At 39.2% G+C, this 288,358-nt stretch overlaps 1 protein-coding gene across 2 annotated transcripts; it reads left to right on the top strand.

Annotated features, from left to right (window-relative positions):
- The first annotated feature begins 62,501 nt into the window (after positions 1-62,501).
- On the top strand, positions 62,502-249,638 carry pcdh11 (protocadherin 11). 2 transcript variants are annotated; one of them, XM_041796987.1, is made up of 7 exons: positions 62,502-63,124; positions 71,588-72,168; positions 79,552-82,059; positions 136,012-136,071; positions 169,331-169,366; positions 179,875-180,073; positions 247,488-249,638. In XM_041796987.1, exons 2-7 carry the CDS (start codon positions 71,629-71,631, stop codon positions 247,949-247,951), a joined length of 3,807 nt encoding a protein of 1,268 aa, XP_041652921.1. In that variant the 5' UTR covers positions 62,502-63,124; positions 71,588-71,628; the 3' UTR covers positions 247,952-249,638. The 2 variants fall into 2 exon arrangements, with proteins under 2 accessions (XP_041652921.1, XP_041652922.1); XM_041796988.1 differs by lacking the exons at positions 136,012-136,071; positions 169,331-169,366; positions 179,875-180,073; positions 247,488-249,638 and adding an exon at positions 86,564-87,621.
- Positions 249,639-288,358: the final 38,720 nt, after the last annotated feature.

The following is a 288,358-nucleotide window of genomic DNA, read 5'->3' as shown; positions in this document are numbered from 1 at the left end:
TGCCAAGAAGTTCTCAGTCAAAACAATAATAAAAGATGCCAAGTAGAGATACGATACTCAGCTCCACACACCACAGTTTACTCATTGAAGATTTCACATAATAAGGGAGAAAAGCTGTCAATAGTTGTTCCTGGTTTATGTTGCATTTAACTTCAAAGTATTACTTGCAAACCAAAAAGGGCACATTAACCGCTTTTCTCCCTCTTTATGTGAACTACCCATGACACCAAAATGTTGGTTAACTGTTTAGCAAAAACACCATATGGAGTGCAGATTTAAATGAACACAGTCCTCAATTCCAAACAGGAAGTAAGCCAGAGAGGCGGGAATGCTGAGGATATCTGGGTTCTAGTCCAGCTAGAAAAGCAAAGTAGGGGAAACAATGTTACGGGTGGTGGAGGGGATGGAGTTCTGCATTACAGGGATGAGCTTGTGCCAAAATAATGCTACTGATGGTGGAGAATAATTGTGGTCCATCACAGGGAAGCAGCACAAAAAGATGAATGATAAACAACTGAGAGGCACCTACCAGTGGCAGTTGCCTTGTTTCCATGGCAAGGTCTAAGTCACAAGCTCAAGACAATGCTCAGATTTTAACCTTAAACAATGAGGCAATTGAATGTGTTCAAATTAGAAAATATCTTGGCTTTTTGATAGAAGAAAATCTGTCTTTTAACCATCATATTGATTGTCTGGCAAAGAAACTGAGGGTGAGACTGAGTTTCTTGTTTCGAAACAAACACTGTTTTTTCTTTTGCTGTAAGAAAGAAACTCATTAAAGCAACATTTTTGTCTGTAATTGATAATGGAGATGTTCTTTACATGCATGCTACCTCATCTTCTCTAAAAATGTTGGACTCAGTGTAGCATGCTTCCTTACCATTTGTCACTGGCCTGGGTTTTTGGACCCATCATTGTGTTTTGTAAGAGAAACTTAGATGGTCGTCCTTATACAAAATAAGGATGGAACATTGGTATATTTTTCTTTTTAAGTCTATTTTACATGAAGTACCTTCTTATCTTTCGTCTTTACTGACTCCAAAAGCTGTCAATAGCTGTAAAATTGTTCTCATGGATTTATCATATATGAGATTCCTCAAACTCGCTCCGTCTTTAGTCAAAGAGCTTTTAATGTTTTTGATCCGTCATCTTAAACTTAAGCAATGTGTTAGTCTAGGAGATTTCAAATCTTGAATTAGGGAACACTGGCCCAGTGTGAGCATTTGTTTTTCTGCTGAAAGCTGCTGATTTGTTGATTGATGTAACTTTTGGTTTATGTCCTGTTTTATGCCCTATGTGTCAAACTTATACTGCTGTCTAGGCCAGGACTCCCTTGTAAAAGAGATTTTTTTTATCTCAATAGGTAAAAATCCTGGTTAAATAAAGGTTAAATAAAAAAAAAAATAAACAAGTCGTGTCTGTCACGGTGGCTTCATCAAGACAACCATGATAACAAGGCATCATAATAGATAAGAATTTCTCTAGATTTGTGAAACTACACTCTACGGACAAGTTTTGCCTGCATTCCATGGCATGACTCAGTCGAGTCTTTAAAAACACTTGAATATGTACTGTGCTTAACAAATTTATTAGACCACCACCCAAAGTAAAGTTTATGCCACAGCTGCCCTAAATCAACAGCATTGGTAATTACCAAAATCATTTTTTTATGTTTCTGCAATGGTTAATACACCAATATGTAGAAGCTCTTTCACTTAAATGATATTTTAAATGCTAAAATATAATTATTATTGTTATCCATGAATTTTCTAATTTACTGATTCACAAAAAAACTGAAAAAATAGTAAAGCACATTAATATGTCTTGATTAATATGTCAAATTATAGTTATTTACTTGCATTCCTAAACAGAAAAATGAGTTTTAGTGGTTGAATGTTATGCTTGATTCATTTCTGACTTCTCAGAGAAGCCCAGTGAGCCGGCTCAAATTTGGGTATAAAAAGGTGAATTCAGTTTGAAATCCCTCATTCCTGTTCAAAATGGTAAAACGTGGAGTGCTTACTGGAAATAAAAGAGTCCGCATTAAAGCACTTTGTGATGCTGGATGGTTTCTGAGACAAATATGACAGGTGGTCTAATAAATTTGTTAAGCACTGTACATGTTCAAACAGACATATAATCTTATTTACCTTGTCAACTTAGTGAAAATGACTTTCTTTTGATTCACCAGGAATTATACCTGGTCATAGCTTGTTTAAATAAAGTGGTCCATGTGCCCAAATTTATCTCTTCTTTTGTTTTTGTATCATTACTATGGGATAGTTTACATTCCATTTGTTTCTGCTCCTTGTGTAGTGAATTGCTGATGTAAAGAACTCTGTGGCCTTTGTCTGTGAAATGTGCTATGTGAATAAAATTAACATACTTACATCATCAGGGACTGTGATAAGGTTGTATTCAAATATTTAATATGGAGTTGCCCCCCTTTTACATCTATTGCAGCTTCCACTTTTCTTTGAAGGCCTTCCAAAAGATTTTGGAGTGTTACAGTGGGAATTTGTGCTCATTCATATTATCGAGCATTTATAAGGCGTGGCACTGATGTTGGGTGAGATGGCCTGGCTTGCTCATCAAAAAGGTGCTCGATTGGGTTGAGGTCAGGGCTCTGTGCAGCCCAGTCAAGTTCTTTCACACCCAACTCATTAAACCATGTCTTTATAGTCCTTGCTTTGTGCACTGAGGTACAGTCATGCTGGAATAGGAAAAGGCCCATACAAAGTGTAGCCACAAAGTTGGAAGCATAGCATTATGTAAAATGTCTTGGTATGCTGAAGTATTGAGATTACCCTTCACTGGGCCTAGCCCAACCCTAAAAAAGGGCCCTATATCAGTATCCCTCCTCCACTAATCTTCACAGCTGGCACCATGCAGTCAGGCAGGTAGCATTCCCCCAGAATCCACCAAACCCAGACTCAACCATCTGACTGCCAAACAGAGAAGCATGATTCATCAATCCACAGGACTCTGTCCAGTCCAGTGGTAGTGTGCTTTTCACCACTCCATCCTAAGCTTGGCATTGGGTGATATAAGGCTTGCATACAGCTGCTTGGTCATGGAAACCCATTCTATATGTTCTTGTGTTTGTATTAATGCCAGTGGAAGTTCAGAACTCTTCAGCTATAAAATCAGCAGTGTGTTGCTGACTTTTCTGCACCATCAACCTTTCCAGTCATCGACCCCACTCTGTGAATTTATGTGATCTTCTACTTTGTGGATGAGTTGCTGCTGTTCCTAAACGCTTCCACTTTCTAATAAAATCTGTTACATTTGACTGTGGAAAATCCAGCAGAGATGAAATTTCACAAACCCTTATTGCAAAGGTGGCATCCATCACAGTATCATGCTTGAACTCACTGAGCTCTTTAGAATGACCCATTCTGTATAAAAAATGTTTGCAAACAGAGATTGCATGGCTAGGTGTTTGATTTTATACACCTGTAACAAGTCTGATTAAAACACCTGGATTTAATGATTAACTGGTGTGGCCAAATACTTTTGTCAATATAGGTAATGTAAGAGCTCAACTAAAATATGTAAGACACAGGAGTAGTCATTTTTAAATATAGATATTTCAGGGCAAAAAATTCTCCTTATAGGGGAAACTTGGAGATAAATCCCAGGTTTACTCTAAGTGGGTCACTTACAGGCTCAGCCATCCCTTTTTGAGTCAGAATAAGCGATCATGAAAAACTGTTGTACATTGGGAGCAGACCTAAGTTTGAAAATAGCTAAGTGGAATTTGATTCGAGCTGTGTTCTCCACCTCCAGGTCTGAGAATGAAAAACAGTATATGTTTGTGTATCTGAATCCTCTCCCTTCAACTTGTCTGAGCTTTGATTTCTTGACATATTCCCTTGCTGCTTTTTTGCTTCAATGCTCCGTGCACTGTGTTGTCTCCCATCTTCTTGTATCCGTCTCCTATCTCATCCCACATGTGCTTCCAGGCAACGCGAGGCTCACACTCTGCTTTCCATAAAGATAACATTGCTGAGTTAAACAGATGGGGTATAAATGTTCTCTCAGTGATAAGTATTGGCTCTGATACACCAAAAGATTGAAAATATTATGCGGACTATCTTGAATTTTCAACAAAAATACAAAATCTCGTGCACAGTTGTGGTTTTGATGTGTGCACAATGCATGTAAGACGTGTTTCATTTCAATTATTTCCATCATGAATGTGAGCTTAAATGTCTGATATAGAAATATACTCTCTGAAATATGTGTGTCATTATGAATGTGTGTATTGTAAAGCTTGTAGCCATGGCAACATGGCTATAATTTTTAATGGCTTGTGCAGCTGTACATCCGGCGACATCAGAAGGAATGTAATTTTTTTTATTCAGTGTTATGTATTTTATATCACACCAAATACTGAAGTTAGGAATATATATGAACAATGGTGGATTGTGCTCCTACGAAGAGTTTCCCGCTGGTTATGAAAGAGATAGAAAAAAACTGAAATCTCCGCATGGCCTAAAAAAGTAAATGAAATCACCAGCAACAAGATTTATGGTTTCCACCTCTGCTACAGGGGGATGTCAGAAAAGACAACTGAAAAAATCTTGGTGTTGACTTTTAAAGTCCCTGTAAAGTGAAATCCAAAATTTGTGCCGTAATGCACTAGATTTGTTGGATAAAGTTTGCTGTAAACATTTGAAAACACTGAGATCCATATGTGACTATATCAGATTTTTTGATTCAGATCATTAGGAAGTTATTTACTACTTTCCTGTCTGTTTTATTTGTCAGGGCAAATATAAGGAGCCATCTATCAGCCACAGTGGCCTATGGGTCATTAATAGTACTATAGCAGATGATTTGTGCCAGAAAACAGTAAATATAATCCCCAACTTTTGTCTCTGCACTGGCACAAAGCAGTTGCGCTCTGATCAGAGTGCACCTTAAGGTCGGGGGAGGCTAATTGCTGGAGTGCTTGTCTAGTTTTAACCTGAACCAGATGGAGCAGGAACAAACATCTTCCCTGCTGAAGGTGTGTTTAATCAATATTTCACTTGTCTTTAGTCCTGGATGATTTAAAGAAGCAGGTTGTGGCTGTCTCTACAAATAGCCACAGTTCAATCCCTTCTGTCTGTTAACATCACAGTACTAAAGTTAAGCAGGGGATCTGATGATAGCCACGTTCTGTTTATGTCGAGTCTGTCACAATAAAAGCCTCCAATCCTAATCATCATTGAAGACTTTTATTCCGAAGAGCTTATCAGGAAATGAAGTGTTCACATCAGCAACTTAACAACAAAGACGTCTCATAAACAAGAAAGGGTCATAACTTCACATCACTCAGAAAATGTGATATCAGGAATACCTGAGGAGTTACAAAATGAGAGAATGAAACTGAGACTGTTTTAGCTCTGAACTCCCTGTCATGACATGAATGTGAATGTGTCTCTGATGATTGATACAGAGAGCTGAGAGACCCATTAGAGCAGACAGACGATTCCTCCACACAGGTTATAGCAAATTTTAAAATTTGAGAGGATTGTATTTCTCGTGAGAGGGTGTGGCTTTAACCGACACTCCCAGACCATCCTACAGCAGATTTTACTGCCGCAAAATTCCTGATTTTGAAGCTTAATTTGATAAACTTGATGTTTTTCATGACTGATATTTAGCCTGGTGGTTCATAACACAGTGGCCTGTCATACAATGAACCTAAAATTAAGATTTTTTTTATCATAACACAGGGACCTTTAAGAAAGCTGGATAAGATTGTTGGCAGAAATAAGCTACTTAGTTACACAAGACAAGGTCTGCATAGACATATAGATGCCATTTCGACCACAAGCCAAAAACTATACAAACAAAACATTCCTCATGCTGAAAATGCATTTATGCATTTTCAGCAGAATCAGTCCTTTTGGAATGCAAAAGAGGGTGGACTTAGTTCTTCGACAACTGGCCCATCGCCAAGACCCACTCTCTAACACCACGAGCCAATCACATTTCTTGCAGCAACACAATGCACTCGCACATTTGGCTTGCAGACCTACATAAAAAAAATCATTAAAAACTACAGTTTCCTGCATATTTGTTGATGTTTATACAGTTTTAACATAAAAAGACAGTCAAACTTTATCACTGTTCAGTTAAGTTTTTGGGTTTTTTTTCAGTCTGTGCTTTGCTTCCTTTTTTTCTCATCCAACCCTGAAGAGAAAACTGGAAATCCTGCTTCCACATACAGAGCATGCTTTGCTTCTAAACATCCTGTAAACAGGAAAGGAATTTGGCATTGCAAAAAAACCTTTTATCTGAGTCATGTCAGCCAATAATGCAGACATTCATGATCATTGTGGTTTTGACAGGCTGTAATAGTAAGGTATGCATAAACAGTATGTAAAGGGTGGGAGAAGGATATATATGGCCTAGCTGTCCTCTTCCTAAATCTCTGCTGTGGTAGCATTTTTATTCCAGCCCTGTTGTAGCAACTTAATTCTAACTGTTACTGAGCCCCCTGTCAAACATTGTGTGTTGATAAATCTCCTGGTTATACTTAAATCAATATGGGGGCAAGGTGGTGGGTGAAAAACCTTTATAATCCTTGCCCTCAGCAATCCTTTGCACGCAGGCCAATTTCAGTCTGGTTTTATCATTTGAACCCGACAGTTTGCAGTGTGTTGAGTGGACCCGATCCATATTGTTTGATACTGCTCTTGGCCCACACTCATAAAGCATTCCAATCAGAGGTGCTGCAGTGTGATTGCAGTGTCAGAGGAAAACCTCGTTTGTTTATGCACTTGTAAGATTTCTACATGGAATATCAATGAGAGAGGCAATTGAGCAAGCGGTAATCAATTTCTACCAGCATGAAAAATGTTACAGTGGCCCGCTTAACGACAGGAAGTATGATTACATTCTTAATGTTATCATTTAATTACTTACAAGACATTAGACAGTGACACGGAAGTGAGAACTATTTCTACAATTCTCTGCATTTTATTTAGAAATCTACAAGAGCTACAGGATGACTTTTCAATTTTGACTCAATTTGACTTTAAGTTTGAAAATGTTTCTCCATTTTTTGGCTCGCTTGAGTCCAAAGTGCATGGTTGTTGAATCACTTGCGAATGAGTTCAGTAAAACAGACAAATATGAAGCCTGATGCACCTTAGGAGCATTAAAGTAAATAAGAGTCACAAATGACATTCATTATTTCTGTATAGTCATTGTCTTTGTCTGAAACTGTTTCCATATGATGCACGTCAGCTTAAAACATGTTTAAATTAACAAATGTTTCTGATCACTGCAAAAAATTCAAAATGACTGATAAGATCAGATTAGACAAAGGTACTAGTTTGTCCACAGGAGGCACCAAAATCAAAGGAAGCAAAGGTCTTTACAGGAGCTTTAAGTTGTGCAACAAATTGGAAGTGTCATAAAATAAAATGCTCATTCAGTTAAACATTTATCAACATAAGTTTTGCATTATGTCTATAGAAGACATGTGTATTGAAGCAGTTGCACCTTGACCCTCTGTGTGCAAATGTGCAAACCTTTCCAAACACAAAGAAGGGAACAAGGAGCCGTTCTTACTTTGCAAAAGTATTCTTTCAGAATCTAGCCCTAGCAATACAACAGCAAAACAGCACAGACATTAAGTCACCTAAATGTGAACCAGCTAATACAAACCCCCTCCAAAAATCATCATCATTCAAATTCAGAGACACAGCTGGAACATTATCTAGGACCATGGAGAGTGAAGAGCATTTTGGAACCACTTTATTTATTTGGACTGTAACTGTCTAGCCGGGTGCAGGGGCATGCTCTCTAAGGAGAAAAATTTGTACATTTAAAAGTTTAATACATCAATCTTGTGCACTTTGACCGCAAAATTAAGAGACCTTATCCACAAAAGATTTGTTGTCTTTAAACAACGTTGTGCTCTTGTAATAACGAAATCAGAGGTGTACTGACTATCATTCTATTGGTCGATTCAAACAGAAAATTTTTTCCTGGTCTGACTCTGGTGATTAAGATTTTGGATGATACAGACATTTTTTCTTTAAGAACTCTGTTGTCATCAATAAATATTTTTTTTACCTTGTCCTTGAGAATTTTTATTTTGAAATACATGATTTAAGTCTGTTAAAGTTTTATCTAAAAAATTCCTCAAAACTACATCAGGTCACATGACCATCTCTGATTTTAAATTAAACTTATCTGTGTCACAGCCTTTATTTCCTAACCCTGCATAGCAGATTGGTTTGTTAGACTCCATGTCTGTCATCAAGCAAATCAATCTTGAAAAGCTCCAATCCACAATGTTTGTGCCAAACCAAACACTGCTCAGACCAATCAGTGCCATTTGAGGCAATAGCTATGGGGAAGTTGTACACAAAGCCGTTTTCAGTAACTGCCTCAAGTGCGGTGATTACTTGGATATAGCTTTAGCATAGCCTCAGCTTTATTAGAACTGGACCTCGTTTCTGTCTGAAATTAAAATCAAAACAACATTAAAAGCTTTCATGAGGTAAAAGATGTTTACGCTCTTTTCGCAACCTGCTTTGGCTTGGTTTATGAGAGGTACAGGGTAGTGGTGAGTGCTTGTATACAATGGCTGCCAATGGAGTGATTAGAACAGACTTAGCCACATCAGCAGTTTAGTCAGAACTGAACAACATTTCTTTATCAAAAAAGGGACAAAGAGCAACACGGAAAGCTTTTCATGACAGAGAAGATGTTTTTGCTCTCTTCCCGGCCTGCATTTGCATGGGTTTACGATCATTACGGGTGGGGTGTGCTGGTGTATCTAATGGCTGCTGGACATGCATACAATGTCAGTTTGTCTTGTTGCTCTGACTGGCCCGTCATGAATGTGGCTGACAGGACATTCCTCCAATAACCTTTTGAGACTATTTTGAAAAGTCCTGCTCTTCCCAAACGCTTCCTATTGGAGCTTTCCCCAATGAATGTGAAATATATCCATGCAATTGATATATCAAGCAGTATATCTGGCATATTTCTTAATTTATGCTGGATTTGTTATTTTATATTTGTTAGCCTAATTAAAAAAAAAAGTATCATATTGTCTTTTTAGATGATATGTGAATGTAATTTCTCACATTCTAGATAGCCATAATTTGTCATTGTAAAGATTTGTTCTCCTCCTTGTTAATATAACTCAGGAATAGTCACATTATTAAAACAGAGCAGTTCTAACTTCTGAAGGAGTAAGGAATGATCCAACAAATAACTATGATCATGACTGTTTTGCTCAGCTAGAACTGAAAATCATTTACCTCTCTTCTACCTCTCTCCTTGTTCCTGCCTTAATGAACAGATTTGTGGGTGAAAAGAGTTTTCCAACATGTTTTTTATTCTCTTTAGATACTGTTATTTTTAGTAATACATCTGATTGAAGTTCAGTCTTCTCAATCACACAGTTGCATGCTGAGGTTTTGTCACTTAAGATGGAAATTTTACCAGGGTATTATGAAATTATACACATATGTACCATGCTATCCAGCCCCCACGTGTGTGAGAGAGACTTGAGTGTGTGCGTTCATGTGGGCAGTGATGATACGCAGATGTCTCCACTAGTGTGTCTGGAGCTCACGTGCACAGTGCAGAGTGTTTGTCCATGCCACAAAGTCCGGTGTTATTCGCTGTGTTTTAGGAATGGGAGGTAATATGGTTTTATTGTATCCCAAGGTATTTACAAAATAACGATGTTATTACTTTAATTACCATCATAACGACAGCCCTGTGTGTTGAAAAAAAATTAATCATAAATTCTTGGGAGTTTTTGGCTATTTCCACAGCATCCCCACTGCCTGTGAGTGAAGATGCTTTAAAAGTGATGTGAAAACTCCTGTTAATGATGCCAATTTACAAAATTGCGAATGCGCAAGTATTGCATAAGTGTAAGTTCGTAAGTGTGATTAGCCACTGGAAGCATGCCTTGTATTAAACTTATGGCTTTTAAAGCTGAACAATTAAACAGAACTGGCATATTGCTAATAAATTCAATCATTTGCCACAGAAGCCTGATACTGATACTTTTTTTTTTTTTTATGAAACAGCCATTGTGTCAGATTAAAGTACATTTTCACCCCAGAGTCATTAAATTAACTGCCAGACCAGCAATTCCACATAATGACTGGCGAAATAACACAGGCGTGAGTCACCAAACATGAATACGCTGAAACATAATACAAATCCTCCTTACAAACAGTTACATCATCCCAAAAAACTTGTGCACAGCAGCAAAGAAAGAGCAGCACACACTTCAGGACCATGGACAGTGAAAGGCACAGCATATCGAAATCCATCAACACAACACTGTTAATGACTTATAAGAAAAATGGGTTGGCAGGGTTTCTTAAGATTAAAAAAGAAATAACCTGCCCTTTGATGAGGAACAGTGATTTTGAAAGTGTGGGGTTTGCAGGGTTAGAAGATGATAAACACCGCAACCCTTACCTTTAGTGTGCAAAACATTCTAATTAAAGATAATTAAGATTTTTGGTTTTCATCACAATGATATGTGAGTACAAGTTTTAAATGCACTGTAGCATCACAAACCATAATACTGTCAGTGTATGTTTCCGGTCCTAAGTGCACTATAACCACTTTTTTACTCAGTATTGGTCTATTTCATACAGCTTTGTTTATGTATTTATTTTCCATTGTAATCTTGGTCTTCTTTGACATTACAACCATTCCTGTCATTCCATTCTTATTTTAACTGTACAGCTCAGTTCACATATTAAACCATCATTATTGGCCAAATCGCACGGTCGTACATTTAAAAGTACTATATACAATTTATAATTTGTATATAGACATACACACTATATGGTCAAAAGTATTTGGCCACCTGGCATTGGTTCGAGTCTCCACTCTTCTGGGAAGGCTTTCCACATGATTTTGGAGTGTTTTTGTGGGAATTTGTGCCAATTCATCCCGTATAGCATGTATGAGGTCAGCAACTGATGTTAGACAATTAGGCTATTTCAATTCCAGTTCATCCAGAAGGTGCTGGATGGGGATGAGGTCAGGTTCTTCCTCATCAAACTCATCAAACCATGTCTTTATAGTCCTTGCTTTGTGCTCTTTGTCATGTTACCCAAACTGTTGCCACAAAGTTGGAAGCATAGCATTGTCCAAAATGTCTTGGTTTGCTGAAACATTTGGATTACCCCCCACTGGAAATAAGGGGTCTAGCCAAAACCCTGAAAAACTGCCCCATGCCATTACCCTTCCTCCACCAAACATGTGGTGGAGGAGGGTGTGGTTCGCACAATTTAGCCAGGAACAAAATAATTAACAGGGGTTGCCAAATACTTCTGTCCACACAGTGTATGCATATTTGGCATATTTCACATTCATCTGGTGGTCCCAGAGGAATGTAAAATCCAATAGATATATGAAATCCTCTATCGCTAACATTTCAGGTTAACATCTGTGCAATTCTGTTTGATATTTGAAGGAAGTAAAATAAGTTTATATCAAATATTTCTAGGGACATTTTAAGTAAATCTCCTGCAAAAAAGGTCATGGTGAGTCTGGAGAAGATGTCACTGTAAAAATGTTTATCACCTCAAATGTTGTGATCAAAGGTTAGTTAGTCAAGTATTACTGTGCTTTCTCCAATAACTCTTATAATCTGCAGGTCAGCTTCAGATCACAGCTCCTTCTTTCAGGCTCCTTTCAAGCAAGTAAATGGAAGGCTTTAAGTTAAAGTACTTTGGAGTTTTGTGAGAATTCAAAACCGTATTTACAGCGTTTTTCTCCCACTGCACATCAAGTTAAGTGACAAACAAGACAACGCTATCTTGCCAGATGTCAAGATGAAAGCGTTCCTCCATCTCGTCTGTCTCATGTAGATTATTTGCAATTTGGCCAGGGAGGTTTGCATGTCTTCAAGGCGCTATATTGAGCATCATTGGGACATCTTGTTAGCATTTATCCAATTGAAACCCATCTCACAGGTTGTAGGAGACAGAAACAATCTTCAATGCTCCTTATAGGCAGCAAGAGGCAGCATCCAATGAGTGAAGGATCAGCACACCAACAGTTAGGGGAAGGCCTCAGGGACATGTATAAAATTGGATCTGCCATTTTCTGAAAAATGTGCTGTTGATTTGATACTTTTCGAGTCTGGGTTTTGTTCCTGAGGATGTCCATAATAGTTGATGAAGACAAATTACAGATGCTTCCTTTTAAAGGAAAAGAAAAGGAAGGCAAGGAAGCAAAAACAGTTCTCAGAAACGTGTCTCATCTGCTTTGCATTTAGAGATGAGAGTCCGTATACTGTACAGAGAGGATTTGAAGAATAAGATTTTAAAAAATAGGCCAATTAAAGGGTAATGCCAGACATTTTAAGCATTTATAGATTATCTCGGTGTCCCAGGACAGTTCTGATGATGTCTGTGAACTTGCATCAGTCTTTCCAAAACGCAGAAACCCTTGAATTTGTGATTTCACTGGAGTGTGAAATCGGAGGGCTGCTGATTTGTGGCTGCTGACTGGGCTCATACCAAAATAAAATGAATATTCCCGCTCTGTGAAGAAGAATGTAAAGCTAAGTTGGTTGGTCTAAAACTCTGAAGAATCTTCAGCAAGTCGGCATCCTATTCAAAGTCAGCTTTTGACTCAACAGTCCAAGGGCAAAAGCAAAAACATGCGGTTTGGATATTTCTGTAATGTGTGGCATTCCCTTTGAAAAGCACGACCATAAAATGAGTTTGTTAGCCGCGTGTGAAGTTGAAAAGCTTCCTTTTAAACTCTCCCAGCCCAAGCCAATGGGGGTTAAATTAAAGAGAGATGATGCCCTTATGATACTTGAAGCTAGTTCGTCTTCTGAAAGGAATTTTTTATACCCATGTGGGAAAAATAAGCAAGAGAGCTCACAAACAAATGCATATTTGTCTGCTTGTGGGTGTTTTTGTGATTGTGTACTTTAGTGCGTTTGAGTCTGTGTTGTGCAGCAGCGGTGGCTGACAGCCTTATTGGCATTTTCTACGCTGATTTCTATGAGCTTACTCTATTAGAATCACAGAGGGCTTCCATCTCGTCCACAGCAGTCTGCATGCAAAAGAAGTGTCCCTGGAGCCTATGTTTACCAACCAAGTTGGATTTGCTGTTCTCAAACGCAGCCTGGCTAAAGCTCAGCTACCCAGGAGCCCCCTCCCCTCCCCAGAACTCCTACCCTAAACCCCCATGCCCCCACCCTCTGGTCCTTGAGGCTTTCATTTTTGTCGCTCATCCTTAGTCTGCTTTTTGCCAGAATCTGTTAGAAACTTTTCCAGACTGCAGGCTTTTATGTAAATATTGTGGCACAAGAAAGTGAAGCCATGGTTACAAGCCAAATCTGCATCCTTAGAAAAAAGGGAGACACTTCAAACGGAATTGTTTAAGTCTCAAAATAACAGACTGTATTGTTGCTCTGACAAAGTAGAAGGAGGGACTTCTACAGCTTTTTGATAAACATAGAATCCAAGCCTATTTCTCCTGCGTGAAAATGTCTCCAGTCTGCTTTAAAATAGAAAATGTTTATGATATTTTTCATTCATTCACGTTTGAAGAGTCAGTGCAGGAGGCAAGTCTTGTGATATACTTTTATACTATTCTTTATTCTTATTTTTGTGTTTTGAGTGCTTTGATATTCCCAAACAAAATATTTTTCACTGGGTGAGAGTGAAATAAATTGTTGTCTCCAAGAATTGCTTCTTGATGATAAAGAAAACAACCCGCAGACAAGACAACAAGGGGGAACGTGTCTGTCTTATCCGCGCTGCTCTTCAGGGAAGAAACTTCTCACTGCTGATGAAGTTAGTCAACAACGCAGTGCCTTTGCTGATGTGAAGATGTCATGCTGTACTTTTGTCCTCTCACAAACAAACTGTACTTGAGTGGAAAGGAAAAGGAAGTGTTTTAAAAGAGAATACCAGATTTTTAGTGTTGAACTCCCATAAGATTTGGGAAATCATGAGAAAAGAAAGCTAAAAAATGCATGTTATGTTGCTTAGCTTTGAGTTTGGCTCAAGCCACAGGGATAACGGAGTATAAATTCCTCATAATGCACTTGGAAGGTGCAGAAAGCTGAAACTATGACTGTGTGCAGAATCACATACTACTCACAAAATAATGCAAGTATACAGTGCCTGTGAAATGTAACCATTTTATTGATTTATAAATCAATCATGGTCAATATAATTTGGCTTTTTGACCCCCCAAAAAGATGTAAATGCCTCTTTAATGTCAAATCAGAAACACAGTTCTACAAAGTAATGTCAATTAAATAAAAATATGTAAAGTAAAATAAGTGTTTACATTAATATTCACCCCCTTTAAAGTGACTGACCTAATTCAACAGAGGTCCAGCCAACCGGTGCTAGTAGTTTCACAATAAGTGAAGTGGGAGTCACCTGAGTGCAGTGAAAGAGTCTCAGCTGATTGTAATATAAAGACACCTGGGTCTGGATGGTCCAGGCATTTGTTAATATTCCTGGCTACCATTTTGCCATGAACACAAAAGAACACTCCAAGTAACTCAGAGAAAATGTTATTGAAAAGTATAAGTCAGGGTATGGATAAGCTCTGTACCAAAAACAGACACTGCCATGTGTTCATTGATAATATCTTCATACATTACACTACTTCAATAATTCTTAAACTACAAAAACAATCTGCAAAACTTTAAAGCTAACATTAGGCTATTAAAGAACTACACCACTGTTGACATAGACAGCATCACCACCACTAAACTTCCAACATTTATTTCACTTTTTAGCAACCGTCTTCTGAAATGTGTACAACAAACTTCAATCCACATGTGGAGCACATTCAGATGCAATATACAGTCATAGACAAAAGTATTGGCACCCCTGGAATTTTTTCAGAAAATACACCATTTCTCCCAGAAATTGTTGCAATTACAAATGTTTTTGGTATACATGTGTTTGTTACCTTTATGTGCATTGGAACAACACAAAAAATCTGAAGAAAAAAGACAAAATTGACATAATTTTACACAAAACTCAAAAAATGGGCCAGACAAAATTATTGGCACCCTCAACTTACTATTTGGTTGCACATCCTTGGAAAAAAATAACTGAAAGCAATCGCTTCCTATAACCATCAACAAGCTTCTTACACCTCTCAAAAGGATTTTTCGACCACTCTTCTTTGGCAAACTGCTCCAGATTTCTCAGATTTGAAGGGTGCTTCTTGCAACAGCAATTTTAATAGGTGTTCAATGGGATTTAGATCCAGACTCATTGCTGACCACTTCAGAATTCTCCAGCGCTTTGTCTCCAACCATTTCTTGGTGCTTTTTGAGGTATGTTTTGGGTCATTGTCCTGCTGGAACACCCATGACCTCTGACACAGACCCAGCTTTCTGACACTAGGCCCTACATTGCGGCCCAAAATTTGTTGACAGTCTCCAGATTTCATGATTCCTTGCACACAGTCAAGGCACCCAGTGCCAGAGGCAGCAAAACAACCCCAAAACATCTTTAAACCTCCACCATGTTTGACTGTAGGTACTGTGTTCTTTTCTTTGTAGGCCTCATTCTGTTTTTTGCAAACAGTGGAATGACGTGTTTTTCCAAAAAGCTCTACCTTAGTCTCATCTTTCCACAAAAAGTTCTCCCAGAAGGATTGAGGTTTACTCAGGTACATTTTTGCAAACTCCAGTCTGGCTTTTTTATGTCTCTTTGTCAGCAGTGGGGTTCTCCTCGCTTCATCTCATTCAGATTACGACATATGGTCTGAGCTGACACTTTTTCACCCTGAGTCTGCAGGACAGCCTGAATTTGTGTGGAAGTTGACTGAGGATGTTTATCCACCATTCCAACCATCCTGCGTTTCATTCTTTTGGGAATTTTTCTCTTCCATCCACGTCCAGGGAGATCAGCCACAGTTCCATGGGTTATAAACTTCTTGATTATATTACGCACAGTGGACAAAGGAATTTCGGGATCTCTGGAGATGGTCTTGTAACCTTGAGATTGTTCATACTTTTCCACAATTTTGCTTCCTAAGTCCTCAGAAAATTCTTGTCTCTTCTTTCTCTTCTCCATGCTTGGTGTGACACACACAGGTACACAACACAAAGGTTGAGTCAACTTTTATACATTCTACCTGGCTTCAGGTATGATTTTTATATCGCCAGCACCTGTTACTGCCACAGGTAAGTTTAAATGAACATCACATGCTTGAAATAAAAAGATTTACCCACAGTTTTAAAAGGGTGCCAATAATTTTGTCCAGCCCATTTTTTGAGTTTTGTGTAAAATTGTGTCAATTTTGTCTTTTTTCTTCAGATTTTTTGTGTTGCTCCAGTGCACATAGAGGCAATAAACACATGTATACCAAAAACATTTGTAATTGCAACAATTTCTGGGAGAAATGGTGTATTTTCTGGAAAACTTCCAAGGGTGCCAATACTTTCATCCATGACTATATGTCAGAGGAAATGAAATCCTAAAATCTCTTGGGCTTTAATTTACCACATATCTAATTCCACCTAATGATTAACTTCTTCTATAGTACCATGGACATATAGATGATAGGACCAAAAGTGCAGAAATACTCACTCATTTCAAGGTTTTAGGAGTCATTATAGCACAACTCTATTGGTCTTTAACATCCTAGAGGATTGCCTGTTCATCTGTGCAGGTCCCAGCTCAACAGTAGATAATGTGCTGTTTATGCTAGACAGCAGCTTCTCTGTGGCTCATTTCAGCAGTCTGAGCCAAAAAAAGAAACACATTTTCTTGTGGTTCACTTGTACAAAATTTAAAGTAATTAAACCAACTGAAATTACAAGATGCAGATTTTAATAAATAAAAATCAAGCTTTGTAAGGTCTGTCCTCAACAGGAATTATTTTTTATATTTTTTTTTATGTTTGTTGAATCAAAGTTGGATTCAATATTTTAAATCCATTTCAGGTAGGCAGTGAAAGTAAATGTTTATTAGCTTTCCCAATGCAGCATCAAGTAAAACTGTGGCTCAAATTCTATTGTTTGATCTATATTTTAACGCAACCCAAACTTAAATAAAGACGTCTGTTTTAGAGATTAATAAATTGCCCTCATAATATAGCTGATAGGAGCTGGTATATAATTACCGTGGATAATTTACCTTTAACGATGCACACATTTTTTTCCTGTATACACAAAACCTGCCAATTTGGAGTTGATACATCTCAGATGACAGATGTACTTCAAATAGAAGCCTGAACAGTTCCCATGCTGAAATCCAGCATGGGAACTGTTCTGACATTGGACTGTGGAGCTGTGGAAACATGTTCTGTGGATTCTGTGGTGAGTCTGGGATTGGAAGATGCTGGGAGGACGTTACCTCTCTGACTGCATCGTGTGAACTAAAAGGTTTGGTGGAGGAGGGATAATGGTATGGGGCTCTTTTTCAGGGTTTGGGCTTGGCCCCTTATCTCAATTGAAGGGAACTCTTAATGCTTTAGCATACCAAGAAATTTGGACAATGCTATGCTTCCAACTCAGTGGCAACAGTTTGGGCAAGGCGCTTTTCTATTCCAACATGACTGTGACCCATTGCACAAGCAAAAAATATAAAGACATGGTTTGATGAGTTCGGTGTGCCCGACCTCATTAATAAAGTATAGAATAAATTAGCACAAATTCCCACAAAAATACTCTAAAGTCTTGTGGAAAGCCTTCTAAGAATAGCAGAGGTTGTTATAGCTGCAAAAGGGGGTTGACTTCACATTAAAGTACATGTATTGATTACAAAGCCATTACAGTCCCTGTAGGTGTAATTGTGTTTTTTTGTTACCTTAGATTTAGCTACATTAGCTACATAGATCCAAAAACTATGCTATCTACTGCTAAGTTAGCTTTAGCAATGTGTGCTTTAAAAAATGAAGTGAAGGCTAACTGCTATTCATATTCATTGTGAGTTTAGCTTTAGCTACATAGCTACATTAGCTTTGTAGCTTACACAGATAACAGCTACATTAGCTACATAGCTATGATAGCTATGTTTTCTATTGTTAAGTTAGCTTTAGCAAGATGTGTTTTAGAAAATGTAGCAAAGGCTAATTTCGCTATGTAGCTAATGTAGATACATAGCTCGTGTAGCTGCATTGTGAGTTTAGCCTTAGCTACATTAGCTACATTAGCTTTGTAGCTTACACAGCTAACAGAGCTACATAAACTGCACTGCTGCAGTAGGATGTTTACATGGGGGGCTAGCTTTTTTTCTTTTAGCAGACTGTTTACTCAGCTTTATTAAACATTTTATAATTATGTTTTGCAGGTCAGGTTTTTAACTTTAACCATTACTTAACCCTTACCCTAACTCTAAACAGAAGTTTAATCACATTTTATTCTGAACATTTTTCTGTTCTGAGATACACGGTGTCTCAGTGAACAGTCTGCTAGCAGCAGTAGTAGAACATCAGAGAGGTATTAGTAAACAGGGTTGTCAAAGCTGCAGTGGTGGACTAAGTTTACATCACAGTGGCTGCAGGAAAAAAATTGCAGTGGCTTAACTGAAGTGTGTTGAAGGGGACAATAAAGCATGCAATTTACCATGATTGAAAATTTTAATGCACTTATTATGGACATAATTAATCATGATTAATGCACTAACTTTAAAAGCCCAAATAACAGCTTCATTCAGCGTTTTTAAAAACTTAGATCCATAAAGCATAACTAATCTTAAAGTCCCTGTAAGTTCCAAAAAAATCTTTATTTTGGTTTGCTGTATGGCAGGCCACTGTGTTATGAACCAGCAGGGCAAAGTTTAAAAAATTAAGCTTCAAAATCATGAAAAATGAGGAAGTAAAATCTGCTCTAGACAAGAACAATGATCCTCTCAAATTAAAAAAAAAATGCTTTTAATCTGTGTGGAAGTTGCCTGGCTCGGTGCCGGAGGAGAGAGATAGAAGTTGGGGATTAAATTTACTGTTTTCTGGCACAAATTTTTCTGTTATAATACTTTCATGGCCAACATGGCTGATAGATTTGGGAATCTTCCTCACAATGAACAGAAACACAGCATGTTGCTGGCTGTTACTGAAGGAAGTGACATCAGCTAACAACAGATTGAACTGAGATGAACTGAGCAGTGATTTTATTGTTATAGCATTAGGGGGTGGGGTCATTCTCCATCAAGACCAGTGATGGCAGGGGCTCATATGTGTACTTGATGGAAGTAAACAAAGCCAGTGAACAACTTTCTAATGGTCTGAATAAAAAATTCAGTCTCACATAGACCCCAGAGTTTTCACAAACCAAATTCTAACATATCTAACGTGACATAAAGTTTGGATTTCACTTCACATAAAACATAAAAGTTTCATTGATAGACTAGTACAGCATGAATAGAACATTAGTAAATCACTCTTAAGGGTTAAGTCATCATCTACAAAGCATTATTAATCAATGTATTGATTAATTTGAAAAATGTATTTATTGATTTCTAAACACAGCTATAAATGGCCCTTAATAAGGCGTTACTAATAAATCAATTCAGCTCATAAAACACATAAATCTGTTGATAATGCTTATGATTGATGTGTTAAGTATTTACTAAGCTTATAAACGCATCCATTATAAAGTGACTCCAATAAGTTACACAGCCTCTTTCTGACTGTTAGCTCCTGAAACACACAAAATTACAACAGCTGACTGCTGCTATGGCCCCAGCAGGGTGTGTGGGCTACTGTGCAGTTCATTGGTTGGTAGTTTTGCCATTAGTAACAGCAATTATTTAATTATCATTGGACTGTTTAGACAGTGAGTAGTGTACAGGTCTTTACTTGTTTTTGTATTTCTGTCACTTACTCCCTAGAGGGTAGGTCATCATGGACACAGCTTGCTTCTTTTTTTTTTTCTTGTCTAATTGAAAAGCTCCTCGCAGAGAACAAGCGTAGTTTATAAATATTTTGTGTCCCTTTAAATGAGACGTGCAGTATGCTGTGATTATAGAAAAAATATCCAGAATTTACTCAAACATATTTAATGGCTGCATAAATTAAATCTACTTCATGGTTAGCTTTGTTTATTACTTCCTTTTGGCAGCTGCTGTTTAGCATTTAACTGGAACACAGACTTGGCTCCGTGTGTTTTTAGCACCCCAGCCTCTCTATTTGCCCTAATTATAAAGGTCTGACCTGCCAGCACATACAAGACAATAAAAGTAAACACAAACGGTCAATGAGTAACAGATATGGCAGCGTACCAAATGTGAAACAGGACAAACCGATACCATCATTTTCATTATTCTTAGTCTTTTTTTATTGTGTTTCTTTTTCTTGGCAAGGAGATGAATGTGATTTTACACAGAGCTGTTGTCTTGGCATCCCACACTGGCAGACTGCCACAAACCTGGCATACTGCTGTCACTCTTCTTATCAAAAAATAAGCTAGAAGATTGTTATGAGTTAACTAGTTGGCACTCAGTGCTGGTATGACATTGTCAAAGCTAAATTATTCGCTGTCTTTACTGTAAACATCTGCTGAATGGTGTCTTGGTGTACCTTTGGAAAGCTGTTTGTCTTCCAGCTTGTGCGTGTCATTAAAACAGAGCTGAGTCACTGACTGTCACTGCCAGCTGCAGTCTGTAGGCTCTCCAGACATGAAATCAATACTCAACATTTTCCTGGTGATGGACACATACTGAGGACAGACAGATTCCCCTTCCCCAGACTGCACTTGATTGAGTCCCACTTAGATTGCTAATGTGACTGATGGAGTGACACCTACAGCTCTACAGGAAGTTACTGTGTGATCTATTGTGACAATCTCTCGCGGACAGTGAGAAAGAGTCTTCCAACGAGTTTGTGCTTTCTACTCTGACTGTTAAATGCTCTTTGCTTAGTGCTTGCAGTTCCTTTCTTTTCCAATGGGTCACATCATGCCAAGACGGATGATTTGGTTTAAAATATGAAGGTACATCCAAAGCTGGATTTGTATTTCCACCATGGTTCATGTTTAACAGAGTGTAACATCAAGACAAAAGACTCAAAAGACAAACTGCTCTAATAGTGGGACATTTTAAGCTTTGTCTAATTGGTAGTAAGTCCAACAATAAAGTAATTGCACACAACAGTGAGTAACAATGCAGGTCCTCAATGCCACAGAAGAATATAAATTGCAGAGTACAAACCATTGTTTGAGGAATCCATTAACTACAGCATCTGGCAGTGTGGGATGAGGCCATGATCATGACTTCAAGTTCCTTGCAGAAAACACTCACACACAAACACTTTCAAGTGTTTTCAAAAATGAATTGATAAATTAGCTCTGGGTTTTATGGATTTAAAAATCAGGCATTTTTCTTTCTTTTGGCACATCTTGCAAATATTTGTTGACCAAAAGCAAAAGAAGAAATTAACACTGACTGAAATTGTGGTAAGTTATTGTGTTCTTTTCTTTGTAAAAGCAACAAACTAAAGAAAAATGTCATGTTTTTTGTAAAAACATTGTAGCCCATAATTACCAATAGGATCTTTGTGAGTCACGATATATCCATGCTGTGGTTTTACTCCACACTTCAGGGTGATTTCTGAAGGGCAGCGTAGAGCAGCTCACAAATCTTCTTGTTCAGGGTTAGGGTTAGGGTTACTAAAGAGAACAACACATAGTCATATTGAGGTTTAACTCCCTACCTGATTGTTGAAATAGTGATAGGAAATATGATTGGCTGCCCATACGTGGACCCTCTTTCATCAAACATGCCTATAGCAGAAAACTGGATATAAACTTATTTCCACGCATAGATCAGCATTTATCTGGCTGCAGACAGTTCATTTTGACAGCTACTCTCACTGACCATCTGCTTACAGGAAAAATAAGCCCGTCTTCAATGAAAACATTCGAACACAGCTAGCATAGCTAACATACCTCCACATAACTTACATAGCTAACATAGCTACAGAGCTAAAAAAAAATAAGCTCCCAAAGCAGCTTCATAAGCTACATATCTATGTTATGAGTGAAGCTATCAGGAGTTAAAATACTACTCTCACTAAGAGTAAAATTAACTTCCATCTTGAGTTACGTGAACTCTTTCTCAGTGTTTGTAGTTAATACTTCACAGTGTTACACAGTGGCGTGCACAGACTTTTTCAAGGGCAGGGGCAAAAAGAAAAAAAAGGGCACATACAGCTCGTTCTCACCACTGAAGAGGGCACTAAGTTTCGCGTGTTTTCGAGGGCACTTTAGACATGTTTATATGTTATACAAATGGCACATTATATAGCCTTAAAACAGACTAACTAGACACACTACTCAAGTTAGTTTGTAGTTAGGATCAGCATCTACAAGAACTGTGTAGTGCGTTTTTCAACAATTGGGCCACAAGCTGAAAGATCAAACCTCGTAGCATCATGCTGTGGGGGTGTTTTCAGCAGCAGGGACTGGGAGACTGGTCAGGGTTGAGGGAAAGCTGAATGAAGCAAAGTACAGAGATATTCTCAATGAAAACAGTCCCTCAGTGGTCTAGACCTAAGACAGGGCCAACCTTCCAACATGACAATGACCGTAAGCACACAGCCAAGACAACATAGGAGTGGCTTGGGACAACTCTGTCGGAGCCCTGACTTTCACCCTATCGAACATCTCTGGATACATCTGAAAATGGCTGTCCACCGAAGGTCTCCATCAAACCTGACTGAGCTTGATGAATTTTGCAACGAAGACTTACAAAAGAACCACAGATGTGCAAAGCTTGTTGTGTCCTATTAAAAAAGATTCAAGGCTGTAATTGCTGACAAAGGTGCTTCAACTAAGTTCTGTGTAAGGGGTCTGAATTCTTCCTTGTATGTGAGAGAAGTCTGACATATCACAGTTTATAAAATGGCGCTTTAATCCTCTGCTGGATGGGCCACTTTTAGTATCAGGCATAAATTAGAAGAAAATGCATTTCTCCAGGCAACACCATTGCTCATGTTGTCAAATTTCACAAAACTAAAACAGTTTCATTTTTGTCTGTGCTGTCTGTGAAGCACACTATCTTAATATTTTCCATAAAAAATTAATGTGAATCAAGTACAAAAAATACTTCAGCAGGGACAAACTCAAAGTCTTGTTTCAGTTAATTTTCAGTCAGCAGACTTGTTTGGATGCTCATGTTTATTTGCGCATAAATCTATTTGGTGTTTCAACTCTGGGATTTTACTTGAGATTCAACAGGCTCATGTTGATTTCAGTAAATAAACAGAACAAACTTTTTTTTTTTTTTAATTTCCTGAGGGCTGCTTGACAGCAATCATAAGAAATTCTATCAATGTCTAAAAATGACAGTGACACTGAAGGCAGCAGCTGCCCCTGAAGCAACCCTCTATCTATTGAATCAACACTCTGAGAATGCTGTTGTCACAAACACTTTTCATACACCCCACCAAAAGTACTGGAACAGTGAGGCCATTTCCTTCATTTTTGCTGTAGACTGAAAAAAATTGGATTTGACATGAAAACATGAATATGAGACAAGTGATCAATGTTTCAGCTTTTATTTCTAGGTATTTACACCTGGATCTGATACAAAATGATAGCACCTTTTGTTTGAACCCACCCATTTTTCATGCAAAATTTCAAATTTTCAAGCAAAAGCATTGGCACAAGTGGTTACCAGGTGTGTTTTGTTGCCCAGGTGTGTCCTATTACAATGATTATTCAAACAATAAATAGTGCTGAATGTCCACACTCAGCTTCAGATTTGGGTTTTGCCTGTGCAGGCTGCATTTATAGTTAGAGGTGTAACCAACATGAAGACCAGAGAGCTGTCTATGGGTGAAAAACAAGCAACTGTGAAGCTGAGAGAAGATGGAAAATCAATCAGAGCCATTGCAGAAACATTGGCCATAGCCAGTACAACCATTAGAAATGTCCTAGAGAAGAAAGAAACCACTGGTGTATTCAGTAACAGTTGTGAATAATTAGACCGAGGAAAACAGCAGCAGTTGATTGTTAGGATCAATCACTTTTCTATTTTGGTAAGTTTTCAAATTTGGTGGCCTGAACAGCCCTACATGTCTTGAAATTTGACACATGCATGGGGCCTGGGGACATATTTTAAATTTTATTGGTTTCCAACATAAGTGATGGGAACTGACTCACTAGCGCCCCTAAACCAGCCTTAAATTTCAGCCCCTGGTGGTTGTTTTACTGATCGAAATGAAATGTTGTACACATTTTCAGGTTAATGAGATGCACAAAAAAGTCTCTTATCATCATGGTGAATTCCCTATAGGAAGTCTGCCAATTTGAGTCAAAGTGAAAATTTTTGTGTTTTTTTTTTTTTTTTTTTTTTTGCCATGTCCAGAGGTCCTGGCAACATCCCATCAAGCTGAATTTTGGTAGCCCATTAGAAGATGGAGATGTGAATGATGAAAAGTTATCAAAATCTTGTGGGAAGGTCAAAGGGCGTGGCCATGGCAACCCTCAAATTTACATAGGCCTCAAGTAGTTGATTCAACACTGCCCAAATCTATTGCTTTTTGTCAGAGGGCATGGCCTCAGCGAGGTCAAAACTAAAATAGTCATGGTTATGTCTCAGCATAAATTTTAAACAGTCATAACTCTGGCAAACAACATCTCATCTTGGACAAATAAAAACATCCAGTAAATGTCCCAATGCCATCTTTTCAAGCTCACAGGTCTGACACTAATGCTGTTGCCGTGGTGACCCATTTTTTCCATGAAAAAGGAAGTAGAAAGTTACCGTTTCTTATTAACCTTCTTCTTATAATTACCACAGTTCCTACATGGTTGATCAAATCACACTCAAAGTTGCCCTGAAACATCTAAAGACCTTCCCCTAGCACCACAGTGAAGGTCATGAGGTTTCGTCAAATGCTGCAGCCATAGCGATTTTTGTTTGCCATGAAACAGGAAGAAGTTTTGCCAGGGGGTAAAAATAGTATTAGAGTCATGAAACATAATTAAGAAAATACTTAGAGGGTAAACAAGATTGTTGATCTGAATTTTTTAGATGTTGGATATGTTTGTACTAAGATTTTGAGTTTTGGTACACAGTGTCCAGTGTTAAAGCATTTTATGTTGATATTTAATCAGTGTAACTTTATGGAGCATTGTACATTTGTTTAAATAACAGCATTTTTCAAAAGTTAACCTATTGATAAGATTACCTAATATCTAAATGACATGCTTTACTCTAATTTCATGTTGGCTGTGACAAAAATCCTGAAGCATCAGATTTAGTTGCTGTGCCACAAGCCCATTGTGCACCAAATGCTGACATGTGTTGAGGTGTGAGGGCTCATTCAGTGCAGCTTGCAGCCCTAGTTATCTTTGTCTTCACTCGAGTTAAGCGTGTGTGAAGCAGATGAATGAAAAAATAAACAGCTTTAATTTATGGAGCTTTAATTTTATAAATCACCGTAGCAACAGGCAATTAAAGTGCAATATCAGCCTGAGTTAAAGGTGGAAAAGCACTCAATAAGTTAAACTGTCACATTTCATTTACCACTTTCCACTAATTTATCCTGTACCAGTTTTAATTTCCTTAATGTGTGATCAAATGCTGAAATCTTACAGTATGCCACATTTAATTTTCTAAATGACATATTCATCTGTGACAGGTGAAAGGGAAAGAATCCAGGATGAATTTACAGACATTTTTGTCTAAAATAAATCTATGACTAAGTTTACTTAGAAACTTATGATTGCAAACCTAGTGTCTGATCAGTTTATCAGTTCATCATCAGTTCGTTATTGAGGATTTTCAGTCACAAAGCAGTGTACAGGCAAAAAAAATGATATTTTAAATGTTTTCTTAGTGTCATTACAATGTCACAGCATTAAATGACTAAATGTAATTACTTCAGTGCTGTTGAACTGACTAATGTAATTTGTTGCCTGACTTCTGACTCACAGTATAAATGATGTTTGTCTCTGATACTTAAAACTCTAGGCTTCTTGAAAGTCAGAACCAATAAACTCAGGGTTTTCACTCAACCTGCTTTCAGAAATACCCCTACAAGTTAACATTTAAGAATTTGTGAGTACTGATGGAAAAGTTAGTCACATTATTTCAACCAGACTTCTGAGCAGCTAGCATTGTTCTGCAGATTGTATGTACTTATCCAGTAAGTGTTAGTTACAGTGCCTATAAAAAGTATTTACCCCTTTGGGTATTATACCCAAACAGATTTCTACAAAGTAATGTCAATTAAACAAGAATATGTATGGTAAAATAAGCAATAGCGTAAATATTCACCCCCTTTAAGGTGACTGACCTGATTCAACAAAGGTCCAACCAACTGGTGTTTGCAGCCTCACAGTTAGTTAAATGGGGATCACCTGAGTGCAGTGATTGTGTCTGAAGTAACTGCAGAAAAGACACGTGTGTCTGGAAAGGAAAAGTATAAGTCAAAGAATGGTTACAAAAAATTTTGAAAGCATAGTGTTGTAGTCAAGACCACACCATCCGGGACCAAGATAGGCCTGAGACCAGAATGCACTGAGATCAAGACAAGACCAAGATTTTTGAGGGTTGGGACTGAGACAAGCTGAGACCAAGACAAGACCAAGACCATAAAAAGCAATAATAAAAAAATCATCACAATGTTCAATGGTAAAAGAGAACTGTCTCTTTAATTTTAGTTTTCTTTTAAATTCATTTGAGAGCAAAAACCCAGGTGTCCGCAACTCTGTTTACGAAGCACCACAATCTCAAATCTTAGCTAATTTTTTCACTTCTTGTCAAAAATAAATTCTTGTATGCATTAAAAAGCCACTGCCTTCCAGAATAGTTTTAAAATGTCTGAAAATTAGGTATTTATGTATGTGAATGAGGCCTATGGTGGACTGGTTTGTTTAGACCTTATTTTAGAGAGTAGAGCATATCAGTGGTGGCATCAATCTGTCTTGATGGAAAATCCCCCATTGGTTTGTCTCAAGTGCAGAGACATTCCAACTTTTATGGCAGCAAATTAAAATTGTTCTCATGTTTTTCCTCTGAAATACTGACGCTGTTTGTCAAGTTCACTTTCTTTCCAAACACTGTCTTATTAATAGCCCATCATTAAAATAAGTACAGATGCAAAACCCTCCCTCCTTCGTCTTAAACTGACTGAGTGTCAAAGACACAGCTGTAGTGTCACAGACTAACTACTATCATCTCCTAACTTATGAAACAATTAGAAGATCATTTTTTAATGGAAACTGGCACTATGTGGTAGCACTCCCCCTGCAAAATAATGCAACAGCTGTCACTGTGCTGATCTCTGCCTGCTACAGTCTCTCTCATCTACACAGCATGAACCAGTTGGCAGCTGAAATAGTAACACCACCATCACATGAGCCAAGGACAACCACATTTTACCCTTAAGGTATCCAAAGCTTTCCTGCCTGTCCAGGTCTCATTATGGCAGATGATATACATCTGGTCTGCTACATCTGCCTGAGAGCTCAGCTTCTGTTGCTCATGTCCAGTCGGGGTGTTTTGTTGCAAGATTCTAGCATAAAGGTCTCTGATATGACCTAAAGCAGCAAAAGTTTTGGAGTACTTTAAACCAAAAAGGAACCTTTGGTGAGAAATGGGGCCAATTTGCAGGAGTGCAGAAACTCGCAGTTCATCAAGTGTTCATTTAATGTTGGCAGCATAAACTAAGAAATCTTAGTTCACTAAATCACTAAATTTCATATTTAAATGTCTATCTTTTTTAAAACACATGAATACTTTGACTGCCTTGCTGCACTAAGAGAACTCAAAAAGCACAACCCAAAAAACAGCAGGTTCAGCAAGTTCAAGGTGAGAAAATTATTAAATTATAATTTTAACACAAAAGTATCAAAAATGAGATGCTGCAGGCTGAGGCAAAAAGGGTCGGATCTGGAATTAATAAGGAAACAAAGACAATCAAAGGTACAAGACAAACTGGTACTGAGGGAGAACAGCAAGGAGACTAAATACTCGAGGGAGGGGGTGGGGTGGGGTGGGGTCAACTACAAAGGTGAAACGAATCAGAAGTGCAGAAGACATGAAGAAGGGGCCAGAAATGGAGATACTGGAAAACAAGACTTAAAATATGATCAGGGAAATACCTGGGTAGCTAAACTAGGCTGGTGATGTGAAACACATGGAATAAAGTTAAAGTTCATTTTGGATAGCCTTGAAGGTTAGGAGCAAAATCTTACAAAAAGTGGCAGCTGAGAATAAGGAGCATGATTCAAATCATTGCAGGGGTGTGTTTGTGAGTCCAACAGAGGACAATCTGTCAAGGAGGATGTGATGGGAAATGGTGTCGAAGACAACACTAAGATCACAAAGGATAAGAATGTTTGACAGTCCAGAACCAGCTGCCATGGGGATCATTAATTGTTTTAAACAAGGCTGTTTGAGAGGGCAGAAACCAGACTACAGTTGTTCAGGGTATTGTCATATAAGAGAGCGTGGAGATGAAATGGGATTATTTTTTCAAGGATTTTGGAGAAAAGAAGGTTAGAGGTAGAACGAAAGATATTGAAATTTTTTGGTTATAACACTACAGAGGTTGAATTTTTCACAAATCATGTTTTATGCTTATTCAGAAACCAGTGAGCGCCATCACTGAGATTGCAACAGTGATTTATGCCATCTATGCTTTAGGCAATCACTCCTGCAGTAAACTCAATCCAACTCTGAATTTATGATCAAATAAACATCTTTGTAGGCTCTACATCTGTTGGAAAACAATCCACCTTGGTAGAGAATGTGTTGTTTTCGTCAGCCCTTCCTTTCATGTCTGAAATTTGTATTGTCTGCCTGTAGCTTGCTATTTTGCACCCCCACAGTGTAACGGTTGGCATTTGAACTAGTGGAAGCTGTTCCTCTCTCCACTCTGTGCTACCATCATTTGGCAAAAGAGTAGGTGAGCCCATCTATTTTGTCCAAAGCACTCCAGTTTCATGACAAATTTCTCCCAGCTAAGGCAGATTCCTCCCAGCAAATTCTCCCTACTGCAGATTGACATCCTACTGACTGTGTCACAAAGAGGGACCACTTGGTTCCAGAGCTTTTTTTCTGCTGCAGACACATCTCTAGCCATTTGTGGCCATCAGCAGTCAGAACACAAATTGACACAGGCAATGTGTGTGTCCCCCTCTGTAATAGGCTTCAGATTTGTTTGGCAACCTTTTCTGGCTCTGTTTTTTCTCATCCTTGGAAAGTTTCCTCAGAGCACTAGTGGTGAGTACCTTCATTGTTCCGTCTGTTAAATCCCATTTGGGCTCTCCATTCAGCAGCCCCCCTCTCACTTCTTTTTATTTAGCAAGAATCATTTGTTGGCCAAGTATCTCAACTGTTTACTGCTTGTCTTTGATTTGCAGCTGAACTTGTGTCTTCCGTAACCTTCGTCCCATTTCCCCTTGAAAAGCATCCTTGTACTCCCCCTCTTTGTTTCTCATGCGACATCAGCCAAAAAAGAAATAGCACTGAAACAAATCTGACTGCAGTCTTTGATAATATGCACATGGGATGAGTGCCAAACCTCCAATTCTCAAATTCTGGCACCTAAGGCCAAGGATTCCATAGCCATTATCTTTCTTGCTTTTGATGACTACAATATATTTGTATATACTTATCCCAAGGGTGTTTTAAATCAGTCTTTCCTATAGGGTAAAAAGTTTGGTGAAATAAAGCATTTGTTTACTATTTTCTCAGGTTTAAATACATGCATCAGTCATATACAGAATAGGGCAGTGTCAAACAAGAGGTTGGCCACATTGATTGCATTTAATAAGAGCTCAGTGGAGCTCAAGTAGGAAGTCTGCTTCTCTCCTGTCTTTGTTTCATTCTCTTTTCCCACTCTGGTGATAAGCTGATTAAGCGTGTTCACTCTCTAAGTACTAAGCTAATCAGATTCTGCCACATCATTTGTCCAAACATCATGCACCTGTCATATCTTAAATCTGTTTTAGTGTGGAGGCTGCAACCCTCCTCCCCCCCAGCCACCTCCGTTTCATTCATCAGCATGTAGTCCAGATCCTCACGCTAAATAAATAAATACATTTCCTAATACTTTTATGCTATTTTATATTAAATTTGGGCCTCTATAATTAATTTGAATAATTTAGCTGCTGGTTTTCATTTCATAGTAAGTTGGACTTTATTTTATGTATTTTATACACACAACTAATGATCCCATGCCCACCTGCAGTACCTCCAGGGCCCAACAATGGGTCCAGCCCACACTTTGGGAAACACTGCCCCCAAAGCATTAAGCAATACGCATTAAATTAACCAATTCAAGAATTCCCTGATGCTTTGTTTTTTGGTTGTTTTGAAGCTTTCATTACTGTGGAAGATGGAGGCTAGCAAGAGAGGCCACCAAGACTCTATGACTATTATGAAGGAGTTACAAGTTTCAAAAGGTGAGATGGGAGTGATTCTGCAAACAACAAGTGTTGCCATGGTTTTCCACCAGTCAAAGCTTCATGGGAGACAGAGCATGTGAGCGGAGTGGAGCGATGAGATTTCCCACTCCTCGCTCACCCTTGCGCCCGCTCGTCCGCTCAGAGGGGATTCACGCCGCTCCACTAATTATCGCTCCACCTTCCACTCAAATTTCTACCTGCTCCACTCAAATCACTCACCGCTCACTCAACGAAAACACGGAAGTGCATTGCATTCACTGGATAGGAGAGAAATTAGACACCTTATCTCATAAAAGATCAAGAAAAAAGATACATCTGTAAATCCTCTCACAGTGGCAATGAAGGCGCTATCGCGGTGAATCTGTTATTACCATCTTCTTGGTTTCTCTGCATCCTTTCTGAAATACTTGGTAAAGTCCATGGTGGAGAGTTGTCATCCAGTTGCCTACAGAAAACAGTGTGGGCGTCTGAGCAGCTAATTATACACAGATGCATTCTTGGTGAGACATGCTTCAGACACATGGTGTGAGCGGTACCGGAGTGAAATTGGAGCGGGATGGAGCGCAAGATAAGGTGCCGGTCCAGCTCTTTTGAAAAAACCGCTCCGCGCTCTGGCCAAAATCCTTCCGCTCTCGCTCCCCACTCGCTCCCGCTCCGCTCCGCTCACATGCTCTGATGGGAGAGTGGCAAAGTGAAAGAGGCTGTTGAAGAAAACTCATTAAATATTGACCAGAAAGGCATGTGGGAGACCCCGTGGTCAAGTAGGAGGAAGTTACTTGATCTGATGAGACCAAAGTGGTGTTTTTTGGCCGTTAGCCAAGACACTATGTTTGGCAGACACCAAACACTGCACTTCACAAACACACCATCCACACAGTGGTGGCAGCATCATGCTATGGGGATGCTTCTCAGCAGTCTCAGCCTTGGAAGGCTTGTAAAGGTAAAGGGTAAATTAAATGCAGCAATATATAGGAAAATCCTGGAGGACAATCTTATTCACTCTGCAAGAGAATTATGGATTTGGAGATGATTTATTTTCCAGCAAGACAATGACCAAAAGCATACAGCGAAAGCTACAAAGAAATAGTTTGAAGGCAACAAGGTGAATATTCTGGAGTGGCCAAGTCAGAGCCCAGACCTCAGTCCAGTAGAGAATTTGTGGCTGGACTTGAAAAGGGCTGATCACACCCGATCCCTGTGCAACCTGACAGAGCTTGAGCACTTTTGCAAAGAAGAATGGAGTAAAAGAGTCCAGATGTGCAAGCCTGGTTGAGACCTATCCACACAGATTCAGTGCTGTGAATGCACTTAAAGGTGCATCTACTAAACTATGACTTGCAGGGGGTAAAAAATGTATGCAATCTTTTAGTTACATTGCATATTTTTATTTAATTGGCATTACTTTGTAGAAATCTGTTTTCATTTTGACATTGAAGAGTTGTTTTTTTTTCTTCAAAAAAATATTATGATTAGTCTATTAGCCTATACAGCTTTTCAAACCAATAAACAGGTAAAACATCAAGGAGGTGAATACTTTTCAAAGGCACTGAATTTTTGTCTACGTGTTGGTAGTCTTGATGCCATCACTGTTAGCCCAATATTTACCTGGAAGTCCTCCATCAAAATCTGCCATGCTTTGGTAGTGCCATTCTTAGCAGCCACTCCAAAGTAGCAATAGGTTTAACTATTGATAAAAGTTTTTTGTCAGTATTGATGGACAGTCAATGAAGACTTGATAGGCAAAATAAATATATCAATATTTAATCAGTGCCTGCCAACCTTGTCCATAATTTATATCAACATGAAAGCACTAAAGCACCATTTACTTCTTCAATTACACTCGTTTCTGATTGAGTCTGATTATCATTCTGCACCTTCTGGCTGCTTTTTCTCTCCCCAAGTGGTTGTTCTAATTTTATTGTTCTAAGTGAAACAGTGAAACATCAACAAAGCAAACCTTTTTTGTCCTTGGAAAGTTGACAGCACTCTTTATCACATCATCCAAAGAAGGACTGAAAAGTTGGTTTGACTGATAGTGAAGCATACTGATTTTAATCCGGACCACTCTGCCAGTGGAGCTTCTCTTCTTCAAACTTGATTTGCTGTCACTTAACCTCTCTGTGCCAACAGCCCACTTTTAATAAAAGCCTGTGTGCTTGTCTGTGAGAACTGTCTCAGTAAGAGAAGTGTGATTTCTTCAGTTAGATAACACCACCTTAACTGTGCTGCTGTGTTTGAATAGTCTCATGTGGCAGAACAGACACAGTAACTGAGCTGTATTGTGCATTAGTAACACTTATACATTAGATCAAAAGGTCACACAGACAAATGAACACTATTAGGCCTGCAGACTTTTAGATTTCTAAAGGAAACATCTTGTGGAGTGGGTGAACGAGTTACTGTCTCCAAAGGGAGCATTAGCTAAAGTTGCCTGAAAAAACAAACACATTTGAGAAATTCTCTAGTATATGCAAATCACTTAGATATCATGCCAAAGAACAAATCCAAGCTTTTGACAGGCTGTAACAGCAGGAGGTGGTGAAAAACAAGCATTCTCTTTTATAGCAAGAAACTATGGCAAACCAATTCAGTCCAAAGCACAAAGATATTGTTCTAGTTTTATATAAAACAGGTCTGTCACAAATGACTCAGTATTCTGTTGAACATTTATTTTGGCACCATATTTAGCTTGTTTACTTTTTCATGTTTTGAGCCATGTATTCAAAGTTTCAGATATTCCTCAGAAGCTGTTGGAATTGGTGTGGGATTTTCATGGACAGAATATCAAAGGAAGGCCAAGATCTGGAGAATGTATCTGGGTAATGTTTGGATCAATATGTCTGCTTTTTGCAGATGATACTGTCTTTCTGTCTTCACTGGGATTTTTCTTTGTAACAGTTTGCTGACAATAATGCAATCAGATTGATCATTGGATCATTAGAACAAAGTAGGCATCAGTGGGATTACTATTTGAAACTAAAATAAAAAAAAAAAAATGTGAATATTTCACTGTTTAGAAACTGATGCTTTGGCTATGGATGCTGCTTCAGTAGCCTTATTTTCAAACCAAGTGCCTCCATTAGAGTTTGTGACCTGGTTGCTCCTGGTAATAAAAAGGAGCGTTAGTAGACTTAGAACAGTAATATTCTGATGCCAGCAGTTGTTTTTAAGTTATTCTCAAGGATACTGAGAAGGGTGAAGGTCAGGGCTCAAAGCTGACCTGTCAGATGATCTCTGGATTTTATTTTGCAGTCTGGTGGGCTGTCGTGCTACAGAATAAAAAGGCCATCTTCAATTATCACTGAAGCAACTCCTGACTGAGTAATATGCCTAGTACAGGAAAAAAGACACAGACTGTAAGCTTTCAAAGAATACATGTAAGGACCATTGAATATATCCTATATGGACAGCATGTCAATCTGCTTCCACAGTACAAAAGTGAAGTCAAATCCCCATGCTGGGCACTGACAAAATGGGCTAGGAGTGTAGTTTGGAGCTATTTGGAGCTGACTGGTGGAGGCCCTCCTTTAGCTTACTAAAGCAAACATTTAACATACTGATACAATGTCAAAGAACCCACAGGTTAGTCGAAGCCACAGCAGAACAGATCAGTAGGCTTTTGCTACGTCCTCTTTCGTATAGATATAAGGACTCACCAACAATAGATATCAGTTCTTCTCAATCTAGAGCAGTGGTTCTCAAATGGTGTAGCAAGGCACACTGGTGTGCCTTTAACCAAGTCTTGGTGTGCCATGGGGATTTGTACAGCCATATGTAATTACTACAACTATACAGTAACATAAGTTCAGTCAGGACCTCTTTGTCAAGAAACACACATGATGTGTGGTTATAAATAGTTTTTCTTTATTAGCAGTTAGGACATGGAAAAAGTCAAAGGCAGAATAAAGGAGGAGCTGGGAAGGGGGAGGGCTGTAAAAATATAAATATAGCAGCATGAGTATGAATTGCCAATAGAATGAATTAGCATGCTGTCAGGTGATGAGGGCTTGTGTGAGATCAGCTGATCTCAGTTATTGGCAGAGCTTGACACACTGGCCTGCCTGAGCTAATGCTATACACTTGATTTATTGTAACATGTAAGAGGCTATTTTTTTTAGTTTGCCTTGAAATTTTGGCTTGATCTTAGGTATGCCCTGGGCATAAAATATTGAAAACCACTGATCCACGTGATCTTAGGTTAGTCTTGCCTCATGAGCTGCTTCTTGGACAGAAAAATATACTGCTGAATGGATAGACTAATGGATTTATTGACGATGTTAGTGTAAAGTGCTGGTATTCTGGATAGGGAGTTGCTACCTGTGAAGCACATTGCTCCCTGTGTAGTTCAGGGGTTCTCAAACTTTTCATCCTGCAACCTCCAAAATAATGGTGCCAGGGACCCCCTCTGTACTTGAAGATGGTAGTAGCATTGGTGAGCAGAGCTGTGCACATTCAGGAAAAGTCATGTGTAGACTTACATTATATGGATTTTATAAGCATTACTTTGATTTCAGCATAAAACTCACCAAATGAGCGTGTTTTTATTTTGCATGTTACTAATTCTATGCATATATTTTATTAAAACTGGTAAAATATACAAATTTGAAATACGTTAAAAAATATAAATAAATATATACTAGTATACAGTGCCTAACAAATTTATTAGACCACCCTAACCCTAACCAAAGTAAGGTTTATGTCACAGCTGCCCTAAATTAACAGCATTGGTAATTCCAAAAATCATTTTTTATGTTTCTGTAATGGTTAATACACCAATATGTAGAAGCTCTTTAACCCAAATGATATTTTTTTAATGGTAAAATATAATTATTATTGTTATCCATGAATTTTCTAATTTACTGATTTACAAAAAACCTGAAAAAATAGTAAAGCCCATAATATTTCTTGATTAATATGTCAAATTATAGTTATTTACTTGCATTCCTAAACAGAAAAAATAGTTTTAGTGTTTGAATGTTATGCTTAATTAATTTCTGACTTCTCAGAGAAGCCCAGTGAGCCAGCTCAAATTTGGGGGAATTCAGTTTGAAATCCCTCATTCCTGTCCAAAATGGTAAAATGTGGAGAGCTCACTGAAAATGAAAGAGTCCACATTAAAGCACTTCATGATGCTGGATGGTCTTTGAGACAAATATGACAGGTGGTCGAATAAATTTGTTAAGCACTATATGTATATATATTAAGGCTGGGACTTTATTGCGTTAATTAAGATTAATTAGTTACAGAAAAAATAATGTGATAAAAAAAATAACGCATTTAATCTAAATTTATTTTTGCACTCCAAACAGCATGGAATGTTTCTCATTGCATGAGTTCCCGGTATACCCATAATACTGATGCACAGGACACAACATGACAAACACCATGGAAACTGATGAGAAGTCGTTGCTGGGTTTGGTAGGCAGAAAGTTTAGTTTTAAAAAACTACCAGATGGACACCTGGATAAAAGCACAGTTGTGTGCAAATTGTGCAATATCACCGGAGCTCTTCTAGCCTCCGCTGCCACCTCAATGCCAAACATGCTGCAGCTAGCACAGACAACATTCCTTGTTCGAGCAGGCAGTGTCGCCAATCCACACTCGACAAGATGACTGGGTTCAGAGTCCACGACTGACAAATTAACAAACTCACTGGCAAAATGGATTGAAGTGGACTGTCGACAACTCTCGGTGGTAGAAGGGGAGAGAAGCGGTGCTACAGATAGCGTCGTCTGACCCAAACTTTGAACTGCCATGCAGAAAGACAATTTCAAACGATGCAATCATAATATTCCTTATTCATATTGCACTTTATGTGAACACTCAGTGATGAAAATAAACACGATTTTATTGTTTAAGCTCATTTATGTGTCTATTCATTGATTCAGTCATATACCAAAATCCATTTCAACTGAAAAATGTTGCTTCTTGTGTCAAATATTGATATGCGATTTAATTGAGATTAATTAATTACAAAGCCTCTAATTAATTAGATTAATTTTTTTAATCGAGTCCCACCACTAATATATATATATATATAATTTTTTTTTTTTTTTAAGGCATCTGTGGAGCCCTTCTTATTGTCTCATGACACATTAAGAACCACTGCTCTAGTCAATCAGAGCAGTTCCAGTGCCCACGTTCCAGTCCGTCTCTGGCACGTCCTTGGAGAGCCAATCTACTCCACGTTGTTGGAGATTCGCTACAGGTCTCTTTTCAGCATTGGCCACTGACAAACTGCATCAATCCACACAGAACCTCTGGTCAACTTAAAAATATGACAGACTCATGGTCTTAAACCATCACTACATCAACATTAGGTCTCATCCTGAAGCATGAGCAAACGGTCATTTGAAGGTCAATGGGTCACCGAGCAACAATGCTGCCAATGATGGGGAAAAGTTAACTTTTGAGGTAATAAAACACAGAATTTTACAAGAAACCACTGATTATTTGTAGCAAATATATACCTTTTAATTTCATATTGTACTCACCCACGGCAGAAGCAATAAAATCCTGAAATCATGTTTAATAGAATGGCAAATCAATCCCCAAAAGGCAAAAAAATCCGCTGTTGACATACAATCCCTGTGTGAGCATGCAGTTCCCCAAGATCTCTGCTGTCTTGTTGTAAGTTGGTTAGGGCTGCACTGTGCTGCACAGCGCTACAGACATGCTTCCAGTGTGCAAAGTTGCCTGCCTTCAGTCGGAGCAAAACTGAGGAACTGCTGAGAGTGGTGAAGTTGGTGTATGTGGAAATTACTGGTGAGATACTGGTGAGTGGTTATGCTTGGTGCTCCTTAAAGCTCTTGTATCACCAAGGATGCTGCTTAAAATAGTTTAACAAATAAATAATCAGATATTTGTGACAAATCTGTTCCTTTTAACTGAGGGGTTACTCTTGCATTGCTAAATGGACATAATCTACAATGCCCACACATTTGTGATTTATCTCAGCAGTTTACAACAAAAGCATGGTGATATAACAGTGTAAGACATTTTCCAGCTTTGATTATATAGATGCTGTCCTCTTTTCTTCAGAGTATGGTTCGATATTCTTTGAGTCTGCTATTTCCTGTAAGCCTAAAACCAAGGAGCATAAAGTCTCGAGAGTACTAAAGAGATGTCTGCACACATTGTCTTTCCAGTGCCATGTCTTTGGCAAGGGGCATCCACAGTTTACAAGGCTTGCCTTCAATTTTACTCATCAAACAATGGTTGTGTACACAGCCCATTCAAGGCAGGGAAAACGCAACACAACGTGACAAGAACATCAAGCATTCAGCCATCTGGGAAGGAAGAGTGCCAAATAATTACTCCTTGGTGATTATGGAAGAACCATTCTTTTTCTTCCCTGTCACACCCTCAAAAACAGTGGATGAAGGGGAGAAATACGAGCAAGTATCAATCTCGCTCATGTGTTCCTGTGACATTAGTTAAAACCTCTTGCTGGTTTTAAAATACACAACAGCCATGAGTTTTTTTTAAAGCTGATTCAAAGACTTTGATTGATAAAGAAGCTCTCCCCTCACCTCAACTTACTCCCATGCTGTTTATTTTCCACTTGCTTTTGTAACCACCAGTGCCTTTCACACATCTGCCCTCTCAAAAGCTTACCATTAAGATTGAAATCTTCACCACATTAAATTTTATTCAAAATCAATTCAGTGACCTTCACTATGCAAAGGCAAACTACCGTAGAAATCAACCTTATTGGAGGTCTGTGTTGAACAAGTTCTGCATATCTTGAGTGAACTGTCCTCTTTGAGCAGGACCAAATAGGTCACAACTTTGACATTTTACACTTTGGTTTGCCATTATATTTGTAACAGAAATCAAGGTATTTTCTACAGCCAAAATAGCTTTTAATAAAGGCTCCCTGACTGAGCTCATAATTTCAACTTATCAACTTATTTGTGGAAAAATCCTCTCACACCACGTTTCTGTGCACAGTCTTCCTGAGAACAAATTTGGTTTAAGTTTTTAATAAATCATATGAATAATTAAGGATGCACAAAGTTTTTTTTACAACCTGAATATCTTCTAAATGAAAGAAGAGTTCGATTAATCCTGTAAATGGCCTGTGTTTGAACTAGAGATACTCGGATAGCCTACTACTTTTCCAGACCGACTAAAAGTATTTATTTTTGGGTACTCAAGGCTACCATGTGAATACTTAAAGTCCACGTAAAGCAAAAGCAGAAATGAGTCTCTAAACACATTAGATATGTGGGGATTAAATTGATGTAAACACATGGAAAGGTTGAGATCTTTGCTGGACTGAATATTGGATTAAGAATTTTTGAAAGTTTGTCATCACTGTCAGGCTACGTTTATTCTGAGGGAGGGTAGATGTGGTGGTCTATGATGCACGAGAGCCCTGAGTGAGGGCTATTCCTTCTCTATTCCTTCACTGGACATTAGCAGTCAATGTTTCTTTTGTTCAATGTCAAGGGGAATTGGCCCAACCTACCAGCCACAAAGGCTTTTGGGCTTTGAAAATTAATGCAACAGAGTGATTTGAGACAGAAATAACTTGAACCCAGCAGTTTTGTATTGTTATTAACAGATTAATGTTTTTGCTGTCCTCCCGACCAACTTCAGCATGAGTTTGATTCACTAACTGGTTCCACTGATGATGAACATTAATAGCGGCTGCCTGTTGAGTTCAGGTTATTAAGTTTTATCCTAGGGGCAGGGGATGCCTACAAGGTCATATTTTCTGTTTGATTTGATTGGCCTGTTATAAATGTGATAAACAGAACATTAATCCAGTCATCCTCTGTTCCAAACACTGTCAATGGGGTGCTGCCCAGATGAACATTAAAAAATATAAACACTACTGCTCAAAAGTTTGGGATCTCTGGCAAATTTCTTTGTTTTCCAAAGAAAAACATTTTCATGCAGTTCACAAACCTTTATCAGTGACTGACAGTCCTGCGTCAATCTCCTAGTATAGCTGCTAATCCAAGTTAATCATGTTGCACGGCTAAAAACCAATTTACTAATAAGGGAGCAAAAAGACTGGACACTGGAAGACCAGAAGAAGATGTTGTGCATGGATGAGTCCAAGTTTGAGGTCACTGGATCAAACAGAAGAACTTTTGTGAGATGTAGAACAAATGAAAAGATGAAAGAACAGTGCTTAAAACCATCAGTCAGGTGAAGTAGAGGCAGCATAATGGTCTGGGGGGCTTTGGAGGTGGTAAAATGGGAGATTTGTAAAGAGTGGAGGGGACCTTGGGAAGGAAAGCTATGACAAGATTATGCAACCCTGTGCCATACCCTGTGGACAGCACTCGCTTGGGGCCAATTTCACCCTACAACAGGATAATGACCAAAAACACACCTCTAAAATGTCTAAAGAATTATTTAAAGAATCAGCAGTCAGCCAGAATTCTGACTGTAATGGAGTGGCCAGCACAGTCACCAGATCTGGACCCTATTGAGCTGTTGTGGGAGCAGCTTAACCGTATGGTACAAAGGAAGACTCCATCAAGCCAATCCATTTTGTCGGAGATGCTCCAGGAAGCATGGGGTGAAATCTCATCAGATTAACTCTAAAAACTGACAACTAGAATGCCTATGGTTTTTTTTTCTATGAAGGCAAAGTCTAAAGAACATTTTTCATCAAAATCATTTTTTCTAACTCTGACAGTGTCAGCATGTTCATTTGCTGTTTTTCCTATTCAGACTAATTTCATGAGCTTTTCCATGGAAAACAAGAAAAATTCCAAGTAATACAAAACTTTATTATATATATAAAAGAAAAAAAACGCACAGACAGTGAAAAATTAGAACTTGTTGGGGAGCGAACTGAGCCCACCTAAGGGACAGTCACTTGTGCTACCACTGAGCTTATTGTTTAGCTTAAAAGTTTCTAACAGGTAAAGTTACATGTTAGCATAGGAGCCCTTCTTTGATATCACCTTTACTTTTCTTGGATCTATTGAACTTGTGAGTTTCTGGAAAGTTTCTGCTGGATTTTCTTTGCAAGAAGTCAGAATATCCTCCCAGAGCTGCTGATTTGATGTGAACTGCCTCCCACCCTCATAGATCTTTAGCTTGAGGATGCTCTAAAGGTTCTCAATAGGGTTGAGGTCAGGGGAAGATGGGGCCACACCATGAGTTTCTCTCCTTTTATGCCCATAGCAGCCAATGACACAGAGGTATTTTTTGCAGCATGAGATGGTACATTGTCTTGCATGAAGATAATTTTGCTACAGAAGGCACAGTTCTTCTTTTGTACCATGGAAGCTCTCTCCTCATGAGCCCGGCCCAGAACATGACTCCACCACCTCCTTGCTGACGTCATAGCCTTGTTAGGACATGGTGGCCATCCACCAACCATCCACTACTCCATCTGGACTATCCAGAGTTACACGGCACTCATCAGTCAACAAGACTGTTTGAAAATGAGTCTTCATGTATATCTGGGCCCACTGCAACCATTTCTGCTTGTTAGCATTGGATAGGCCGGCCGAATAGTAGCTTTATACACGACTGCAAGCCTCTGGAGGATCCTACACCTTGAGGTTGGTGGGATTCCAGAGGCACCAGAAGCTTCAAATACCTGTTTGGTGCTTTGTAATGGCATTTTAGCATCTGCTCTCTTAATCTGATGAATTTATCTGGTAGAAACCGTCCTCATTACGCCTTTATCTGCACGAACCTGTCTGTACTCTGACTCAGCTACAAATTTCTTCACAGTACTATGATCACACTTAATTTTTCATGAAATATCTAATGTTTTCATTCCTTGTCCAAGTCATTACACTATTTGACACTTTTCGGAAGCAAAGAAATCCTTTTTCATTCCCGCATTGCTTGACACCTGTTGCTCTGCTTAGTAATGTGAAACATCCTTCTTAGGTAGTTTTCCTTTAATTAGGCTCACCTGGCAAAATAATTATCACAGGTGTCTGAGATTGATTTCAGTGATCCAAAGAGCCCTGAGACACAATGCCATCCATGAGTTTAATTGAAAAACAAAAATGTGAATGTTTATGACACTAAAATCCAATTTGCATAATAATTTGGAATGTGGTGTGTATGTGTGTATATATATATATATATATATATATATATATATATATATATATATAAAACACTTGGGAACCATAGGCTGTCTTCTACATATATGCAGTCAAGATTTGCAGGATGGTATTAACAACAGACAGTATAGACAAACTGTAACCAGCCAATCTCTGATCTCATATGGCTGCAAGGAGGCGTGTCATGCCTGCCCTTCACTGTCAGGCCTGTTTGCGCTAGTGTCGGCAACAACTGCACTGGAACCTGAACATGTAGAGGAACGTTTTGTTTAGCAATGAGTCCAGATTATGCCTATAGCAATTGGATCGTAGTGTCAAAGCGGTGTTGGGTGGCATCTCCCTCACTCCTCCACAGTCTGGGGTGGAATGCTATCCTCAAAGATGGCATGAAAAAATATAAAATGTAACGATTGACTCCTTGTCAAATATGGATCAGCCATATTGTTTGAATTGTCCCACAGTTGAGCCAAAAAAGTATGCGTCATGGCCCAGGAACCACTTTTGCCTGCCACATTCTAGAGCAGGCCTTTTCAATTAGCAGCCTGAGGGCCACATCCAGTTATTTTGAAGCGTGGCTGCCAATGCTGACAGAATTAGCCCCAAGATACAGAGTATAAATCATGTCCTTTTCAATTGTAGCTACAACCGTGCAAATTTAGATTTTATGCACTTTAAGATATACCCGGGTAAGACGTGACCAAAATTATTACGTACAGATTTTCAATTTATTTTTTTATTCTCTGTATTTTATTTTTATTCAAGTGAAAAAAAGAAAACATACCACCTCAGGTTATGTCCATACAGCTCTGCTGTTGTACTTTTGTCATGTTGCCAAATTTAAAAGGGAGACTATTAATAAAAAGTGCACATTTTTCATCAAATTGATCTGTATTGTTTTGAAACTTGACATTACCAGCTGCTTACTGGGTGCAGAACATGTCTGGCCCAGTTACATTTCTTGATTTTAAAATTTGGCCTAGTTGAATTTGTAATTTGTTAGCCCTGTTTTAGGGAATCCTCACAACCAGAGAGTGTCTGACACACACTTTGACATCATCGGTCGTCAAAATGTTTCTCTGAAGGATGCAGCCCCAGACTAGTCACAGCTAAAGAATGAGCACCATGAAGAAAATATGATTTTATTTCAAGCTGTGAGTCTCACAGACAAACTGTTATTGGAGAGCAGAATCATATCAGAATAGAGCTACATATGATTCTATCATCATAAGAGATGTTTCATTTTATGTCCTGTAATGTACAAATGTTTAACTGTGCTAAGGAACAGAGTGGGACTTTATTCAAGTGAATGTACAGTATACAGCCAAGCAAACCATCCTCGTCTGACAGTGTTGCCTTAGGCTGTGTTTCACAGTAGACAGATGGAAGGAAACATCACCACAGCATGTACAATCTCCTTCATCAAACAACACACAAAGGCTGTTTTAACCGTCAGTTACTTTGGAGAGAGAGAGAGAGAGAGAGAGAGAGAGAGAGAGATTTCCAAAAAGCTGAATTGATATGGTTTAGAAATCCATCTTTAAAGGGAAAGACTGTCAGGTTGATATCTGTTGATGTTTTGCATGTATTTTTGAGCATTTGTAATATTTGTGTTTATTTTCAGCCAAAAGTGACAGATAAAAGCAAAGCAGGTGAAACATTTGTTCTTATTTTGCACTACAAATTGATCTTGCACTTTGCTGTTACAGAAGGCAGATGCGTGATGTGCATGAAACAGAGCAGAACTGAGACACACACACGTCTGTTTTATTATTAATTCACACACAAAGCAAAACCACAACACACATGTTGTCATTAACAGACACTTTTCCAGACCAAGAATGATCACATTGAGTTCATGTGAAGAATTTGCGTTTTTAGCATCAAGTTTCAGCACATAGGCCTCATTATGTCAGCACTTTAAATCGGGGATTCATATATTATTAATGGACATCGGAGTCATATCAAAAGTCTGTTTTTCCTAACAAACAACAAAAATATGGCGATAGCATACCCTTGTTAACCTGCCAAAAGCAATTAGCAGTCTAGCACATCACTGTCACAAACGCCACACAACAAAACCTCTAAAAGAGTCAATCAAACCTGTCCAGTGCTTGTATATGCAATTAATAGTTTTGCACAAGACTTTAGCACACATTTGAATAAGCCCTCTTGTTACAATAACCTGTCCCTCACTCAAAAACACACATTAATTTGCTGCTGGAACAATAGGTGAGGACATGTCAGCTGACAATAATGGTGGCTCGCAGTGCTGGCTGCAGTCTAATTGGTGTGTTGCAAATACATGTCATTCAGACCATTCATTAGACTCAAGATTTCTGTGCCTTGTGATGAATTCAGCCTCATTCTGCTGGCCTCAACTTTATCTGACAGAGTATAATTGTCAGTGGTCCTCTAAGCAAGAACTTTCATGCAGCTAATGTAAGTGACAGACATTCACTGACACCAGATACAAGGACATGACTCATTTTCAGTTTGAATAAAACAGTGCTTCAGGCACTTAAAGAAAAAAATCCACACTTTTACATATCATGTAAATTTTCTTCAACATTTAAGGCTTTTTAGTTTGTTATCATGAGCCAGAGTAGTGCTTTCATGTACACAATTCCAAAAAAGATAGGGAAATGTGTAAAATGTAAATAAAAACAGAATGCAATGATTTGCAAATACAGTAAACCCTACACCACGCCATCGACACTAACGTCACCCCATAACCATCAGAGATGCAGAATTTTCAACTTTGTGTTGACAGAAAGCTGGATGGTGCCTTTCCTATTAAGCCCACAGTAAAAATGCATCCACAGTTACCAACAAGAATTTCAATTTTTGATTCATCTGACCACGGAACAGTTTTCCATTTTGCCTCAGTCCATTTTAAATGAACTTTTGCCCAGAGAAGACTGCAGCATTTCTGGATCGCATTCAAAAATGGCTTCTTCTTTGCATTATACACCTTCAAATTGCATGTAGAGATAACAATGGGAACTGTGCTGACAAACAATAATTTCTTAAAATGTTCCTGTGCCCATGCAGTGATTTCCAGTACATATTTAATGCTTGTTTTTAAATGCAATGCTGCCTGAGGGCCTCAAGCATCCAATATTGACCTTTGGCCTTTTCCCCTTTGCACAGAAATTCCTCCAGATTCTCTGGGTCTTTTGATGATATTATGTAATGCTGATGATAGGATATTCACAGTCTTTACAGATTTACGCTGAGGAACATTTTTCTGAAATTGTTCCACACTGGGTGAATAATGTTGCCATTTAGGACAAGAAATTCCTCTACCTGAAAGTTCAGGTGAGTGCTACTGAGTGAACATCTGTGACATAAATGTTTTTTTTTTTAAAAGGCAGTAGTTTTTGATCAAGTTAAAACATTATTTCAAACCAGAATTAGGAGGGCTCTGTTTTGTGCTACTGTCTATTTTAACTGACAGAGATGGTAGAGAGTCTATTGACATTAATCTGCTTTTGCTCCTCTCTGAATTTAGTTTCTCTGATGGGATTCTGTCAAATTATAAACCATCAAGTAGAATAACAACTTTCTTTAAAAAGCCTTGATTTCAAGGAGAACAAACAGACTTTCCAAGCCAAGAGAAAGGCTTTATTTGGTTTAAAAAATTTCAGAAGAATAGGAACTGAATAAACTTTGGACTACATATCTGGATGGATGTAAGTTCTAAAAATGGCTACACATGGTCAGAACTGTTGACTTTATATATGCAAGGTCTCACCATGCTTTCTGATGCAGACTTTTGAAACCTATATGTGTTGGTCACCATACTGGAGACGCTGTCTAACTAACTTGCAGTCAGGCTAGTAACAGGCAGAGAGGTACAGCTGAGGCCTACTGAAGACTTCTTTGACTGAGTGTGTATGCCTTTTACATAACACTGAGCTGCTTGGCTTGACTTGGTTTGACTTGGCACAGAAGCCCAGCACGGCAAGGGGATTTGCTTTTCCACCACAACTGGGCTACCTGTTTGAGGGGCAAGTCTAAAGCTGATGATGTGATGTTTTCAGCTAATGACATTAAATAGCTGTGCTTCAGAAAGCATTGTTTTGTTTTGGCAATGTTTTTTTGTCATCTTCTATTGATAATCTGACAGGTATTTCAAAGGTTGGTGCAATGGTTGCTACTTAAACCCATCTGCGAGGCGTCCCTGAATGATGATGATACGCTGATGTGACATCACTCTGGTATGCTTGGAGCAGGGTAGGTAGGCTTTGGCCCTGTTCCATAGCAGGACCATTCTGGATGCGAGGCCAACCTGGGGATGGAATAGTAAATCAACATGGCTTGCACTTTTGGGCTGCAAAAAAGTGCAGGTTGTTGGTTGTTTAAAGACAGAGGAACAGATGGGGGAAGAGGGGAGGTGCAGTGATGAAACACAGTTAAAGGATGGCTAAGGAAAGCTATGTTTTGACCAGAGACTGGTCAAGGTCAACTTTACTTAGAGTAGGCTACTATGGAAGAAACAGAGTTTTTACCAAAGTGCTGTACAGCAAATGAATCAAACAGAAAACATCTAAAAACTTAAATTAAAACACTGACATTGCAAAACTATTTGGCAAAGAGACTATTAAATGGTGTGCATTCCCAGGAGGATGCATATGGGTTATTCCTCTTGCACACAGACTCACACCATCATAATTGAAAAGTAAACTTCAACTATCTCAGACAGAATGCGTGCAGCTGCAGGTATCAGAAATACACACCTGCACCGCCACACACAGACACACATAATGAGTGCTTTCATAAAACAAGTTAAGATCAAGGAATAATTCACTGTAAGAAAAAGCAAGAGAATAAAAGTGGGTCTTCAGATATTTTGTGAAGCATTTCAGAGAATTAGCTGATCGTATATGTGATGGTTGGTTGTTCCACAGTGTTGGAGCAGTAACAGTGAAAGCCCTGTCACCAAAAAGCTTTAGATGGGATCGAGGCATGGTTAAACGTCTTTGATCTGATGATCTGAGGGCCTAGCTGTACTGTATGGTGTTACAGAGTTCAGTGAAATAGCTCGGAGTGAGGCCATGAAGGGCTTAAAACACAAATAAGAGAATTTTATATGGGGTTCTATACTGAACTGGTAGCCAGAGAAAGGATGCTATTACAGTTTTAATATAAGCTTTTTTTACTCCTGCAAATAAGTTCTGCAGCAACATTTTGAACAAGTTGTAAATGATGTATAGAAAATGGATTATAAGCAAATATAGAGAATTGAAGTAGTCCAGAGGTTATTAAGGCATGGGTGACTATTTTAAAGTCTCTATCTGATATTAATTTTCTGATCTCAGAAATGATTCTGAGTTAAAATAAACCAGATTTAATAACTGCATAGATTTCTCTATCAAATTTCAGATGACTGTCAAAAACTACTCCCAGGTTTTTAGTTTGAAGTGTTACATGACTGGTAGATGACTGAGTGACTGGACAGTGGTGTTCTTGGAGTTAAAAGGATGAAAAAGTTCTCAGCCACCCATGCCCTGAAATACTTACATTTAGTAAGGGCTAAAAAGCAACATCTACAGCATCCTAAATAGAGGCATGAATGTCTTAGTATCTCACGGTTCAATTCGATCCTGGCGGTCACTAACCTGACACCCTAAACGGATTTGTTTCATGCATCAATCTGGAAAACCTCCCATAGATGGTGTTTGGGAAAGAGCAGAGCCTTTGAAAAAAAGAACTCAGAGGTTGATTGGATGAACGTTCTCTGTCACATCTTTATGGGCCAATCAGAAAAACTAAACGTGATGTTGTAGGTGTGCACCGCTACCGAAGAGTAAACTCTATAGAGAACTGCATAACGCGAACCATGGCGACTGTAGACATGTCAGTGTATGACTTTTGTCCTTTTTGAAAAGAAAACTCAACGCTGTTCTTTGTTCTTCTTTTAATGAAGAAATGTTGTCAAGTTCTGATAAAACTGACGGTTTAGCAGCATCCACGCTAATCTCTTCCGCCATAATTGCCCCGGCCTCTTGTCACTGCTTGCTTACTTCACGACTCTGCCGCTCCTGAAAGTACTGCCTCTTACCCCTGATTGGTCCTGTCACTTCTTTAAAGGGTCCAATCTGTTTAGATGGGAGCTTTGCAATTTGGATTCGCCAGTGAGAAACACAGAAACAGGTGAATCCATCTGCTTTGCAAGGTTAGGGGTCACAGTTTGATTTAGAATCTATTTTCAATTCTGTTTCCCCATTTATTCATATAAGCACTATGTATATTTTTTGTAAAGGGGTGATTATTTCGGCATCTACTCCAGTCTGCTGTGCACCAGGGAGCTGTAAATTATTGTGACATTAAAAAGCTTAATAAAATGTGTTAAAGATAATGCAGGCTTTTGCAAGTTTTTGTCTTAACACTCTAGAAATGTTGGAATATGGTTGCTGTAAACATGTGGAAACTCTGAGATCCACATGAGACTGAATTCTGGATGTAGGCCATTTCATCTCTTTCCTGGTTTGGTTTCATGTGGGCAGGGCCAATATGTGGGCTCACGATGTCATGAGCCCACAGCAGAGAATGACCCCGCCCCTCTAACACTACAATATTGTGGAAGGAAGCAGTCACCTGGAGCAGGGACTTCTGAATTCATTTTTCAAAGGAATTCAGTCTTGTACTCTTGTACCGTTCTATAATTTTCATGTTTCATTGCAAATTTATAGTTATGCATGTTTTGTTTATTGGTTCATGTTTTTAGGGGAAAATATTTTTCCAAGTATGACACCATGAGTGAGGGGGTTAATCCTGCAGAGTACCTGTATCCTGAGTGCGCGTGGTTTCAGCTCATTCAACAGACACGCCCACACCATCCTGGAGCAGATTTTGCTGCCTCATTTTTCATGGTTTCAAGCGTAATTTTATAAACTTGGAGATGCTTTATGTGACTGAAATTTGACCTGGGGGTTCATAACACAGTGATCTATCATACGACAAACCTAAATACAGATTTATTTTTACTTTACAGGGTCTTTAACTGTAACATCGCGCTTTGACATGAAACAGACATCCTGCTATTTGTATTGTCTGTGCCAGTCTGCTGGCTGATGTTCTGCTTATTCTAACTCTGGGTGAATCAGAGTTTCTGTTACTTTTTTTTTCTCCAGCTAAACTGACTTGCAATTCAGAACACCTACCTATACTTTAGATAGCCATGTGACCAATAACCTGTGTTTAACAGCAATAAAACATATCTACGCCTTCCTAAAATAATGGCCTAAGTCATTTTTTCAGGAGACAGAAAAAAAAAACTGAATCAAATCTAGAGTTAATGATATTTTTTAACCATTCCACACAAAAAAAGTCATGACAACACATGACTATTGACATACAAATCATGTCATTCAATTTTGTAAAATAAAAGAATTACATGACTTAGGCTAATTTATGAACATGCCTTTGTGACTTAGGTGATGTCTAACCTGACTTGAGACAAATTACTTCTGGAATAAGTGACTTCAGAAAATCAATATGCTTCTTCAAGTACTGTGACAGACCATGAGGAAGGGAAGACACAAACATTTAAAAACGTCAGTGGAGCACCCAGAGACTCAGAAGACAGGGACTGCTGCTCTATGTCTTTAATAATAGCCTCATTGGCATTTTCATTAGATGGGGTCTGATCAGAGTCAGAATGGACAGGATCATTTCTGACCAAAAAGGACAAACATTTTTAACCCTGTGAGGCATATCTGGTCCCAGATTATCCTGATACATTCTGTGCTCTCTGTTATCATGGTTCCCTGCTGTCTACAGTTGAGAGGCAGAAGAGCTACAGATGCATTGAGATGTGTTTTTATTGATTTGCCCACAGAGGAAAAATATCATGGATCTTGACTGCCAGATAAAAACTAAATTTCATTTTAGTCTAGTTCCTGTTTCTAGTTTAGTTTACATCTCCTTGATGAAAACTAAACTTACTTTAAGTCAGAGGTGAAGTCATCAAATATCTATTTTTAGCAGGTCTTATGCCCTATCCATATGGGACTGTAATTGCCTCAGGGCCTCGGGTAATTTGTAATAATCGTGGAGGACGTTTGTGTTTTTATTCCTGTACGAAATCGGCCATGTATGTTATTTGTGGCGTAAAATGTCCAGAGCAGTAACCGACCATACTTCAGCGCAAAAAGTCCACAGGTAATATTAATCCTGTAGGAATTGGCATCTCTGTTATTTAGGGGGTAATTGTGTTTTGTTTTTTAAAGTCCAAGCATCTTTCTCTGCTCCTATTTGTAATCGAAAAAATAACAGAGGTTGTGTAGGTGATTGTTAACAAAGTTATGACACATTAAGGCTACTCTCTTAAATAAGATCATATACTGTAAATTATATAAAATATAATTAGACTTTTATTTTAAAGGAAAGTCTTTGCTGAAGTCGCCAGAGTTTAGTGTTTGCATTTTACTCAAAAAGCATTAACTCAGTGGATCAATTTAAAAATGTCACTGGTAAGTTTCAATCAGTTTGTAGTGTAACAAGAGATTTTTCAAATTCATAGCAAAATCTGGGACATTTCCAGGGACAGCACAAGCCGGGGACCCCCAAAAACTGGGGACTTCTGGTCACCCTAATGTTAACATTACATGCATTGAGAGTTAGCACTGCTTATGCTAGCGGTGCAGGTTATAGGCACGTACTGCTGCATCTGTGCACCAGAGAAAGTGGAGATCCCGCATACCAGCAGGTTTGCTGTGTGTAAAGTGTTTGCTGTGGAAGATGCACTTATAATGTGATAAAGTATGTTCAATACCATGGGTTTTCTGATATTTCGAGTTGGTCAGAATTGTGAAAGTTAATGTTTGTGATTCTGATGTGAATACAATTTTTCCATTAGCTCTTATCAAAAGTGATGCATTATACATTTACTCTTGTCAATTAGGATGCTATACAAATACAAATGCCATACTTTATTTAACAAAGTATTGATGAATACAAACTGGACTCGAGTGTGTTTTAAAATACTTACAACAACCACATTTTTGCCTTGACATTCTGGTTCATGTGTGCAAAAGCACATCTTTTCAGGGTGATATCTGTAAGTTTTGTCATCTTCATCAATGAAGGCCTTATATGTCAAATAACTGTATAAAAAAATAGGTGATAAGACCGACTCCTGATGCATGACTTTCTTTGCCATTTTCCACTGGATGGTAATTCTCTTGCTAGAAAGGTTTTTATCCCCTTTAACCTCCCCACTATCTACTGTTCTCAATGAAAACACAGTCATGCACGCTGCATATTCACACGCTATAGAAGCATTCAAATATTATTCCTTTTAGGGAGTCTTTTTTGTCTATCTTGGCTTTCTACATCATTTCTCTGAAAGTCTTCCTCTGTTGCCAGTAAGGTAAAAGCAAATATTGTACCATCCTCGCTCTGTCCACTCCATCTTACTCAAATCTTTTTTCTTCCTCCAGAGATCCTTGAGAAAGTGAAAGAAACAGAAAAAGATATGTGTGGCAGTAGACATAGTTTCAACTCATTGTGGTAAATCTCTGTGGTTCTTCAAAGTTGCCATGGATACCCTGCCTGTATGGATCAGAAGAAGAAAAAAATGTTTGTAAGAATGTCACCAACTTTTTAAAAAAGTATTCTGTGAGGTATATTCCTTTGACATTTTTGGACTGTTTTTATGTGGCTGACTTCTTTAAAACAGATCCTTTTTTACCTCTCAGAAGATTCAATATTCATAAAAGTGATGAAATGCTGAACAAAGACAATGGAAGAGCAGCTTCACTGTGATCTCTTTGGACAGGCTCTGCTATTTAAGCTGAAAGGATAATACTAAACCACAGAATTGCATTAAATCTAGTATGGTTGGCAAATAACCCATCCTTTCGCCAAACCTCTGGATGTTAATACATGGCGGCCTTGCAATTTAGCTCTGCAACCTCTTCCTTCCATATTTCCCTGCCCAGCTGTGCTAGACTGATAAGGTATATTAGTAAATGTGCTTTTTCTTCCAGTTATTTCTTTTGCATGTATGCAGAAGAAGTCATGGATTCAGCCAGATGCCATGCCGCGTGCACGATGAAAGGCATTGTGAGAGAAAGGTCTATTTGATCATATCTAAAAAAAACAAAAAACAAAACAAAAGCATGCCGAGCTCTCCTTCATGTCTGCCTCTGATTTTCTTAGTCAGCGCGGTTTGTTGAAAACATTGGTATTTAAATGTTCAGGCCAGGGACCCAGTTAGAAGTTGTTTTTAAATGTCTTCAGTTACATATTTCTTCTCACTGTCCCAGTGGAGCCAGCAGGATTAGAATTCATAGTCATAAAAGAACCATCTACATTATCCACTTCAATACTCCTACATGAAAGATGCTCTTATGTACATGTCATAATAAAGCTCTTAATAATATGCAATTCAAAGAGTAGCCAACAGGACTGGAAACAACAACCAGCTCAGCAGGAAAAAGCCAAGTGAAAGTACTGTAGGTATGGAGCAGGCAAATGACTTTTTCATTTAGTAATATCTCAGTCAGGACCACTTTGTCAAAAAACACACGATTTGCGGTTTATAAATTTTCTTTACTAGCAGTTATTAATTTGCTGTCATTGCTATTATTTATATTTGGCAGTGTGGCTGTTCTGTGATCCCCCTGTTCTTCCACAAGCCTATGTGGAAGCATCTAACAGGAGCAGCACACATTCCTGCTCTCCCTGTCCCTACAAGGAGAGTCTAAGACAGGGAGAGAAGCAGCAATAAATCCCAGAGCAGAGCAGGCATCAGTGACAACAGAATGACATTGATTTAGTCAGATAAAGCATAGAGGAGGAGCTGGGGTGGAGGAGAGTTGCAAAAAGGCAGGTTGCAGAGGGAGCACAAAAAGCATAGCCAGGCTAGAGCAGTTTAAATATGGCAGCATGAGTGCAATTAGCCAATAGTGTACTCAAAGCAAATCAGCTGGCTGTCAGCTGATGAGGGCTTGCATGATATCCGCAGGCTTGCATGATATCGGCTGATCTCACATGGCAGTGCTGGACCCCATGGCCTGCATGAGATAACACTATACACTTGATTTTTGAAAACAGACAGGTTAAAAGCAAATCTAACGGCAGGGTAAACATAAAATACTAGGAACACATAGAATAGACAGGAAAAGACTTGTATATCTAACTCTTGTAAAGTCACATCATAATCATGACAACTTAGTCCTGTTTCAGTCTGCAGCTACAAGAGGTGACATGACCCACATGAGAAATGTCCTTAACCGCTGTAATCAGTCAAATGATGTCAGCAGTAGCATCAGACATGGGCATCACTGGAAAAAGTATCCTGACAGTGTTTCAGTGTTAATGGCTCCTCCATTAGCTTCCTGCTGGAGCTCATCTTCATATTCAAGGAAAAAAAAAACACTTCCACTGGTAGAGGGAGTGATGCTGCTATTCTGAGCAGAAGTTTTAGTATAAGTTTTTTACAAATCTATTTCCAACCTGACACGCCAGATATACTGTTTCTTTTGTCCACTGCATACAATATTTTTCAAACAGGGGCAAGACTTTTCAATTAAATTCTCAGAAGGTGATGGGATGAACATTCTGTCTGCCACATTCATTATGGACCAATCAGACTGACGAAACAAAATGAGGTTGTAGACATGCGCAGCTGTGGTTAGTATAGCAGCTCACTACAATGGTGGAGCTTGATGTTGGATAAAACTCATGCTGGGGCCAGTAGGGAGACACTAAAACAAAAGCTCTTAGGTCCTTTTGTCCACTTTCAATACAGAAATGATGTCTAATTCTGATTTATACCATCACTAAAGCTGCATCCAAGCTAATGGCTTCATGAGTGGGAGTCATTACCACTTTGCAACACAACCAAACCCTGACAGTAACTATTACAAACTAATGCCAAAGCCAGTCAGGGGGAGGGCGTTAACATTTTTTCCACCAATAAAGGCTTTCTTAAATTCTTGGTGTAATTCTCTGATCTTTTTTAATGAAGAAATGTGGTCCACTTCTGATAAAACTGCCACCATACTATAGCAACATCCAAGCTAATTGCTACACCAGCGGCAGCCATTGCTGCCTGCTTCCAGTACAGCTAAACCCCACCTATAGTTACCACCTCATTCTCCTCAAATGATGCTGATTGGTCAGGTCTGTTTTCAGACCTGGCCCAAACATTTCAGATCAGAGCTGCCTGATGACAGACATTACATCTGGCCAATCCATCCGCTTTGCACGGTTACTCTGTTTCCAAAGGTGCAAACAAAGATGAATATGAAGACAGTGTTTGTAATGTTAGAACAGAGTTAATGCATTGATTGCGGTTAAATAAAGTCCATAAATAAATGGATTAATCTTTAAAAATTATGGAGTTTCCGGTAATACCGCATGCTTTGTTTTCTTTTTTTGCACGCTTCGCTTTAGCCACGGCAGTACCTTCCTGCAGCCATAGTGATGTTAAATAAGTCTACCGCTACAGCTCACTAGGCATGTGTAAAAATAAAACATCTAAACTTCAAACAAAAAGTAAGGCAATTTGTGTTTGGTACATTATTTCTTTGCTGTAACAATGCTTCTTGGTAATAAATCTTACACCATTGGAAAGCCTGTTTATTATCTTTTTAAATGATGACACATTTGTAAGGATCATACATTTGTGGGATGAGCAGCAGAGCTGAGTATGTGGGTTGTGCCCATGAAAAATGTGCCAAATCTTATCTGCCAATGTCAAACAGCTTATTTTGCTGTTGCCATTGACTCTTGTTTTGAGCTTCTGGTACCCCCAGGTGCTGCCAATCAGGTGCTTGATTGGCAGCACCTGTGAGCATGGGCCCTGCTACAGTGGTCAGTAGATGTCTGCCTCAAGAATTGGCATGCCACGTTTGACTGATCTGGATAGTGCCCGTCGGTTGGGCAACTTCAAGCTGGTGTTCCCCAAAACCAACTTGGCATTGTTTGGAGTGAACCCTAGTACCATCTCCAAACTGAAGGCCGAGTTCCATATAATATATAGTTCCATATATATTTGGGAATGTCAGAGACAGGCCATGAAGTGGGCATCCCAAGAAGACAACACCCCAAGAATACTGTTTTTTCACTCTGTCAGCAAGAACTCTATCCTCCAAGATGACAACGCTCGCCCCCACAGAGCGGGGTTTATCAGAGACTACCTCCAGAATTTGGGAGTGGAGAGGATGGAATTGCTTGCCAGCAGTCCTGACCTCAACCCCATTGAACACTTGTGGGATCAGCTTGGGTGTGCCGTTGCTGCCAGAGTGACCAACACAACCACGTTGGCTGACTTGTGACAAATGCTGGTTGAAGAATGGGATGCCATTCCACAGCAGTGTGTGACCAGGCTGGTCAGCAGCATGAGGAGGAGGAGCCAGGCTGTTGTGGCTGTGTATGGTTCTTCCACACACTATTGAGGCTCCTGTTTGTTAAATGAATAAATTGTTAAAATGCCAATATGTCTTGTTTCTTCAAACTTCAATCATCCAATCCACCAAACACCAAACAAGAGTCAATGGCAAAATCAGCTGTTTGGCATTGGCAGAGAAGATCTGGCACATTTTTCATGGGTGCAACCCACATACTCAGCTCTGCTGCTCATCCCACAAATGCATGATCCTTACAAATGTGGCACCATTTTAAAGGGTAATAAACAGGCTTTCCAATGGTGTAAGATTTATTACCAAGAAGCACTGTTACAGCAAAGAAATAATATACCAAACACAAATTGCCTTACTTTTTGTTTTAAGTTTACTTACGATAAAGTGGATAGTGGAATAAAGTTTTCTATTTAGTAAAATCACTTGTTTTAGGCACATTAATTCACAAGCTGGCTTCAATTAACTACCTCACCATGTATGTCTCCAATTTCACCCTGCCTTTAAACATTTTTTACGTATGGGTCAGAGTGTTTATGGGTCAGGTGTGCACATTTGATAATTTAAAGGCACATATTAGGGTATATGTATGATGTTAAGGAAAGTCTCATCTCCTCTTCTGTACACACACATACTGCACCATGTTGTCTCAGAGTGAACTGGTCATGTGACAACATACATTGCGTCCTGTCACTTGTAAATACGGAAAAAAAGTGTTTCCATTGCACTTTTGCAATATATTTTTATATCAAAACATCTGAAAAACCTCCTCATGAGAGGGTAAAAACCTTTAAGCAATATTTGAGAGGTTATTCAAAATTCAGGTGTCTCCATAACCAGTTCTTTATTGCGCTTTTTTAAGTTTTGCGCATTTCTAAGGGTAATGGAAACACAGATATCGAGATGAGCAAAGAAAAGGAAACAGGTAGATAGAGCATAATGAGTGACAGAATATTTCTTTGCTTTTCTTCCTCTTGAGTGGCTCTGCAAAGCTTGATAGCTTGTTTTACAAAGTGGAGATATCCATGCATTAATATACATATCTGTGTTCACAATTGTGAGACTACAACTATTCAGCTCAAAGCTACCAAATGCTTATCAATACAAAGCATCTCATGTCTGTTTCTTCCCTTTCAACATAAAAGCCCTAAATGTATTTTTTATAAGGGGAAACTGAAATTCAAAGGGAAAAGAATCAATTAATTTATTTTATGGAGCCTAAGCCTCAGCTGTTTTATTTTATTTTGGCAAAGCTCTCACAGCCCTCTCTATTGAAAATAATTCAGCCTTTCAGCAGCACCATGCTCATCAATATCATCTTTCCCTCACTGACACATGAAAATAAAAAGTGCGGGACTTCTGATATCCGCTTTGTCAACAACAATAACAGTGAGAAAGTTGATTTGACTCAGCTTTTCAACGGAGCAATTTTTAGGTCTAAAGCTGCTGGTATTGACAGGTTATTAGTTCCTTAAGGGAATAAAAGCAGCACACATCAACAATAAAACTTCTTACGGTGCACCACCAACAAAGACGTATAAAAAAAAACTTGAGGAGTTTATAGGAGGATATGTCCATTTGGTGTATTTTCATGGGTTGAAGGCATCCATCATGGCTTGTACACTTGCGTAGAAATAAAAGAACCTTAAAGGGCAAGGGCAAGTTTTGGGCAAGTTACTGAAAAATAGTAACTAGTTACTTTGAAAAGTAACTCAGGCTATACTTTTTTACTTCAGTCCTCATTGTAGCCTATACATCACATTCATTTGTGTTGTTATGGCAGTGTGAGGCCAAATAACTCTATTTTCATATAACATTGTAGCCATTATCATTATGTTGGAAAGTGGTGAAACAATAGAACTTTTGCACACTGTTTAAGAAGTGTAAAATCGATTTACTCTATCGACAGTGTACAGATTCAATCCTAGCTGTTCTCTAAATGTCTTTCTGCATCACTGTCCTCTCTCGTGTTATGTTTTTTTTCTTATTATTTCTCTGAAGGCAGCGAACTCTGCAGCTTATATCAGCGTATCTTTAACAACATACCTTGCTATGAGTCTGTTAGTGCTGCCTTGGTGACACGCAGCAGCTGACGGTGATTTAAACTCCAGCCGTGGTTGTTTACATGGAGTGGCTCCTCCTTGGTCTGTTGAGCTATCGTGAGCTGTACCTGGGTTAGCAGTGTTTGTAGCATCCGGCTCTCTGGAAACTAGCTTAGCTGTAGCGTGCGTTTAACTCAGTACTTTGTATGGTTGGAATAACTGTTCCTAGTGGGGGAAAGTTTACTTTTACATTTTTGTCCTTTTTCCTGAGAAGGGAAAAGTAATGCTGGTGTTTCCAAGACAGAAAGCTCACGCTCGAGTGCTCAGCCCCGATATGTGCGCGCACTTCAGAGCCTGTGTTTGTTTGCGTGTGTCCGCAGAGGCTCTATTCTCTCACAGGATGCTGATGTACTTACGGTCCTGTCACGCCATCTGCCGAACCAGATGTTAACTAACCTTCATCAACGAGTTGTCAGCTGTAAAAGTAATGAGTAACGTGTGATTTAAATTCTCAGTAATTGTAACGGCGTTAAGGATTTTAAAAAGAAATGCATTACACTACTAGTTAATGTAAAAAGTAATGGAGTTACTGTTACTCTCAACACTGGTGCTGACACATGTTTTTGTAAGTTAGGGCTTCTTTATATTGTTCTGTGTGTTCTGGAAGAACAATATGAATGGAAAATATCAATTGCACTGAGCTATTCAAAACAAATCTACCAAAGGTAGTGGAAGTCAGCTTTCATAACCTGGTAAGAAGTGCTCTGAAACAGGTTATGAAAGCTGCAAGAAGCAAAACAGCAGCTTTGGACACAGACCCTTATGCAGCACTTGGGTGGGAAAGCTGGCAGTGGGGGGTATCATATAATACCATATCTATATAATGTTAGGTTACATCACCTATTGATAATCTATTATGTTTGTATATATGGGCTTATTTGCAGTACTTTTTTATTTAGTTCAATTCACAACCTCTATCTGCTCATCTTACTTCTATTCTCTTCACACTTTTTTTTTCTACAGACGCACACGCACAGTGTTGTCCCTGAAGGTGCTAAATGAATGTCGCTTGCTGAACGCACTCACATTGTGATGAACAGGAATAGAACTGTTCAGTTTGCAACTCAAGAGTAAGATCTGAGAGTAATTCACTCTGGAGACAGAGAACAATCTTCACTGTCCACCATACCAATCACTGTGACGGCGTCATATAGACAGCTCTAGCCATGCTTCCATCATGATAGCATCCATAGATTAAGGTCCTTGGCATGAAACATAACGTTCTGTAATACAGGTTAAGTTTTTCAGAGTAAAAACCCAATCTCCTTTTTCATGCCAAAAAAACTGAACTTGTATTTTCACACAGTACCTCAAAATTGATTAAGATGGTTATTTGGTAAATGAAGTAACTTTGCAAGGCTCTTTATCCTGTTTATCCAATTTTTCTTTGACAAACAATCATAACTCATAAAGGCTGTACTCCATGTGGATAACTTAAAAACATAGGGCTACAGGTGGAATTTATTCTTGTGTTATGCCCCCCTTGCTCTCTGACTCCTGCAGCTGTTTTTTACACCTGTTTGTTAGTTAAGCATCTGTTTTTCATGTAGATAAGATTGTTCTCTGAAAACATACACCCGAAACCTGTACAACAATGCAAACACGCTTTATAAGCATGATAAACAACCTGTTAGGTGAAAAGTAATTGATATGCATATTTAATGAGGTCTACTAAGCATGGCTCTACTGGAAAAAAAGTTGATGCAGATAAAATAATTTTTTTGAAATGATCATCATTGCTCCCTTTAGAAATATTTCCCTTGATAGTACGATGTGTTTTTGAAGACTCTATTGTGATGATGTGTATCACAACAATCATAGTAGACTGAGTGCCTTTGTCCATAGCTGCTGTTATTCTGCTGCTTTTCAATACAACCCAGTGAAGTCCACTGTTTTCAATGTTCAGCCTCCTGAGCGCAATAATGTGTTAGATTTTTTTCAGTTAAAAAAAGTTAAACTTTTGGTAAAGTGCTGCACTTGTTTGTGTCACTTCTGCTTTACCAATTCAAAATCAAGAGGAGGTAGGATAAATAATCAATCAATCAATCTTTATTTGTACAGCACTTTTCATAAGATAAAGAGAGGAATACACAGAGACAACATAACAAACACTGACTAAAAAACTGACTAAAGAAAAACAAAAGGTTTACGTACATGTTAGTGCCGATTCAGCTGATCTGAGAGTTCATAAAATGAACAACATCCTGCTGAGCTGAGTCATTTAGGTATGGGATTACCTCATAATTGGTGACAGCCAAGAACCCCAAAGGTTTTGCACTCATTTAGCACTGAGAAATGTGTGTGTGAATGTAAACTGTAGTATAGACAACCTAGGTCATGTGCACATCCTTACACAATCATAAGGTAACTCATTTAATACTTTACTGTCACCTTTGTCATCACTTCTTCCCAGAGGATCATTGAAGGTATTAGCTTTATGTATTCCTCCTATTTTCCCATCTTTCTTCAAACATATGAATCTGGTTTCTGATTCTCGTGCGTATTTTTTCCATTTTATATATTCCATTTACAACATCCTTCAATTTGGAATGAATTAGGTCATTATCCTTTAACCAATTCCTTCTAATATGTTTTTCTAACACTGTTCTTGATACTGAAAACAAATGGAAATATTTTTTCTTTAATTCTGTGCGTAATTTTCCTTGCAATAGGATTTCATGACTGGATTTTATTACGAATTATGCCAAAAATATTAGAGATTTCTCCAATTTTGTTTCCCAAAATCCACCACTAATGCCAAAATATGTTTTTGATTTGTGACTTGCTCATCCCATTCTCTCCAGCATCTGAAAGTTACATTTTTTGTGCTTACTCTGAATCTGTGGAGTCTTAGAAAACCTTACTAAGATTTTGCCGTATATTCTCTCCAGTAGTTTGAGTAAGTTCCATGAATGTTTTTGCATATTTGTTCCCAAAGGCTAGAGGATATATTGCATGAAAGTTCTTTTTCCCTTCTGTTTTTAATCTTGATACTTGTTTGTTTATCTTGTTGGTGGAATTTTAATATTTTAACCACATTAGTCAACATTTTTCTGTCAGTTTCACAGTCATACACCCTGAGCATTAATCTTACCAGTGGATTTGTATCTTAAATAGATAACTTCTCACCAGGAAGAATCGGAATAAATGGGAGTTGGGTAAGCCATATTGCAATAACTGTTCAACAGATTTATTTAATCCCTTAACAGTTTCCATATTTACAGAAACTCTTAGAGGCCCAATTTAAAAGTATCTAAATGTCAGTTCCAATGTCGTTTAACTTTAGAATTTGACAAACATCCTTCCAGACCCCAAGTGTTACAACTACCCATTTATTGTTTAAACTCTTATTGGCCAACATTTTGTATTTAAAAAAGGTAAAACAGTTAAAAGTAAAGTACTGCAAGTTTAAACCATTTATTCTATTTAATATGTGGGCTCTCTCTCTTTCTCTCTCCAGTGATTGAGATTATTCTGTATATTATAAGGCTTGATAATTATACTTTGGTGGCCATCAGCATACTTGGGCGGCCAACCTTAGTATGGTCTATGCATGGGAAACACTGACCTATTCAGCCAGTGATGTGAACACCTACCACCAGCCATCAAATGACTTTGTGTCATTACTTTAGTGAGTGGACTCAACCAAAAAATGCAACTATGAAGGATATTAAGAGAAATTAAGAAATTAACACAGTGTCTGCTGTTGTTACAGAAGGATAATCTCAAAGAGATTAAGAAACAAAAAAACAAACAACAAAAAAAAAAATGTATACATAGTGTGCAAAATATTAAGACCCCAAGCACCACTGTACAATCTTAAAAAATTAAAGCCAGTGGGTAACTTCACTCATGGTGCAAAAGTATCTCTTGCCTAAAGGCATTCTGGGGAGACTGTAAAATAAATTGTGTACAATGAATAAAAAAACTTAGTGATCAAGTACTGTTTACTTAAAACAAAACAAATCTCTTCTATCAACTCAGAAGAAGAGCTGACACATGTTTTGAATTTTCAGGTTAACACAAATCAGTTTCATTTCTAACCTTTTCCTGTTTGGTCTTACAGTGCACTCATCTCCACCACTGATTGAAATGATTCATGCACCTCATTTGATCTCAAGTCTACAGTTTGATATGCTCTAAATTTAGACAGTTTTTACAAGCTGAAAACAAATTTCCTCAAATGATTTTGTTAAGTGAGAAGTTTCATCTGAAAGTCATTTTTTATTGTACCAAAGCACCAAATGAATCATGCAGAAGGAATCCCTATTATAATAGTTTAATGAACAAAAACATTTAGTATGCTGTTCCTCACTGAAAAACTGTCTTGACATTTTCTGTTGACTCAAAGACATGACTCTGACTCCCAGTCGTCACCTTTAGACAGAGGTATAATTTGTCCTAAACAGAAACAATCATCTGACCCTCCCCTGCCCCTTTGTCTTCAGGGATGAGTGTCATGGCATGAAATAATGTGGAAAGAATCGTTGAACAGGTGAAGAATGTTGTTTATGAAACCTTGCCGGGGGCTAAATGTGTTAAAATGCAATGTTGGAGCCATTTGTTGTGGCGAGGTGAAGGCAACAGGACAGGAGTAATCAGCTGTAACACGGCCGTGCAGATCGTTTGACCTCTGTGCGACCACAGCCTTTTATGACCCCTATAAAAGCACCTGTTAGAAGCCACTTTAGGGTATTTGGGGAGGAAAGACCCTTTCAATTGGCACCAGCAGGAAAGTGAAGACATGATTTGCGATGAATGATTTCGGAGAAGATCAATATGTTGTATTGATGGGTGACTTTCTGCCCTTCAGCAGCAACCCAGTCTGTTGATGTTTCACTTCAATAGGGTTTGATTGTCCACATATATTCTGTTAAAAGAAAAACATTTAGCACATTTCTGAGCAAGAAAAATCTCAAGCTCAGGTGAGACATTGAAGATATTTCTTATCAAGATTGAAAAATGATTTCCCCCTGTAAGTTTTCCATCTAAATCCTTGTTGATTTGCACAATATCAGTGTAATTAACTGAACTGTCCAGCTCATGCAACTCAGGAATGTTGTGATGTATTGAAACTATAAAAACTGCGAGTAAAACTATAAATGGGCTAATTTCTCTTCTGCTCCCTGGTAAGAGCTCTGCCATGGCCTATTGACACTCTTGGGAATGTCTGAAAAGCGTTTGAACGTCATCGCCATTCAGAGGTGCCAGTAGACCTAATTGGGAATGAAAAGCAGAAACAAAGCTCGGTATAAAAGTGAACAGTGCCCCCCTCTTGCTCTCAGGCGGATTTCTGAAGCAAGCCTGGCTACTGAAAAACGCACACACACAAATACACACACAAGCCGTCATCCACCTACATGTCAGTGCAAGCTTCTCTCCAACGCAGTGCGGCTTTAAGAGAACCGGGGCTCTTAAATCTGCGCTTGGCTCCTCCTTCCTCCATGATGTCAGTCGGAGGGAGAGCGAGAGGGAGAGAGGTGGGCAGTATTGAGGAACTGAGTTCATACAATACTACTGAGACATCTACAGCTTAGCAGACAGATACGCTGAACCGCCTATCCCGGCTCCTGTAAGTGATGCTGCACTGAGGCACACTTTGATCCAACTCCATTGGGGGGGGCGAGATGCGCTCGCTGCATCCCAGCTTTTCAGAGTTTTTGGGAGCTTGTACAACCTTGCATCTGTCAAAACAAGTGCTGATAAAATAAATTAGGCTAAAGCTTTCAGTTTTCCACCAGAAGTCCGTTTTTTTTGCGCTTGGATTGAAGTTTTACGCGCGGGTCGAGACGCCTTTAACGCACATGTGCAAAATTTGGTGCCGGCGTTCTTTAAAGCTGGGAAAATAAAGTAGGAAGGCAAACGTAGGCTAGGGATACAAAGTTAATGTTAAACAAGCTTGGATCCATGCATTTCTCCGGCCGTGGGATTGCGAGCCCAAGACATCCGAAGAGGAATTACAGCGTCCTTTCCAAACTAAGTTGATCGCTGTGCGTGATATTTTTTCTCCTGCACATGAGGACAACAGTTTTTTAGCGCATGGATAAGTTTTTTTAGTGGATAACATTTTTTTTTTTCTACTTGCATTGCATTTTGCTGCCGCTTCTCATGAGGATCCTTTCCCCCCCTTTCCCTCTACTTCAGTTTAATTCGTGGCACTTCTTTTTGTAAATCAGTGATGTCTCGACGCGACGGCACAAGCGGCTGATTTTTCATCATATTCGAGCGAAGAAGGTAAGATTTCCTCTTCATACAGTCACTTTTGTGTTTGGATGAAAATGTGATCATGTTCTCTGAGTGTATTTATGCCGTTACTTCTATGTCTCCTGTGCGCATTGAGGAAACGCTGGAGAGCGCCCAACAACCTCATTTATGTGGTCTGTAAAAAATCAAACTGACGTCCAAATAAGCGGTGAGGACCTGCGCTATATTTACTGAGCGCAACATAAGCTTGGCGAGAATTTAGTGATAGTCTACGAGGCACTTGGAGAAATCAGGGTGTTGCAATAGTGGGTCATTTTGATGCCGTGCGTTTTTTTTCCTAGAGCTGCTCCAGAAAGATAACAGGCGTCCCCACGCATGCACCTGATGTAAATAGGAATTATCCACGGACACGGTGCATCGTGGAGACTGTAAGCTGGGTTGTCGCATTCTGAATAAGAACCGCGCGGTTGGTCACGACTTCGGGCGTCATTTAATCTCGCTCAACACTGATCGCTACATGGATAGGGCCCACTTTCCAAGAGCATCCAACTGCAGGGACTTTATCGGTGCGGCTCTCTCAGCAGCTTGGCCGCTGAAGCTCGGTGCGTGGGTGCGCGGTAACAGCGCGCTCTTGGTCAAGCGGTTCAGCTGTCACAGGGCATAACCTACAAGGGCTGCCAGTCTGCTCACGCTCACACTTCAAGAAAAATAAAGCATTATAAAAATGCATCCCTCTAGGAGTAGCTCAGTAGTCCCTGCTGGCCAGGAGATTAGCCGCCACAGTTGGTTGTTTGGCTCCCTAATATGTTCTACCTGCTCTAAATGCAAGAGATTATTATTGGGTCCGTTTTTTTCCAAACTCCCACAAGGCCTCCTGAACTCAATATTTGCAGGAGAATTAAATCAAATGGTAATGTGAGGCTTCCCAAGGTGAGAGGCATATTTTGGCTGTAGGCTGAAGCGTTTTTATGAAAAGAAGAGGCAGGGAGTCAGTGAAAGCAGCCTAGAAATGAGTGTGATGTAGAAAAAAAATCCTAATGCACATTAGCATGCCAAAACCACCAGTTGATAAAGAGCTACTGATCATTGACTGCAATATCCTGACCTACAGCTCCTGTTAAACCCAAATAAGACTGAGAAATTAAACTCAGCATGCACTAATCCAGAAGTCAATGACTTCTATAAGTACTCACAAGTTTATATATCACCTTAGATAAAGCTGGGGAGATGCTGCCAGTTTAAAAAAATGCACTTTCTTCTTTACTTTTTGACTCAAAATTCCAACAGCTACTAGAATCCATCCAGACTGCTTTAAAACCTTTTCCTCCATGATCATATCTACTTTATATTAAGATGTAACCCTTCCCAAAGAGTCTGCACATGTTTTAAGGCAAGTTTTAATTTCAAAAAGGCGCCTGAAAATTCCCCATTCAACACTCCAGAGGTAGAATAGTACATTTCACTTCCCAGGAAGGATCATTTATGAAATATGACTCACCACTTTGGATTTATGGATATAAAAATCAGCTTTGCTGCTTGAAAAGTAGCTCTACTAAAAATCTGTGTTGTGTTTTTACGCTGTGCTCTGGTCTTATAAAACCTGAGACTTGTAAACAGTTTTTATATAAATCATCAAAACGGCTACAGTTTTAAAATGTCAACTCTGTTTTGATTAATTCCAAAATCTTACAGTCAATTAATTTAAGCCCTCATTTTCAGATTTTGCCCCATCTTTATCCAAAGAAAAGTAAAAGTTAAAGATGACGTAAGGCTACACCGCGAAGACCACACGCATATTAAGCATTAGGATTGTAATCGCATGTGTGGACTGCCCTCTGGAGGTCCACGTTCACAACGTTGAAAATTAGTTTGTCATCCTGCAAATGCAGGGTAAGTATTACCCAGCGACAAAAACTACAGAATACCTAAGAACAAAATTCTTATAAAATATGATGGGCCAGAGCCACAAAGTCAGTCTACTATTATCATAATGTGTCAGATTTTAATCTAATTCTTTTCTTGATGATGACGGAGCGTGTTACATTAAAATGTTACATGATATCTGAACTTTACACACATCTTTTGTCAGTGTGAAATCTATTTTTAACATTGTCAAAGGGGCCATTTATGTTGAGCAGCATTTTCTTGCACTCTTTGACTTTCCAGTGCAACTTGGATAATAAAGTCGCCGTTGAAGTTTCCCCCAGAGAAAACAACTTTTATTCCTCTGCCTTGTAAAGAGAAATGTTCAGGCAGTGTGGACGGAAAAAGAACCGACTGATCTTGACAGAAACCTGGTCTGTCAGGCTGTCAGAGATCCTTAAAGCTGATAAAAAAAAGAAGAAGCCCAAGACAATCAAAAGTGTTATTTCAACGAGTGCCCTCTTTTGAAAATCTCTGTTGGATCCAGAGACAATATTGATAGATACAACGGCAGTGAAAACCAGCCTCTGACACTTAAATGACTCTGAGGGTTCCAGCCTCAGACTTACTACACTGAAAGTTTCCAGCTGACGGTATCTTTAGGGGGTGAGGGGAAGGGGTGACAGCGGCTGTATGTCTCCCCTCTCACTGCTACCTTCAGCCGATTCAAACACCGGGAAGGCCTGTCCATCACACTGCTGTGTAAAGTGATCCAGGGCCGGGCCTGCTCCTCTTCACTCTGTGTCTCCCAAGAGGCAGGCTTGAGTTTGCCTACTGGATTCAACCTGCTGTCTGGGGCTCAAAATAGCATTTCAGGAGACTGGTGAAATGTAAGCAAAGGAGACACTCTGACTGACACCTAGGATTTCTCTTTCCATCCCTCTGACTTTTTTTCCCCCTCCAGCACAATCCTTTCTCTCACCTAGCCTGTCCCGTATGGACAGGTTTATAAAAGGCTTGTGACAAGTGAAAAGCCATGCAAATGTTTGAAACTGGGCGATTTAAGCCAAAGACGCCCATCAAGGTACAAAAAGAGAGGAGTAAACAAGTTTGTGTTGGATGCAAACATCTGCATCTTAGCTGTAAAATATCAAAATTCTTAAATTAGGCATTTAAGTTTCATTTTGGGGAGAAACAGCACCCTATAGATTTTGTTTCAATGCCACATATAAAGGAAATCAATCTCAAACATTACATTAGCTCTGTCAAAGTGTCCCCTTTGTAGCTATTTGTTCTCCTGCATGCTCTCTGAGCCAAAAACCCAGTCCTCCCCTTTATCCTGCAGAACATTATTGTCACTTACGAGGAAGAGGGAATCTAGATCACGCTTTGATCTTTTCTGTTTTTTACACTTGGGCGAATCACATCCCATTTAAGGATGTAATTTAAACTTCATTATGCATTGTACGGGCTCAGCCTTGGATTGCGTCGCGATCATCACAGTAAAGCAGTCGCTGCTCACTCTCACAGAGATGCACACTTCAAAGCAAAGTGTGTCACAGCGACTAATGCCATATATCTCATCAATATTTTGACATGGCAGCACAACACTGCCTGTGCTATATGTCTGGAGTGAATAACCCTCACACTGATCAATGTCAGCCGTGCTTTCATTTCAGTCCCACTGTTCTTTAATGAGTCTCATGTGACTGCTTTATGAAATGTGTGAAAAGAAATCTGTCTTCACAGGCTGCATGAATGCCTTGCAATTGTTGCTGATTCAAAACCTGCTTAATTAAATTCTTATTTTTAATCAATTCCCCTTTGTCGGTAGGCCAGCAGCTTCTATGGCTATGAACACAGTTGCCTTGCCAATTTAGAGGACCCCTGTAGAGCAGTTTAGGTAGTCGTACCTTTTTCTGTCGTTTGACTCCTGTTAAAGGACTGATGGAAATTTCATAAGCCAGGAAATATTGCAGTTCCCAGAGAGGCTTTTAAGGTCCCTTGTTATTGCAGGTATGTATGCATTTTCAGCACCAGCTGTGCATACTCTCTGTGATGGCTCTCAGACGCTTCTGCCGTATAGCGGAGGAAATTGACGTTCAATTTCAAGGTTCCTGCCTAATAAATACAAGCCAGTATCTTGAGGAAAATCATATGAGGTTGATAAACACTCAATGGGCTGGTGGACCTAAACACACAGGGGGATATGAGCAATGAAAATATATTAGTCGTTAAATATATTGCGCTGGAATACACATGGGGGACTGGTATTATAATGAGAAGTAAATATAGCTGTGTGTTAGTGGCTTTGCCCTGATAGTACATCATTTCACTCTAAAAACAACCCAAAGACAAGTGATGTGAGTCTATTGTGCTACTTTTATCTTCTAAACACAAACATGCTTTTACAATTACAATACATTACCACCATTGTTAGAGAAAAAGCCCATAAAGCCTGTGTGGCCAACAGAGACCCATAAAAAATATGCAAGATATGGAGGAATGCATTAAAAGAATGAATAAGTCAAAATGTCAGCCAGCAAACCACATGAATTAGCTCCCCTTCTAACTGACTAAATAACCTTCTAATTAGCTGGTGGAAAGCAGTCAATATTTAATGCTAGCATATACTGGCAGGGAGGGCATTGCAGAATATGACTCCTTCATCATCTTCCAATGACCTACTTGGGTTTTGGCAATTGAGGTTATTGCCCTTTGGCGAGACCTTGCACATTTAAAACAGTGAACGATTTTGTAGAACAACAGCATCAAAGAAAGTGGCACTAAACACGAGATGTTATTAATGAATAATGCTAACTGATGGTGAACCCATCTGCTCTGCATTTTGGGCTAAGGGCGTCATCAAAGGAATTTTCCAGGATAAACACTAAACTGCATGCTGTTTAAGTCTGATGTTGGAGGAACATATTCATCAGGATGTAATGAAGTTATGATAAACTTTCACTAATTTGACTGATGGCTGCTCCTACAATAAATTATTTCACATTGTTGTCTCTTCTCACGGCGGTTAAGCTGAACGCTGCTCTTATCGTATTGTGTATGTTTACACACATGGGCGTTCATGAAATATTTGCAAGCTCAATTGTTTACATTCAGAGTAAATGAGGTTGTCCATTAATAGCTGCTGTCAAGCGGTACTACTGCGTGTGCTTGTGTGTCTTCATGCATGGAAGAACCGATGCTTAAGGCTCAATTCTGCTCTCTCCAAATCAGCTGAACGCTGTTAGTGAGGTGCCGTTTATGAAGTCACTGCTGCACATTATTGACTCAAATTTGAGTTATTCATTCTCTATTTGTGGACAAGATTACAGAGCAAACCATTATATTCCGGCTGCTTTCATAACTCTCAATAAAAATGTGAAGCGATTCATTACAGCGATGAAACAGATTGATGGAATGCATGCACTGCTAACCTTTTCCATGTCCACTTACTCAATGGATGTCATCAAAGGTTAATTGTATAAAAGCACAGTTAATTTGCTCTCAAAGACAAAAGAAGTATATGGGCTCAGAACTAGCTAGGATTATCAGAAAACTCCATGAGAGGAAATAGTAGGGGAGACTGGGGTAAGATGAGTCATTTTTTACTTACGCCGTCCTCAAGGTCAGGAAAAAACGAGGCAGAAGTACAATGAAAACATGAGCCAGTTGATGATGTGTGCCATCGATTGAAATAATCAGCATGAGTCCATAACAATGCTGTCTGAAAATATGACCTCCCAAAAAAATAGTACTCCTGTGAGTGGCTCAACTTGCTCCAGGTAAGGGGTAGGTTGATCTGAATCAGTGGGTAAGCTGAGACATCATGGGGTAAGCTGAGTTTAAAGAAATAGTTTCACAGTTATGAAGTTGTCCCCAAAAACCACCAGTTAGTTTCAAGACCAATAAACAATCAAAACAATCATTCAGTATGACAAGCACAGAGGTTGTGGGGGAAAATGAACTGTTTTGCCCTCACTGCAGTACATCAAGCCTTTTCAATTGAGGCAGAGGTAGACCGATTTTCGGCTGGCCAATTATTGATACCAGCATATTGGTATCAGCATTTAATTATACCAATAATCAATAAAATTAATTAATTTAAAGGTGTGTTACTCCACTGCCTGGTGTGTCTTCCCCTCTGGCATTGTTTTCACTCTACAGTCTCATGTAGTGTCCTGCTCACAACAGCATTTGACTGGCTTGATGTCAGACAAATAACAGCCAATCAACACTGAGACCTGGGTGGCACTGACACAGGAAGTGTATGGCACCACTTCCTGCTTCTTGCTGTTACAGTGTTACTTTTTGCTGTCTCTCATGTTGGCAGAGCTAGTGGTAAATTGTTTATTTTATGTAATTTTTTAACATACAATTTTACTTTTGTCAAATGAAGTACGTTTTATTTGTCATCATAAATGTATATCGATTCCAAATATTAGTTATTGTTCTCACACACTGTTAAGAATCTGTATCAGCCCTGAAAAACCATTATCAGTCGACCCTTAGTTTGAGGTAGCTTCTTCATGTGGATGCAACCTTTCAGATGACAACATCAGCAGTTAAGAGAGCTGAAATGTCTGATTCACTTCTCATAAAAGGACAAATCATGTCACCAAAAACAGGATGGTAGAGGTTTGACTTTATTTTGCAATGGGGTCAACAAGTCACCAGGCAGAAGTTAATTTGTTTGGCTGTGAGATCTTTGAAATCAAATTATAATTTTGAAGGAGTTCAGAATACAGTCTCCTTTTTAAATAATTACTTTGGGGCTTTTTGCCTTTATAAGAGAGACAGGAGAGTGGATAGAGCGGGAAAAAGGGATGAGCGAGTTGGGAATGCCAGGCAGTGAAAGAGCCACAGGTGGGACTTGAACCAGGTCATCTGCATACACTGGGGGTGACCTAACCATGAGGCATCTGCACCCGAATTTACTGTCCAAGTTTGCATGCAGAGACAGAAATTTTTCCTTGATTTGCTTGGACAAAAAATACTGCAAAACTCAAATTTTAGAAGTGTATTTGTCTTGTTCAAAGAAGAAAGAACACGATTTAGTCAAGACCTCACTATTGGAGACCAAGATTTGCCTGAGAACAGAGTACACAAGACCAAGACCATAAAAATCAATTTCAGATAAAATCATCACAAGATTGAACAGTAAACCAGCAAATTTATTCTAGTAACTATCCATCAAAAATAAATGCTTGTTTGTCTGACAAGTCAGGAATTGTTTTAATATCTGAAAATTAGATGTTTATCTAGATTTGTCAGGTGAATGAGGCCTAAAATAAGTGTTTAGAGGTATTTCTGGATAGAAACAAGATGGACTGGTTTGTTTAGATTGAGTTTTGAAAGAATAGCACATCAGTGGTATCGACTGGTCCTGATCCCAAATCCCAAGTCCGGCCAGTCCAAGGTCGACACAAGACAGAGTAAAATTGCTCTCAATTTCTAGACAAGACAGAGACATATTAACCATGGCCTTAAAACCGGTCTCAATACCAAGACATTGTTGTGTAGCTTACTGTAACACTACACAATACAGCTAACATGTCACATTCACCAGACAAGTCCAGATAATCATCTCATTACAAGATATAAATCGCTGGAAATAAATACTGATTTACTCATAGTAAGTACAGAAATAGCCGCAAATGTCAAGTAAAATGATTTATTTGAATCTAGGGATGTTCCTAGGTGAATAAGTTCAAATCTGGTCAGTATTTTACACTTCAGAGACCTAACTCAAATGCCTTGTGATGTTGACTGAATGTACCTTTGGTTCACTTTGCCCCATAGCTATCATTTTTGGAAAATTAGACTAGCTTCAGCCGTATCTTTAGCAAAGGGATTTACATGCTTTTACATGTTTGTAAACCAGCAACATGTATAATATCATATTGTAAACCTGGATGAATGTGCTTTGATATGAACTAGGGGTGCACCGATCGATCGGCCAAGGTATTGGCCTTGATTTCCTTTAATTTTGGGATATCGGGGATCGGCCGATCCTTGTAAAATAAGATCGGTGAATAAGATCGGTTTCATATGCCTCTACCTACTAAAATGTGAAAAATGAAAGACTAAAGGAACTGATATTATTTAGTACTTTGGACAGCAATGCTTTAAACTTTTCATTTATATTTGAGAGAACTACCTCATGTGCAGTTAAAACAACAAGTTTGTATTGTTTCACGTGTATTGTTCAATGTTATTCAATAAAATAAGATTGGAACATTGAAGGTGTATGCTGTCAGTTATAAAAAATCGGTATCGGCCAAAATCGGAATCAGCAGGTCAGGCTTTTTAAAGCTCGGTGATCAGCCAGAAAATTGCGATCGGTGCACCCCTAATATGAACATCATTTCTGAGATGTGGAAAATTTACTCTGAAAGGCAAAAGACAGTTTTATGTGTAAAATGAAATTTCCACTTCTCTAAATTCTTTGTCACATGACAAAACCTATGTACTGTACGTTTGCTTTGATACAGGAGGTGGGTCATCTTACCCACTGGCTCATCTTACCCTACTCCCCCCTCCTAATTACAGCAGAACTAGAATGCCACACTATTATTTGTACTGAAACTGTGTCCTCTGTTTTTCTCTTTCCATACTCTCTTGGGGCAGAATTGCAGCTGTAGAAGTGAAGCTATCATCCATCCTTGAGTATGGACTTAGCAGGTCAGGCTCATGTGCTGCTGGTCTTGCTCACCTGTGCAGTCCTGCTATGTCTGGCCCAGGAGAGGGACTACACAGTGAAAGAGGAGCAGCCGGAGAACGTCAGAATCGGAAACCTGCGCAGGGACCTGGACCTCAACCTAGACCCTAGTATCAGGCTATCCTCGCCGCTGCAGTTCAAGCCTGTGTATAAGACAGGCGACGTGCCTTTGGTGAGGGTGGAGGCCAGCACGGGGGAGATCTTTACCACCAATCACCGCATCGACCGGGAGAAGCTGTGCTCGGGGGTCTTTGCTGAGAAACGCTGCTACTATGAGATCGAGGTGGCCGTTCTGCCCGACGAGATCTTCAGACTGGTCAAGATCCGCTTCCTGATTGAGGATGTAAATGACAACGCGCCCCTTTTCCAGTCCACTGTTATAAACATCTCCATCCCAGAGAACACAGCCATCAATACTCGATACCCAGTGCCCTCAGCATTTGACCCTGATGTAGGAATCAATGGGATTCAGCATTATGAGCTGGTCAAGGTAAAAAATCTTTCCTTTTCTATTTCAACAGAAAATAAAAAGGCATGTGTTGTTGTTTTCAGTGTTGCTTCAGTTATCTTGGTTTAGTCAGTCTTGGTTTTTTTTTTTTTTTAAAGAAACAGCCTTTACTTTGATTTTAAAGCTCCTGTTAGACTTTTTAAAATGGTTATGTAACAGACTGAAAACAATGTTGATGCCTTTAGATGACACACTAAAGTAAACAAGACCATATGTGACAAGATAATTATTTAAATGCCTGAAGCCTGCGGGTTAAATGTTTGATAAAGCATATAGCTACACACTGCTGAGGCAGCCATTTTTCTTTTATTTTACACTGAAAATTAGAGGTGTTGAAATAATGATTTCCACAATGCATCTTAATGCGGATGCCAATGTAGACATTGATGCAGAAGCAGCTCATAATCAATGGGATGGCCACTGTTTGACCTACTAAACACTCAAATACTCACTTGTTTCGCTTCCAAACGAGACTGCTTTCAATGCATTGCAACAGTAGTCTGTTTTACAGTCCGCAGCTTTTCCTGTCTTTGTGGTAGTAGAAATCATACATGACGCTACTCAACCAAGCAACTCCTGTGTTAGGACTCTGCTGGTTCATCAACCTGGAAATACTCTGCAGCCTATGCGCTGCAGAGCATGGAGACAGAGGGCAAGTTAGAGAAAGTAAAATAAAGAAGATAGTGAAAAGACATTTGTATGGAGGATGGATTATGTTAATTGTCCCTAACAAGAGTTGACATCTGCCTCCTGAGTTTCTGTTCCATCATTAATGCAGTAATGTCAAATACAAATATGAGACAAAACACACAGCTTTGGAGTGGACATACCATATGATGTCACTAAAATAGATTAATTAAAAGCCCAAAATGATCAATTAAACAGCATCCCGCCACAGTAAAACACTAGATAACAATTTGCCAACAATTTCTTCTTAAAGTTACTTTAGTTTTGAGTCAAAAATCATTTTATTGAGTGAATGTGACAGGAGGCTCAGATTTTAAATCCCAATAGGACGATCTTAATTGAATTTCTCTCAATAAATAAGACATGTATGAGTAAGGCACAGAAAGATAGAAGCAGCTGATAAAGCTGTTTGATTTAAATATGTAACATTGTTTAAGTGTTTTAGAAAACAATTCAACGTTCACATCATTGAAAAGGGGGAAAACAATTAAACCTTTATTTATACTTTCAAATATTAAGCATATTTCATTACATCTTTTTCAAACACTATTCATATATTTCATGCAAACCTTCTTCTTAAAAGAGAGAAGAATATTAATCTATTTTATTGTTAATATCATGTGATTTTATTTAGTTAAGTCATATAAATAGAATAGATCTAGTTCGTAAAGAAATGTACATTGATGTATGGAGTTTATCAGACTGCTTGCCTCTATTGATAAAAAGTAGCCATGTGCAGCAGCATAGAAGTGGAGGATGCATTGGATGAATTGTGATGCATTGTGGAATTGAATTTTGACCTGATAATTGTAATCGAGTTGTGAGAAATATACTGCTCACACATGTAGAGGACAAATAAGCAAAGAAACCCCAGGTACAGCTTTGTCAAGAGAGCATCCCAAATCAGCATAACCCCAAAGTTTCTCACATAACCTTTAAGCTTACATGTCTCATGTTTGAAAGAGGATTCACAATCAACATTGAAAAAGCATAAGAACCATACCATATGGCAAGAGCAATGCTTAAAAGTGAATTTGGTTGTGGTGTTTTGATAAGATAAACCCAACTTTTTTATACTACCAAATGTTTGTGCGTTTTAAACCTATTTCTCAGGGTCTAGTACATACTTTTCTGACTCTGATCGCTCCCTTTTCTGTTTGATCCTTCTGGCTTGTCAGCTCTAATTAGAAACATAATAATAATAATAATAAAACATCTGATGCTGCATGCCGAAGTAAAGATCCTGAAAGACTCCACTCCACTGAAACTGACGTTGATAGATGACATAAGTGTGTGTCCACAATCTCACATCTCAACTAAAAGCTATCATGTACAACCTCATTTAGCTCAATAGTCAATCAGCAAAAGATATTGAAAATGAAAGATAGGAGCCTGAAGCCTTATCATACTGGAAGTCTTCAAGTAAACAAATTTATTGAATGGGCTTCATAAAACAGATGGCTTTTAGTCAAATTAATAGGATAACAACAATCACATGCAAGCATGATAACGAAGAACACTAAAGCGGCCTATTTTAGGTATTAAAGTACAATTTAATTTAATTAATTGTATTTAACAAACATTGGATGAATGGATGCAGTGCAAGCTGAACACCAGTCCACACACAAATTATTGATGAATCTAGAACGTCTGCAGTAACTAGCTCTCTATATGAGCTCTGATTGGCTGCTATTTCTTAATCCTTTAGTCCTTGTGATATTGTCTTTGCTCCATTTTTATCCCATATGGTATATTATTCAGATCTGCTTTATAGCTGGTCTTGAAAACTGCTATATATCTGTATATTACTAAAGGGCTGTTGTGTACACTGAAAGTATGACGTACTTTTGCATACATTAGAATATGCCATAAAACCTACAATGTTTTGTACCAGTTATTAATGTGCACATATGTTCTATTTCATTATGAGAGAAAGCTGTAAAGAAAGTGTGTGGGTCGGGGGTGGGGGAGCTCCATGTACAGTAATATCTGAGAACACAGTAAAAAACATGCTCGGCATCCAATTTCCAGCAACAGGTTACATGTGCTGAACATGGTAGATTGAAGCAAGTGAGAATGAAGGCACTATATTATGTTACTAGGTGTCTCATGCAGACCCAGGAAAGCTTTCCCTCATCATCTAATTGATGCTTTATTAAACTGCAGTGCAATATTCCTCCTTGCCTAATGGAGTCAGCCTTAAATCTCGATATGTAGGATAATATCATGCATTCTTCATTTATAGTCCAGACAACACTCTGTGCTTGGCAGATAGATGAATATTGGAGATGACATGAGCTTCTACAAATGAAGTGTAATTAAAGAGGGAGATGCAAGCACTCTGGAGGAAACCCTAAACATAATAAGTAAAGAGAGGTTCTGGATTAGAGAGCATGGTGCAAGGCAGAAATGACAAGTCCATCACGGAGTCTCAGATGAAGTTCATAGTGGGTTGGAGTGAACAGAACCGTGGCTGTCTGTGTCTGCCTTGAATACCAATTTGCATTTTTAAAGAGTCCCACTGCCAAAGCCTTTTCAGTGAAGCGTCCTGAATAGTTTATGCCTAAAATCATCCACAAAATGCTCTGCCCATTATGATGATCATTTGCAATCATTTAATTTGCCCTTTTCACAAAAGAAAACTCTCGCCTAGACTGTAGTTGTAATTTTTTTGCTGGAAATTCTTTTTAGAACATCCTTAGCACTGCGTCCCTGATTTGCCTCTTGTCATTATATTCCCCAGATTAATTTTCCTTCTGTTCCAGGAAGCATAAGAGTGGGCTAAAAGAGGGAGAGAAGCATTAAGACAGCCATAAACATTCGCAACCTTTGGTGTCCTTTATTGCTGAAGAGGAGTAGAAAGCAGAGGGTTTAGTGTGGAAAGAATGTGCAAGCATTTCCAAGAATAGCTCTTGGCCACTAAGCCACCCTTGGACTATCTTTGTTTGGTCCTGTGAGATTTGTCTCAGAAGCTCCCCTTAGAAGGACAGTTTGCCCAGTTTTCTTGTGTTGTAGATGGCAGAGGACTGAAATTGATACCATTGTGTCGCACAGTGTGACGTATTCAATGGCCCTACACTCCACATGTGGGATGCCTAAGATGTCAACATACACAGCACATGAAAAGAATATGGTAGCCCCTTATTGTTGGACTTCTCCTTTTCCTGAAAGCTAAGAGGGACAACGGGTAATTACATCCTACACAGCGCTGTGGCACCATACATAATGGGCAGTAATCACAGTCTGAGTGAAACTCTGCCATCAGGGCAGTGCAGCGGTGTGTTACGTCACCTGAACTGCAGAGAAGACGTCCTAAGAAATGGTCAAGGTCAGGGAAAGCAATCACATGCATGGATGGAGGAGGATCTCCCATGAAAGCAGATTCGATCACTATACATATTCACAAGATAACTTAGAGGCAAAGTCAGGAGACATACACAGAATCAGCTGTTTTGGTTTTCCTTGCAATTCAGTTTGGAATATTGTGCTGTTTGATTTTGAAGACGTGCAAACCAGCTTCCATTTATGTCAGTAGTTTCTGATACATTAAAGGTGGGCATGTACTTCTCATGCAAATCAATGTTCCTCTGCTAGCTAGGCCATGTCTCATTGAGTGTCTGGATGATGAAGTAGGTGTCTGTATTTTGGTTGGGCAATCTGGAGGGCTCTTAGACTTAACCTTTTTCCCATCAATCATGTTTCGTCCTGGGGTATTTTGCAATCTACTTGGTTGATAAATGTCTATTTGAAATATACCTAAGACTTTTTGAGTAGATGGAGTGGTCCTTTAGCTTGTACTCCAAGTCTGAGCTTCAATCATTTCATTCCTTAACTGCCTCTTAGTTTGCATCTGAAGATGCAAAATGGATTCAAGATTCAGTCCCAAGTAGCAAGAAAACCGTGATTAATGCATTCCTTGCTGCCTATAAGCAGTGGATGGGACTTTTGGGCAGAGAACTCACTGTCAAGCATTTCCAGTTTTCATTAGCATCCTATTTTGACACATTTTCATCCTCTAAGGGATGACAAAAAGAGACAAACAATTCCCGGCTTCTTTTGTCTTAATTATATGCATGAGATCATGACCGGGGGCAAAAAGAGGATGAGGGATAGAGGGAAAGAATGAGAGATAGGAGAGGGGAGAGAGGGAGTTTCTATCAGCATTATAAAGAGGTGCTATAGCTTGTGATGAATAGCCCTCTCTGGTTAGCCCCATCCATGGGCATCACCGTGACTGAAGTCCTCCTGATATATTCAGCCTCCTCTTAGTTTTAATAAGGTCATCAAGTTGACTGAAAGATGCATTCATTGATAATCTGAAGAGCTGTCTGCAGAACGGGATTCAGAGTCATCCTTTTCTCTCCCCCTGCTTCTGTCACTGTCCCTCAATCATTTTCATTTGAATTAGCCAACCTGTGATTAAATTGTGCATCGCACACCTTCCACACATTCAGGGCTCTGATCCTACTCGTATTACTGCAGAGACCTGCTGCTAGAATAATATTAAAAGAATGACAAGTCATCAGAGTTCAAGAAGACATATACCTGCTCAGTGTACGTGTTTTGAAAGCGTGAGGCACAGTACATTGTGCGCACTTAGCTGTTTAGACGGATTCGTCCTTCTCACACAGCCTTAGGGTTTCCAGTGAGTGATTCATGCTAGTATTTGGCCTTTTCTTAGCCTGCCCTAGATCTTATCACAATCCACCAGACTAATTTTGCATTCAGGAGGATGCACAGCCTGAGAGATAGCTCTCTTCAACTTATTGAAATGCACTGAGTGCTGTCTTGTCAGTTGTAAAATTGTGCGAAACCAAGACAAAAGCATAGAGGAAATGCTGGCTCATAAATCATTGTGCAGCATTCCCTTTGACACATCCTAACTCAACATCCCACTATTAAAATCAGGCTTTGCCAAATATCAGTGTGCAGATACTCAGCTACTGTGCTGGATCTGTGAACTATTCAAACAACTGAGAATAGGGGAGCTTTGTGAGGATTGAGAAGTGCTTAGCTATAGAGCCCCAGAATGTCGACTTGGACCTTTTAGTTGCGACAAGAATAGTTCTGCAATGAGCATAAACATCAAGCACAGTTCATCTCTAAGGCCACTATCTTTATATTTTCTCTTACATGTCTTGTCTGCCTATCCCTATATGACTTCAGCTTGCCAGAAGGATCACAAATAAGGTCTGAAAGATCATTGCTGCAGCGTTGGCTGGTTTAAATACTTCTGTCAATCACTGACACGTTGACGGCATTCCCTCTGCAAGCAGTTTTTCAGAGTACACAATCATTTACATGCTGCTGCTGCACGTTTTTCTTGTGTCGGCTACAACACTACTGGCACAAGGACGGTCCTTGGTTTCATAACCTACCAGACTCTTGTTCTGAAAATTTGGTAGAAATGTTCCTTGCTTGAACGAGAAGAATGTATGTATCTTAATCTCATTTGATAGCTGTGCCTAGACAGAGTAATCTCTTCCAACATTATGTGCAGCATGAAGCTTATCTCTTTAAAGAGGATGCTTTTTCTTGTTTTACCATGAAACTGCTTCTGACTGAAAGAGCTTCAAAGGGCTTCTTTGTTTCATAATGTGCATGCAGCTCATTCATGAGCTTGATCTTCTCCTTATTTCCTCCCCCTACTCCCGCTTTCTGTCCTTTTTTTGTCACTTGTCCCTCTCCCGGCTTCGTCCTCCCTTTCCATCTTCTTTTCTAAATTGAAAACATTTATGGACACATAGTAGAGCCCCTCTGGAATTTTAAATACTAGTACTAGTTTTTCTTGAGTAGAAGGCAATTACGCTTAACAGCCACTGCCATTTCCTTTGGTTTGGGGATTACTTGTGCATTTGTTTTCATTTTCCTCCGGCTTTACTTTTGCTCAGATTTAGCTTTTCTTGAGCAAGAAGCCGCTCTAAAATGCAGGATTTTTTTCACTCTCTTCACTTAATCTATGGTGATCTCATCTCATAGTGTATTTAATATGAAAACCTATCAGTGTATTTCCTTTCCCAGCCCTCTCTCATAATGAAGTTGCAAAGCTGCCATCTTTACCTTCTTACTGTTTATAAAAAGAAAACTCATTCTAGTGAAGGCAAAGAAAAGAAAAGGGAGGCTAAAGAGTGAAATAATCATATAAGCTATAGCAGCACAGAAGGGTGGAGGGACTTGGTTTGCTAAAATGGTTGGACACATTCCTAAAAGGATTAATTGTCACGTTTGATACAAATGCGGGGCATGTTATGTTCAGTTTTCGTTTTTTTATTGGTAACACTTGAAATGTGCCAGTGTTGAGCATGTTTAATGATGCTACTGATTTACTGGTGCCCCAGTGAGATGATGAGAGACCCTGTGAACTAGATGCCTGGTCTTACATTTATTGCCTAAAAAGACTGATTCTGAAAAAGGGTTACAAATAAGCTCTTAGGAAAAACCTGAAACCCCAGCCCCCAGAAAGCAAAACAAAAATCTAAATAAAGACTTAAGTTGTAGTGATCTGTTTCTGTATATAAACCATGTGAAAATTGGTATTTGAAAGGTGGAATTAAGACCTGATTAGTAAAGACAACAACTAAAAAGTAGAGGGTAAAATGATGAATGTGGGATTTATATAGATGTATGCATGTTCTTTTTACTGAATTATTAACTCAAAATGTCCTCTTCTCCTTACAGAGTGTCAGTGAGTTTGGCCTTGACATCATTGAGACTCCCGAAGGTGACAAGTGGCCACAGCTGATTGTCCAGCAGAACCTTGACCGTGAGCAGAAGGACACCTTTGTGATGAAGATAAAGGTGGAGGATGGAGGCAACCCTCCCAAGTCCAGCACTGCCATCCTCCAAGTCACCATCTCTGATGTCAACGACAATCGCCCCATCTTCAAGGACAGCGAGCTGGAGGTCTCAGTCCCAGAGAACGCCCCCACTGGGACATCGGTTGCTCAGCTACATGCCACGGATGCAGACCTGGGCTCCAATGCACAGATCCACTTTGCCTTCAGCAACCAGATCTCTGCCTCAACCAGGCGCCACTTTGCCATCGATAGCTCAACAGGACTGATCACTGTGAAGCAGCCACTGGACCGGGAGGTCACTCCTGTTCATAAACTCATTGTCCTGGCCAGTGATGGCAGCTCCACCCCGTCAAGAGCAACGGTGATTGTTAATGTCACAGACGTTAATGACAATGTCCCTACCATAGACACTCGCTACATTATCAACCTGGTTAATGGGACTGTTCTTTTGTCTGAGAATGCACCTCTGAACACCAAAATAGCCCTCATTACTGTCACTGACAAGGATGCAGATCTTTATGGTAAAGTAGCTTGCTACACTGACCATGATGTTCCTTTTCGGTTGAAGCCCGTCTTTAATGATCAGTTCTTACTAGAGACGGCCGCCCCCTTAGATTATGAGACGACTCGAGAATATGCAATTAAGATAGTAGCCTCGGATAGGGGGACGCCTCCTTTGAACACTTCAGCTATGGTTTTAATTAAAATCAAGGATGAGAACGACAATGCACCCATCTTCCCCCAGCCGGAAATCCAACTTTCCATACCAGAGAACAATGACCCTTCTACACAGTTAATAAAAATCAGCGCCACTGACGCGGACAGCGGACATAATGCTGAGATTATTTATACTCTTGGCCCTGATGCGCCTGATGGTTTTAACGTAGACAGGCGGTCAGGAATCCTTTCTGTTGGCAAACGACTGGACAGAGAAAAGCAGGAGAGGTACTCATTCACTGTCATAGCGAAGGACAATGGCTCCACATCCCTGCAGAGCAATGTCACTGTCAGGCTAATCGTCCAGGACCTTAATGACAACAGCCCAGCTTTCACACACCCCGAGTACAACTTCTATGTGCCTGAGAACCTGCCTCTCTATGGAACTGTTGGCTTAATCACAGTGACAGATGCAGATGCAGGAGACAATGCAGTTATAACCCTGTCCATTTTGAATGGTAAAGATAATTTTATCATCGACCCCCAAACTGGAGTCATCAAACCTAATATTACCTTTGATAGGGAGCAGCAAAGCTCCTACACTTTCATGGTCAAAGCAGTTGATGGGGGGCAACCTCCCAGCTCCTCCTACGCCAAGGTCACCATCAACGTAGTCGATGTGAACGACAATCGCCCTGTGTTCGTCATCCCGTCCTCAAATTACTCCTATGACCTAGTGCGGACCACCACCACCCCTGGCGCTGTGGTCACCAGAGTGTTTGCCATTGACAATGACACAGGTATGAATGCTGAGCTGCAGTACAGCATTATCAGCAGCATCATCATCACATCTAGGGTCTCCCCTCGAGGTCTCTTTGCCATCGACAAAACAACGGGTAACATTACACTGCAGGAAAAAATAGTATCAGCTGATCAGGGGCTGCACAGGCTGGTGGTCAAGGTCAAAGATCTAGGCCAGCCTGAGTCATTACACGCCATTGCTCTGATTCACCTGTTTGTCAATGACACTGTGTCAAATGCTACCTTTATCCAAGAGCAGCTACGGAAAAGCATGGAGACACCTTTGGACCGTAACATAGGGGACAGCGAGGTAACACCTCAAGCCAATGGATATGTGATTGTTGTCATAGCTATCATTGCAGGGACCATGACTGTCATCTTGGTGATATTTGTGACTGCCTTGGTGCGATGCCGACAAACACCCAGACACAAAGTAGTACAGAAAGGCAAGCAGAGCGGGGAATGGGTGTCACCCAACCAAGAGAACCGTCAGATCAAAAAGAAGAAGAAGAGAAAGAAGCGATCCCCCAAGAGCCTCCTTCTGAACTTTGTGACCATAGATGAATCCAAGCCTGACGACCCTACCCATGAGCATGTAAATGGTACACTGGATCTCCCTGTGGAGCTAGAGGAGCAAACCATGGGGAAGTACAACTGGGCCACCACGCCTACCACCTTCAAACCCGACAGCCCAGATTTAGCCAAGCATTACAAGTCAGCTTCCCCCCAGCCTACATTTCAAATCAAACCAGAGACCCCAGTGGCCCCAAAGAAACACCACGTGATCCAGGAGCTCCCTTTGGACAACACATTTGTGGTGGGCTGTGACTCACTCTCCAAGTGCTCATCGACTAGCTCCGACCCATACAGTGTCTCAGAGTGCAGCTGTCAGGGGGGATTCAAGACCACGGGGCAAATCACCACCCGACAGGTAATTCATGACTTCCTTTTTAAACCCTCCCACACTAGTCCCCACTCACACTCCCCTTGCTGTCCCATGGTAGGTGATTTGAAAGAGAGAGGGTGGCAGCATGAAGCCAGGGGATATTCCCACTCTGACCATGACCATGTCTACATGAATGTTATTTGCACCTAAGAAGTGTGCCCAAGACTTGCCACAAACAGAAAGCAAACACAACTTCACAATGAAAACAGCAGTGCTTTCCCATTACTGATTGTTTCCCATGTATTCATGCTTTCACCTATTTCATTAGCAACCATAATCCCATTGTCATCTTCGAAAATACACCTAGATGATAGTTTCATATTCAGAGTTTGACTAATGGAAGCATCTGAACAAGGGACCGTTATTTTGAATTTAAGTGCAAAAAGGTTAAAGCCTGATTTTAAGAGCCTGGGTCAGGCTCTTTTCTGATGTATCTGAGGTCAAGGGCAAATGGTGCTGTGTGCTAATATATCTGACTGACATGTGAGCAGAAATAAATAAATATAGTACCCAGAGCGCCAATTTATCAGGTATCCATTTAAACGAAATTGTGTCAATAGAAGCACAAAAAAATATCTTGACGTTCCAAACAAACTTGATAAATAATCCCAGCTTTTGGTCGGTTCTGTCCTGAAAAATTAAGTGCCGCCTTCACTGCGCAAGTGAGGCTTTATGGGAGGGAGGCTCATTTAGATGCCAAGGTACAGCAAAGGGCTTATGATTCCCTAAGAGATATGTGCCAAATGCGAAGTGCCCCAATAAATAAAAGCTGGCGAGAGAAATAAATGTAAATCAGAGGTAAAGAGAGGTGGCCTTGCTCTATGCTTGACAGCCAGAGCCGAGCACTGTGGGAAGACTGAGTACTACTTGGGGCAGGGGGAGGGGGGGTCACGGAGATCAAGGTGACGCAGAGCCTTGAGACCAATATACTTAAACACCAAGGGAGCAGTAGTCCATAAAAGAGCCTTGCCGGCCGACGTTGCATTTAGCCCATAAATGCTCTACTTTAATGACCCCAATTATTGTTATTAATGGCATATGTAGATACACATACTTTGCATTCCTTAATTTAGCTCATATAGGAGAGGATGCAACATCACAACTAATGTTTGCTGCTGTGATGTGGTGTAGTTTGCATTTAAGAGGTCTTTAATAATGCCCAGTACATGAGATAGTATGTGCATGCTATCAGCAGCCCATTCAAGCTAATGAAGGCTGTCTAGTCTGCACAAGGTTGCAGTTTATTTAAAAATATGTGCATATATATAGTTTTTATTCAGTGTCAGTTAGTGGAAATTGCTTGCTTCGTCAACCATTTTCATTTTTTGTGTTTTTTTTTTTTCCTTTTTTTTTTTACATAATTTGAGGGTTGGGTTTGCTTGGTTGCACTGGCTTTCATTTTGTTCCTGTTTTGATCATAATTATCACAACTGCCATTCATGCAATTCTGGGTCAATTTCATGATATTGCATCAATAATTGATTTTGTTTGATGAGGTGCTTGCTTTTGTTTGTGTCTAGCCTCATATTGCACACAGTTTTCAGATCTTTGGTTCATTTCTGTCTTTTTTTATTCATTTTTTTTGGCTCCCACTACACTTCTGTGTGACAACCAGCAAGCATTAAAATTCCTCATGGCATAGTTTGGGTAAATGACTGTTGATCCCGTGAAGTATTATGCTAAGTATAATTTATGAAGACACCCACACAGAGTTGATAGTCATTCCCTTCATCCACCTTCTATTCAAAACCCTGGTTAAAAGCTATGCTCTGCCATGGTACATTATACATAAGCTTACAACATGCCCTTGGTACGAAAGATTTAATTCATAATGTGTTTATACGACACACTGACGACTTGTCAGGATGATTTCCCGTCTCACCGCCAGTGAGTGCCCTGAAATATGCAGAAATATTCCGACTGTGTTCTACTATTCTGAATTATTATCTGTCATGAATTTTATGCATCAAGGATTTAAATTGATTTTCACTTATGTTGCTGATCAGAGCGGAGTATATTTGTCAGAATAATTTAAAATCAATGAATTTATGATTAGTTAACACCCGTTCAGATCCTGAGGCCCCCTTTACACTGAACTTTTCTTAGGTGTTTGTATTCTTTTCTCCAAGTAAGGTGAGGTTTTATCTGCTTAACTCGCTCATACTTTGGTGACAGGACTCTTGCATATGCTGGTAATTTAAATATTATCAAGAAAATCTATCCTCATCAACCATATCTTCAGTGATGTTAAGCTGATAATACATCTTTTTTTACCCTTGTCCCCTTAAGCAATTGACAAGTGATGCCTCCCACTTTAGACGTTAGATTTCCCACTAGTTTTAAGTGTGCTTATTTAAAGCCTGTGTCAAGGAAAAAAGGCATAGAGCTTTGCCTGATGAGAATCGGTGGCTGCAAAGGTTAATTAAATGCACTAAAGGGTTAATCACTCGTAATACAGTATGATTAAAATCACCGTAATTAGGTTTCGAATGAGGCTGATAAGAAAGAGGAAAAAAAGACAGCCTTCCTTTAAGATTACCACTGATGCCACATATTATCCTTGGGTGAATCACGTTCCCAGAATCTAAAATGATGTGACAACAGATGACCAGCTGTACTGTTTGTTGGAGCCCTTTAATAAGTTCATCTCTGCTTGATTTTATCTTTGTGCTTCTTTAGAAGAAAAATCTATTTTCAAAGTCTAGAAAGCGGCACTTTCAAAAAGCCCCTCTTACAAAAAGTTTGCTTGTTGCTTTCATCTAAAGAGGCAAGAAAGAGAATATTTTAACACTCCAGAATTTCAAGTGTTGCTGTTAAAAACAAAAGCTGAATTTTGTCGGTCAATGCCAGTTATTCAGTCTCCCTTGTGAGCCCTTAAAAACTAATACCACAAGCCCAAAAGCAAAGATCACAGCCAGGTTCTCGTGTTTTCCTTTTTGTTCATCAAAGTGACAGATGGTGCTTTAGTGCCTTTACAGTGATCTCGCGTTGCCCCACACCCTCCCACACACCTTCAGCAGCTGAAAATAAAGCAAAGACAAAAAGCCCACCCGTGGAATAACAATTGGGAGGGCACACAGGAGGAGATGATTATGGTTTAAGGTCACCGAAATGTTTTCAGGGACTTTACAGATGTAGCTGATAGAGAGTAAAGCTTGTAAAAATACTTCAGAGACCGCAGATTTGTGCCACCATATGGCTTCATTATACAGCGCGAGCCGTGCTCGCAAATGAAAACCTCCCTCCCCTACCCTCCCTTGTCTTCTCGGTTTTTACGCATCTCATCATTTTCTTTTAACCCCTACCCCGGGATATTAGAGGTCAATCTGCCTCCAGTGATGAAGAAGCTCTTGTGAGAGTATGTGCTTAAGCAGAGGCAGATCAAAAAAGTACCACCCTGCTTGAGTGATCTCAGACATCATCATGAATATGCAGGGATAAGAAAGGCTAACACATTTTTTTTGTTTAGCCCATAAATCTGGGGTGATAGAGCACGGAGGGGCTCTGTTAAACGAAAGCAACCTCGTATGAGTCAATACTGGAAAGAAACTGCTACAAATGTTTTGGTATTTTTGCATACGCATGCATTACAGTTTGACTAAATACCCCTTGGAGCACAAGTGTGGTTTTAATGCCTTATTCATAATGCAATTTATGGTATTATCTTTAAAAAAGGTAATATTATAAATGCATTGGACAAGAAGGGCAGCAGTGAAATCCATTTTTGCATATCATCATGTATTTGTGTGGGTGAAGGTACAGGCTCTTTACACTAGCCACCCATGGCCTGATGACAAAGTGCTGCAGCTGACTCATAGTAGGTGCACAGAAGAGAAGAGGCTATAATTTAAAAGGCTAACTAGGCATGTTAATCAAATCTGACACCAGAATTACATTCTAGAGACTGATCATGGCTTTTTCTTTGTATGTGACTCTTATTTTATCATTTTTTGTCCGTTTGTTTTGTTTTTCTGTTGAGTCATTGCATCTGTAATCAATGTGCCTTGCAAATGTAAGCACTATCAGGTCAGTACCTATTTAGAAACAGCAAAAATGTCATATTCTGTACATATCAGAGGACCTACTGGCAAGGGTCCAAAAGAAAGAAAGAAAGAAAGAGTGGGCCCAAATTGATCCAAATGGCTTTTTGAGGGGGAAAATGAAGAGTGTTGCACTAGTGTGGTGGGAGACAAAAAGACAAATTGGGAGTGATAATTGGATAAGATTGCATGCTCTGATAAGTACAGGAAAAATGCACAAGCTTGTGACACTTGTAGCATTCTTCAAGGAAACCTGACAAGATAATGACTTGATTGCCAGCCGTGCCTTGAAGAATGCTTTTTTTTTATCTTCTCTTCAGAGATTTTTTTTTTTTTATTCAGTGTTCGGTGTAGCCTCACACTGATAAGGCTACAGCTCAGGCTTGCTCAGAGCTCGATGATATTGTAACTACAATCTCCCTATATCTGTCTGTCTCTCTATATTTCAGGAGACGGCACTGAAACCACCACACTATGGCACACTCTGTGGCACAGGTACAGCTCGCTCCCACAGGATTAAAATCAATCTCTAGCTCCCACTACCTAAAGAGAGAGAAAGAGAGAGAGAGAGAGAAAAAAGAAAGGGCAGAGGGAGGAAGGAAGGAAGGAAGGTGAGAACTGAAGAGGTGAAACAAGTACTTTACTGTCTCTACAGCCTCAAAACCCCACCTCTTCATACAATCGAGAGAAAAGATGAACTTGAAGGAGGAGGGGAGTGAAAAAAAAAATGTCAGAAAAAGAAAGACGCTTCACGCTGCCTGCCTGAATCTTTGACAAAGCTCCTGTGAATCCGTTGGAAGTTTGAAATGCTTTATTGAGTCCTATGCTATTACTTACCTGTGTCAGTGAGGATGATACTGTAAGCCCTGAACCCTCCTCGAAAAATGTCCCACTCCAGCACCCACTCTGTAAAATAGGTGTCAAATACAGTCAGTAGATCTGTAAAGTATGTTTATATGTATGTATGTATATCTATCACAGAGTTGATGGTGTTTATATTTATTGATTCCATTTCTTTGCCTTGTTTTTAAAACTGCCTGGTGGCCATTTTTATTTTCTTACTTTCTGATTTTTTTGTATTGTTTCACTCTATTTGGGCTTGCTCATGGAACAAATGACTTTTAATGTATTTATGCTGCAAGGTCTACAACCTGTAGGCTTACATTAGTATTGAGCCCACATCACAGGAAACCCTTTTACTGTCAACTTTTCGCCTTCTCCTGCCCCACTTCTGAGGCCACTGATCACATTGCTAGTGAAGAGCGTTGCAAATGTAACAGAAATCTGCATGGCCCTCCCCCCTCTTACTATTTCAACATTTGTAGTGCTTTCTACAAGCGTGCTACTGGTCGCCGCGCTGTTATTACACTGGGGCGAGATGGTAGGACAAGTTTAATACTTTGAGCTAAGCCACAATCACAAGGGGACTAACTGCTGGGGTTATAATCAAAAGCTGTTTATGTAGGGCAGATTTGAGGAGCGCTAAGCCTAACCTTTTGTATGTCGCCTCAATTCAGAAGTGATTTAACCTGTGGGATCCACATTAAAATGACTCCAGATGGTAGAAAATAATAATAATAATCCTCAGGCAGTCTTTAATATGAGTTGGCTTTGGACAAAAAAAAAACATTTTTTGCACTTATTTACACTGACAAAAGACATTTTGTGATAAGAAGAACACCAAAATGAAAAGGTAATCCAGGCTTCAATTGAAAAAAACAGCAATAAATTGCCATTTGACATCAATTTTTAAAGCATCATTTTGCTTCTACTGTTTCTACACCTATCATTAGCATCATTACGGTAAAGTATGTCTTGACTAGAATACTTTCTGTGGTATACACCAGTAACTGGCTTGATGGGTTAGCAGCATTGTTGTTCAATAGTCCTGTTAATTGGTAAGCTAAAGACTGCTTTGATAGGTAAGGCCTACAATGGCACCTACAGAACATACATATAACCATAGAATTAGAGTCATTAGAATGGACATAGCCTGTACAAGAGGCTCTTTCCCCCCTCTTATGTAGGATTAATTTATTTATATTACAGCACAAGCTTGATTTCCTTCCTCAGTCTTGCTGTGACAAAGATCTGCAGACTATGTCCATTTTAAAGCTTTTAATTTTATACGTGTCGCCTCTTTTGTGAGGCAGGTTGTTATTATTGAAGGAGGTATATTCATGTAATTATGGTATCAAATGTATTCACTACTGCATAGGAGCCACAGTATGAAATATACATAGCATCCTAGCACTGTGTAATGATTAGATTTTGCCTGATCTTTTTGGGAAAAGAGAAAAAAAAATACTCATACATGGGGAGAGCTTTTTGTCCATGTAAGGGAGACAGACAACCTCACTTTTATTCAATGTGAAGTACAATATGCACCTTACATGATCTTTGTAACTGAATTTGATTTGCCAGTGTGGAGAAAATTGTAAATGTTTTGTTTATGTATGTGTGCGCTTCTGAAATTTATTAAAGTCTTTTGCATTGTATTGCATATTTTGACGACTCTTCTTATTCATTATTTTTAAGCTTGCAATTTAAGCCTGCATCACCGAGTCAGTTTGTTTTCCTGCACATAAGAACACGACCAAAATGAGGGGAAACATATGTTGCAGAATAATCATTTGTTTTTCTCATATACTTCAATTAGCCGGTAGCGTATAGCACACGTCAAACCGTGCAGAAGCATGTGTGTCTTGGACACCATTAATTGGCTCATCTCAGCCCTGGAAATACTGCCCTTCCCTTATTTCTTCAACATGTTGCAACAATATAACTCTAAACTAGGAAAAAGGAGTTAGAAAGCGTTATGATATACATTGCTCATTAGGAAGAGATTACAGATAAAAAGTTATGGAAATTCAGTGGGAGCTCATCCTTTGAAGTGTGCAGACAGAAAACAGCAGAACAGAGGCTTTTTTTGGAACACAACTTTTTTTCTGAGTGTGTGGTTGTTTCTCTTCCATGAGAGCTGATAATGATGATTTGATAATGATAACCCTGCTATTATGATGTACAGTAGTGCACAAACACAGGATTTTACACATCTGAGGGGAAGATTGATGCTAGAGGGTACAACGAGCATGGCTCTAACATTGTGTTTATGCCAATTTGATCCAAAAATACAGACTTGAAAGGCACAAAACAAAGCCAGAGAGGAGACAAGAGAAAATGTTTAATTGCTTATCAAAGTTACCTCACATTTTAAAACTGAGAAAGAGCTAATCAGATCCCACGGGGGAAGCGTCCTTGGTGATTTGAGAAGATGATGCACACTCGAGTAAGAAGCGTCTCGTATAGAAAGTGCATAAATGTCAGCCTTCTATTAATAGACGACTGTAAACCTCTTAAATGCTTCATTCTTACTTAAGAAAACAGAGCTTGGCTAGATCACAAGGTAGATGTTTCTCTTTGAGCTCGATAAATTATGATTTGATTTTTTTCTGTTCTGCATAATTAGCTAATGAAATGTTTTGAAATGAGCCATAAATAAATAAAATAAACTCTCCAGCAAAGCCACAGCTTTAATGAGTCTTAACATTTGTGCATGAGGAAAGAGTAGGCGATAAATGGATTTTTCTGAGGCTTCAGAGTGCAAAGTCAAAGGTGAGAGAGAAGAAGAAGAAAGAAGATTTAGTGGAAGCATGATTTGCCAGTGTGGTTTATAACACAAAAAGTCTTTGGTTTGTCTGTTGTTGCTTCTGTGCTCTCACAGAGATGTGCAGTTACGACTACCAGAACAGGCTTGTGATTTTGTTGGGCTTACGTTGGGTGCATTACCAGCAGTTTTTATCATCTATAAAACATCTTTTAAAGGTTGTCCCATGGTTGTATTACAGTGTGTCATGGGGGAAGCGCTCCTGGAGTCTCTTTGCTGACATATTGATTCATGATTTATGAGGCTGAAGTATTCAATTTCATCTAACAGGCCAGGAAGCTAGTTATAAGTAGTAAGTTTGATTACATTTAATGCAACGCTACGTCTGCAGACAGACAAAAGCAAAGACCCACACACAGGAGCTCTCACAGACACTCATGAGGCGATTCTTTGTGCTGTGCTGGTGAGGCTATCCATATGGCGTTCATTAATTTCATTATTTTCTCTTTTTTTTTCATTTTCTTTTTTCCAGTTACAGAATGGCTAGAAGCTTTTTCAGTGGAGCTTGTTTTATGCAGCAGTGTCCTGTAATATAAAACCTTAAGATGCAGTGCAGTTATGATGCGCACTCTATTCTAAATAAAAAGCTTTCATCTGGATCACAAATAAATTCACCGTCATTCTTAAAGAAAGCATGCAAGTGAGCATGACTTTCCGCAACCTTCAGATTTCAATCAGTGCAATCAGCACCAAACCCTGCCATCCAATATTTCTCTTTCATTGATGCAAGACTCTTCCTCTGATACGTGTAACATAAAACTGGGACATATTTGTTTTTCATGTGGGTAACATTGCAAAAAAGCTATCCAGATGGCAGAAAAGCTTTTATTTTTTAAATATTACATTGATTCAAGTCACTCATTCTCTGCTGAGCTTCAAATTATCTGCTGCAGACAGTATACAATGACAACTGAAGATAACATTTTTGAAACTGAGTTTTACTGCAGTGGCTCTGTGTGCCAACTTTTTAAATGTGATGTGAACTGAGGAATCAGAGAAAGATGTTGGTTATTTTATAATGACATTTCAGTGATTCGAAAATGTACAGCTTGCAAAGCTGATGGATTGACCAGATTCCATGTCTGTCATCAGGCAAATCCATCATGCACAGCTCCAATTTTAAATGATTGTGTCAGGTCTGAGAACAGGCCTGACCATTTGATAGCTTCAACTCATAAGGGTACTTTGCCCAAAAGATGCCCGTCCTGCCCCTTTGGGTGAAAACGTCCAATCAAAACAAATGGAGGTTAAATGAAAGTTTGGGGTATTCGCAATATAAAATCCTAAGATTAGCACTGTCAAGATTAATCACATTAATTGCAATCAACTATAATCCACAATGAGTGCACTACACTTTTACAGTCCTGATTAATCGCGTGTTTTATTGGCTCTTTCAGCACACTTTGGTTAAGCCGCTGAAGTCAACGACTGCTCCTTAATGTCTCATTCCCCTTTATAACACTCACAGACAGCTCAGTGGACTACTCAGAAGTCTTATGCATTTTGTGATATATTTACGTGGTTACGTTTTTGTCATACTCTTCAATACATCTATCAAACAGGAAGTCAGTTAGCCTTTGTTAAAGGCAGGAGAAATATCTAAAATGACACTATAACAATTTTAAATGCAAAATAATAGAAATTTAAAATGCGATTAATAAGGTGCAGTTAATCACAATTAACTACAGAAATCCTGTGGTTAATCGCGACTAAAATTTTTAGTCTTTTGACATCCCTACTTAAAATACAAAAAAATGTACAATTTAACTTTAACCTTTATTCAGAGTCAAATCCAGTAGTTAGTGGGTTATCCAAAAAAAGTTGACATTTCAGAGTAAGGACTGGCATCTTAAAATTACAGTTTTCTGTGTATACAAGTCTGTTCAGACTCTCTCAGTCAAACCGGACAAACAGCCCTATCTTTTGACCCTGTCTATGAGTGTATTTTAAGCTTGATTTAGTCAAAACTTTAAAAATGGCCATTAATCCAATGGTCCATGGGAAAAATCTGTTTATAGACAACCAGACAACATCTTCTGTTGTTACAGAGAATTGCTAGCTTAAAGTCAGTAGAAACACAGCCCTGGTCTGATCTGACCACTGTAACCCTCTCTAGTTTTGGCCCAGAGTTCTTCTTTTACTCTTCCCCATCTTTTTCGCTATTTGATGTTCTGAATGCAATGCAACAGCTTTTGATTGACTTCCTACTGCTGCTTCCCAATCTACTGCCGTTCAAATACTGAGCTTGCTTTCACCCAAACAGGTGTGTGGTCATTCTGGAATGCTGGAAGCAGCATGCACTGCTTCTGTGAATCAGTGTCATTTTAGCAAAACGAGGCATTAGCTAGAGGCGGGGTTTATCTGTGCTGGAAGCTAAAGTAATGACTGCCATTGGTGTAGCGTTTAGCTCAGATGTAGCTATGGTATAGAAGCATTTTAACCAGAACTTGATGACATTTCTTTGTTAGATAAAGAGCAAAGAACAGCAGTGAAAGCTTTTATCAGTATGAGTGGGTTCAGTTGTACTGTAAGCTGGTATGGCTGTCGCTGGTGTAGCGATTAGCTCAGATGTAGCTTTAGTATAATGGCCATTTTTTCAGAACTGGGCCACATTTCTTTATTAAAACCAGAACTAAGAGTTACACTGAAAACTACACTAGCACTTCTCTCGACTGGCTTTGGCGTAAGTTTTATCCATCATCAAGCTCCACTGTTCATAAACTGTGGCAGTGCCTTCCTGTCAAACTCATGTTACGAATGAAGCTGTGCATATGTGTCTACCTAATTTTGTCTTTTTGGTCTGATTGGCTGGTAATGTATGTGACAGGCTGGACATTTGTCCAATCACCTTTAGAGATTTTTTTTAAAAGCCCTGCCCTACCGAAACAGTATGGGAGGTTTCCCAAATGAATGTAAAATATATTCTATGCTAGGATACATGAAACAGTCTATCTAGCGTGTCAGGTTTGATTACTGTATACCTTTTAAACATTCTTGTGTTTTTTTGGTAATGACATCACCATCATAAAGGTGCCTCAGACAAAGATCTTGTCTTTCAAGGGTTTTTACTGCTACCAAAAGACATGTCTTTCTTTAAAATGTTGAAATAAAAACTTAATAAATGTTTGAACTCAATCATTTGAATGCTAAGGCTGTCTGTTGGGAGGTGTGGGTCAATTAGCTGAGCAGCGAGCTTGTTCAGTGTATGATGTGAAGTTGTCCTGAAGCAAAAACTGGCTGTCTAAGCAGGGGCTATTTATGCATGTGTTGTGCAGTGGTGCAGGAAACAAGGAGATGCTGTCTTTCTCTTGCACTCCACTCAAGGCAACACTCCACACAATTGCTGCCAAATCTCTGCCAAACTGAATAATTCAATCATCCCCCATAGCTGCGGTGGTCTTGCTACCTTTGTGTGTGCAACAATCAAATCAGTGTGGAAGCCTGCCGAGTGGTTCTTTCTGAGACACTGAGTAGCTCTACAGCCCGGAGATTGTTTTCATTGAAAACAATTCTGTTGATTAAACGAGGTGTGACTGTGGAGCGGGGATCTGAGGAACATCGATTGCCTGTACAATTGTTTGTTCCTTGTTAAAAGTGTGATCTAAAACAGTAGTTGTTGCTGATAGTGTGCACAGAGCATATGGTTTGCTGCTGCCTGCAAGACACGGCGCCTCTGTCTTTCTTGAAATAACCAAAGGTAGAGGAAATTATTCTGCAGGATTAATAATGCCATCACCTTCCAATGCCACACGAATGTTTAAAGATACACAGTAGCTGCTGGTGCTTTGGTATGACTTTGCCAGAGCTTGATTGTTTTGTTTAATATCTGTAACTCCAGTTGTTACAGTAGGGATAAGTGAGCTTTACAAGTGTTCTCCCTGAGACACTCGTTCTCTACATTTCCCTGAATCCACCCCTCTTTGACGTAATCACATCGCTCTGACAGTAGTTTCGCCCATGTAGATTTAACACTAATCCTCCCCGGAAACATAAAAAAAAGCAGTTAAGAAAAAGCAAAATGTATTTGTCATGTCGGCTTTCAGGTCGCTGTTGGTGCATCGGCATTCTGTGGACATCTGCAGCTAAGCTGCTGCCACACAGAGGTTGTTTGCATTCAGATTTGCCCCTCATTTTATCCTCTTTGAAGCATACAGTGGGAAAACCTGTCCAGTGATCTATCATGCTGTTGGGGCTAATAAATGCAGTTTTCAAACCTAGACACATCCCACTGTGGATCATTGTTGGACACTTTGCGATGCTGTCAGTATTTAGTAAGGGAGAGTTTCATTTCAAACAGGAAAAATAAAGGCTCCTGAACACATTAAAGGCGACACCTGATGTTTTCGGTGGCAAAAGTGTCAAAAAAAAGCAACCATTCCTCAAAATGATGTTATCCCTTGAAAACTAGCAGGTGTCAAAAGCAATGTCATGACAGGATTCAATGCTGTGTTTGTGAGCCGGCCCAAAGGCAACAACTTAAGACATTGTCCAAGGAAGGCCATGTCTGTGTGCCCCTTAATCCTGGTAATCCCTGTGCAGAATTCTTGATTTGCTTTTGTAAAAGAGATTAGGAGACGATAAGATGCTCGTCCGCCTCCTCAGAATAGCTGATAATCTGGTTTGAACAGAAGACTCAGGGGGTATTTAGCCTGCCTTAACATTTGCCCAAGCAGATGGCGCTGACGGGGGAAGGTGCAACCTTAGCCTTCCACAGCCCCCCTTTTGCATGGTCCACTTTGGAGGGAAAAAAAAAGAACAGTGGGATGATAATCAATGTTGTTTATTTTGCTGCTTGACTCTTTAAGTACTTTCAGCCAGATTATGAGCTTTTGCAGGGGATAATCGGGAAACCGCAGACAATTGCCTTTTTCCTCCCTGACAGTATCCCCTCACGAATGCGTAAAGAAGGCGATTTAAAAGAGATGCCGACTCTTAATTCCTGATTAAGTCCCTTTGCAAACCCTGTTAAAATTAACCGGACACTGTGCTAATCACTGCATTTCAAACACCCCCCTGTTCTGGCGCAGTGGACACGCAATATCAAGCCGTGAGAAGACATCTCATGAGTGATATCTCTATGAGTGCTTGTGTGTGATGCTGCCTGTTCCCCAATGTGATGACACACACGCTATGAAACCCGGAAATCTACTCCAGGGTAATTGTAACACTTCAGGGCTGACAGAGTGAGCATACTGACCTCTTCCGACTACTGACAGAGGAAAGACTTGTCTTGCCCATGTTATAAAGTCAGTCGAATCTTATATGAATTGCTCCCAAATAGGCACTTTGGAGGTATCAGTAGCTGCCTTATATAATTTCCAGTACCATATAATTTTAGTTTAATGATGTATTGCCTCTGATCACATGCAGTGTGCAAGCTTGACTGCATATAAGCCATTAAGTCGTTTATATTGGTTTCCTAAGCCCACTTCTCTAACCTCAAGCCTTGGGCAATCTTCTCAACTTGGCCTGGACACCTGCAACAAAAGCATTTGTCTAATGAGATCAGCCCATTAACTAATTAGTGCTTCCCATGGCATAAGGAGGATGACTGTGGGAAGGTTTGCACGTACTACAGGACTGTTTAAGCTAAGCATTGGGTGCTGTTTCTTCTTCTCCTCTTTGTCTGTGCAGTTGTTTTCTATAACAGGATATTGTGCATAGCTGTCAAGCTCAATCTGGGGCAGAAACACAAAAGACAAGCAGAGGCCCCAAATGCATCCCATTCAAACATGTACACAGAGCAAAGTTAATCCACACATACACAATAACATGCTGAGTTTTTTTTGCTGTCTGTGCTCTCACTTCATCCAGCAATAAGCGAGAGGGTTCAAAGTGAATGCTTGGGAAAAAAAAACTGTAGATATCTGATTACATTCAAAGCAGTTTGTATGAGGGCCACGAACGTTATTCGTTATAATTGGAACTACATCCACAGCTTGATATCTTTGTGTCATACTCACTGTGATTAACGCAGTAATTACATTTTTCATGCCATCACTGCTGTGCTATGGAAGTGCTTCTATGTAATAAGAATACAGAGCTTCAGATGTGTTGGAGAACTTGTTGTGTGCAGACAGGAGGTATACATGGCGCCATTAGCAGGGAATAATACATGCTGAACCACAAAAAGCTAACGCTAGTCTGCGGCACACATTTTACAGTTCAATTCATTGACTTCAATTCTTTACCTGTGCCAGTGTAAGCCTATATACAGGCTCTTTGTTTGAAAGCCACGTTATATACTTACACAGCAAACAAAAGGAAACATCTCTAAGCCTTTAACAAGGTTTCCATCTAATCACTTTTCTCCATCTGAAGCAGTTCTACCTGTACCTAGCTTTAATAGACAGATAGAGATATAAAATATAGTTTAAGTCCCTGAGATCATATTCCACAATGAAGCGGAGGGATAGCTCCAGCTTGAAACATGAAAGGATAATAGAATCAGAGATATTTTGAAGAGTCTTCTTAAATAATGCGTGTGAAATTCACTGATGGTCATAAAGAATTTATGTGCATGCAGTCTTCAAAAAGAGCAGCAACTTATTCCCAGGATCAGCCAGACATATTATTATATGTCATTCTGACAGTTTTTTTCCCCTGTTGTAGAGGTCTTTGTTGCTTGACTGGTCAGACAGTCATTATGAAGTGATATGGCTTCACGTCATGCTGCGCAATGAATTTCCAAGGAAATTGGTGCTTTAATACACCCCTTGAAATGCCCCTCCTTTTTAACACCTCTTTCTGCCATGTCCTGCTTATAATAGCACCTCTTTGTCAAAAAAGGAGCAGGTTTCATTTGTAGTTTCACCAAAGAGGGTTTTGTAGTGTTTCTATATCATTTTAAAGTAAAAGCAATGAGACAAGAATCTGTCTGCTATCAAAATCATTTTAGTTTAAGCCCCTTTTTTCCAACAATACGGCATAGCCTGTTCAATATGAATAAAGGAGTTGAATCAGAACAACTCAATCCAATTTTTCTGCCACCACCTTGTTTTGTGCTACTTTGTATTTATAAGAGCCCATATACACACAGACAATACCCTTGAATTTCCAGTGTTCCTCAAATCAGTTTTTCTCCTCCTGTGTTTGGCTGTGATTGGTTACATTCTCAGTAGAAGTGAAACAAACATCCAGCAGAGCTGTACATGTATTACAGACAAAATCACGACTTATATTACCTTTGCTCCACACATACAGACGGGGCCTCCGCTCTTGATGGAGCACATGTGTTCGAGCCCAGAGGTAATGGACAGCACTTGGGTGAATTGTGCCGACCCTATTGTATTGTGTGGATGATTGTGTTATGCTCCCTCAGATAATGACTGTGCCCTACTTTGACTTTGAGGCAGTGACCTGAAATAAGGCGCACAAGTGAAATCCGAGCCTGGATGGACCTGGAAGTGATTAAGGTCACGCAGGCACACCACATTTGTTTGACCCCCCGGTGGCTCACATCGACCAATGTCTGCAAATCCTCCGGGAGTCTTTTGTGGGATTCTACCTCGATGCAAACACGGGCCATTGATGTTTACTGAGAGTGTTGGGATGATTAAATACACCTGTGAAAACAGGCCTTGATTTTTTAGCACCTTATTTCGCTATGTTTTTCCCACCATACATAAAATAAGTTCTTCACTGGTAACTAGGTAAAGTCACACCTCTATTATGAAATGAAATGCACAGAAAAATTTAAAGTGTTAATTGAACTCAAATGAAGATAAGTTTAGCATTTTAAACACATCTGTATTGGTCCACACATCATATAATCAAACTACACTTTTAAAGTGATATATACTTTAAAGTTGTAACTCTGGAAAATATGTGATAAGGTGGGTCTCCTCTGGAAGAACAAAGCAGAGAGTCATCCTCGTAGTAGGGTAATGCATCCTTTAGGAGCACCTGAATTCACAGCCAGGAACTCTTACTCAGTGAATAACTTCACCCATGGTGCAAATGTGTCTCTTATCAAAAATGACAACAATCCAGCAGGGATCATCAGGCAATATCCAAACACAACAAAACACATTTAAAACACTTCCAACCGCTCTACCAAAGGGCATGATGGGAATTTATGCACACACATCCCCCCAGATTTGAAATTTTAGTGGGCCTACCTTAGATCAGTTGACTCTTTACAGAGTTGAATTAACACTGGTGGATCGACAGGGTCAAATAACTCCAACACTGAAGACCATTACACTCAGAATGGAGTTAAAACTAAAATTTGGGAGTTAAATCAAGTCTGAAATTTTTAACGCTGAGATATCAAGACTCCAGTTTTTTGCTGTGTCCAACAGCTGTTTTGGGATTATCATGTGGAATCAGAGGTGTAGTCAACAGAGTTGGAAAAAGTACAAGAGTGCTGTACTCAAGTAAAAGTGCAGTTACTCCGGTTAGAACTTAAGTAGAATTAAAAGTATTGATTTCAAAATGTACTCAAAAAAAGTACAAGTACCCAAAAGAAACAACTTTATTACAGTAATTTGAGTAACTGTAATTGGTTACTTTCCACCCTTGCCAGTCACAGTCCACAAGTAGAAATCTTACTCACTATTTTCTTGCATTACCAGCTCTTGCAAATGCCAGCCACAAGATATATTTTATGCCTCACAGAAATCCTGCAATCGATGAGTGATTCACAGCATGCTGCTGCTGATGTGCCTAATACTGCAACACACTCGCTACAGGTGCTGACTGCACAAAGACAGAGTCATAGAGGTCACAAATAGTTCATTGGCAACCATCAATGAAGTGCATGCTCAAAGAATGTCAGTGAGTCAATGCATAAGATGCACAAAGAATCACGCATAGCCCCTCTGGGACTGTACAAATATATCCAAGCACTTAAATATGCATCACATATAGGGAAAACAAAACATCAAGTGAATGAGGCTGAGTGCATGTGAACACATGATGCTATACTGAATCCAGGATTCTCTTCAAATTAAACTCTGTTCAACTCCTTGATACATTATTTAACACGGTGACTGAAAAGGCTGAGATTCCCCAGTCCAGTTCTCATTGACATGATGCATACATGCCTTAATGCTTCAGGGGAAACACGGATAACATGAGATCATGTCTGCCTCTGGAGGCTGGAGATGCACTGAGTGGATCTGGAGCTTGTTTTTGTGTCTTGCTGCTCTGCTTGGGGATCAGTGCACAGCTCCTCGCCACAGCCATGACGCTCAGATAAAAATGACTCCTCTTCCTCTGGTTTGCATGTAAATCAGAGAGAGGGGGGAAATAATGAAATAATGAAGTGTGCCTGTGCTTTTTTTCCAAGAGAGACCGTTGGGACCTGCTATTTTTAGACACAACAAAGAGATTGCCAGGGGTGTCCAGTCTCTCTGGTTAAGTTATGGAGTTTTATCCACTTGTCAGTGTACACCCGCTTGTCTCAGGACTTAGACACATGCTAGGAAGAAATAAAGGCCTGGGCCTCCCTCCAGACTATGTCAATTAAGGCCCAGTGGGATTCACTAGATGGATGTGTCCACAGATAGTCATTCTTTACACCCTTAATAGATGACTGACACCGCCAATGAGCTCAAGAGCGATTATTTTCGAGTCATGTACACTACATAAGCAATGGCCACATGCGTGGTCACCCTGTAAGATGACCCCTTCTGCCAGCAGGAAATGCTTTGTCACACAGACAAACATGGCAGATGAATACTCAGCATGATCCGGTGGTATTTGTCATCTGGTGTTCTCTTTCTAATTTACTGCTGATGAACCAGGTCAGAGAAGGACGGAGTGCTCCACATCAAAAGTTAATATCAGACTGAAAAGAGACCTTTAACCTTCAATATTTCTGAGTCAAATGATTTTCATTTAACTTTGACTCCTTTAGAATCTAATGATCTCTTCTAGTCTCTGCTTTTAAAACTGACTAAACATCGATTTCTTTCTTTTTTGGATGCTGAAGCTGTGAAGAGATGCATTCCCATTAATTTATTGTAACACCATTATCCCTCCATATTCTGAATGCAACATTTGACCTTGAAAATATGAATTTGCAGATGCAGCAAGACCAGATCTTTGCAAACTCAGAAATTTTCTTGCATCCTTGGCAAAGAGGAAGGGGCAGTAAATGCTCCCGTGGATGCCTTTTGGAGATAACACCTCAGGGGTCACTTGAATGACTCGGTGTAATGTGGGTCATAAAGCTGTGTAGCCTTAAATGCACCTAGTCGCCAACTTTCCTGGCATGTGAGATATCTCCTGTCTGGCAGGGTCTTATTATATGACCCAGGCTGGTTGCTTATGTATGTATGATCAGTGTGTGGACTATTTCTAGAGTGCAGGGCCACACATGTGGAGCTGGGCGATAACACAAGTGCAAACCTGTACACATTGAGTTGTTACAGTGGGAAGTTATGAGAGGGACATGTCACAGAAATGTACCTATAAATGTATCTTTAACATTCAAGATTAGAATGCCTCTAAAACTAACTGTCCTTGACGACTTTGGAAGAAAAAACATTAAAGGCAGAGCATGTCAAGACACACATTCCCCAGCAAAGTGAAAAATCTTGCCTCTTATCTGTTTGATTTTGCACTTAGGGATTTTTTTTTCTTCATCTTTTCTCTTCAAACATCAAGTACCAAAGTCATTTACATGTGCTGGGGGCAACCAGAGTTAAAACACAGACATACAACTCACTGCTGTCTAGAGGCAGCCTGTGAGGAAAATAAGGAAGTTGTAAGAGATGTTTAAAATAAGGAAGCAAAGGAAGGGTAAAATGAAAGGAAAGAGAAAAAGGAAAGGCGGAGGAGGAAAAATGAGGACATTAGGGGTTTGAGACCAGTGAAACACACAGAGGGTAATTCAATTTGACTAAAACTCTCTGTTGCTTCATACAACAGGAGGATTGGCCTAACTGCTGAAATGAATTAAAATTCATGAACTATTGAAGAGTGAGCTGCCAGCAGAAAGTGGAGATACATTTTTTTAAGCAGGATATTATTTTTCTTTTCTAATTACAAATAAATGAAGCTATTAGTTTACCTTAAATTAAAAGCAGAGGGGCTCCCACAGAGATATCTGATCCCTTGTGTAACTCATTTAAGACTGATTTGGGCCCCTATTGAGCTGGCAGGCAAACTGAAATGAAGCTAGCAGAGCATCTCAACTGCCTGGTATTGTCTCACTCCTGCTGGCTCTTTGCCGTGTCTTTAAAGAGTAACTAAACCCCAGAGTATCAGCTGAGGCTGAGGTGCATTTACCCTGGAATTTAAAAAAATGGCTTTGAAACATCATGGAAAGGGCTGGATCGCTCTATCTTTTCCACTGTCCCTTCAGTCCAAAATCTCTTAACCATTCAAGGTGGACTCAACGGGAGCTACCTCAGTGTGACACAACGATATATGGTGATGTAGACGATACCACCTCATATGCTATCCACCTACAGTAATTCTAGGAAAAATATGACTTATTTATGACATTCAACAGTACTGCCTTATAGTGATTGTAATTATGTCTCTTTTAAGGGATCTGAGTCATTCCAGAAAAGCAGGCTCCCAAATGGTTCTACATTCAGTACCATTTTGGTTCCATATGTCCTTCTAAACTAAGCAATGCCATGACCTATGATTGATATTTGTGCTGGTGTTTTACTCCAATTCTGCTAATCCAATTCTGCTTTTTTTTTTTTTTTTTTAAAGGAAAATATCACTTATTATAATTTCTTCCCAAACACCGTGAAGGTCAGACACACCTGATATAAAACATTAATCAAGCATAAGGCCTTGATGCGTGGTGTGCCTGTGGTAGAGTAGTGTTGGGAAAAGATCATCCCTAATCAATCACGTAAAACACAGACACTCACAAAATATGTCAAATTTTAATAGAAAGAGTAATAATGATATAAAGCAGCTCTCAAAAAGGGTCTGGATCGTATCCTTCACATAAAAGAGACAGCTCTTTTACCCTGTCGTTCACAACTGACCCATCACTGCAACATTAACCACAGTCCTAGAGTGCTACACCAACAGCTCTGATTGGCTGATCTTACCTTTATAGGCCAAACTTCTGTGTTCAAGCCAATGCTGGCGCCAGAAGCAAATTTTTCACTGTTTTTAGAATTAAAAACTGTTCAAATAGAAAATTTAAAAAAATATGATCATTTAGAAGACAAGCAAGTATATAATCGAGCTTGCTTTAGAAAGCACAGAAAGTGGTTTATTTGCTAACTCGGGCAACAGCACTACAATATCCACGATCCTGGAGTTTCACAGCAATGTCTCTGATCAGTGGTGAGTGAATTTTTGTTTTGGACTATTATGTGCAGACTTAAGGGTATGATGTGCAATATTTAGCCTTGTAGCATTTAGCAGAACAAACTTGTAAAACATGAAGAATCATAGAATCATAGACCCAGAGTTGGGTTATGAGAGATTTTATTTGGTTGCAAAATGTGTTTTCAGGATTGGTTTCTTACGGTCTTGAATGCAACAGTTATGCCTGCAGCACACATAATAGCCACATGGGGGGCTCAACCCTTAACACCTAACCTCGCTGCCATAAAGCACATGGTGGGAATTCACGCCAAATTCATAACAACTGTGGCAGAATGTCAGCTCATAATGTGCGACTGAATTGCTTGCGACACATGACCAATGGTGCATGACCTGAGTGCTTACACTGTATGAGTGAAGTCAGGACGGACCCTTCTTACTCTCTCTCTCTCCCGCTATTGCTCTCTCTATCGCATACACAAAAAGCACCGTGTTAGCTGGAGGTCCACAGGTAAGAAGGCTTCCTGCTTGTTTATTTCCATTATTATAGCAGGGATGGGGACATCAGAAAGTAATTTCTGCTGTTGTTATGACCATTTAAGAAGGTGTCTGATAGTTTACAGAGGAAAAAATGCCCTAAAGTTGAGGATTCTGCTCGTGGTTCTGCTTTCACTGTGGGATTGGTTGCAGCTGCACGACCAAAATATCAAACGTGGCAGAAATCCATCCAACTAAATGGGAAGATCTGGTCAGGCTGTAGTCGCCTGGTGATCGGTTGTCATGTCTTTCTGTACACAGTATGACAAATGACATGCAATCCAACTGAAAGTCGGCGCAACTTTGGAGTGAGTCGTGTGACTCAAATTTCCTAGCTGAATCGGATGAAATTCGCACAGTGTCGAGTTATGAAACACATAACAAGACTCTAGCCACTGTATGGCAAAAGAGCTAAAATCACAGTCATTGATGCTTGGCTAACAGAAAAGAAACATACTGTTACAGACCACAGCCACTGAAGGAATTACCATTATCCTAGCAGTCAAGGATGGCACTGAAGGAAGATTTCATAAACAAAAATGTATGAAAAAGTTGGGTCACCTTGTAAAAAGTGAGTCACCTGGAAAAAAAGTTTGGGAACACTACTGTAGAGGGCAGTTGCTTAGCACATATCAACACAAGATTGAAAAACATTGTGTAAAAATTAGTGCTGTTAATGGATTTTAAAAAATGATCAAGTTAATCACATCCCTATGCTGTCATTAATCATGATTAATCACAGCATTTCTTTAGTTTTAGTAATTTTTAGATTTTTAAATGTTCTTATTATCAAGTGTTTATTTTCATTATTTTAACTTTATGTACAGCACTTTAAAAGTGCTCGTTACTAAAAATATGTATTTTTATTATTATCTATAAATTAACATTTAAATTACTACAACTTACATGCATTTTTGTTTGAGATAAATTAGTACAAGTATGGTGTTTAAATGAAGAATTATTAAACAAACTAAAGTTTTTAAACTTATTTGTGGTTTGTAAATCAGAGTGTCTTAATTCACTGAGCAATAATATTTAGAAACTGCAAATGAGCCCAGAAGACAAACACACACGTTGTTATTGGGCCAGAAAAACTTAATTCTCTGTTTGATAATTTTGCTTTGTCTTTAGGTGACTGTGTTATTCATTGTAAAGAAAGAGCTAAAAATCTAGGTGTGGTCTTTGATCAAACTCTTTTGTTCGAGTTCCATGTTAAAGAGGTGACCAGAGTGGCCTTTTTCCACCTCAGAAATATTGCCAAGATTAGACCAGTTCTATCGATCCAGGATGCTGAGGTCCTAATTCATGCTTCTGTTTCATCACGTTTAGATTATTGTAATGTCCTTTTGTCAGGTTTGCCAAAGAAGAGCCTTCATGGTCTGCAGACGGTACAGAATGCAGCAGCTTGTGTTCTACCAGAGCAAGTAGATATGAGCATATCACTCCAGTGCTGGCCTCTCTTCACTGGCTACCTGTTCATGTTAGAGCAGACTTTAAGGTGCTGCTGCTAACATATAAAATTGTAAATGGCATTGCCCCTTCTTACCTATCAAATTTGGTAAACCCATATGTCCCTACTCGTGCCTTGCGTTCTCAGGGTACTGGGCTTCTTAGCGTCCCAAAGGTCCGAAAAAAGACGGTTGGGGAACGGGCTTTTTCTTTCCATGCACCGACATTATGGAACAGTCTATCTGTTGAAATCAGGCAGGCATCTTCCATCGATGTATTTAAAGCAAAGCTGAAGACCCACTTGTTTACTGTTACATATGAGTCTTAAATTGTTTGTTTTACTGATGTCCATTTGTATTGTCTCAGTATGTTTGTATATGTGGATTCTCTGATGTTTTTATTGTCAAGTTGATTTTATCTCTATGTACAGCACTTTGCCTGAAAGTGCTTTATAAATAAATTTATTATTATTATTATTATTATTATTATTATTATTATTATTACATCAGGTAGTAAATAACTTCTGCTGTAAAGTGAATGATCAGGTGTGCTGTTACCCTCAGGTAGCTGAAGTTGCTGATTGATGTCCAGTGATCTCTCATCAGTGTAATAAATGTAGCTCGGGCCAGCTGCTCCACTTAAGTTGCCTTTTTAGCTGTCATACAGTTCACAGATTCTTGTGACAGTAGTTCTCGTAGGTGTTCTGTGGTACGGGTCATCTGAGGCGACCCGGATGATGTCTTGAAGCCCCTTGTCGTCAGCGTTGTGCTTCAGAGTAAAGACAGTTCATCACCTCAGTATGTACACACAACTTTTGTCCAGACTTCCATTAGACAGCCTTTTAAATTAAAATTTGCCATGAAGCAGACCTGGGTCTGTCTCCTCGCTCATCACTGCTGGCTGCATTCGACCTTTAACCTTTTCACTCCAGGGACGTAAACATCCGCCCAGGAGGACTACAGGAAGTTGTGGACAAACTTAGTCATTTGATTAAATCGTGTTATTATTTTTTTAACGTGTTAAGCTTACCAGATTAATCATGAGCGCTAACACGTTAATATTAACAGGCCTAGTAAAAATTTCAAGATTTGGACCCTAACTGGTCAACAGTACAACTTAAGTTCCAGATACAAAGGTTCACCTGAAAAAAAATGCTGGTCCGTGGGTTTGGTTACTCTTTAACTGGGAAACACAGCTGAAGTTTCTCTAGTTGAAAACCACAATCTAAAGGTGCAATTAAGCAATACAAATCACCTTTCTAGCATGCTAAAGTTACCTCACTCCTGAATGTAATCTTGTTCAGATCCATGATCGTCTAGTCAGTGAAATCTGGCGTGGGAAGGATCACACACAGCCTGTTGTTCGTAAATACCTTCCAAACAAGATGAATGAAAAGAAAATCCAGTGTTTGACTTTCATCCATCTACAATATAAATAACTAATTTATCAATTGTGCTTAAAGAGGCGTACAATGGGCAGAACAGAGAACATTGTGTAGCTGGGATAATCCCTCAGAAGATTTATCCTGACGTTGCCTTGAGGGGAATAGTGGGAGCAAGAAGCAGATCCTCATCCCCTCCCTCACTGTCTCTCTATCTCTCTCCTTCTGTGGATACATCGTCACTATCACAGCTCATGATCAGCCCTGTTTGGTTATATTGCATTGTGTTCTTTGATATTCCAGTTAATCCGTCAAGTGAAGAGATTTAGTGCGAGATTACAGTGATTCGATGAACTTTTGATGATACACTTCTTGTTGTCTGTTACCCTCAGGGAGTTTTATTTTGCAATGCACATTATGTCAATTTGTAGGTATATGTGTTTTGTTTGTGTGCATTAAGAAAGGCTGAGGTGGGTGAGTTTGACTGCTACAAGATAGGGAGAGTGTTTGCCACTGATGGCCTGACAGCCCCAGAGCATCCCTCAAGCTACTCAGGAGCTGCCTGCATATATGAAACCCTCTTATCTGTGTAGTGTAAAGGCTCTAATCTTTTATATGCAAGCAGTGGAAGAAAAATGGCTTCTAAGACACCTTATTCCCTGTTTCAGTGGGATAGTGCCCTAATTGCAGGTTCAACCCTGAGCCAAAAAGCAACCACAGAGTCTTGAGTGTATTAGTTTTTCTGAGGTCTTGGTAGTGGACTTGGCGACTTGATCTATAGGCAGATCTCCAACAAACAGGTGTAATTATGCCGTAGGACTGCCCAAGCTTGTCTGACAAATTGAGTATGCAAGCTTTAACCCAAGGTGATGTGTATTGCCTGGCAACAAAGCAAAGCAGCCAGCATAGATTTGGATAACATCTGTTTTCAGTTCATGAATTCTATCAGTGGGAGCATTCTGTGTGCACAATTACTCGAACCAATCACATCCACAAGCTTTTTTTTTTTCAATCTGCCTCCTTGAGTGCTGTCACTAGTTATTACAGCGTGTGCTATTTAGCAAAAGTGCATTTGCAGTTTGAAGAGCATCCCAAGATATTAGTGGCATCTAATTGCATTACCTGAAGGAGACTGATGGCGCCAGTTAAAACGGCTGGCCCCGGTTCAGCCTGTGTCAGAGGCAAGTGCTTCTTTACAGGTTATACGTCATGTTTCTGACTGGAATCTTTTGTCGACTAAGTGATTTTCTGACAGCTTTAAGCCTCTGCTCGCCTCTCCAAATACCCCTATCCCCTAAGCAATCGTACATCTTAGCATTAATCCACTTTCATCCATGGCAAGCCGAAACAATGACAGAATGATAACAGTGGCTAATGCAGCCAAATTTTGATTGCACAAGTCAGAGTCATTCTCAGTAAGTTGGTTCTGATTTGATTCTTGTATTCATGCTTGTTTACCTTGCAATAGAGTAAAAATGTCCCAGCAGTGCAATCCATATTCATGCAGGCCAGCTGTGAGGCTCACTGCAGAGCATTTAAAGCCTTTAAAGGCTTTTTTCATCTTTCATTATTTGATTGCTTCAGAATAACTGCTGATCAAATCTTTACAACTCTTAATTATGCCGCTAATATTTCTGCCTAATCGACAGAGCACTCCTCCTCTTTGGCAAGGTGACAGAAATGGCGCCTTAAAATGTACAGTCATAGGAAAATGAAAGAAAGGCCTCAAATGGTTGGCTTAAGATCATTTTCCAAAAGCCACAGGCAAATCTAAATGACAGAGAATACAATAAGGTGAAAACTGCCAAGTGACCCTCACAGGATGTGTCTCTAGCACCTTCTGTCTCCCTGTTTTAGATTTAGTAGGGACTGGAGGGGGTTTTTACCTCACAGTCCTCCCATAGTCCAGTGGGACTCTCATCTTGGGAATAGCATGCCAGTTTTATTGAGCAGGGAGTGGCAGTGGAGAGAGAAGAGGGCCCTCAGAGACGCCTGGATGTTTTCCATATTAAACTGCACAGAGAGGCTTAAGATCTCACTAGTGAGACAACTTTCTCTGTCGAAATCAAAACGCCAGTTAAAGCAGCATAATTATGGAAAACTGTGACATATCTATGCCTGTTGTTGGTGTGAGATTTTTATGGGTTTACTGCCCCCCCATCTCATCTCACTTCCACGCAGCCTACACATTCCTATCTCCCTCTTTCACCCTCCCTTCCTCTCCTGCCTCCCTTGAGCCAGTACCCTTCAAACTAATTCCCCACCCTCGAACTCCTCCTTTTTTCTGCCTCACTTCCTACAGAGAGTAAAATGTCTATGGGCATTTATAGTCACATTAATATGAGCAAAGGATGTGGGGTAATAAATCGCTTTCTTTCTCCCAATGAGCCATAAGAAGTGGTGATAAAAACAACTTTTCTGTTGTTGTGCGCTTTCGCCTTGCGGAGAGGGAGGGGGAAAAAGGCTGTGTTTGAAGTTCAGATTAGTCTTCAGGGAGTCCCACCTATTGGGACTGTTAACCTTTAGCCATTCAGCTATAAAGCAAGTGAGTTCCATTAAAATACATAATGCATGAAGCGCTGAGATTGCGTGCCATTGATCAGCACTTGAATAAATTGAGTTGAAATCCTATTAACATAACCAGTTACACATAAAGTGAGATGAATAAAGTGCAGTATAACACCTGCAAAAATTAGCCGCCATCAGCCACAGTTTGTGATGGTTGAAGTGGTCAGGCTAACTGGGGGCCATTTAGGAATAAACCGTAATGAGCCATAATTTGTGCAACTAGTTTGTCCCTGCACATCCTTTGTCTGTCTGGTCACGTTTTAGTAGCAGGTCTTTTTTTTACCTCAAAAAATGAGATTTTATTTTTAGGTGTAGACATACAGCCATTTGTAACTTTTACATGTTTAACATTACTGTAGATAAAGTAATGCAAGTAATTTCAGTTTAATATGGAAAGTTGCATTGCAAATGTAAGAGCTGCATTTATGCATTATCCAAGGTAGTATCTTGACTCATGGTGCCTGTCTGCATGCATGTCTCTTGTAACAACGATGACCCTCCCACACACACACAATAACCACACTAAAGCATTAAGCTTGTGCATCCCCCCCTTCTCCCCTTTTAAAGCAATTATGGGCTAACCTGTCATCTTGACAGGTAGTCTCCTTAAATGCATTCATGTCACTGCAATAAGCTTAAATCCGACCAACACGCCATAGCGTTTTTTAAAAGGGTTTTTCTGTCGTTAACCCCCCCCCCCCCCCCCGTGTATCAAGAATAATTAGGCCAATTAATTCAGGTGGATACCCAGTACAACATATGTGTTCTCAGATTGGGTGCAGTGGAAGGCAGTGTCACCCGACCCCGTGCAGACTGGGAGATGACCCAAATTAAAGCATGTTTCCTCCCCACCCACTGCTCCCCCTTCCTCCTCCGCCTCAAAACCCCTCCATTCACCACCGCCCCCCCACCAAAAACCCTCCCTCCCTTCCCCACCCCTCCTTCCGGTGCCATGCCAGTCTCCCCACAACAATGCCAGAGAACGCCTGCCAATGTTAGCAGCTCCTTAATGAAATAGTAATTGTGACTGTGACTTGCATGCATCACTTGCTTCCCCTGTCCTGTTCTGTTTCATTGCACAGCACAGAGAGGAGTCTGCTGAGTTCCAGCTCTGTAATTTCATTAATGCTCAGTGTCGCACCTCTGCGTATAGTTTGTTTTCATTACAGCTTTACATTAGCTGTGATTGCTTTACCAAGAATGTCATCGTATTGTTCTTCCTCTTCCTATCTTAACGAGTACACAGCATGCACCTGTAGAATCACATTTGCTACACTTATACAGAATGAGTGAGATGCACTACAAAGCATTAAATATTCCCTAAAGAAGACGCCCTAACAAGGATTTTTTCTGTGTGGTGGCGGTAACAGCTGTTCAGAGAGGCACAAGAGTGTGGAATATTTAAGATCAATACGTCATTTATTTCACTTTGAGTCTATAATGGGCCTGCAATCGTACGCTCCATTACTGGACACGAGGGCCCTAGACTGCTGACCAATCCCATTTAATGAAAACAAATGTACTAGCAGGCTAAAGAAAAGAAATACACTACAGCACAGTTCATGTTCCAGTGTCATTTGGTATGAGGACTGTGGCCCTGGCCTGCAGTATGCAGAGCGGCAGGCTTAACAAGTCAAGTGTGTCATTTTGTGTGGGCAGAGGGAGAAGCCAAAAAGTGTTCTAATGGCAGGGTTCAGCTGAGAGTGGAAGCTGGAAGGCACATATTCGAACAGCAACACTAAAAAAGGTGGAACAATTATTAGTCCACTATCTATCTGTCTATCCATAAGCAGGGCTCTATTTTATGAAAGAATGTGGATCTCTGTGAGCTCTTTCAATGATGAGTGTCTTTATAGCTTTTTCATCAGAGCACAAATGAGATCAGGACTATTATTTCCAAAGTGCCCATGCTGATCTAACATCAGTTCTGGCTTTAGATCATGCTGAAAATGGAAGAAAAACAAGGACATATTTAGTGATCCCGGTTCAGCACACCTCCTCTGAGAGGAGTTTGATGAGTGCAGCTCCAGATTAGATTAGAGGCCTCACACTGATGAATGTAATCCATCATGTTGTAAGCAACGGAAATTTCTGACAATTTAGTTTCGGTAACACTGTCATAAGCCCTTAGCTTTTAGTTTTTCACAGCTGCGTAACTACAAACAGAATAGAGAAGTACAAATGAAGGCTCATGGGGCGACATGTTTCATAAAACTTAGGGGATTTTGATTTGTGACCATGACAGAGAATGAAAATACATCTTTCTACGTTGAAAGTGTCTTTTTTTTTTTTCTACTCCTCACTTTCAATTTCTTCGTCTCACCTTTTGCCTTTCCACTGCAGGCAAAACAAAATGTGTGGCGGTTCCATTTCATCAGCTAAACTCGGAGATAAAACGCGCATAAAACTGGATGTTTTGTGAATGTTTCACCACTTTATTCCAGTTTGTGAGACAACAGCGTCTTTGAACTTGATTTTTTTTTCCCCCCATGGTGCAGCTACCGTACAGCCCAAGAAGTAAGCCTTCTCACTGGGCACCAAGGGAACGGGTTGATCAGCCTCTCAACGTCTCAAATCTTTTTTGTTTTTGTTTGGCGTGTCACATTTCTGTCAGGTGTGGCAGCTCATCAAGCTGAAATAATGAGGCCACCTTTCATGATTAGTGACAAACTCTTTAGATATTTATGTGATGATAAACTGTTTCTTTTGTCAAAAAGATGCTTCTTGTGATTATCTACTAAAGATCCTGCAACATTTTTTTCCTTGTTTACATCCTGAATATACAGAAAATTGTAGGTCTTTGAAAAATGATGCTATTTCGACCAAATTTGACTTTTTTTTTTTTTTTTTTTTTTTTTTTTTTTTTTTACATAAAAATGTGTATGCATGAGGACAGGCTTTAAACCAGGAATTTAAAACTGGTTTCTAAGTGGGCGTATTAATTTAATTGAGGCAGAATCTGCTGGGTGACATGATAGAGGGGTGTGGGTGGGGAGTTATTACTGCTAAGGAGTTTAAATGTTTATGCTTTTTTGGATTTAAAATCCCTAATACCCATTTAGTGACATGAAATAATGTAATTTGACAGGCGAACAATAACTGAAGTAGTCTTATTTTTCATCCTCGCTATGATTACGCCATGCCTCTTTTAAACATATTACAGCCATAAAACATAATATCTAAAAGTGAGACTAAATCATGGTTAGTTTTGTCTCAAACATATCAAAAAGTGTGGTAAGAAGAGCCACGCCACATATCTATTCAAGCACTTCAAAAAGTAAAGTGCAGGTTTTGGATGAACTCTTTGTATGCTGCCTGCACAGACAACAGCTTGACAGTTGGTTTCAAAGAACGTCTCGGCACCTGAAGGGAGGTGTGCGAGGAAGGAGAGAATCACAAAAGTGGTTCAGTCATGCACATCACAATGTTCTTGTTTTTATTAATCCCTACTGTACATCACCGCAGCACTTAAAACAGACTGTAGCCAGAACCCTCTAACTCGCATCAAAGTCTACACTCGTTTGTTGTGTCTTCCTTAGAAATAGACGTTTGCCCAAACAACTGTCAGTAACATGTCTTACTATGCAAATAGGCAGGGAGGAGTTTGTGTTGTTCAGAGCAAAGGGAAGATTCACATCAGGTTACAGGTGGAGGAAGAGTGAAGTTCTGGCTGAATGTGATTATCATTTCTACACTCTAACACCAAGCAAGTCAAACATACTCGAAATATTTGTTGAGTATTTCTAGAACTGAATATATTGTATTTGTTTAGTAGCAGGTACTCAGCCATTTTAAATTAGACTTAATTTTACTTGTACATTTATGTTTGGTTAACTTAACTTTTTCCTGTTAAACTCAACCTTAGAAACTCTCCTACACTTCCAAATTCTGTTTTAATCCAACTCAAAACAACTTCTAGTATTTTTCATAAACATACATGTTCTGCATTGAATAAATCTCCCTTATTTCTATCACATACTTAAATCTTGAATATATATGCAACTCAGGATAGGACAACTTTCACAACTGAACCAGGAAGTCCTCTTCCGTCATGGTCAGTATACCATCCAATGTGTTTTGTAGCTCCTCCCCACAGGTGGGATTTCTATAAGTGAGAGGGTAACTTCACTCATGGTGCTAAATTGTCTAATGCCCAAAGGCATTCTGGGAAACCTCTGCAGATTAAGGGATGATTGCCCAGCAATTTGAGTACAATGACTGAAGTGGCTAGAATGATTGAGTCAGAGGAGGATCTTGGATTTTCATGAGTAAGATGCCATCAGGGAGCCACAATACTCAAAGAGGGGCCAAGTAATTGTACAACATCCTTGCACACAATCCCTGTTTTTGTAATACTTGTTCAAACACATCACAGACAGTGAAACTCCTTACCAGTTTTAAATGTACTTCTACTGTGTGTATACAAAATTCTTTCAAGCACACACAGCATGTGAGCAGCGCCAGCAGAAACACACTTAAAACAAACAAACAAAAAACCCTGCCAACTATTGTTGGTGGGCTTAATGTTACTATAATTAATGTTAGCTGCTGCTTCCTAATTTAATGTTTGTCAGACTTTAGTGAAGTGACAGCAGTGGGGATTTGTGACTAACCAACAAACTCCACAAATCATTGACTGCAATCAGTAATCCATGTAGAAAGACTCCTTTCTTCTGTGGTATCATACAAACTTTCTTCTTCTGTTGTAAGCTATATACACATCAGACATTCCTATTTGGCTCATTAAGGCCACTGGTAGTGATGTTACGTGCTGTGCCGATGCTTCAAAGTGTGTGTCGAATGATTCAGGAAGTGCTTCTGCAATGTGCGTACTGAGACTTGTATCATTTCAGGCGAGTGACGTCATTGGTAATGCCCGAAGCCTCTCTGCCGCTCGCTGCCCCGCTGTAACATGTGACTGGTTCAGGAAGTGGTTTAGATCTTTGTGCAAGGTTTGACAGCAATATAAACCCCGTGAGTTCCATTCAGGTGTGTGGATATGATAGAGGAGATTTTTGGTTGGTTTGGGGTTTGTATATTTTGGATAGTTTGGAGGTTAAGACAATTAAACCTATGCCATTTTCCAAAAGTGACACAGAACACGAATATTACCCCTACTGCCATTATTATATTATTTGACACTACCCATGTTTATTATGATACATGCATATGATATAGCATAGTCACTGTAAACTCACAAGAAAATACACTATATTCATATAAACAAATCATAGTCATACATTTTTGTTTATTATACAGTTATTCCCAAACAGCTGTTATTGACACAATGCAGTGCATCACAGAATACATGGTTAAGATCACAGCTGCCTGTTTTACAAACATTGGCCTGCAGGTGGTTTCGTGTGCACATGAAGCCTCGAGAAATGAACCCTTTTCTGAACCGATTTGCTAGAAAGCTTCAATGCATCATGAAGCTTTATCTCACCATCACAAGCCACTACTGTTGAGCATGGAATTGCATCCACCTGTAATCCAATCGTCACTCTCGGACAAAGGAGAGTTGAGTGACAGGGCAGGGGCTAGTGCCACTGAAGCCCCCACCACTAGAAAAGCCCCTGGATTATGTATTTGGTTAAAATTAAAAAAAAAAAAAATCTACCAACCCCGAAAATAGAGCTGGAACAGCTGATTTGGATTTTTAAGTGAACACAGCTCACTGGTTGAGTCAGTAACTTCACTCAAGGTGCAAATGTGTCTAATGCCCAATGGCATTCTAGGAAAACTCTGCAGATTAAGGAATGATTGTCAAATAATTTTACTGCAGCTACAGTAGAATACGTCAGGTGATTGAGAACTGTTATCTTAAAACTTAAGATTAATAAAAAATAAAGAAAACTGAAGTAGCTGTTTTTGGATGTTAATGTCACCACAATTCAACCTCGAACTATCCGGTCCTACTGTGAAAGACTTAAAGTCGCACTTAGCCCAGAAACCTTTCTTCCTTGTCACATTTAGGATGGTCCTCACAGTCAGGACTTCTCTAACTGAGTCAGTAACTTCATTCAAGGTGCAAAAGTCTCTAATGCCCAAAGGCATTCTGGGTAAACTCTGCAGGTTAAGGGATGATTGTTAAGTAATTTGAGTTAGAAATACTAAGAATGATTGAGTAATGTTTACTTAAAACTTAAATTGTGTTCAGTTAACTCAGAAAAAAGGCTGAAATTGCTTTTTTTATTGTTAAGTTAATACAAATTGAGATTTTTTTTTGTTCAATCAATCTTCTACTGATTGGTCTTATGGTGTAATATCTGATTTCCACTTCTCCAGCTGACCTAAAAACACGTGAAATGATGTAAGATGAAGTAGTCAGCCTTGTATCATTTAAAACCTGACTCACTCTGCTCCATTACCACTGATTATAAAAGAGCCAAACTATCCCCTGTATTATATTGGAAAAGGTCTTTCTCTTTCTTACCAGGATGCCCCTGCCTGGACCGTTTACTTTTTCATTTTACAAGACACCGCAAAGGTGAAAGTTTTAATGTAATTGAGCATTATGTGTCACCTCCCGTTTCAATAACACTTGATTTGAATCGTATCCCATCAGTTTGGCGCCTCACATGTCACATTAAAACTTAATTAACTCTCCATCCACCGTTATGAGAAGTGCGATGTGAGCGGCATACCTATGACGCGCAGGAGGTAGAAGTTTAGTGTAGTCGCTGGGAAAAAAATAAAAACGCACTTGCTAATTTAAATAATTGACATTATACATGCTGTGTTGAATAAATAAATAAATAAATAAATAACACCTCCGGATCATAGCTCGGATTTCTCATTAGAAGGCAAGCTGTGCAACTCCTTCCTCGAGAATGAAAGTCAAGTGAAGCAATTGCAATAATTACAGTGGCAAGAAAAGAGGGAGCAAGCGTGCACGCGTTTTGGGAGGGGTGGGGGGGCTTAACGGAAGGCGATGAGGAGGGAGGTGCTAGCTGTCTACAGGTGCCACTGATTAAGGGTAATCTGGGCAGCCCTCCCCTTCCTTATCTTTGCCTCTGGATGCCTCCAGCGTCGTGGCTGCTTGGCGTAATGAGCTCCACAGCCATAGACACTGTGGATGCCCTACAGGACAGTCCCCACAGAGCCATAATGAGCACTCCAGTGTACCAATTCTTGCTCCCCACCAAGGGGCCCCCGCAAGCTTGCCTCCCCTCCGACATGGGTGGGCAACGGCTCGTTCCCCCCAAAAAAACCTTCCGTACAGCCATTTCAACAAGCCTGTCTGAGGTGCCTTCTCCTCTGGGTTTAGTGTGATGATGTCCTGCGTGTGTGGTAAAGGAGGGATGGCCCGGAGCCCAGGCTTGGCATCAATCACTTTACATGGAGAGTGAGGCAAAAAGGCAGAGGCGGCGATAGGGATTGAGTTGCAGCAAAAGAGAGAAAGAGAGAGAAATAGAGAGGGGAGGCACAGGACACAAGGGATGGAGTGTCGGGTGAAGAGCGAGGACAGCTGAAGTAGCCGGGGATGGAAAAAGGTAAATGATGGTGGTGGAGGGATTGGAGAGGGTGAGTGAGTGAGTGTGAGAGAGAGGCAGCAATAGATAAATTGTATGAGAGGGAAAGAGAGAGGGAGACAGAGAGGAGTGTACGGGTATAATGAGGTCTATGGAGGAGGGTGGGTAAAGAGGGGAGGGAGAGTCAGAGTCCAAGGTGAGGAAAGATACTAAAAGAGAGAGAAAGAGAGAGAGAGAGAGAGAGAGAGAGGGAGAGAGAGGCTCCTTTGCCAAACAGCGGTCCCTCTGTTGGTGCTAGGCTGGATCTGTGTGTTTAAGAAACTGCACCGCTGTGCTTTTGCTCTCTTAAACAACCAGGAGGTGGGTGAGAGGATCGACAGGCCTGACCACGGAGCAGGGCTTTGAAGCTGCCTCACGCTGAGAGAAACTGTATTGGATTTAGAGAGACTGCTTTTCAAAAAAAAAAAGACGATGAGGAATGAAAGACAAAATACAAACGGAATAAAAACAAATATAAAGAAAGCAACTCAAGGAGAGAGAAATAAAAACAGCACATGAGCTCAACATGCCTCCTGCACGTGCTTTTGACTCATCTATATTTATCTCTTTTTGAAAGATTAGCATAACAATTAACATTTTCCACAAGCCTGCATGCAGATAGCGCGATGGCAATCAGGAACATGGTGTAGCATTCATTAGGATTATTCACCATCATTAATTGTGGTCATGAGCGATTTTCACGGCGAGGAATGATTCCATCTGTTTCTGCGATTGGTTGTCTTTTGCATTAGAAAGGCAGAAACATTAAGCAGCACGTCTTCAGTCATGTGTTTGCAAGTCTTTTGCTTTTTGTGGAGATGTAGTGTCTCTGTGTGCACGCCTGCGCCTCACTCTTGTGAAGTCCAGGAGAGGAAAAAAAAAAAAAGGCGCTCATCATCTTTCATCTGTGCTGCATTTATTCTACTGTAGTATTGCAGCAGCTGTTGCAGCCATATTTTCTGCCTTTTTCCTCCAAAAAGTGTTCTAAACTCAGTGTTTTGAAAGTAAAATCATTGCCTCTTCTGTGGCAGGTAGTCAGATCACTTGGTTTCTACTGGTGTAGTATAAATAATTCACTTTTTAAAGAAATACACTTGGGAATAGAGAAAGAGTGCAACATTGTATACTGATACACAATAGATACAGCAAAATTAGGAACTTTTGCACTACAATAGCTACGTCTGTATCAGAGAGGATTAGCACGGTGGGTAGGATTGGCCTGTGTGTCTTATTTTAATTGCCGTGTATTTTAAATAACTCCCCATTGCTCTTCTTCTTGAATAGAACCTCTGCGGGGCCAGAAAACTGTCTTCTCAGAAAATGGTTCCATCTGGGAATAAGGATTACATTATTATTATTATTATCTTGTGAGGGATTAAGGATTTGTCTCAACCACTGAGTGTTGCCCTGAAAAATACACGTAAATCACAACGCAGAGTCACAAAGTCTGTTGTTCAGATCCTGGAAATATGAAAAAAGAGGAGACATTAAATCCTGAAAAGGGAAGGTTTACATCCTCAGAACAAGGGCAGTGTGCTGTTTTAATGACAGCACGTCACACGCAGTCTGGGTTTGAAAAACATGAGTGTTGGAATGACGTTTGACAGTAGAGTTCAGCTACATTTCCTCTCACATTTCTTAAAAGGGCATATAAAAATAACAATACTGTGCTTACACTTCATCATGCCACATATCAGTCTAGTTTTCATAGAGAAAAAAATGAATACATTTCAGATGTCACCAAAAAATCCAATCCTGACATGCTGTTTTCACTTTCATCCGTTTTATACCAGAGGCTTCAATCCTATTTTTATGTGCATGTGATAAAGAGTGCAGAATACTGAGCCCTAACACCAATGTTAAGTCTCTGCAAGATTACACATTTAAGACTTCATAAATATGTACAAATTCTATATCATTGCATGTTTCCACATGTGTTACTGGCATTCAGAGTGACTCTATAATCAGAGACGACACCATAATAAAGCACTGCCTACAGCCACAATTGACCTTTGGGGTTCTGATCCCTTAATGTATTTCCCTGTGCTGGTGCTGATAAAGCCTTCCTTTGCCTCCGTCCAAATCTATAAAGCTTTCCCAAAGATGCTGGTAATGTGGAGTGAGAGACACAAATATTCTCCCCTATGCCATGGTCATAACCTCTGCCTCCACCATCGATAGCTCTAATAGGTGTTTAGAAGGCCTTGAATGTTCCTCGGTTTGATGGCCAAGCATGTCAATCAGAGAAAATGGTTTCTGAAGAGACATGATGACATTTTTTTGTCTTTCAGCGAGGTTTTCTGAGGAGGTCTGGACTGGCAATTGAGAATGTCTGTTCAAAACCAATCCCTTTGCAATTTGCAACAACAGACATTTACATAATTCATGTATGTCCACCTGAACAGTTTTAAAAAATTCATTTGCAATTCCATCGTGGTCATAACAGCACTGTTATTATGTTTGATATGCATGCGAGGATGACAGAGCAGCCTGAAGAGCCGCTGGTTCAGAATTGATTCCTGTACAAAACAAGTGGTGGAACATGTCTCTAAGACAGTATTTCAATCTAAATGACTGCCCTTTGAGTGAAAACGTGCCCTGAGCCCCAAAGGTGGAATGAAATTCTAGTCAGAGCAAACTGACGTCAAAGAAAGCACACATTTTTCAGCCAAACCTTTAGCTGTACTGAATTCAAGCCCAAAAATCCAAAGTATTACCTTGGGATTATCTTTTTAAAAACATTTTCATAGTGTTTGAAAATTTCTGGCTTTAGCCTCTTATAGTGGGAGTTTCAAAATTCTGACTGGAAGTCCAATCACATGAAAAGATAGAGAGGCAGAACACTGGCAAGCTACTGTGGCTGCAGTGCCATGTAAAGTTGGAGAGAGCATCAAATCTTATTGGTGAAAGGATTGAGATCATGAATTATTAGGAGATTTCAAATGGGTGATTGAGTGGGAACTCTTATTGTTGTTTGGTGATTGCTTTGAAAAGAAAGAGGTGAATGGTATTTGCATGTTAAATTGGGTAACTGTGGGCACCACTGATCAAAAAATGTGAAGTTGGTACTGAGGGATACATTTTTGGTTTTGCTGTTTAAAACAAAACAGTCTGGCTGCGGACCATTCATCTGAGACACTGTTTATTTCAGAGTGGAAATACATGCTAAAACTTTCAAAACAAAATTAGATTAAACTTCCATTTAGGGTTAGGGTAAGGGTTAAGGTGATGGTGAGGATAAGGTGACTGGATTCCTGAGATGAAAACTGGAGACATTTCCAGCATGGCAGACCAAAAACAGTAATTACTGTTATGAAGGCATACAAAACAGGGACACTCAAAGAGGGGACATCAACCACAGCCTTGTTTAGAGACTATAATTTCTTAACAGTTGAGCAACAATTAAAATACTATTCAATGAATCAACTGGATTCTTTTTCTTCCTGAGAAAACTGAAAATGAAAATTTACATATTACTGATGCAATTGACACTCACAGGACTAAAAAGACATCCTCTGTGAATGTCTTAATCTACCAGAGGTCCCCAGGTAAGACTTCTTCCATGTTCATACATTTTGGAAGTGATCCAGATCATGTTCTAGATCCAGGATTAGACTGCTCACAGATATTGGACTGCTTACAGGAAATGCCTAAGATTAGCGTTGTTATTTACAGAGCAAAATAGCAAACATTTTCTGGATTTCTGAAAGTGGATACATTGGACAAATGAAAGAGAAGTTAAATTGAGTCTGCTGTGAAAAATGAAGAAGCTGTTAGCCTGTGTGTAATCACAATCAGAGATGTGACATCTAGCCTTCTTAACATTGTGGGAGGATTTTGTTTTTGGTAACAGTTATAAACTGGAGACATTTCCAGGGATGGCATGAGTTGGGGACATTTCTCTTCCCAGCAAGCATGTCTATGTGAGCCTTCAGTGAGTTATACGCTGGCTGTAATATGGGCCCCATGTGGGTTTGTCTGTGGGTTCCACGGTGGCCCCACCTGTGATTGTCTATGTAACGTGCAAGTGTGGATCAGCTAATTTGAGATCCATGTAGTTAACCGTGTTAACTGCTAAAACTTAGCTCACAAAAGAGCTATGTAAGCTACATACATTATCTACGTAGCTAAGTTAGCTTTAGCTATGTTTGCTAAAGCCCATTTTGCTTGGGCTAACTTAGCTACATTGGCTTATGCAGTAAGTTAATTGCATAGCCAGCGTTGCTATGTTAGCTGTAGCTAAAGCTAACAAAGCTAAAGTGAGTCACCGTTCACATTCTAAAACTAATATTTACTTCATCTAAGAGGGTGTACTCTTAATTTATGCCTCACATTATTTTTAGCATGGATAAACAGGCTGTGTTATAACCCGCTCCTGCATTCTTAGCACACCTAAAAATAGGCCTTTGTATTTGTACACTGACCACCAACTTCTGCTGCTTGACTTCAGGTAATAAAAATCTTGTTGAAATTATGATGAGGGAAACAAACTGATAGAAAGTAGAGCCACCAGCTCAGCTCAGGTTGCTGGAAATCTCAGAAAACTGCAAAGTATGATCCACCCTCCTCTGTGTCTGGGTGGCTCACCCTGATACCCTGATATGCTTACCCAGCCACAGTAAACATTTTTTTTTTTCTGTCAGTTACGATGGTCACTTTGTCTGATTTTCAATCACCGAGCCATGAAAGACTAAATGGGGGTAAAAATCTAACTTTTCAGGTGGAAACCCAAAGAATTTTACGTCCTTTGTTGAAAACATAAAAACTTTAACTTCCTAATGATCTCCTCCATGGCAGAAGTACAGTTACCAAGAATATCACAGTGGGCAGCAGATCAACCCCAGAAAGGCAAAACCTTGTCAGTGCTCAGCAAACTTTTCCTATGTCTCACTGGCATCTCTCAAAGTTCATCACTCTTCTTTCGCTTTGCCATTTGTTTTGTTTACATTTGTGACTGATGCACATACAGAGCGCTCTGTGCTCTTATTGGTCAACCTCACTGACGTCACCAAACAAATCGTAAGAGGCAGGGCAAAAATCAAACATGTTAAACTTCCTGTCTGGATGTGTTGTCTCAGATATGTCCTTGATTATTTTTCACTAGGACACGCTACACAAAATGAAACTGCAGCTTTCTGGGGTCGACAGGTCCCAAATCCCTACGACTGTCAGGTCATGCTATAATCGGGTAGAAAACATGTAGTCTGACCTCGGCTTAGGGCGGGCCATGCCTTTGCCATCCTGGGGAAAAAATGCAGCATACTACTGAATGATGTGCATCAGATGGGATTTAGAAGTAGGCATTCTCAAAAAAAAAAAAAAAAGAAAAAAAAAAAGCAGACTTAAAGTATACTAACTGATACAGTGAACTACAGAAAAAGCATAAAGCCTTATTATGCATGTTTTTTAGTCTTTTTGGGTTGTCATTTTTGAAAATCTAGTTGGGTTTTCTCAACATGATGAGGTTAAACTACTTTACCAAGTATTTTTGGAAGCTACTAGGATGGTGTGTGGTTCAACCTCTTTCAGGATTTACTGTATTCAGATCACCTGTACATGCATGGCTATTGACATTAACATATATTCAGCCATAGTAGTGTCCCTTGCAGATACCATATAAGTCTTTTGGCCTTGATGGAGGTCTATACCCTGGCAGTGATTTCTCTCTGTACCAGTTTATCTAATTTAAATGTTAAATATGTAATTTAATGTGTATGTGACAACTGTGATTTTTCTCAAGGCGATGGCTTTTAAAACATGTTTATGAGATGGATTTTTCAACTAAAGAGGAGCTAGCTCATAGAAATGTTCTGATCCATGTTAAAAATATATAAATGAGGAGGAAAAAAAGAGGTATGGCTTCCATCTGATTTAATTAATTGCATTCTTTTACACCGGAAGACCTTCGGGATTCATAATATCGGTTACCTACGGTCTGACTCTCTGCATTTTACATTAGGGCTTCAGCAGCCTACTGCAGCTTGGCCACAGAAACTCTCCACTGAGGTTTAACACAACCAATGGGATTATTTCTGCTTGCATAGCAGCTCTGTCTCTGAAAAATGTTTGTAGAGCTAAAACCCCAATCTGCCTACATGTTCTGGTTCATGTGTGGCCCCAGCTCCCTGGACTGGGGGTTTGGTTGAGGCCTATCTGCCTGCTGGTCATGTGGAACACATGCCTGGCACAAGCAGCGCCATAGTGGGGAATGGCACACAGCTGCTTTGATTGGGCTCTGGCCTTAATCGGCCATGTCTTTGCCATCAGCGCTGAAGGAGCAGTCAGACACATGTTAACCGTGCTCATACAAGGGAAACTGATTGGAACCTTCCAGATTCATTCCCAATCAAATAGGGAATCAGGCTGAGACAGATAAAAGGCTGCTGTTTCTTTGTGAGATGGGTATCAATGTCTAACGAGAAAGCTCGGGCTCGGCGTTTAACGAGCTACTTCAAGTCGCAATTCTCCTGCACACGAATAAAGGGGTCTATTTTCAGAGAGCTGATTGTCGGGCACGAATAGTGGGTGACAGTCTATGTGCTAAAGATAAATACATCTACTCCAGAGGAAATGCATTAGCCATGCATAGTTTAATCCTAAACACAGAAGAGAAAAAAAGCCTGAAACATTAAAACACAAGGGCCTGAAAGGTTGAGGTGAGAACCTCTGCTGAGTGCAGGATAGATTGCTCATCAAAACACAGTGGCTTGTCTGTAATTTGACAAAAAGAAGATGATCAGAATACAACTTCCAAAAGAGATGTTTTTTTTTGTACCTTGAAGGCATTGTTTTGTTTCACCGTACACAAAGATACAGAAATTTCCATCACACACTCTGAAAAATGCATTAAAAGCACTGTAGAGCACATGCACTCTGACATTTAACATGATAAGATGTTATTTATTCCACTTAAGATCAGTTTTACCTGGCCATTAGAAAAAATTAGTAACAATGTGTTGCTAATGTAATTTTGAATATTCTTACTGCTCTGCTCGCCCACCTAGAGAGAGAACAGCAGTGTTAAATTGCTTGACAGTCACTGATAAGCCTAACAGCAAAGCAGCATCCAAGCATTTGAATGAAGGCATTAATAGGTGTTTGAAACAGGAATAATGAAGTGTTTGCAACAGTGTTGTGCTGCCTCTTAGACTCAAGAGGAGTGTGTGCCAGTGAAGGGAAAAATGGTGACTTCTAAAGGAGATCAGCAGAGAAGTAGTAGGTCATCAGAACTTGGTGAATGCTGTAATTGCGAACCCAAAAAGAAAAGAAGAAGCTCAGCCTCATTTCAGGATAATTGTGTCTTTGTATAAAAAAAGCTGCTTCACACCCTCTCATGCATGCAAACACAGATATATCCAGTCACACTAGCATACAAATGTGTGCACGCACACACATGGCCCTCTCTTAATCTTCCTAACACACATAAATGCATATTCACACACATGGAATACACACAAACAAGCACAAATGCAGCGCATAAACACAAAGCAAACGTCCCCACAAAGTAGATGAGCCCCATTCTGTGTCGAATTGAAAGCATCTGCAAAACCAGTTCCTCTCGGCCGTGGAGGCGTGCATCAGCCGGCAGAAGCGCCTGCTCCATGTCCCAGAGTGGCTCGCGTAACACTTGGCCTGCTCCCTCGCCACTGCCTGGATCAGAGAGGCCCACTGCTATCATCTAGGCGCTGGCAGCACCGAGGCTAGGCTTAGAATTACAAATTGGTTAGAGGGAGTGAGTGACGAGCGCAGGCCAAGAAATATACTTTGAAGAGAGAAATGCATTCCGGGTTGTGACAAGCACGCCGCATTATATGGTCAAGTGTACGAGTGTGACTCCGGCCATGTGGATTGATTCGCATCCCAAAGACTCTTAAATGAGGCGAGGCTCTCTCATCAAGACAATGCCAAAGTATTTATCTTAGAAAGTCACCCAAAATATTACTGGATTAGAGAGCTTTTCAGTGCGCAGTCTCTTGTCTCGTGGCCTCAATTTGTTTCAAACTGCCCCTCCTCTCCTAACTATTGCAGCAGCACTGATTTTTCTGTGTTTTCTGTTAGCTCATATATTAGACACTGACAGCTGAGTAATAATCACATTTTGAAAAACGCATCCAATTTAATCCAAGATACCTCAGTCCTGATAAATTAAAGAGAATTACACAACTCATTTGGCACAATTAAAGGAATAGTCAAACAAAATTCAAAATGTTTTTGGATAATTATGCTTGAAGGATTCTCAATGATGCATTTCTAATTTAATACCACTCTTCTTCAGTATTTTTGAACTGTTTTCCTTTCATGACACATGATTAGAGCCAGGAAATAATTCTCTTTTACAGTAGGTAAAGAGCAGCCTCTTCAAATGAAACACATTTCCATCACATGCTGTTTCTTCTGAAAGAGAATGAACAACACTCCATTTGAGGTGCAAACATGTTGAAGGTCAAATATATTTTTAAAAAATTAATCAAGTCCCGAAGTTACCGAAGGCCTCCAGCTGTACTTGACAGCATTGAGCTGAAATAGAAAAACTTGAAACAGGGCGCACAGGTGGTTGGGTGGTTTGGGTGCTCACCGTGTGCGCGGGCGGCCCAGGTTCGAGTCTGGCCTGTGGCCCTTTGATGCATGTCTCTCCCTGCTCTCTTCCCCGTTTCTGAGTCTACCCACTGTCCTCCTCTATCTAATAAAGGCACGAAAAGGCCCAAATATATATATATATATATATATATATATATATATATAAAACTTTAGAATATAGTTAATAATATATTGATTGTATAGCAAGTGTCACAGATACCAAGCAAACCATGACATCATAGACATCATTAGAGCACAGACATCACATGACATCATATCAGGTATCATAAAACAATTTTTTTAAAAAAAGTATATTTTTGGTAGTATCACAAATTTAACCACACTGAACATATGCAATATAATTGTGGTTCTCAACTGGTGGGTCGGGACCAAAAGTGGGTCATGGAGCTGTTTTCAGTGGCTCTCAAATGTCTATTTTGTACTTTTTGTTTTCATTGTTAATTTACCTTAACCCGTAATATCATAAGTTTAACTATACTGGAGATATGCAGATATGTTCTTTGGGCATTTCCCCAGAAACTTTTAGTACTCTTCTTTGGGAATTTCCATAAAAATCTAAAAAAAAAAAAAAAAAAATCACAAGGAACTAAGCACTTTAACCTGTAATTATCAGGACTTTTCCCAGAAAAATTTCATTAATCCTGTTTAGTTAAGTGGGGGGATTTTCAGCTGAAATGTTAGGACATTTTGGAGGATTTTTGTGGAAAGTTTGTTTTTTTATTTTTTATCTGGGATTTCCTAGGAGCTTTCAGGAATCTTCCATGATACCTCCCTGGAACCCTAACCCTATCTGGGGTCTGAACACCACCATCTTTTATCTAATAAATCTGAGTGATTGATGAATATATCTGAAATTTGGGTCATGAGTTCTCATCATGGAACTTGTGGTGGGTCCTGCAGCTAGACCAGTTGAGAACCACTGGTATAAGGGGCACACAGTCCATGGCAAAGTCAACAAATATGCATTAATGTTCAAAGGCACACATCAGTGGATAATGTCAGACTTTAAAGCATAAGGTCTCTGATAATGAAATATTAGAGAGTTGTTTAGGCAGCACAAACAATATTAAGCTTCCCCAACATATTTTAGATTATCATAAACCCAGAGTGTATGAAATCCTGTTCTTTCTAATCCAAAGCAATGCTGCATTAGTAGAAACAATCCATGGTATCAGAGCCTGCTCGAAACAACACAGATTGGAAAAAACACAAAATCTATTTAAATAAACACTCCCACAAATGCTTCTGTGGTTAAAATGTGAATTTAGTGTGCAAAAGCTAATGAAATGCAGCCATTATACAGAATACTATAGCATTACCACTCATTTTAGTCATGCCCATTTGGAAGAGTGACTGACAATGTGGTCGTGCCACATTAGGAGGAAGTTTGTTCTTAACACAGCAGCTTTGTAGTTTGTAATTATATTGTTTTTTCTGCAGGCTTGTTGGCACCTTGGTCAAAGGCAGGCTCCCGTGTGCCTCTAGGACTCCCTCTCATGTAAATGAGGCACCTCTTTCCCTGCCAAAGCAATCATGACATTGCACTGGTGCAATGCTAGGTCTGCAAATAAGCCATGTCAGAAGCACACACAAGCCACTGGTGTAACCCTCTCGAATCCGCTCTCTGAGCAAACCGCAGAGCACGACCAGTTGGCATCTCTGGAATTTGGTTTGAAGTTGTAGAGTATTTTACTTTTGTTGTCAAATTGCTTTGCAAATGAGGCCCACCCTGGCACAATTTCAAAGAGCTTTTGCTATATGTGCAGCCTCCTCCAGGCGCTAGTTTCTGAACCTTCATCACTCTGTATGCATATGCACAGAGCTGCTCTAAGCTCACATGGAGGACTAGATAAACATGCCAAGCTGGGAGGAAGATGGAAGGCAGCATGCTTATGTCTTGTCAGCCTGTCTGTGTGTTGTTTCTGTGTTCGTCAGCTTGACTGACATGGTCTATCTAATAACATGGCAGGTAGACAGTTTGAAAGCCTTGTAGGGTTTTACCCATTAAAATGATATTCAGTCATTTTTTGATGGGCTTTTTCGCCCGAAACCACGCCTCATAATGATTCAAAATTCGAGTGCCTTTCACGTTGAAATGCTGTGTTGCTTGAAGCCAGATCAAAATAATTGTTTTGATATGTCCTGCTTTTTATTTTCTTGGCAATGACATTAATAGGGGGTGATTGTACAATGTGGATAAAGAACATTTTTTGAGGTATGTTGACAAAATTTGAGCCACAGTTCCCTTGGCTCACAGTTCTAGGGTTTCAGTCTGGGCATCACGGAAAAGGCATTGCTGAGGGATACAAGTGTTACACGTATTGCGTGTCCCTTTGATTGCATGTCCAAGTCAGCCACTAAATAATAATAATGCAGGGATTGAAACACTGCAAAATAGCCCAAGGCTCAGAAATTGCTAATGAAGAGCAGCAGGGTGCAGTTGGGGGTGCAATGGGAGGTGGAGGCATCTGAAACCTCACTTCCTATTTTCAAAGGCAAAATAATCTATGGTCGCTCTCTTTTTACTCAAAACATCTGTGCTATTGCCTCAAACAGGAGAAAACATTAAATGAATAAGTAGGGCTAGGAAAACAATTTGGGGCTAAAATAAATATGCATTCTACTCCTTTTTCATGTCATAAAGGTGTTAATTGAACTTCAACACAGGGCAGATCTATCCTGCACTACACTTGTGTTTTACACGTGTTACACTTTCACTGCCTGTCAAAAGGTCTCACACTGCAGACAACCATCAAGCAGAGGGAAATCCATGGAGAGGGATAGAGACAGAAGGCAAGAAAAAGAGAATATATTTGGTGCTATGTGCTGCAGATCAAAAACATGGCAGTCACATGATCAAAGGCATTTGATAATCCTTGAACTACATGGCTCCTATAATCCCAGCGAGAGAGAACTATATTTTATTTTGGGGGAGGGGAGGGGGCAATGTTGGGGTGGCAAACAGAGCTAGAATAGCAGTAACTAGCAGTTGGAGAGGCAGTTTACTAAATGTATCATTGCACTCGGAGTGAGCGGGTGAAGATAACGGTATAAAGCCTCCCTGTGTGTGTGGAGAATGCAGGCTGAGCTGATGGGGCTAGAAACACAAATGTGCCACAAGTCCCCTTTCCACTCAGCACTGAATAGTGCTCTTGTTTACTTTCACAGGGCTTGTTGGGGAAGTTGCTTGTTGAATGTGACCAGACTACTATATATCATCTAGCACACAGACAAACCGAGCAAGATACCCAGGATTTAGGCTTATTCTTTTTTAGGGTAAAAAATCAATCATTTCTGTGCTGAAATGTCCAAAAACAAGACCTGTGTGGCATTTACTGAATTATATACAATCATGGCCAGCTGGTGTTAAATTACCACAAAAGGATTCTTCAGATAACTCATAACAAGCGGTGTGATGAGACACTCAACAGATGAGACAAGATTCGGGTTCATGAGATTTTACGCTTTTTTATTTTTTTTTTAATTTTGATAACAAAACAAGTAAGTGGAAAATTTTTTTTTTATTCAGCTGAAAGTCACAAGGCTATTCAAGGATATTTTGAAATGTTGAAACTAATCCTCTTGTCCTGAATAATACTATGTACATTTTGTCTAGTCTAGCCATGACTCAAACTCTTCATTTTAAAAACCTTTTAAAATAAAATCTTCTTGAATTTCAAAAGTGTCACATACTTAATTAACTATACTATAAATTCACTGCAACAATACCAATAGTAATAGAAGTAGTTAGATAATCCTGAGACGCAGACAGGGGAATTTTGCCCGTACTTTCAAAATCAGTATTGTTTTAGGTTATGGTAGCTGCTGCTATGCGACTTTGTGGCCAATTAATCTTTAAGAAAGTTTTCATCACGACAAGAAATCTTAAGATATTTCACTCTCAGGAGAACATGTCATAACACTCCATACAATCTTTATTTATTTTGGTTGAACTCGAGCATCACAACACAACAGCTCAAGAGCCCTTGACTTATGCAGCAGGACAATGAACCCAAACACACAAGCAAGTCCACCTTTGACTGGCTTAAAGAACAAAGTGAAGGTTTTGGAGCGGCCTAGTCAAGGTCTTTACCTAAATCTGATTGAGATGTTGTGGCATGACCTTAAAAAGACCATTCATGGTGGAAAACACTCCAGTGTGGCTGAATAAAACAATTCTGCAAAGCAGAACGAGCCAAAATTCCTCCACAGTGATGTGAAAGACTCATTGCCAGTTATTACAAATGCTTGCTTTCAGTTGATGCTGCCAAGGCTGGAACAACCAGTTAACAGGTTTAGTAGGCAATTAATTTTTTGACATAGGGCCAGGTAAATCAGGAGGAGATTTTTCAAAGTTCTGTGTGTCATGCAATATTTCTCAGGCCCTCCATATGGATGCTTTTTAGGAAGTGGCCCCCATTCCAAACTAATGAAATAGCTCTCAAATACGCTAAATTCTTTCAGCCCACAGGCTACTGACCAGTGAGTAACGCAACTTTAGTGTCTTCTGCACATTATAACATAATGTAAACTGCTCCCTAAGGATTATTTCTTGAATCAAAATTACACTATATGGACAAAAATATTTGTCTGCCTTACCATTCAACACAGGGACTCTTTGATATTATTTTCAAATTAGGCCTGTTGATATTAATGCGTTAGCGCTCGTGATTAATCTGGAAAGCTTAACGCATTAAAAAAATAATAATGCAATTTAATCAAATGACTAAGTTTGACCACAACTTCCTCTCATAGCCCTCGTGCGTGGATGTTTACATCCCTGGCGTGAAAAGGTTAAAGGCAGGCCAAACGCAGCCGGCAGTGATGTGTGAGGAGACAGACCCAGGTCTGCTTCATGGCAAATTTCAATTTAAAAAGCTGCCTAATGGAAGTCTGGATGAAACAAAAGTTGTGTGTACATACTGCGGTGATGAACTGTCTTTATACTGAAGCACAACAAGTCTGAAGTACCACCTCCGGGCAAAGCGCATCTTTGCTAATGTTAGCAAAGACGCTAACAACAAAACGGGATCAAGCCATAACGCCAAGCTACACCAGTGTAGCCCAGCAGACCTGGATTTGTCCCCAAAACGATGACATCTAAGCCAACTAATGAGATCCCTAATGGGTCGCCAGAGACTGCAGACCATCGACATCGTTGACGACAAGGGGCTAAGATAACATCGGGGTCGCCTCGGATGACCCGTACTACAGAACACCTACAAGAACTACTGTCACAAGAATCTGTGAACTGTATGACAACTAAAAAGGCAACTAAGGTGGAGCAGCTGGCCAGAGCTACATTTATTACACTGATGAGAGAACACTGGACATCAGTCAGCAACTTCAGCTACCTCAGGGTAACAGCACACCTGATCATTCACTTTACAGAAGTTATTTACTACCTGATGTGTTTGTCTACTGGGTTCATTTGCAGTTTCTAAATATTATTGCACAGTGAATTAAGACACTCTATTTACAAACCACAAATAAGTTTAAAAACTTTAGTTTGTTTAATAATTCTTCATTTAAACACCATACTTGTACTAATTTATCTCAAACAAAAATGCAAGTAAATGGTAGTATTTTGACTGTTAATTTATAGAAAATAATAAGAATATATTTTTTAGTAAAAAGCACTTTCTAAGTGCTGTAAATAAAGTTAAAAAATGAAAATAAACACTTGATAATAAGAATGTTAAAAAATCGAAATATTACTAAAACTAAAGAAATGCTGTGATTAATCATGATTAATCACTGCATAGTGATGTAATTAAATTGATTAATTTTTTTAATCAATTGACATGTTAACATGGAGTTTCCCCCCTTGAAGTCCTTGCTTTGTGCACTGGGGTACAGTCATGTTGGAATAGAAAAGAACCTTTCCCAAACTGTTGCCACAAAGTTGGAAGCACAGCATAGCCCAACCCCTGAAAAACAGCCCTATACCATTATCCCCTCCTCCATCAAACTTCAATTTGGCACAGTGCAGTCAGGCAGGTAATGTTTTCCTTGAAAACTCACCCATCCAGCTCCCAAATACAGAAGTGAGATTCAACACTCCATGAACACATTTCCACTGCTCCACAGTCCATTGTTAGCATGCTTTACACTACTCCGTCCAACACTTAGCATTGGACTTGGGTTTGTTGGGCTTGCATGCAGCTGCTTAGTCATGGAAACCCATTCCATGAAGCTCCTGCACTGTTTTTCTGTTAACATTAATGCCAGTGGAAGTTCGGAGTATTCAGTTATGGAATCAGCAGAAGCATTGATGACTTTTACGCAAATATGCCTTAGAAGTCGTTGATTCCACTCTGTGGTTTCGTGTGGTCTTCTGCTTTGTGGCTGAGTTTCTGTTGTTCCTAAATGCTTCCACTTTCTAATGATAGTAGACTTAGGGATATCCTGCAGGGTTCACAATCACAATTTTTACAAATGTTTGATTGCATGGCCAGGTGCTTGATTTTGTACACCTGTGGCAATGAGTCTTATAGAAAATTCAAAATGAACCGGTGTGACCAAATACTGCTGTCTATATAGTGTACCATGATGCAGCTTCTACATATAATAGTCCCTAAATGGCAATGTCCATTATTTGTTAGCATAAAGTTTACATACGAAGTTAAATCTGGCAGACATTGCACCCTCTGGAGAATAATACAGTTGCCACCTTTGTCTTGTTAGGTAAATATAGCCTTAGTCACATGAGATTTTCAATCACAAATGCAAATGTATAACAGCGACAACAATGTATTTCACGATCAAGCTTCTCAACATTGAACATCCTTTGTTGTCATTACAATCAAACCAGAGGGGGGTACAGGTCTTGTGGTTTAAGTTGCGCCCCATGTGCACAGGCCTCCCCAGTTCAAGTCCAGCCTGTTGGCTTCTTTCTCACATGTCTCTTCCCCATGCTCTCATCCCTGTTTCCAATTTTATCCACTGTCCTCCTCTATTAATATAGGCATAAAAAGCCCAAAAAATATAGCTGCATTTTTTTTTAACAATTAAGGGACCCATGGAGGTGCAATTTGCTCTTGGTATCTGAGCAACACAGTTTGTGTTGTGTCTTTGTTAGTTCTAACCTATGTGGGTATTGTGTAGCAGGTCGATGAAAGCTGGAAATTAGTATGGAATCATAGTGTTAATATGAGGCTTAAATGAGGAACACACACCTTAAATAAAGTAGTAAATGCTAAATCAGCATGTCTGATCAGAAATCAGAGAAAGAAACATCATGTTTCATTTTCTTTCCGCTTCCTCAGAAAATAAAATTTATAATATCCTCACATCATTCTCTCTGGGCCTCATCAGGTTACAATAACCACCCCCAGCACTCTGAATAGACAAAAACATCAATAGGTGCTGTAATCCAAGGCTCTCTGTTGCGAGACCTGTCAATAGTGTTTCAGATGCAAAATGTTCCAGACCAAAGGTGATTTGAAAATCTTAGCTGTTTTCTTCTTCCATTTATGATTTTTCTCCTGGATACATGAACAGCTTACACGTGTGTTTCTTTTAAAACAGATCGTGAGTCATTGCTCATGAAATGGCATGGTGTTGAAAAATTAATACCTAATAATTACGTTTTACATGTGTGTTTCACTAGAGCTGTGTGACAAGGCAACATGCCGGTAATGATAAGTAATGTTTGGTTCTGCTCAGAAAATAAAGTGAGATTGAAATGAGAAAATAGTTGGAAAACAAATAAATAAAACATCCTTGATTATAGCTCGGGGATATCTTTCTATGTGTTTGTGTTTTTGTGTGTGTCCAGGAAAGGGAAAGGGATTTAGATTATCTCTGGTTAGTATCAAGCTTGAACAGGCCTTTTCATTTGAAGGCACTAGATCCAAGCAGAGTTTTTAGTTGGGTATTATGTTGTTTTTGTAAATGCTGTTTTCAAATTAAATGGTGGTTGAAAATGGAATACAAAACCTGTTTTCACTTGCAAATTTCATCTTGCTCTGCAATTTTAGACGATGAATAAATCTCTTGAGAAGAGAGGAAACATTTTATGAATAAATACCACATACTTGGCTTTGATTTTGTTCACTGATTACAGAGAATATTTTGACATTTAGAATTTTTATTAGTAACCCAAACTATTCTTGTTGTCTATCAAGTTTGGAACATTTTGGAGTGGAATTTTCTTTTTGTTTTCATATTTAGCATTCATACTATCAGTTTCCTGTTAACAGCACTTAGTCATCTGCATTTTGTGAAAGCTGAGGTTCATGCCCTGAGGTGCTACTTGTAAACAGGCAAAGTAGTTAAATGATCTAGGCCAGTTAGGGGCCTCCAAGGGCCCACAAATTTTAAACCATAGCATTGGTGCAAATTTGCAAAGTTTGCAGTCACAAAAGGAAACCTCCTAAAGAGAACCCATCTGACAGCACACTCCTGTTAGGCTGCTAAGCATCACACTGGCATCACTGAGCACTGGCTTTAGCACTAGAAAAGACACTGGGTAAAATTTACCCAAGGCGGTTTTCAATTGTTTCTCACTTTGCATTAATTAAATATTCAAGTTTGTCAGTCTTTGACTTTTCCTAAAGGTTTGTTTTGTAGCACCTAAGGCTTTTAAACTTGTTTGCATGAATCTAGATTTTAAAAATGGTATTTAATAACCAGAACGACAATTTTGGCAATGTTGGTTTAGTGTTATTTCACACCAGTGCATACACAATAGACACCCTCCATCTAGTGTTGTTCAACCTGATCATATACTAAACCTCCCGCATGGACAGGCATAAACAGAGATTTATCATTGGGGATTTCATTAGATATGCTTAAAGGTACAGCGTGTAATATTCAGTAGCATGTAGAACAAACTTCGTAAAAATGGAACTTAATGTTGTGAAGTATATTTAAATTTGAGTTTAATTATCTTAATATGTAACTCTTTTTAGCTCATATGTACTTAGAATCAGCCTGTTATTATACATAAGGAGGGTCCCCCTCCACAAACTCAACTATCTTGCACCTCCATATTTTTGCAGAACAATAGAACAGACTATTTAACAGCTGCACATTTTTTAAAATTCCCCTGCTTGCCACCGTGACCATCAGAAATGAGCAGTGCAACTGAGAATCTGTTAGGCCCAGTTCAGTCCAGAGGTGACGAGACAAGTACAATTTCAACATTCAACATTCAAGAAACTGTAAGTTCAAACTGTTTCAACTGGCGGAGACAGTCATTTCCATTGCGACAACTCTAACAGTCACTCAATTTCAGGTGATTTACAGTATATTCTAAGTTAGTGCGCAATAAATTTATCTCCACAAAAAACATTCCTGAATCCAGACGGTAATCCTGATCCCTCCCAAAATCTAATTCCCTGATTACTCCCTTCCTCGTGAGGTGGAGACACGGTGAGGCAAAGTACTGGCTTTGCTAAGTGTGGACTGTCATGGCAGAAGCACCCATGGTCTCACCGGAAGACTGAAAGTCATGGCAGAGGGTGAATATTCCTCTATTCCTCCCAGTGTTGTGAGTATTCTCGCTACAATTCGCTGTCTTTCTGTTATGCTCTGACTTGTCTCCTTGACCGGGCGTGCGTTTTTCAAAGTCTATGAACTCCAAAACTTTCAATAGAAACACACCCAAAATGCTGCTGGGATTGAAGTTACTCATGTCCGCCATCTCCTGGTGTAGAGTGGTAACAGCGCAGACCTCCACCATTAGCCCTATCTCCCAATAGTAGAGAATCCTTTTAAAAAATTCCTGGATCCAGACGGGGATCTAGATCAGTCCCAAAATCTAATCAGTTCTTCCTTATGCCATTTCTGACATTTCCTGAAAATGTCATCAAAATCTGTCAAAGACTTTTTGAGTTATGTTGCTAACAAACAAACAAACGAACGAACAAATGAACAAACGAACAAAGCCACCCGATCACATAACCTCCTTGGCGAAGGTAATAAACACGAAAATACTTTACTAGCTCTGTTTGTAACTAAAAAAAAAATTGTATTAGAGGATTTTTTTTTCCACAGACAAATTCAGGTAAAACACTTCTTAATTTCTCATGTATTAGCAAGTATTGTACCAAAACACTCACCTTGTTGTCTTTAATCCATTGTATCTTTCCCTGTTTGCTTAGGGTCATTGTCTTGCTGGAAAACAAATCTTCTCCCAAGCTGTAGTTCTCCCACAGACTGAAAAAGATTGTACTCCAGGATGTTCCTATATTTTGACAAATTCACTTTACTCTCTACTTTTACAAGCATTCCAAGGCCAGTTTCTGAAAAGCATCCCCCCAGCATGATGCTCCCACCACCGTGGTTCACAGTGGGGATGATGGGTTTGTGGTGATGTGCAGTGTTTGATTACCGTCAAACATAGCATCTTTGGTCTTATCAGACCAAAGAACTTTATAGGCACTGTAACATTCTGCAAATGTGAGGACTGGCTCTTTCTCACTGGAGCACAACACTTACAGGCATTTTGTCATTTTATTGTTCTTCATTTCTGTATTTATAGGTTTTAAATATTCTTTCAAATGATGTTAAAATAGTAATAATGTAAATTAGGGGAAAACCCTATACTTACATTTTATGTTGTTTTTTGTGTATATATAAGAGTATTTAAAACATAAGAGGGGACGAATGCTGGTTTAAGCCCTCGTAAAAAAATGCCCAGGGTCCCAACAGACTCTAGAGCCACCACTGTTCACACCATAAAGAACTGTACATTTTCAAACATCCCTGCTGAATTCACTAATATGTCATACAAGCCACCAGTTTGGAGGCTTTGCTTTAACTCAAGGTCATTATTTTTATTTCCTGTTAGACGTCATGCATGCGTATGAGTACACAGAAGCTGCCCTGGTCCCTAAAGAAATAACTCGTGGTTATTTGTCATATCAATTAGGATATCATGGTTAAAAAGCCCACTCAATCTGTAGGGATGATTTTGTCTACTAATTCCATCATCCCACTAAGGCCCATTTATTCATTTATATTTCATAGAGCAGTGTTTATGCAGTGAAAGCCTGCCTGTTTTTATCCCTCTTAGTTTCCTTGGCCACTGAGGTGTTCCTCTACGTTCCAATGAAATATAGATGTTAGAGTCTGGAGAGCTGAGTGTCTCATCTGTCCTGGTGATACCATAAGGCAGCCATTAATAGTGTCAGGGAGCATCAGACATACCACAGGCACATAATTGGATGTGAGGGCATAACTGAAAGCACCTGCTTGGAAATCAACAGTGCCTTCCCAGGAGGCAGACCCTTGGTAGATTCCCAAAGAAGTTTTCACAGACCATCCACTTCCCTGCTGGGTTTCTCTCACCCGTTGCTCTTTTTGTTTTCACTGAGGTCAATTTAAGATGGCATCATTTTTTTTTTTTTTTTGTTTGTTTGTTTTTTTTTTATTCTCTTTTTGTATGATGGCATTGTGAGTATGCAAATACTTTGGATTTTTGCATAATCACAAGCAGCAGGACCATCTGTTGTTGGCTTGTTGACTTACCTTGTGTCTGCTTTTTAATGGTGTTTTCTTGTATCTGAGTGATGTATTGGTGTATTAACAATGTGATAATCATTTAACCTCAAAAAATGCATTCAGGCGTGAATGCAAACTCCGAACATATGTTCGGTGGAATCATCTGACAAAGAAGGATTTATAATCTTTGTGGTGGGATAGAAAGAAAACAAAAAAATCACTGTGCCCACTCGCATGATGTAGGATAAGATAATATGTTCAAGATAAAGATTTAAAATAGGGCTGTCAACATAAACTGTGGTCTTAGATTAGAGGGTAGTAAAGAACTGTTAGCTGATTGAGAGTCACTTAGCTCCTCTAAAAAAGATTGAAAAAATGCTAATGGCAAGGAGCAAAAAATAAGCCACAACTTGTGTAAGTGAAGATTTGCTGGGAGATGAACTCTGCTGAAAACATGTCCCTGATAATGTGTTTTTCTTGTAGAACCTGGACCAGACACCAGAAAAGTCTTTCAACTCACCGCCCCCAATTTGTCCTCATAAGGTAAGCTCCAGCCTTCTTTTAAGCAAAGAAAAAACAACATTATGTCAAAAATATATTTTCAATGTTCTTTTTCTGTCTTTTAATAGCCCACATATGTCAATAGGTCTTTCCATGAGCCTTCTAGTCTTCTCACCAAACCAATGTTTGATTCAGGGTACATAAAAAGGAAGGATGCACAAACTATTGGGGTTCATGAATAAATACGTCATAGATTTCTCATAGGTGTCATTTTCTCTGTTTGTTTAACCTGCATTTCACAATGCTAAGACATAAATGACATGACTCAAGTGCAGCAGATTTATTCAATGCTAATGAGTTCTTTACATGCACAGTCAAAATCATCACTTCTCTCTGACAATCTCAAGTCAACTCAACACTGACTGAAGTTACTTTGCCCCCTCAGTTCTCGCTCCTGGTGCACAGCTCTGGCAAATGTGATAATGTGCTATGTAGTGAAATTCACACAATTTCAGTTCACTTAGCACCAAACGTGTCAAAAATGCCTGTGTCCTTTTCTGGATGAGTGGCTGGTTGGGGGGCGAGTGGCTTATTGCAGGAGTGGACCTTGGTAAAAGGAGCCCAATGGAGGAAAGCTGTCTGACAGCTTGTCATCAACTGTTCAAAGTCTCTCAGCACTCCACATCTCTAATGCACAGCCAACAGTCTAAATGACTTTGGTAGTGTTGAAAGGTGCACATGGTAGTAAGGTCAACCCTGACATCGCTAGACCAATTAGCAAACATGAATTATTCCATGCTCTCTTAGCCTTTTATTCTGTTACCAGAGATATTTTCAAAGGATGTAGGGAAATAAGCCTATGCACACTACAGGACTACTGTATGTTTGTTGTAACCAGCTGTAAACTGCTATGCCAGTGGTTCCCAACGTGGGGTCCAGGTACCCAAAGGGGGTTGCGGATGATCTTGCAGGGGGTACGGGGCCCTGTCTGCTCTGACGTTGTCAAAATGAGATGTACATATCACTGGCATTGGCCAAAACATTCTCCCGTCTCCAAAATCACCACTTTTAAGAGAATCAAAAAAGATGTATTTTTACAGCAATACATGCTAGGCTTGTTGAACCATGGTCCTGGGGCATCTTGGATGCCGAATTGATTATGTCATACTTTTAGACAGATAAAATTAGGCCCAGGGTTTGACTATGAGCTGTGACGTTGCAGTCAGGCCAAAATCAGGCTGAGTTTGTGTAGTCTGAGCCAGCCTTTAAACTAGAAAACATTTTCATCCAATGATTAAGGTGGCTTGTTTTTTTTTTCTTCTCAGTATGAATGAAAACAAACCACGCCTTGGCACTGAGCTTAAACCCATCTGGGGAGTGGTCTCAGGCATGATTCAGGTGGTCTTTGGCACGGTTCGGATGACGTGAGTGTAACCATGCCTGGATACGGGATAGAGTGTCGTCACAGATTTATGACATCATTGTGAAAACTAAACTTCTTTCCATGGCTCAGCAGTTTGTTCAAATTTTTCCTAAATAAAAGGTGGGAATCATGAGAATCAAGTAAACAAATGGTCTGTTATGACTCACCTTACGGATGAACACAAGATGGAGTCAGTGAGATGATAGTGTAGATAAGAAGAACGCTGTTGCTGGAATCTTAAAAAGTGTTTTTAAAAACATCCATGGTGGCTGGATGGACTTTTTCTGCTATGAAAACTAGCTTCACTAGCTATGTGCATACCACCACCTGCTGTATCAGACTGAATACATACACAAGTGGGCTCGGGTATGGATCGACGTTGCTAATATGAAAGCAAGTCAACAGGGGAGGGGGAGAATTCACGTTGTAGCATGGTTCAAAATAACTGGGCCTAGTGTGAAAGCATCCTCTTAGAGAAAGTGCAGTTGGTGGATGCAAATTATTTATAGCAAAACCTCATCGTCTGAGCCCTCCACGTTGTCTGAGCATCTCCGTTGTAAACAAGCTGAGGGGTCTGCTCTCTGCATTGGGATTGCGCTTGGCCAGCAAGTGGTATGGGGTGTTTAAGACTCTATGAACTATGGGTAACTCAATTTACGTTGACAGTAAGTGAAAGTAACTTAAGTCTTATCTGGCATGATCCATGAGGTCAAAGGAACTGCCTATAGGATTCTTGCAAGGCACAGATCATAGGGGAAGTCTACAAACAAATACTCTGCTGCACTGAAAGTTCCCAATAGGATAGTGCATCCTTAATTCTTAATGGTGTCACTCTTCCAAGAGCTGGTTGCCTGTCCAAACTGGGCAATCAGTTGAGAAGGGCATTAGTAAGAGAGGTGACCACCTCAGAGGTGGTGTCCATGTTTACCTTGGCAGGCCAGGTTGGCCAGAAATCTGTTTGGAGGTTAGGGGAATAAAACACTTCTATCAAAAGTGACATGGAGATTTTTCTTGTCCTAAGTCGTATGACAGTGAAACATATTTAATATGAGCCCTTTTCCCTGGCTATCATTCTGACACCAGCACAAAGGCAGCAAACTTTGATTTAAATATGTCAGTCAATGCTTTTTCTTCTCATACGACAAAGACACCTCATATTTAAGTTGCTCTTGCAGAGAAACTACAGGCTGACAGTCTATTGATTTTTTTAAACATGCAGTGCTCTTTTTATAGTATAAGATGCTATAAGTCAGTGCTCTGTTGTCTTGACTTTATCAGTTTCTCTTTCTTGCCCGCTCTAGCTCTCTTTCCATTTTTACACAGCTGATCAAGGCTGATGTAATGGGGGAACACCGTGGGTTTGTGGAGAGTGTTATTCACGTTTTAGCTGTTAGCAGCGGAACATAATCTCCCTCTAGTCAGCTCACATTAGTCTCCATGATCCGCAACAACCCAATATGTGCGGCGAATGCAATGGGCCAGCTGGGCTAATTTGGTATGTCAGTCAGCTGAGGAGGCTGGTAAAATGAGTAAATGGCTGGATATGATTTATATGAAAAGAATATTCAGATTATAATGGCTCTCAGAATAGAATATCCTCTGTCTTTTTACACTTCTCTTCATCTGCATTGTGTGCATCCCCCAGACAGATAGTGAAATGAACAGAGGGCTTTTAAACTGACTGCTCTGTGATTATATTAAGAGTGTGAGAGCGAGGAAAGAGAGAGGAGGGAGGAGATTGGGTGCCCGAGCACTAAGTATATATAATTGCTTCTTGACACATTGGCCAAATTCTGCAGTGCCAGGATCTGAGCGAAGATGATTAACGGCTGTCCGAGTGGGTGGGCACTGCAGGTCGTTCAGGGCCTTTGGTTTCCATAGCGATCCTAGTCTAAAGGCCATATATTGCATACTGAAAATCCCAGAGGTCTGCACATTGTTAAACTACAATTATTACTCACATGGAGAACATTGTCTGTCCACCGCAAACTCTCTTATTCATCCACCAAGCTGCTCGCTGCCTTTCCCCTCCTCTCTATTCTTTTAGTTTCACCTCTATTTTTCTTAAATGGTTTTTCTCTTGCTGGAGAGAAGATAAAGAGGGAAAATCTTGCATTCTGTGAATAATTGATGAGTGGGCTCACCTCAGAGCATCATTACAGCACGGCAGTCAGGGTAAGAGGTGAGGGTAAGATCATATTTCTGACACCAGGCTTCAGGCGCTAGAAAATTGTGTCAGTTTTTCACTTCTGAATCTACAGCATGAATAACAGTTTCTCATTATGCCACAACAGGATGGGAATGAAACTGGAACGAGGATATGAGCATACATATGTGTTTCTGTACATCTGTAGAATGGCATTTGTAGCACAGACTTTTAAAATCCCACCGTGTTTTTTCTGTGCCTGACAAAGCGTTACACAGTGCAAACAGTTATTTTTCTTCTTGGTTGTGGGGCAGATTTCTGCCTGATATGATTGTGTTTGTGCCTGTAAGAATGTGTGTGCGCATGCATGCATAACTACATGTTATGCGTCTATGTGAACAGTGCAATCTAGTTAGGTGACAGATGGAGAGGGCAAGGATGGGGGTGGGGATCAAGCACCTCTGACAGTATGGGGCCTGCACTGCACCCTGTTCCTGCCAGCTCTGAAATTGCTTAGGTAAACTAAAGCCGTGCAACTCCGGGATGCCATTTCACAGTTTCTATTTTCCACATGGTGCAGGAACCTCTCCCATGATGTGACACCTAACATTGTAAAGGTTCAGGGTTGAACATGGTAGACACGGTGCTTTATGAAGCTCAACCTTGGAGATTGGAGCCGAATGTAAATGTAAACACTCTGATTGTTAGGGAGAAAGTGCTAAAGACATCCTGTTAGCTGCAGCATTTTTAAGTCAAGGAAAGGCCACAGAATAAGCACATCTTAATGATGATTCATTCTGTATCATAAAAGACGACCCCTCTGGCATCCAAACAAGAGGCTAGTCATGCAGCAATTAAGCTAAGTTAAAGGAATCAGAAAAACAATGGATGGCGAGTTAGGCTTCCTCCTGAGCATGAGCATGCACATGCACGTCCTTGATCATGCAAGTGCACAACACACATATCCACTCACTCATCCTGTCGCACACACACTCACACACACACACACGCATAATCCATTTGAGGTAAATGTGATCTCAGAAGACAAGCGGCAACGACCCACAGCTCCATCACGGGGGCCCGGGGTTACATTGGTGGCCATCGTCAACAAATAATTCTTTGTGACTGAAAAATAAAGACAATCCAAAAGGTCATTTGTGACCTCTGGGACCAGTACTGTGCAGCATCTGTCACTAGCAGGCACCACATGTCTGTGTCAAATGGCAAAAGGTATGTGGTGTAGCCAGCCTGCCGTGTAATAAAGGCAGCAGGACGGTATGTGCGTGGCATCACCGCCACAGGTGCATTAGCTGGGCTCTGCAGTCTCCAGACTTATCTGCAGAACATACAGTGTGCTGTACACAACATGGGTTGGGTTGAAGAACATTAGAGCTTGCCTCAGAGGTGCTATCGCTATGCAAGGTTAAACATTAAACATGGAATACTGTATGAATAAACATGAACAGAAGCACATTTACATTGGCGACTTCACTTTATACTGATTCTATAAAAGAGCATATATTACTGCCCCAAAAGCCCTCATCAGTGACACGTTCAAACCTTCAGATTTATGCCTTATATGGCTATCTGTAATAAATAATATTTTATAGGGATTTGATGTAATTAAAGATTATGCTCAACAGCTTAAATGACACATTTAAAGCTTTATATTTATGCCTAACGTGAAGATGGATAACAGATTGTGTAGATATGCTAAGTATTCAGCGTATCATTCATTCATGCCAATGCTCCCCCCTCATGCGGTGCTGATCCTATAATGGTTTATGAGGTTGAGGCAACCCTCAGGGGAATTGCTGACAATGGCCAGCCTCCATGTTTGATGTTATCTCTCTTGTCACTTGATTTCCACAACAAGGGTTAAGGGCATCAAAAATTCAGGAGAAATTGATGAAGGAATGTATAATCCAGGCTGCCCTGCCAGCTCGCCATGCTCATATATCTGCATCAGACCACACCTCTGTGTGGAACAAATCAATAATATTCCATTTCTAACCAAATTCCTCTTTCTGAATGGTGAAATCCAATCTTCACGGACACACTAACAAATTGGATATCTTGACGATTACATTAGGAAAAGAAACAGAAACAAAGAGATGACATGGGTGGCTCTATAAAGAAATATACCATGAATATTGTGTAGACATGGCAGAGGCCTATCTTGCAAAATTTCATTCTCAGTTCTCTCAAAGTGCAAATGAATTCTGTACTAGATTTCCCACATCCCCTGCACTGTACTCTCTCTCTCATACTCTCACTCTTTCCTTCTCTCTCACTTGCCACTGCATATCTCCCCCCTCAATCCAGCTAAACCAATCAGGGATTTGAAGGCCTCACTTCCAATCAATTACCACCCAAATCAGAGCAGAGGCCTTTGATATAGAATCATTTGTCAAATCAGCGCAGATGGCTGGGGGCAGGTACCCCTGTGCCATAGGCCATATCCACAAGGAAATCTCTGCTCAGGGTGGGCTCTCCCGACGCTCCACAACCTATTAATGGTAAGTCATTGTGTGCTCCAGGACTCCAGTCCAGCTGCCCGGTCCCCTGGATTGCTAATGTATAAGCATCTTAGCCTGACCGCTGGATAATACCAAGTCCCAGGCTCTGCCATGATGATTTGGACTATTTCTAAGGAAGGCAAAATGTGACTTTGACAGATCCTATTGGAGGTGCTCATATGGATTGCACCAAAGCTGTGAGAAGTGTGCCAGTGCTGCTGGGATAAAATATACCATGGTGCACCGAGAAGGAATTGAGATTCTCTTCATGAGATTGCTTTGTGTTTGCTTTATCTTGTAAACTTTAAACAGAAGCTCAGATAAATTCATTCATTTAAAGTGATGACATTTAATACAGATATAACAAAATAAAAGACTTAAGGGAAACATTAACAGTCACAAAGCAGAATAAAGGGAGCCAGTCATACCTAAATTCTGACAGTAAATCTGAGGAAGAGGTAAACAGTGTGGTTATGGTGTGTGAATTCATCCAAATAAATAGACCTCCATAAAAAGCACAAGAAGATAATTCAATGCAAATTGTGCAAGTGATGATAGCAGAGAAACAGATGTAGTATAATTGAAGAGATTTTTTTCTCTCCCTGCTCAACCACTTGTTAAACTGGTATGTGTTTTTATCAAATGAGATATAATAGAGTGCCCACTGCAAGTCAGGTGCTTCACAGAGTGATCATTAATGAAGCTGTTATAAATCAAATAAAACCCACAATGCAATTCAAGCATGCAGGAAACTTTGATATACATTGACCTGATTCGCAGGAGAATACATGTGTTTAAAAATACAAGATCATGAATGTTCCATTTTTCAAAATGTCAGCCGCCAATTCTGCATCAACAAACTGCACTTTGAACAGGGAAAGTTTCCAGACATGAAGTACTCCTCTGTAGATTGTGCCATTAATATGTGATTGGTTCATTCATTAACCAGGCTTGGGAGAAAAGCAATTTGCCACCTCTGATGAAGTGTTGAGAATTGGGAGGAACATTAGACGTAAAGTCTGTTTAAACTGTTGAGCTTTTTCCATGAAATCACAAAGCAGTCTCATCAAATTAAATAATAAAAAGGCACTGGAACATGCTAATCACTATTTGGGGTCTATGTGGCAAAACGTACTCCACAAAAAACAAGACAGTGCAAAAAGCTTTCAGGAAACATTTACTGCTTGAGGGATGAACATAAAGAATAACAGGCAATTTGAGGATAAATTAGATCACTATATTGAAAAAGTTACACATTTTAAAGATTATTAGGATTATTATTGTGCTTTATAAATTGAAACAAGTGTCATAGCATTTTTAGTAACTGCGCTTAAAAAAGTTTGGTCCACTAAAGACTGAACTTTTTGTTTGTTTCTCCTTAACAAAGCCTCTTCAGACCAGAGCATGTGAGTGGAGTGGAGCGATGAGATTTCCCGCTCCTCGCTCACAGAGCTGTTCCTTGCTCCCGCTCGTCCGCTCAGAGGGGAATCCGCTCATTATCGCGCCACCGCTCACTCAAGTTTCTACCCGCTCCACTCCAATCACTCACCGCTCACTCAACGAAAACACGGAAGCGCATTACCATTACCATCTTCTCAGTTTCAGACAATGGGAAATACTGATGTTTTTAAAAAATGACGATGATGTTAATATTAGTATATCAACACTATACAGGCATCTCAAGTCTCTCAGATTATTCCGGCAGAAAGCCCAGTCCGACATGCTGGATGTCGCTGTCTCTCTGCAGGAGCAGTGAAACCAACACGGGATGCTTCAAGGATACAAATTCTTGCAGATGCATTCTGGGTGAGACATGCTTCAGATGCATGGAGTGAGCGGTACCGGAGCGAAATTGGAGCGGGATGGAGCGAAAGATAAGGTGCCGGTCCACCTTTTTTGAAAAAAACCGCTCCGCACTCTGGCCAAAATCCTTCCGCTCGCGCTCCCCCGCTCCGCTCACATGCTCTGCTTCAGACCACTATGGTGAGATGCTGCCTCTGTCAGAATGGAAATACATGCTTAAACTTTCAAAATAAGATCAGATTCACTTCTGGTTAGGGTTAGTGTAAGGGTGCAAAACCTTGTAACAAAATATTTATTAAACATTACCATAGCTAAAGCTACATCTAATGAAGCTATGTTAGCTATGTAAGCAATGTAGGTAATGTCACTACATAGCTAATGTAGCTTAATCTAAAGCTAACAAAGCTATGTTAGCTTCATTAGTTATGTAGCCTAGGTGACAAAGCTACATAACTGATCTAACTAAAGCTTAAGCAAACAAAGCTATGTTAGCTGTGTTAGCTTTTGCTTTAGCTGCTTTTGAGAGGGATCTGGTTGCAGACCTCTATGGTGGGCAGTTTGGGCTCATCTGTTGCAGACTTCTACAATGGGGGGAACCTCACCCAGTGGGCAGGAAGTGACATTCTAAACCTTGCTGGGTTTTTCCTTAGTTTGTGGTGTGTTATTTTTATTTCATCCCCCTCCACCCTTTGGGTGCCTAACTCTAATCCTCTTTGGGTTTGTGATACGTTTGATTTAAACTTATCCCTCTGCTGTTGTTGAAGTAGCCACTTACAGTAACCTCTGACAGTGAGCAGAATATATACATCCTTCAGTACGTCATTCTGGTCCCAGCTTGGGTAATGCACGAAACTTCCTGCCCCATGGTCAGGATCGCCCCACCGTAAAGGTCTGCAGCTGAACAACCTATCATAGAGGCCTGCAGGCACAAGCTCAGCCTATTTTTGAATATTAGTTATGCAAATGGTGGCTTGCTTAAGCTTCATAAGCGTTAGCAAATGAAGCTACATTTGCTAACATACTAATGTTACCAATATAGCTAGCAAAGCTACATTAGCTTTGGCTAAAGCTAATGTAGCTAAAGCAAGCCACTGTTTGGATTACTATTTCTAAAACAGCGCTATACATTTTTTTTAACCCAAATTTAACCCTGTTTTATAAATGAAATGATGCTTAATCTTTAATGTTAGCGTTCTGGTTATTTCATTATAACTGCCAGACTTGGATGAAGTTGCGTTTAAAAAATCTTTACAAAGGTCGTACCAGCAAATCACTTACCTTCCGTTCCGACAGAGGTGGCATCCCGTGGTAACGTTCAGCTAGAGAGGATGTCTGGGATCTGCAGCCAGACCCCTCTCAAAATTTTAACAGTTATCATGGTGAATGGCATAAAAGTTTGGCCTGTCCATTTTCTTTGCTGTGTTTTTGTTCCATCTAAGGCCTAAATTACGATAGTTTTCACTGAATAAATTCAATTAGTGGAAAATTTTGGGACATTTGGGTCATGAAAGACAGAGCAGTGGAGAACCCCCAGTTTTAATGATGATGTGAATAGTTTTTCATTGTTTTTGTAAGTCACTGCATGAATTTTCATTTTGGCCAGATTAAACACACAGAAAGAAAACTTTTTAACAGATAGAAGATATTTTCTATGTATTCATGTGAGCATCAGTAAGTGCTTTAGTATTTATCCAGTTATTAAACCCCAAAATACCATAATGAAAACTTTCTTACTGGTTGAAAGCTTGAATGTCTGAATGTTCTGTTCCTGTCATAATGTCTACATCTCCTAAGTGTCGCTGTATTAATGTAGTTAGATCATTCTACCTTACCAATAGGTGAGAACTGCCTACACAGCCAACTAGGAGATACCTTGTATCTCTGTCTCTGATAACAGCAGATAATGGCCTTTTAATGGGCTGATAACACCTGAATGAGCTGGCCTCATTTGTATATGCCAAAGAGAGGGGAACAAATGGTTGGGTTGTGATGGGTTATAGAAAATATGCTGTTCTAGGACAGAATGACACAAACATACATCCATCTGGATGGTAGAAAAGTTCAAGATGGTTGCAGATATTATGGGTGTCGGTTTTATCATGCTAAGATAAGATGTTGCACTCATCTGTGATGTAAAGAAAACACAGTAAAAGGTGTACTACACATACACATTTTGGGCCTAAATCACTTCTAATTTAATTCATTTCACCAGGAAAAAGCTTTGAGACTATAAATCTCAGTCATAAGAGAGTCTCAGCAAAAGACAGGCAGAGACACATTTAACAAAGACACAAACCCCATTCCTTATTGGGACACTGTGAGAAGTATAAATCCATAAATGTAGCTGTGATAAATTTCAAACATTTCAACCTCATCTTGAATAGTGAACAGCCCAAATCAGCATATCAAATCTGGAAACTAGGGATGAGGATTGATATTAATACCCTCATTCATACTCTTTATCGATCAGCGTCTTGATTATTATTGTTGATACTTTTCTGTTGTTGAGTGTAAAGACAATACATTTTTTAAAAGAAGTTGTAAAAGCTGAGTACAGCTTGAATTAAAACGTTAAAAAGGTCATGATTCCATCTTTCATATCAAATCTATTTTGCTGATATTTTTTCACACCCTTGAAACTGCCTTTATTCAAGTTTGTTGAACACAGAATTTTCTTTTTTATGTTCCATTTTAATTGATGAAATTTTATCTTAATGTGCTTGTTAGTCATTTAACTGAGCTGACCTTGAATACATCATAATATAACCATCTGACAGCTCATAAAGAGAGCTTATTAACTGTAATCCTGTTGATTTCATCACAAATTGAAACACTGGATTTATATTTTTAACTAACGACTTGCTACAAAGTTCTTTTCATGGCTGATCTGAGTAGATGAGGAGGAAAACTGTTCTGCAGCAGCCAAAGCCAGAGTGCGTTCTGCTCCCAGCTGCAGCTGTTTTTCTTTTCAAGTCAAAAGTTAGAGGTACTGCATTTTTTGTTTAATTTTTTTGTTTGCACAGGTTATATGAAAAAATAACATTACGTCACAAAACCCACAAGACTTGATCACAGTACTGCTAAGCTAAAATGCCACTGATTTTCTGATTTTGAAAACTTCATAACCCCAGCCACGATGGAATCAGATTTAGAGCTCCAATCCTTGTTGAAACAGAGAAATTTAACTGCTTCATATCTGTTTTTGTCTTCCTCAAACAGATTCTTGAGGTTATACTAGTATTATTATAATAAACTGTAGACAATAAAATTCCCTGAACTAATGCTATTTTATGTTAAAAATATTTTTCTTTAAATGTTGAGCAATCTTTCTCTAAATAGTAAAACCCTCCCAATTTTTCTTCAGATAGACGTGCATCTATGGGATGCTCTGTTTAGACTCAATCATGCTACCAACCTGTTGACAGTTACCATTAATTCAACAGGAGAGACTTAATAATGATTTATAGATTTTATGAACTTGAACGAGTAGTGAGGCGACAGCAGGATATGATAACCCCTTTGGAGTCTAGACACTGGTGGTGGTGGAAGGAGTAAGAGACTTCTGAGGAGCAGATTTCCAAGGAGCTTGATCTAGACACTGATGAGATGACTAGGAAGTAGCGATGAAGGGATGCAGGATGCATGGAGGAGCTGGATCTGGAGATGTAATGGAGGTTACTGGGGTGTAGGAGAGTTTCAGCAGTCGCACAGAAACAACAGACTGTGGAGGAGAGAGAACAGATTTTAAAATATGGCAGCGGCAAGATGATTGGATTGAGAGAGCTCGTGGCTGGAAGGGATTGGCACAAAGCTTAAGTGAGTAGACGCCCATACCAGCTGATAACTAGAGCAAGAAACAGAGCAAGAAAGGGAGACACCTGAATGAGTGATTATTAATGAATAAACAGATGAAACAGTCTTTCAAGCGTCCTTAACTGAGATGTCCCATCAGATGTGTTTTTAAGCATTTCTCAACTCTTCATAACTTTTTGGCCAGTGGTCCAACTTTTTTGAAGGTGGTCCTGCATTAAAGGTCAAACTGATTGTATATCTTTGTGCTGTTTTCAGTGAAACATAGGATTTTAATTTCTAAACCATCATATGCAGTTGTTTACAGTTCACACAATGCCCCAGCTTTTATTGGAATGGAGCATTTATTAAACAGACTTAAGTAGTTGAGAAAAGTGGTGCATCTTTTAGTCCAGCTGAATGAGGATCTGCTAAGATGTGGCAGGCTTTGTTTAATAATGTTATTAGAATTCATTTATGCAGCATAATTTCTGTATTGATTTCATCATATCTTTTGTGTGAATGAGCAGTGAAGCTTCTCTAATACTTGAATGGAGATGTAATTCCCCTGGCTGACACATTAACAATACATCTAGATTTGTTTTCATTGACATTCACTTTCTTGGCCAGGTTGTTGTCATGTAATTGTTTGCCATTAGAAGAAAATGCTGCAGTTAGATTTCCATGTTTAATGACTTAAACAAAGCCTTTGAGGCTTCATTAGTTTGCACAGTGGTGCGGCCCAAACTAGATTGTCTAAGAAATAGATCTCATAAGTTAAAGCAAACAAAACTTGTGTCCTCAGGTGATCTGGCCCGTCAAAACAGCGAGAAAATAATAAATAACTGAAAGCATAAATACATTTATAAAGAAAAAACCTTGGAAATCCAAAACCTTTAATTTATAGATAAGGCATTAATCATAAATCACTTGAGATTCATGGTTTGGTCTATAAAGAGCTTTTTCAAAGATTTTATTCATGAGCTAAGTAGTATTCAATATCTTTGTGATTCCTTGATGTACCCTGGCCTTTTATTTGTTCCTCCCTACTATTATAAATCAGTGCAGAGCTGTGGGATGACACGGATGCCAGCTTTAAGTTCTTTGAGCAAGAATAAGACAAGTTCTCTGTGTTTGATTCATCTTCTCTTAAAATCTGTCTTCAGATCACCATGGTGTGTCTCTGACAGGCAGAGCAAAGATCGCCTGAATTAGAAATGAAAAATAAATCTCGACAAAACTCCTGAGGAGCCGCTGACCTCGGTGTACTAAGAAATGCTCTTCTGATGAATGTGTTTTACACAATATTTTAGCACCAATCAGAATCACATGGCTCAGTGGGTGTTTTCTTCTTTTTCACAATTTTTTAGTCATCATAAATGCAACACTCTGACTGAAGGTGCAAATCAAGCTGCATTTTTTATTCATGTTAACATGTCAGCTGTTTCTGTGGATGTCATCACCTCATTGTTCCATGAAACGATGGAGTTATCTACGATTTAATCAGAACTGCTACATGCCCACACATCTGTTACATTAACAGCAAACACAAGATGTCAAAACCCTCTTTCTGTCACTGTAAGAGGTGCCTCAAAGTGCCTCATCATTTTTCATCCTGTTGGTGTGCTTTATTCATCACACTGTAGTAGTGGCATGGTGAAGGACTGTTTAGACGATGAAGTGTGTCATCCTCTTGTTTTGCACCAAAGCAAACGCCGCAGTCTTTATGTCTTCAATTCATGACACTTATTTTACGATCATTAAAATGTCTTGTGTCACCTCAGACAGAAAAGGGAAACCAAATAAAAACTAATGGAATAATAAGCGGAAATTGCAGTTTGGAAATGATTACAAGCGTGCAAGCTCTCTAGGCGAGAACATGCTGCATTGCTCAGGATATTTTTCTCACCCTCCCTGCCTTTGAATATTTCACACTGGCGTAGTCTTTGGAGATGTAAGTCATACTGAGAGAATTTGACTCTGCATGCTAAAAAGGCATAAATATGGGAGGGAGAGAGGAAAAAAAAACATAACCAGCAGATGACCTTATTACGCTCAGTGTGTACCATGCGGTAGCAATATTGCCTTTATTTGTCATTATTACCACCCGCCATTACTGTGAGTGGGTGGAATATCAATTTGACAAAGAGGGCCTCAGACTAAATGTTAAGGAGCCCCCCTGTCATGTGAGACACATCCCTACTGTTCTGAGTGGGCAGATATGGCTATGTTTTTACTACTTATGGATATTCAATGGAAGAGAGCAGAGCTGGATGGCTGTAATAAGGCATTTACCAATGCAGAGTAGCACTGTGCACTGTGAGAACATATGTTAATGCACTTGGCTGTGGCCTCAGAAACAGCAAGAGGCTTGAGGGAAAAATAACACATGGGATGGGCCTCCTGGAGCACACAATCGCTTTCTACAAAGATATTAATACAGCAGGAGAGGAGGAGAAATTACCCTGGCAATGAGGAGAAGTTTGTTTTGGTGATGGGGATGGACCCGAATCTTACGATGCAGGCAGGGCAACAGAGACTACTCGGTGGCTCTCAAGCTGCATCAGTGGCACACTTTTAAGTGACTGCACTGCCAGAAAATCTGACATCAACATATTTGAGGAAGATGTGTGCAGGGCAAATGGGGATTCGAATGTGAGCCTTGTCTCTGTGCTTTATCAATGTTTTACCAAGACTGCACCACTGGTGTTGCACAAAGGAAAGTCTGTGTTCCTTCTCAAGCGCTGACAGTTACAGAACATACTGGAAAGAAGTTGTCAGTTGGAGAAAAATGTGCTTTACATGGAATTTTTTCAACAAAGAATGTAAAAAAGAAGTAATGTCCTGAACAACTGTTTAATTTTTCATCCTTTAATACTGTGTATGTTTAAGAAACTCAAACTCAGGAAATAATGTTTAAAAAAGAGTTAAAATAAGGGATAATAATAATAATAATATACAACATAAATATAAAATAATAAAGAATAAATAAAATATACTACTACTACTACTTCTACTACTACTACTACTAATAATAATAATAATATTGATAATAGGATTTGCTGCAACCATTCATGGTCGTGTTGCACAAGGACTTAATGAGAAAAAAAAAATCCTGAAACAGCCATTTATCTGCAAGAGAAGGTAGAAAAATCATTTTCTGCATCTCACTTATATTGATTATACTGAATGACAATTAATGATGAGTCTAAATGTTGATTTGCTAGTAGCAAATAATGATATCCTAAGAAATAATATGTATTTAAAATAATACAGCACCCCTGAAGAATTCTCTGGAAATTTGGCTCACTGTATCAGTTCTTCCTCATGGTGGCACCTATCATCCGGATGATCCCAGGAGAATCTTCCCCATATATTCTTCACATAGGAGGGGTTTTAAGTTAGAATAGGATTTTTTTTACCAACATGGTGAGTCTTTACCAGGTAAAGAAACAAATTGAAATGAATGTTGATGCCTGTACTTGATTTAGAAAACCAAACAAGATTACCAGAAGATTCTTTTACTATTTGTCTTCTTATTCCTGTCATCACTGCAGTTGGATCAGTGTCAAATAAAGCTTTACACAGACCAGTAGTGCTTTAAACTCCCACCGACAAGATTCAGAGTGAGTGATATGACTGATAACTGGAAGTCAGCAGGATGTTTATCATTCAGTTTGAGAACACTACTCAGGCATGAACAGCATGTAAGTACAGTAGCAGACGGATCATTTTGATTACAGGGGTCATAACTTAATTCAGTTTTATCTCCTATTTCATTTTCTGTCTTCTGCTAATTGGCATCCTAGGTTTTTTCAAAGTGAATTTCCACAACAGCGCTCTATACCCTTTATAGGGCAATCATTGAAATATTTAAGGATTCAAAATTGAAACCCAAGAGCCTTAGTGGTAGACATTTCAAGACTTTCATTATTATGTTGTAAATTAAGGTCAACCAAGAGAAAATATATGGTTCCTTGCCTCTGTTTAAAAAAGTTAAAACCTTTATTAGAAGTTCATTTTAAAACAAAAAATAACATATTTTATACAAACTATTATTTCTGAGGTGCAGCGGCATTACCAACCAGTCCATCCAACACTTGTCCATGCAAATGTTTGCTGCATTTTCTGGAACATTCTCTGTACACCATAGAGATGGTTGTTCATGAAAATCCCAGTAGATGAGCAGTTTCTGAAACACTCAGACCAGCCCGCCTGGCACAAACAACCATACCACGTTCAAAGTCACCTTTCTTCCCCATTTTGATGCCCAGTTTGAACTTCAGTAAACCGTCTTGACCACGTCTACATGCCTAAATGCATTGAGTTGCTGCCATGTGACTGGCTGATAAGCTATTTGTGTTAACAAGCAATTGAACAGGTGTACCTAATAAAGTGGCTAGTGAGTGTAAAGCACTAATGTAAACACTATTGTACAATTTTCCTGTATTATGAGAGCCAGACTTGAATATTCGGTGCACAACTGCAGCAACCCTGTGCCAACATTTTGCCCCATTGATGGTGACATACAAGGAGGTTAAGTGGTCAAATAAGACAGTGGGACTCAAGAAGGATAGGAAAAAGAGAGATGGATAATGTTTAACAGTGGTTAAAAGAAATAAAGGGATGATGAGAGGTGAAACTGGCAACACATTGCAGCATACAAATAAATATATCCTATGTTATTTAAAAGGGAATTTTGTAGGGATGCACAAAACTGGATTTTTGCTGTTGTTACATTTGCATATTTTCAGAGTCATTTTAGCTTGAACTAATACTGATATATGCACACCTAGTTTATATTCAAAAACACATGGTGTCTCCAGTGCAAAAAGAGGCTGGGTCAAGCAGAGATAACAGAGAATAAGACAGTCAGGTAATTATTATATGTTTGCGGATCCATTCAGGGCTCACGGTGGACCCCACTGAGTCACTGCACCCCAGTCAATAACCTACACCTGAGGGTACAGTTGTACATTTTGCAAATATTAAAAGCCGATTTATGATTCATACTGCAGCCGATATATCCACAATAAATATTGTCATAAATTTTCATATCTGCAGATACAGATAGTGTCATTCATCCCTTGAATTTTGTATTTTTCAGTTTATCAGAAACCATGATTTATCATGGGGTGAACATCTTGACATCCATCATATATGACAGAATCCTCGTACGTCATGGGCCACCTACCATGTAACATATTGTATGTTTTGTTCTGATTCGCTTTGTCCCATATTGCTTCATACTGTATTATACTGTTTAATGTTGTGTCGTTTTGCATTATATTATCTCATATTGCATCACATCGCATCAAACTGAACTGTGAGTTATCCTGCTATTACCACCCCCACTGTTAAAATGTTGTTGTTTGAAGTAGTAGCTGGTAGAGATGGATAGGACAGTACGGTAGCACAGTAACATCGTATCCTGGGGTATTAAAAAATTGCCGTGGTATTGTTTTAATTACCATCATTAAGACGGTGCTGTTTAATGAGTGCATGTTTATGATAAATTCCTTAAATATGTGTCCCTATCCACCAGCAGCACCCCTGCCAGCATGTGAAGATGCTATAAAGGTGATAAATGATATCCTGCCAATGATTTTGGGCTAATTTGGCAAACAATGAATGTGCATATAGTATGCACGCCACAGCCTGGCACCGGGCTCTGGTCCTCTCCGAAGTCAAACTGTTAACTGGCACAGGTGGCAACGACATTTAAACCAATCTTAACCCCATTTTATATGAAATGTAGATGCAGTTAATCAGTGCTTCATGACTATTTTAGGCACCAAAGTAGTCTGTAATTTTTTTAAAGCTTTAAGAAAATGGAACTCAGTGAACTTAGTGAAGCAGGACAGGGCTCACCAATGCCGTAAAATGTGTAAATTAATAGAATTTGGACTGATTTGTATCTGTTTAGAAGCCCATTACTTACTTTACATTCTTAGATACTATGTGATAAATGTTGTAGATTATTATTTTCATATGTACTCTTGACGATGAGGAAAGGAGCTATTACGCAGAGGAAGAGAGAGGAAAAAAGGAGAGGGAGTATCACTTGATGTCCTAATGTATCTTTGCTTACAGTGTGAAAACAATACTTCAATGATGTATAAATCACTTCCAGCACCCCTGTAATCAACTTGTGTCAAAGGACTAGAATTTCTAATTGTGATTAATCTCAGAATTTATGAAGTTAATCACAATTAATTTCAACCTTTTTCTTGCATCTTAAAATTCCACTATTTTTCATTTTGAACTGCTTTTATGTGATTTTGGATTCTTCTACTGCCTTTTTTAGGATAAGTCATAGTTGAAGAAAAAAGTGCAGTAATTACAAACCTAAATTAATTGCTATTAACTCGATAAATCTTAATAGCTCTAATGATAAAGGGTTTAAACACCAGGCCATAAACCCCTGTAAAGTTTAGGACAGGTATTACAGTGTTGAAGAACAGTTACAGCCTGATCTTGGCTGCCAAGTCTGTTCTTTTAATCATTTCAGTTGTAGATGTACTTTGCAGCTTTGTCTGAGTGTCATTGACTTTCCTATGTGCATGCATTAAAACAAAAAGGTAAAAGAAAGATCATTGCACAAACCGTCATTTGTTATTCAAATTTGAAACTACTGATAGTGAGATTTCTTTTCAATTAACAGTGCCATCTCTGACTCAAAACACACCTTTGAGGTGTGACATTTACAAGGGAGAATGTGTTGTTCTCATGATACAGATTCATTAATGATAAGTATAATCATGTATAAACTCCTCTGTGTCTAAGACACATTCCCTATTCTTTATTTAGAGGAAAAACAGCAGCAATGATTGCTGTTTATATGTGAAGTCACACAGTAAAAGCAATATGATGATTTATTTATCAAACTGTACATTGAAAGGATGGTTTTCTTTATTCTGCCATACAGCAGCATCTTCAGAATTTAAGGTTATGATCTGCTCTGTAGATAATGATAGATTTTTTACTCACAACAGTAAATGGTTGTACAGCCATTCCAGAGAGATAAAAACAAAATGCTGTTATCTCTTTGATAAATGTGATCTCTTAAGATAAGAACTGATCTTGTGTTGAGATCAGATTTAGTAGAAGTGGAAACACAACAAATGCTGTCTTTTTGAAGTGAGACCTGTCAACACTCCTGCAGCAAGAGGGCTATTATTCTGAGAGACATTAATAAAGTATTATCACTTCTGTTCTGAGGCTCTGATTGAAATTACCAACAAGCCCTCAGTCCCTTTGCTTCGTTAAAGTTTCACAGGCCTCTTTGTGAAATGAACATGTGCTGAGCTGATATGTGAAGACTGACACTGAATACTCTTTGAAAACCCAGATGGAACAAGCGGGATGACGTCACAGCCTGCGAATCATTTAGCTTTTTAAATTCAAGTCAGAAGAAACTCCCAGTGTTCAGGAGATCATTTACCATGAATGTTCTGTAAAATCATGAATCAGTTTCATCGTTGGGGCTCTCTGTTTGCCAGTGAATGACAATTATCTTTGCTTCAAACAGGAGGCTGCAATACAGTACGTCGTTGCACATCACAATCTATGGACAATGTGGCTGCCACTCTCAATAAAGGGAACTGTCAGACTTTACAATGGAAGGGAGATAAAACGGATGAACAATTCGCATTAGTCAAAATCTTGATAAAGTGAAGTTTTGACACATCAAGGGGCTTTCTGTTCCCTTATCCGACGCGTTTTCTCTCTAACTGTACACTTAATGGCTGCTTTATTACACGCACCTCCCTATTAATGGAACTCACTCCTCCAGACAGTGAGTCAGGCTTTTGTGAGTCATTGTGCAGGCAGACAACATGCGGCAGGGTTGTGAGGTTCACTAAGTGTCCAGCTTAAACTTGTTTCTCACATGTGTCCCCAACAGCCATAGTGTGTGACTTCTATCAACTCACAGCATCATTTTTTTTCTGATGCTGATGCCAGGCAGCCTAATTAGTGGAAGTTCATGCCTTGGTGTTGAGTTGGTGTGGAGATGGGCATTATGTGATGCACAGAGGAAAAGGATTTGACTCTGAGAAGGACATAACATATTTTTAAGCTTGTGAGCTTTAAAAACAAATCTCTAGAGTCAAGCTTCTGAACTTATCCTACAGAGAAAATGTTTAAAAATTAATCCAATATCCAAGAAATGATTCTCTGTTGTTGAGGTCAACAGATTAATTTGAAAAAGGGACGTTCTCTTGGCAAAATTAGTCCAAAGATATGAAATGTTTTATGAGTAACTGCACACTCTTAAGTGTTTTTTTTTTTTTTTTTTTTTTTGCACAGTGGTAGGCGAAATGATCTGAACATTTAAAAACCGCATTTCCCATGCCGAGTCATCTATAAGGTCTCCTAGTGGATGCATGGACATTAAAACTTTAAAAAATCCTCCCCTCTGCCACTGGCGGCCAACCATGTAGCAAAAGGATGTGGGTGTACAGAAATGTTTTGTCAGCAGGTAATAACATTGTGGACAACATTTAAGTGCACCAGGGCCTTGTAAATGTACTTTTTTTGAAGCACTTATTCTCCATGACCTTCGTTTCTGTTTATATTTGAGCCGGCAGCAGAAAACCTATAAGCAGGGCTGAGAGTTGTCATTTTATGTGGACGCACGCAAACAGGACCACTAGCAAACAAATGAACCGTAATATGGTAAACAAAAGGAATTTGAAAAGCTGGGTTTGATGCAGAAGTTTTGTCTTTTGCATTTTCAATGCATCTCTCTACTCTGTCCTTCTACAGCTCAATAGGAAACAGTAATCATGTCAGTGTGTGTCAGTACTGTATGTGAAAGCATGCTTATCCAGTGGTAAGGTCACTTTGTTTTTTTGTCAGTTAGATTAGTTTTTTCTCTTGTGACAGTTACATTTAATATCAACACTCAAGAATAAATACAGTTGAAGTACATTGGCATAGATACAGTGTAAGAGGCAGTAATGCAGGAAAACATGATGCGGTCATGTCTGTTGACTTCCTTCATCAAAGAGCAAAAATGAGGAGTAAACATAAATGATGACTTTACCAGAGGGGCTCAACAGTGTGGTATCAGATGTAGATATCCCATTCAGTTTTTTCCCTAGCAGGTAAAAAAAAAAAGTCATATTATCAGAAGTATCTGATTTTGACTCTCTTCAAGCTACCTAAGAGTGAAATGATGATATATGCTCCTGTAGAAGACAAACATTTGTAAGAGATTGACCTCTAGTCAAGGAAAAAAATGGTGGTTTGAGATCCAAGCCAAAAATACTACAATACCCACAATCCTTGTTTGTCACAGCAAAGTCCCTGATTGGTGGCGACAATGGAAATGTCCACTGGGCTCACAAACTAACCCAGTCGACTGTCAGTGAGGACAAAATCGCTGCATCAAATACACAATCTCAGATATAATACGACATAATCATTTCAAATGTAAACACCATAATAAATGTAAGTGTAGAAAAAAGGTATATAAGTTTTGAAAGCTTGAAAAGCTGTCATTAACAACAGATGAAATCAATCCTAATGGAGTGTTTGATACATAGTTCCTTCCTCCTCGTAAATAAAAATGTACACACTCTTTTACTTTTGCTTTTTTCCTACATTTTTGACCAGTGTTTTTGTACCGACTCAAATGTTTTATTTTCCTGGGTACTCAGGTTGCCACATAGCTTGGGTCTTGTGTTAAAAGCACTGATAGAGAGGATTTTGTGAAATTTTCAAATGAAAATTTGAAAAGTGTGGTGTGCAAAAGTTTTCAGCCCCCTGAAGGTCTGAAAACCATTAAAAAAATCCAGTGCAACCAATTGCCTTTAGAAGTCACCTGATTAGTAAATAGAGTCCACCTGTGTACAGTACAATGTACAGTAATGAAGTGGGGACTGCTACTGGAAGCTGCACTTCATTTGTGTTTTGTACTGCTTACAGCACTTGTGATGGACCATGATTATTATCTACTACTGTTTACAAGTTCCATCTCCCAAGCTGTGCATGCAAACCACCAAATTTCTTCTTGTTACTATGATTGGCCTGCAATGAAAATTGACAGGAAGAATGTTTGTCCAATCAGACTCTGAATTTTATTTGTGATTCTGCTTTTTTTTTTTTTTTTTTAATATATGCATTTATTATGGGTCTTAATTAATCTAGATTAATGGATTAATGCTGACCAGTCTAGTTTTTAAATAAAATTACAAGCTATCATGATTAATAATATACGTTTCTAATTTTTTATTGTAATTGTTGCACTTATGTGAGAAAAAAAATGTATAAAGTGATCAGAAATGATTCTAAAACACCAGATGCATACCTGCTAGTTAAATTTCTGCATGCTGTCTGTAGGAAGAGCATGGTATTAATTTCTGCAAAGCAATGAATTTTGGACAGGAGACAAATAGGAGCCAGACTGAACATAGGAAAAGGCCTCAAGTCTGCCAGTATTCGTTGTATGTATAATGCTTTTTGCTTCTATAAATACAGCAAATATTGCTGCTGACCAGGGGCAACCAAAGAGATTTTCCAGCCAGATAATGTGTCATTGTTTCAAGATGGTTCCAGGAAATTACTTTATTTTTTCTTTTTCGCAGCAGTCCCCAGATCACAGCCTAATACAACACTTTTGGAGATGTGGTGAAGTGGTATGTTCACAGCCACTGGGAAACTGCAAAGACTACCCTGTCAAGTTAGTATAGATCAAATCCCCTATGGAACATTTTTGGCACCTTGTTGAAGCAATGTGCTGCAAAAAAGAAAAAAAATAACATCTACCAGTTCTGAGGGCTGAGGTCTGTCCTGCACAGCTATACCAAAGTGTACCTAATAAAATTGTCAATGAGTGTATTTACAATACGGGTAAAGGGCTACACTTCAGTCAGAGACCTGCGGCTGAAATATTCCTTCCCTTCCTTGGCTTCTTAGCATAGACACCATGACATCCTGAATTTGCATAGTAGTAAAGATCAATGTAGCTCTCGGAGGCTGGTGTGACACTTATTCAAAACAGCTCCCCTTTTTTTCCCTGGTGTAGTCTGGAGCAAGAAGGGGTGAACAGGCAGTGAGTGATGTGAGTAAAGAAAGTCAGACACTTCCTCAGCTGAAGTCAACCTCAAAGAGCATTTTGTCATGTATCTTCACTTGGTAAAGTACCTGCAACCCTCTTCACATCACTGCAGAATCAAGGTCTGTTTCGCACTATTTGATGCCGTTTGATGTCAGGTGAGATGTGAAATAAGTAATGGAGGAGTAAGAAAAAACGGCACGTCTTTTCTAAATCTGGCTTAGCAGATTTTTTTTGTTGTTGTTTTTATTCCCGTCTTCATCTTTGAGTGCATGAATGCTTTTAGTTAAAGCGATGATTTTTAAGTTAGATGTCACTGTGTCGTGAAGGATGTCCTTCAAAAAGCGTCTGATTTCAAGGGACAGCTTGACAAAAGCTCACTTTGAGTTTGGTTGAAAGCATGTCTAATTGAATTTTGATACGTAATTAAATCAAGCAATAAATCAGCCCAGATCCCAGTGCAACCGACAATTCAACACTCCCGAGCACCACAAGCTAATTATGATGAAGTTATTATCTCAGCCAAAGGGAGTACTCTGAATGGCTCCTTCCTTCAGCATCATGTCGAATCTCTTCTACAAGAATGTACTCAACCTTGAGGAAAGGGCATCTCTCATATTAAGGATCCAGAAGATCCTATAAATGTCACTTGCATGGCTGCTAATGTATCCATGTTGAAACATTGTCCCACTTTAAAGCAGGTGATTACTTAAAAGCAGGGGAATGTTTTTGACACACTTGTACACATGAACACATAGCTGCACAAGGCCAAAAAGATCTGATGTGTTGTAAGTCTGCAGTTACAGTTGGTAGTAATTTCTCTCAATAATCCCTTGATGTGTAGGAAGTGGCTATATTGATTTAGCATGGATTTAGAGCATCATCCTCATCATCTGGTTCCCAGTCTCATATGGTTAATCAATTACATTCCCCTGCGATTTAAGTGTGCTTTAGATGCCATGCACTGCGCATGTAATCTCATGACATAAGGTATTAAATGAGGTCTAATTATAACTTTGCAGCTATGTGTCATATCAGACTCTTTTAATACCTTTCCTTAAGAAGACAAATTGGTGTGTCAGGGAAGAGAGGTGCTGCATTTTGATCCAGCGTGAAACCAAATTTAGAAGTTAGCTCTGTCTCTTGCATGATCCTTGTAAATAAATATGCATAAATGAATCTAATGTGGTTTAATGATCTGCTTGCTGGAAGCTTAGAAACCTTTTACAAATGCATAAAGAAGCAAAAAAAAGGCATAACTCCCCAGACAAGCATGCTAGATCTACTTGCTTTGGTTTTTCGTAAATGAATCCTCTGCAACAATTACTGGAGTAGCCTCCTTCTGCATAATTTGATGAGCAAAGAGAACATTGATGAACTTTTTTAATTATTACGCCACTTGGGATTCTGACACGAGCGCCACAAAGAGAGAGGGAAAGGAGGGGGGCTACCACTACAGCTGCCAGGAAGCTTTTCCCCTCTCTTTCTTTTACTCTTCCTACCTCCTCTTTTTTTTTAATTCACCCAATTTGTCGGTCCAAATGAAACAGCAAAAGGTTAGAGTGTGGAGTAATTAACAGCAGCTAGCCTAATGAAATCAGGAGGGGCCGGTACACTGGGAGGATCAATACCTCGCTAAGAGCGAAGCACTAGGGGTAGATCGTCCAGGGGAAACACACATATACAGACCACTTAATAATAATAAGCTGATGAAAAGGCAACATGTTGTCCACTTGTAAATCAAAATTGGCCCAAACACACTGAGACATTATTGCTGTCGAGTAATTGTGTTAAAGGAAATTTGCTCGGCGTGCACACTTGAGACGTGTACAGGATTTACACCACCTCGTGAGCTTTGCTGAGAGGGTTTCCCTTTATTGAATGTCAATAAGTACATCAATACACTTTGGACAACTGAACACCAATGCACAGGGAAATGGGGATTCTATTTATCTAAGGCTTCACTTAAGTATATTGAAGACTTTATTAGCCCCTTTTGATGAGGAGGTGTTTTGTTTGCAACACTTTTATCACACTGTCTAAGACATGCTGCGTACGCCAGAAATACAAGGGATGTAAACTTGAACTCTGCCCACTGTTTCTTGGCGGACACATTCGTGCCTCTGGTGGCTGCTCACTAGAGCAGATGGTGTGCATGTCCAAGTTTTCCACTGTGGATATTTGTATTATGAGTGTGCATATTACGCATATGTCTGCATGTTTGTGATTATGCCCGGCCACCTGATAAAACTGTCATTTTTTGGCTTTATTTAATGAGTCCAGACATCATCCTCAGGAGCAACCACTTGATGACAGACCACACGCTCTTCTTTCACCCTCTCTGAGAGCAGGCTAACATGCGGTCCTGGCCATTATTTCCACAGACCCCCTGCAGGGAGACTGGCTACACTGAACCGCAGCACACTTAAGCGATTAAGTTAAAAGAAATGTGAAATACGCAAGGACGGGCTTTGGCAGCTTGGGAGAGTGTGGCTAGCTAGCATGTTTCCTTGCGTGTTTTCCTGGCTCTATGCTTCACACCACCTTCAAAGGTATTTACACCATAAAATAATCTGTGATGTAGGAGGCTGGAGAGATGGGAGCAGCTGATCTCATTAGTGTTAAACTGTTAGGAACATGAAGACCTGGGGGATGAGGGGGTTTTAAGGCTTTCAGTGTGGCTTGAAGTTATCACATCATACACTTTTTAACATTATTTTCACAAACCGAGGCATGGTGTCTTGAGGTGCCTTTTTTGAACAACTTTGAACTTATTGCCACTGGGAGGAACAAAGCTTCACGTGGCAATGCTGTCCAATCACTCTGTTTGCAGGGTGCAGTCTTTTCAGTATAGGACAGGGAGAAAGTGTGGGTTATTCATTATGATTTTAAAAGAAGGGAATATTTTCCTTGAAGCCTGCAGAACATTTTGACTCCAGCCACAGTAATTGGTAAAAATATTACAAGCAGAAATATGAAGTTGATTGTTATTCCCATGTAATCTCCTGTTGACAGACCTCTGTGTCATTAAAACTCACAGAGGTCAGGAGAAAACCACATCAAATAATTTGTAATAACAAAACCTTGGGTATCCAGAGGTAGTTATTTCATTTGCCTTTTTTTAAATATTCCTGTCTATGAAAGCAACACCTCCGGCTATTTTTGTTTGGGCACTAATTAGTTTTAGTGGCTGCCAACTGTGCGTCTGTGCTTTTTAATTGCGCTTGAATTCAGGAAGGGAAGTAACAAATGCATCAGTTCATGAAATTAACATCAGGTAAGACAGCTCTCAGTGCCCCTCATCACTTATGATGAATACTTGTTCTAAGATCAGCCCCTCGGTGATGCTGCTCTCATGTCTAAGGTTAATATCAAAATTACAAAAAGACATTCAAATTTCACCTGTATGGAAAGCACAAGATACAAACACCAAAGAGGTGTACAGTTGCTACACTACATACCGTAGGATGAGATGCATTTCAATTCAGTACCATACCACATAACAGGGTGTTACACACCCGTCTATAACATAATGGATTTAAAAAGGGGTCTTTCCTCGTCCCAACAAAAACAGGTTACTCTCACAATTTAAACAAAAGACTGGATACAGACTAAAGAGCCAATTATAGCACTCAAAAATAAGAAAAACTAAAAATACCAATTAAAATGACTACAATTTAACATGATTAACAAAGTTTCCTAAATTACCACAAAACCCACAAGTACAGTTTGTCAAATCACAAAGCTAAAGTTTGGAGGCTGGGACTGCACACTGTGCTGGAGCGTGTGCATGCACTAGCTAAGAGCAGCAAAGCAAGTTGTCAGTCTAAAACGGCCGGTTTCTGCATGTAGATAGTATGGGCCAAGGGGTGCTGTGGTCAGATGACATCACGCTACCAAAACATGGCAGCCTCCTGATAGGTGTACACGTTCAAATTTACTCAAAATGCAGATAGCTGATTGAGTTTTTTGTTCAATATACGGAAAAGAGCTGCAAATATCCAATAAAGTAGGATCATGGAGGGTTTCTTTTAAGGTGTGAAAGCTGTTTGATTGGTTGAATCTTCTGTGCTAAAATGTAGCGAAAGCACCCTTGGGCTCAGTCCCTTGCCCCCTTAGCCCTACCCCTGTGGATTTTTCCCGTTCACATCTAGGGGAAAGGTGTCCTGATTCTGATAGTGATGGAGGGATAGGGTGAAGTGCTTGACCTCTTAAAGGAAGATTTCATGGTGGCACACTCTGAACTGGGTGTTATGGAAAATCTCCCAGAAGGCCTTGCAAATCATCTGCTAAATTTGAAAATTAAGACAACAATGTGATGTCATGATTTAATGTTGTTTCACCATTGTATTGCTAAATGGATATACAGTTTTACTAGGCAGAGAAGGCTCTACTCAGAAGATGCTCCCTGGGTTAGTCAAGCAGCATGCTTTGACTTTCCAAGGAGCACATGGCTATATTCCCCTATATGGATCAGTACATTTATAACAGTGTGTATTAAATACAGTTAAATTAGTTAAAAAGCAATAAATCCATAGTAGTAGAACATATAGTGCAACAAGCTTGATGCTATAAGGGAGGAGGCTGGGGTGGAGGAGGGCCAACAGAGACACTCTAAGTGAAAAAAATTAGACAAAAAACCCTCTAAATTAAAACAACTTTCAATCAAAGTATATCAGTACTGTCATCAGTATGATCTTTACGTTAGTGAGGAGTGAGCTAGACTAAAGCAAAAATCCTTTGCATACATTGTAAACCTTATATTTATTTCAATGCATTGGTGCATTGGTTATTTGACATGGCAAACCCTCATGCTATTTTTACAGCTCAGGATTATTCAAGACTTGACCTGTCGTACAGCTGTAAATGTGGCTTTGAGCTAAGTTTTTGGTTACTTGATTCATTTATTAAAAGCAAAAATAATTATTGATTAAATTCAGCACTACCTCCCAGTGCAAACCCAAACAACATTTAGTGCACATCACCCATATTACATGCTCCACATACACACAGTATTAATAAGTAGGAAGATATGAATTCACAGGGATGTTTTCCAGGTTGTAATACAATGAAGGACTCCATGGCCTGTTGTCCTGTGTTGAAACAGGAATAAATCTTGATTCATTCACTGTGATTAATTTTTATATTCCGAATGTAAACTTTTATGCACTCGGAGAAAATTGATTTACTAGCATATGCACCAAAGCTGATGGAAAATTGTCTTTTTAATATCCCTGATAAGCACACAGCAGGCTCATTGTTTCTTTTTTCTTGAACACAGCAGAGTTGTTTGCACCATAGCTGTAATATTAGCTTCTCTCCTATCACCTACGCACAGCTGGAATGCTCTCTTACCTGCTTTCTGACTATGCCTTTTGATTATTACACAGTCCTTCTACCCCTGTGCCAGCTTGCCATCCCATAGCTCAGACTCTCGCTGGAGAAAAAGGCTTGTTGCTGCACTTCAACTGTCGACAGTTCATACAGGAACACAGTGCTGGAGAACTGAAACACTGCACTGTAGTCAGGATTTGCTTTACACCTTACAACAATATCAAATATAATTCTTTGTATGCATGGCCAAAGCATGCCATACGATCTCTTCTTCTTCCTTTCTCTCTTACCTAGAATTGCTCTTTCATTGTGCAGCCACTGTGTCTAAAAATTGGGATAGGTTTTGATACAGAAACTGAGCACAATGAGGTCTGGTGTTTTTAATCAATTATTTATCCAATATTTTAATGATCAGAGTGCCTGGGGTGATCAAAGGCTTGGTTCAAGCTCCACTGCCTTTGCTGCTAAGACATCCCTCTGTACTTTGATGTGGTTCACCAACAAATGCACTTATCTTAAGCATAACTCTCTCGCAGGCTTGCATGTGGGTGCTTTGAAACCGCTAGTTTGAGAGGCGTACATACAGAGAGAAGGTCACTGACCAACCCATACTGCAGAGAGGGGGGAAAAAGCAAAAAGTACACATTAATGGTTTCAAGCTATCACATGTACAACCACTATTTTGAATATCGTCTAAATATGAGACAAGTACGGGTCACCTTCTCAGATCCCTCATGTACATTATCATATATTTAATTGGTTGGCAAGGTCTCTAACTTGAAGCATGTGTCACGAGATGTTGAATAAAACATTACTTGGAGAAGAAACAACTGCCTGATGGAAGCCTCAAGTAAAATCCAGCTTTAAATGACCAGTCAGTGGATGCAAATGAGCAACTCCTCAAACAGACCTGACAAACGTTGGTGTGTTAAAATATGCAGAAAAGGAAAAAAATAAGAGGAAGCTATCTATCTTTAATTACATTAATTTAAAAATAAATGTGCATTTGCAGGAATACTTTCCATTCCCTACCGTAACCAATTAATTTTTTTGAGGGGTTAGTACGACTAAAGTAAATGCCATAATGTCTATCTGGTGTAGATGCAATGACAGTGCCACATGAATTATACTCAGGAGCCTATGACAAGGCTGTGAGATCTATTTAGACATGACCTACATAACCATATTCAGAGCTGTGATGTGTCAGGTTGTGTCTATTAGGGATGGGGTATGATTTTTCAAATATCCCAATAGACATAAGTTTATTAAAGAAAGGAGTTTCACACAACCTTTATCACATACGTAAACTATGTTTTCATTGCTTTGATTAGTGCCTAGTTGTAATGCAGTACTACTGCCAGAGGGGGCTGTAGCACATTTAAATACTTTTATTTGCTATTATTAAAAACAACAAAAGAAAAAAGCAGAAATGATCAGTTTAATGCTCTGTTTTACATTGTGTTGTTAGGTCTAAAGATTGTTTTTTGAAGTACAATTTTACTGCATGTAAAATTCTACCACCATGGGGCACTCAACTAAAGCAACAACACAGTATGAGGAGAATAGACCAGCACTTCCCATCTCCTCTTTTTACTTCTTGTTTTGATTTGAGGAGTATGTTCAATAGAAAGGGGCCTAATAAGCTGTATTTTCCAAAAAGGTTTTGTTTTCAGAATGTGCATGTGTGCTGGAAGCGACGATAGAGCGCATGTACATCCTGGGACCACATCCAGCGCTTACGTGGAAGTGCACTTCTATTTACATCTTTCCTCATTTGTGTATAAAAATAGAACATTTTTCCTGTTAGTAAATGTACCTTATGAGGTGCCTTTCTATTGAACAGAGTCGTTAATTCCAAATAAGAAGTATTATGGAGAAGGTGCCCATGGAGGGAGGCGGTGCAGAGCAGTGCTAGTCTTGCCTCACTGGAAATGCTGACAGTGGGGGATCCATGTTTAAGGGGGGAGTTTGGGCAAATGAACCCGCAAAATATGGCAGTCACCACAGCAAGAAACGTTGCGGTACATTTATGAAAATTAAGAATTTCTCTGTCTTTAAAAATGGACAAAAAGTGTTAGTCCAGGCAGGCCACAGAGTCGAGTACTGCCATATATTTGAGATCAGCTGATTTGCACAGCTGCTCCAGCCTTGCTATGCTTTGCTGCGTCATCTGCGGGCTGATTTTTGAAACCCTCCTCCAACCCAGCTCCTCCTCTATGCTATATCTGACAGTGCCCCTCTGTTGTCACTGATGCCTGCTCCTCTCGGGGTTTACCAATGCTTCTCTACCTTCCTTTCCTTGTAGGCACAGGAAGAACAGGAATGTGTGCTGGTCCTGCTGGATACTTTCCACATGGGCTTGTGGAAGGGAAGAGGGATCCCAGGACAGCCACACGGCCAAATAAAGATAACTGCTAATCCAGAGAAAAATGTATAACCCAGAATCATGTTTGTTTCTTGATCCTGACTGAACTACATATTTGAGATACTGCAAGATCTCAATTAATAAAAAAAATATATTTTCCATAGAAATGGTCATTGTGAAAATAATGAAAAAAAAAAAGGTTTCTGAGCAAAGAAAACAAATTTTACGAAATTTGTTTTTTTGTTTATAAATGTTGCTTAGCACTGAGCTCATGGTGGATTACAATTGGATCTTTCTTTATAAATAATATATCAGAAAGTACAATCTGGACCTGCCCTCTTTGCAATGTGTTTTTGTTATGTTATGTAGTTTATGTTGCAATGTGAATTTGAGTTTCTTTCATTTTTTTAAACTAAGGGTTATCAAAAGAAGCATCAAAGTTGCTCTGATAAGTTTCTCTCCATTTAAAGATGTGTTATATTAGCTCAGGAACAAACAAAGATCTTGTCATTTTCAATTTCTATCCAAATGGCAACCCAGCTCCGGTGTTTGTCATACTTGTTTGTCTAAAAGACATTTAAATGTCTCATGAGCTGAGTCAGCGATTCATCATAGATGGGAAAACGTAATCTGGTACAGCTTCAGAGACAAGCACAGAGCCTGCTCTGAACCTCTTGTGCTAAATATAACCCCTTAAAGCCTGAAAAAAAAACAAAATATAGCCAGAAAATTCGATTTTTTTGGAACTGAAATGTTTATTTCACTTTCTACTGAAATCCAAAAAATACAAATTTCCATAAAATTTCACATATATATAATTTTTTTTTTTTAATCTCATTTGATACATTAGGTGTTTTTGGTAACTGATAATCCACTTGAGGGCATTTTCATCATTTTTCAGATTGTATTTAGAAGTTTTTGTTTGTTTGTTTGTTTGTTTGTTTTTGTAATTTATGATCATATGGACTAGATAGAGGTATCATAAAAGTATGTATCAAAAATGATACAACAGGCTTTAAGGGGTTAAGGCCAGTGCAGAAGTGCTAAAAATGCAAAGGGATTGCCATTAGATACAGTATAAGAAATCCCATGTTAGTAACAGCCTAGTTCCAAAAACAAATTTGGTCCAATAAATTATCAACAGGCCTGGCTGAGTTTAACACATGGTAACTGTTTGCCAGGGGGGTATAGATCAGCATCACCTCCACCCCTCTGACAGTTTCAGGACTGAGTGGTAGAGACAGTGTTCACGAAATGGCGCCTGCCAATTCTAGGCATTATAACACCGGTGCGAGTGACATCACAATGAGTGATGCATGACATCACTGAGGCTATACCTACATGGAATACAGTCAATGAAACAGGAAATGATGTGATGCCTATTAACATTGTAGTTTTAACAGTTTCTAAAGTATGTTCATGTCACAACTTGAAACTAAAGCATTGAGTCTTTGTAAATGAGTAGGTCGCTACATTGGCTACATAGCTAAGTTGCCTACATAGCTTATGTGGCTAGCATAGCGTTGTTAGCTCTAGCCTTAGCTACATTATAGTGTTTTGATGTAGGACGAGCTTGTCTCCTGTAAGCAGACTGTTTTCTCGGCTTAATTAATCAGGCTTTGTAGATCAAGTTTTTGGCTTTTAATTTTTGGTATCCTCACTTTTACCTTAACCCTCACCTAAACCCTAACCAGAAGTTTAAATCCAATTTTCTGCAAGAGGGGGATCTGAGGCTGTCTTGCACCATTACAAGCACAAATCTTTGCACAAAAGTTTTTTGGAATGACATGGTGTCATCTGCAAAAAAAACAAATACTCAATGGAGAAACTGTACTCTAGCATACATGTATTTCTAAAAAGGTAGCTGGCATAGAGAAAGCAATAAATGAGAAGCATGTGATACAATTTTAACACAAAATATGTGCAGAAGGGACAAACTGACGGTGCAGTCGGTGAACGTATTTCAATCTGTTCTCTGTGGTGATTTGTCAGAAGTTTTGAGCCCTCACTTTTTCATTTAGTGCAGTTGTCCAGCATGTAGCTCTGTTTTGTTTTTGATGAATAGCTTTTGCTGTGCTCTATCGCTCACTCAGTAGCTGCATCCCTTGGTGAACAATTATGGCAGGATAATCTGTTGACATGAACTTGTTTCCTGTTCATTGTTTTACCGTTCCACCCCAGCAGTCCTCCCTTCTTCTACCCATCTAACTGCCTCCTCACCGCCAGATTTCTTCTATTTTCTTTGCAAATCAAGTCATGTGCTCAGATTATTATACACAGTACAAAGAAAACAAAATTGGTGATTAAAAATTAAATACTCTTATCTCTCTGTGAGTTATCTTGGTCCCCAGAGAGAGGATGCTATTTTGCAGGCTTGCGGGTGTCTTTTGTTCCCAATTTAGAAGCTTGTCGCTGTTTATTGTTAATTTTTGATGCATCATTTGATATTCTGTTCACTTTCCTCCCTGACATGCAGAGAAGACATCTTTATCAAAGTGTCAGTTGTATGGCTTGTGTTGTCAGGTTTGCCCTATTCTTTACATTTCAGGGGAGAGGGTGTGTACTCAGCAACCTGGTTTGTTGCTGTGCCAACCGAGCATGGAAATATGCTGTTCAAACTCTGCAACCAAGGAGGGAATCAATATGTTTCCTAAATTCAATTCCAATTTGACAAAAAAGAGACTCTTATCCCCCAAAAATCTATGAGGTTGTCAATTGTGAACTCTGACTGACTTTAAGAAGAACAGAAAGTTCTCTGTGGTTTTCTTTGTAGGCTACAAATAATCATCACCTCAGTATATCATCTGTAGAGCTACAGTCAGAGAAAGATGTCAAATATATTGTTCTTCTGTCTTTGCAGGAGGCCTGTCAACTAAGCAAGATAACCTCTGTGAATGTAAGTCACTCGTTTTAATGTTCTCTCTTGCATGTGCATTTTCAGAAGCCTTATTAAAGCATGAAACTACAGATTTTTTATGATTATTTGAGTCGACTGAAAACTTGAATCTTTCTTACCAGAAATACATCATTTGTTGTCAACATGTGAGAACTTCCCTCCTTAATTTAATATTAAACTTCAGGTGAAAGACCTGTGGGTTGAAGACTATTTGTAAGAATAACAAAAAATAAGGAAAGATATTATTATTCAATGTCTGTTGAGGAAAACTTGTTCAACTTTCTTTTGCAGGTGAACAGAAGTCATTACTTCTGCATACAAATATATCAGCAGTAAGAAAAGTAGCAGTATGAGGATTCTGATAGACATAAGTAATGAAACCTTTAAATAAAAAAAGAGATTTTGATCCAGCATCTACAAGAATATTTCCATTGGTGTGAAAAGATTAAGAATAAGCGTGTTATTTTACATATATCTCTGCAGGAAATGATATGAGCAAAAACTTCTGGCTTAAGTATTTTTTCCTCTCTTATTATGCTTCAAACTTAGTATTTTATTGGAATAGCATAAATGTGTTCTCAGACTTAATATTTTTCCATTAACATCAGGCTGTAAGCCTCTTCCCATCCTTTTAAATGATTTATTTTCTTCAGCACAGGCAGCTGTACCGTAAAGTTTCGCTGAGAGTGAAATGAAAAAAGCCTTTACTTTCAATTGTCTGTATTGTTGCCACATTAAATGAAATATTTAAGCTCAAGGGCATTTCACACTTTCTTTTTAAGACACAAATAACATTAAATCCAATTGTGTTTGCGGCGTCTGACCACCGTAGCCTTTCAGTTTCTCTCTCGGTCACATAGTTCATGTCTGCACACAGGCACAGTTCAATAATCTTTGGCTAATGAGAGCAAGAATTTCAGAGTTCTTCCTGCACTTTGCACAATAACAAGCCAGTCAAACTTTTTCAATTTCAGCTGACAATTTTGCCCCTGTGAAATTGTGAACAACAGGGCTTTGTGATGCACCCCGACTTTAGCTGTTTTGGGAAGAACAGTTTTCCAAAACATGCATATTTGTAGTGTAACTTAATTGGAAGGGATTTGTTGCCTACTATGGCTGAATGATCACATAAAACTCACATTACAGTATCATTCTGAAGAATCTATTGAAAAATACAAGAAATTTTAAATGTAGTACATCTATGTAGGCTTTAATTACTGATATTTAAATAGTACAATGATGCTTTGATTATTTTATACCCAATTTGATTTTGATCTCAGGCCTGTGCATATGACTGGACATGTGATGTGCAATAATATTGTGAGATATTGTGATGACAATATAAATGTAATAATATTAAAGAGCCTTGTGTTGCCTAGTGGCGTTCATCACTTTCATTGGTTGGCTCTCTGGCTTTCGTGGGCGGGCTTTATTTGTTTGGGGAGTTAGTTAACAGTTACAGCTGAAAATTCAGATAGCAGAGGATAATCCATTGCCACCTGCTGAAAGCAGTGTTGCAAACTTATCAATTTTGTTGCTATATTTTGCAAGTTTTCAGACCCCTCTAGAGACTCTTTTTCAAAAACATGACTCTGATGTGAACATTTAAAAGTGCAAATATGTAAATGAGGTGAGGTGAGCAAAAAGAAAAACAAGGGATGAAAGAGATTGAATTTTTGACCATTTCTGATATGCCTGAAATTTCCACAATCATTTTTGCCAGTACTGATGTTTACATCGCTTTGTTAATTGTAAACTAAAGCTGAGAGAAAAGCGGAGAAGTAGGCAGTGTCTGGTAATTTTAAGTTTTGGGCTTCTTTTAAAATTTCATGGCTCAAGGTAAACCCCTCTAACCTCCAATTTCCACATACAGCAACCATGCCACGATCCGCCGGGAAATTGCACTGCGGAGCAAATCCCTCCCCCTCTAGTCTATCAGAGCATTTCCACAGCTGGTGCTCCAGACTGGCAGCGGCTCATGCCTGGAGTGCCGCTCTGCTCCGCTTCGTTCGAGATACCCTGTAGGTCTATTTCTCAGTGCCGTCCACTACCAAACCGCATTAATACCCCTCGATCAGAAAGCTCCAAAGACAGAAGTCACAAGCGTAGAATAGCCGGTTCTTTTAAACTACAACACAATGCACTGACTCCTGATTGTAAATCATCACTATATCAACATTACATCTCATCCTCCAGCGAGAGCAAAGGGTCATCGAGAGGTCAGTGGATCACAGAGCTACAACAGCGCCATTGATGAATTTGATTGATGAAAACCACAGATCCTTTAAGCAAACAATAACCTTTTAACTTCCTAATGTACTCACCCAATGGCGGAAGCAATAATATCATGGACTTATACCAGAAGGGATGATCAATCAAGCCCAAAAGTTAAAATAGTCCACTGCTGACATACTATTCCTGTGTGAACTCTGCCTGCTGATCAGGGTTGTGTGCGCTCTAGACACGCTTTCAGTGGGCGAGGTCGCTCGCCTTTGGTCAGACAAAACCTGTGGTGCTTCAGTCTACGGCACAGTCCTCCTATGTGGAAGTTGTGGTTTAGTTTGTGGCACCCCAGGCAACCACGTATACCTGATGGTACATTTTGATTATACGACCTATACTGTGATATGCATGGCAGATAAATCTGTGGTAAATATCAGCATAAACTTTCATATTTGCTAATGTCGACATTTACTTTTTAAAGCTAAGATCTATGGATACCAATATCATGCCAAAAATATTTTGCATCCTCAAAACCAGCTGAACCAGCTAGTTTTAAGTTCAAACATAACCTAGTTGAAACATAAACTTTAACCTGTTTTGATTATAAAATGTAATTTTTTATTAATAAGTCCTACTTCAGGCAAAATATCTGATCACTATTCAGTGAGGTCAGTCCTAATTTCATTGGAACTGAGGAATATTACAATTCAGTCTTAGAACACCGAGTCTGTACTGCAGATGACTCAATAATGAACTAAACTGCTTCAAAAAACATTTGATTTGTCAAAAAAAATCACCCAGTAATCTCTCGCTCCACTTGCTAGAATCACCACCTTCTTGCATGTTCCCGCTAACTCATCATTTCACACATGGTAACATATCACCTCACACAACATAGTCAACACAGGAACAGCATGTTCAAAAAGAGCAGGGCACAGCCCCAGAGGGACAGCATTTATACTTTAATCTGGATTTTGCATGGATTTGACATGAAGCAGCATATAGGAACATATGGGGCTGTTTCTGGTTAAATATGTAGCCGTTGACTTTTTTCTAGTTTATTTTTTTCCTTCCACATGAGACATGTGCAAAATGACAAACCACCATCTCCTCTGAGCAGATTTATGCAGGTCTAGGTGTGCCCGCAAGCTGATCCTTATCTGAAATGGCAGAGCCAATCTCCCCTGATTCACTCCTAAGTGGTCCCTGTTTATCACTCAAAGTGAGGTGGTTGTCAGCCAAGTCCTTCTCTGTGCAGCACTGACTTCTCTGCTATTCCCACAGAATAGAAGTCAGGGTGTGGAAGCATATGTAATAATAAAACTCAAAAAGCTGCGGCCCGCAGAAGGACAAGGTGGCAAATGCTCTTCACTCCCCTCCTCTATATCTAAATATAACGGACTTCTAATCCTGTAACCCGTGAATCCAGCCCAATCTGCCCATTGTCTGTTTGGTTACCAGAGGGAGGGTTTTAGGATTGGCTGGCTTGTTACAAGGCAGAACTTGGCATGCGCCGCTCCTGTTCATTTTATCTCTGTGTACATACTTCTCAAGGCAGTGTTTTATCTGGCTGAACGGGCTTTGTTTGGTCTTGATATCTCTTACCGCAGCTTGTCTTTGCTTTATGGATTTCTGGCAGCTTCTTTAAATAAGTGATAATGCTTAGCAAAACACTCACCTTGACTCCTGTGTGAATGTTTGCTTTTGTTTGTCATGTTTGTATTCCAACATTAATGTTTAATTCACATTACCACTGGGAGTAAAACTTTTATTTATTTAAGACCCATTAATGGTATGTATTTGTAATTAATATTGTAGTAAACGAAGAAGGCTTTTCCCAGCATCTGGCACCAACTTGAATGGGTTTAAGTAAACAGCCTTCTGAAAATGAAGACACTCCCTTATGCAAAATGATAGTGCCCTAATTGTCACAGACAGCTGTTTGCTCTAATAGATTCTGGAAGCCATTGTTGGAGCAAGTTTCCAATAATTAGAGTCATGTGGAGAGGAAGCACGCTTTTTGTGGAGCTGCCAACCTTCCATAAGTGGGCTCTTTCTTTTGCTGGAACCTGGACTTTGTTTTTTTTTTTTTTTTTTTTTTTTTTTTTTTTTTGCGCATCCTCCAGTAATTTGAGCAACAGCTGCCAAAGCTTTTTGAGAACAAGTAGATATTTAGACGACTTGAAAGCGTAGGCAAACGTGGCACGCAGAAGCATGTTACTTTGCCAACAAGGTATTCGTCCCTTGGTGTCTTAGAAAATGAATAAAACCACATGAGGAGTGAGGGAATAGAGTCCTTTGTACACAAAACTTAAGAATATACCTCATCATTTGGCAGCATATGTCCCTACAAACAGGATTACTTTAGGAGTTGTGCATTGTTTATAGATTTTGCTGTGGTTTAGGAGTTAAAGCAGTGCAGATAAAGCGTCTCTTTCCTCAATAGAGCCACAGAAATCTTTTGTTTTGGAGTTACTCACACAAGAGCTGAAGGTTGTGTGTGTTTTTCTGTTTGTTTCTTTGACTGCATGCCCTTTTTTCCACTCTTTTCTCCTCATTTTCTTTTCCAGCATACTTGCACGCAGAGCGATGTGTGGCCTCAGGATCTAGATGAATCGAGTAAATAGAATATTTAGCTAGCTGTTTCAACATCACAGCATTGGAAAAAGCACTAGGGTTGTGCTTTCAGGGTGCTAATTCTGTGGATTTAGGTTAGTCAACCCTCTCTGATAGTTTTTAAATGATGCTTTTTGAGCGTTTGGTTTTTGGCAGTCTGTCCTTCATTAGAGCCAGGCTTTACTTCTCTCTCCCATTCTCTCTCTCTCCTATTTCCAAGCCTTATTTAGTCTTATCAAAGAACAATAAGTGCTTTATCTGCGAATGATAGTGGAGAAGGAGGAAACATGTTAGCAAAGAGACATCTCCTCCTCCTGAGCTTAAAGGAACACGTGCTAATGATGTTTTTAATTCAGGACCTGCATATTGCTTTTATTGCTTCAGCGAGGAAGGAGATCAAGATACTGATTTGTGCTCGGGTTGTATTTGCTTTGGAAAAAAAAAAAATCTCTTATCAGTTTGAATAATGGGAAGAATAAAATTCACAGCAATAACCCAAGCTGAGGGTGTAATTATTTTTTATGCGTTTTATGCCCCTATACTGTGTGATGTTACTCAGGGAATCATGAGAAGATATGAATTCAAGCTTCAGTCGGGTCTCCTCTGGTGCCATTTTTTCCTTCGCTGGGAAAAATATGTTAAAAATAAAATCAGCAGTTTCCACGGATTACCCAGCATGGCTCAAGAAATGAATGATTTCAGCTGTGGTTTGTTTTCTGGAGGAATTGCTAACATACAAGCTGACACAACGAGACAGAGGATTTGTTTTTAACTCCAAAGAAAGGTCACAACACAAACTCGTGTAGATCTCCAGAGAAATCAGAGAGGCCTGAACCTTAAAGAAGCAAATGCCCACATTCCTGTGATCCCAGAGACTTTACGAATCAAAGTCCCAGCCTGCTCACACATCTCCGCTTCTTTTGTACCTAAATTGGGTGAGAGGGGAAACTAGGACGTAGTTCAACCTGCTAATACACATCCCATCTATTATCAGGCCCAGAACTCTCAATTATAGATGTTATAGCCACTTTATTATCTGAAAAGTAATTTGCAAGGCTCAACAGACCAGAAATCATTTTTGGGTTATGAGGTCACAGTTTCAATTAGCCCCCTCTCTTAGTGATATGACATTATTGGTGTGTTTTTGTTAAAGTAAAAGCAGGTAAAGATGATGGATGCAGTGCTGGGCATGTAACAACAACACTTGGTACAATAAGGTGCTGATTTCTCTTGTAAATGCCGTCTCAATGCACTCATTCAGCCATAAACGAGCAGCGTTGTCACCCCTGATGATGACATTAATAATCTCTGTTTGTCAGCGGTGGCGTGCCAAGGCGCTCTTTAGGGGCAGAGAGAAAACCTATAAAAGATCCTTAATTGCAAACATCCTTGGAAAGCGAGGCTTCATAAGGACGTGACTTTAAACATTTATTTGGGTAAATCATAAATGAGGCAGTGTTCGGATAAGAAAATACAATAAATGCTAATCCTAACACAGTTTGAGGTCATATGAGTAACCTTGTAAAAAAAAGCTGAGGTGAGCCTCTAAACAGAAAGAAACATCAACTTAAAGTCTGACCCAACAAACTTTAAATTAAAGATTACATCTACAACAAAATCAAGGCAAACAGAAAAATAAAGGGACTTTTTTTCTCACATAGCTGTGCTGATTAATCTCCTGATAAAGTCGTGTTTTTTTATGCTCAATTTTCGAGATATCCATCTTTTAGATTCCTGTCTTCACCTTACAATACAGGTGAAAGGAATTCACATTGTGCTGCTCAGAGCATTGAAATAAAACATTTTTCAAAAAATCCACAACAATGGTTTTTGTCCTTGTTCCTCTGGTCAGGCTTCAATGTGAAAGTTTTCAGCTTTATACAGCAGGAAGGCCTAAACAAAAGCTGGTGTCATTGAGTTCTGAGTTACTCAGAAAGTCTTGACAATGTTTCTCTTTGGAATCAGCCAATTGATTTTTTCAGTTACTTTTCAGTGCCTTGAGAAGTTTCAGATTCCATTCCGAGTTCCATTTACTCATATTTTTTAAAGTGTATGGCTTTATTCTACAGAGAAAGAATGGAGATGCCCTCAAATGTCAGGGCAACTAAATATTTTAGGGTTCATCCTGTAACTGATGTATCCAACCAATACTTTGGCCTTCTTACTTTTTATGTAGCTGCCTTCAGACTCAGGAAATGGGATGTTCTGATCTGACTTTTAAAGTTGCCACTGCTTGATTACCAGCATTCAATTATTACCTTACAGTGCCTTAAAAGTATTCCTCCCCTTGAATGTTTAACCCTTATTGAATTTTAAATATCAATCATGGTCAATATAATTTGGCTTTTTTTTTTAACCAAATAAACCCTCTTTAAAGTCAAAGGGGAAATATCTACAAAGAATATGTAGTGTTAAATAAATGACTGCAAAAATATTCACGCCCTTCAAGTCAGTATTTAGCCAGTATTTCACCTTTGGCTGCAATCACAGCACTGAGTCTGTGTGAATTTGTCTCAGTCAGGCTTGCACATCTGGACACTGCAGTTTTACTTTCTGTTTTGGACTGAAGTCTGGGCTTTGACTCGACCACTCCATAACATTCACTTTGTTGTCTTTGGACCTTTTCTGTGTAGCTTTCACTGTTTGCTTTGGGTTGTTGTCTTGCTGGAAAATAAATCTTCTAGCCTTTCTCTGAGTTGCCTGGAGTGTTCTTTAGTATTCGTGGTGTAATGGTAGCCAGGAATACTGATTAACCAGTGACTGGGCCTTCCTGGTCTTTATACTACAACCTACAACCACTTGAGACAAATTCTCTGCACTCAGGTGATCCTCATTTCACTAATTGTGCGACTACTTGCACCAGTTGTCTGGACTTCTGTTAAATTAGGTCAGTCACTTTAAAGGGGGTGAATTTTTATGAAATCTCTTATTTAACCATATGAATTTTATTCAGTCCAAATAGTTAAGTCCAATAATCCAAATCCAAATATTATTGATGATGGTTGGTTTATAAGATCAATAAAAGGGTAAAACATCCAAATGGTTAAAGGCATTTTATAGGCACTGTTTTCTCCCCACTGTGAAGAGTAGGAGAGACTGGGAATCACTGACATGCAGCATCAGGTTTCCTTTCATTGTCAAACATAAATAAATAGATGAAGAACAGTCATCAAAATTGAAAACAAGACTTGAAAAACAAGGGGAGTGTGTGAAGCACTGATTTACTGTGCACAGTCAAAACTCAGACCATAGTCTTTGTATCAGTTGTAAAGCATCACTCCACCTATGCTGTGACAGTGAACACTCAATACCAACTGCACTGTGTGCTTGAATATGCAGAAAGCAGCATAAGCTGTGCAATCCTTTATCATCCTTTTTATTATTTTGGCGGAATCGTCTTTCAAAATGTCTCAATGGCAGCTGAAAATCAAACAGCTGGTGTACGTTTGGGGGAGGATTTCAGCCTGCAGCACTGTGCTGTGCTGTAACATTATAGCTCCAGGTATCTGCAGTAAAGCTTAAAGCTTTTAAAGCCATAAACTCTGCTGATAAATGCTTTCATATGTTCTTGAGAGGCCATGCGGAGCACCATTAGATATTATCATGGCAAACTACACAGCAAAAAGTGCAGAGTTGATAGAAAGACTAGAAAGAGTCAAATTTTAAAGTTAAGAATGCATTCCAGTAAAGTAAGTAAATTTGACATCTAACATTCAACGTTTTGAATCAAGTCATAGTGTACAGTAGGGTTTGCCTGGCATGATAAATCATGATGAAATAGAAGCTGTCATTCTTGCTTTGCTGAGGTCCAACTGGATGGGCACCAAACTTGCAGGACATGGAGGGGATATATCAGCAACAACAGCAATCCTGTTATTGGTTGCAGGCTGAGGACAAAAGTCACACAAAGTAATTTAAATCTATTGAAAATAAGGCTTTAAACTGAATAAAATGAATAATAAATAATAGATGAAAACTGAAATCATACTGATGCTGTTAAAAAAGAAAGAAAAACAAATACAACTTACCAAGTATCTTGTGAAGATCTCCACATGGGTACTATAGAAAGAAAGGCAGCTCTGGTTTTGAGGTAAGCCACTGAGTAGCCTGGAACTACTACTACCACTTTAAAGGAACTCTAAATTACCTCTAAAATGTTTAACCCTAAAATATTTAGACTATCACTCGATGTTTCTTTCGTCTTCCAGTGCTGCTCACAGCTGCCTTCTTTGTATGATTTAACTCATTGTTCTACCACCACATCTGGAAACATGAGCTGTGCAGATGCTGCAAGTATGGAAGCTATTACAGGGAAAAATATTGAACTACTTCTTTACTGTTTTACTTGTGCTAAGGCAAAAAGTAAATGAGTGTGTATAGCTTTTTTTCTAGTCATCTGACTACTCAAAGCTTTTACACCCTGGGTCGCACCTACCCATTCACTCCATTTATATACAAGTTAAGTGGCCATTAACCAATGCATACGCATCTAGGCACATAGATGTCCCACTTACAAGGCAGTCTGTGCAATTTGGGGTTAAATATCTTGCCCTAGAACACACTGACATGTGACTGCAGGATAAGAGGGCACCAAACCCCCGACATTCTGGTTGACAGATGACCAGCTCTAACTTCTAGTGCATCTCAATAAATCAGAAAATCATGAAAAAGTTATTTTTTTCTGGTAATGCTCAAGCACTTCATGCTTCCATCTGCTGGGAAGCTTTGTGGAGATATTGACTTTCTTTTCCAGCAAGACTTGGCACCTGCCCACAGTGAAGCCAAAACTACCAGAAACTGGTTTGCTGACCATGGTATTACTGTGCTTGATTGGCCAGCCAACTAGCCTGACTGGAACCCCAAAGAGAATCTCTGTGGTATTGCCAAGAGGAGATGAAAGACTTCAGCTTAAAAATACAGCACAAATGAAGGCTGCTATCAAAGCAACCAGGGCTTCACAACACCACAGCAGGGCTACAGACTGACTGCCTTCATTCTATGTCGCATTGATGCTGTCATTTGTGCAAAAGGAGCCCAGACCAAGTTCTTAGTGAATAAATGAACATCATTTCCCTAAAGGTTTCCGTTTCAGTATTATAAATCATTCTTTGTGTTGGTGTTTTTAAATATTTGAATATTTTGAGATGGTAGATTTTGGATTTAATGAGCTAAAAGCCATAATAATCAGATTTAAATGTCTCAGTAATATTTTAATGTGTTTATAGTGAATCTAGCATATGTGGAAGTTTCACTTTTTAAGCTTTTTCATGGTATTCTATTTTATTGAGATGTACTAGCCACAGTCACATTCCTGTTTTAACACCCCACATGTACGTGCAGGACAATCAATGCTCTGATAAAAGTGATGTGGTACATGTACGTGATTGTGGTGAAAAAAGATTAGCATGGAATTAAACTGTTAACATTGGCCTTGTGGATTGGTCCCATGGATCAGCTCACTGTCACAGATTCCTGAGCTACCTTCTTAAGTCATGACTGGATCAATATCCATAACCAGAACTGAATCAGAACACCTCTATCCTTGATATTATGTTTTTTTGTGCTTAATCCCAGCTGTAGCACTTTACTTCTGTATCAAGATTCAGCTTTTTGGCTTCTAAACAAGAAAGAGTTTCTTATCAGCCTTTTGTTTGTATGGTGTGTTTCAGACCCAGCGCCGTGTGACCTTCCATCTCCCCGACGGTTCCCAGGAGAGCTGCAGTGACAGCGGGCTGGGAGACCCCGAGCCCAGCAGCATGGCCAGCACCACCCAGCCTCTCCCCATGAGCTTCCCCCAGGACGAGTACTACGAGCAAACCTCACCCAACAGCCGCACTGAGGGAGATGGAAACTCAGACCCAGAATCCAGTAAGTGTTACATTTTTTTTCCATCTGCTGCAGCATACTAAAGTGTTATTTTAGATTTTTCATTTTTAATATTTTTTTGTGTGGTTTCTGTGGCTTTCTTCGTAATTTACAAGCGGCCATCTGTGTTGTCAGACAGAAAAATAAATTACTGAGATTACAGCTGTGATTGTCGTAGTAACAACACAGCCTGGCTCACACTTAACAAGAAACCATTTATGTCAAATAAGTGGTTACAAAATAGCTATGCAGATTGCATTGCTATAAGTCTTGTTTTTGTTAAGGTCATTCTTTAACAAGTACAGCAACACAAGAGGGGAAAGAAAACCCCTGCTCCATCTATAATTTATCAGATTTAAGTCTTATTAGACATCCAAAATAAATTGGATTTGGATTAAGTAGTGCAAAATAATAATCAGGGCATAGCTTGCACAGCGCTGCATTTATTATTGACAATGGATTTTGTAAGGCTGAATTTTGTAAATGTTGTCCAGAAGCTCTGCAATCAAAGGGGAATTTTTACCTTTGAAGTGGGAAACTCTGTTGCTGAATTTATTCAAATGATTCACAAGACAGCTGTCACTGCATGGCTTACTGCCCAACGATGTTCTCCATAAAAAGCTCCACTGAACGCAGGGATGCACAACTCGGTCCTCATACATATACAACAGACTTTTAAAAATCATTGCTCAAATAACTGGCTGAGGGGGAAAAGAAGAGCGCTTAAGACACACCACAGAGGACCATGGGGCTATTTTTTTTCCTTCACTGGTAGTGTAGATTCAAAGCTAGGGCACTAGCAGCATCCCAATGATTCTGCTGAAATGATTTTGCTCCACCTTAACATGAACAAGGCTATTTTGAGCCCCCTATCACTGTGTCCTTGTCACATACCAACACCCCCTCTACTTCAAGCTGGAAATTCTCGCCCCAGTGAATCAGATTTTATTTTCAGGAGGTAACCCTGTGTCGTATATCGCAGGCTGGATCGAGGTTCAGGTCGCTGCAGACCTTCATTCCTTCCATGGCCTGTGTATGTGTGTATGAGTATAATTCCTTAGAGTTAGCTGTCAAACAGATACGAGCTTTTTTTTCTCCATCTAGCAGTGAAAAATACACAGGACAGGTAGAAATAGAATCCTTTGCATACACCTACGTGTAGTACAGCCATTGTGTCACAGCTGTAAGTGAGACAACAGTCCTTGGTGCTTCTGCCTACCCAGCAGCTGCGCTGACAGGTCCGGGGCCGGGGGTGTCACTGCGAGTGTGACTATGAATGCATTTGTTAGACATCAGAAAAGATGGGTGACATCTCAGCGACAGCACTATGTTCATCTCCATGCAAAGGTCCATCCCAGTCTTAATTTTAGCTTTTGATCAGAGGATATTCCAGGAATCCTTTTTAGGATAGCCTTTTCGTGCACGGCAAGCTGCCCTCTTCTTTTCATCGCTCACACATTTTTGCACCACATGTGTACAAACACACGTGTACAAACACACTCAAACATACATCTAATGATCAGACCTCTCCTTTTTCCCCAGCTGTTCCCTTTAATGCATTCACTGCTGTGACAGCCGTGATTCATTTATGTGATTCATTCACACACTCAGGCAATTGCTCATCATCTCATTAATATTCAGTGACATAAACATCTCATACTTCATAAACTTACTCAAATACTGAACTTATTACCCACTTTCCCTCTGGGGTAATATTTGTTGAAGTGCATTAGTTTTAGATAGAGGGCCATGCTAATGTAGTAAATGCATGTGTACTTTTACAAATTGCTGCATTAAAAATCACAGCAGAGCAAGCGTGTTGGGAGAATAACTCAGAGTGTAATATCAGAGTCTAGTATGAAGAGTTGGATAATGAAAAAGCCATTTCAGTTATTTGACCACAAAGCTGGTGTAATTCTCTCTCATAACCTTATCACACTAAATGATATTAAAGTCAATCTTCTTCTCACACTCCTGAAAAGGTTGAGACTACATTATGTTTGAGAATAACCAAGTTTAATATCATTTGATTAAGTTCTTAAGTTGGTGTCAATTTTGGCGCCCCCTATGGATGAAATAGTTCTTTCGAATTTTTTTTTGCTTATTTTGTCCTTAAAATCCCTGCAAAGCAAAATCAGGAATTTGTCTCATCACACTCGAGATGTTGGAAGGATTGCTGAAAAGGCTGAGAACTATGTATGACTGAATTTGGATTTATACTGACTGAAAATGTGTCACCACTTTCGCGGCTAGGTTTATTTTGGGCTGGGAAAAATGTTGCATCTGTGACATGTAAAGCATCATCTCATCCCCCTGACACTACACAGAGTGTAGGGACCTTAATACAGTCTGTTGATTTCCATTGTCTTTGCCTCCATTGGAAATTAACAGCCAGCTAGATGCTGTGTCTAGTCAGAGTGGCCAACAGGTTATTAAAATTAACATAATAAAGATTTAAATATCCTATATTTACAACTTGTATACACAATATATATACAATATGTGCAATATAAATAAAACAACAATTTGTAAAGACAGCAAACTGCCTGCTAGAACAATCTGAAATAACCTTAGCACACAAAGTATGAAAATCTGTGTTTGGTAGATAATTTCTTTGTGATAACAATCCTTCTTGGCAGTAAGTCTTATACTGCCAAGATGAGCCCACAAACACATGTACCTTACAAATGTGGCACTATACAGAGGGGAAATAAACAGGCTTTCCAACAGTATAAGATTTACTGCCAAGGAGCATTGTTACAATGAAGAAATAATATTTTTGTGCTAAGTTTATAATACATTACATCACCACAAGAGGCATAGTTCTTCATTAACACCAAATGGTCTGTTACAAGGTTATTTTCATTCCAGACTTCTGCTTTCTGCTCTGACACAGAGACAGCCGTGCTGTGACCATAGTGCACCATAACGTCAGGATTGGGGCTAAGTATTGGAGTGGTAGTCTAGTGGTAGTCTAGGCACAGTAGGATTTAACATCTTTACCTGCTGAATGTTGGTTTAAAACACCATGGAAAATTAAAGCTGGCTTTGTCTGTGTCTCTCAAAGCAGCAGCTGTTACTCCCTGCTCTCTGCTAGCGTCACGATGTTTATGTTCAGTGAAGTGTCAGACGATATACAAATTGTATTGTCACAATTAAAGGCTAAGCTTCTTGTTATCATTGAGGGCATTAATTTTGAAGAGTAACATCAAGAAATGGAGTTTATTCAGCAGCAACTTAAGACTTTCATTATTGCAAAAGAAATCTTATTTCACATTAATCATAGAACATGAAACACTAGGACTACCTGAAGACTGTAAAAGCACGGTGAGAAAAACAAAACTCACACTTTTAGCCCTGAACTATCTAACTGCCATGACATGAATGGGATGATGGCTTTAGAAACTCATTTTTCTATCTTAGAGAAGTTTTTCATGACTGGAATTTGGCCTGATGGTTTATAGCATTGCCATACAACACATAAGAAATCATATTTTTGTCACCATAAAAGAAAGTTATTTTTCAAAGGCTGTGTTGGTGAAACTAAAATGTGAAAATCATTTTAGTTAACTGAAACTAAATAAAAACAAACAAAAAAAAAGAAAACAAGCTGAAAGTGTATAGTGCACTTACAAAACTAACTAAAATAAAATAAAAAAAATAGAGACAAAATGTCCTTAGTTTTAGGCTTTGACACAACCATACTGACTGGCAGCTACAGCCAAGCCTAGGGAGAGTAAAATGGTCTGATTTGATTGGTTAAGACTTCAAACAGTGGTATTTTTATGTCAGGAGTTGTATTTAAACATCAACTTTGAATCAATAAAGTGATAAATGAAGAGTAACCTGTTTGAACATGTTTTAAAAGATGTTTGATGTACTCAGCCCAGACATCCATCCGAATAAAACTAAAACTAATAAAAACCAAACAAAATTGAAGCATTTTTGCAAAATAAAAACTAAACTATACTAAAGAAACAGCAGTAAAAAATAATTAAAACTAAACTGAAATTAAACATAGAAAGTGGAAAAGAAAAATAAACTAATGAAAATTCATAAACTAGTATAACCTTGGTTGGTAGTGCTGTTAATGACACCTAATTGAGGCAGTTGTTTTTGGCATCACAAAAAATATGTGGATAATAATAATAATGCTAATTAATGCTAATGTCTTTTTTTTTTTTTGCTTTTGTAAGTCAAAGAGAGGCATCAATATTTACTTCAGTCCTTTCTTGCTAAAATCTTCTGGAGAGCTTTAATTTAATGTAGCAGCATCCAGTGTTGAAACAAAAGAAAACGTGCAAAGGTGCAAAAATCTGCAGTTCCTTGAGTGTCCACTTGAAGCTGGCTCCAAAAATACAAGCAGCTCCTTCATTACTATTTGAAAGCAAAAATAAACATGACAGCTGAGTTAGGATGGTCTGGTCTTAATAGTTTAAATGTAGATTGGTTAAAACTGTACAAGGCTTAATTGTCTGGAACTCTTTATTTTTTATGTGTAAATGCTAAGAATTACTCATGAATTAAGGGTGTGGCTGATCTGGTTGTTTTCAAAAAACATGAAATTTCAATGAAAGAGCTTTGCAGCTTTAATAAGTTTTTCTCTCACCAACACAGCAAGCCCATTTTTAATGTTTATAATATTAGTAAACACTTTATAACCCAAAATTTTCCAAACTCAAGCCACAACAGTCCTTTCATTTGCGTTCAGACGTTACCGATTTACCACACGCTAGAACACACTCTCACATCAGTCGCAGACAGAGTGAAAGTCTCCCGACTCATCCGGTTCCATTTTCTCCTTCCAGAAGTTTAAAGATAAACTCTGACTCTGTGCTACGGGCTTCAAACAGAAAGATGGATCCTGCGCATGTTGACCGTCTCAGAGATGAGTGCGTCGGTGACGGAGGGGGGCCTGAGATGGATTAGATATGGTTTTATCAATGAGCACCAGGCTGGCATGGCGGTGGCAAGCCTCTTATCATGTCGTCTCAATTTGTAAAGCAAAGAGAACAAGGAAAAGTGGAAGGAGAGGGGAGAGGAGATAGAATGACTCCAAGTTGAAGAGGAAGAAATAGAGCTTGGAGATTGAAAGACTTGAGCGGCGGAGGGAGAGAATTTCCGGAGTCAAACGGCGTGTTGTTTGGTAAAGGTGCCACAGCTTGGACCCTGAATGTCAGCTTGCTCTGAATAATTGTCAGTGCCAAAGGCGAGCCATGTGGCCTTCTTATGACAATGAATTTCTCGACTCCTCTTTAAACCTGCATCTTTATTAGACCACCCACTCTTGAAATAAAGTTCATATGACATTTTATGTTTCTATTATTTATGAGTTAGGCGGCTGTTCATTTTATGGGCTCCTGCTTCCCCCTCCAGGCTTACTTCACCGCCCCGCCATCACTCTTGTGCTGTCACCTCCTTTTGTCACACATTGTTTCAAAGGTTTTGATATTTCCCTCTCTGTCTCGACAAAAAGATAAAATCGGCGGATTAATATCATTAGCATGTGTGTTTTTAGGTCCAACCCCCATACATCTGACAGCCAGCCCGTACAGAACGACACATCCAGAGCATTTAGGCGTGATGAATCGTACCTATCCCTTTTGGCCAAATTGAGACACTTCATCAAAACATCAAAAACTGGAATGCATAATGATATGCGATGCATCTCTTTCCCTCACACAAGAAGGATGTGCGCTGCTGTTTCAGCCGACATCCTCTCATATAGTGACTCAGTGCTTTATGCTTTCAGCACGGTTTTACACAGGTTCACCTTCCAGGCATCAGACTTGTCCTGAAATCACTAAGAGCCCCGTCTTACACGCAAAACTAAAAGCATCCAGTTGATGAAAATGTTTTTCCTGACCGCTCTTGGCTCAGACTTTGTATCCTGTGGATTTTGTTGTTTGTGTGCTTTTTTAATAGTATCAACTGTTGGCCTTGTTCTGAGTTATGTGACAGAGCTTGTAAGACATCAAACAATTAAATCCCGTGTTTTTTTATTTTTACCCCTTTAATAATTCTGTGCTGTTAAGTTGATGTTGGCACAGTAATGTCCTGAAATGCTTTTGCTGAATGATGGGAATCATCATGTCACGAACAACCAACGGTGCTAAGCCCCCAGACAAAGTGCAGCAAAGTGGGAGCAAATCCCTGTGTCTAAATCCTTCACATTTTTCAAACAATGCACAATTTTTGTTCTCTGGTCGTTTTGTAATATACTTATTTCTTTCTCTTGTTGTTGGAGTAGAGGGATTTAAGGGCTTGCGCTTTTTGCCAACTGACAGGCTGCTCACTAAAGGCAGTTTTGATGTAGTGCATTAGTCCCCGGGAGAAGACGCTGGAAAAAGCTGCACAGTATAGTGCCGTATCTTAATCTGTGGCATATGGCTTTCAAATGACCAGCTTACACCTTGTCTGTCTAAGATCTAAATCTGCTATTAAGATAAGCCAATCCTTTTTAAACACTGCAAGTATAATAAGATTATAGTTTTAAACGTTCTGCTCAAGGTATTATAAAAGTGCAGACTTTTTACTAAAAGGAATTCCTTCATCAAATAGCACAATTCAATCAATGATTTTGTTTGATTAAAATTTTTATCACTTGATGCAATGTTATGTCCAAAGCTTTCATTGCATATTAGATAATTCCCTATGCCGGTAGACAAATAATCTGATTAAAAGCTTGCAGAGCTCATTCTTCATGGGGGTTATGTCCTCAGTTCTTTGATTTCCTCAGGTTGAAACTTTTCATAACTGCCCTCAGCCTGAGTTTCCAGTCGACTGATTTACAACTCGTCTTTGGAAGAAGGCCACTTGACTTGATTCGGTGTGCCAAACACGTTGTGACCACTTATATTTTTTTTCTGAAACCTTAAACTCTACTCTGTATGTCTGGGGGCCAATGCCAAGCTCGCACTAAGACTGGAATTCAACTGTCTAGACACAATCTGCCCATGAATAAAGGGATTTCATGAGGGAAGCATGAGGGAGGAAAAAAATGGTGAATTTGAATTGTGATTGGAGCTCTACGGCTGAGCCTTGGTGTGAGATTGTTACCCTACATTTTATCATTCATAACAACACATTTAGCACATCATTATGTGACGGTACAAACGCCATAGTGTTCAGTACAGTTAGCTGCATTAATTATTCATATGAGTCCAATCTCAGTTTCACTTTGAGGGTTCTCATATGCAATTAGAAGTAATGAATGTGCTTCTTAATTACATTCATTTGTGCAAATTTCCATTCCCCATTGAGTTTTTCTGTGGAAACATTGTGACACTGACCAATGGCATACCATTTGCAATGTGACTAAATCCATTCAGCATAGAACAATTAGCTGTAATTAGTGTTACAATGTCATCAGCGACCAGGGGGAAAGACTAAGCTGACATGCAAGAGGAGAGGGGGACCCTTGTTCTGATAGTTAAAAGTCCAGCGTTGTCGCGAGATCATCATAATTGGCTGACCACAGGTCAGGAAGATGATGAACTGTTGTAAGACGGTTGGGTTTGATTTTTTTTCTCACTACTTTTATTCATGTAAAGTTAGCTGAGCAGGCGTTCTCTTTGATAGAAATGCCCTTGTCCACGTTTACACACTTAGGAGCTGCGGGGGCCAACCTTTTACTCGAGCCAGCTCGTCTCGTCATCGAGTGCTGACAAATGAGCAGCTTCACTAAAGTAATTAAGAATGAAGTGCCTTGCTTAAGGATACAGCGCCGAGCAGCTGCCAGAAGAAGAGGGGGAGAGCGTTTCACATTCATTTCACGTCATGACCTTACATATTGTCGTGTTATCAGAGATATTCGAGCTGCCTGGTGTATATTTAATTCATGCCGCACATGAAATGGTAATGCAGCCTATTCCTTTTTCTCACAGTTATCCCACAATCTACAAGATAACTTCTTCAAATTCCCTTTTTTCACATCATTTGCACCAGTTTGCTCCTTGCTATATATGCTCCGTCATATAAATAAATAAAAGCCTTTGTGCCTTCTGGCTCCCAGAACTTTTTACAGCTGCCCCAGTGGGCCTGCAACTGAGCTAAATGAAGCAACGGTGAGTATTAACCTACATAGATTGGACCTTTCCTTTTAAGATGATTTTCATATTCTTCCTTTTTTTTTTTTGACCGCTGGGGGTCTATAGCTGAGTCAGAAGGGGATTTAGATGGACTCATCTGTATCCTTCTTTACCGATTGGGATTTGGAGGAAGTGCTCAGTTCTCAGAGGTGAGGTGGAGGGGAACCCTTGTTTTATCTGGTTCAAATGCCACACCAGTCGTCTCAGAGAGAGAGACGAGCTATTGATCTGGAGGAGTCAACTCAGCTCGCAGAAATCTCTCTCCTACCCTCCTTCAAACGACTGGAAAGTGTCATGTTAGAAACCTCCTTTAGCAGAGTATTAGGGCCCTTCTTTGTTACCCTGCCAAAGACTTCAGTGAAGTTGAGATGTGAGATTTCTGGTACAATCAGTCAGATCTCAGCAGGAAACACTAGAGGAGATACTTAAAGATTGGGAAATTGGTGTATTTACAGCTCATGTTCCATTGGAGGCGGCTTACAAACTAATTCAATTAGATGAGAACTGTTGAGACTTTTTCTGTCAGAAACATATTTTTTTGTTTAAATGCTCCCTTTAATTCTTTAATTCAACATTTGTTAGGGCCCTCGAGTGCCAAGATATAATTTGACTGCTCAAAGATTTAGATTTTTTGGGAGAAAAACACGAACATTGGCGGGATACATCATGTTCAACGGTCCAAAATTGCCTGCTTCTAATTCACTCGGCAGCACAGTGATTGAGTGGACATTTTTTTTAAAGAAATGTACAATTAAAATACTCATTCCGAAGTTGTTAACATGTTCAGTAAGTCTTGTGTCTGGTTTGGGAAGGGATCAATAGCTGCCAAGTTTGATCTTGTCTCTGGACAATGTATTCTGAACTCGGCAGGGATAGAGAGAGACTTCAAACAAGCATAGAGGCTCAAAGGCCCCAGCCAGCGATTCACTTTGTTCCATTTCACTGACTCTGTGATTCTTAAAGTGGAATATGGCTCGGACTGCATATTAAACCTGTGAAATGCTGGGTTTCCAGAGAGGTGAACTACTTTGCTTCTTCAGCTCATCTCTCTGATATGATCTAGGTAACAGGGATAATTTAAAACAACAACAAACCACCTGACATCCAGAATGGGGATGCTATTTTTTTGGATGCTAATAGTATCGTTGGCCTGTGTTGTAAAAGGTTTTTGCATCCTCATTTAATTTCTGGTTGCAATAAAGTCACTATTTAACTTCAAAGTCAGAGCCTCTCCCACTTGTTCTTTTAAAAGACACAAATCTGGACCTAAAAAAAACCCTCTCCACAATTCCAAGGAATCATGCAGTCCTTTCAGTGTGATGAGCCGAGGTTACACCTGCCTGAAGGAGCAAAAAGTTTCCCTCCCCTCAGAAGCGGGAGGAAAAAAACATGGGAAGCCATGAAATATAGATGTGCTAATGTTTTATTCACAACCATTTGTTATAGATAGCTTTTTTACAAATATCCCACTCCCTTTTCATTTTTAGTTGGCGAGCTTATGTTAGCATTAGCATTTTTCTACTGCATTTCAACTGCCCTGTCCCTCCCACTGACCTGAACAACACACACACACTGTATACACACCTGAAGTTTCTAGCAAGAAATATTGAATTAAATCCCACTTCTTTAGCAAACATTAAATCAATATCTTTGAAATTGAGATAGATTTTAATTTATTGCAATTTTTCTTTTAAGGGGTGGTTGAAAACATTTGACATAAATGGCTGTGCAGTCACATAGAGCACAAGGGGTCAGCAGGGGGTTTGCAGCATATTTTAACCCTTTCCTTCTTTATGTCCCTATTTTTGGTTTTATGCAATATTCATCATATTAAACACTCAACAACTATACATTCTTAAAAAGGGATAAGTAGTGGTCTGGGTACATATTGGTATGTTGGAGGACAGTTCAGTAGATGTCTGAGTAATATGAGTCTGGCTCAATTCAAGGTTTTAGCCTGTTAAAAAGGTTTTACTTCACTGTTGCTTAACATTGCCAGGTACTGTGCTCATGGTGGATTAATGGTGGATCTGTGTAAGTAATATCAAACACATTATAATGTAGATGTGTTTTTGAAAGGAGGCTTTACTTAAACCTTAAACTAATCTGTACTCTTCAAAGAAAAATGAAGTGAATAATTTATAACATAATTAACTATAGATTCATAAATAAAAGACAGTAGAACTAATAAACAGAACCTATACCCAACCAGACCTGGGCCATGCTTACTTGTCACATCCACTCCATACTGTGCCCTAAAGATGTGAACTCTGATATGTTTTCAGCAGTTTATTTTTCCCTGGTAATATGCAGGGACCTCTAGAGCATGTCCAGGGCTGTGTCAAACCTAAATACTTCACTGTGGACCAGGGGCAGAGACAGAAGTGTTTGATATCGGGGGCTTGGCTTAAACTTGGAAGGGTCCAGGGGTTGCTTTCCCATCAGGCAGTTATGCACTATTTTTGAGCAATCTTTAATGCAAATTTAGATTGAAGTCACCAACAAATTTACACATATTTAAGGTAAAAATGATGCAGTTCCATCTTTAAAAAGCAACCTTTAAAGCCAACATCATGCAGTTGTTCTCAAAGTTTGTCCATCATTCTAAAAACCATAATACTTATTGAAAATGATTTCTTTTCCTTTCTTCTAATTAAAAATGGGCAAAAATGGTCTAATATGTTTTTTTTTTTTTGTTTTGTTTTGTTTTAATTTACGTAACATGTAACATGAGAGTATGAATATACTGTAAAAATTTACAGTTGGCACTATTCATTTTAAAAAGGGCATTAAAAGCTAAATGTCGAGTTCTAGATATAGCTGCATTTTCAAACATTAAAAAAACAGTATCCAATACAATATTAAAAGATTTTTGATACTGCAGTAAAGCTCTGTGCTTTTACTCAGTTTGCCTAAAAAGAAGAAATCCCCATGCCCATTTGTATACTATAAATGATTTCTTTCTGCATGTAATGATCATAACACTAGTATAGGGTGAAAAAATGGTTTGCCCAGTCTAATAGATTCAGGGCTTATGCCTTGTTAGCCACCCCCTCACTCTGCCTATGCTGTGGACGATGCTGTAGGAAAGCAGGTGTTGGGGTAAACCCTGTTTCTGTGGTTACCATAGATACAATATTAGTTAAAAAAAAAAGAATATTTTCCATATTCAAACTGACCAGATGTAAATTTAACAAAAAGAAAACAAACAAAAAAAAAAAAGAAAAAACTAAACAAAGGGGCTCTTTATGTTTGCAATATATGCTATTAAGACATCTACAGATGCATTTGATACATAGTCACCAGTTAACATGGTCACTTATTAAACTATTACACCCTTTGACCTAAAACAGATGATAACCCCGGTTGTTTTTTGTTTATGTTAGGCATCAGTTGTCAGCTGTTCTTCCTAAAATTTGAAATCCAGTTAACAATGTGAATTTTGACTTTTGACTCATCCCTCAAATAGGCTAAATTACTCATTTTAGCACACTAAGCAGATCAGGCCAGGCTTCCTCTCACCTTGGGATTGTAGAAATCACAGTGAGTCTTCACACCTTTAATCAGGGAAAACAGGATGGGCAGTGTAACTGACGGCTCCATAGCCAGTGTAGGCAGTACATCAGTATGTCTGACACAGCAATGTAAATGTTACTGACACTGAACGCTAGCACTGCTAATGCTAACAGCCCAGCTTAGCAGGACACCTTTAACTGCATCTGTTCACCAGGGAAGGTGGAGATAGCACATGGAGAAAACAATAGCTGTGGGTTTTATTGTGCTCAAAGTGTCAGCCATTGAAAAAGTAATCAAATTTGGTCAAAACTATCAGATTAAGGACATTTTGAATGGATTCAAAATCATGAAACAGACATTTGCAGAGCTCTGGTATTATTTATACTAAAAAAGAAAACAATGACAAGGGATGGATTGCACTTTTAGAGAATCAAAATAAAACAATTTAATTTATAAATTGGCTATTATCTGAGGTCTTATTTTAGATAATAAAATCATTAAATATTGCGAATAAATCACATTTTTAACCCATTATTGTACTGTGGGTTGAGTCATGGTACAGCCCTCATCTGAACTAATGCATACAACAGTTCCTATATGCGCATCTAAGGGCATCACTAAAAAAAACAACTAAGCATTTGTTAAATTTTCAAATCAAAGAATTGTGGTACTGAATGGCCACTCATTAAATCCACCGGCTCCTCTATTGTGGAGGGGAACTTAAATGCTTATGTCTACTTAAGCTCTTTTTACCAGCATACAGTGCTTAACAAATGTATCAGACCACCTGTCATATTTGTCACAAAGACCATCCAGCATCATGAAGTGCTTTAATACAGACTCTTTCATTTTCAGTGAGCTCTTCACATTTTACCATTTTGAACAGGAATGAGGAATTTCAAACTGAATTTACCTTTTTATACCCGAATTTGAGCCGGCTCACCGGGCTTCTCTGAGAAGTCAGAAATGAATCAAGCATAACATTCAACCACTAAAACTCATTTTTCTCTTCAGGAATGCAAGTAAATAACTATAATTTGACTTTTAATCAAGAAATATTAATGTGCTTTACTATTTTTTAAGTTTTTTGTAAATCAGTAAATTTGAAAATTCATGGATAACAATAATAATAATTGTATTTTAGCATTAAAAATATCACTTTGGTTAAAGAGCTTCTACATATTGGTGTATTAACCATTGCAGAAACATAAAAAAAGATTTTAGTAATTACCACCAGCTGTGGCATAAACCTTACTTTGGTTAGGGTCAGGGTGGTCTAATAAATTTGTTTAACACTGTATATCAGGATACGGCAGTGAACTGTAAAGGAGTTAATTTTTCACAAAAAAATGAAAGGAAAACTTGAAGTGTTTTTATAAATTGAATTTCAAATAGATAAAATTTGCTTTCCAATATTTTCTGGACTTTTTGTCCAGAAATTCCTTTTTTGCTGGACAGCCGCAAAATCTGTGCCAGTGATTGGCTTTCTGGCTGATTTTGTCCTGCATGTTTAAATCCCTCCTGTATTTGGTGATTTCTGTATTGAGGTGATAAGAAACAGAACCAGATTTCATGCATTCTTGTACTATATATGCGAGTTAGTGAATTTCAACAGTAGTTGTGTCCTTATGTCTTAAGCTCATGCTTCTAAACCGTGAAATTTGTTGCATTTCTCTATTTGGCGACTACAAAATCTCCTCATTTGAGGTTTTATGTTTGTCAATAAATTCTGTCCTGAGATCAGAGGTCAGTCTGCTTTGTATTTCAACAAAGCCATTACGCTCTGGCCTGCGGGTGTTGTATTTCAATATAACCAATGGTATGTTTTATTGTTAACAACAGCATTAGCAGGACTGAGACGGGGTTAGAGGAAGTGCATGCCTCTCTCTCCTTCTTTCTCTCCTCTCACACGCTCCCATCCCTTCATCCCGTCTTAAGATATAGCGCCATAGACATTTTAAAATGCATGGTCTCATCCCTTTCTCATTTTTCACATGCAGTCAAGTCTCAAGGATAAGGATGGCCTCTGCTCAGAAGGACTTATTGACCAAAATAACTGTGCATCAATATGTCTCCTGAAGGCTGAGCCGACCACAGCATCACAGGGGGTTGTATTTTCCCCAACTCGCTCAGCCTTTAATGTTATTGACCTGGCTTGTCCTGATATGCTGCAGAAAAGCAGGCAGGAAACGTACGGCCCTCTTAAAGACTTGTTGTCCGAAAAAGACCATGTCTATTGATGCAACCAGAGCAGAATGAATGCTTGGAGTATGCAGACAGATGAGAAAGAGAAAGGAAAACAACAGAAATTTGTAATTTGAGAGTGGCACGCTGTGACCAATGCACAGTTGTGTCTCTGCTTCTCAGTGGCTTATTTTTCAATAAGAAATGGCAATGAGATAAACTGCACTTTTGATGAGATTCAATTCACAGTGATAGCTGCAGTATTGCTGCAATGACATCAATGATATGATGACAGACGGCTTCGACTATGATGCCATCTGTCTACATACCATGTATTAGCATATTTCAACTAAAATGTGTCATTCACAAGAAATGCAATATTTTCCTGTGAAATCATTAATTTCACAAGCACAGGCATAAAATCGCAATAAATCTCACACGTTATGGTCTTCACACTCACACCCGTACACACAATGTCAAATTCTGATCAAGTTATGAGCAGTTAATTCAATTTTGTGGAATATAATAAAGCATGCGGGTTACAGTATGTTTTTAATCTGCATCCAGAGTTACTGCAGTGATATAATCCAGGGTTTTTATGCATACACATGCACAGGATTACTTCCCGCTGTACTGTATAGGACACTAACCTCGGACGGATCAATGTATGCACTGACTGGTTGATAAATTGGTATTCATGAACAAACGGATCACGTCAGAGCCCACTCAGAGGCAGCTAACTCTGACAAATGGAGCGAGAGAGTGGTGAGAAAAGGAAGAAGGAAGTGAGGAATAGGGATTGAGGCCGACAGGGTATTCAGATGGGACGTGCTGAGGGAGTGGATTTTTCCCGTAGGCCCTGCTGGACATGTTTGGCCTAACAGAAAATGACAGGGGGGCTTTTCAGGGGCTCGACACTGGACACATAAAACCTGGCTGTTGTGTACCCTCCCCAGCAAGACAGCCAAGGCTTTCATCACATTCGCCGTGGTGGAGTTCACCAGGCGCTTCCACCCAGGCTCTTTGCGAGGCATCTGCGGGGACCTCAAGGCGATGTGGCGCTCGTGAGGTCAGTCAGCTGTCTGCCTTTCCATGCAGAAGCAGACCCGGGGCACAGAGCCCAGCCAGGAGCGCCCAGCGAGCAGGCAGACAGACTGTGTCCCTTTGTCCCCATTTTCCCTCCAGACACCTGCGTGATTGCACTGATTTTTCCTGATTCCATTCAGCCAGGGGTCCCATTGGATTCCAAGTGTCAAACATCTGTCATACAAAGGCTCCCTCATGCAGGCTAATTCAGCACCCCCATGAGAGCTAAATGCCCACAAAATAGATTGTGAAGATATATATGGATGGTAAAAATATTCTCCTTCTATGTTCTGTTAAATATAATTGCTAAGTTATCTTAATAAATTGTAATAAAATAATGATTAAAGCTACTGCTGTTTTGGCCAGGACTCCCTCTGTTAAGCAGATTTTGAATCTCAATGGGAATAATTCTTATAAAACAAAGAGGCAGATCTTATCAAATGTAATTAAAACCTCTAATAATCATGAAATAATGCTTGCAACTCTTCTTTTAAACTTGGATTTTCTTATATGGATTTCAAAGTAACAGAAAATCTGTTTTATAAATTAACGGGAAGAGCTTCCTGGAGTTCAGCCAAAATCATGGGCCTTTGTAAAGTTAATCTGTGCTGATTATTTTTTATCATTTTATTTTCAACCTGAATAATAATCTCTCTAATAACAGAAAAAAAAAACCATTTATTTATTCTGTAGTAGTAGTAGTACAATGTAGCCAGACTTACCTTTTTCTATTAATGATAACAATGTGGATGGGCACTTTGGCTAACATCATTGCACAAACATCAGGGTGGTAGAGAAAAGTAGCAGGAACTCAAATAACTTTAAAGTATAATTAATTAAACAATAAAAGTGGCAAAGAATGAGTTAGAAGTGGCAAAAATGGTAAAGAAGCAGCAAAATGAAGCTCAGTGTTAATTCATGCAGGACACAGCAGTCATCACTGACGGCCAGCTGATCCTAATTTTCACCTCCCAGCTCTCAAAGCCAATCACAGCTCTTTCTCTCAACACAGCGGTGTATTTAAATATGATTCTTCTCACTAATCCCTGCTCACTTTGATGTTGATGCAACATGCTGCTGCTGCTGGCAAAGCCTAACCTCCTCCACCCCAGCCTCCTCCTTTATAGCATAAAGCTTGTTGCACCCTCATGTTCAGATTCCTGCTATTGTGGATTAATTTGTTTTGAACTAATTTTATTGTTTTCAATACACATTTTCATGAATGTATCTATCAATGTGGGGGTCTTTGACTAACCTAGGGAGCATCTTTTAAATAGAACCTTCTCTGCCAAGTAAAACTGGATTTCCATTCTGCAATGAATGGTTAAATATGTGACAAGAGTGTCCTAAAAGAAAATGGGTTAGGAAGGCAAAGGAGGGTTACAAATAAGAGTAAAGTGGTGAAAAGAGGCAAATATGGGCAGCAAAAGTAGTGAAAAGGAGTTTAAAAATATCCAAAATATATCAGAAGTGGCAAAAATTGGTTAAAAGAGGCAAAAATAGGACAAATGTGGGAAAAATGTAGAAAAAATTGGCAGAAAATGTGATGAAAGGGGGTTAAAAAAAGTGGCACAAATAAGTTATTTAAACATCAAAAACCAATAATAGCTTTACACACTTTTCAGCTCTGAAATGAGGTGTTAGCCAGGATGCTAGCACCAATGCTACTTATCCAGCACATGTTATTAACAATTAATCCCAAAAGGCCCATTCTCTGGGTTGTTCAGGGGCCTAGTCAATTCTTTGGTCAGGCCTGCTTAATGTATTAAAACTGTTATTATAGCTGCTGCTGTTTTTGCCAGAACTCCCTCTGTAAAGCAGATCTTGAATCTCATTGGGAATATTCCTTATAAATTAAACAGTAGCTCATATCAAGCATAATTGAAACCTCTAATAATCATGAAAAATTCTTGTAACTCTTCTATTAAACATGGATTTTCCTCATTTTTATTTCCAAGAAACAGAGAAAATCTTTTTCCAAGCAGCTTAAAAGATATTTTCTAACACAAGCAGCTCATGTCCTCACACACATTCAACTGTTTTCTGTGTATCAATCCCTTGTTGTTCATTTTAGATAGAATGGCAAAGGAGCAGAGGAGGCACTGTGTCAGACACAGCGACTTCGCAGTGTTAGCAGAAAAATAGACTGGAAGTCTCCCAAAGCCACTTACAGACGGCAGTGGCAGCAAACTCTTTGTTATGATAAAATCGGGGACCTCCACGAGCATGCCCTTGATTCTGCAGTTGGCTTAACTCGGCAGGTCACAAAGGGGAGGCAGATGTTGTCTCTAGGCATGTCCCTACGCCTCTGCGAGGGCTCCGGCTGGTGTCGCCGAGCTCACAGGTGCAGGGTGAATGGTGGGATGGTGAGCGGGGGGCACTGAAGATGCACTTAGCTGTCGCTCAGCCGCCACAGGCCAGCTCCGGGGACGTTGGAATGAGCAGATATGCTCATTTTGATCCACTGAGGTATAATAATTGATGATCAGCCCTGCTGTCGCATCTGGGAGTCACTGGTCCGTGTTGTAATACAGCCTTAATGCAACACATGGTGGTGTGGACAGAGGTGCCATGGGCTCTCATGCTGGTTTCTATTTCATGTGGTACAAAGGATGATTGAGGGAAAGCAGGTCCATATAACACACTGAAGAAAACCTTTTCTTGCACCTTAACTTCTTATTCAGGTTGAAATCCTCCCTGAAGGAGCTGAATAAATTTGATTACTAAAAGCTTTCTTTTAAATGTTTGTTTCCTTGAAGCTTTGTTAGACCTTTTATTGTTATTATGCCTTTATAAACATACAAGGGAAAGAAAAGGCACAGGCAATAAATGCTCAAGATGGAGGAATGTAGAGATAAAGAGAAAAAGGAGGAGGTAGACACTAAAATGCCAATTTGGGAGCGTTTTAGTCTTAAAGTAAAAAAGATGCTGTTCAGCTTAGACAATATAAAAACAGCCTACGGACCAAACATGTGAAGTATTTATGTTCCGTAAAAAGAAAGACTATTTGTTTCCTAATTGTTCATTTTAATGATTCTGCAGAGAATAAAGGAGAAAGGGTTGCAAGGAATTTTCCTGTTTAAAGTCCAGCTTCATCATTCTTTGAGCTTAAAACCTGACCTACTTTTCTTTTGTTGTATCTGCTCTCTTAAAAAGAGAAAAATTAAAAGTCCTATTTGTTGCGTGCCGCCTCGATTAATCACCATTTTGTTCACAGATACACGGAGCATGCAGAAACTTCACAAACCAGGCACACAAAGAAGAGGCACATAAACAGGCACATACATCCACCTTGATCCGTGCGAGCTGAACAAACCTCCCACGTTGTAAACTCAAACACAAAACTAGAGCACAAAAACACTACCATTGACAACCTAAGGGTCTTTGAAAGCCTCCACTCGCTGATCCTTCTTCAGCTTCGGCTCTCCTGCTGCACGACATCAAACAGAAACACAGCCGCCCATCGCAAGAACATTCCATAAAACTCAGCACAAACAGTGTCACTGCATCTTTAAAAAGTAATGCGACGTAGAGAAAAAAGTTAAGGTTTCAGACTAAATCCTGAACGGATCAATAGGCTGCCATTATCCAGGCCACACTGAACATTTAAACCACTGAGCGGCTTTGTCTGCTCCAAAAAAAAAAAAAAAAAAGGGGTCTCTGTTCCGTGTTTGTTGTCATTGTTGGTCGTCAGTGATCCGATCAAATTTTAATACACCATTTAGCCTCATTGATTTCAGTTTACCACAGATTGTGTTGAATGAAACATTGTTCTTTTCTTTTCTCTGCATCAGTGGCAATTACCCAACAATGAGGGCATGAGATCACAGTGTATTAGAAGGCATGGTGTTTGTGAAATACTGCTGTTTGGCCTTCTTGTCAGCAGCTGCCTGGATCAGAATATAACAGGCGTAGATGCATGCATAATCACATGTGCTGCAGCAGACACATAGCTATGTGCTCTGAAGCAGGCATTCATTTACTTTAATATACTTATACGCCCACACGTCCTGCACACACTGCAGTCAGAAAGACAGCACATCATGAGCAGTGAATGAATTCCTTTTCTCGCGTTTTATTGTCTCATTGATTGCTCTGGGAATAATTATTTTCACTCTGCTATTTATTACTTCAACCTATACATTAGATGCACAAAAATATCTCCAAACTACAGATTCATAGGCTGTCTTCAGTACTGAAAACATGTTTTTGCCTTTAAGGTCCCAGCCTGTGTTTATGCTCATGGTTTGTGCATAATTTGTGGAGGTATGTCTCTTTAATTGTTGCACAATGTCCCCATGTCTTTTTGTTCCTCTTTTATTATTTCATACCTCGCCTTACAGGTATTATTCTTGTGTTGTAGGTGATTAATATTCAATCTTTCCAAAGTTAAAAATGTGCATACTTTCACAGAACCCGGGCAAAATCCATCTGTCTTACCTTTGGAGCATCTGCCATCGCTTACAGGCCCGTCCACCTCACGAGTCACAGGGACTTGGGGACATCTGTCCCAACAGATAGAGAATCAGGATAGGGCCATCCATTCAGTTAACGCTCCACTGAACTCTGCGTTATGTTCACCATAATTTGCTTTTGGTTGCTGCAGCATCCCGGAATATTGCTCTGCAGTGGCTCAGACAAAGTCGGCTGGTTGTAATGTGTCCCTTTTCGGCCATTCTGCGAGCAGATAATTTGATAAACCCCCAGACGTAATGGCTATGCTGCATCCTGATAAATGTGGGTAATATGACAAGGGACAGAGGATTTCCCTAACAATTTCTGAAGAGAAGTTTGGCTATTAGGGTGATTTGATATTTTCCGGGGAGAGTACATTTGAAGGGAATGTATTATGTTGCACTTTAGTGTAATATTGTGTGACTTTTTTGTTATGGGAATTGATAAATATATCTGTGTTGTTTCTAAGCTTGTTTTCTGAATGTGAATGTGGATGTTGTGTAAGGATTTGCTCAGGTTATATCTCTTTTCAAATAGCTTCTGCAGTTTAAGATACAAAGCTCTTATTCCAGAGGGGAAAACATAAAGCAGGCATTACAAATCCAAAGTCGAACACTATTTCCTATCTTGTATTATAGTGCCATATGCTCCCCCACTTCTCCAAAACACGAAACACTCTCTGCTGCACACACATTATTCAAAATACCCTCTTATTTATTCCTGAAAAACACACAAATCAGAATAAAGTTGGAGAAACTGACCATGCAGTGACCCAAAAGCTCACTCAGCCATTCCTGCCTCTCTCATCTTGCTTTCTCTCAATCTTCTGAGGGTAAACGCGTCAGCTATTCCTCATATGGTAAAATATGCAATCTGTGCCTGCCAGTCTATGAGTGAGTTTCGGGTTAATCCTCATGAATACGTGACTTTGTCTGCATGAATAAATAAAAACCTGCTCACTGGGTAATTGAGGTGCCGTGCCACTAACAAACGAGGACACAATTTGTAAATGGGATTTTTTTTGCCCCTCCATCTAGACCCATGGTGCTTCGTATCACATTAAAGCGCTCACCAAATCATATCAATACACTGAACAGTATGAAGATATGACGCTGAAATTGTGGATTTTCCCCCAAGGAGTCTGGAAAACTTTTAATGTTTCTGCCTCATTTTATAGATGCTCAAGTGTAAAAACGACACATGGCATTGATGGCTAAATTTTGTGTCTAGAGGCAAAAACTACTGGAAGGAAGTTAGAATATTTAAAGTCTGTATTAAAGTTTGACAATCAGTTGGCTTTTTCTGGAGATCTAATCCCACAGTGCATAAAACTTTTTACAGATTGAATGCATAACTGTCATTTACTGCGATGTTAGTGTACTTACAGAGAGAACTCTAGTTAGAAAAGAAGTGAGATTGAAAACAGAAAAGCAGTGAACAGAGACAAAGCTGAGGTCACTCATGATTCCATCGTGCCTGGATGCACTTCAGAAAGTGTTCTATTTTGTATTGAAAGTGCTCCCCATTATGGTCAATTTAGTGTTGTGTGCGTAAGGGATCCCATATGTTGATCCCTTTTATAGAAGAGGAGAGAAAAGGCTGTCTGTCTAAAGGGGGTTTTGTGACAGACCACTTTGCAATTTCCCCCAGCAGCAGGCCTGGTAATTGAGCCAAAAGCCCAAAAAGGTTTCAACATGTCACTAAAAAACCTCCGTGGCCAGGTTACATAAACATTTATAGATGAGTGCAGTGTCGGCAAATTTAAAGCAATTATCAGACCTTCACAGTGAGGAAGGTGTGAGGGGATGAAGGGCTTGGGAAACCTCCTCCCCCACCCCTCCCTCAGTGCTCTGACCGAGTGCAGCCATTTGTAGGATTGAAGTCTATTCTGCTTAAGAGCCCGAAGATGTTTCGGTTCTTATTTTTTAAGTATTTTAGACCAAAGTATTTCTGTGGTTTGGAAAGTTGAGTTATACTCCTGCGATGGCACACCATGCCAATACATGCTGCATCGCTGATTGCGGGGGGCCATGTCTCTGCACAAAGTGAAGGCAGGGCTGATAGTTGGACAGGGAGGAGTTCACATGGGGATGAATGTACGACACGCAAAACATAAAGACACTAAGGTAGCAGAGCTAATTTTGGCAGCCATTTTTAGATCTAGTCTCAGTTTTAATCTTTAGATAAACCTATTTTTAGACCCCTTTTTATCCTTCGTAGTTTTAGTGTCATTTGAGTAGTTTATAACTCAAAACCATTTTTGTCCAGTTTTTGTCATAGTTTTTTTAATCAAACAAACACTGCAAGGGAAGTGCCATCAATGTGAACACAGAGCTGAGAACAACAAACCAAGAGGAATTTTATCTACATGTTTTCAAGGTCATTTCTCAGAGTTACGAGGTATGGCTGTCAAAGATTAGACTAATGCAGTAATCCAATTTTATTGAACATAAACATTTTTCAATATCTTTTTCCTCTGATATACTCCCCTTTAACATCAACACAGCACTGCATTCAGTGAACTAAAGGCATCACTTATTGGAGACTTACAGCGGTTGCGCGTGAATATCAAACCTTTAATATACAACACCTGGTGTGACTGTGAACCACGTGGTTTTATCCAGATAAGTCTCACTTGCTAATAGCCATGCCTCATATTTCCAAACTCATTTTTGCCAGTACTGATAAATACACACCTTTATTTATTGTTGTAAGGAAGTGTCTCCAGTGCAATGAGCGGCTGAGTCAGGAGAATCTGAGAGAAGAGTGGGGAAAGTGTGCCGCACTCACCTGAGCAACCACCTATACAGGATGATGCATTTTTACCTTTATATAAGGTACATATGTGCTTTATTTTGTTGATATGTATGGTTAATATGTCGACCTTAAATATGGGCAGAAATGTTCAAATCTACTGACACCAATTTAACTTTTTAAGCTAATATCTGCTGATATAGTATCACGCCAATAATATGCATTCCTAATTGATAGCAGTGCTCCACTGGAAGTTTTGGACCCACCAAAATATTATAGCTAAATAAATCAGCCACAAACTTGGGGAAAAAAAAAACACATAAAAAGGCTGCTTGTAAATGTTTCCTTATGGGAATATTTGTACAGTCTATACTGAATGCTGCATATAATTTAAAGGCAGGTTTTGTTTAAGATGTCAAATGCAGGTTTTAGAACATTTATAGTAACAGATAATTTAGCTGCAGCTAAATACTCTCTCCTGACTGCCTTATAATTATGCCCACATTATAGTATGATTGATAATAGCAAATCAAAGAGCCATAATTAAGAGAGCTGTCAGGTGTTTTCCAAAGGGTCAGGGTTTTCTACCAGATGGTCTCGTCTCAAATACATCAAAACAATTTAATGTTAGAGACAGTAAATGGAGGTCAGACTAAAAAGTTAGAAATATCTTGTTTTGTTGTGAGTGTTGTTTGTTAGCCATTATTACCTCGCAGAGTCTGGTAATTGCTGTGAACAGTCTTTTGTTCGCTCAGGGAATGACAGAACAATTAGCTCCTTTAACACCTAAACACCTGACGTACTTTTGCTTCTCTCTCTGGAGACAGGCGTCGTAATGGCCGCCAGTTAGGTAGCTTTTACTGTAACAGCAAAAATACACAACTATTATGATACTTATCTCACAATATCTGATGACACAGAACGCCCTGGGAATGATATAATCAAACTCAGATAGGGCTCCTCCAGCTTTTAGACTGTCATTTAGCACCACAGCACACTTTTCTGGTGTTCGATATCCCACCCAAAGCAGGCCTGCAGAAGCGCATTGATTTCAGTGGGGTCCTCTTCGCCAGTTCTGCCCCTCACGCCCAGTGCTTGACCCACTTATTTTCTCATCTTTCCCTGTTTTCTCAGGAGAGTTATGCTTGCACGCTGCTTCGCCCATTACAGTGGGAGTGGATGCAGGCCAAGTATGATTGCATTGCACAGTCTGTCTCTCTCTCTCTCTCTCTCTCTCTCTCTCTCTCGCTCATTGTCTCTCGCTATGACTCACACAAACACATACACACTCTCTGTCTACCTGAATGAGTTAGGTGATACCAGCCCAGTTAGCCAACAAATAAATCACAGGACAAATTGACATATACGCCACAAGAGAGATCAGCTTTAAGGGAGTCGTTGAGCACAGCGTGCACTGTAAGAATCTCAGCCATGATGGATATTGACAAAGCACTGAATTCAAACTTTACAAGGGTCTATACTTACCCTGTAAGATTGTAAGCCTGGCGTGCTCACCCTGTGCTAGCCTATAGAGAGCAGCCTGGAACCTGAAATCAAACATATTACAATTTTGATGCATGCGTTTAACACTTTAGATCTACATAATGAGCATTCAGGTGGTGCAGAAGCTCATATCTTTAGAGTTCTGAACTGTGAAGATTTTCCACCCTGTTACCAAGGTGCATGCTGGGTAAACAAGACCCCCCGGTGGGCTTAGATGTTTTTAGTTAAATCTATTCACATCATTGTATGGCTACATAATTTTCTGTGGGTATATATCACTGACATTACAAGATACCGCTGCTAAAAAATAATGTAAACAAGCAGCAAACCTACTGAGCTGGGAAGATGCAGAAGACACAGCCTGTAGTTGGAATAATAATAGTAATTTCCATTAAAGTGTAAGATAGACTCCTTAAATTAACTCCTCAGCCAATGTATTTTAATCCGTCTTCTTAAACATGGCTAAGAGGAAGGTTAACGACAGAAGAGCTGCATGGTTTTTAAAACACCAAAATACCCCCTCATAAGCAATGCATTCTGACCTGGCATGCAGTGTTTGCTACATGTAATGAAGCACAGTCCCACATTTTGCCCGAGGCAGCCTTACGTATTTAGCTTGCAGCCTGGCAGAGTACTCCTCTCTGCTGCACCGTTTTGGGATTTAGTTCCATGGTGTGAGAAACTTAGATCTGTATTTTTCAGCTTCTTGGAGGAACATTGAGGACTAAAGAACTTTTAGGCATTTTGAAAATCTTAAAAATTAGAGCAAAAACTCAGGGTACATTTGTCAGGTGTGCTGAGGAAGGGAGTTTGAGGGCTTTTACTGTCTTTTTCTTGCACTGTTAGGCAATAAATATGTTAATGGAAAAAAAAATTGCATATTTAAGGGAGTTTTATCAAACTATGCCAATACCTGCTGCGATTGCAAAAAAACAGAGGTCCTTTCAACCAATATTAGTAATTTTCTTTCTTTTTTCTTTCTTCTTTCTAAATTGCATAAAAAAGGAATAAAAACATTGGCAACATTCCAATGTACTGAATTAATTTACTTGAGAAATTGATTTATCACATTTAAAGCAGCGATTCTCAACTGGTGGGTCGGGACCCAAAAGTGGGTGGAGGAGCAGGTTTCAGGGGTTGAGAATGTGTGCCTGAAATAAAACAGTGCAAGCAAGAGAAGCAAAACACTACAGGAAGAAGAGGAATTGTTTAAAATGGCAGAATTTTACTTGAACTTTTTGAGAAAACATTGCTGAGTGTTGGGCAAGAAACCAGGCAGGGATGCAACGACTGCAGATTTTAATGCCATGATTATAGTGAGAAAAATACTCTAGGGTTTTACGCTTATCACAGTTATTTTTGGACACATTTCTGAAATTGAAGGCATAAAATCCTTTAAAAACTACAGAAATTTTAATGTTATTCATAACAGCCTTTTTGAAACAAAAATATCACAATGATCAAATAATACAAACTAATTGAATGTCAAGTAATTAAGATAGAAAAAAATAAAATTGATAACAAAATGTCAATCCTCCATTTGAGCTAAAGCCATTGGTTTTCAATTAACTAGTTTAACTATGTTTTATTATAATATTTTTGGTCCTCCAGGTGAAAATTTAATTAAAAATATTTTGTTCATCTAATCTTACATATAGCTGGAGAGAATCCTGTCTCTAAGAATTCTTACTTATTTAAGTTACATTACAATTTATTTGAATAAAATAAAAATATGTCTCATGCTGTTTCAGTGATATGTTTAACAAAATCCTATGCTATAATGGGTGGTGAGACGGTAATACCGTCCCAAGGAGACTAAAATAAAGCCAAGGTATTGCTTTATGGAGTTGTGTGATGAGTGCATTTTTATAATAAATGCCTTAAGAATATGTGTCCGTATCTAGCAGCAGCACCATTGCCTCTGTATGAAGATGCTTAAAATGTATAAATGGATGTGACCGCTTCAAAAAAAAGGCTCTTTAGGGCAAAAAGGGTTGTTTTTGAGTGGAGCAGAGTGAAGAGAAGTGGGAACTACAGTTACCAGCAGCCCTTGTGTACCCATCATCCTTTGCGCTCCACTCGCTGGCTTGATGGCAGATGCTACGAGTGGTGAGAGAGAACTGAGGGACAATGTTTTTGAGGTTTTACAGGCCCCAGCAACTTTTCAGAATTTTGGTTTCCCGGTGTCAAGAATTGAGAAAAAAGAAAAGGTGACGGACAAAAAAAAAAAAAAACCAATATGCAGACACTGCCAGACTGCAGAGACACACTTGATGGTGAATATGAGTATCATGAGGAGCCAGGCCAGGCCAGGCCAAAAGACTCTTTAAGGAAACGTTCACAACCCCACTTCCCCAGATCAAAAGGTATAGCAGTGAATATATCACCAGAGATCTTTGTCTATTACCAGTGGTAGACAACAAAGGTTTTAGGTTAGTAAACACGCTAGAGCCAAAACATAGGTATATTTTTAAGCCTAATTCACACTTATGGCACTTTATTGCACATATTGTAATATTCAATGCACAATATTTTTTGATGAATGTTGACATGTCTTTTTTCCTTGAGTCTTCTTTTGTTGTTTTTGTTTTTTTGATACTGCAATAAATATGGTGCTGAGGTATCATCATACCATGATATGTTGATACAGTTACACCCCTTGTGTTAAATGAGGGAATACCAGATGCACATGGGTATGTTGGCATGTACAGGGAGTATAAATGAGTCTTAAGGGACATTATCTACATTTTTTATTTCACTGTCTCCCATGAAAACTAGCAAATATAGCATGTTTTCTTTTGATTTCAACTGATTTATCTAAATTATAAGAAAGCTGGTCTTCCAGCGACAAGTTAATTTATGAAGAACTATAGATCTGTGTTGAAATGCACAGAGAAAATGAAGTCAAATGAATGTATCTCCTCTTAGGGCTTCTGTAAAGATTCACTTCTCAGTACTGTTTTTGTGATGTCTCTTGGTTCGATCATGTTTGGTTCCATCTATAGCCAAAACTGCAACTTTATTCACTGAATTAAATTGATTTAAGTGGTGGGATATTTATGGAAATTTTGGTTGTTATTTCTCATTTAGAAGATGTTGGTCAGCCCTGAGGCTCAACCAGTTGAGAACCACTGATTTTGAAATATGTCGTTCGTTAACATACCGCATAACTGCCAAAAAATATGATTGACTTTCTATAAATAATTCAACCACTGCCCATATTTTCAGTTTGCTCAGCTGTAGAGGAAGAGTCCAGGAGAAGGCATGCAGGCAGCAGAGTTTAAGGCTGGAGTTGGGTTTCTTTAGAAGGCTGCATAATATTTCTTAATAGGGTTGAAGTGGGCTCGAGGCAGGTCTGCTGAGATTCCCCTTTCCTCTCCCGGATTATCATTTTTAAGCAGCTTCCTTGGGAGCTTGCATTATAAAAGCCAGGGTTAAAAAAAATAGACCTTACCAATTTAGTTATTTCACCAATTTACTTCCTTTCATATGATTTGCAAAATTTACTGATCGCCCTTTTTTCCAAGCAAGGTCTAGCTGATTTTTCCCCAGAGCAAAAGTATTATAAGCTGCACTGTGTTGTGTTGTAACACGTTTTTTCTACACCTGGCCTTACACTGCTGCTGCTGCTGCTGCTGCTGTGTGTATTATAAAAGGACTAAGGCAGAGCTGCCATTAGAAAATTCTTCTGATTTGCTTTTATTAATGATGGGGAAGTAACTGCAATGTCAAAACCAGTGCTGATGTGAATAAAGTGAGCTTTCATTTCTTTAAGAATTAAATTTCAGATCAAAAACGGAGCTCCACCGGGTGCAGGGAGGAGTCTTGTTTTAGAAAAGTGTCAGTGATCTCTCCACGGACTTGAGTGCAAATATCAGAGAGGCTTCCTGCTTTATTGTTTTATGCAGTCGACATACATGCAGCAGTGCACATGCAGCAGGGCAAATCCTTGAGAGCAGGTTGCAGTTTTATATTGAAATTACTGTTCAGTATTAGTATTGATCCTCAGAGTAAGCTGAACTACAAAGGATCCATCATGTGGAGTGGTTGCATTTTCAGCCTCCTGCGTCCGGGTCATACATGTAAAACTAAGCCCACTGTAGCAGGGATTAGCTGGGAAATCTGAACTCCTTCAGGTACCTCTTTTCTGATTTCTCTTTCACGGCAAAAGCATTTGCATTTTTCAGCAGAGGCAGGATTTGAGCAAAGAGTGTGATTGCGCTCTTTGCTAGTTAAATGTTTAAAGAAGACATGCAATTTGAATTGCTGCAGAGCTCATCAATATGAAATTGGACTAGTGGAGGGAAACAAAATGTAAGGAGGCAGCCTAGCACTCCTTATGCCCAAAATCCAACACTCCATTTTCAAGCAAAGCAACACATGCATAGAGAAAAAGAAAGACAGAAATGAAATCCTTAGGCTACTCTACCTTCTGAGGGTTCTCCTTGCTATCAACGGCATAAATACTTGCAATACATATCAGAGCGTCTGCAGGGTAAGAAAGCAGAATGGCTTTTAAGAGACAGAATGAATGATTCATTGTTCATACATATTTAAAAACGAAGCAAGGCTTACTTATTGATCAACCAAAACCAACAAGTTAAGTGTTTTTCAAATCTATCAACAATGATTTCACCGTCAGTCAATCCAACTTCTAATTAACAGTCTGGAGATAATGTTGTTTAATGACAAGATAAACAGGACTGTTCGCCGGCATAAAGGATCCATCTGGGGAAAACTTCATTGGGCTCCTGAGCTTGTTATCTGTCACTCAAAAACTGATCCAATAGTATTCATAATGCTGCTAAAGCCCACCCGTTGTTTTCAGCCCACAAGTCCCGCTGTGCTTGAAGATGTGTCGGCGGCAGCAAATTATTAAATTGTATTTTTCATCCTCAAGGGTTGTCAGCAGCCTTTGCAACAAATAGAATTTCCCAATATAATTATGGTTACTAGAGGGAAGGTGAAAAGGAAGAGACGATGTGAGGTAAATAGGGATACCTCTCTGGTTCTTCCTCTTAGCGTCAAGCAAGGCCCAAATTTGACTGATAAGCAGGCTCTGCCCTAACATAAACGTTGCTCAACAGAAAGGAATAATTTGTATGGAGAGACTGTCAGAGTTCAATAGAACTTTCCGTCATCGACTCCTCCAGCTGATAAAACACACGTGGCAGCCGGGTGAAAGGGAGCCATTTGCAGAGTTGACAGATTCCATCATGGATGACTTTAGCATACCTGAGCACTGCTCTTTCCCTGCCTTCATCGTGCCCTCTGCCTGGGGAAAGGGGTGATGAATCAGGCTTTATGGGCCTTCGGGATGCCGGGGAGGTCAATCTGTGCGAATGGCTGTTAAAATCCGACATAACTTGACCAGGCCCTTTTAACAAGCTGTGAGCCATTCTGCACCCACAGAGGAAGCTGCACTGTTGTGTCCGTCTCTAATATACTTTGCCCTGATAAGCTGCTGAGTTCCTGAATAACAAACTTGGCTGCTCCTGGAAGTTACAGAGGAAAAACAAATAATTCTCATAATGCTTGAGTTCACGATCTTCCTTGACTTGCTCCTTGACTCTTCTCTACTGCTTGCAGTGATGGAAGAACAATAGCCTCTTGATCTCAGGCTCAATTATAAGTGTTTTTTTTTTTTTTCCTGAAACTGCCGCTGGATTTATTGGCTGTTAGCCATTATGCTATCTATGACCTGAATTTTTCCTACTAATAAAAGCAGACTCAAAAAGAAAAGAAAATTAGGACAGAAAGAAAGTATATTCAAATTACACAACATATTTGTTGATTTCTAACACAGTGGCTGCTACAGGAGGAGGAAACAATGCGCCGCTATCTCTTTGTTTTATTATTATCCAAAGCTGATGGATTAATCTTACTGAAGTTGTGTCCCTTTCATTACTAAAGCCCCTGAAGCACCGTGAGCAAGCAAAATATAAAACAAACTCACAAAGCAGTAAAGTTATGGAATTAAAAACATGAAAAATGATAACTTTATAAAAATGAATTTATCTGACAAACAGGGCAGAGCAATGTGCATGCAGAGAGCGCAGAAGAAACAAAAAATGAGCAGAAACTTTTAAAGGATTGTGGTGTGAGTACACTGTTCCAAGTGATAACATAGATATTCACATTCTGTACAAATGCAGCAACTGAGAAAATAAGAGCTGATACCTATGTTTGAAATAACAACAAAGTCAGTGGCAGATACTGGTGTTTTTTCATTAGTTCTCTTTAGGGCTGGTAATTTCCCCCAGCCTTAAGATACAATAGGTATCACAATACAGAGGCCATAATACAATACATATCACAATACAGAGGCCACAATACAATGAGTATTGCGATACATATTGATTTGGGGTAATAAACATGACCTTATAAACAACCTACACTGAATTGACTACAGAAGCTTGTCATTATAGCAGAAGAGGTGTTGTTTAAAAGTTTTTGACATATTAAAAAAAGTTAGATTCAGATCCTCAGAAATCCAAGTTAATCAAAGTCGACTTATATTCACTAAACTATTAAGAAATTCAAATACAGTAACAGTTATATTTAACTTTTTAAGCTTAAATGACCCTCTCTGTTGCCTCTCTTGATGTGTTCATACTTTACATATAATGACCTGGATTCACTTTGCTATAAGCCCTCTATAATATTTTTAATATTGACTTTTTGCTTCATGGATGCTTAAAATGGCATCATAGTCTCTGTAATGAACAGGTGAGTGAGGATCTCACACTGCCTGAACAGTGTCATTCAGTGCTAGTTTGGATGACACAGACTAGCCTGTGATCCTAGCTGTTGTTTCTAACTGTTTATAGGCCTGGTGTTGATAAAGATTGGTGTTGCTTCAGTGTTTTACCTTCTTACAGCTGGCATGACTCAAGTCCAACTCCCTACTTTCTGCTGTTTGAGAAACAGCAGTATGTTTGCTTCAGTCTGCTGGCTGTAGATGAATAATATCCATGGTCCTGGTCTGAGTACCAGCTTGTTCTAGTGTGAGGAGGGAGACGTGCGCTGGGACTGCATCGTGCAGTTCTAAGACTGCTGTCATCTGCTGGCTTTTTTTTCAACTGCACCAATGCAATATATGCCGTCACAGTGTATATGGTCATACCGATTAATTGTTGTCATGTTTGAATATGAAAACAGATCAGAGTCCAAACAAAATTTACTTCTATGACGATAAAAATGTCTTGCTTGATTCGGAATTTATGTGAACTAGATGTAAGAATTAATATGACTGGTACAACAGATAAACACTGGCTACTGGCATCTGTTTATGTCACATTATTTGTTGATCAGTGATGTTTGCCAACAAGGCCAATATTGGCTGAATCTGTTGTTAATCAATAAGTATTTCCTTGTTCAGTAAATATAACATTGTTCTGTTGTTTACTTGCATGAATGGAATAGACAAATTAGAGAATGGGTCATTATGTTTATTTTGCTTTTTTGATGGTGAAACAAATTTAACACAAAAATCAACTCAAAGTTTTAATTTATTGACTTTTAACCTCGCATTCATGATGTGACATGTATTGAACACCCGTTTTCTTGCAGGCTACATAGAAACTTGGACATTAAATTTAAAGGTGCAGTGTGTAATATTTAGTCTACTAGCATTTAGCTGAACAAACTTGGTGAAATCTAAATCTATCTAAATAAGTGTTGAGTCATCTAAATTCAAAAATAGCTATTCTGAAAAAAAAAAAACAACTCAGAATAAACCTTTAATTCATACATAGGGAGGGTCCCCTCCATGGATGCCACCATCTTGGATTTTTACATGTTTCCTTGGTAACATAGAGGAAAAAAGGATAAATAAAGTTATTGCATTGTATTGTATTGTATTCACATTACAGATACACATTAAATTCAACTGGTTGCCACAGTTTCCAGCAGAGAAATGTAATCTAGAACCCACTTCTAGATGTTGATATTCAGTTTTACACACTGCACCTTTTAAGACCTTGTTCAAGACCCTCTTGACCCTATTGTGTTTCCAGTTTCTAACCAGTTACAGTGATTACATAGTTGTACATAGTTGTAGTTGCATGTTTCGTACAGATTGTAGATAAAAATGTGATGAGATAGTTGAGTAAAGGCAGATAGTATTTATTATTATAGTATGCAAATAACTGTTATATTATGTAATAATTATATAATAACTAATAACAAGTTCTCTGAGATGCTACTGGTGCTAACATGAACAGATTCTGTGCCAGTATTACACTAGGCCAGTGCTTCTCACTGGTGGGCCAGATGGTACTACAGGTGGGCCACAAGATGCCATTTACCTTATCTAAAAACTATAATCATAATTCTGAAAATTGAAAGTTTTAAATGATCATAAAATACTTTATAGCAGGATAAAATGCTTTTTTAGAGTCCAAGAACTAACACAGTTAGAAGATTAAACTTACCTGTCATTTTTTCAATAATTACTTTGATATACAGAGTGGGTGTCATGGTTTAACTGGTGCTAAAATAACTGGTGACACTCCACTAACTTTCTACTATGCTGCATTAATGTTACTAAAAAAAGGGTTTTAGGAGATTAATTAATTATTAATACTCAATGACTATGTAAACACTTTCTGGTGATGTTAGTGTCTCTGAAAACTAGGCATTTCCATTAAAATCCTTTATTTATGAAATTACAAAAGGATGTTAATACTTTAAGTTTCAATTTATGTTTGAATTGTGATTTTGGTTGGCCCCAGAAGCTTTCAGGTCTGAAGTTTGGAAGAGGCTGCACTAAGCAAAAGCTGCTTTTTCTTTGTAAAATCCTGTAAAATGTTAACAAGTATCAGCTCCAAACCTTTCGCCTCCAACCACTTTTCAGAAAACTTTAATATTCAGTACCTATCATGTATATGCACACATCACTCGATCACACAGTTAACTAAGTAACCAGGGACACAGCAGAGCTTTAAGGAGGCACTGATAGCTGAAAAGCCCCAAATTAAACAAATGTACAGAACGATGTCGGATCTGGTGGATTTCCATCAGACCCTGTGCTAAAAAAACTAAATGTAAAAACAACAGTAGCAAAATTAGCCTACAACCTATTTTAACCATAATATAAAGACATCTTTAAAATCTAAGCCCTTAATTTTGACTAAATTGATGTATTAGCTTTAAATTTACCCTGCAGTCAGCCTGCTGTCCATAGAAATGTCCAGAATGGAGTGCTGCTGCTGCACTCTGAAACCTTTCCCAAGTCCCCTCTCTCCTCTTGCTCTTTGTTTACTTTCACCCTGAATTGAGTTGTTTTATATCAAGAAGTTCTTGTAACTGTAAAAGCCTCTTAATTTTTTTTTTACGTGTCCACCATGTTACCTTGACAACAGACTTGGCTAATCCACAGTGCAAGGGGCACAGCTGCTTGGTGGCAGGAAAGAGCAGGCCGATGCACAGAAATGGGAATATCACCTCGACTCTGGTGTCTGATGTCTCCTCACTCTGATCTTCCCTCTGAATATTTTGTTGATGCAGAGAGCGTCACATGAACACGTGCGGTTTGTGTGTATGTGTGTTTTGCTACTGGACTGGCAATCATAGGGAATAACACAGCCCCATGATTGCACGCTGCCCTTGGAAAGAATTTCTATTCCCAGTCGAACCCAAAACAGCCTGAAGCCTTTTCTTGCCAAACTTAGTATTTTTCCTGTATACATTCAGCTGTAGGTGGACAAGAAACAAGCTATTGTGGCACTGAATTACAGCAGGACACTCTCAGTATATTATACTCAATGCAGGCACATACAAAAGAAATCTTGTTGCTTGTAGGATAAGTCATTACCACCTCTGCCAAGGAGGTTATGTTTGCTGTTCTGTTTGTGAGTCTGTTTGTATGTTTACCTGCAAGATTACAAAACATTTCTAAACCTGTTTTTATGAAATGGGTAAAGGTAGTAACCTTTTCATTGAACAAGCTCTGACTCATAAAGAGTAAAGGCCAAAATATAACACTGGTGTTAAAATTGATTTCTACAAATAATGCATTTTTCTTTATTTGCATTTAAAGAGTGTAAATGTTTATTAAGATGTACATAAGATATCTGATATGACAGTGATATAGACACAAGTGATGTAACGGTATTTGTATTCATCCCAGGCCATGGCAGTTTGAGGGTCATAATCAGTGCACACAGTCACATGATAAACACACCCAAACGGAAAAAGCCAACCATATGCCAGTCTAGGTAACAGTAATGCTTTCAACTGTTTGCTAACTGCTATAAAACAACTAACAATGAAGAAAAGGAAGCAGTCAAGAAAAAACAAAGACGAAAAGTTAGCTTCAGTAGCGATGGCAGCACTACAAAACCTGCTGGGTTCTTACCTCTCATCAACTTCTCTCCCTGTTATGAAAAAGCTTCTGGACGTGAAAGCAGAAAGGGCTGAAGATGTAACTGATGTAGATGCATTATAAAGGCAATTCCTTTTCCCTTGCAAAGCCTGAAAGCCCGACTAATACCTGGAATTTTCATTACAATCCCATGAAGTACTTTGGGGATGTAAATGTAGTGCAGTACTGCAGTAAATAGGATGGGCCATAGATACAAATAGAAAAATAAATACTTTGTCAATGAATTTATCAATGAAAAGGCATGAAGATGAGGGAGATGGAGAGACATCTGTGTTTGATGACCTGACCTGTAGGTGAACATGGACAGTCAGCTGATAGAAAAGCTTTGAGCTCTATGTGAATAAATAGAATAAAATGCCTTTATGCACTACAAGGTGATGTGAAATGGAGCTAAATTTTGGACAGTAGTTTAATATAAGTTTGAACGGGACAGAAGTGTGTTTCGTTGCAACACTAAGCTCTTGATGTTGAGTTGAGCCAGGAAATCAGTTGAAGCTATGTTGGAAAAAGGAGATAAAACCATCTATATTTACGCCCAGCAGGTGCGTTTTGCCCCCAGTTGCTATCATCGGCTGTAGCCTGAGGTTATGTCACAGGGCAAAAGAAAGCCAAGACACAGGGTTATATTGCTAAAATCCATTCCTCAGCAGCATCCCAGTCATCAAAGTTGTTGCAATCACAACGTAAATTACACAAAATAATTAGATCGCTCATTGTTGTATTTAATTTTGCTGTTTCAGAGAATGTGACTGTTTCAGGTTACTATGGTTCTTCTATCATCTAACGACTATGGCACATTCATTTGGAACAGTGTACAGATTTTTTGACTGGAACTACTTGAGATCCATAGCTGTCCAAATATCAAAAGTTAATGGACACCTATGGAGCCAATCAGAATCGAGTGTTCACCAAGACCATGGTAAAATGTGAGTTAGTTAATATATGAAGGAACCCAGAATTATAAACCAGGGACTTTTTATTCCTTTCCCCTGATGAACCTGATCTGTCATGCCAAAACCAAGATACGAACCAAACTGTGAATTCTGTGAGCCTTTACACCCATTACAGACACAGCTTTATAAGAACACCTGGTTTTTTACTGTCCTGGATTAAACTGTTGTTAAAATTAATTCCCTTAATTAAACAGAAGCTTTACATGTTTGTTCCCTTAGAAAATAATGGCAAAGTGCTTGAAAAGAAGAAGAAGAACCGTCTCAAGATTTAAGGGCTGAGGATATTTAAAACAGAATAACTTCAGCTGGAGTAGGTCCACTGCTTCTGCTTTAAACTGCACAATCTTGTTTGTACAGTCTGCCGATATATACAACCAAGATATGTTCTGTTGACATCAGAAGAAATGTTCATATCAGCTGATACTGATCGCTAACTATACAATATGAGCTTTATCTGCCAATACTGATATCATACCAATGATACTGTGGTACTGAGATGATTACGTCTCAGCAAAGCACAAGAAATATTTAGCATATTTCATATTTCTGTAGGTGTATGAGGATTTGAATGGCTGCCTCTTCTTTTCTCCTGAGTAATTATAAGATTATTCACATTTGTTTCTCATAAAACAAGTGGAAATGCTTATCAAATCACAACCTATCATTATAGGTACTGCATTATTGCATGCCAGGTTAAGCACTTTTTCATCCACATGCCATCCCGTTTGTTTTTCTAGAAGCATTTTAGCTCTGACATGCTTTTTCTTCTTGTTAAATGTCACTGACAGGTTTTGACATGAAAACTTAAGTTAGCAGTATCCAACCTGTCATACTGTATTTGTAAACAGCTTACGTTTTCCGTCTCCAAGCTTAAGGGAAAGGAGGTGAAGCCTGACAGCAGACAAGGGTTTTTAACAAACATCCTCACATGCATACATAATGCCCTTATTTCAAAAAAAAAAAAAAAAGAAAAGAAAAGAGAGAGAGAGAGGGAGAGAACGTTTGCCGCTCCATTTAATGCATAGTATTTCTCTTAAGCGCCCAGAGGATACCTTCTGTCCACAGCTTCTATGTGCTGCATGCACTAAACTTAGCAACCCTGACTCTTCCTGTATAGCAACACAGTGTACCACTACTCCTATCAGTGCATGAATGTATGGAGGCAATAAGTGATTTAGTGGAATGAGATTATTCCTCCTGAGGAATCCATGTCTCCCTGCAGTCAAAGTTTCTCGGAATAATCCATCTCGTGATGAATTACCTCGGGTTTTTTTTCGGCATGAACTTTGGTACACTGGACCAACTTTGGACGTCATGCATTGGCTACATCAGCGGCTACATGCTGTGTCCGTGTTGCGTGGCTATTGATTGATGTAGGTAAGTAGTGCAATCGCTGTCCTACACAGCAGCAGACAAAGCCGATAGAAATCCTGCAGATTTCTATGGCTCAAGCAGCTTTAACTCATCAGCAGAATAGGAATCGCTCAGGTCCTCAGGGATTCAGGGTGGGTATGCATCAAGGGCAGGTGTGAGGAGACAGGTGACCTATGATCTCTGCCTCCCACTGCCTGACCTTGGAACGAGGTTTCTGTCTACCAGCTCAGGCTTAAATCTTCCTCACTAGATCAATTTGATGATGTATAGCGGGCCAGGCAGGAAGCTTGGGATAAGAGCTCAATATCTAAGCTTAAAGAGACACAAGGGACACTCTGGATCTTTTAAGTCACATCTCTGTTTTCTGCACATTTTACATCCACGCAAGTCAGCAGAAAGAGAAGTGGCATGGCTTTGCACTAGGGAAATATCCCAACTTTGCTTCACATGCACAGTAGTGTGACCAGTTCCTCTTTGTGATTTTTTGGGCCAAAAAGTGTGAGGAGTCTTCTAATACAAATGTGTATTTTGTTTAGTTTTTTTTTTTTTTCTTACAAAAATGTAGGCCAGCAGAAGTTATTAATTTCTTATTGTGATCATCATTCTGGCCTTCCCATGATTGATGGAGATTTAAATGCATCCTCCGCCCATTAAAACTATGTTGTCGGATACAAAAACATACAAACTATATTAGGTTATATTATCAGTCTGTATTTAATTTCTCTTACTTGAATAAATGTGCATTTATGTATGACTATCTGCTCAACTTCCATCCCTTCAGTTCTCTTCTTTACTCAGCCTGCATCTCAAATATTTCAAATTTTTCACTTCTTTACCATAGTTAGCTGTCATAACTTTCAGTTTACTGGAAATTCATTTTTCCTCTTTCAACCAACTACAGTGTGAGAGAGAGAGAGAGAGAGATAGAGAGAGAGAGAGAGAGTTTTGTGTGATATGTATCTCGAACAATAATTGCTCCTGCCTGTGTCCATCGTAGCTAATGTAGCCTGATTATTGCTGCTCATTAACTAGTGTCCCACTGTACGGGGGGTGATTTTTTTTGTACCACGATCATTTGGATTATATTTAGGATAAACCTCACTTCACGGTGATTGGCGCGTCTCATTTGATTGACAGGTAGCTCGGCAGGCAGAGGCTCCGTCTCTGTCAACCGGAATGCTAGCTAGCAGGCTGACAGGAAGTAGTGCTTAGCGGGCGGGCCGTTAGGTTGATCTAAAGTTCAGCTGAGACCACGATTTCAATATGGAAGCATCCACGAATGGGCTTCAAAAGCCGTCTGAGTCCGCCTATTGTAAGCAGACGACTGACGTCACACGGGGTTTGTCCAATCCTTTCTACAGTCTATGGTTTAACGTGATCTCTCATTTGTTTTAAGTCCATTATGATCAAAAGAAGTGATCAAAATGCCTCTGCATTTTTTCTGAACAAGTTTAGCTATGACAGTCACCAGCCACTTTATTAGGAACACTGGTTCAATTGCTTGTTAACACAAATAGCTCATCAGCCAATCACATGGCTGCAACTGAATGTATTTAGGCATGTTGGCGTGGTCAAGATGACTTGCTGAAGTTCAAACTGAGCATCAGAACAGGGAAGAAAAGGACATTTTAAGTAACTGTAAATGTGGTATAGTTGTTGGTGCCAGATGGGCTGATCTGAGTACTTTAGATGTGCAGCCGACAAATCTGCAACAACTGTGTGATGCTGTAATGTCTTTATGGATCAAAATGTTTTAGGAATGTTTCCAACACGTTGTTGAAATTATGCCTCGAAGAATGAAGGAGTATATATAAAGGAGTAGGTCTTTTAGAAGTCATCCATTTTGATAATACAAGTTAGTCATAAGGGTAAGAGTTTTGCATGAATTTGAACATTTTGAGGGTGGCTGAGCTGGCTTGCAGATAGGGAAGATAAAGTTAATTGCTAAGACACTCAAGGCCCACCTTAACTGCACCTCTTTGCCTGTGACTAGACTCACTAGTAGTTCCACTGAAATAGCATTTCCAGTATAGCAATGGTGCTTTAAATCATCTCTTCAGTAACCAATGTGTGATGTCACTGAGTCTACATGTTTGTGGTTTTTAGTATACATCTAAAATTGCTGCATTGCATTTTTACCTCTGCCTAAAACCTTTTGAGATAGTAATCATCCTGAAATTGCTATAAATCCCTGCTACAGATTGCAACAATTTTTTTGATGGTTTGCTTACAAGGAAAAAATCATGTACTGAACATGAGCCGCCATTTTCCGGGCGGATGAATATATTATATTGCTTGTAAAATCTACAGCCCGACCCCAAATAAATGCACTTACACAAATACAGACAGAGAGAAGAAATTTGGTCACACTGACTTGGCAACTGGATGTGACCAAGGATTAAGGATGGCTTGCTTGTCAAAACGCAATCTCTGAACACAGTGATGATCCATAAGCAAGGAGACATCTATTCAGGGCCTGAAAATTTCCTTTTTTCCCTCTGTGAGCAAGACTGAGCAGCTACAGAGGGAGAGCAGAACATGAATGACTGGGCATGTTATGAATGGGCAGAGTGCAAGTGAAGCATGAGTTATGTGGTCACTTGCTTAATTTCTATCCTGTTCTGTGCTTGCAAACATAATGATAGTTTATTCTGTGTCAAAAATTTAATTTAATACTAGAATTAAACTGGAAAAGATATTATTTAAAATGTGTACATATTTGTTATATATATGAAGTTTTAATACCAACAACCAGAAACCTTTTGTTACTTTAGACTTGCTGAAGTGAAGGTCATTTTACTCCATAATGAAGTCTGCATTTATTTTACATTGAATGATCATAGAAAAGGAAAGACAGGTGATCTGAATAGCTTCAACACCTTAAAGGAGTGTGGTGAAGGTTTTACAGTCATTACTAAGTGTAAACGCTGATGGCCAATTACTAAGCTAATTTAATAGTTGCTATTGACATTTCAGAGTCTTTTTACTGCATGTAAACATCCTATTTGGATGTCACACCAACATGGACACTGGTAAGGTGGCACACGTAGCTAAAACATCAACCAGGTGGTTTGAAATATCTCACCTTTGGAAGGAGTGAAAGTAAGCAGATGGCAGGCCTTTAGGGTCCATAGCACATTGTCGACAACGAATTACAGTCCAGAGGGGAATGGGATGGCTGATAACCTCCATCCCATGGTTCCATCTGCTGAATCCTAAGCAAGGACAGAGCATGCAGACATGCAAAGCCAGACACCGACATCTTGTAAGCCTGATGTAGAATTATACAAAAGGTGAAACAGGATGAATACATCATTGTTGAAAGGATGTGCTATGGAGCTTTTCTTTAGCTTCGGTTTAGCACAACATCATAATTTTACATAATAACATGAAAAATTGCAGGCAATATTTATAAAATGAAAATCTGAATAGTTGTGAATGAAAATAAAAGATTAAAGAGGATAACAAAAGAGCGATAATGATGTAAAAAACAAGATTAGATGGTTATTCAAAGGGATTCAGCCTGGTATTTGTGCCATCAATACAAAGGCAGTCTCTTTTCAGGACACCTATTCAAAGCCCCTGTGCATGGCTCTTTGGGGTGATCTAAAAAGAAAAGACTTAGAAAAAAAGCAAGCAACACAAATTGTTGGGGAACACATGCCAAGCCTGCCTTTTGTCCTGCTGAAACAAAGTGGTTCGTCATGTTCTGTACATCCACCTAGGTTTTCAAAATAAGCTTCCACCACAATGGCTTTAACTAAATCCTATTGTTTCAGGACAAGGCAACGTTCACAGAATCAAATAGAAAAGAAATGATGTTGCATCTAATTGTAGTTTCTTCACTGTATTCTCCTGCTGGGTTTGATCTAGCTCCATTCATGCCCAGGTTAATCATAATATAGACTGTGCTGCAGAATTTCCACAAGGCTGTTATAATTACACAACAGGCATTGGCAGGACTTTCTGTAGCCATAAATATGAACTGCATGAATACAGGGATACAGTCTGTTGTTTTTATTGATGTCTAATATTTCAGCAGCTGCAAAGAAGAGTGGACAGAGAAGGTTTCTTTTTCTCCTCTCCTTCTCCTTGAGACTACATCCAGCTCGCTCTCGCCTAAGAAAACGTCTCCCTCCACAGTATCGCTTAGCCCATTTGTGTTTGACAGGAGGTCTTCTCTCCCGCCACACTTCTCTGACGAGCTGGTACAGTAAGAAATCAAAGCCCGGCCTTAGAACAACAGCTGTTTCTGCTTATGTAATGGCTGCAGGATGACTGTTCTTATGCTGGCTGGTTGAAGCTGTCACAAATCATTAATCTCGGGGCCTGTCTGTGGGGGCCAGGCTGTCAAGTTGTTTTTGGACATCTACAGCGAGACAGAAGCGGGACACGTCACTTAAGCGACACCTCACACCTTTCCCAATCTAACAAAGCAGCTTCAAATAATCCGACCTTACATGCTGCTCCCACTTTCAAATTGAAGTATGTTAATTGAATGACATCAAACCTTTTTGTCAGGCAAATAAAAAACCTGCTTCATGCTTCTCAGTGCAAAACCCAATATATGAAATGAAAATACACACTGTTGAAGGGGCATTAGAAGAAAAAAAGGCTCCACATTCTGACAAGTGAGCACTAAAGAAAGCCATTGCACATTTCTTGATGTTGGGCTTTATGTATGTCAGTTGCTCCCTCTTGTGCAATGCTGCATATGTTTGTAGTGTGAAGGTATTGCTGCTAACAGGCTGCAACAGAGAGCTTTGAGAGCTACCTCAGACCCAACAGCACATCAAGGGGCTTAGCTGCAGCATTAGTGAGGTCTTAAGTAACTTTTCAATTCAGAAGGACTGAGAGGAGGGACACAGAGGGAGACTATGTGCCCTCTGCTGGTGGACTAGAGGAAGTCATACTGTGGGGTTTAGTTTAGACTACCTCACAATTTTGCTTCCTTTATCATTTAACACATGCTGTGTATCACATTTAAAGTGTGCACCAAAACACCATACATATTTCTGCAATATCCTGAAAGTTGACTGTATTTACAGGAGTGATTATAGGTGCAAATGTGTGCAGGCTCAGTAGATTTAATTACAACCTGGTTGAATTATAATAGGTGTTTGAGTTTGAATGGAGTCTGTGGGATATAAAGAAAATTAGATTCGCTGTTTTTCCATCTACACACTGCTGATATTTTGCAAATGAGAACAAATGAATTATAAGAGTATTGAACCGTTAAAGTGAGATGTACAGTTGGGCCCAGCTCATAATTGCTTTTTCAAAGACTAGCCTTGGAAGTAATTAGAGGTTGGAGTAAAAAACACGAACCATTCAGATAATCAGCCTGCCATTAACACCTTGGGGGCTGTATTCTGTTATCAGCTTGACCCTTTCTTGGAAAACACACTCTTCTCCCCGTAGCGTGATTTGCAGACTTTTCTCTTTAGACACAAAGTGTTAGTAGATTGATTAGTGCAAAGGTCAACGTGTAATACTCCCAGCATATTTGTGGCCTTGGAAGTTATTGACCTGAACAAAATGGATGGCATCTTACAGTAATTTTCAGCGACTCTTGTTGTTTAGTGGCTCAGTGCAGAGCAGAGCAAATGACTCTTTATCACCAAACAAAAACTACTCTTAATGTTTGACCTTTCGTGGTGGCAATTGACAAACTTGTGACTGAGTGTGAATTTCATTATGGAGAGAACGTTGTCACTGATTAAATTGAGAGACAGGTTGTGGGAGGGGAGGAAAGAGCTGACAGTTGTATTCTGGGGGAAGTAATCACAATCATTGAGCTCCAAACCACCATCTTAACCAAGCAACCCTGTACTTTAGCTCCAATTTATAGCCCAAACATGCACAGCGTAACCAAAAAGTCGATGGGTGAAACAAGTCAGTGAAAGAAACACAAAACAAGGTACCAAAAACAATCAATTAAAAGACACAAAATTATATAGGATCCCTTCATTGTTGATAAAATCACTACTAGTACATTTAAAACTATGTAAGGTATTTTGTTTCCAGGGTCTATGTTGAAGATTGGGTTCTTGTTCTATTAAAGAACTTTAATAGTAGGGGTGTAACGGTTCACAGAGGTCATGGTTCAGTCCATACCTCAGTTTTGGGGTCACCATTCAGTATGGGTTGAGTTTATTGATAAAAAAGGAACATAAAGTCCTGATTTTATAAGCCTTATTCTAGGGTTCCCTCATTTATTACTTTTAAGCTGACAGAATTCTAGCTTTTGATCCTTCCCTTGTTACTGAGAACTTCCTGAGATATTTGGTACAGCCTGTGATACATTAAATTTGAAAAAAGATGTAAAATGAAAAAGCAATACAGAAATAAATAGTCTAATACCTCCTGATAATGATAAACTTAATACAACATTATAACGAAAAGAAATATGTGTATTTAAGAGCCTTTTTAAGGTATCATATTCATGACTTATGTAGTGTGCAGTTTCTTTTGTATTTATTCACAAAAGTTTCTTACAAACAGTTGTCATTCTCCTGGCATGCTCCTGACTCATGACTTCCTGGGGGGAGAAAATCATTCACTCTCCCTGCTGCCCACCCATCCTGTCCCACCTGCCCATTATTTAGACATCACCTGGCGCCAAAACTACCAAATCTATCAAAATGAAAACATCAATCAATGCTCAAATACTCTTTACAATGACATTAGCAATATCAAAGTCAATCACTAAAGATCTCCCCCAAATAAAATAATAAAAAATCAATAAATAAATGTGAAGAATTCATACTAGACAAAAGAATAGTTCCAACAGCCATTTTTCTCCATTTAGTTTATGGACTGTAAACAAAAACACGCGCATATTCATCATGTGACTATGTGCACTGAACCGTGACGCCTGCAACATCGCCCATTGATTCCTGAAGAGCCGTACTGTTACACCCCTTTTAATAGAGAAAAATATTCTTCATTTCATTCATGTTTGTAACAAATAAGGACTGGACAATATATATTGCCATGACAGTGTATGGTCCCCCTGATTCCACAGTATCACTACTGCTAAACATCATTTTCTTAATGTAAAAAATATGGAGCTCTACACAGATTTAGCTTGCCATTTGATGCATTAAATCACAGATAAAAAAAGGGAAGAAGACACACTGCACTCTTTGGGGATATTCTTCAGTTATTTTATTGTAATATATCATCATATAATTGCCTTGCATTAAAGCAATTATTTAAAATAATGTAATTCTTATCCTGTTGTTATCATTAGCAATCATATAATCATAGTGTTTCATGTCATCTGCTGTTTGTATCACGTCATATTCTGTTGTAACATACTGTATCACATCTTATTGTATCGTCTCCCTGTGTTACATATTACATCATATATTTAGTATCCTATTGTATCCTATCCCATTGTTTCATTTTTTTACCTGTTGACTCAAATCATATTCTACCTGTACTGTTTAATGTTATCACTTATTGTATCACATCATATCTTACAGTATCATAATGTAATCTCGCCTGTATTACCATCTTAAACTGTGCAGTATTATATCCCACAGTATCAGCTCATATTGGCACCAATGGTACCATATCATACCTAAGTACCTAATTCATTGCCTGAGCTCTGCAATGTTCTTGAGACAGGAATTAGATGCAGATGATTTTAAGCCCCTTTAGAAAAAATAAATCAACAGAATATTGGTAATGATTTCCTGTAAATATTTCTCTTTTAGACATCCCAGCTTTACATCTATAGGCGTTTAGTGAAATTTGCATACTAAATTAATATGGCTGTTTTGTTTCTATTGATCCACTTTGCAGCATATGGTTAATAGATGTTACTAAATCCAACTGTTTTCTTTGTCATCATTACTAAATTGAGATGGTGATTGTTGATTTTTGTTCATATTTGAAGTTGTTTGTGGTGTTTGTCCTCGGTGCATTTATTAATGCTGGATTAGAAGAGACTGAAAGCTCAGTCTGCCTTAGAAAAGGAACTGAATAGATTTGACAACAAAAAGACAGCTTTATCTTTTTAAAACAACATTCAGTTGATTAAAGAAATAAAAAAGGTGAAATGGCAGGCTACCCATCAGTTAAAACCGCCACACCTTCGTGTCGTGTATGACCATATGGTCAGTATTCCACTGGCAACAGGTATAATGTGCAAACAACTGTGAATAATACATCCCTGTTTTTATATGCCAGTGCCTTGACAGCTTTAAAGAAAAACAATGCTTTGCTTTCAGAGGAAAGTCATGCAGTTTTATTTATGGTTAAATTAATTTATTTACCATATTTCAGCTTCAATAATGGATGCACCATCCATGGATCATTCTTTTCACAAGAAGGGAAGACAGCATCCTATTTAATTTTGTTATTTTCCCATTAAAACCTGAGGAAACATCAAAGGCAGAGCGATTTAATTAACAATGTGGAGTGTCTGTGTACAGCCGTCTGCATTTTGCAAATTACTCTTTGCTGAGAATAAGAGACTTATCAGGCCCATACAGACATCGCTGCACACCTCAAAAGAAGTTGTGTTGACACAAGGAAGGGGGAAAATACATGTCTCCCCCAGACAGAATTATCCACTTCACAGGTATTTTCAGTTTACAGTTTCCAGGTTGGAAAAATTAATACCCTTTCTTCCTCTGCCAGTAAGAGTTTACAGTTCTTTGTTGTGAGCTCTGTGAAGTGTGCAGGGAACAAAGAAGAAAGTGGAGAGTTAAGTATCTTATGTGAAATATCATTATGATGTATTCCTTATGGCATATCAGTTCCTAATAATTGTTTTTGACAAGGAAGTGTTCCTAAGAAGTTGTTTCTTAATGATTATTCCCCTTTCACCACAGAAATGTGCTAGCTCTGAGGCTGTTAGTTTCACTGGTGACTATCATATTCAATAGAACTCCAAGAATGTCTCTGAGCATGTTTCATAAGAAAAGTAAAATTTAATTAAAAAAAAAAAAAAAAAAAAAAAACATAAAGAAATATCACACAGGGCTTGTCATTAATTTACATTACAAAATGAAAGAAATTAGACATCTAATGATGGGCTCAGTTTATGATGCAATATGCATCACAATATGGGGCATGCTACAGTTTCATAACCGTTGTCTAAACGAATGTTTCAATGAAAAAAAAATGAGATGGAAAGCTCTCAACTAATTAGTATATCTTCAATTCTTATGTGTAAAGGATTTTACAATGTCTACCTTGAACATGTTTGTCACTTTAAATAGAAATTAGAATTTAGAAAAATAGAAGCTTTAGAAAGGCAACTGGTGACCTGGAGGCTACATTAAAGCCCTCCAACTCACTATCTGTGGCACAAAAGTCAATTTCAAATATCATGGACTTGTAAACATGAAGAAATATGATCAAATCAGCTGTAGAAACATGAAAAATAGAAATATTTCTATATTTATCTGTTATTATTCAAAGATAATTGAAGAAACGTGACTGTAATTTGTGCTGTAAAAATATTTTTAATACATAATTTAATATTTTGTATAAAAATGTAGATATACAAGTACTGTATACTAGTATTACTAGTAAGTATTATGTTCAGCATGTACTGAGATGGTAAAGATTCTGTATGCAACTGTTGCCCGTGTTCTCCACCAGTCAAAGCTTTATGAGAGAGAGGCAAGAGAAAGACACTGTTGAAGAAAACTCAGATTAAATCTCCCAGAGATTAGTGGGGAAAAGTCTTTTGGTCTGATGAGAGAAAATGGTGCTTTATGACCATCAGATAAGGGGTATGTTTGGCATACACCACACACTGCACATCACCACAAAAACACCATTCCCACTGTGAAGCGGTGGCGGCAGCATCATGCTGTGGGCATGCTTCTTGGTGGCCGGCCCTGGAAAGCTTGTAAAGATAGAGGGTAAAATGAATGCGACCAAATATAGGAAAATTTCTTCTCAAATTCTTTAATGGTTTAAAGACATCAAAGTGAATGTTCCGGAGTGGCCGAGTCAAAGCCCAGACCGCATTCCAACAGGGAATTTGTAGCTGACGTGAAACGGGATGCTCATGCCCGATCCCAGTGCAAACCTGACGAAGCTTGTGCAGTTTTGCACTGGGATCGGGCAAAGAAGAATAGAGTAAAATTGCAGAGTCCAGATTCGCATTCTTACCTAGCCATACAGACGGTGCTGTGATTGCAGAGATGCATTCTAAACCTTTGAATCATCACTGCTGCCATGTCTGTACAGGTCTCTTCTTTGGCTTCTAATGTTTAGGTTGAGATGTCTACAGCAAATGGCACCATCTGCTGGTTAAAAAAAGTTTAACAATGTAGCTTTTGTCTCATATATTTGAATTGTTCTAATTTAAACAGATACTTTACTATTCAGTGAGGTACTATAACATCTCTAAAATAAATCAGAGAATATTTTTAAGTAAGGAGGATGGTCACCAGGCTTATTTAGTGGTTTTACTCAGAGATGATGAGGTTGTAGAAGGAAAGCAGATAATTTGTTAATGAGTGTCTGAGACTGCTTCATAGGGGAGCCCCCCCCCCACACACACCTCTCATTGTTGTCTTTGTCTGATTATATTTCCATAATAAATTAGGAATAAAAACAACTGGGGTCACATTCCTTCAAATTAGAAAATGAGTTTATTCTCCCTGTCATAGAGATGGATGGTTAATACTCAGCCTTCCTTAGGTCTGACTTTAATATGTGAACTCCCTAAGTGCCACGGTAAATAAGAGTGAATGTGTGGGAGTGTGAGATAATGAAAGAAATGCTACAAAGCTCGCTCTACTGTAAAGCAGCGCTGGAAGACGCCCAACATAAAGTCCCTAATGCCTTTTTCTTGTTGTGCAGACAACTTGTAGAGGAAGTATCCTGCCCCTAAGTGTGCTTTAATAATAAAGCAGAATACCTGAGACTGTCCTCTAAAGATGGGAATGAAATCTGAAAAATAAACAGCGAGAAGAGCAAGTATAAACGAGAGAATAACAAGAGAATGAGAGTGGGGGGGATGATGTTACTTCCTTTCTAGGGGGTGAAACTTCTATTTGGTTCTGAATTATACCTATGTTTTGTTGCACTAGCTTGACATTTCTGGGTTAAAAAGTGCCTATTACACCTCACTGTTGCCATGTTTCCCATAAATTCACATGAAGATATTTCCACAGCGATAATCTATTTCCTTGTTGAAAAGTGATCCCATTTCTTTATGCCGGTCATGCGTGTGCCGCCACAGGTGAAGGGAAGTGAGGAGCAAAAAGCACAATATAGCACGTTGATAGAAATGTCACATTTGATGGAATCACTTTAATTACACGCGTGTACTAAATTGTTCTGCAGTGGCTGTACATCGTTGCTGGCTAATGCCATGCTTTGAGTGACATTCTAATTCACATGGTTTGATGGGACAATGAAGAGAAAGCATCTGGTGCTTTATCGTTTATTTTAATAATCATTTTAATTATGGCTCGAATCAATCACAGGCGACCTTTTGTAGCATTCGATTAGCAACACGTTTCTTGTAGAGTGAAACAATAAAGCCATCAAAACAAGGTGACGGAGGCTTTTCGAGCTGGAAAACAGCTGCTACAACAGCTCCTAATCATTACTACTAATTACAACGGAAATATTAAAAATACATGTACCTATCTTGTCTGTTTTCACCTCATTTCTCCCTTTGCATGCTGACTGTAGAAGCACATAATTCTGGGTAGTAAATGGGGGTGGGGGGGTGAATGTCATCAATCAGCATTAACCATCAGCTCTGAGCTATTGACTGATGATTCACCATGGCAGAATCTCCTCTGACTCTAAAATGAAAGGCAGCAGCAGCGGTGGCAGCGGCAACGTGAGGCAGAGACACTCAGTTGATTGGCACCTCATTGAGTCTGGCAGGGGAGCCTTTGATTGCACTAGCTGTCAATATCACGTAATTGTTTTTTCTTACATACATGGTGCCCTTGCCTCTTTTTTTTTAGCAGGGTTGAGTCTATTATTTGCTTGGATGAAATTATACTGCTACTTTTAAGTGTTGTTATGGTTATTTTTAGCCCATTATTGTGAAATATGTGCTTTTTCTCCCCCTACTCTGATCATTTTATGGCAAAATTTACCCTCTTGTTGACGCAGTGAGTGAAAAAATTATATTTGTGCACCTCCACCAGCCAATATGTCATCATAACATCGATGCATTAAGATTCATAGCCTGTGCTAGACAGCTAGATTAGCTGCATATGGCTGTAAATCTGTCCTTCACAGCCACCCTAGGGTGTATCGGAGTAGCCAGTTAGGCCTTCAAGCTCTAATTGGACCCCTTTCAATTATCACATTTAGTGTGCTACTGGAATATGTACACTGAGCACAATTCAGTCTTGACAAGTGTGAAGTCAGCGTGTATTCTCTGAAGTCTGGCTTAAAAAATGGAGTTTAAATTTCTTCTTAAATGACACCCATAACTGCCGAAAGGGACTGTTCTTGGCTGAAAGAGCGACCCTGTTCCCCCACCCCAAGGTCAGCAGAGATGATTTAATTGAAATTGAGAGCGTCTACCTGATAGTTTGGAATAATTAGCAATATCAGAGAGGAGACGGAAAGAGAGGAAAATGAAGAAAAGACATCAGGCGTGAGAGGTGGAGAGTCACCAGGTTTAGAGAACTGAGTGTCAGTGGGAGTGACTGGACTTGTATCTGGATGTCACAGGAAACTTTTCGCAAAGAAGACATTCTTAAACTTGTTGAAACTGACACAAGTTTTGAGGGTGAATGGAGATTTGTATAAATTCATAAGCCTTGACCTAAGGTCTGATGCAGGCCAGAAAATGTTCATGAAACTCAGCCTTATGTCTGTGGTAAATAAACTATTGTGCATGCACAGCTCCCAGTATCACCCTGTACTGTAGCCTTATCCTCCCACCCATAAAACAAACTCCACTGCCTTTCAGCCCTGGAAGACTTCTGGAGACACTTCTGCCTGGCCCAACATTTCCGCACCAGTTAATAAAGGGGAAATGAATTGTATCAGTGTTGCTGTCTTTGCTCATAGTGAATAGGAAATTATCATAGAGATGGGTATTGGTGCCTCATACACTGAATTACATGGAGAGTGAGCCTGTTTCTCCCTCCGTCACACACGCACACACAAACACGGCAGCTTGAAATAAACTGCAGGGTAAAATTGGCCACAGTGATGTCATCGTAGCGATGGCAATTTTCTCCCACAGTTTTACAAACACCCGGATACGTCAGTGACATTTAGTGCTTTCTTTCCCCCTGCCTGGCTTCCTTTCTCTCCGTGCCATCCCAAGGCTCCGCTACGACATGTCAACATTAGAGTCGATACAGCATGCCAGGCAGAAGAAATGTGACATACCCTTGCCTCTTTGTGGGTGTTTGTCGTGTTCGAGCAGGACCAAACAAGTGACACAAAGAGGATGGCACCCAGGGACAGACAATATATACAAGTGTCCTCAGGGCCTGACAGGCACACAAAATCAAAGATGTGGGGTGTTAATTTCTGATAGTTAGCGCTGGAGGCTGAACGGCATAAAAGACATCGAGGTCAACGGGTTGCCAGCACTCTCTGGAGCAAAGTAGTGCCGTGGCTATTTTCACCGACTCGTCCTCTATGGACTGTCGGAGCCACTGGGGGATTCTCTTCATCATCACAGTCAGAACACAATCAGAGGACCTACTTTCTGCTTTTGCCCTTTGATTTTAGTAGAATACTTTTCCAGAGTAGGAGAGTCACACACCAACTAAGACGCTGTTGGACAAATTGTGTCAATAAAATATAAAACAGTAGTTGAAATAAAAGGACAAAATAATAGTTAACAGGAACAAAACAATTTAAATAAAGAAATGTGACCAACTTTTCTTAATTAAAGTCATTCTGAGGAAGTGTGTAAACAATTATACAGTCAAACTCAATAGGTATTAAATATAATTACATTCAGCTATTACAGAAACCTTATGAGAGCATGCACTGATACATGCATTGTCTTTAATTTCATTGTATTGTTTAAAATGTTTTGAATTGTTGTCTTTGTTACAGAGAACAGTGGATAGAGTTGAAAAATAAGGAGAAAGTGTGAGGAATGACATGAAAAAGGAGCTGTGGTTTAGACTTCAGACCTGCTAAAGGACTCGTGGGTCACGACTTAAAAGCTAACACATTTTATTTAGTACATCCTCCCCTGATAACAAGTGAATTAGGGTTGTTTTCTCAAGTTTTGGACTTGCTGATCTCATTATCCGGGGATATTAACACTGGTTTTCCCTTATAATGAATTAATTGCAGTCCTTTTCTTGAAATCCTGAGAAACTGCCTTGTAATCATAACACAACCAGAGGTGTTATCTTCGAGGCAACAACGTAAATAAGTCGAGATCTATAAAATTAAAAAAAAACCAACAACAACCTAGAATTAACTATGGCAGGAAATGTAGAATAATTAAATGTTGGGATATATGTCTGATCAGGCCTCTGATAAGGTTTTACTACATTTCAACCATTAATACAAATTAAACAATAATTTACTTTACAGATTTTAATGAGAGTGATCACATCATGTACTTGAAGGGGTAGTGAGGCAAATAGCAGGAAAAGGACACCTTCCATGGAGGCTGGACACTGGTAATGGTGTTGAGGGATGCGGGATCAGATGAGTAGACTTATGAGAACGTGGACCAGGAAACCAATGAGGTGGCTTGAAGAGGTGACAGAGTCATTCAGGATGAGATGAGCAGAAGGCCTAGGATCTTGACTAGATGCCAATGGAGGTGGCTGGGGTGAGGGAGGGTTGCAGTCACACTGAAACAAACAGCTGATAATTAATGGCCTGTTTCTGCACACATTTTCTGAAGGGGGGGGTTCTAATTCTTGGGGGGATTGTGGACAGGCCAGGGACACAAATTTTTGCTAGAAAAGCCTGAAAAAAATATATTGTGCATAATATGTGACCTTTAACTAATTTTACAAATAAACCCATAAAATTCAACAGTTAATTTGTCCAGTTAGTCATGGGCTGCAATGGTAAAGCTAGCTTTAACTTTGGCTAAGTCCCATTTCAACCTCTCAATTTCAACTACCCTCTCAAACACAGTTACAAGGAGTAGTGGTTGGTGAAACCTTGCTATATAAAAAGGGACAATCTGTCAAGTTGCTGATACACCAAGGACAATACCAGACATTTCTACTATGAACAATTTTTCAAAATGCTTGTTTGATATGAAAAGCACCATATCACACTAAAATAAGATAAAATTAAGATATGAGATTGTTGTTGTAATTAAAAAAACCCATTTGCAAAGAAACTATTGGCATCTGCACACATCTTGAGCAGCTGAATCACAGGGCATTCTCAGGGATTTCTACAACACTCAGTTTGGACAGAAATCTCTGATTGAAGGGCCATGTCCCCCTAGCACTTCTTCCTACCTGCTCCATTGCAACAAGAACCAAGGGGCAGCTCATCCATTGATGTAAACATGCAAAACATAGGTGTAAGTAAGTTGTAGGGGCGAGGGGTGTATTGGTACTGAGCCTTACTGTAACATCAGATGTGAATGCAGAATTAAGTATTTACTTTTTGTTCTAAATCGTTGTCTGCGCAACCAATATAAACAGCCAAAACACAGTCTTTACTGCAAGTGCATCCGCCATCGTCTCAAGTTTCATGTTATGCATTGCTATAAAAAAATTTGCCATCATTTATTGTGAAATGCAGTGAGCCACTTCACTGAACAAAACATACCAGGATACATGGCAATACACCCCAAGTTTGTGATGTTACTTTTTAACTGCTTTTCTCCCTTGCTGACTTATATCCCTGCATTGTAAGTAAAGGTATTATGATTGCGTAAACTGACCTTATGGAGCTCTGGTTTGCATGAGAAGACTCTTTAGTAATAGACAAAGAGGCCAAAAGCTTAACGCTGGTATCAGTGGCTAGCTGAGTTTCTAACTCTGCAGCCAAACATAATAGAAATCATATTCCTGAAAGAAAGTTTAACCTCTTCCCCCTGTAAGACCCACAAAAAGTCTGCACTATATATACTTGTGCAACTTTTGTTTTGCAGTGAACTGATGATGAAAAAAGTGAAGAAATATTTTTAATTGTTAAACAAACAGTAGCCAGGTGCCTACAATGAAGTTGAATGGGCTTAACTGTAGTCATTACAGCTGTATTATCAACATGGAAGTTTATGAAAATGGACATTTTTATCTATTCCCCTTGATTTCTTTTTTGTTATAGTCTAATTGCATTACTTTGGGGCTTAGCCTGCTATTTTTGCTCATGCTCTAGCAGCTGCCTTATGTCATATACTCACTCTATCCCTTCATGTCTATTGTATCTGTTGCTCTCGCTGTGGGGAACGTCAGTTGACAATGCCTGCTCTCAACACACCCCAAATAAAGCGCGTAGTGACAGAGACATTAACACAAGCCACTGAGTACCTCTGTGATTTTAGTGCGAGCGTATCTGTCAGCAGGGCCTGGAGGAGTAGAAGGCATCTATCTGAACTTTCAGCGGCTGCTGTTTGGGTGGAGGATTGTGGCAGTCAACATCAAAACAGTCAAAGTAAAGCCGTGATTTATTGAAAGTGCCGCTTGCGCCTTGCTTTCATGTTTGCCGGTGATACATTATTTGACTTTTCTTTTGCTTTCAGGAACATGGCGATGCGGATGAATTAAACATGTTAAGCAGGAACAGGTCTTTCTCTGAAAGCCTTACCCTTTTCATGATAACCCCTTTTTAGACATTCAGCGGACTTATCACAGCGTATAAATAGGACAGAATTCATTATTCAGGGGAGGTTTCAGTGAAAAATTAATAGTTGTCCCCGGAGGAGGCTCTGTGGCGCTCCGGAAAAGGAAAACCTTTAAAGTGTACATGCACAGGGGGATCTGGGGAGAGTGTGCCCCTCATACTAAAACCTTTACCATGCTACACTACACACTGATACTGCAAATATAAGTTTGCTCAGCACTAATGACTGTGACTAATACCATACACAGTCTGCATTCATGCCTAAGCTGTCCTCAAAATATTTGGAGGATGGGGGAAGAAAAGGGACACAGAGAAAAGGGATGGTATGAGTGTCTGCTCCTGACACTGACACCTCATATAGATTACACATTTTCAGGATTGCCTGCAGGGACAAAACATCCAGACTTGAGCTGCTGACATCTGAAGAGAGGCTCTCTTTTTGAGGCCAGACTGAATGATTTCACTTAGAAATACATTGCTGCACAATAAACACACACCCCTGAAAAGACAAAAAAAAAACTGTACAGCAGGTCTCCCTCTCAGCTCTGTCATATAAGAGATTACAATTTTCAGCATGCCCAGATCACTCATGCACTAAAATCACGCCGCCGCCGGTGCTGAGAGGTTTTCAGCCTGCCAGTTATCCGCTGAAAGATGGGCTTCACGATGCCTTTGTATCCACTTCCTATCTGCCTGGCCATGGAGGCAATAACAGTAATGTATGGCTAAGGGAAAACAGAGCTAATCATCAATGACTGCAAGATATATAGCATATGCAGCGGCACCTTGTTTATTACCCTCTCCTCTCCTGCTGCTGCATCCATCGGCGATGCAGACAGGCTGCCACATCCGAGAGCTTCTTCAATGTTAATTTGATTCATTCTTGTTTTCCATAATAATTGGGGGCAATGGGTCAGTGTGATGAATTTGCTTGTTACATGACACAGGATGTACACTGGTGCACACTGGTAGCTGCTGCACAGTTTGTCTCTCCTCTTCAGTATCTCCTCCATCGCAGCTAGTTCTTCCCTAATGCAACAGGTTCAATTCTTCAAGGGGCTGCATAATGCCTCAAATCTGCTTCTAATTTGATTTTAACAGGGAAGCTAAGAGTGTCATAAGTGACATTTACATTTTTAGATCAGAGTCATTTCCCTAAAAATCATGCTTGTTGAGAAAGTATTCCCACTGGAACAATCCAATCTTCCTGCAAATATCAGACAGCTTTGTCAGGTCGCACTTAATCAGTCAATTTTGCTTTCTTTCCTAATCCTTCTAAAATATTTTCACTTCCCTTTTCATTCCTTCGCTTTTTATTTTCTTTTCCCAGGCTTCGCATTATCTACACAATATGGAAATTTGCAGACATCCATCCATGTGCAATGAATTTTAAGGTGGATTCCCAGGTTTTTTTTAATCTTATAAATATGCATTTATGTATTGCTTCCTTGTCGGAGACAGCGCAGCTACAGTATATCACAGTATTGTCAGCGTTTGTGTAGACCTACAAAGAGAAGACATTTCTTTGCAGGAGATTTTAAAGTGAGAGCTCTGGTGTGAGAGTGGAAATGTGTGTTTCTGCCCTCCCCACAGAAGGTGTGTGCCTCCTCCTCCTCTGAGTGTGTGTGTCACTGTGGTGATGAGCGCTGATTGCAGATTGTTATGGTGTTTGCACCTCTCATCTATCTGGCCCATGCTGGGTATTTGGCCAGGCCTGATTGTGTTGATGGTGACACCGGCGTCTTGTCCTCAGGAGGGGAGACCCAATAGTGGTCCAGACATAATGAAGGAGATGTAATCAAGCAATGTCACACACAAAAAAGTCAAGTGTCAGGAACAAAAGCTGTTTCTGTGTTTCCACCTTCCCGACTGTGCTCTCTGTTGATGGAAATCACACAAATGCTGTTGTTGATGTCGGGGTAAACATTTTATGCTGAGGCAAAATGGAAATTTTAGGTGTTTTTCTTCCCACAGACAACAAAGGTGACTTGGAGATAAAAGAATTTACATCAAATTGAATCAGTGTATTGTGTTGGCGTTGTATATTCTGGGTGTAGAAATGGGTGCTTCAACCTACAACCTACTTTTAATCAATGGTAACAAAAAGGGAAAAAAGCAAGCACTCGCTCTGGGCTGTTCAAGGGATCCTTTCTCTTTCTTTGTGCACTTTGTCCTCTCTCTGTGCTTTGTCATTTGTTTTGGTGTTCTAATCTCAGCCGAGTCAATAATATTCTTTGTTGTCTGAAATTGTGTGTCGGGAACAAAAAGGCCTCCTCCTTTTGTTGAAAGTACCTGTCTGTGACTTTTCACTCTCTCTCAGACTCCCAGATAAAGTAATCATTAGATGTTGTTTTCTGTCTGCAATTACTTTCAGCTACAATGGGTCAAACAGTGGGAAAGCAAAAAGGGTCGAGAGGAGACAAGGCTAGATGGATTACAGGCGAGGAACTGTATAGGTCCCGCAAGTGCTGATAAATACGTATGTGGCTCAAAGACTCACCGTGTTCAGTAAATGCATCAAAAGTAATTAGTCTTGGGCATATATGGACAACCTCGCTCCCCTCTTATCTGCATGGCATTGTCTCCTTTTAAAAAAGCCCATCCGTTACATCTGGCACTATTTGTTTTCAGAAGTTGAAAAGAGGAGCCAATTTCTCGGAATCACTTCAGGAATTTATGCCGCACAGGGAAAAATCCACTACGCCATTATGGTCGGTAGTTCATTACCATTCTCTAGCTGATGAAAGGAGCCATTAGATGAAGATAGGCTGTAAGTAGATATTTTTAACTCTACAATAAAATTCAACACTGGCTGTCTAATACAACATGGCTCCTTATAGAGCTTAATACATGTCAGTCTCCTACAGAGCATCACTGACCTCTTCAGCACAGCTGATCTTTGCCTTCCAAAGAGCACAGTGAGTTTTTTATTGCTACAATGGAATATTTACTTGCTCCTCTATGCCCTTGTCAGCAGTGACAGCAATAGCTCTTATTGCCTTCGCCAAGGATTATACTGTACCTCCTCCTGATAAAAGTAAAGAAAAACCAAATAGCGTTAGAGCCAGACGTGCAGAGGAAAGTTAATTTTCAGACTCATTGCCATAGAGACAGGCTTTTTGTATTACAGGAGCAGTGGCAGACCTTGTTCCCCAGCCTGCATATTCTTATTTCATTGTTAAAGTCATGTATATGCAGCACTTAGAAGTATTACATACAGTATTCACTTCTCCTGAATGCAGACTCTCACGAGCTTTGCAAAGTCCTGAATAGAACATGAATTCATATGAGAGTACACATCATCAAAACTATGAATCAGTCATAAAGCGTGCATCATAAATATGAGCCCCCAGAAAGCAGGAAGAATGGTGAAATGCATCAAGCGTTTAAGCGGCCTGTCTCGTATTTGTAATTCTGTGAAAGTGAGACATTAGTCTCTCCTTCAAATGATGATCGCTGGAGCTGTGATGAAAGTAATGGCATCTCTCGTTTTCAGTGCAACACCAAGGGGTTTTAATAGCGCTATTATTATTAATGGCCATCCATTTGCTTATCCAGATTGTACGTTTGGAGTGAGTGTAAGGCCGAGTGAAGTGATAAAGTCTGGGTAATTACAAACCCAATTATTTCTACTAAGATTCTATTTGTTTGAAAGATTCCTCCATATTCTTGTGTTTCTGTTTTTTTTTTGTCTCCCTCCAGATGTGAGTGTGTTGCACATGAATCCTCCATGCCTCTTTATTCCTCTCACACTTCATTTCAGCCCATATCAGACACATTATACAACAATGATAATAGTTTTTGCTCTTGTGATAGCTGCAGCACTTGTAGTCCTGTGACGGTTCTAAAAAACACTCAACGAAAAACGAGTTCTCCATTTTTTAAACATCTCATAAATGCTAAGCATAAGCCTCTTTGCATTTTTCCCTTTTATTCCTGGCACCATTAAACCTGTTGAGTCTAAATTAATTGACACTAAGAGGGGCAGGGCTGCAGGTGATAGTGCTTTGGGTGGTGAAAGGCTTTATTTTTCTTGGCAGAGTTACATTGTGGATTTTGTTTGAACTTTTGCACTTTTGTGGAGGTTTTGCGAGTTGAAAAAAAAAAACTTTGAAGCTTTCAAGTTTTTGCGGGGAATGTTTAAAGAAAACAACTATGCAGCATAGTGACAGGCCATGTATCACAAAGCTAGGCAATAAAAGAAAGCTAAGGGAAAAAACCCTTCAGTCCAATAGATCAAATACAAGATTTCTGCAGTTGGGATCATTCTTCAGCTGGCAAACATGAACCGATGAAAACAAACACTTTAAATATGTTGATGACAACGTCTACGCCCTAAAAGATGCGTCCTAAAGCTTTCATTTGACTAAACTTGAGGTGTTTGCATGTATGACCCTAATTCCAAAAAAGATGGGGCGTTGTGTAAGTTGTAGATAAAAACAGAATGCAATGATTTGCAAATTTCATAAACCCATATTTTATTCACTGTAGCACACAAACAACATAGAAGGTGTTTCTTACCGTTTCATGACAAATTTTAGCTCAGTTTGAATTTGATGGCACAAGCACATCTCAAAAAAAGGGCCAGGGCCATGTTTCTTTCAACAATATCTTGGAACTGAGGAGCGTTTTTGGAGAGGAATTTTGTCCAATTCTTGTCTGATGTAGGATTCTAGCTGCTAAACAGTCCTTGGTTGTTTTTGCCAGATTTTTCTTTGCCTGATGCACCAAATGTTTTCTATTGTTGAAAGGTCTGGGCTGCAGGCAGGCCAGTTCAGCACCAGGGCTCTTCTATTGTGAAGCCATGCTGTTGTGATGAAGTATGTAGTTTTATTCTTGCTGAGATGTGCAAAGCCTTCCCTGAAAGAGTATGGGAGAATATGTAGATGTAAAACCTCTATATACTTGTCATCATTGATAAGCTGCCCACACCACAGGCAATAATACCACCAAAGATACAGATATTGTGTGCTGATTACAAGCTGGATGTTCCCACTCCTCTTCAGTCTGCAGGACATGGCATCTGTGGTTTCCAAAAGAATTTAAAATTTTTGATTCATCTGACCACAGAACAGTTTTCCATTTTGCCGCAGTCACATATGACCTCTTCTTTGCATGATACGGCTTTAACTTGCATTTGTGGATGGCACAGCAAACTGTGGTAAGATAAAATGATTTCTGGAACTGTTCCTGAGCACATGCAGTGATTATCAGTACAGAATCATGCCTGATTTTAATGCATCTTGCCTTTTGCACACAGAGATGTCTCCATATTCTCTGAATCCTTGGATGATATCACGTACTGTACATGGATAGTTAAAGTCTGTAAACATTGAGATACAGTTTTCTTAAATTGTTTCACAATTTGAGATGTAGTTTTTCACAGATTGGTGCACCTCTGCCCAGCTTTAATTCTGAGAGACTCTGCCTCTCTAAAATGTTGCTTTTATACCCAGTCCTTTTACTGACCTGTTGCCAGTTGACCTAACAGCTTAAATTTTTATGGGATGGCAAAATGTCTCAGTTTTAACACATGATATGTTGTTTATGTTCTATTATGAACAAAATATGGATCTATGAGATTTGCATTGCATTCTGTTTTTATTCATATTTTACACAGCGCCTCAAATGTTTTGGAATTGAATTTTTCAGGATAAGAATTTGAAAAGACTTCACCAATAAACACAGTAGGATGAGTCAGGAGCCTAGTCCACCTTCCTGGTGGCTGGAAGAGGAATTTAATTACCTAGATGCATGCAATTATCCTTTTAATTAGCAATAATGAATTTATGCAGGCTCAAATAATAAGTCGGACCGTGATATGTGTGCAGACCTTAATGTGAAGCTCATCAAGATGTAACTAGCTCTGTCAGTAAATATCATCAACTGTCATGTTAAATATCTGGTAGCATTGTGTTGAGAGGTCCTGATCAACTGGCTAATATGCATCCTGGCTGTGTGTGAGTGTTCCAGCCTGTCAGAACATGGATTTGCATTACTTGAGGTAATGACCATCAGGGGAGGGAAAAAGTGAGACTGATTGATACTAATATAGTATAAAAAAGAAAAATATAATAATGAAGATAAAAACATTAACATTCCAGCTTAACAATGCAGCACTCAAGCATTCTCATGGGACCAAGCCTTGCAAAGTTTATCGTGGCTAAATAGAATCATTACAAAATTACCTTGATGCAGAAATGTAAACAATTATCTTTATATTGCCAACTGTGTACAGTAACTCAGCATTAGCATGCAGCAGCATTGGCCTGTCTAAATGGAGAGTCCTGCTTATCATTCCTGCATTGAAACATGAATTAATATCCAAAGGAGGAAAGGCTGAACACACTGCAGCTGTAAGCAGAATATTCCTGTGGTTTATTCAGTGTGATAAAAGAAACAATACTAGAAACACAGGTGTGCCATGTACGGTGGGTAATTGTTTTAAATGAGAATGTGAATTTGTTTCCTGGGATGGGTTGGTATCGAAGCTACACTTAAAAGGACATTATAATCAATGAATCATCAGCACACCCACTGATTGAAATAATCCAAAAGTGCATACAGGATCTGAATACATCACTGCTTTCATTAGGTTAAGTCAAATAACAGATGGGAGTAGAAGATAATGCATACAATTAAAGGTTTAGTGAGCTTATGTATGTGTTAAGGTGGTCAAATTCCTGGTGCTGTTGTGGAACTTCCAAAGATCCAAAGGAACTAATTCCAGCTAAAATGATGAGAATTTCTGGTCTGAGCATGGTTTTTGTTTTTTAAGCAAAAACCAGAGTTACTGAGTGCACTCAGAAACTGAAGATCATACTCACAGCATCAATCATCATACTGCAACATGAAAGAATCATCATTACAAAGTGTCAAATGAGTATCCGTCCCACATTGTTAAAATGATCATAGCTGTCAGATCTCATGGTATTACTGAGATGTTATTACAGAATCATTTGTTGTACTGTTTTATGGGCACATGTGGGGCGACTGTGGCTCAGTAGGTAGTCAGTCGACTCTCAACTGGGAAATCAGGGGGTTTAACCTGAGCTCCTGCAGTCTCGTGACGATGTATCCTTAGGCATGAACCCAAAATTGCTCCCTATGCTGCATGGCATGTGGGTGTGTATGGATACATAGTTAAAACTGATGACCACTCTACATAGCAGCCTGTGCCATTGCTGTGATTGTGAAGTGGATGGGTGTGAATGGGTGAGTGTAAACTGCAGTATAAGAGTACTCTGAGTGACTACTGAAGTGGTAAGCCACCACACAGCCACTGTCTAAAGACTGAAGTATTAAATTGTGATTAATCTCTGGATTTCTGTAGTGAATCATGATTTATCACAAACTTTTTATTGCTATTTAAATACCATTTTAAACTAAAGAACTAAAGGTAACTTCCTGTGTGGATGCTAACCTGCTTTTATAGGTAGAGCTAAGATTGTGACATGAACTTAACCATGGAAAAAGAACTTGATAAAGGAAATAAAGGAATTGAACACAAGGTTCAGATTTCTTCCGACTTGTCCAATGAGACATTAAGCAGCAGTGGCAGACTTATTTTATATCACTGTGGATGCAGGAAGATGCTACACTGGATTAACCAAATGGTGTTGAAAGGGACAATAATGCATGCAATAAATCACAATTAATAATAGCTTAACAGCCCTAGATCTAATTAAACCACTCCTCCTGAATGTCTCATTTCACTTTGAAAAACTCACAGACAGTTCAGCTGACAAGTCAAACGGCGTCTGCCCATTGTGTTATCAAACATTTACCTTTTTACTCTCCCCTTATTTCAATTCCAATTTGTAAAAGATCCTTTTTTCAAGGTTAAACCATGTTATACTGTCACTCTACCTATAAAAGCTAGTGTGTATCCAAATAGGAAGCCAATTACCCTCAGTTAAAGACAGTAGAATATTCAAAAATGACAGAAAAACTGTTTAAATGCAAAATTTTGGAATTTTGAAAGGGGATAAAATGGATGTCATTAATCATGATTAATGACAGAAATTCTGAGATTACTTACAATTCAAGCTAATACCAGCCATCAGCGTGGCTAACCAGCCGAGAGCAGCACAGATAGGCTTGATAAGCAGTAAGGTCCGGTTGTTGGGTCCGATGGCTCACTAGCTGAAAAGTCTGGGAAACACTGATCTTTGTTATATCAACTGTAGATAATAACAGAAATTACCAAAGCAAGAAACTGCATCTCTCTCATGAGGAAAGTGCATTAGAAACATTTCAGTGCCAAATTATTACTATTAATATATTGCCGGGGTTTGGTGGGATTTAGACTAGTTTCATTGCTATTTTTGATTACCTAAAAAGAAGGAATAACCCAATTTTGAGTTTATTTTGCTGCCTTGGTATTTTATCTGGTATATCAATGTTTGATTTTAACAAGTAATACAGTTGGCCTTAAAATTCCATAAAATGGAATGTAAAATATTGTGACTACCCTAGTATATGTGGGTACACTAGACTGTATAGATTTAGAAATCTCAGTTATTCTAATGAAATGTACATGCTCTTAAAAAAACACCTATTTCATCTGACAGTTTAGTAGGAGTGCAACAAACTGTTGTTTTGAGACTGAAGCACAGTTGTTTTTGTTCACTTCCAACAGTTTGCAATTTATTATCATTTCAAACAAGAAATGTCCCACTATCTAGTGTGTCTATTTTTGCTGCCCTGATATGAAAACAGGACTTGATATTGTTTGATCATTACTTGAATCTTAAAGTTTAAAACTGTGGTATCATGACGATCTTAGGTCGTGTGGGTGTATGGATATCATTAGACTGTAAGATGTGTATTTGATCCTGATGCCTATTTAATTTTCCCTGCTTACAACAAAAAACCTGACCTTAATAAATTTACAGATCTGAGTATTAATAAGGCTCTTTGTAGATGTTATGAATTATATTTGATAAGGAGGGCACCACTTATATTTCTAAATTCAAAGATCTCACACTCACATGTTCTCATCTTTGTGCCTTGGCAAACAGCAAGCTGTAATCAAGCTTTGAAAGCTTTAATCCAGTATTTTCATTTTGTGCAGAAAACATCCTTTGGTAAAAGCTTCACATGCCATGTGGCGTTCTCATAACTCTCTCTTTCACTGCTCAATGTTTACACAAGCCGTAATGTTTGACCGCACAAGTGGAAGGTCAGCTGAAGGTGGATGCAGCAGTGTTCGATCTCCGGCTGGCCAAAGGATGTGTTGATGTTGCAGAACAAGATTGCTGTAGGCGAACACTGGTATTGACCTTGCATATGACCATAAGATCAACCAGAAAATGAGAAGCGTAGCACTGCGGGGTGTCCAGAAATATACACAACAAGACCATGGATAATAGATTAGCTTATGACAGAGCAGTCAAATTAGCCCCTAGGCTGTTTGGAATGGGAGCATGATTTGAATACTATTTCATTTCCGGAGTTGACTGCAGTCAGTTTAGCAGGGTGTTTGCAGGTGAGCTTGTATCAGATGTTCTGTTAACTCTACAGAGGAACTGAACAGGAATCACAGTTTTGTTTCAACCACATCACCATGAAGATGAAACATTTCAAATGAGAACAGTAGTTCTGATCCGAGTCGTGCTTTCTATTACACCCAATTGTTTGCCATTATCCCCACTTGTCTGCCATTCAAATTTCCTTGAAGGAAAGTAGAAAAGAATGTTCTCAGCATCAGGGGATTCGGGGCGTCAGTGATGTGTGATTCCTCCCGAAAGCTCCGCAGGGTACAGTTGTTTCCCCTGAATACAAAAGACAGCGGCATCACAAGCAGGCTGCGGCGTACCTCGAGCTGACGAAAGCAGCCAGAGCTGTCAGCGACATCACTCACGCCGTGCTCCCACCCTCCCAAACCCGCCACCGCTTTTTTCAAACTATCCCCCCGGAATAGAAAATAGTACAGGCCCATGTCTTGTAGAAAGGCTGGATGTGAAATATTGCATATAAAAAATTGGAGGCACTGAAAGCTGTTGACACGGAACCGCTGTGAGTTCAAGCTGTGTGAAGTCACAGAGCCACAGACTACCTGAGAGTACGCTAGGTTAAAGACAGCTTCACCCTTGGCTGCACTGATAATTTAAAGTTTGGAGGGAAGGCACGAAATCTGGCAAAGAAGCACTTCTGAACATTTCTGTGAGGAGCAAACCACTTTCTCGTGTGTCCTTGTGCATGCTTGTGGAAGAAAAAGTTCATACTAACAGCATTACTTCATCAAAAATAGCATTCCCACTAAAATGAATAACCAACAGCTGAAAAAGCCTGAGAGAGAGGCTCAGTTAGGGCACAGCAGAAACTTGGCTCGGCCCTATTGTGCAAGCTCAGAGAATGAGAAAGCAGCATCCATTTTTGCCTTAATGAAGTTAGTGACCCTCTGAAAGGTGACACATTTACCGCCCAGGGGGATTTATACACTCCTGCTCCAAGGCTCCAGTTCAATATGGAAAGGACAGATTTGACTCCACGTAGGCTCTCCAAATTTATCTTCACAATTTATATCCAGCCATTCATTTTCAGACGGCGCTCTAGTAATTAAAGTTGACACCATGCCGTTCAATCTGCAGTGGCAAAGTAAATACAAAAAATACAAATACAAAAAAGAAATCCACAAAAATTAAATTCTAAAAACTGTAAGAAAACGGTATTCTGAACCCAGTCTTGATAAATATATTTTCAAAGTTGAATACAATGTTACATTCCTGCAAGTCAGTATAAGATGAAATGAAATATGAGTGTATAAGATGCACTTTAATGCCAGTTTATTGTATCCAAAAAGCTGGGTTGCGACCATTACTCCAGTCTAAAATACAATCTGAGATGCTAGTGCAGCTGTCACTATTATCCACTGCATAAGGCCTGATGCCTTTGACAATTTTCTCCTTTCAGTGCGTGTTCCTGGTAGCCATTTGCTGTGAAAAGCACCCTGCTATACACAGCGACAAAGACGATGCTGGCTGTGGCACTTTTTATCAGCTGTTCTCCTTTATCAGGTTATAAGCCTGCATTTAAAGGAAAGAGTGGCATACCGTTAAGTAAATAGACCTTGTAGAGCTCTGATTTGACCGAAAAGACTCTTCAATCATAGACAAGTGGCCAGCAGAAGCTGGTAGCGTAACTTAGGCTGCAGGTTTGTACTTCTGTCAACATTACAATGGGCTAAGAGCTCAACTACCTCATCTGTAGCCAGCAGAAATACAAACTAGGGCTGCAACAAAAAAAATGTTTAAATTATTGAATTAGACACCTTTTTTTAATATTGTGTTTAAACCCTGTTATTAAAAAGCAGAACAAAGATATTTCACTGAATTTTAAAGTCTAAATATATGTGATTTATTTAACTAAAAGAAAATATTTTTATGAATACTATATAGTCTACTCATCTTTCCTCTCTACCACTCAAATCTTAGCAGACGTTTAAAACATTAAGCGGGGTAAATATCACAGAATACATGAACGTCTGGAAGTCCATTGCTATTGTTTTTATCCAGTCATGTCACTTAACAAGTACACTATCTATATGAAGCTATTTTTAGATGGCCAGCATCTCATCTCCACATGAGAAACAGTCAGTGATAAATATTTCTCCTCATTAATTCCATTAATCATCGTTATTATTATTAGAGAATTACTAAACTAAGTGAAAATAAAGTTGATTCAACTGGCTGGGTGTGATGTAAACAGCTCCGCGCCACGCCAAGTGAAGCCATTAACATGGGACACAAGAAATTGGTACAAAAAAATTAGTTGCCAACATTTTTAACTATCAACTTTTTGATTTGTTGTTGCAGCCCTGATGCAAACTACATGTAGCAAAAACAGATACTACTAGAGCTACACAGCTGCACAGGAAGTAAAGTGCTCCTTGTTGACTTCTCATATTCCTTCTTGGGGACCCATCAAAACAGACTGCATCTTATATACTGGTGTTATCTATCTGGATTTGATGATACTTATACTGTTCATAAAGGAAAACTATGGCAGGGCTCCAGACTAAGGATGGCCAATCATCTATCAAGTGACAACAAATTTTTGTATTAATGTGTCCTGCTATGCATTTATTCATATAATAAACACTAGGGCTGTCAGGTATTGACGATAATCGTGGTATTAAAAAATAAAATTTTAATATCGTGTTAAAATGTGCAAATGATAATATTGTGTAAATGATCCAGTGCCACTTGAACACGGTTTGTTTTCTAGATCCGCCCTGCTTCATCTCCCTCCTATAGCACCCCAACAACCCCTCCCCCTTCCTCCTCACACACAAACACTGACCCTCCACAATGACACAGCAGCTGCAGTACCTCCTTAGACAGGTATTTTGAGTGTAATTCATCTGCCAAAAGAGAGAACACAACATAAATAAAGGTAAAGATAAATTTGATTAATTGTCCCATTATTATTATTATTATTATTTTTATTTTTTTTTTAAATTGAAATTGTGATAATATCATTATCGGGACATTTTTTGCACACGATAATCGTGAAGTGAAAATCTGATATCGTGACAGCTCTAATAAACACTAAAGCTTGTAAAATTATAAATAAACCCCGTGGTCATTACAACAGCTGATCCTCTTATGGTATCACTTTGAAAAATGTGAAGTCTCATAGTTGTTTTGGGTTGCTGTTGACTCTTGATTGTCATTTTTGTTCAACTGCAGAAAAGCAAAACAGATAAAATGTTGGGGCTAAATTAAAGAATAAAAGATTAAATGAATGGTTAAGACTTGCAAGTCTTAGTTGCAAAATTCAATGACCAAAATTCTTTCAAAGCATTGTAAGTGATAAAAAGATAGCATAAAATGGCTGCCACACGATATTTAAAGGTGTTTTTATGTCTGTCAGTGTTGTTTTCTTTTTTGCATGAAAGTTAAAATTAAGTAAAGTGCTCCAATTGCAAAGGCATCACTTAGGTGAAGACTCCAGTGAAGCTTTTAAGTAAAAAAAATCTTTCTTTGCAGGGGATAATTTAAATTATTTTGGGGCTGGTGAAAAATGTTTTCAGGGTGGTTAAAGGAGCGTGGCAAAAAGTTAGTCTGAAGTCCTGAATGTGGAAAAGAGAAAATAATTACATTCATTATATACTGAATTAAATTTCATGTCTGTATAAAGGTTGTAAAATTGAAATAAAACTATGGTATAATAAACCTAGTAGCTTTATACATATTGTAATATGTGTTGTCTCCTGAGTAAGGTGAATCCTTACATCCCTACCACAGAATGCAAAGTATACACCCTGATTCTGTTCAACTAATTAAAACAACAAACCAGGTGGTGAAGGTTTGCTAATTTCTGTGGAATAAATTTATACAATGCAAGCAGAAATAGTGTGTGTGAAGGGAATAGTTGTCCCTGTGTACCACGGTCTTAGGACGCTTAATTATTTATAGCATTCTTACTTATGCAAATATACTAAATAATTTCTACATGACAGCTTGAAGCTGAAGCCTCGAGGAGCGATGTGATGTTTGAATGAAGACCGTCTTTCCTTCTCATGGCCTAGGAAACATAACACTGCGGGCTCCTGGTTGCCTTGGTGCACACTGTTTTACATTCTAATTATCTGGCTTGACAGGCTTTATTGCTGAGGCTCAATGCTGAGGCCTCATCCCAGACTCATTCCACATGTGATGTCAGTGCCGGGATAATGAGATAAGATAGTTTGAGTGCTTAGCCTTGCCTAGACGCATCTGCATTCAGTTCTCAGGGTTTTTTTCTTCTTCTCCTCTACACTTGCAAACTAAATGCTATCACAATTAACCACGAATGTTAATTACATCTGAATATGCTGAAGACGCGAACAGGATCCTGGGATACTAGGACTTTCTTAGCTCCTTGTATTTGATTTTTCCTTTTTGGCTAGATTTATTTTGTGTTCTGAAAGATCAAGGAGGTTTAAGGTATGCCACACTGTCAGAGATTAAAATAAACAATGCTTTGTTAAGATGTTCATTAAATATTTAATACAGTAAAGCCAATGCCAGACACAAACAGCAAGACATTTTTTTCCAACTCTAATTAAGCTACAGGGAATTCCTTGCATATTGTAGGTAAACAGAGCGAGGCATGGGAATAGCAATGGAAATTAAATGCTCTGCCGCTGTTTTTCTCATTACAAGATGAAATAAAACATTTATCTCTGACTTTCATTTCGCTAAAAGGCTGGCATTTTGTGGGTCAACCACCGATAAGGTGACATCTTTCTTCTGGTGAAATTATGATTTATGTCATTTGTTTTACAGCAATGCAGTAAAATTGTCGCTTTCTTGTTCACTCTGTGTTTTTGGACCTGTTGGATTAACTGTGTTGTTTGTTTTCTCTTTTATTTACAGCCATCGAGGTGAACCTGCAGAAAGCTCTGGCTGAGGCCTCCGAGACCTGCACCCAGGAGTGTCTGATACTGGGCCACTCCGACAGCTGCTGGATGCCCCCAGCCCTGGCTCAGTTCCAAGGGTCTGGTAGCAACAGCCCCTCTACCACCCCGACCACTGCCACCATCACCGCTACCATGCCCTCATTTGGCTTCCAGCAGAGCTTCGCCCGGGGAGCCAAAGCTAACATGGGTGGCATGGGGGTTATGGATGGGCGCCACACTCTGGGCAGGTCCGTGCCCAAAAAGGACGACCTGGACAAAGGGATGAACCGGCCGCAGTTCTACAACACCCTGGACAGACACTGCAGTAGTAAGAAGGAGGACCCCGTCAAGGTCATCCCGCTGGCCAGCTTCTCCTCCCCTGGGCAGCAGACGCCCACCGGAGGAGGCAGTGGCTCTTTCTTACACGAGCACCAGTTGTAAGACAGACCTTCATTGCCCCGACACACATCTGAACTCGACACATAGACGGCTTTTTGTCAGTGACTTTGTGCTCGGTATGTTTGCGTACGTGTGGAGGTATGCATCATTTGAAAAACTTTGACCAGCTCCAGCTCGGTTTTCTCATGAAGACGTCTGAAAGTGGATTCCACCACGATGATGCTGCTCAGACAGAATCACAGGATCCGTCTGAAAGGAAACGTAAAGGTCTTAACATAAGCAGGCCCATGTGTAATTAATAAAGGTAGTCCTATACCAAAGTAGTTCTGTCACAGATAAAATAATACATTTTGCTTCAGTTTGGTGATGTTTGCTTAGTGATATGAAAAGGCAATGTATGCTTCTTTCCTCGGACATAGCCTCTCTGTCCTAAAAGACCATTTCCACATGCAGAAAAAAACATGCAAATACAGTGCTTTGTGTTGAGTGAGCTAAATTGGGCTAAATGTTTATTATGAGCTCTGGGTGGATGCTGTTTCTGTTTCTGTTCTAGTGAAATATTGCTCTATATAACACGCAGCACAAACTCTTTTGGAGGTGGAAGATGCTTCTTTTGTCTTGGCTGCACACATTTCAGAAGTCTATTTTGGTCAGGGGACTGCAGAAGGATGAAAAAAAAAGAAGTCTACAAAGCATATCTAGGCCAATGGTAGACAACACCTGTAATCTCCTGCACTTTACATTTTCACCATGGACAAGTACACAAATTAAAACACAAAAACAACACTTTCTCCTGCATACACAAATACACACACATACCCAAGAAAAATGAGTTCCATATGGTGGTTGCTCTATCTTTGCCAACTCTATTAAGAAAATGTTCACTAAGTATCTCTGTAGCTTAGCCTTGAAAGGCGCAGACAGATGCGCTGTGGAAACATACCCTTTGTTTCCCTTTCTTTGTTTCCAGTTCTCACATTTTGCTGCTCAGAAACACTTTCACGATAACAGCTATGGAGCCAATTATGAAATTCTCAGTCTAATTACTTTGATGTGTGATCTCAGTAGCAATCCTTATTGTGGTTTTCGAGGTCTGGATTGGTTCTCCTGGCTGGAGAGAAACATGCTCTGCATGTACAAAAGCAAAGAAAAGGTGACTCAAAAAGCAGCGTATACACTCCCTCTATTCCCATTACATCATTAATAACACATATTGTTCCTGCTTTTATTTACTTTTGGGCAATTTCATGCAAATCGGTACGGCTGCAAAGTTTCTGTTTTCATTTTTAACCGTTGACACTGAAATAAAAGAGCAGGGTGGGAGAATTTCTGCAGGGCCCTGAGTCAAGCTGAATTATTGATGTTAATGTTATTTTTGCAGTTATCATTAGAATAGGCATTGGCACTGTTTGAAAGGACCTCCCTGCAGGCTGCCCCTAACCATGCTTTTTTATCATACACACTGCATCACTGCCTGCGTGTATAAAATGTACTGATGATGATAACGACTTCAGACTAACTTGCTGCTGTAACAGATTGGGCTCAGTATAATCTATTGCTACAGCAATAAGTGACTTTGCTGATATCCATTTTTCTTTTCCCAGTAACGTCCCAGCCAGGTGTCTACATCATAAGCTATATGATTCATGCGATTCATTTTCTCGTACCATCTTGCAAATTGGGAACAGGCTTAAATCTATAATGCAACGTGGTGTTCTCTGGGGAAGGCGCGAGGCAAATTGTGTTTGCATGCTCTTAGCTACCACACCTATTCTCCCACATACTTAGGGTCAGGACTCGTATCGTTATAGAGAGGATTTATCTGAGACTTAGTGAAATGATCACTAAAAGGCAGACTGTGTCAAGGACACAGAAAGGGGCAATTCAATTTCACCCCAGTCAATTACCAAAATGAAACTAATTCAAAACAAGCAACTTGAATAAATCCCCCTTTAAAGACCAGCTGATGAAAATGTCTCTGTTTGGAAATCCAATTTCAGCTCACTTACTGACTCTTTTTATCACATTTCATCACATTTCTTTGTTATGGTGCACCAGCTGATAGAAAAATACATATTTAATCAAAGGGTGCACTATGATGTCAATGAATTTTTTTTTTGAAAACTAAAAACTCAACTCAAATACTCTTCCTCTGCTTTATGTGCAAGTACAGTGAAAAAGTAGGGCAAAAAAACTCCATGTTTTCAACACGAAAACTCCCCACAAAGTTTGGCGTTTCAAAGAACATTGGCATTTATTCATGATAGCAGGCGCTGTCGCTCCCAGCTATTTAATGCAATGTTGCCCTTCTTTCTATAATAAAGGAATATCCATAAACATATGAGATAATAAACTGTCACAGTTCAATAAGAATGTGATCATCTGAAATATGTAATTCAATCACATGTGTACAGTAAGCACAATATTACCTTTCTGTAATCCTAACTGTGTTTTAACTTACTCTGCCCATATATCTCATATGTACTGTAATGTTGCAGCCACTGAGAGGCAACTTTTAGAAGGAATAGTTGCATGAATGTATCTGTAGGATGTTGCTTTTTGATACTAACATGACTCTTTATGTAAGCTGCAGTCCTGTTTTATTTTATTTGCCCTTCTAGAGGCTAAAAAAGCAGTGTTTTATTATTTTCAGACATAGAGCATACCATATGAATGTGCACTGTTTCTTTTTCATCAGCATACAGTTAAAAGGATAAAATGTGAAGGGTGGTAAGTGGTTTTCACTTTGCATGGTTCTCTCTCATTGTTATTTTCTTACTTTTCTAATCCCCTCTGCTCCGTTAGTAAAGATAGTACACAGAAAACTGAATTCTGCTTTATTTTTTATATTTTCAGATGTTTTCCATTCCAGAAATGTGTGTCATGATTTTTTTTTTCTCCATAATTTGCATGAACTGTTTGGACTCTCACGAGGCGTTTTTGACACTTGACTGTGTAGTTCATGCATCCCTCATTAGATTCAGTGTCAGTATTGATGTTGACAGCTCTACCTGTTTGTCTTATGGAACAAAACAATTGTGTGCACATTCAAACTTGTGTAAAAGTGTTGCGTACCACTTATGCCTCTACATACACAGAAATATTTAAACTGTCAGGTCAAACTGGAATTGAAACTGTACATAGCAGTACCCCGAAGAACTAATCACAATGGTTAAAAACTGGAAGAAACGGCTATGGCTACAGGCTAATTACTGGATTTGCAATGTTTTGTAAAAGCAAAAAAGGGAAAACATTATAAGTGATGAGATGACAATCTCTGTGGTAATGTAAATGGATACATATGCATAATATTGATGAGAGTGTGTCTGAATGTGTTTATAGGTGACCTTGTGAGGGAGTGTGTCTCCTGCATGTGTGAAATGAGCGCGAGTTTGAGTGTGTATCCTGGCATGCACCTTGCCAGAATATTTTATGTACACAAATGTATCTTGTACAAAAGTATATGAAAATATAAGACTTAAGTATATGCTTGTAAAAAAGTCATCAGTGAGTGAGTGGAGTTTGCCTTGAGAGAAGGCTTCAATGCTTGTCAGCAAATCTGTATCGGTCAGTTAAAGCTATACAGTCTGTGTTGTCATGCCTTTGTAAGATATTCCATTGAAATCTATGAAAAAAATGACCTTCCATATGGTGAAATGATTTTTCTTGTCATTGACTTTTACTTGAGCCATTAAATATTGAGTCCTTAAAGTATCCATAGATCATGCGTGTCCTTCACTCCTCATTGTTGTGCTGTTGGGTTATTCTGAGAGCATTGTTGTATGAGTGATATATGTGACATGAGAGCATACTGTCGCTGTTCTCCAATTATAGCAATTACAAGGTAATGATATAAGACCCATCAAATTGGACATGGCATTTCACCTTCATCATTTGTGGAAATGAATACCCCCAGGGAGGCAATTCAACCTATGACATAAAGTTGTATATTTATGAGGAAAAAAATGGGAGCCTTATTAAATGTGGAAATACCACGGAGAGTAGGCTCATTAAATGGTTTTAATTTCACACTAAAGGACTGATCCTTTCCACCCACTATATCGCTGCTTTTTCTTTAAAGGCAGCAAAGGGTTAAACATTCACCATGGCTGTTGTTAAATTCTTTAAATAGGATGCTAATTGACAAATACAGTCTTTAAAACATTCAATATTAATTCATTTGTTTGCCTCTGTGTCAAACCAATAAGGGAAATAATCCACTGCACCATTTTGCATAAATTATTCTCTTTTTTAAGATTGTAAACCTCTTTATCAAAACTTTTGGTAGAAATAGAAAATAGCATACATAAATAAATATTATTTGTCTGAATAGAAGAACCGTTGTATTTTCTTACCTTTATATTCACAGAGTAAACTGAACACAACCACAGAGTTTCACATCTAGGAGAGACAAGAGAGACAAAATACTCCTGTGGTTGAACAATGCCACTCACTTTTAAATTAGAGCTGTAACGATCCATCAATGTTTACTGATACATTGATTGGTTGATAAATTTTCCAATCAGATCAAGAGAAAGTCAAAACATTTATATACTCCATCACCTTTAAGCTATGCCTTTATGTTGAAATTCCTCCTGCATGCCGGTTGGCAGTTTCTGTCCTTGACCAGCTAGCTGTAGTAGCATTTGCTAACAGAAGCTGAGATAAAGAGGATATCCACTCCTCTCTTGGCTGTGTGAACAGAGACAACATCAGGGCAAGCCTCTCTTATTTTGCCAACTACGTCTGCATTTTTTATCCATATACAACCACCTTATTAGATAAACAGAAATAAACCATAGGAACCGATCCTCTTGGGGAGTAGTCATCTTGGGATGCCCATTTTTCAGCCTGTCTCTAGCGTCGTCCGTTACATGGAACCTGGCCTTCATTTTGGAGATGGTACTACACCGTAAAAAGCAACATCCATTTTACTCATGTTTTACTCAATGTTTATTGAGTTGAAATTACTCAGTTCTTCTTAACCTGTTCTAAATACTTATTATAAACAAGTTAATTGTACTTCTTGGCCATAACAGCAAAAGGGCTCAATTTACTTAAGTTTACTTAGTTTAAAAAAATGAAGTAAAAAGGGGGTATAATTAAGTTGTGTTGACTTAAAAAATCCATTCAGCTATTTTGATGAGCTGATAGAACTTATTTCAGTTTTAAGTGAACAGTAATCAAACAATTTAAGTATTTTTTGTTATAACACATATTATTTGAGTTATGGCAAATTTGCAGTTTTCCCAGAATGCCTTTGGGCACTAAACCTTTATGCACTCTGTTTGCTGCAGCTAAGTCCTGCAAACTCAAATTAACATTTGAATCTCAGTTGTGAGAACTTCAAATAATTGATTTTAAACAAAAGTCAAGTGTAGTTTACTTGTTATTTTTGAGGCAACGAGTTTCCATAATTTTTTTTAAGTAAGCTCAACTCATTTTTTTCTTACAGTGTAGGGCTCAGTCCAAATAATGCAGCGAACTAGTTTTGCAGAACACCAGCTTGAAATTGCACAGGCCTTATCCAGATCAGTCAAAAGTGGCATGGTGATTCTCGGAGAAGATGCCTACTGACCAGTAGCATGGTCCGTGCTCACAGGTGCTGACAAAGGCACCTGATTGTCAACACCTGGGGGTACCAGCAGCCCAATGTAAAAATCAGTAGCAACAGCAGAATAAGCTGTGTGGCATTGGCAGAGAAGGTTTGGCAAATTTTTCATGGGGGCAACCCACATCCTTAAAATCTCACAAATGCATGTTCCTTACAAATGCAGCCCCATTGGAAAGGGAAATAAACAGGCTTTCCAACAATGTAAGATTTACTGCCAGAAAGCATAATTACAACAAAGAAATAATCCACCAAACAAAAATGTCCTTACTTTTGCTTTTTGAGTTCTCATGCCGCATTAATAAAGTGTTTATAAACTTTAACATAGGGACATGAGGAAAACATTTTCCTTATTTCTGCCTGAACCAGATGCACACACTGTTCCACTGTAACTAAAAGAAAACAACCAATGAGAGTTGGTTGCTAATTAACTCAGCAGCTCTCCACTACCATTAGCCATAGTTAGCCAGCTAGCATTAGCCACAGTTAGCTTGCATTCAACAATAGTCTGTTTATCTTTTGCCTGAGCTGATCTCACTGAAGAGTGAGAAAAACCAGCAGCATGTGGGTACTAAAAGGCAACTGCTGTACCCGATGTCTTTTACAGGGCATTCAGAGTGTTTGTTTTGTGTTTCTTCAGCTGCTCTGGGCACCAACACTGACACATCTCAGTCTGTGCTGTTCAGCAAGGTGCTGATGTCACTGCTCCAGGCAACCATTAATGATAGAGTGGGACTTGTTGCCCAGGTAACAAAGAAAACAGATGAAGATCAACACAGAGAAAGTTAATTTGTGTCTGGATGTTGCAGCTGAGTGTTTGATAGATGGTAGAAAAAATAAATGGATTATTAAACAAAGCAAAGACTGACCAACTGATTTATTAATGGTGTATTTTAGAAATATTGCTTTGCATTTGTGAACTCTCTGGCCTACTAATTGACAATTGTTTGGGTTTTTAATGGAAAAGAATGAATAATTGAAACTATCATAGTGTAAGGTGACCGTATTTTGATTACTGAAAACCAGGACACTCGGCCCGGCAATGAGAAACTCAAATGGTACTCGAAGAAACCGGCCCTGCCTCACATGCAGCTCTCACATCATTCCACATCCTCTCATCCTGTAGCCTTGGTTTCCTGTTTCTGCTCTTTTGACAGTTTATTATCAGCAGTACATTAAAGATCAAGTAAAACAGCCACTTTTGGACAAGTTTCACTAGATATTATGTTATCTCAACATGTGATCTGTGTGTGTGAGGGTCGCTGATGACCCATGACGCGTATCGCAATGATTATCATAAAATACCAGTGTGGGAGAGCATGGACAGGAAGAGACTGAAGAAACTTGTTAAAACAAGGGCAGCAGAAGTGTCAGTTTTAACACCAGACAGCACTACTGAATGAATGATCTTACTGAAGAGACGCAGCACCAGCGGACTTCCTCTGCTCTCTCCTGTGCAAATTCCTCCATAGCGCGCACCCATATGTTTTATTATGCCAGTCAATTTAGTGGCCCATGAAAAACAATGAAAACCAGGACATTTTCATCACTTTATAAAAAAACGCTCGGACAGCCAGGACAGGACCTGTAAACAGGACATGTCTGGGGAAAACATGATGATTATTGAATGACAATACATGTCTCACCTGGACTTGTGTGTGCTGCATTAATATCACTTGAATCCTTAAAAAAGTTATGGGGCGATGAATTAAAAAAAAAAAAAAAAAACTGACAAGAAATAAAAACTCTAGGATTTCCATTTGTGAGAAATGGTCAAGAATGACTTATTTTTGTACAAACTTGTTTTCTCATCTCCTAAGGACCAAACAGAAAAAATCACTCTGTGACAAAAAGTCTTCAAAATATTCACATCAAAAAAAAAAAAAAAAAAAAAAAAACAGTCTGAGCATTTCTTTGTGTTTGCTTTACTTGTGCCCTTATTTAAAGCAGTTCCTGTCTGCATAGACACAGAGGGCCACATCACAGGCTCGCTGTCTCTCCATGATAAGCTGTTAAGCCTATCTCCTGAATGACAGGCCCAGTCTGACATGTGCAGTTTGGCAAAGCATGCTGTTACGATGGACCAGCCTACCATTGGTTGTGACAGCCTGTGTGATTGAACAATATGGTGGCTAATGCTAAGCTAGCGATGAAATGACCAGAAATTGATTAAAAAATTGATTACAAAAAGAAGTACAGCATTGTGGTTACTGGTGTGGATTTAATCCTCTAAAAGGTAGAGTAGCAGTAGTGCTATGAATGCATGGATAGCATCATCTGAACTGCACAAAAGCATGCAACAAGAGGAAAAAAACGAATGGTTTAAAACTTATGTAACTTTTTGTAACCTGTGTCTCTTCTTGTCATTTATGACAATTTCAGTCTCAGAGGTTTAATGTCTCATTATACTTTCAAAAAATGCCTCTTACCTTTTTCCTGTTCTCTTACTTCATTTTAAATACATAACAAGTTTCTTTATCCATGGTTAAGTTCATCAGTGTGTCCCAAATCGCATATTTCAGTGATAAATACTAAATCTAAGTACATAAATGTGCAAAGTGTGTTCACACTGAGAAGTATACTCAAATGCCGTATACTATTGGCACAATAACAACCTTCTAAGAATTGGCTGGACACTTCTCACCCTCAATAAACGCCATATTGGTGACGAAGTGTATTTTGTACTGTTAGCATGCTAGCGTGCAAGCTAACATTAGCATCCACTAGCTAGGTAATGTGTTATTAGCAACAGCAGCACATTTCAATCAAGAAAAAGACATTTAAGGTAAAATAAGTACATTTTCTTGAATAGCACACTGTTAAAATAAAATTTAATTTTTAATGTAATAGTGAGTGAAAAGCCATCATTAGAAATGTCTGTTAGGCATCTGGTGATAAAAAGGAGTAGAAAACAGAGTTACAACACTGTACTGCATTACAGTATACTTTATTACAGAATTCTGTAATATGAGATATGCCACATGTCAAAATCCTTAGAGTACCCAAAGTTTCCTGTTTTCATTCAAAATAAAAGCAGGTCTTTAACCAAACAGGAAGTTAATTTCCCCTACAGTGCATCTTAAATCACATACTTCTGTTAGTAAACTGTAATAGAGTACATTCAAATGCATTGCAGAGCACTTAATCACATTGGGTTAGTATTGTCCCACACCCCACACTGCCGTTCTGTACATCAGGAAGTGAAGACGGTTTAACAGCCTCTGTTTTCCTCCACTCCTCCTTTTTTAAAAGCAGAGGCCCAACATACCTGAGGCAATTATAATCCAAATTTGATGGCTATTCACTCACTATTGAATTCAGGTTACTTGTGCTTTATGTTAACAGCATTTGCTGCAATAAAACAAATTTATTTTGCCTTAAATTATTTTTTTTAATTAATTAATTAAAATGTGCTGCTGTTGCTAATAACATGTGAGCTGTTAGCTGATGCTAACTTCAGCTAGTATGCTGTAAACCATACAACATCTGCTATATCACCAATATGGTGTTCACTGAGGGTGTGAAGTGTCCATTGTTCCACATTTATTCTTGCTCCTTTTTGAGTGGGCCAATAGTTTACTGCATTTCAGTGTACTTCTCAGTGTGAACGCATGATGCACACTTATGTACTAGGGGTTTAACGGTATTTGTATTTATCCAAGACTGCTGTCCAGTGTGGGGAACCTAGTCACATGATGAATACATCCAAACCATTCAAAAAAGCAACCAAATGTGACAAGTATTTAGCTGCTAATTTTCGTTGCAGTGATTTTCCTAAGTGTTTGTTAACTTCTATACAACGGAGGAGGAAGAGGGAGGCAAAACAAAACACATGATGAAGAAAAGTTCCCTCCAACTGCAGAAGAAGCAGAGAAGAAAGACCTGCCAGCTCCTTCTCCCACTTTTTGTCTCTGTGCTATTTTTAATATTCTCCGGATGCAAAGTAGAGTGGATCGAAGATTTTACCATTGCTAATACATTTCAAAGAGTATGCACAGACCTGTAGAAGTAGATTACACCGGCTACAAACTATATCACATCCTGTGTTTACATGAGCTAGTCAGGTATCCTTACTGACAAACACGAGTTAGGATTTTGCACAAGTAACCACTGCATCAGCTTTTTACCAACAATTTTGTAACAGCAGCATCATAACTCAAAAATATACATAGCTCAGAATGCACATATTTTATTTGCATTTAACTGTCTGGTTACTTCTACTCTTTAAAATCAGGAGAAATTAGGTTGTATCTATTTTGCTTTATTTTTCTTATTATTTATTTCTTTTTTTCTCATCTCTAATTCAATACAGGCTGTACCAGCTACCACTGATAGTTGTAAACTAGGGATGTAACAGTATCAAAATCTCACGGTACAGTATTTACCTCGGTGACAAGTCCACAGCACGGTATTTATTGCAGTATTGAAAAAATCTCAGAACAACAGATGAAGACTTAGAAAAAATTACATCAGCATTTATTAATCAAAAATTGCACTTTAAATAGAACAATATGTGCAAAAACAGTGGCATGGGTGTCCATAGTCTTAAAAATGACTGAACATTTAGAGAGACCTATTAACAAATAGAGGATAAAGGAAATAGGAGGAAGTATGGGATATGGGAGACCTAAAAGTACTTTTAGAAAATAGAAAACTGCACCAGCTGAACCTTGTTAATGAAAAGACATACCCCCCCAACCCCCCCCCACCCCCCACCCCCACCCCTTCTCGCAAGCCAGCTTAAATCTCACTCTGACCTGACATAAAAACTTGATAGCCCTGTGGAACAAAGTGCTATACTGTTCATTAAAAAACGATGATACAAAATAATGACTGACAGAAATCTAGAATTATAAACATGGGAAATCATGTTCCTTTTTGTCAATGAACTGAGCCTGTATCATGACCCTAAAACCGAGGTACGAACTGAACCGTGACCTCTGTGTACTGTTACGCTGCTGTTATGTACTCAAATATTTAGTATTTAATAACAGAAGTATGCTATTTGGGACACATGGCAAGTTTAAGACATACAGAAACCCAAAATAAAACAATAATTAGATAAAAAAAAGCTGAACTTTGAAATGGAGCTTAGCAAAAGTTCAAGCAGGAAGACTGTTTTAGCTCAGTCTTCAGTCACCACTCATTTACATCTCTCCCTTTTCCATTCTTTCTCTCTTCCTGCTCTGACAATCAGCTGATTATGGGCATTTACTATCCTAAGTACTCATCTAATCATATTCTGCCACAACCCTGTTTGTCCAATCATCATGCACCTGTCAGATTTTAAATCTGTCATTCTTTCTTCATAGTCAGCAAGTCATTCTGTGCAAATGCTGCAACCCTCCTCCACCCCAGCCACCCCCATTCAGTTATTCAGCATCTAGTCCAGATCCTTACAGGTCTCCTGCTCATCTTATCCTGCATTTCTGGGTTCCTGAGCAGCTTCTAAGAAGTCTACTCCTCATCTGATCCTGCATCTCTCAACACCACCACCAGTGTCTAGACTCCAAAGGGTGGTACCCTTTTCCTGCCATTTGCTTCACTACCCCTTCAAATATATATCGTCACGGTGGAGTCTAATCACCAAGGACTTTGCACAATTATCTTTCATTCGATTTGTAAAATAAATCATTGTCAAACTCGTATTAAGTCTCTCCGGATTGAAATAAGATTAATTGTGATTAACTACAGAAAATACAACATAAATTGCGGTTGAAAATGTAATTGTTTGACAGCACTAAATAACTTCACATAAATGCATTATCTATCCATGTAAAGGTACATGGTTTTGTATTTAACAGTTTAAAAACAGGTTTACTGTTGGTACTAACAGTACTCCCTTTTCTGTACACTGTAGGCTGTAATGATCACTTAAGATTCACAAGAAATCCTGGAGGGACAGCATTTTTAACAGAAAAACAACCATCCTCTGCTAAACAAAAGTCACTTTAGAGATCTGTGAGGCAGATGGGAGCTGCAGAGTCAGGTGATAATTTCCTGTGGGTGTATCGACAGAAACCACCGCTTCATGCAATTAGCCACGTGATCCATTGTTAATATGAAATTATTGATTTTGACAGCATAAAGTGTATTTTTTCTTGACATGTGCAAGCTGTAAGCATTACGATATTACATTCTGTCCCACATTAAGTGAACGTGGCATCTAGCTTTACCCATTAACAGACAATTTCATCAATCCATATTGAAAAAATACCCCTCAAGTTCTCTCTTGATATAACACAAAAAAATTAGATTTGATCCCTTTGAATAAGCGGATGGCACCATTTGAGTGTAAAGAGCACTTTGATGGTCTCTGTTTAGGAAGGGCAGAGCACTCATTGATCACTCTACATTTTTGATTTGGTCCAACAATACAAATCAATGCGCTTCCCGTCACAAGGTCGCTCTTCTACTCATTAGACTGTCCGGCCATTATCATATCAGCACAGAGCAAAGACTCAAGGAAGTAGCCTATAAATTTCAGAGGGAAATCAATAGGACACAATAGAGCTAAATTTTAGCCTTTTGGTTCCAGGGCCAAGAAGTAAATGTAGTTTTACACCAGAAGAAGAAAAAGAAAGGGCATCTTTGCATTCATGTGGTGCTGCTGTACAGAATGGCTACTATAATTTTTCTTCCACTCACTCTGTCATCATCTCTCAGCAGGTTCAGTGATGCCCAGAGGCTGACAGTCTTACCTGTGGACATTTGGCCCTTATGTGCAAGAAAAGAAGAGCTTTGCACGAGTTGTTTTATATCTATTTCTTAGTTGTTTTTTTTTTCAATGCAAGGGAAACATCTGTGCTGTGTATCTGTGCATGTGTTCATCCATCCACCCACTCTGTTATCCATCTATCTGTCAGTCCACATATCCACCCATCCATCCAACCTTGAGCTTTGATGCCTCTGAAGCAAACTCTACAACAGCTCCAACAGCCTCCCCCTGGGCTATACCTGACACCCTTTTGCCTTGACGCTGCATCCACTGTTCTCTTATGAATACACACAAGCTCCGAGAGAGCAAACCTACAGTATAGGGCAGTCGGGTTGATGTTAGCGACAACAAGACATGACAGGCTTGCTCGCCACCGAGTCCTATCTTGTGCGACACAAAGAGCCGTGTCATGTCCCTCGTAACGCACCAAAGGCTGGCTGGACTGTGTCATCTTGCGGCGTCTTCAGCATATGTTCAGTCCCCAATCTCCTTAAGAGAGCAGGCTGTGACCTGGCCCATTAGTTTTCCATGGTAATTGGCTAATAATGAGACAGTGACAGTGCAGAGGATGTCCACGCTGTCAAAACACATGCATACCCAGCTACACCGATCTGCATTTCCAGTAATTGCTGCATATTTGAATAAAAAGGACACGCAGATTGTTGTCCCCACAGCCCCCACACACCCTTGTGCTAACAAGCCAACTTATTGTAGGCCTACTTAGTTCTCAAGGTGTCATCTGTTGAAGTGTCAGGAGAACATATAGAGATTGTCAAACAGTACACTCATTTCAAATTGTAATTAAACTGGCCATCAGGTACCTTGAGGCTGTTTAGTCAACAGCAGGGTACTAATTACTATAAGATGACCTTTGGAATAATATCTGGTGAATTATTCATAGTTGAGAAAATTGCTTCCGAGACATGCCAACGACATCCAAGGGACGGCTGAGTGTACACACAGAAAATTCCACTCAAAAGATTTCAGCCCGCCATGAAAATGAGGTCAGCAGATGGATGAAACTAAAGCTTTTTCAGTCTAAGAAAATGAAATGGTTCTGATAAGCCTTGAAAGACAAAATTACTTTTTTTCCCAACACAAAGAGGAATGTTACTAACCAGAAAATAGACTGACTCATGTAAAGCTAATGTAAAGGGTTTTGGAAAGAGGCGGTAGCCTGTCTTAGGAAAGCTTAAGATCCAATATCATCCTGCTGTGCAAGCTGGCGCACATCTTTAAAGTGGACTCAGCTCTGCTGACTGCAGGAAAAGACCTTGTCACTGTCTCCTCTACTATGATTAAATGAGAAAGAAACCATACTTTTTTTTCACTTAGTTTACAGCACATGCATGAGGATGTTAACAACACAAAAATGAAAATCAGCATGCCATCACTCTCTGATACACATGACCTTGTTTCAATGGATCGAAAGTTTAAATAGCAAGACACATCATTCTTATTTGTAACAGAAATCTAATGAATCTGTTTTCAACATTTGTTGACAATATCCAAGGCTGCTCCTGGGGGAGCTGTCATGGGCTCAGACACATGGGGGCCCACGGAGGTCAGCAATGGTCATTTGTGAAGTTACACGGTGATAACTATGTTTAATTTTCAACCCATCACCCACCATTCTTACTACATCAACCAAAATACAATATACTCATTTCATTTAGTGTTGCTTCCCTAAAACTTCAAAATGTAAACGCTGTCTCTGGGCTAGTAATTTCAGACTTCAACAGATATGCTATGCTCTGCACTAAATGAAAGTAAGCTGAGGCAACTTTCCAAGGGAAGTTTTGAATAATAAAAAAAAAAAAAAAAAAACAAAAAAAAAAAACTTAAGAAACTTCATAGTGCCTAAAAGAAGGTTGATATTAGCCAGGAGATTTATGCTATAACTACTGATCCAACAGACATGCTTATATATATGAACGAGCAAAGTCTAGGAATGGCCCATTCACTGGACAGTTCAGGGGCCCCGCAATTTATGTGAGCAGGCCCGATGATGTCATGCTAATTTAACAGTTTCTTTGGCAATTATCAAATTTAAACTATTGAGCACAACTTCAGAGACTACCATAAAACTTTAGATTGGACAGGTTTTAAAGACACAAGTGTTATGGCAACATTATTTTTGTTTGGGGTGGGGTGAAAAAAGTACACAGCTATTGTTCTCAAGTACAGGGGTGTAGCTAGGGATTTGGGACCCCAGAAAGAAAATCACACTGGGCACCCTTAAGACAGATAGCTAAGCAAATAATGTTGCGTTGTGTTAAGAACATTTATGTAATTTTTACCTCTGCCAAGGAGGTTATGTGATCAGCAGGATTTGTTAGTTAGTTAGTTTGTTTGTTTGTTTGTTAGCAACATAACTCAAAAAGTCATGGACGGATTTTAATGAAATTTTCAGGAAATGTCAGATATGGCATAAGGAAGAACCGATTAGATTTTGGGAGTGGTCTGGATCACCATCTGGATCCAGGAATTTTTTAAAGGATTTGTTACTATTGGGATAGGGCTAATGGAGGAGGTCTGCCCTCTACGAGTGCTTTTCTAGTTTGAATCTATTTCTGAACTATAATTTAACAATGGTTAAATCTAATTTACGTATTTCCTTCACATTAGTTTATGTGTTGATTAGTCTCATCTTGTTCTCTTTTCTTTTCCTCCATTATCCTAAGGGGCTCTCCAGTATTTTATTATACTCTATTTGATTAATAAATTAGTATTCTAACCAATTAATTTAGTTGCTTTTGATTCAATATTGACATTAATTACTTAGAAAAATTCCAGGCTTCTTAGGGGCCCCTGTCTACTGTGGGCCTGGGAAATTGGTACCCTTTTCCCCCTGGTGCTACACCCATGCTCAAGTAAGGTAAAAGTACTGGTCTATAAATACACTCAACTAAAAGTTAAACATGTTTAATGTAAAGTTTACTATAAGTACTGAGTAACTACTGAGTAGATGAACAGCAAAATATGATCTTTCCTTATTGGCAATAATAATAAATGCAGCTCTTTTGCCCCTCTTTTACTTAGTGGCTCTCAACCTAAATGCGCGTTATGTTGTGCGTTTAGGGTGCAACCCATATTGGAGCTTTCCTGTCTTGGAAACAAAGTTCAGGATGCAGTTACGTCATGAGTGTCAGCTGAAGCAGGAGTTTTGTGCTAATCACACATGTTATGTTTTTAGTATCTGCAATCTGGTGAAGAACAGCAAGAGGAACGGAGGAAATGTGAAAAAGACAATTAAGCTCAGTAGGTTTCATATTAAAACAGTGCATTCAACGGATTAAAGCAGTGTCAGCAGAGAATAGTGGTGAGAACGTTAACACCAGCATGAAAAGCTAAGACTAGGACACTTAACAGCACCAGATTGTTTTCTCCTTGTTTTCTTCTTCATGGTAGTTGGAGGATTTACAGTAACAGTCATGTGATCACTAAGTAATCATATTACAGAAGTAATATATTACACTATTGTGTTACTGACAGTTGTAATGTCATTGCAGTAACACGTTGCTTTGTATGGCCTTACACCCAACACTGGCCATAATCATCAAGAAAACAAGTTCTGAATTTGTTTTCTCCTTTTGTATGGGATGAATCCAGAAGATATGGAAATCTGACTTTCTGGAGAAAATCACTAGAAATTTTGAACTTTTACTTGATATTCTAATTTTTTAGATGGACCTGCATGTCATATTTTGGCATGTGTTCACTGTTTAGTGAAACTTATTATGTGTAAGTTGGAAATGAAGCTGTTTTGGGTTTGTAAAAGATTCTTTTATTGCTGTGGTATTAAAACAGGTTTCATTTTAATTTGTATCGTATCAAAACTCAAAATTCTGCTAGCTCGACAACTCTAGATGTAAGTATGACTGCCCTTGTAGAAAAAGCTCTGAAAGTAAGCAATATGGGAATATCTTTTTGATTGTAAAGACGTGTTTACATCTTAATCTGACAGTAAGAACTGTGCACATTTATTAGCTGTGTGTTAATTTAATAAAATATGATGGAAATTAAAGGGATTTTTTTGTATTGTTTTATTATGACCCAATTCAAATATGTCAATATGACTGCAATGAAACCATAAAATCCAGAATATAAATTGCACCAGCCCATCAGACACAGTCTCTTTGGGGGTCTCCTCGTGGCAAGAAGGTTTAAATCTCTTCCTGTATGACAATTTTGATCGTGTTCGTTAAAGTTAGCAACATACAGTTTTTGTGCAGCTGTGTGTCTCCGTCAGTACTATCTTTTATGATCATGTGGTGTTTGCAGTCTTGAAGGCTAGCATTGTATTTGATCTCTCAGCCTATGGTGCTGTAATAGCAGTGAAGCAGGGACCCACAGACTGCAACCAGTTTTCCCAGAGCTGCCCTGCCCATCTCCTCTGGGCACATTTTCAATAGTACCAGGTCATGTGTGCAGGGTGATGGTGGCAGCTGCACTTGTGATTATGATGGGGCATGATTCAGCACTTTGTGGGAGTTTACACAGCCCACAACTGTGGACTCATTTCAGAGCAGAGTTGAATGTTTAATCTTTATTTATTTGAAACCACATTGGTACTACAAAGGAAGGTGATACAGTATAAGGGGAACAAAAGAAATGGAAATGTTTAAGAAATGCTTTCCTTCAAAAAGCAGATTAAAAGTGTAGGGAAATACAAAAAAAAAAAAAAGAAAGAAGAAGAGAAATGAAGCAGAGGCAACATATTTCATCTCATTCATCCTCCTGCGGTGACTTTCACAACCACTAACAGCATCTTCTCCCCCATGCTTTAAACGTTTCTGTGGGGGTATTCTGCACAGAGAGGGTAGAGGTCCTGAAGAGTTTCTTTTCCATCTCTCCTCAACCTTTAGGGACACTTTGCAGAAATCACTCCTGGGACCTTGCACACTGCCGCTCTCCACATCTCTATGCGGCATAAATACATAAACAGCATTCCTCAGTGCTGCTGCTGCAAAAAAGAGAAAAACAATCCAAGTGGCGGGGGATGAGCCTCAGTGTATGAAAAATCCGGGTGATTTGTGGCTTCATATCCAAATGCTGGCTTTTTTCACATGAAATAGCTCCTTCCAGGATGGCAGTGTCTCTTTTTCTGAGGCATAAGTAGTCCCTGTGTGCACCAGGCACCATGACAATGATGTTAACCATATGGCCCGGCCCTCTGAATAACCACATTCAGTATGATCTCAGTTGAGTATTTATGGGAGGTTCTGAATGAGGGTCAGAGACAGTGCTCTTCACTGCCATCATAGAGAACTCTAATGATTTGTCAAAATTTGGGGTAATTGGTGGTAATTAACACTGACCTTGTCCTTTTGGACATTAGAGAACCAAAGCCTTGCCAGAAAATCTCCCTCTGCCATTATAGAGCAATTACTAACAGGAGACAGTGGACTGTACTGCAAAATAACGTCTGCAGCTGTGTGGGTTTTTATTTTGAACTACACACTACCGAGACCTGATGTGAGAAGATTTGCAATGTAATAAGGTCAGAGATCTCATTAATGTAATGTGTGCTTCAAAGACATTAAACTGCATGATTTTCTTCTTTTATTTCAGCGGTGATGTTGATGTTGAATGGGCACTTCTGCAGTGCAGTACTCTTTTTTTTCTTGTCCCTTTCAAAGCTTTTTTTCTACTGTCATTCCTGGATGGGAACACGTAGGGCTTTGGCATTTAATATATAATTTTTACAACTGTTAACTTTTATCCATTGTTCTTGGTGATTTGCTCTAGTTTGTTATTCTCTTTTGTTCATTTTTTGACCTTTTGACCTTTGTGGTTTGTATTTCACAAGGGTGTAAGCACACATATTCATAACAAACCGTTTCGGTACAAGACTTCTGGTACAGTGCAAACACTTGCAGATCAGAGGACATGCTGAACAAATGTACCTGGACTATGAGTTCCCACACAGACTAAAAAGTGGAAGCAATTCATATACTTGAACTTCTATAGAGCTTTTCTAGTCACCTAACTATTCAAAGTGTTATTTACTCCACAGGTCCCCACTCATGACCATTTCCTCTCAATCACACATATGGTGAATGCTGCTATGAAGAGTGGCCATACATTATAGCAATGCAGTGGGAGCAATAGGGGGTCAAGTGTAATGCCCAAGGATACGCTGACTGTTGAAGCTAAGGTTAAAACTTAGAAGTGCAAGATGACCAGCTCTACCTAATGTGCCACAGTTGCCCAACACAGCATGCTTTGGCTGCCATGGCAACCATAACAACCTAAAAGCAAGAGCGAGAAGTTCCCCTGCTTTCATTAAGGTCTCCATTGTGGGAACACTTTGGTTCGCCAGTGACATACAACAACAGCCAGAGTGGTGTGCAGACATGACTCATCAGAGCTCAGGTATTTGGTAGATCAGCTGACTATGATGTGGCAGTCTGATCGCAGGAACAGTCTGTTTTATCATCTGTATGTGTCTTAACAGGTCATTTTTATTTACTGCTGCATTCCCTCAGGTTCAGCCACTTTTTTCTTCTTTCACTCTATTCTTTTAATGCAGTTAGCCTGATACTTTTTTCTTGTAAGTAATCTACTACTTGAATCTAGTTTGCAACACTTTCTACAGCATTTTTTGTCATCTTAATAAATTCAAATCATTAATTTGAACAAAATCTAACATAAATTTTAATCATATTTACGGCCTGATCTGAGGATTGTATAAAATTCAGTGCATTGTGTAATCAATTTTATTTGATCTTACATTTTGATATGCTTTATATTTGAAGCCTTTGCTGAAGGTTTTTTGCTGAATTGAATTATTCTTTTAATGCTCCTAATGTTATAAATCTTACAGTGTTTTTTGTTGCATATTTGTAACTGTTAAATGTTTCAAATTTTACCACTGGACAAAGATAACCAGAGTAACTGCAAAATGCAGTATTGCCTCCTTAACCTATGAACTGGTTGTGTCATCCTTGGCAGCAAAAACTGCAAGCAAACGTTTGCAATAACTGGCATTGAGTCTTTTAAATAGCATTGGTGGAATTTTGGCAGGCCAGCCACTTTAGCGCTTTCTAAAGTTTTCCCCATTTGTGGATAATGGCTCTCATTGACTTTGTAACCCTTTCCAGACTGATGGATATCTGTGTCTTTGTTTCTCATCTTGAATTTCTTCAGGTCATGGCATGATGTGTTGCTTTTTGAGATCTTTAAGCCTACATCACTTTGTCAGACAGAGGAACAGAATCCAAGGTGCTTGAAGACCAGTGTGAAGCTTTCACAGTCAGTGATTGTTTGGGGTGCTATGTCATCTGCTGGTGTCAGTCCACAGTCCAGAGTCAACACTGTCCAGGAAATTTTAGTGCCTTTTATGCTTCAATCTGCTGAAAAGCTTTATGGCGATGCTGATTTCCTTTTCCAGCAGCACTTGGCACCAGCCCACAGTGAAGCCAGAACTACCAGAAACTGGTTTTACTGGTATGGTATTACTGTGCATTAGCAAACCAGCACTCCTGATAGATGCACCTGTGTGTGGGCTTTCACTTAGTCAAGTAAAACCACAATACTACTGTTGCCTAAAAAAAATCAAGAGAGACCACAGAACTGGCCATTCCTAGTGTAAAATGATGATAATAATACATTCAATAATTACTGTTTACTAATAGAATATTTTAATTTACCTCTTGGACCACTGGGGGCCTAACTTTAAGTGTTTCAACTTATAGGATCATTAAAACTATGCCTTTGCTGCTATCCTCTACAACAACAATCACCTTTCTGTTTTTAATTCTGTGTAGGAATGATGCTCTATAATCAAAGTTGCCTTGTCTTTAAACCCAAAAGTAAGTGCTCTGTGCTTTTTTACTATGCAACAACAGTAGATTTGGAGCACTTAGCCTACTCTGCTTTTCATACAAATTCTTGTTGTACACAAAACAGAGCCCTTTCTGGGCCAACTTTTTATTTCTTAGAATGAACAGACCCAAAGCAAATAACTTCTGAGTCTGTTCACTAGCAGCTCTGTCTATCAGTACTGTGGTGCTCTGAGCTAAATGCCAGCTGATTCTGTGCTCTCAGCCAATTAAATGGCCGTTATCAGTTGTTATTAGGAGCATGGATAAAAGCTAGTTGGTCTTCCTCTAACTCCTGATAGGCTGAGTGGGCTGTTATCGTTTGTTGTTAAGGTGGAATGACCCATATTTTGGCTTATTCTCACTCCTAAGTCATCTGATAAGGCAGTTGGGTCAGTGGCCTAGTGTGTCAATGCATGAATCTGTCCATGCAGCATCATTTCCAGTGGCACTTAAAACCAGTACAAAGGGGGTGGAGGCCCACTAAAGTGTCAAGAAGTACTGGATTTACATCCAAGGGCTGGGGTTTGACACTCAAATAAAGCATACTGTCCATACTTCCCCCAAGAAGTTGACTTCTTTTGTATTTTCATGACATATTTACTAACTCCATTATGTCACATGCTTGGTCTACCAAGCTCTTACAGGCATGCTACACAAGCACAGCAATCAGAGCGTGCACCTCTCCTCACACTTTATTCAGTCTTTAAAAAAAAATGCTTCCAGAATATATTCATAACAGAGCGCATGAAGTACTTGATAGTTGCAGAATTGATTTCAGCTTCACAAGTCGTCCTTTCTGTCATCATTTTTATAGATTCCTTATAGATGACGTCACACAGCAGTGGAGAACTCCCCTTGGTGGGCAAGAAGTGATTTCCGCCTGGAGAAACACCACCAAAAAGGGTCATCTTTTGAGCGGTTTACAACTATGTCAAGTATTCAGTGTGCATAAACAAAAACATTATTCTGAAGCTATGTTTGTGTCCCAAAAGTAGTAAAATATTCAGGCTAAAAAGAAAAAAATCTCATGGAGAAACAGCAGCAGGCAGGGATTAAAAAAGCCTCTCACTAAACCCATGACAAGCATTGTCACACAACAATCATGTATGATCCATTTCCACAAAGCGGTCCAATTTGGTTCAGTACAGTGTTGCCACGGTTCAGCCCATTAAACGCTGATTTTAGCCCGTGTTTCCACAGCTAATGTCTGTCTCACCAACCAGCCTCGGTCGTGGTGGGAACTTTGTCTCTTTTAAGACATCCAGATTATTTGGCTCAGCTCAGCAGAGCTGGCTGTTTGGCTCCTAAATGGCTCTTCTTTTTTAACAGTTTAACTTTTTAAGTGTGGATTTATAACAACAAAGGATGGTGGAAAGGAAACTGGCACTCAAACAGGAGCTAGCTACAGTGGCTAACAGTGAAGAACTGTTCAGTAGCACAGACTCATTTGTGTATGGCACATTTTTGCTTGGTCGCCTGCCCCATAAGGTTTATTGTTTATTTGGTTATAGGTCTATCACAGTTTCAATTAAAAGCATGTTTGTGACAAAATAAGGATATTTTTACAAGTTAAAGGGGACCAGCTAGCCTCTTAGTTCAGTACAGGACTCCTCAAAACTTGTGTTTCCCTGTCTAAATGGAGGTCTGCAGGACTGAGTAATTAGTGGTATTGATCACATCCATGCCAGGTAAATCTGTTAAACTGTGGTAAAAATCACAATTTGGTAAGTCTAGGGATTGTATTCAATGTATTAACTGGGCCATATTACTACTACAGTAGCTGATACCACTACTGGAGTGATATGAGTAAGTCAGTAATACTGTATGGAAAGGCTGCAGGATTGATTCTCATGGCAAACAAGATGCTCCACGATTTTATTTGAACCATGACCAAGACCACCTCTTCTGGCTTGCCTTTTCATTTTACATATGAGTGCAATAGCTTTGCTCTGTGACCACCCCTTCCATTCAGGTTCCACTCTGCTTGACCGTCCTCATGCATTCTCTAAGCCATGTTTTCCTCTTTCAGGTGTTTGGAGTTGGCATGTGAGAGGAGCTGGAAGGGTTGTCAGCTGATTCCTGCTCATCTGTTCAGGGCCTTTAGAAAGGCATGTAGGCCTCACTCTCTCTCTTTCTGCAGCCAACATCTCATTCTTCTTTTGTTCGGTTTGATGCACATTTCACCACAATCACAGCACACGTACACTCAACCATGCATTTTAGACTTAACAGATGGCTAATATTTACACATCACATTACTTATTTAATGTCCTTGATTGTCTTGTTAAATAAACACGTTAGTTTTAATTGCTTAAATGTGCATGTGGTCTTCCTCTTTGTTACCTCCCTGAGCCAGGTGCAAACAGCTCATTCATCACCAAACCAACCAGACCAAGGGTGGTCTGGTTGGCCTTCTTGTTTTAGAGCAACTCTCCAATTAATCTAGGTATGAAAACACACCTACATATCTCATCCAGCTCAAGTTCTTTAAAGACTTGTGTTCACAACCTTCATTTCTGCCTACGTGACCTTTTAGCTTTGTACCAAATAGCAACCTCCAGTATTCAAAAAAATTAAGCTAATGCTGAAGGATAAAAAAAATAGCAGCTTTTTGAGTGTCCACCTGAGGCTAGCACCAGATGTCAAGGTGACAACAATGGCACAATTTTTCCTTTTTATCCATTAGGGAAATGGTTCACTTGACTGAAAGTTTAGTTTTAGCTTTTTGCCAGGAGACTTCAAGTGCACCTTAGCTCTACCTCTTTGCCAGTCACAGACTAATCAAAGGTAAGTTAAAGGTAGTCAAGTTTCTAATATTTGCACCACTTTGATTCAACTTTAAAACACCTCTACATATAACACAGCACACAGACCGTTTCGTGTGTTCATTGCATCAGATTTATTTCACATTCATCTGGGAAGCCTGTCATACAAAGCATCTGGCAAGCGCAGGACTTCTAAAATAATTCTTGAAAGCTGATTGGGCAAACATTCTATCTTTCACATTCATTATGGGCCAATCGGAGCAACAAGACAAAATGAGGCAGTCAGGTGTGTGCAGCACAGGTAGCAACTTTATCTCAACCGGCTAGTGCTGCCATCATTTTTGAAAGGTGGTGCTTGCTGGTGGATAAAACTCATGCCGTTGCCGGTCAGGAGAAGAGAGAAACACATTTTTTGTGTGTTTTTTTTAATCTTGTTTGATAAATAATTATGATCCAGTTCAGATAAAACTGCCACTATACTAAAGCTATATCCAAGCTCATCGCTCCAATAGCAGCTATTATATATACTGCCTTACAGTACAACTACTAAACCCTTCCCGTAACTATCATAAATGTATGCCAAGCATGTCGGGAGGAGAATGAAAACATCTTTTCAGTCATAAAAAGCTGTCAGTGCTGTTCTTTGCTCTTTGTTTAATAAATGAGGTCCAGTTTTGTTTAAACTGCCACTTTATCATGGCTACATGCCAGCAAAATGCTACACTGGGAGCAGCCATTGCTATTGTCTTCTAAATCTTGCCCATAGCTCCCGCCTCACTCTCCTCAAACAATGCTGATTGGTCAGGTCTGTTTTCAGACCTGGCACAATAGTTTTATATTGAAGCTTTGCTAAATTGATCTGTCTGATGACAGACACGGAATCTGGCCAGTCCATCTGCTTTGCGTAGTTATATTTTTGGTGATACATGAGGCATATTTGTGTTGCCTTTCCTGGAGCACCATCAGCTCAAAGTCATTAAAATTCATCTACAGAAACCTCAACTAACTATTGAAAAATTCCAAACCTGAGTCGTATTTACTACTCAATGAAAAAGTGTTGCTGGAACAGTCAAACCATCATTCACACTGATAAAGCCACACCCCTTTTATAAATGAAAACATAAAATAGTAGTTGACCTGTGTAGAAATGTTTGTAACTTTAAAATGCATTACTAAGAAACCATAGAGGTGAATTCTCTCAGGGTTTTCCTGCCTTGGTATAAAAAATAGATGATACACGTATAGTGTTGGCTTTCCTGATAGGTAATAAAGAGAAACTTAGTTGATATCATGCCCTTTTCGCAGTAAGGAAGTAGATCAGAGAAAGTGCTTCTACTGCGAGTTCTTTGTGCGAATCTAAAGACAGTATCACAGGGCAGCCACTGTGCCTGACAAGTCTGTTCACGTTCAGCACACACGCAGCTTTCCTGCAGTTAAGGCAGCAAGTCCCTGAAGCTCTTCCTCCATGGAGTTTATTGTCAGAGTCTCTGCAATGGTAGGACGCCTCTCCCTCCTCTTTGAAATCCGGAAGATCAAACAAAACAACAGTGTTGACGCAGGGTCTGTTGTGTTTGTGGTATGAATATATAATCCATTTCCATGGTTAGAGGTTTCTATTTGTTGTTGTATTGTTGCTAGATTACTAAATTGATAATGAATGTGATAACATACCCCACAACAGTCTGTTGACTTTCCTTTCCCTGCTATCCTATCTACCTATCCATCTATCTACCCCTTATATACTCTGTATCACCATGAGTACATTGAATTGTTAACCTTTTAATTTATGCTACAAAGTTTTTTTTTTCACTTTTTCTACTCACTTTCCTGCTTTCAGAGTTTATCTGAGTCCTTCATTTTTATTCACGTATTTGTAATAATTGGAAGCATCTGGTAAATTTCCATTAATATTGATAGCATTATCAAAACTCCTCCATCTGAGTCATCATCAACAACTGTATTTATTCAAGTTTCAAAACCAAACCAGTTATTCTGTTTTCTTGACATTATATCTATGCACATTTTATTCATTGCCTAATAGCCATTTTACTGGTCTGATCAACTAACCTATTTAAATTTTATCCCACTCATTTTAACACAGATTTTAACATTTTATTACAACTTTTTTCTCAAGGGCCTTGCCACATAGTTCAAGTGGAGTCGAAGGGGAATTTACTGTGGAGTTTAGAGTTTTAACCCCCAACACAGTTGAAAGCACTGCAGTTTGGTTTCATTTCATTTCTGATGTGCTTGGCCACAGAGATTGTTTTAACATAGATTGTTTTTCACTTCCCTCCAACATGTGCTTTGGTAAAACGTAACCAAACTTTGAATCCCTTTACACGTTCAGTAATCCTTACAAGCAACTGGCCACCAGAATTATTCTTTGTGTATTTCAAAGCAGCAAAGAAAAAAAAAAAAAAACATAATGCAACAGCAGTGTACATTCCTGCATATTATTCATAACAGATTGTCTGCCTTCCCTGCTCCCTCAGCCTGGAGGCAGGTTCAGTTGTAGCCAGAGCCAACCAGGTTCCCTCTGATATCTGATTGCCCCCCAAAATCCTTATATTAATTGTTCATTTGGCTTGTTAGGAATAAATGTAATGTAGGCTTTTTCTTCAAATATGTTCAATTACTATGCGTCGTCATTGGCTTAGTTTTACAAACTTTAATAATGTAGATGTAAGGTATACCAAAGTGGCATGGTCGTCCTTATATTTTTCTCTATGTGGCCCCCAATGGAAAAGTTTGGAACCCCCTGTCCTAACTGGTCTTCGACACTGCTAAATACCCATACACAAAAAAATAGGTCTGAGTGTTTAGTTTTTCATTTCTCAAGTGAGAGGCCTTTAAAGGGGCATATTTTACCCCTTTAAGACAAGTTTATATTGTTCTCAGCGGTCCCCAAAACATTCCTGTGAAGTCTGGTGCTGAGAAAACACTCCAGTATTGGATTTTTGTATGGCTGTTTCAGCCCTGTTTAGAACAAGCTGTTTCTGTGTCTGTGGCTTTTTAGGGGCTCCTGAGCTGTCTGACTCCACCCCTGACCACACCTCTCTCAGGAAATAAATGCGGCATGGTGGATGTGGCTCCTCCTCTCAGCTAGGAGGATCAGGAGAGGAGGGCAGAACTTTCTTCTACGCTGGGAGGGCCAGCCGCACCTGGGGGCAGTGCTAACTCCCCACATGACATCATGAGGGGAAAATCTGGGAACGGCACACCTTTTCTGAAAAGGATTGGATTTTTCTGGTACTTGAGGGGATAGTGGACAGGCCAGGGGAACATGCTTTTGTTAGAAAAGCCTGGAGAAGTGATTTTTGCATTTGTCCCCTTTAATCTCATGAGACTAAACATTAACCTCTTGAAAATCAAAATCAAGTTTTTATTGATCTTAAAATACTTGATTACATGTCAAAAAACTTTTTGTAGTCCAAGAGGTGACAGCCAGAAGATTGAACTAACCTGATACCTTTACAACATTTATTTTTCCTGATGTACTGGATGAGTGTTGTGGTTAAAGTGGTGCTGAATTAACTGATGACACTCCATTAAACATTCAGCTCTGCTGCATTAATATTTCAAGGAAAGGGTTTACGGCATCTCAGCGTACATTTAAGAGATTACTTTAGTGAATTCAGGAAGTATTTAGACCTGCTTTACTTTGTTTAATCATGGTGTGTTGCAGCCTGATGCTACAGTCCATTACATTCCTTTATTTTTTTGTCTCATGTTATGGTTAAATGAAGGTTTTGGTGGGCTACAGAAGAGCTTTAGGTCTCAAACTGGGTTGCAGTGCACTGAAGTTTGGGAAAGCTGGCTGTAATTGAACCAGGTTTTGATCCCAGTCAAAACCTGAAGTTCTGATAGATCAAAAGACTGAATCTCTACACATAAACCAATTCTTACCAGGCCAGGGTTAAAAAAAAAATGTTGCATATGCTCTTCCTGTGTGTTTGAATGATGGACAGCACTGGAGTAAAACCTGGTTTTGGTACACAGGCCAATTATGCAGGTCCGTGATCCTTTAATCTGGTTCTAAAAACAGTATTATTCTCTCCAATCAACCTTTACTTTCAAGAACATCTATTGAACAATGGCGAGCGAAAGCAAGAAAGAACCAACAGGGAAAAATCAATATAGCAATTATGTGTGCAGATAATGGACATCAAGGTGTTATTTGGAGTGACCGAAAAAAAGAGGTGACATAAAGCCAATTCAAATAGTGCAAACATTTCATTGTCTCACATCTGTAGCTTCTGGCATGGATTTAATGTCACCAGTCTCTAGAAAACCCAACAGTGTTTTTTTGTTGCATCGCCACAGCTGAATTAGAATTATTTAGCACTATCTAATCATTGGGCTCTTCTTTATGTTTACACACAATCGCCAGCCTCTGTTTAAACGCGGTAAGCTATTATGTTTTTATCTGCTGAAGAAAACCCTGAGAGCGTACACAACAAACACAGCGATTAGCTAATTGAGATGATAGACAACGAAAAATCACACACACACACAGAAGGAGAGAGTGACGTGGGCCAAGTGAAGGAGGAAGAAGGACAAGGAGACAGATTAACACACACACAAACACACTTTTACCTGCTCAAAAAGAGGTCACCTCCAGCTCTGTCAAGCTTCGCAGGTGGGTCAGAGATCTGGATTTGATAACTGGAGGGAGTTTAGAGAGCAGACATTTGACAAGCATGACAATGCTCTGACAGCCCTCATTGGGCCATGATTAATGACTGACATCGCTGTCGCCTCTCTCGTACTGAATGCAAATGCAGCGCTGGGAGAAAATTAGCTTAATGTGGCCTGTAATTGGTCAAAGGAAGTATCAGTATTTGCATCTGAAACAATGAGTTATTACAGAGTTGATGAAAGAGATGCTGAGGCTTGGTTGAAAATTACCCAAAGCTAAAGCTCATTTGTAGAAACAAAAGAACAATTAGCAGTGAGTCAGTTCTTTCTATTTTACAGTTAAAAAGTTTTCCCTGAATCTCTGAGTTCAGTCAGCAGACCTTGTACCAAAGGCACCGGTGTTAACACAACTGAAAATTAAGTCTGCATGCCATGCACATGTATTTGCATTTTTGCAAAGGCTTGACTTTGAGTAGGTGCTCTAGGTGCTCCATTCAAACAGCTGGCATCAGGTTTTAATGAATATGCATAACAGATTTCATGCACTGACATTTGTCAGTGAGTGTTCAGACCGGAGCTGCAAGTTCACTTTAACTTCTCAAGGGCATCCACTTCAAAAGAAATGGCTCTGTAAGACAAACAAAAGTTTATAGGGAAAAAGTCACACATTTTACATAAAAATCAGTTTCTATGGAAGTGCTGAGTGTTTTTTCTGCATCCTTCATTCTCACACTAAAACATGTCAGTATTTTTTAGGTGCTTCCTCAATTAGTCAGGCTGTGTTGCTCTGTGCTAAGCTCCAATGTAGCTCCATTCAGCTATTCAGCGATGCCTCGCTCAAATGCTACATGAAGTGAGCAAGTGCTCTAATGAAAAGAATGAATTAAAAGCACAGCCACACTTTCCATCAAACGCTGATCTATTCCGAGTGCTTCCACTGAAAGACACATGACCATTTTGACACACAGTGTGATCATGGATGTTGTCTCACTCTTAGAAAAAATGACATTTACAGCAGGAAACAGAAAAGCTGGGATTGATGTTTATGGAAAATTTAAGTGGATTCCAGTTGTCTTTTTCAGCCTGCATTAACTGCTCAGGGGGCTAATTGAAATAAAATAACTGAAAAAAAATCTATTAATAATAGTGACACCAAACAAAACCGAGAAGGCGAGAAAAACAGAGCCATATCAGTGACTTTCAGGCATGTCTTTGATCTTCTGGTTTGCCATAAAAGAGCAAACTGTAAACTATGAAAGCCACTGGGAGGAGAAAGGGGGGAATAATTGTCACAAAGCGACCTGATGATGCTGTCAGAGAAGGGAAGGGGGGAAGTGTGGAAGGTGGGGGCACTTCCATGACATCCTGTATCTGCGGGGAATAAGTGTCAAAAAGCGGGATTGCTTTTGACGACTGCAGCAATTACAAAGACAAACAATTGAGGAAAAAAAGTGTGAAAAAAGGGAAAATGTAGAGTAATGAGCAAAACTTGATATTCTGTATGTGTTACTGCCAAAAGCAGTCAAGGCGGAATGTCTCTTGTGAAGTCCCTCATTATCCTGATTGTATAATAGATATAATCAAGCAACAATGTCCAATTAGGGGTGCACAGGCATGCCTCCATCTAAAAAATGAAAGGGATAAATGAACAATTGACACTGTGAATTTGTTTGCATGACACAGCAGGGCTGCTCGCTCATCAGAGAGATATAGATAAATCTCTGGGATTAAAAGAATTAAATAAGGGAGCTTTGATGTACAGTATACATGTGATATAATGGAGGTTGTTGGATGTGAACAAACAGTCCTTTCCAGGTGGTTTGAGTGATTGCCTAATCCCCTGTAGCTAGATGATTGCAGAGCAAGGTCAGTTTGAAGGCTCAGACTGATTGAGTGCTGTCTGTGGTCGGGGAGTTCGCTACGGCCTCTGATGCCATTAGATGGACAAGCAGCCGAAGATTCACTCCAGAGTTTTTCCAACACTTGAACCCATCCTGTCCGAACTGAACGGCGGCAGTGTGCCAGTAATCATCAAGGCCACGCTGAAGGAAAGAACATCAACAACAATCATCAAGGTTAATAATCACAGGAAAAGAAAACAGTCTCTCCAGGGAGTAAAGCTGTACTGACCACAACAAAGAACACAAATTCAACTAGTTCCACAGTTATTCTGTGTTTTTATGCTGAAATCCTATTGAAATCGCCAGAATAGAGCCGAGCTGACAGACGGTTACATTATGATGTGTTTAAGGTCAGCTCAGTAGAATGAATATCAGGAAAATGTAAATTAAATTTCATGATATGTTCAAATTAGAGTTGTCAGTAACAATGCATTAATTGCAATTAACCATAATTAGTGCATTTATTCTGGAAAATGGCATTCATCATAAGCACACCTTGGTTAAGCTACCGCAGCATCCTCCTGCAGGCACTGATATAAAGAGTACCCCACTCTTTGTTAATGTCTCATTTCACTTTAAAATCTCACAGCGAGGGTGCTGCTTCAGCTCTGTTGGCAGAGGAATAGTCCTCCTCACACTGGTTGTGACTGATACCCAGTCTCAGTTTTGTGCATGTCTTACCCCACTCTCTCTCCCTTCAGCTGTTCTCTATAGTCTAGCTCAGTGGTTCTCAACCTTTTCAGCCTGCAACCCCCAAAATAAAGGCGCCAGAGACCAGGGACCCCCACTGCACCTGGAGGTGGTTGAACACAGCAATGCATATTCAAGAATAGCACAGACAAGGCTGTCCATAAGGAGGGAAAATGGGGAGGTCTCTGGGACCCAGCCAAACTGGGGGCCCATGGAGGTTAGCAAAACCATGGTCCATTGTGAAGTTAAGCTGTGAAAACCATATTTTATATTTGACCTGAATAATAACCACTCTTATCAAAGAAACACATTTCTTTAGTTACAAAATAATTAAAATGGGTTACAAATTGCTAAAATTGGTAAATAATGGAAAAAGTGGTGGAAAAGGTGGTGATATTAGGTTTATAAAGAATATATTTGGGTTAAGGTGTCAATAACGGGCACAAAAAGTGGTAAGAATAGGTCAAAAATAGTCTGGAATGTCTTTTAAGTGCAAAAAATTGGTGGAAAAAAGGTGGAATGAGATGAAAATTTGGTTTAAACTGGCAAAAATTGGTTGACTGTGGTTAAAATGGGCTAAAAGGGTTGTAAAAAGTGATTGATAGAGGCAATAATGGGTCAACAGAGGTAACAATAGGCAGAAAATAGAAAGAATTGGATTAGAAGTGGCAAAAAACAGGCAGAAAAAAAGTGATTGAAAAGGATTTAAATGGACAAAAATAGGTGTTAAGTGGCAAAAATGAAAACGGGTTGACACTTGGTAAAATTGGTGTAAGATGGCAACAGTGTAATTTTAAAAAAATATTCTCAGTTTTTTAAGGGATCTGGTGACCCCCTCTCAGTGTCTCGCAGCCCCCAAGGGGGTCCTGACTCCAAGGTTGAGAACCACTCGTCTATTTAATAAAGAAAACACGCCTCAAAAACGAATTTTTAAAATTTCGATCCCAGTCTATAAAAGCTTACTTTTTCTATGATTAAGTTCATTTTATAATCTTTAATCTACTAAGTTCTTTGTTTTCTGTCAAAATAAAAGCAGGCTTGTATCTAAACAGGAAGTCAAATACAGTTAGTGAAAGAAAGATCAAAACTCCAAAATAAGACAGAACCCGTTTTATATGCAACATAGTGAAATTCAAAATGTGTAAGTTGTTCCATGTCATGTGTGTTGAGAGCTGCTACTAGATGCTTGAACTTCCCTCGGGATAAAGGTCCATCCATTCATCCGTCTGATAGGGATGTAAAGAGATCTCGTGCCACCAGATCTTGCAAGACTAAAAAGTCACAATATTCCACGTCGCTGTGAATATGTCTCGTGAGATTGACAGGATGGACTACTTAATACATGGCTTATCTATGAAGTAGTCCAGCTGAAGTTGAAAATCCTCTGCTCTTGCTTCTGACACTTTAAAAACAGTTTTTGTGGCTGTAAAGAAGCAGCTGATCTTCCCTCACCTGTCTGAATTAACAATCGCATTCCCCACATGTGCCGGCGCGCTCATTTGAGTTGCACGTTATCATCAGATCAAGGAAAATGAATCATCTGTGAACAAAATCAGCTGCTGTTAAATACCTTTGTGTTGTCACAGTGAGAAGAATCTAGTGTTTAATTAGTGCTTAGGCACACAGAGGAAGCTTGCAAAGTGATGATGAGCATTTGTTAAGCTACTTTCTGAACTTTAGCTCCTTTTCTCTCCTCTCCTAATGATTTAATCGTTCCGTAAAGCCGGGTGTACACTGTGCAATTTCAAGCCAACCGTACGACCGTCATGGCATAAGGTCATCTCGTACTGTGCGACTGAATCGTTTACGATGCACGACCATCGCGCACAAGTTGTGTGCTCACACTGTATGATCAGCCGTTGTCATGGTAATTTCAGACATTGTCTGACAGTTTACAAAGAAAAACAGTCCCCCAAAGTTGTTTGTTCTCACTATGAAGTGTCTGGAGTTGTACGACCAAATTATCAAACAGAGCAGGTCGTGCGGTCGTACGATGAACTGTGGTTGGCCATCGTATGCCCCTGTACACAACACAATAAACAACGCCCGATCCGACTGAGAGTCGCGCAACCCCAAAAGGAGTTGTGCGACTCCAAATTCGTGGCTGAATCACAGGAAAATCGCACAGTGTACACCCGGCCTAACTGTCACTCATCAGCTGCACTTCAAATTAATCAAAAAACTTATTTTAAGTAACATAACAGACAGTTATTCTCTGCAGTGGAAAACTTAATACAATTCTGCAACAGTGCACTTTGTTACTCCAAAAAACTGACGGGTGCTTTGAGAAATACCTTAAAGTTATTATTCGACAAGTAAACCATACGTTACTACAACTTTTCTTATTCCAGCACCTTTTTTTATTGAAGTTACTCAGAAAGATCCTCACAGTTTCAGCTATTTCCACAACACTCACTCATAGGCTCTGACAATTTCATTACAAAAGCCTACAAACATTGCAATGTGCTTCTACTTTTTTCATAAGCTGTCTCTAAATCAATTTTAAGTTGCAACATCAAACAAAAAGCCTGCCAAATCCTAAAGGGACAGAAGATGGCTTATTTTGGGATTTTTGCTTGAAAAAAAAAAAAGAAAGAAAAGAAAAGGATCCAGATTGTTGGTTGCAATTCAGGATTAATGACAAAACTCTGTATATCAAGACCTGCCTCCCTGTGTTGTCGTCTCACTTTATTTTTTACTCTCACCCTGTCTGGAATGCTGAGTTGAAAAAATACATGATAACCATGCTATCATCCCCAATCGTCCTCTACTATTTCTGCCCCATTTCCATTTGCATGGCATCAAACATTAACTGTTTCCTGCTAAATAAATCCTGTTGTCAATGTTGTCAAGATGAGTGTTGTACCTCAGTGACCGTTAGCTGTTTATTTCTCAGGCTGTCATTTTGTTACTTGACTGGGTCTTTGGTAAAAACTTCAGCATTTCCTGGGGCTGCAATTGGATCACCCCCTACCGCTGTGTACATTTAAATACCGAGGGAAAGTGCTGTTCTGTATATCAAACTGCACCAGTCTGCGGCAGAAATCCTTTGTGCGGACATCTCCGTGACAGCTCCTTGGCAACTTGTACGCCTGTGTGCCACAAGCTCCCTAAGCTGACTGTTTGGATCAAGTGGGAAGAGGCAGCAATCCCAAAGAGAACAAAATAGCAGATCCCAGCAGCTTTCATAGCCGATGCTATGAGATTTACAAGACTAGAAAAGCGAGTATTGGGTTGTGTGTGTCTCTGAGCGCGTGTGTGCGCAATGGGAGAAGGGGAGGAGTGTTGATGTACTTTGAAATCTTTTGAAATGTCAGACAAATAAGAGTCACAGGAGGCATTATGTTTTCCATAATGAAGATGCGGTGAAGCTTAAGGGTAGCGTCAACATGCAAATGTGTTAAGATAACAAACCCGTGACATTTGTTTTTTTTTAATATATTTTATCCTTATAAAAAGCTTAGAAATGGATGATGGGCTTTTATTTTCTCTTCACCATTTGCACTTTGAAGTGTCAGGCTCATCAACTGCTGCAAATTGCTGCAAATCACATTTACGCTCTCAGCAAATATCAACTATATTAAAATAACACTCAAAAGCTAAACAGCCATGTAAATATTTTGAAAGTGTTTGATTTTATTAATTGATGTTGACACTTTGCAGTTTAAAAAGCATTTAGTATGTAATCTCAGTAATTATTTTCTTTCATAGTTTCATGGTTTTGGATTTATAGGAAAATAATGTTCTGTTTTTGTACTCTGCAGTCCTTTTGGATACAAAAAACACCACCCTGTTTACTTTTCATTCCACATCTCTATTCTCTCTTCATAATCCCCAAAAACCACACACACCAACATACACACACGGTACGCTCCTCACTGCCGATTCCCGGACAACTGAGCTTTAAAGAAACGGGCAGAATTGGTTCCAGTCCGGTGGACACTCCACATCATTTAATGTATTCCAGTCTATTACCACTTTTGTTCTGACACCTCATTCTTTTCCACCAATATACAAGGGGGTCATTCAATAACTGACACCTCTCTTCCATACCATAGTCACATCTCTGTTGCTGTTTGAGCATGTGTCACAGCTGAGAGGCCTGCATTCCAAGAGATAGATTTGCTGACAGAGACGTCCCATCACTCCCCGCGCCTTGGCTTGCGTTAGGAAATGCTGCACTGTAAAGGTGCAGTAGCCTTGTCACTTTCATCTGAGGTAATTGATCACAGCAGACAACAGCTGATGTGTGCAAGCCAATTGTAGGGGGCAAAAGGAGGCTGCTTATTCAGATAGAAGATCTTTAATATCCCCACAAGTCACTTTCACTGAAAGGTAGGCGCGATAATCGACAGGGAAGAAATCTGGCAGGCTTCCTGCAGCTGAAATGCAACCATAAGTACAGTTTGATTTTAACTTTAACGTATTTCTCAGCAGGTAAAAATTTCACCCCCCAGCAGGGCATTAAATCCCTCACCACACGCTCAACAAGCTGCCCGCATGAGGTGCTGGAAGAGAGGCATCGAGCTGTCATAGAGCAGGTGCACGGGGAAAACCATTCTGACTTTAAACAAACACACACACACAAACACACACAAAAAAAGAAATAAAAAACAAGCACACCCTGGGACTTCTCAAATGCCACTTAGCATTCAAGGGCTTTGTGATTCATTAGTAGCCCAGCAGACTGGTTAGATGGAAGCATCTGTTATCTGGTTCCAGTCCTTATGCCATCAATGTCAGAAGTAATCACATCCAACAGGTGCTTTTAACAGCTACAGGTACGCTAGCATCCAGCCTGCTGTATGAGATTTCATCAATCTGATGGAGCTGCAAACAAAGTTGGCATAATTTGGATATTAATGAGAATGGCATGCTTCAGTGTGATTTTATTAGACTTTAGCTACACAGTTGGGATAGCAATTTATGTGTAATAGATTTAAAAGCTTACAGTTTGACATGTTGCCCTCATTTTGCAACCACAAAGAAGAACTGATCTGATCAATTTATCCTAAGTGTTTCATTTAAGGGGTCAAAGATAAAAACATAAACAGAATTATGTTTTATTGATCCTCTTAAAAAGACAAAAGGCTGACAATTAAAGAAAATGTCACATATATCTATGAACTGGGATCTGTTTTCTGTCAGTCCCACACCATTCTTCTGCCAGTAATACTGACAAAATCCACAAATGTTTTTACAGTTTTTGTAACTTCACAAATGAAGCAAGAGAAACTTCATATTTCTGAGTGCTTATATTGAACTAAATAAAGGCTATGCATTTTTTTAGTAGAATTTCTTCAATTGGAATTACAAGGTTTCAAAAAGGGTATAAAGTCAGAAAAAAGTCATTTGAAGTCCTTTCATTTTTCCATCATAAACAGAAAGCCTCAGATGAAATACATTATTGAGATGCATTTTGATTCAGTGTGCCTTAGATTGCAGAGTTTTAAGTCAGGGCTAGCTGAGCAAAGAAAAAGTTATTTATCTTTTTTTTTAATTTTGGTTGAAACTTGCCTTAAATACTCTGGTTGTGCAGTGCTGGGACTATGAATAGAGAAGTAGACAGTTTTGCAAAAGACATCTTAAATGAAGAGAAGTCACAACCGGATCCAGCTGAATTGAAGATACTGAAAATGTTTTCTGTCTGTGCAGCACTGATACATGTTGCATCTGGGGTTTCTGACCCATCTCGACACTTCTCTCCTCCTGAGAAAAGACATCGTAATAACCAGGGGCTGCGAATTTGACACCTGTCCCCTTGGAATGGGAGAAATGATGGAAGTGAGGGTGGCTGTGGAAGTCTTTGGTGGACGTTATCACACCATCTGAAGAAAGTACAAATTATTGCTAGAATGCATGACAGGGAAGAAAAGGACAGATAGCTGTGCTGAAATTGGGGACAGAAATCCACAGTAACATTAGGTGAATGACTGTTAACATATTAGTTAAAGACATTGACCTGAAAAACTAAAACTTATTTTTTGCCCATGTTTTTCTGCAAGCCACATATGGGTCTGGGCCAAGACAAAAATTTATAGAGAGCCACTTTTAGCTTGTTGTAGCAGATATGTACTGTATATCCACACTAATACAACATGTTTGAAATCTGTTTCTTGATGACCATGATGAAGGCCACAAGCTGGCATGCATCTTTCTAATAAAATTATTCTCTCAACTTCTATTAGTGAAGCCTCCACATCAGTAGAATATGTCACAGGCAAGATAAACACAGTATGAGTAAACTTCCAGTTAGGGATTTTCAAAGTAAAAGCCCAGGTTAAGGTTTCTGTGGAGAAACTCCCTAGAATGCTTCCATTGGGATTTTTTCCCAGCTAAGTTCAGCTGTACAATGAATCAAGTCATCCATGGGGAGATTTATTAAACCCCTGTCATGGCGTTGTTGTATATGGCAGGAAAATACACGTTATTCTGAGTTCAATAACTTTTGAACCATAAATTTTAGCTACTTGTTTTTTCCTCTATTGTGCTAGTTGAATGATGCTACCCATGCCTTTGTAGTTTTACAGAACCTTTTTTTTTTTTTTTTTTTTTAAATCAAGCCTGGAACTTAGGTAAAAGGACGGTTAAAAACACAGCTGGTCTGTAAAGGGTGTTAGCGTCACTTATGATGCTGTGATTTAAAAAAAATATACAGATTATTCCTTTGTCTCTACTTCATGCACTGTAAAAGTATCATTTTACACTCTAAATACAACATTTTTAGAACAACTTTGAAAAATTGCTTTAATTGATAAAAAGCAATGGAATTCATCCATGTCAAGTTAACAAGTTGCAAGAAGGAAAGTTGAGCTGCGACTTGTTAACTTGAGTTAAATAAAGTTAATTCAATTCCTAGTTACCAATGGAAGCGTTTTTTTTTTTTTTCTTTCAAAGTATAACCTCATTTTAGAATGTACTGATGGAATACAGCTACTGCTACATCTATGTATTCATCACTTAAATGTTCCAGGTGATAAGGTGAAGTTCATTTAGACTGACTTTATACTGCTGAATAACTTAATCATCACAGCACATAAATGTATTACTTGGATTTTATTCTGAGTTAAAAGCAATATAAATCAGCAAGGAAATAACATCTAAGTGTAATTATTAAAAAAAAGCAGTATGTACGCCTCTGAAATCTGGTGGAGTAAAGCTCAAAGCAAGTAATTACAATTCGCCTTGGAAAAGAGAAAGTGCTCAGAAAAATGAGACCTACAGGGTAAGGTAGGGTGATGGCTGATCTTGGACCTGATTTACCCCTTTCAACTAATGCCAGCAAATGCCTGATGATCTAAAGATTATTTTTCTGATTTATGAGTGATTTTACTCTCCCTCTGCTGCTCAGAGTATGATCACGGCTGATCTGATCTGGTATAAACTTTAAACTAGGGCTACTATCATTAACGCGTTAGCGCTTGTGATTAATCTTGAAACCTTGACGTGTTAAAAAATAATAATAATGCAGTTTAATAATATGACTACATTTACGTTTATGTGCCTGGGATTGAAGAGGTGAGAGGCGGGTCAGACACAGCCAGCAGTGATGAGTTAGGAGACAGACCCAGGTCTGCTTAATGGCAATTTTCTTTTTAAAAATCTGGTGAATGTCATTTAAGATAAAACCAAAAATTGTGGGTACATGCTGCAGTGATGAACTGTCTATACACCGAAGCACAACGAGTCCTAAGTACCACCTTCTGGCAAAGTGAATTTTTGCTAATGTTAGCAAAGACGCTAACAACAATGCGGGATCAAGCCATGGTCATACATCTCTCTTCAGGACAGTTTTCTTCTTCAGTTGCTCAGATAAATGCTGAAAAGTGCTCCAAAACTTTGAGCAAGTCCTATTTGTTAACAATATTACTCCAGTGAAGAAATACGCAATGGAATTGGCAAAATTGAAGTGAATTAGCGAACTTTACGAGCTGAAGATGGAAAATATGATGCGTTCAGGTAACCTCAGTAAATTAGACAACTGTATTTTATATTATGATGTATTCAAATGTCACATAAAATGGGAAAATTTAGTTTTTCATGAGAAATATAGTTGTGAACATGTTTTAATATTTGAGGTATATACAATAGATGTGGCAGACTGAATCACAGCTTTTCAACTCAAGCACTGCTCAGCTAAGACCACTTGTTGTTTAAATATTTGCCCTCATTTTGTCTTTCCACCAAACTACAGAAAGTATCAACTGTGGTATCGATAAGGACTCTGATCAGCACTGTCAATGTGCTGTTCATAGAATTAAAAGAATAAAAATAAAGCACTTGACGATAACAACCTTTAAAAATCTTAAAATATACTTAAACTATTTTTTAAAAATGCTGTGACTTATCATGTTTAATCACAGCGTAGTGATGTGATTAACTTGATTAGTTTTTTTAATCGAGTAACAGCACTACGTTAAACATGATCAATATGGTAAGTAATCATGTTGTGTTGGGGGGAAACACTGAGGACAGCAAAGCACACTCTCTGATTGAAGGAGGAAGCACAACAAACACAGCCATGGTGATGATAGAAAACGCAAAGCATAAGGTTAGATAGACATCAGAAATGGAGCCCAAATTTGTTGATTTGTGGCAACAACACAAGGGTTTATATAACATGTCCTGAAAACATGCTGCAATGGAACATCAGCATCACCACATTTCGATTTTTTACTTTAAAGTCATATTTGACTTTGCAAGATTTATACCTTTGAGACTTGAGACTGGTTGTCAGTAAACAAATCTGTTAGTGTTGGTCATATTGTTGGACACCATACACTATAAAAACAACATTTTAAAACCTGTCATTGTTAGTTGTCGTGTAAGGTCTCACACTTTCAAAAAGATTTAAAACATTTTTTAGTGTGCCAGGCCTTAGACACACAAGCAGCAGAGCTTAAGTAGTGCACTTTTTTTTTTTACTTATTTATTATATCAGCACAAAAAAACAGTCATGGTCAGACATCAGCTCCAATAAATGGCCAGGCCAATTATGAGTTGAACTTGAATTTACAGACACTTTCTCATCAATTCTTATTCATAATACTGATATACATATCTGCCTTTCCCAGCCATTCAAGCTTGTTTGTTTTCTGCGAGATCTTATGTGGGGTCGCCTCACGGACGAGGGCCTCTGCCAGGCTTCCCAGTTCACCCTCACTACTCATTTGGGTTTACCAGGTCTGCCTGGCAAACCCGATATGCATTTCAAATCTCTTTCTATGTAATTTCTATCTTTTTTTGGGCTGGGGGTGGGGGTTATCACGATAGGACAGCTGAAGAGAGACAGGAAAATTATGGGGGAGAGCGTATGGGAAGACAAGCACCAAACAGGACAGGGATGTGTAATTGATGACAAGTGCCTGGAGGTCTTTAGCCTCTACATGGGCGCCTGCTCTACCAAATGAGTTAAACTGGGTTAAGCCTTTCTTAATTTTAATGTTTTGCTAAGTGTATCCTGCATCCTGTCTCTAATGTTTAATACAGAGCTTAGAAACACCTTACACCTCAGATCCTAATTACTAAAACATGATAAAAGTGAGTTCAATTTTTGAAAAAAAATCTCTGCAGATGTCTGAAAAACATTTTAGTGTTTTTAAATATGAAATGCAGAAGATTAAAATGGCCTCTGTTGAATCAATGTTCAGTTTTGTTTCATGTGAACTAATAAATACTGATGGCAGAATGAACCAACCTTTTCTCCTTTTAGAAATAAAGACAAAGCAGGTGAAATATACACAAATCCAGTCTTTTTTTCCATGACAGACATTAAAGAGTCTAAGGCAAAATCTGATTTCTCAGTTTTAAATTGCTGTGGACACAATAGCAATTTCAGGGTTGTTCAAGTTGAGACGGTGCAAGAGATCTCTCAGGCTTGTCGACCTTTATCTCAGCAAACATCAGAATCCCTATACAAAAAAGCAGAAAATGAGCTATTGATTTTCCGTTTTTCTTTTTCTCCCTCACTTTCTTATTCCCCTCCGGTATTGTCATCCCGTGGTCTAAATGAAGGTCAGCATTGGTTTCCTTGTCACTGCAGCAGAGATGCACAATAGAAATATAACAATCCGTGTTTTTGAAAGCGAAAGGTCTTGCAAGGCAGCAAGAGGTTTCTTTTGTCTTTGGAGATTAATAGGCCCAATAAAACTTTTCTCTTTAGAGTCACATAGCTGTCAGTATGTGCTAAATGTGAGCACACATTGTCTGAGTATACCAACAACCTGTTCTCATACACAGAATGAGGAGGAAAAAAGTGAATAAAGATGACATTATTGACTATTAAGTTTCATTT

This window comes from Cheilinus undulatus, linkage group 10, assembly GCF_018320785.1.
Source record: "Cheilinus undulatus linkage group 10, ASM1832078v1, whole genome shotgun sequence".
Lineage (NCBI taxonomy): Eukaryota > Metazoa > Chordata > Actinopteri > Labriformes > Labridae > Cheilinus > Cheilinus undulatus.
This window is presented reverse-complemented; position numbering and strand designations above follow the sequence as displayed.

Excerpts from the sequence above, each read along its gene's own strand:
- pcdh11 (XM_041796987.1), top strand. The coding sequence starts at position 71,629 with ATGGACTTAGCAGGTCAGGCTCATGTGCTGCTGGTCTTGCTCACCTGT. Across the intron at positions 72,169-79,551 it reads AGCATTATGAGCTGGTCAAG|AGTGTCAGTGAGTTTGGCCT; the intron begins GTAAAAAATCTT and ends TTCTCCTTACAG. Across the intron at positions 169,367-179,874 it reads GCAAGATAACCTCTGTGAAT|ACCCAGCGCCGTGTGACCTT; the intron begins GTAAGTCACTCG and ends GGTGTGTTTCAG.